We start from the raw sequence: 243,793 nt of genomic DNA on the forward strand, positions 1-243,793 counted from the left end.
GATGCCAGAAATTTTCCAAGCAGAGCCACTCCTCTTACTCCTCCCACCCCAAAGACCTGTTTACTGCCTTCACACACATCATGTAAACCAACTGAATCAGGAGCTATGTAGGCAGTGACTAAATTATCAAACAGGTAAAAATTAACACAAAAGGAAGGACTACCAAGATCAGTTTATACTAGTCTACTCTTCAGATTCACCTGCTGAGATGAAAATAAATGCCTGCCATACTCCAGTCAGATACTGTTCTCCAGGGGCAACTCAGCCAGGAAGTTTGCTGGAAATTCAGTGGCATGCTCTGGTCATTCCTAAATACTCTCTAGAAGACTGAGTTCAGGTTAAGTGACAGCACGTGGCTCCTCCCCTTGACAAAGCCCCACAGCCAGGGAGCAGGTGGAGCCTGCCAAAAGCAAACAAAAACTTCCCTCAAAGGACAACAAACACTTGACACCGGCAGCCTGTCAACACCAATTAGTCTGCTCTACAAGCAGAAGCCTATTAAGACCAGTGCTCAAATCCAGTAAGGTTCTCTGCAAGCAGAAACTGTCATTCCTTCTTCCTTCTTCGGCTTCCCCAAGGGAGTGACCTTCAGTGGAAACTCGCAACAGAGCTGAAACCAACTTCTCCCTGCCACAGAGCAGGCATAGGGCCTTAAGACCCACTATCCTCTCAGGGGCCCATGCCAGGTGGAATGATGACATGCCCTGGCCCTTTTTGCCTTCCTCACTAATAATATCCATATTAATATTTATTTTTGATACCTTTAATTTCAGTATTTTTCTTAATGTTTCAGGCAAAATGAAATGGTTTGTGGGGCTGAAAACAAACATTTTTTGAATATGTTAATTTCCTTTTTTTCTAATTTTTAAAATAAATTAAACACTTTCCTGAACCCCTAAAAGTATCATGCGCCCTCGGCACTGTGACTTGTGTGTCTAATGGAGGCCCTAATTCAGCAGATACCTGCAATTTTTAGAAAAAATACCATTACCCAAGGCCACCCATCCAACCAAACACAACCCTGGCCTGTTTTGAAAATCCATTCTATTCATAATATACAAAATGTACCTGGGAATTCCATATTTCAACTTGTCAATTTAAAGTGATCCCTTACAGTTAAGATTCCAAGAGGCTTAAAAAAAAAGTCACCACACAAGATAAGATTTTCTTCAATATTTTATTTATATAGAAATACTTAAAAAATGAAGTAGCACCATTACTTAAGTTTTACCTTTATTATGTAGAACTTTAAATGTCAGAAAAATAAAACTCTTGATACAATTTCAAATCTTGTCTCAGCAAATATAATATTAGTATTTGACCATGAGGTTAAAGGCCCTTTATCATAAAATAAAATATACTTTGTTTTTTAAACTTTGCTCAGTAAAGTACATTTAAGCTCAAGTAACATCACCTACATATACATAAACAAGTGGTAAACAAATGTATTAAAATAGAAATACTAAAACTAGAGTGGTGCAACAGAATTTTTGTAACTTGCACTGAATTCTATTTATACAAATGTTAGAAAGCATCAACAGTTCTTTTTGACATGTTTATACATTTCCGTTTTTGTAATAATATAGAATAAAATATGCTTTATATCACTGAATAGAAAATATGCTGGGTGAAGCAGATCTAGAAGATTTGTCTGAACCTATAAAATCTCCATCCCAACAGAATACTGTTCAAAACGTTACACATTTTATGGTTGTAATTCCGTCACAATTGTGTGATTATTAAAATAATACAGTGTTCTTTGCCATAAGGCCATACTAAAATAAAAAGATTTAACCCAGCTACAAAAAAGTTCACTGAACTTAAATTAAAATACTTGTAAACATCTTTGCAATATGAAATATAATTTTTCAAGTCAAAAAAGAATAAAATACTTCAATCTGTATTAATGCAATTTCTCTTTAAAACTTTTAAACGTTTTTAATATATAAGAGATATGTTACAGTTTCTTTAACTTTAATAAAGCTGCAGTATCCTGGTTTCACAGGAACTCCTGGCCCTTCCACGAACATTCAAAAAGGATCCACTGTGTTCTATAATAAGTATCATAGGAACCCACCCACAAAGGGGAACACACTAAACAGTCCACACATCCCATAGCACTACTATCATCTTCATCGTAATTATTACTGTTCATTTTTTCCTACTTTAAGAAAATGGAAAACTTGTGGGGTTTTCTTCTTTTGGAAGCTTCCTATTAAGTACAGTGTAAAAACTATCATTACTAGAATGTCGCCGTTCCTATTATTTATAGAGCATGCATTTCAGGTGTTCAGAGGTTTCCCAGGCTACAGTACTCTTGATGCAGATATCCTGGCAAATTCCTTTACTTAAAAATTAAATTTTAAAAATGAGCGGATACTACAGCTTTCCAAGCTCCTCTCGGATCTCAGAGTGTTGGTGGGGCCGGGAAGGAGAAGGGAGACGGGGGGCACCCAGGGAGGCAGGCGAGCGCTGGGGAAAGAGGATGGGGAGGGGTTCCCCCTTCCCCCAGCACGGTGCGCACTAGCGCCCGCTGCCTTTAAGAAAAGATGCGGATGGCCTGAGTGACCGCGGTGTGGCAGACCGGGCACTCGGGCTCGCTCTTCTCACAGATGCGATTGGCGCACTCCATGCAGAAGAGGTTGTGGCCACAGGGCACCAGCGCGGCAATCACTTCGCTCTCGAAGCACACGGAGCAGTCGCGGCTGCCTTTACGCCGAAGCCCGGAGGAAGAGGATGAAGAGCTGGAGGAGGAGCTGGACGAAGAGGAGGAGCCCGACGTGTCCGACGGCTGCAAGCCAGGCAGCTGTGCCCCCAGCCCGTTGGCATAAGCGGCGTAGGCCAGGCCTCCTCCACCCGGGTCGCTGCGCACCCGGCGAGCCAGGTGGTGCTCTCCCGCCCCCGGGGCCATGTGCAAGGGTGGAGACAGGCGCGGGCAGCTGGTGCCAGGGTGCAGCCGGCGGTGCACCAATAGCCCCAGGTTGGCGTTGGAGGGCGCACTGGCGCCACCCCCGGGGAAGACCACGGAGGAGGAAGAAGCCGACGAAGATGCGGAAGAAGAGCAGGAAGAAGATACCGGAGCTGCAGCTCCGCCTCCCGGGGACCGCTCGAACTGGGCCCAGATAAGTGGTGCCCCAGGTGGGGGAGCGGGAGCCGGGTCAAAAGTGGGCTGCAGCTCGGGGCAGCCGTCGGGGGATGGCACTGAGGCTTCTCCCCCCGCTGTGTAGGTGTACCCATTGCCGTTATTGTTATTGTTTCCGTTGTGCGCAAAGCTCAGGGCGGGGCTGGGGGGGCTGTAGTCCGCCAGGCGCGGGGTAGCCGCTGCGCTGCTGCTGGTCCCGCCGCCGAAATAAGAGTCTGTGGAAGCACTGCCAAGCGAGCTGGAGCTGTCGTTGCGGTAGCTAGAGAAGGGCTTGCGGCCGGGGGTGGGCGTGATGCTGGGGGTGGGCTTGCTCCAGAGGCTGCCTGGGCCGGACCCGCCGGACCCATGATGCAGATCGAAGCCCACATCGGTGCCGTTGGCGTGGAAGTCGTTCTCGTCTGTGAGCTCAATGATGCCGCCGGTACGCAGAGCAATGTGCGCCTCAATCTCCTCTCGAGCGCGATCCACGTTCTCTGGCATGCCGGTCACCTCGAACACCGGCTCCTTATCCCGGCTGGGCGTCACGATGTACGTGTGCGTCTGCTGCTGGATGCGCTTGATTGTGGCACCTTTGGGCCCCACCACGAGCCCCACCACGCGGTAGGGTACCCGCACTTGGATGGTGGTCTGCCCGGGCAGGTTGGGCGGCCCAGGCACCGCGCCGTTGAGTGCCGTGTTCTTATTCCGGGAGGCGCGGATCATGGAGAAGTGCTCGGCAGCAGAGATGATCTCCCTCCGAGCCATGGCCACATCCTCCTTCCTGCCCGTCACAACAAAGACAGGCTCCTCCCCGCGAACTGGGGTCTTGATGTAAGTATTGGTCTTCGCCCGCAGCGCTTTGATTTTACAACCTAGGAACCAGGGTGCGGAGGAGGGAGTGGGAGAGAGAGACAGACACGCCCATTATCCTGGGGTAACCGCGGGGACCGGGGACAGCCCGCGTCCAGGACAGCGAGACGGCAGGACAAGAGATGGGCGGAAAGGGGGCGTCTCCCTCACTGACCTCGGGCCGCGCCACGGGCTGGGCAGCGGATCCCACCCGCGAGGCGCTCGAGGAACAGCCCATTGGCTGCCTGGCCCTCCCCCAGTGACTGCAGTCGTCCCGAACCAAACCCGAGAATCCCAGAAAAGTCATTTGGGGAGATGCCGCTGGGATCCAGCTGGGCGCGCCGTCAGCTCTGAAGACACGGGGAAGGGGCTCGGGGAAGGCAGCTGCAGTCGCGTGCCTCAGCGCTGGTGGACTGGGGGTAGGGGGTGGGGTGTGAGTCCCGGGACCCATTGTTCCTCCTCTGGGCTCCATTCCGCTTTGCAGAAATCCAGAATCCTCCTCCCATCCTATGCTCACTCCTCCTCCTCCCTCCTCCCAAAGGACTGATCAAAGGCCCCCTCCCCCAAGCATCTTACATTTAAATTGTCTTTTTGGAGGTGGGCTGGTTGGGGGGCGTTAGGGGAGAAGGCAGTGATTTTAGCAGAAGAAAGTGCATCCCGCCAGGGCAGCGGCGCGGCTCCGGGAGACAGCCTGCTTGCACTTTCTTTGTCTGGGGCGCCGGCCCATCGCGCGGCTCTTCCTCTCTCCCCAAGGCACCCCACGCCGCGGATCCCGATACTGAACACGCCTTCCCCTCGAGGCAGTGGCCTTAGACCCTACACCGCCCCCCACCCACCTCCCCATCCCTCCTCGACCTACCTTGCCGCCCCACGATCTCGGCGACATGCTCAGAACTGGGTACTGGCACGCACTCGGTCATGTTCACGCTCTTCTTGCGCGGCTCGCTGTCGTACAGAGAGGCGCCCTCGTCACTGTCCAGCCCCAGCAGGGAGAGCTGGTCGAGCGCGAGCTGCAGGGCTCTTTGGTCATCCAGGGTCTCTCCCCCTCCGCTGCTGCCGCCGCCGCCGCCGCCGCCGCCGCTGCCGTTGCGCTCCAGGTCTGCAAACAGCGAGCTGGGCATCGCTCGGCCGTGCGCGCCGCGCCCCCGCCGGCCCTCGGCTCGGCGGCGAGAAGCTGCGGCCACAAAGGCAGCCGGGAAGCGGGTGGTCAGGGGCGGGGAGGCCGGTCGCCTGCTGTGGGCTCCGTTGCTTCTTCCTCGGTGCTGGGAGGAGTGGGTCGCTCCTTGCGGTCCGCACCGGGCAGTGGCTGCAGGAGCCCCCACCTGGGTCCCCACCCCAGACCTGCTGGCGGGTGGGGTGGGGGCAGAGCTCTAGCGGTGGCCGCGCGTGCCCCCCGAGTGCCCGGCTGGCTGGCCGCAATGCCGAGCGAAAAGCGAGCAGGCGAGCGACAGAAGCGTTTCTTTAAGGAGCCCCTCCCCGGCTCCTCCACTCCCTCCCTCCCGCCCGCCCGCCCGCCCTCACTCAGCGCTTTTTCCTCCTCTCCTCCCCGCCTCTTGACTGAGCCTCTGCAGCCAGACGACTCCGGAGGGGGACGAGGGAGGCGCAACGTCACAGGCGGGAGCTGACACCACAATGCTACTGACACTATCGCTGGGGGAGGCGATTGGCGCGCGCCAGGCCGGGGGCGGGAGGAGGCCGCGGGTTGAGCGAGCGGAGAGAGAGCGCCGCCCCCCACCCCCGCGCTCGCCGCAGCCCGCCCCGTCCTCCTCCCGGCCGCGCCCCTCCCCCGCCGCCGCTAACGCCTCTCTTTGTTGTCTAATGCGGGACTGGCAGGCTCGGGACACTTGGATGTACCTATCAGCCGAGGACAATCATTGTCCCTAAGTCTCCTCCCTCGCCTGACTGAGAAAAGAAAACGCGCCCAACTCTGATGCCTGGGGCCGGGCTCTAAAAGAGCGGTCCTCAGGAAGTCCCGTTAGTGGCTCCAAATAAACCATCCGTAGAGCCAAAGCTTCCTCTGTGAGAAGAGTCTGTAGTCCGCCCAAAAGGGCCACCCGGGCCCTCCGACACGGAAAACGGGACTCCAGGTCTTGGGGCGCACGGGCAGAGTGACTCCCGGCGCGGGTTGTCCACCTGCGCGGGAGCGCACGAGACACAAAAGCACACGCCCGCCCACACTGGCAACCGCGCGCGCGCGCGCGCCCGCGCCTGCATTTCTGTCTCCTTGGGCAGCACTTCGCCCAACTGGCCCTGAAACTGAGGATGGGAAAGCTAAAAGCTGGCTGCCGCGCGAGCTCGGCCCACCCGGCCGCTGGCGACCTCTGGAATGCATGGCACCAGTGTCCAGCACACGCCCGGCGCCCGGGCCGAGACCCTGCGGGTTCTGACACGCGCACGAGCGCCGCGCCGCCACCGCGGGGACGCAGGCCACAGCGCCAGCGGGCGGCGCGGGCGTGCGCGCCCGCTGTTCCCGTCCCTCCCCTCCTTGCCCCGCGGCCGGGCATGCGCAGTGCGCGCGAGGAGCGGGCGGGCCCTTTAAGCGGGCGCTGCGGAGCGCGCGCCGGCCCCGCCGAGCGCGCGCCGGCCCCGCCCGCGGCCCCGCCCCGACGGGAGGTGAGCGCTCCCTGCCCGGCCGCTCTTTGTGCGCTTCTCGGGGTGGGGGTGGCGGCAGAGGGAGGTTGCGACGGGACTTGCCGGCGAGGACGGCGAGCTGCGCCCCCTCCCGGATCTCCCAGGGACCGTCTCCGAGTGCGAGAGAGAAGGAAGGAAGATTTGAGGGGCGGGCCGGGGCGGTGCGCGCTGGTCCTCTCTGCGCGCATCCCCCTCCGCCGCCCACTAGGGCGGACGCCCCTTCGGGCCCCGCGCGCTGTGCTGTCCTTTGTTCCGGGAGCCGCCGGGCTCGCCGCGCCCTTTGCGTCCCGCCGCGGACCGTTCCGCAGAGCGGCTGGGCCCGCGGTTCATAGAGTCGCCCAAGATTCGCACAGCGGGACGTCTTCCCAAAACAATGAGGCCATGCGGCCGCAGCCGCACACGGGCTGACTGGGGAGGTCTCGTGGTGCCGCGGGGCGGTCCCGGGGCTCGAAGGCAGAGGCTCCCCTAGGTGTGCCCTGCGTGACCCCGGCTACAGGAACGAGCGCTGTGGTGTGGGCCTCGGTTTCTCACCCGTAAAACGAAGGAAATAATCCCCGCCTTTACCACCTCGTGGGTCGTTCGGAAGATTAAATGCGACAGTGGATGGGCGCGCGCTTAGAAATCAGTAGACAGTTCCGCAAGCGCCTTTACTTTTGAGAACGCGGTGGTGCAGCTCCCTTCACCGCTTGCTTACCTGGAGCTGTCTTGGGAAAGAGGTGCTGATTATTTCCTTGGGGAAATGGGTTTAGAAGCCACTTACAGTGGTTATTTCCTCAGGATGTTGACGTCAGCTTCCCGGAGCCTGGTGTGTGTTTTTCTTAAAAAGGAATGTTCGATGGGAGGAGGCAGGTGTGAGGATGGTGCTGAGTCCTCCGTGAAAACCACCACTTAGAGCTCCAGTAGGAAATTACTGTATTCTTTTGACCCGGTTTATGGACTTGGAATCCAACTAACTTGGGAATGAGGGTTCTTGCCGAGATGGAGGGTTTTGAGTAAGGGGTCCTGGCTGGGGAGAGCCAGAGATGAGGCCCAGCCTCCCGCGCTCACGCAAGGCCTGTAAACAGAAAGCAGACTGGAAAGGCGCTTGGAGCATTTCCATCTTTTTAACACAAAGGGCTAGTTTCTCGCCTCTTAGCTCTGTTTCTTTGAAATTTCATAGCCTTCGGATTGGGCCTGCTGAGGTTTCTTTTTTTTTCCAAGTAGAAAATATGGTGACAGTAAAGTTGTTCCTCCGCTGATAAGGAGCTGTGCACGGATAATGGGGTGTAGGGAGAGGTTGCTTCTGCTAGGGAGCTTGGCCGCTAATAGTTTCAGACCTGCCATAACTCCTTCTCCTTGCATCTACAGCGATAAGAATTCAGATGGATTAATTCTGAAACGTGTTTAAACTTAGAGGATTGGATATTTCAGAGGAGTCCCTGGGTGGCTGGGTCATTACCCGGAAGGTGAATGCAACATTTCTCCAAGGTGACATGTTTAATGTCATTCTTTCCTGCTGGATCCTGAAGGCAGGACTTGTACTTGGCTGTAACTGCCAATGTTCAATGAAATCATACATCTTCACCCACATGAAGGATAAGCTGAACCCCTTACCATAGGAATTCATGGAAAGCTGCCGATCCTGAGGTGCCCATGTTCATGTAGCCCAGGTCACCCTCCACAGAGAGGAACACTTGAGTAAAACCTATACAGAGATCCGCATGCTTTTCTGAAGACACCCACAAAAGCGAAGGCACTCTCAAGAGCATGGGAGGGTGGTGAGAGTGATAGAAGCAGTTACGATGTCTGACAGATCTAGTTTCCAGCCCCAGCTGTTCTTCAGTGTTGGCTGTCAAAAGAGGACGGCATCCAGCTTCCCACCTACCTCGTAGGGTTGCTTTAGCGAGACGGATAATGATAGCAAAAGCTAACTCGTAAATTCCCAGGTACTCAGCAAATGTAGTTGGCGCTTTACTCACAGCTACTCCTTGCCTTCTCTATTTGTATGCCTTACTGACTGGTCAGGATATTTTCCGACACTTGACTGCTGTTGTAAAAGTAACAATCCAGAAATTTTAATTCTCAGTTAGTGGCTTTAATAAGCCAAGATATCGTAAAACTTGCAAAGTCCAGTTCTGTTTTTCAATAGATAATACATCCTAACCCCATAGTTTCTGGATAGACTTTCCCAGGCTCCTTTAGGACCCTAGAGCTTAATTACTTTTCCTGATGCAGAACACATTCCCTAAGGACTTCTCGATGTGGCCATAATATTTTTTATTAGCACAGGAGAGAAGCTTGCAGAATGAGGTCTGGCAATATAATAGAGAATTTCAGTTGTCATAAAATGAGAAAAAGTAAAGTTATCACACAAAAACAAGATTAATGATGAGGCAACCTTGTTTTGTTTCCAGATGTCTCAAAACTATTTTGTGCACATCTTGCTTACTTTTGCAAATTAAACAGCTTGCAAAAGAAACGGAAATCTTCCTGTGAAAACAAACACATGCTCAGTCAACTCATTTAAGATTATTGAGCACCTCCATACTGTATTATAGGCACAGAGAGAAGTATCGATTATACTGAACTGAAATGAACAAGGTGGCAGAGGGGCAGGAGAATGTCTTTTCCTTGAATACTAGTCATGTCCAAACCCAGTCACACAGAGAGATAAGTGCCCAGATAGTAGTGAGTCGGCTTAGGGTCCTAGAAGGGCTTCCCAGAGGAGGGGATACCTGAGTTGTGCTTCCAGTGAATGTGGTGTGAGAATGAATTGAGACTGGAGCCTAGCACAGTGCATAGCATCTAGCAGGAGCTCCTAAATGCTTATTAAATGAGTGAGTGAGCCAAGCTGCAGCATCTTGAAGGTGTAACTTTAGGTATGTACATGAATCGCTCAGTCTCTGGGAAGCAGCTCAAATGACACCAGCCACAATGACATGATTTTGAATAAAATTAGTAATCACAGGTGACCCTTATTAAGCACTTATTATGTGCCAGGAAGTTTACAAAATGCTTTACAATACAGTATCTTGTTTAATCTTTCTAACTACTCAGAGGCAAGTACTTTTATTATCCCCACTTTACAGATGAAAATAAGTCACTTACCCAAATAAAGGCAGATTTGCCTCCAAGCAGATGAAATGAAGCTACAGGGCTTCTCACTTAACACAGACCCTTCCAAGGCCCTGGAAGAGGTCCTAGCAATATACTTACAAGATCACATGAAATCACTAAAATTTTCACAGGTAAATGTTTTATTATTTTCTTTGAGGAGAACCCCTAAAATGATACAGGCTTCGCGTCCCACAAATCTTAGATCCATTATTGTGCCCAGGGTCACACAGCTGGTATGTGGTACCCCGAGCCTGTGATCTTAACCAACGTTAAGTTCCTTCCTGTCTCTGAGCTATGCATTTTCAGCTGGCAGTTGGAAATACTTCCAGTCCTGCTTCTCACACAGGATTATAAGGATCACATGTGTGAGGGGACGTGAAAGCATCTTGATTTTTGATGTTCTCCTGTTGTCTTTGTGTGGTTAAAAGTGTGTGTGACATATAACACATGTAACACACACACACATTTTTAAAAATATTTTAATAATATAGGAAATGCTGTCCTTAAGTTGAGTGAAGAAGAAAGGAGACAAAGAATGTGTGTGTGTGCAGTGTGTATGTATGTGTTACTAAACACTTAGTAAGCATTAGAAACAGTGAATGAGTAGGCTACAAGGAATTGCATCAAAATTTTAACAATGCTTCTTTTCTTTTCTTTTTTCTTTTCTTTTCCTTGTGATGGAGTCTTGCTCTGTCGCCCAGGCTGGAGTGCGTGGCGCAATCTCTGCTCACTGCAACCTTGGCCTCCCGGGTTTAAGCAATTCTCCTGGCTCAGCCTCCCAAGTAGCTGGGATTGCAGGCACACACCACCATGCCCAGCTAATTTTTTTTGTATTTTAGTAGAGACGAGGTTGCACCATGTTGGCCAGGCTGGTCTTGAACTCCTGACCTCAAGTGATGCACCCGCCTTGGCCTCCCAAAGTGCTGAGATTACAGGCGTGAGCCACCGCACATGGCCAACAATGGTTATTCTTTAAGTAATGAGATCACAATTTTATTTGTATTTTACTTTTCTGTGTGGTTCAAGTTATGAACATACATCTTTATTCGATTAATTTTTAAAGTAATACGTCCTGAGTTTTAAAAATTAAATCATGCTAAAAAGCTTAATAAAATAAAACCACTCCCCTGTCCTTTCCTTGCTGTAAATAGAAGCAGAAAACCAATCTAAAGCTAATCCTAGCACACTTTTATATGGGCCCTTACAAGTAGCTTGACTTCTAAAATTAAACATCACTTAGTTAATAATTGGTAATAACCATTTTGCAATATCAGAACAGAGTAAGAAAAATAGAAAGTAATTTAAAAATCTCTCAGAATTCAAGGAGACCGGAAACACAGACTTCAGGAAGAAGGTGCCGTTTTTTCTTCCTGAGCAGAGATAAAATAGATCAGTGGAATTCAAGTGTTTTTTACAGTTGAATCCTTTGTTTCCCAAAGTCGTAGGTTGAACTCATATCTGTAAAACTGATGAAATCCATAGAAGGTTAGAATCGCAGGATGCTAGAGAGTGTGTGGTCCAACACACTCAGCTGACTGCAAGCTGAAGGCCAGAGTAGGAAATGGCCCCCCCAACGTCAATTGCCCGTTGATATGGAGCCAGGCAGGAAGCCAGAGTGAGACATCCAGTGTGATGTGCTCTGTTGCTTTGTGATTTAAGGAAATCTGGTATTGTCCCTAGTGAACACCTTCCATGTTTCATGCTTTGGCTTTGGGGTAGTATCATGAGTCAGTATTGCTGATATCAAACCTGAGAGGTTGCTAAGAGAATCACTCCCCAAATGTAGATAGTAGACAATAAGGAAGGGGGCAGTAGTTCAGGATATTTAAAGACGGTCTCACTCACCATTCCTCTCCACTTTCCTTTCCCTGAGCTGAGGAATGCCTTTTGGTGAAGGGAATGTCTCAACGAACTATATAACCCTGCTTGGGGGAGACAGAGGAGGGACCAGCAGCAAATTTGTTCCACTGGGCGAATATTCTTTTTTTTTTTTTTTTTTTTTTTTTTGAGACAGTCTCCCTCTGTCGCCCAGGCTGGAGTGCAGTGGCGCGATCTCGTCTCACTGCAAGCTCCGCCTCCCGGGTTCACGCCATTCTCCTGCCTCAGCCTCCCGAGTAGCTGGGACTACAGGTGCCCGCCACCACGCCCGGCTAAGTTTTTGTAATTTTTTTTTAGTAGAGATGGGGTTTCACTGTGTTAGCCAGGATGGTCTCCATCTCCTGACCTCGTGATCTGCCTGCCTCGGCCTCCCAAAGTGCTGGGATTACAGGCGTGAGCCACCGCGCCCAGCTACAGTGGGCGAATATTCTTAAAAGGACGTCCATACCATGGAAATAAAATAAAATGAGCAGTATGCATTGGCACATGATACCAGTCAGGCACAATGCTAAATACATGGACAACTTCTCATTTAATTCTCACACCATACCTGTAAGATATGTATTATCATTTCTGTTATATAAATTAACGTTTCTAAGATGACGTTTCTAGGAAGAATTGGAGCTAGCATTGGAATTCAGTGACTCCAGAATCCAGATTCCTGCTGACTTTCTCAAATAGAAATGTGCTCATAAAAAGACAGCCAGGACTACAAAAGGACTCAAAATCATCATATAAAATAAATAATTAACGGAACTACGACTTAGAGCTGCCTGCAGGTGGGGTGGCCCACTTCACTGCGCGCGCGCGCGCGCACACACACACACACACACACACGCACACACACGCACACACTCCACTTAATTAGGAGACATCTGCCAAGGATGTGTGCACTGGCTGGATAGACAGGTGAATTTGGTGAGTGGTGACATTTTGAGTTTTCTTCAGTTGGTCTGCTGACATTCAACTAGTCACTTAGCCTCTGAGCTTTGGTTTTCTCATCTGTAAAACAGGAATAATAGTTCCTACTTAGGTAAGTAACTCATATGGTCCCTTCTTTCCTGCCAGTGAGATGTAGATATGATCTAGTGAAATGAGGGTTTTCTTGTCAGCCTTCTTATAAAGCAGTAGAATATAGAGTGGAAAATATTTAAAATTGTTTCATCTTTTCTAGTACTTTATGTGATCACACCTGTTCTCATAACATTTTTTTAAAACAGCAAGAGTTGCCTTTACGATCTAAAGAATTGTTGTGTCTCTATTAAACATCACCTTAAAAGTCAAGATGCTAATGCAATACAGCCACGATATTCTCACAAATAACTTTGAACTATCATCCTCTTTATTCTTATGATAAAATTATTTCTTTTCCATGCAATTTAATTAAAACAATAAAAATTATGTCAACAGTGCTGCTGAAATTTTAGCTAATAATAGAGTCACTTTTATGTTCGTAAACTATATCTTATACAACTTTATTAAAATTATCCAGTTATCACTGTACTAAAATGTGTATGCAGCCATATAAAGATTCACTGACCTTGAAAACCAAAGAAATAGCAGTTAAAGAATGCTTTCGGGTAAGCACAATTATTAGTAAACCTAGCCAAAGAGTTTAAAATATGAACCATGGTAAGTTCCACATCTCAGAAAAAAAGAAAGAAAATAGTCTGTAACCAGAAAATTTTAAGAAGCATTATAAATAGAAAGCATATAACGAAACACAGGGAAACATATGAAATCATTAAACAACCAAATAAATAAAACAAATACCAAGAAGTCAGTAATAATAGATATGAGGAGAAAATGCTCCGACTTGAAGGAGATTGATTCTCAGGTTGGATCTGCCCCACTTTGCAAAGGTTATGATCGTGGTCCCTGCAGCTAGACTGCCTGTGTTTCACTGTTCCTGGACCTGCCTTGTTTTTGTGACCTTGAGCAAGTGTCTCTTCTTTCTGTGCTCAGTTTCCTCATCTGTAAAAGAAGGGTGCTTATGGTACCTCCCTCATTGCCGATACAGGAAACGACATTTGCAGATTCTAGTGGTGATGCTCACATAATTGATCAACTTTGAAAAAGAAGAAAAATGGCCAGGCACAGTGGCTCATGTTTGTAATTCTAGCACTCTGGGAGGCTGAGGTGGGTTTGAGCCCAGGAGTTCGAGACCAGCCTAGGCAACAAAGCAAGACCACTGTCTTTACAAAAAAAAAAAAAAAAAATTAGCTGGTCATGGTGGTGCACCCCTGTAATCACAGCTACTCAGGAGGCTGAGGTGGGAAGATGGCTTGAGCCCAAGAGGTTGAGGCTGTGGTGAGCTGTGATCACGCTGCTGCACTCCAGCCTGGGCAACAGAGCAAGACCTTGTTCCCTCCCCCAACCCACCCAAAATAAAAGGGAAAAAGAAGAAAACTAAGCAGCCCTTGCACTCTGCTGTATTAACTGTTATGCACCTGCAAGAATTAAAACGGTATATACTGGCATCAAAAGTTAACTAGATCATTAAAATGGACTTACAGGTTTAGAAAGAAACCCAAATTGAAAAAAAGTATTAACTATGTGACAAAGGTAGAAATGTAAATGAATGATGAGGGGAAAGATTATTCCAAAAATGATGCTGAGACAACTGGCTTTTTAGAAACATTATATTAGATTGAATTTTTTTTTCTTAACCTCACAGCAACACCGCAATAAATTCCAGGTGGGTTAAGGAATTAAGTTTCAAAAATGAAATCATAGAGAAGAATCAAATGGAATGTATGTGACTGCTTCTGTAATTGTGGAGTAGGGGAAGGGCTTTTTGAATATGGTCCTAATGGAGGAAATCATTTTGTGAAATACCTATATAAGGCCGGGCGTGGTGGCTCACATCTGTAATCCCAGCATTTTGGGAGGCCAAGGCGGGTGGATCATGAGGTCAAGAGATCGAGACCATCCTGGCCAACATGGTGAAACCCCATCTCTACTACAAATACAAAAATTAGCTGGGCGTGGTGGCACGTGTCTGTAGTCCTAGCTACTCGGGAGGCTGAGGCAGGAGAATCGCTTGAACCCGGGAGGCAGAGGTTGCAGTGAGCCAAGATAGCGCCACTGCACTCCAGCCTGGTAACAGAATGAGAATCTGAAAAAACAAACCAACAACAACAAAAAAACACCTGGGAAACCACTGGTATCAATACACATAAACTTGGTGTGTATGTTTTAAAAGGAAATCAACTTGAACTAAAATAGTAAATGAATAATATTATAGTTAGTTCTCAGATTGAATAAGAAATATACATAATGGCCGAGTATGGTGGCTCACACTCCTAATCCCAGCACTTTGGGAGGCCGAGGCAGAAGGATCACTTGAGCCCAGGAGTTCGAGACCAGCCTGGGCAACATAGTGAGAGCTCATCTCTACAAATAAATACAAAAATTAGCCAGGCATGGTGGTGCACATCTGTAGTCCCAGCTACTCAGGAGGCTGAAGTGGGAGAATTGCTTGAGCACAGGAGTTCGAGGCTACAGTGAGCTAGGATCACACCACTGCACTCTAGCCTGGGCAACAGAACAAGACTTTGTCGATAGATAGACAGACAGACAGACAGACAGATAGATAGATAGATAGATAGATAGATAGATAGATAGATAGATAATAGATATAATGCAAGTATTTATGAGTGAGTGAGTATGTCTTCATGCATGAAGTGAAAGGAGCAGGAAACAATTGTTTATAATATGCATGGAGCACTTATATTCTAGGAGTATGTTAGTTGCTCTCTTTTAATAATCTCAATAATCCAACTAAATAGGTACTATTGTTGTCTCTATTTTTGCCCTAAGGAAACAGTTTAGCTGGTAAGTGGCAGGCAGATCCATGCTGTCCAAAGTCGGGGTCCTCCCTCACTTTTCATCATCAAGGTACACTAACAGGTGAACTATAGAATTATATATGTACACACACACACACGCCCACACATATAAATGCACAAATATACATATATATGTGTGTGTGTTCCTATTTGCCCACGTGGAATACATCTAAATATTCAAAAGTTATAAACCAAGCTATCAGCTGCTGAATAGGACTATTGCAGGAGGTTTGAACCTCTTACCCTGACAAATAGACCTTCATCATGACCTGAAAGGCCAGGTTAGAAGCTACAACTTCCAGCCTCCTGAGGTTCTGCCCTGAACCCTGGCCACACAGAGAGAGGTGGGCCTGGGTCAAGAGCCATGATTCACACCTCCCTTCATTCCCCCTACTGAACTGCAGGCTCCATCCCACAATGGGAGAGGGTCTTAGGCACATGTGTGCAGACACCACAGTTCCATCCATGCCTCATCCCCTACAAATAGTCACTCCTTGGACACCCCTTGGGCCTAGGGCATGCACACTTGCAGTGGAGACTTGGGTGAACTGTCGGGGAGAAGTCCCCACCGATGCCGAGGAAGGGGAAGGGGAGCATAGGCTTAAAGTCCCAACGGGACTTCATACTCTAGGAAGGGGCACAGCCTGAGCACAGCGACAGTGAGATCCTGCAAAGCATGGGCCCAGAGCAGGGGCCTACAAATGACTTTTAACTATTTGAGTTAGAAAATAACGTAAAATAACTATTGAGACAAGGACTATTATCTCCATCTTATGTATGAGAAAAAGATCACAGGCAAACCTATATACTGTTGGGCAGGATGATTGTAAAAAAAAAAAAATCCTTCCACCTGGAACATTTCTTTTTTTCCATTTTCCTTTCTCTCTTCTGTTCCTTCCTCCCTTCCTTTTCTCCATTTCTTCCTTCTTTCCACAGATATTTACAGCATGACCTATGTGCCAGGTACTGTGTGGGCACTGGAGTTCAGGGTAATTAAGACAGAAAAGCTCTCAGGGAGTTTAGAATCCAGTGAGGAGACTAGCACTGATCACACACAAATAAATGTATAATTACAAACCAGGGCCAATGTGCTGACAGATAATCATGTGTTGATTTGTTGGTTGCCTTTGATTGAAGACTCCCTGCTGAGACAGGGAGGAATGTAAATCTGTTTTTCTCCTGAAGCCGGGAGCCTTGCATATTTTCACAAACCTCCAAAATGGTTGCATTTCATACGGCTAACTGGAATTGGGTATGCTTCCTACAAGCATAGAAGCTAATTTTATTCAAACAACTCTACTACTTTATTGCTTCTGTAGAGCTTCCCTAGAAACTTCAGAGGCACGAATTCCTGCCGTGATACAAAGCCAATTGTCCAATTGTAGAAGCTGGGGGGTTTACCAGAAGACTCTGATGCCAAATGCTTATGGAAATGCAGGAGGTGGAGTGGGGGAGGATCTCCAAGCACTTACAGGAGACTCATTTTCCCCTCAGCATCCCTGCACCACAAAATAGAAGAGGCAGGGATATGATGAATGGCACCTGGTATTCCCTTACTTTTCTTCCAATTACCCTACACTAGAAGATGTCTAGTAAAACAATGCTTAAGGTGTGGGGGATGGGCAGCAGTCACTTCAGAATGAGGGCAAAAACCCAGCCGGATACTTCGGTCAACAAAAAGCAGTGGGTTGGCACCAGCTCCTTTCAGCTGTGGCCAGTTTAATGAAGTTTGTACGCAGCTATTAGTGTTCCCCACGTGGGTTTAGGCAGGGAAGACCTAGAGGCATTTTATTTCAAAATAGGTTTGTATAGAGAATCCTAGAAGGAAAATTCACCTGTGCCCTTAACACTGGCAGTGTGCATTTTTGATTGCCTGTTGATCTTACATCTTTTCACTAACGCTTTTCCTTGTTTTCGGTAAGGAAGCAACTCCCACACAACTTTCCTTTGGAAAAGAACGATTCTACCTTTACCAGTTGGGCAAACATTCCCCAAGCGGCAAAAACAGCTACTTTCTCCCACCTCTTCTCCCCACTGCAGAGAACATCCAGCAGAGGAAACCCTTAATCGTTCATTTATATTTTAGCATACACACGTGCATGCGCACACACACGCTTTTCTGCACCTTCCCTGTTCAGGTTTGGCACAGGTGTCCCAGGCTGGAAGGCGCCCGTGGGACCTGGCACGCCCTGGGCTGAGTTTCCAGCGCCTCACGAGAGTGTCCTCTGCTGCGGGACAGACGCCCACGCCCGAGGCTGCCCTAGGGATCTTGGCCACTGTGAATGAGCTGCGCTTGCCCTCTGAGGGGCTGGTTGTATCCCACTCCATCCCTGCACCCTGCCGGGCAAGGAACCACCCGAATGCATTTCCTTTAAGTAACCTACAAACCGCACAGTGAGTAGAGGGATTTTCTTCTTTCTTTGCCGAGTTTGGGAAGACATCAAACACCAGAATCAGAGCCGAGAAAGGAATGAGGAAGTGACTGAGGAAGATGCACTGTCTTGTCTCCAGAGCATCTTTTATCCTAACAGCCTACACCTTTTTATAAACTTTTCAAGTGCCCCCAAGCAAGGAGTGAATACTAATGCTATCTGCCTGCTTGGTCAAGGCTAAGGTAGAGTAGGATAGAAACCACGCTCCCTAGAGAAGCCTCTGATGCCTCCAGGACTAACCCCTAACCCGACTCCACCCTCTCCTCCCCCTCCTACCATTTCTCCCATCCTCCCTCTTCTCCTCCTCCCCCTGCCTATTTTCCTTCCTCCTCCTCCCTCTCCTCTCCCTTCTCCCCCTCCTCCTCCCCAACTCCTCCCTCCTCTTCTCCCCTCTTCTCGTTTCCTCCTCTTCCCTCTCCTCCCTCCTCTTCCTTTCTCTACTCTCCCTTCCCCCCTTCTCCTTCCTCTCCTCTCTCTTCCTCTTCCTCCTCATTCCTCCACCTCCCCGTCCTCATCCTCTCCTTCTTCCCCTTCTCCTTTCCCTTCTTGTCCCCCACTCCACCTCCTACCTCCCTCCTTCTCCTCCTCCCCCTCCTCCCTCTTGTTTTCTCCCCCTTCCCCCTTCTCCTCCCCCTCCTTCTCCTCTCCCTTCTTCTCATCCTCCTCCCCCCTTTCCCCTCTTTCTTCTTCCCCTTCTCCTTCCACTCTTCCTCCTGCTGCTTCTTCCTCCTCCCCCTCCCCTCCTCTCCTTCTCCTTTTCCTCTCCTCCTCCCCACTCCTCTTCCTCTTCCCCTCTCCCTCCTCCTCCCCCTCCTTTTTCCTATTATTATCATCATTTCACTATTATCATGAAGCACTTTCTAAGCTTGTGGGCTTTGTTACCACACTAGATGCATGTAACCTTCCATGGATGCCTCCATTTACCCTAAAATGAGGATGCTAATAGGGCTCACTTAAGAAAACTCCTGTTTCAATGAGTTGATTTATCTAAAGCGCCTGTCACAGTTCCTAGCATATAGAAAAACTCAATAAATGACAGTTGTTATGATCTCAACTCCTATTTTGTTTTTTTACCATGTCTTCTCGACTTCATTGGAAAGCTCTTTATGATTTTCCTTTCAAAATTCTTGTCATCCTGTTAGTCTCCACGCAAATGCCACCTCCCCAATAAAGCCTCCTACCCCAGAATCAAAAGTGGCCACACTCCTTTTCACTTCCCAGCCAAGATCTTGGGTCTCTCTTGGCACCTCTTTCCTCCAACCTGATCCAATGTTCCTTGTGGATCTTCTTACCCCTCCTGCCAGGCTGCAAGTTTGTTTAGGAAATCTCTGCTACATATTTTTTCTATGTTACCTCAGAAACCACTTAACCTCTGTGTCACAGTTTTCTACTTTTGGAAAGTGGGGGGCACATTAACTGCCCCATGTTCAATAAAGTCAGCCTGAAAGCTAAAAATAAGATGCTGTTTGTACGCACATGACACAGTCCCTAGCAAAAAGGACGCAATCCCAAGTAGAAGATGCTCAGAAAACGCTTGTGGGGTGACCGTAACAGCAAAATGACATTCTAGTACTTCGAAATTGACATTCTAACGCTGAGTTGCATGCACTGCGTCCGGGAGGTCTAGAATTGGCCGTGCACAGTGTTGCCCTGGTGAATGGGACCAGCAGATGCAAGGCCACAGATAGCCTCGACTGTTCCCACTCACAGTGGGCGAGTTTGCAGTCACACAGATGCTACTGTCCACACAGCACTGTGAGCCAGAGGGGGCCCCTTCCAACTGCAGGCCCCACTGTTCCTGAGGGAGTTGCATCTGTGGCTGGAGTCGTGCCACCATATGTCCCTCTGTCCTAGCACGTGGCCAGGGGCTTCTCCAAGCACAGGCACCACTGTCCTTCCCGCGGCACATCTGCAAGGAAACCCAATTGCCTCTCAGAGAACTGGGCCAGCTGAACTGTAAACATATTCAAGACACATCAATAGGTAAAGAAAACCAGCCATTGCAAGTCAGCCTGAAAGAAACCTCATGCCACTGTCAGACACTGACCGGCCCTGCCAGCTCTTGCTCACTGTATTTCAAAGAAACACTCTCATTACACCTTCCTCTCAGGGATGTTCATTTCTTCCAAGGTCGTTTGGACATAATTTCAAACTTGCAGAAAACTTGCAAAAATAAGAATAATATGAAGAATACGCATCCATTCTTTGTTCGTTTTGTTTTTGAGGTGGAGTCTTTCTCTGTTGCCCAGGCTGGAGTGCAGTGGAGTGACCTCGGCTCACTGCAACCTCCACTTCCTGGGTTCAAGTGATTCTCCTGCCTCAGCCTCCCAAGTAGCTGGGACTACAGGCGCATGTCACCACACCCAGCCTTTTTTTTTTTTTTTTTTAGTAGAGACAGGGTTTCACTGTGTTGGCCAGGCTGGTCCCAAACGCCTGACCTCAAGTGATCCGCCTGCCTCAACCTCCCAAAGTGCTGGGATTACAGGTGTGAGCTACTGTGCCCAGCCAGAATATGCATTTATTTTTCACACAGATTCATCTATTGTTAACATTAGTCCCTTTCACTTCCTCATACACAGACGTACATACAAACCACACACATGCACACACACTTATTTTCTGAGACATCCGAGAGTCAGTTGTGTGCATTATAGCTCTTTACCCCTAAATACTTCAGTGTGCATTTTCTGAGAATGGAGATATTCTCTTCCAAAACTGTACTACAGTGATGAACTTTAGTAAATTCAACATTGATACAGTATTTTAACCCAGTCTGCTACTGTCCTACGCCAATGTTGTTAATAAGGTCATCATTTCTTAAATTCTCTTCCAAATTAAAAAAAAATGACAATCTCAACTAAATGGAATAAAGTCATATTTATTTTAATATCCTCAGTTTTTGAAGTAAATGAAAACACACACATAACTGACAGTGCTATAAGCAGCCCACGTAGGTTTACCTTATATCTTTTTATGTCTTTATTGTCATTAAAAAAAAAATCACCTCAGAGCCCTGTGCATATGTGTAGGCTGGTGTCACAGGTGTTTTAACCAGGGAACACCAGCAGGTAATTAATGCCCCCAGGGAATGATTTACCTGGAGTGAGGTCTGCCAAAGCCGGTAGCAGTGATGTTATCCATTCTTTTGGCAATGGATAACTGCCAAATAATTATCCATCATTATCCACCGAGCATCTCCTGTAGGCTGGGCATTGAAGATACAAATTTGAAAAGACAGTCTCTCTCAGGCAGGGTGCGGTGGCTCACGCCTGTAATTCCAGCACTTTGGGAGGCCGAGGTGGATCATTTGAGGTCAAGAGTTCGAGACCAGCCTGGCCAACATGGCGAAACCCCACCTCTACTAAAAATACAAAAATTAGCTGGGTGTGGTGGTGGGCGCCTGTAGTCCCAGCTACTCGGGAGGCTGAGGCAGGAGAATCGTTTGAACCTGGGAGGTGGAGGTGCAGTGAGCAGAGATTGCGCCATTGCACTCCAGCCTGGGCAACAGAGCAACTCTGTCACCAAAAAAAAAAAAAAAAAAAAGAAAAGAAAAGAAAAAAGAAAAAACACTTTCTGATTGAAGTTTACTCACATGGCAGTTAAGAGCACAAACTCAGAAGCAAGATGAACCTGGATTGTATCACACGTAAACCATCTACTTGTAGTGAGAGCTGGGCAGGCTACTATGTCTGAGCCTCAGTTTCTTCCACTGGGAAATGGGAGTCACAGTAAAAGGTACCCTGTAGGATTGCTGCAGTGATCAAATGACGACATCTACCAAGTGCGTGTTGACTATATGAATGGTGGGGAGACAGGCACAAAAGCACACCATCGTAATACACTCAATGAGTTGCTATAATGACAGTCTAGAGTGCCTGGTCGAGGGATCCCAGGAGATAGACGGAGCCCCCGAGTCTTGCAAGTGGAGTAAGAGATGGTCTCAGAGGAGGCTTTTGAACTGAGATTTGAAAGGTGACTTATAAGCTTGCTGGCAGGAGTCTGGAAGCTGAAGGGAAGGAAGACGAGGGAAGGGGAGGTATTTCATATTCCATAGAGAGGAAATTGCATGTGCAAAGCATGGGTGACTGAGAGACTACAAATTAGTTCATTGTGACTGGACTCAGAGCTAGAGGTACAGTTCAGTAAGAGATGAGGCTGGAAAAATACTATGGCCACGATGGCACAAGTGATTTCTAGGTAAAATGCCTGCGAACAATTGCACACTAATAGAATCAACCACACCATCTTTCAGTCATGCACTACCAGGCACCGTCTACCAGTTAAGGCAAAACCACAGCAAGCTAAGCTGCCGTGTGCAGGTCTGCTCATCCTCCCTTTTAATAGCTCAAAATAGCTATTTTTCACACACACACAAATTCTGATTGTCAAATTAGTAACGCTCATAGATTATTTTGAAAATATAAAACAAATCTCTCTTCCCCCTTTCAATTAAGAAACTCTCACTTAGTAATAGCTTTGTTATCTGGCATGTCAAGTTAATTAAAAGGCTGGTTAGCTGCATATTAAGTCATATAACTTCCTGCAGCCTCCCCCTTTGACTTTCCCTCCTAGGACGTGAGGAGAAACCGCTGCCCTATTGTCCCAGCGCCGTTTCTCAGGGGTTGCTTATTTCATTTCCGGGGAGAGAGTCCCATCCTGGCATGCAACATTGCTGGTTTTTCTAAAGGCGGTCCATTTTAAAAGCAACAGATTTTGCTGAGTAAAAACCTGAGCTTTTAAATAAGGCTCATTAGCCTTCGTGCTTAACCGGAAGCTTGAAGCGGAATCACCTGGGGAGCTTTTCCAGCTCACATAGGCAGGATCCCTTCCCCTCTCAGTAAGGCTGGTGGGTGGGGCTGGGCGTGTGTACTGGGCTGCAGCTCCCCAGGTGATGCTGCTGCACACCCTGGTTAAGGACCTCTCCATCAGGGGGTGTTTGTTTATTTGCTTCACGCTCAGCCAAAAGGGGCCCAAGAAGAACTAGGACAGTCAAAGCCCCCAAGCTGGAGTCGTCATTAGAGCGCCACTCACCCCATTGTTCTTTTAAATAGACCAGTCCCCCGGTGCTTTTAAAATGGCACATGTATACATATGTAACTAACCTGCACGTTGTGCACATGTACCCTAAAACTTAAAGTATAATAAAAAATAAAATACAGTTTACTCTCAAAAAGTAAGTGCTCGCTCCTTGTCTTCCAGCAACAGATTTGCTAAGGTGGCTGAAGCACAGCTTTATAATCAGGCCGCAACTCGGCTCTGTCAGCAATTAGTGAAAGCAGAGCAAAGCAGAAATTTGATTCATCCAGCTTATTTGTCTTGTCAACTTTGCCTTTTTTAAAAAAAGCTTTTTTCTGATTTTTAAAATATTGCCTTATATAAATGCTGATTAACAGGTTGTGTTTCACTTTTCTAGAAGAGAGATTTTAACGGAAGCGTGTAGGTTCTCTCCAAGCACTGAAAATCGGGCTCCGTTTATAACCACTGGTTTGACGTGAAATTCTTTGAGAATGTAGCTTATGCATTGAGATAGCCGCAGCTGCTACAGATATGGCGTGGATGTCCAAAACTCTCCACATTGGTGCTAGCACAGTCCACCTCTTGGCAAAAGCGGAGTTGGGGTAGGGGGTACAGAGTAATGAGCATTTCCCTGCATAGCTCTGCCCAGAGGGTCTCCGTCCCCATCAGAGCTGCAGGGATGCAGAGCTTCTTGCTCCAGACCTTGAACTCAGCCGCCTTGTCGTTCCACGTGCACGCTTCCCTATCCCTTCTCTGGATGTTTGTGAAAAACTAAGATAAAAATCACAACAGTCTTGAGAAACACCTGACTCCGTTCTTACATGTTAGAAGAAAAAACAGCATTTCCCCACCTTTATGTTTTTATTGTGTTTTGTTTTATTTGTGGTTTGTGGAACAGCAAACTGTTAAATCCAGCTGTAACACACACACACACACACACACACACACACACACACACACACGAAAACATGTTGGAGGGACCCAGGAGTCTCTACCAAGGGCAGGAAATACAGCTGAGCCTTGCAAGGCGCTGGAGCCACTGGCTGGAGGGAAGGAGTCATAGCTCTTGGTCTATCTGGGGCTGCCTGGTCTCTGGTGTTCTTTGCATTTCGCTTTATTCTCCCACAGACCACCTTTCTCTGCTTATCTCCATGTAGATCCTCAGTCCAAGTGTCTGACAGAACTTGCAGTCTCTGAGTCACAATGTCTAAGTTGACTGTAGTGAACATCTGCTTTGGAGCCAAGGAGAGGGTAGGGTGGGTACCCCTGACCCACAGCTCGCTCAGTGTGGCTGCGTTGAGGGGGCGGGATTGGCTTCTCTAGCACAATTTTCCACCGCAGCATTTCATCGCTGTCTTTCATAAATATTTGTATGTTTCTGTTTCCTTTGTCCTCATAGTTCATGTGGTAAGCATTGCTGGTGAAACATCTGTTGATTTTGCCTACGTAGCATCCTTCTTCCAGCATCAGAAGCCCTCTTTTCCTGTTGGAAATACCCTTTGCCCCACACTGCCCTGTGGTTCAGGCGAGTCCGCCATCTTCCACTCCCCCATCTTCCTGGCAGTTGAGTTACAGTGATTTGTTTAGAGGATGAGCATGTAACCCAGCCAGGGCCAATGAGAGGCTTAGTTAGGATTTTTGCTGAACCTATTAGGAAAGGAATGTTCTCTTTCGCTGAAGTTGCCACATTCAAGCCTGGAGGTGCTTGTGGCCATCTAGGCTTGCCCCAAAATGAAGCCAATAGAGAAAAAAAGCTGAGTCAAGAAATAGGGGCCGGGCATGGTGGCTCACGCCTGTAATCACAGCACTTTGGGAGACTGAGGCGGGTGGATCCCTTGAGGTTAGGAGTTCAAGACCAGCCTAGCCAACATGGTGAAACCCTATCTCTACTGAAAATACAAAAATTAGCTGGGCTTGGTGGTGCATGCCTGTAGTCCCAGCTACTCAGGAGGAGGCTGAGGCAGGAGAATTGCTTGAACCCTGGAGGCAGAGGTTGCTCTGAGCCGAGATCCTGCCACTGCACTCCAGCCTGGGTGACAGAGCAAGACTCCATCTCAAAAAACGAAAACAGAAAAAGAAATAGGAACAAATTATGGACAACATGGTGTTTGAGTAACTAAATATGAACATGTCTGAAGCAAGTGAACAGAAAGAATCTCTCTTTTGCTTAAGGTGATTTGAGTTAGATTGTTGTCCCTTTCACTGAAAAGAATCCCACCTAAAGCAGCCATGGAAAGAAGTTGCCTACATTTTTCTTCATTAGTTTCAGCCTCATCAGCCAACATTCAAAGAAAGAAAGAGCTGGACCAGTCAGTAGCCCTCAAGGAGCCCAAGGCTTCCTGGTACAGAGGAGCTCCAAGCCTCAGAGGTGAAGAGATTTGCCTAAGGCAGCTCAGCCCCTAACATTTTCACTCAGAACAAGATCACAAGTGGGAGACCCACCTACTCCATGTCTAAATATTTAAACATTACCAATCAAACTAACAAACTTTTTTTTTTTTTTTTTGAAATGGAGTCTTGCTATATCACCCAGGCTGGAGTGCAGTGACGTGATCTCAGCTCACTGCAACCTCTGCCTCCCGGGCTCAAGAGATTCTCCTGCCTCAGCCTCCCAAGTAGCTGGAATTACAGGTGCCTGTCACCACACCCAGCTAATTATTTTGTATTTTTTTTTAGTAGAGATGGGGTTTTACCATTTTGGCCAGGCTGGTCTCGAACTCCTGACCTCAGGTAATCTGCCCACCTTGGCCTCCGGAAGTGCTGGAATTACAGGCGTGAGCCACCATGCCTGGCTGAAACTAACAAAACTTTTAAAGATAACATATCCTTCTACCTTGATATATATGCACACCTTCATTTATGACCTAGAAGACTAGATCCAAGTTAAGAGTTCTCAGGCTCCTTGGAATTTTTTCCCGGAACACATTGGCATGGGGAGAGCCAGCTGCCAGCACATGATACCACCTCCTTTCCCATCCCACTCCCTCCAGCTCCATCTTGCACTGAGAAAGTCCTCATATGCACCTGGGTGCACATCTCGGCCCATAAGTCCAAGTTCTGCTGGCCCTCTCCCCACAAAAAAGCTGCCCCTTCTTTAGCCTAAGGCTTCAGTATAGTCTGCCCTCAGGAGGATGGACCAAGCAAAGAACCTGGTCAGGTCCTGGAAATAGGCCCAGAACATTTGAGCAGGGAATCCTGGGTATCCAGAGAATGTTCTAAAATAGGGAGGCCCAGGCCTCGAGGGATACATTGCTTAGCCCGGCATTTCCCCCTAAGAAAGGAGCCACACCTGCAGGAGAGCAGATCCTTGAAAGCATGGGGCCAGAGAAGGGCCCCTGTTGCCAGGATTAAGGGCAGTTCTAGGCTGAGGTCTGTTAAAACAAACTAAATGTGGCCTGAGAAGGACTCTGTACTTCTGTATTTCAGTCCTTGTGGATGAACTGTAACCTAGCTTAATAGGCAGACGAAATTGAAAACCTAACTTAGTAGTATGCACCTGTAACAATAGCTAAGTCTTGACCCATCCCAGCAGCCATACTTCAACCATTCATACACTGCTGAGTGTTCAAACTGTGTCCAAATAAGGCATAAGCCAAGCTGTAACCAATCTGACCATTTTGTACCTCACTTCCAATTTCTGTACATCATTTCCCTTTTTTCGTCTATAAATCTTCTTCCACCACGTGGTTGCACTGGAGTCTCTGTGAATCTGCTGTGATTCTGGGGGCTGCCCGATTCACAAATCGTTCACTGCTCAATTAAACTCCTTTAAATTTAATTTGGCTGAAGTTTTATCAGGTCACATACAAGTGGTGAGAACTTAGTTTGCAGGCTGCAAGCCACGTGCTGGTTTCTACCCCACTATTGCTATTTTTGTTTGACTACAGTTTCCATATTCTACATTTATATAGAACATTTAGGATCTGGCTTACTGTTTGATTATGCAGGGGGCTACTGGGTTGCCAGGAACTTATTCTGTCAGGGAAAGGTGTTTGCACAATACTTCTGATTGCATCTCTTATGACAAGGTGAGATTCTGTGGTCCCATTGGCTGAAGACATGTTTGTATTACAAATTCATTTTGATAGGAATGGTCCTGAATAGGCACAAGGTACACACCACACACTGTAAGACTGTCCTAAGGGCCAAGTAACTTGTAGAATTGCAACTCGATTTACTTCCTAATTTCTCAAAGCACTCTGAATGATGAATATGTAAACAAAAGTCTCTTTTATCAGCTCTGCTGGGAAAATATAGGCATCTGCAGCTATTTTCAAGATATTCATGCTTCAGGATTATTACAGATATATTACTGGGGGGAATAAGAGTTTAGAATGATGATAGACCTGTGGGATTCAACAAATAAAACTTGGAAGTTCATAAACAGTTTGGATGGTCTGAGTTGGAAGGTGTGACTTTTGTTTTTGCCATTGGGCAAACACTCTTGAGTCTTATTAACGTAGAATGTTCTGGGCTGCAGTGGCCCTTGGAGATGGCCAAGTGCATCTTCCCTGTTACATCTATGGCAGGCCTGGGGCCAAGGTCATCCAGTCAGCTCCCTACAGATCAAGACCAGCAGGTCTCAGGATCTCAACTACCTAGCCCACACCAAACCTGCCTTCCTAAAAAAATTCCAATGGACAGTGCTCAGAATGAGTAAATAAATAGGAAACTAGACAGCTGCTGTTTCTAAGTCCCCAGCTCTGTTACCTCCTGTAATCTGTGTAATCTGATCCTGCAGATATGCTTCCTGGTAGGACATATCCCAGGAGAGGTTCTCCCTCACTCAGCGACATCTTTTTTTTTTTTTTTTTGCTCTGTTGCCCAGGTTGGAGTGCAGTGGCATGATATCGGCTCACTGCAAGCTCCGCCTCCTGGGTTCACGCCATTCTCCTGTCTCAGCCTCCGGAGTAGCTGGGACTACAGGCACCCGCCACCATGCCCGACCAATTTTTTTGTATATTTTTTTAGTAGAGACGGGGTTTCACCATGGTCTCGATCTCCTGACCCCATGATCCGCCAGCCTCGGCCTCCCAAAGTGCATCTCTTCTTAACAGAACCCTAATGTCCTGTTTAACACGGTAAGTTGAAAAGGACCGCATTAGCACCAAAGATAAACTACACAGAAATGCCTCTAAGGAAATAAGCTCCAGCCCCTTTTCTACAGGGTTTGAGAGTACTGGGCAGCATTCTTACCCTGGAATAGCCTCCCAGAGTCAGGGCAGGCTTAAACCACTTCCAGCGTTTGAGGATTGTAATATAGTTATTTGTTTGTTTTTTGAGACGGAGTTTCGCTCTTTTTGCCCAGGTTGGAGTGCAATGACATGATCTCTGCTCACTGCAACGTCCGCCTCCCAGGTTCAAGCGATTCTCCTGCTTCAGCCTCCCGTGTAGCCGGGATTACAGGTGTACGCGACCATGCCTGGCTAATTTTGTACTTTTAGTAGAGTTGGGGTTTCACCATGTTGGCCAGGCTTGTCTTGAACTCCTGACCTTAGGTGATCCACCCACCTCAGGCTCCCAAAGTGCTGGGATTACAGGCACAAGCCACTGCAACTGGCCTTAGTATAGTTTTTGATACAAGGAAGAAATGCCAACCCAGAATTATAAAAACTATCATATCCAGGATATTAAATATTTACTTCAACCAACTATAATGCAACATAATTTTTTTGGTTCCCAGATAAGCATATGATTTATTTTTAAAATATTCAGACTGCATCAGAGTCAATACAGCTCAGTCATAACACACAAGTGTAAAAGTCCTAGTTAATTTTTTTTTTTTCGGTCTTATGGATGGCTCTCTGTGACAGTATTCATAATCTCATTTGGAGATAACTCCAAGCCTAACCTTGAGGCTGTTCCTGAATGGCAGGTCAATTCACACAGCCCTCTATCCCCACCCCGGGCTTTTGCCCCAGTCCTAGACTCATACTGATCCCAGATCCCAGATTTGGGGTGGGTGATCTGAACTCTGACCTGTGGTATTAGCTTCTGGAGACCCACATGGTCCCTCCAGACCAGGGCTGCTGTTCTGCCAGTGGGTTTTCAGCACGTCTGTCTACAGGTACCCAGAAGTCTACTTAAAGAAAATCTTTTCTGCCCCACCATACAGAATTCAGAAACAGCCCTGGTCATTTATTAACTCACTTTCTTTCTGCTCCTACTCTTCTTACTTTTTTCTTTTATTATTTTTTTATTTTTATTTTTTCTAGATGGAGTCTCACTCTGTCGCCCAGGCTGGAATGCAGTGGTGCAATCTCTGCTCACTGCAACCTTCACCTCCCAGGTTCAAGCAATTCTCCTGCCTCAGCCTCCCAAGTAGCTGGGACTACAGGCGTGTGCCACCATGCCTGGCTAATTTTTGTATTTTTAGAAGAGACGGGGTTTCACCATGTTGGTTAGGCTGGTCTCGAACTGCTGACCTCGTGATCTGCCCACCTCGGCCTCCCAAAGTGCTGGGATTACAGGCATGAGCCACCGTGCCCAGCCACTCTTCTTACTCTTTTACCAAATCCATGCACCACACTCTTTACTTCCAACCGCAATTCTTTCCTAAGCTGCTACAGAGTTGCAAGCACTTGCTAAGTAATGGAGCTAGAATCCCACCAAAAGCAGTTGGGTTCTGCAGCAGCTCTCCGCCCATGGAAGGAGACAATGTGTTTGTAAAGAGATCATTGCCATGCAGTTAGGTAAGTATGGAATTTTGTGTGTGTGTGTGTGTGTGTGTGTGTGTGTGTGTGTGTGTGTTTTCTTAACTTTACTCTTTTATCTCCCCATTAGACTCGAAGCTCCATGAGGATAAATGGCAGCTGTTTTGTTCTCTTCTGTCTCCCCACCACCTGGCTGGCTCTTAGTAGGTGCTCAGTAAATATTTATTTGTTGAATAGACCAATACTTCACAGACTTTTATATCCTGCTATTTCATTTGACATTCTAGGAACTCAAAATGTCATTAAGTATTTTTCCATAGAATTATATGATCTTTGCAGCCAGGCATGGTTGCTCACGCCTGTAATCCCAGCACTTTGGGAGGACAAGGCGGGCGGATCACCTGAGGTCAGGAGTTCGAGACCAGCCTGGCCAACATGGTGAAACCTTGTCTCTACTTAAAATACAAAAATTAGCCTGGCATGGTGGCGGGCACCTGTAATCCCAGCTACTGGGAAGGCTGAGGCAGGAAAATTGCTTGAACTCGGAAGGTGGAGGTTGCAGTGAGCAGAGATCGTGCCATTGCACTCCAGCCTGGGGGACAACAGCGAGACTTTGTCTGAAAAAAAAAAAAAAGAATTATATGATCTTTGCACACATTAGCTTTAATGACCTCATGATGGCATTTCATTATATTTCCTCTATCAGTATTTTCCAAATTTGTCTGAAGATAAGACTAGCCTAAAGTGCCTTTTTAAAATATAGATTCCTGGGCACCATCCCAGAGGTACAGAATCAGAATTTCCCAGGGAGAGGGACTTGCATACATGGTAAGTACTTTGGGTGATTCCCATTGTCAGGAAAATCTGAGATATTCCAAAATCTAGTGATTTATCAAGGCTTACTTAATCTACTTCTGTATAGATGGCTTCTTAAAAGTTTGCTTTTTAGCTTATGGAATGATTTTCTTAGGATTTATGCCACAAGTATAATTACTGGGTCAAATGCAGCAAGATGCTTTCCAACAGGACTATACAAGTTTGCTGGCTGTGGGAGAGCACCTGTTTCACTCGCTTCAACAACAACAGCATTCACAACCTCTCAACCTTTGTTCTTCTTATATAACTATGTATCTACTTGCTTTCATTTGCATTGATATAAGTCCTAAGACTGGACGTTTTTCTATGCTTGTATACTAAATGTATCTTCTCTTCTGAGAACTTTCTGACCCTGCTTCTTGCCTGTTTTATTCTTGGAGCCTTAATGTGTTTGTTTTCTAATATTATGAACATTTTATATATAAGGTAGCAATTCTTTGTTTTTCATATTTGCTGCAATATGTCCACCCTTGTTGTTGGCCTCTTCGTCTGTATTCTTTTTTGGACATGCAGAACCTACAGAGACACAGACAAACAGACACAGAAACTGCAGAAACACACAAACGCATCTTTTCCTTTGTCACTCCTGTCGCTTCCTTTGTTCCTGTATCCCTCCGTGGACAGTCTCTAAGTGTCAGGCTAGATGTCAGCGCTGGAATTATGAACATGGGAGTAGAAATGGCAACACTCAGTGGCATTAAAGGCTAGAGACTGAATGATCTCATAGGAAGAAAACACTAAAAGAGAAGGGGTAAAAAAAATTTCGAGACCCAAAAGGACTCCAACATATAGGGTTTGGGGCTCAGAGACAGGGGGAGTTGGCCAAGAAGACTGAGAAAGACTGGCCAGAGAGGTAGGAGAAAAACCAGCAGCCTAGGGTATCATGGAAGTCAAGAGGGGACAGTGTGAGGAAGACGGATGTTCCAGAAAGAGTGTGTCTAGGGATAGACAGGCCTTCACTTTCTCTTCTATTTGTTCCACAGGGTTCAGTATTTAATTGTCTGATCCATCTGTAGTTTTTCTGGAGAGACCCTGTTTCTACTAAAAAATTAAAAATGAAAATAAATTAGCCAGACGTGATGGTGCATGTGTGTAGTCTCAGCTACTTGAGAGACTGAGGTAAGGGGATTGCTTGAACCCGGGAGGTTGAGGCTGCAGTGAGCTATGATTTGTGCCACTGCCCTTCACCCTGGGCAACAGAGCAAGACCCTGCCTCAAAAAAAAAATTGTTGTTTCCTTAATTGTGAAAGGATGCGGTTTCCTGTACAGACCTAGCTCTCTCTGCCTTTCTCTCCCATTCTCATCAGATGCTTGATCCTCACTTGAGTGCTTGAAATTAAAGAAGAACTGAGTAGAAAAAAATATTGACCATACTCATTTTTTTTACAATAAACCATTTTGGTTTTGTTTTTTGAGATAAGGTCTTACTCTGCCACCCAGGCTGGAGTGCAGTGGTGCAATCTCAGCTCACTGCAGCCTCAACCTCCCTGGGTTCAAGTGATCCTCCCACCTCAGTCCCTGTAGCTGGGACTGCAGGCACACGCCACCACATCCAGCTAATTTTTGTTTTTGTGGTAAAGATGGGGTTTCACCGTGTTACCAAGGCTGGTCTCAAACTCCTGGGCTCAAGTGATCTCATCAATCTCAGCGATCTTAGATTCTTATAAGGAACACACAACCTAGATCCCTTAGACGCACAGTTCACAATAGGGCTTGTGCTCCTATGACAATCTCATGCCACCGCTGATCCAACGGGAGGTGGCGTTCCGGTGAATGTTACAGGATCCTTGGGGTGTTGTTTTCCTAGCCAGAAACCTCTGTGGCCAGTGATGTTTTTACCCAAGTTTTGCTCAGGCCTGCTGGGCCTGGCAGGCTGTACTCAGTTCACACTGCTGGCCTGGGTCCCACGCCTGCCAAGGGTGAGTCAGGTGTGGAACAGTGAGGGGTGTGTGAGCGAGCATGGGGTCCGGCCACTGCTCAGTCAGACATACTGGCTGCTGCTGTGGGGCAGGCAGCTACAGGTGCCAGCAGAGCTCTCTGCAAGGTTGTGGCTGGACCAGGTGCACTGCAAGCCACTTCCCTGGCTGGTACTGGGGAATGCAGTGGCACCCAGAAGCTTGCAGACGCCAGGAACCACAGAACCCCAAAGAGGGAGTCACGGCTCTGGCTCAGGGAGCTCCCAGGTCTGGGATCCCTGAAGGGCTGCAGCTCTTCTCTCCTTCTCTTCACCCACAATGTGGCAAGCAAGGGGCATGTTTCAGCCCTGTTTGTGTTACAGCAGCTCTTTTAGCCTCACCATTCAGTGGGTCCCGAGTTCTTGTCCTGCAACATGGAAGAATAAGGTATGCGGACAAGTGGAGGGTGAGCAAGATGAAGAGGAGCTTTACTGAGCAATAGAACAGCTCAAAGAAGACTTGCAGTGGGCAGCTCCTCTGTAGCTAGGGTGTCCTGACAAGTGTTTGGCTCCTAGCAGAGAGGGTAGCTCCTCTCTGCAGGCTGGTTGTCCTGTCCTCTGTAGTTCCCTGATGAGAGGTTATCTTCTCTCTGCAGCTGGCTATCCCAGTGTCTCTCCGTCCTTTCCTCTGCTCTGGCTGAGCCCAGGGCTTTTATGGGCCTCAGAGGGGAAGAAGTATGTACTGATTGGTCCAATGAGTGGCCATGGATGAGCCCAAAAAAGGCAGCACAAGTCCCCACTCTGGTTCACCAGACTGGCAGCTGGGCCCACAGACTTCAGACCCTCCCTGGCCTGAAGGTGGGGCCTCACCAGGACCCACCTCCTTCTCCCCAGGAACTTGTCTGCCTGCTATGCCTGGGAGGGCGGGGCTCCCATCTGCAAGAGGCCTGGGTCTGCAGCTGCCATTTGGGCAGCTGAAGTGGCACCCAGGGAGCTCCAGCCCCAACTCAGAAGAGGTGGAGCTCCCACTTGTCCCTGGTTCCCGCTGGCTTCGTGGAGCACACAGCCCCACTTGTGCATTCCTGCTACAGCCAGTATGATGGCAGCAGACACTCCAGATGACCTGCCATTACCATCAGTAATGCTTGCTTACCTGCCACTCACCTCCTGTTCGTAACAGGCCACAGACCTGTACTGGCGCATGGCCTGGGGGCTGGGGAGCCCAGCTTTAAGGAACATCTCTGATCATGACATGGGCTCAGGGAGACACAGACCTGAGGCGAGGGAGAAGGTCTGACAGGCATTTGATTCAGGTGGCCCCATGGCTTTTTGAGTAGATATGTTCTGCTTTCTTAAATGAGAGACTTCTCTAGGGACGGCTTCTCTCTTGGTGGAAAGAACAGGACTCTATCGCCACGCCAGGTGGCTGTCACACCGTGAGACTCTTCATCTGTGCCCTGAGCTCAGACTTAGCAAGGCCAACAGATTTTGGTCAGTTTTGGGGTTTAATCACCCAACAAATGAAGCAAGTACGTACCTAGGGACACCAAAAAATTCTCATAAAATAGTCGGATACTATTTTAGAAAAACATGTCGTTATCATGGAGGGAATTAGAACTCTGTTGGACTTGCTTTCACTCAGTTTTGAGTTCGACAATGTTTAATATTTTGGATTATACAGAGGGGTGGCTGGGGAAGGTACACTGTAATGTTTTCAGTATTCAGGACCTCTAAATATATTTTCCCTGCCTTGGTTAGAGCTCATGTTTCTGAAGAGGTCTTGCTCTGCTCCTCTGCCATGGTATGGAAGTAAGAATTTGAGACCAGGCACTGTAATCCCAGTGCTTTGGGAGGCCAAGGCAGGAGGATCACATGAGCCCAGGAATTTGAGGCTGCAGTGAGCTATGATCATGCCACTGACTCCAGCCTGGGCAACAGAGCTCGAGACCCTGTCTCTAAAAAAAAAAAAATTTAAATTAAATTAAATTAAATTTAAAAAGTAAGAACTGGAATTTAAGGCTTCAGCTAATATCCTAGCTTTGCTCAGGGGATCGATAATATGTACTTTGTAGGATTTGAAGTAATCTAGGTAAGTAAAGCTTAACAATTGACATACAGAAGCTACTCAAACAATGAAAGCTGGGTTCAATTATCACTAAATAACTAGGCCTGTAGTCTTCTTCCATTTCAGGGGTCAGCAAAATCTTTCTGTAAAAGACCAGATAGTAAAATTTTTCAGCTTTGCAGGCCATATGATCTCCCTGTTACAACTCCTCAACTCTGCTGGTATAGTGCAGAAGCTGCCGTAGACAATACATATGTACAACTGAATGTGGCTGTGTTCCAATAAAACTTTATTTATAGATATGGAGACTTGAATTTCATGTAAGTTTCACATTTCCCCCCACCAACCATTTAAAAATGTAAAACCCATTATTTAGATCATGGGACATATAAAAACAAGCAGTGGAATAGATTTGGCTTGAAGGCTGTTGTTTGCCACCCTCTGTTCCATGCTAAAATCAGCTCTTCCTTACCAAAGGCAATTATCAATTTTTTTTTTTTTTTGAGAGAGAATCTCACTCTGTTTCCCAGGCTGGAGTACAGTGGCGCTGTCTTGGAGCACTGCAGTCTCGACCTCCCAGGCTCAAGTGATCCTCCCACCTCAGTCTCTGAGTAGCTGGAACTATAGGCATGCACCACCACACCCGGCTAATTTTTTTGCAGAGTTTTGCCATATTGCCCAGGCTGGTCTTGAACTCTTGAGTTCAAGCAATCCTCCCACCTTGGCCTTCCAAAATGCTGGGATTAAAGGCGTGAGCTACTGTGCCTGGCCTGTTTCACTCTTATAAAATATAAATTAAATACCAGAGTCTTTTCATTTTTAGAACCGTGGGGACAGTCGAGTGCCCAGAAGTGCAATTGTTAATTTATTTGTGCTACCACTATCCCACATCTATGGAATATCGTTTTGATTGAGTTCCTCTGGCCCCATGGGACACTAGAAGCAGTTTGTGGGGAGAAAGGGAACACTGCCTTTTGATTTCCCGGTGTATGTGCCCAATGGAAGCACAGAGTTTCAAAGGCTGGCTTCTCTGCTTGCCAACTGTGTGGTGCTGGACCAGCTCCTCAGTGTCCAAGTCTGCCATGCTGAGGCTCCCATCTCACCAGGTTGTTGCGAGGACTCAGTGGGACATGGCCCGTACCATACCCAGCCCATGGCAGAGCTTCACACGCGCAGCAGAGACTATCCTAGGCATCCAGAGCAAACACTGCACGCATGGTTTCTGGGTGTGCTGGCCCCTGCAGAAGGGCTCAGGGCTGGGAGGACTCAAGGATAACTTCAGCCCACGCAGAGAGGGAGTGTGATTAGTTAAAGTGCTTTTCTGGCTTCCATGCAGCAGGTAGCAGGTTCTTATCTCCAATTCCTGAGTAGAGTTGCACAAAAAACTCCAGTCTAACCAGCCAGCTCTTACCCGTTAGTTCCTGAAAAGTCCCTGCTTCTCCCCAGCCACAAGAAAGAGACAATTTTGGGAGGAAAATCTTTCAGCTGCCTGAAAGAGTTCAACACTCTTTGAGGCAGCTGTTCTCATGTCTGCAGGTTGACTTCCGCATCTCACCTAGGGCGCACAGATGTTTGCACAGTTGCCAGAGTTCATTTACTATTATATCTACACATAAACATTATCCCATGTTATGACATGGTTGTCACATGTGCCAGTGTTGGTGGTAGCATACTACTTCTCTGAATAGCTTTACCATTGTTGTCTTAACATTTCCCTACTGTTGAACATTAGGTTGGGTTTTTTTAGTGTCAAATGCAACACAGTGATACTATCTTTGTGCCCGTAGCCTTTTTATTCTGCTGAACTATTTCTTTCCTTTGGATGGACTCTAAGGAGTACTGCAGTGAGATCAGGCAGGGGGTGTCCCCCTGGCCCTCCTTGGGCTGCGTCCCTCCCACCTGGTGAGGAGTCTGCAGGCTAAGGGAACATGCCCACTGCAAATCCACATCCTCCCTTTTAGACCATTCTCCAGGTGCCTAGGACTCCCAGAAGTCCCTGCCCACTGGCCCCATGCTCATCTCCAGGGCCTGCCCAGCCCTGGTCCCCGAGTCTCTCCTCCTGAGATCCAATCACACCACCAGTAGACACACCCGGATCTGAGGAGTGGCCACAGGCAGGGGGTAGTGGACAGAGTTTGGACGCATGGGCTAGGCTGTCCACACAGATTCACACGAGGCCCCCTCAGTGCTGGACAGACTTAGGAATTGGAAAGACAGTGGGTCTGGGGGCTGGCAACTGGCTCTCCCCATGCCGTCATGTTCCAACACAGGACGCAGAGGCATCTGAGAATTTTTAACTTGAGCCCTTCCAGGTGGTGGTGACAGTATATTTGCCAAGGCAGGAGGCTAGAACATATTTTCATTTAACAGTTTGTAACCTGATTTCTAACTTTAAACTACTTATACATATGGTATGTGAGGCTCCATTTATACCCTTGCCTGGAACCCTGCAAATCATTAAGAGGAGGTCTGGTTGAAAGGTTGTGACCATTTCTGCAGTCTCTTGCTGTGTCTATATTGCTACTTTGCTTTTCCAAATAGCTGTACTGGTTTACAGTTTATGAATGTACCGGTTTTGGCATACTCTGTCAGGCACTGGGGATCACAGTTGTTGCCGATTCAGTAGGTGTGAAATCATTTGCCAACATTGTTTGACTCTGCATTTCTTTGATCACCTGCAAGAATAATAAAAGCTACTTTTATTGAGCTCTTACTATGTATCAGGCAATCAGGCACTATGATAAGGCACTTTGCCAGTATTTTCTCATTTACTCTTCCCAGGAACCCCTTGAAGTATATATAATTAGGATTCCTATTTTAGAGATTGGAACACAGAGCTTGAAGGAATAAAGAAATTTGCCCAACATTGCAGTTAGCAATTGGGGCAGCCAGGATGAGAAACCAGGTACGTCCGACTCCAAAATCTGTGATTTTCAGTTATGTTACACATGTCTTGCATGTATCTATGTCCTAAATGTACTTACTTTTTGGTGATTGACTTTTTAAAAATTATTTTAAACTTTTAATTTTGGAATAATTTTAGATTTACAGAAGAGTTACAAAGATGGCATATATGATTCTTATATACCCTTTATCCAGCATTGCCTACTAGTAACATCTTACACAATCATGGTACATTTGTCAAAACTAAGAAATTATTATTGATATAATACGCCTGGGTGTGGTGGCACACGGCTGTAATCTCAGCACTTTGGGAGGCCGAGGTGGGCAGATCACAAGGTCAGGAGTTCCAGACCAGCCTGGCCAACATGGTGAAACACCATCTCTGCTAAAAATACAAAAATTGCCTGGGCGTGGTGGCAGGCGCCTGTAGTCCCAGCTACTCAGTAGGCTGAGGCAGGAGAATCCCTTGAACCTGGGAGGCGGAGGTTGCGGTAAGCCGAGATCACACCACTAACTCTAGCCTGGGCGACAGAGCAAGACTCCATCTCAAAAAAAAAAAAAAAAAAAAAAAGCCTCAGACCATTTTAAACAAAACAAAGAGGGTCTCAAAATTCTCACCGACTAAAGTCACCCAGTCCCATTAGTATTCAGATCTAGCTCCAAAGTCATCCCAGCTGATCAGCACTCAGAGCCTCACTAGCTATAAATTCATTCACAACATTGACCACGTGAAATTGGTTCGCAAATTTTCATCTCAGAAACTGCATTGCACTCCTGAGTGACAGTCGCAAAGCTCCACTTCTCCAGCAGGAGACCCTCAACAACCCTCTACCGCCTTGAAACTGTGAGGGAAACTGTCTTCCCACACCATTCCCCTGAGCAAGCACAGAAAATAGAAAGCCAGGGAAGAAAGGGAAGAACCAGTCTAGGAGCATCTGGGCATCTGGATGGAAAGGGAACCCGAAGCCCCAAGAGAGCAAAGGAACTCCTCTGAAGTGAAAAGACTACACAAGGACCCATCTTCTATCTGGTCATCAAATACACGTCCACCTTCAGTGTCCAGCAGGAACAACAGACCGAACCCTTACTTCCCTTACCTGATGTCATGCTCACCTCCCTGTGCCTGAGCTCTTAGAAATTTGAAATGTGGCTGGGCGTGGTGGCTCACACCTGTAATCCCAGCACTTTGGGAGGCCGAGGTGGGCAGATCACAAGGTCAGGAGTTCCAGACCAGCCTGGCCAACATGGTGAAACACCGTCTCTGCTAAAAATACCAAAAGTAGCCAAGCGTGGTGGCATGCGCCTGTAATCCTAGCTACTGGGGAGGCTGAGGCAGGAGAATCGCTTGAACCCGGGAGGCAGAGGTTGCAGGGAGCCGAGACCGTGCCACTGCACCCCAGCCTGGGTGACAGAGCAAGAATCTGAATCTGTCTCAAAAAAAAAAAAAAAAAAAAGGAAATTTGAGATGTAGTGTTCAGAATTCTCACCTGTTTAGAGCTAGCTATGCAGCTGTTTAAGATGTGGCCAAAGCTGCAAGTGAGTAAAAAGGTTTCTGAGCAGCCAAGATATTAATAAATGATATATAATTCATCCACTGAAGCTTAATACCCATATTCAAAGGCGAGCCTCCCAACCTCTCTCCCAGAGCCCATGCACTCTTGCATAACAGGCCCAGGCTGGACTGCAGTAACGTTATCATGGCTCACTGCAGCCTCAACCTCCTGGGCTCAAGCAATCCTCCCACCTCAGCCTCCCGAGTAGCTGGGAACACAGGCACACACCACGCCCAGCTAATTTTTTTTTTTTTTTTTTTTTTTTTTAGAGACAGGGTTTCACCGTGTTGCCCAGGCTGATCTCAAACTCCTGAGCTCAGCAGTCCACCTGCCTTGGCCTCCCAAAGTGCTGGGATTATAGGTCTGAGCCACTGCTCCCAGCCCCTTTTTAATTTTTTAATTATTATGGGCATATAATAGGTGTATATATTTATGGGGTACATTTGATTGTTTCCTTTGCTGTGCAGAAGCTTTAGAAACCTATCTTTTTGCTTCACCATTCTTATAGCATGTGGCTTTCATCTTCAAAGTCAACTCATAATCACAAAATGGCTGCTGAAATACAAGTCATCACATGTAAATTCCAGTCAGCAGGCGGGAGGAAAGGGAAACAGCAAAAAGGCATTCTTCTCAATCCCTTTCAAACAGCTCTAACAGCGCTTTAATCAATTTTGCTTACATCTCATTTGCCATCTCTCTGTGCAAGAAGAATGGGAAATGTAGCTTATTACTTCAAACCCCAACAATACAGAGGTTCTGTTGGTAAAGAAGAAAAGAAGAGGTATTGGGAAGGCAACTACTACAACCAGACGCCATGGATGATGTAGAGTTATGTAAGACACAGCTCTGCCTTCAAGGAGCTCAGGCTTTAGGGAGAATACTTTCCTCCCAGATGGTTAAAATAACAATGATGTCTCAAGACACGCACTTTCATCTAAATGAAGAGACTCGGTAATTTAATGCAGCTCTTTCCCAGAAGGTTCATGACTGCTGAGACTTTTGCTGAGTTTGCTTTGTTTGTTTGTTTTATTTCCATCAGAATCACATTTCTGTCTATGGAATCTGCCCAGGCGCTGCTCCCATCCAGCGGCACGTACACTCCTCATAACTCTGGGGTAGGAAATGGGAGAGTGTCTTGCTGATAGCAAATATCTACAGCAGTTCTCAGCCAGATTTCCCTGAAAGACAAATGGCATGCAGAGGCAGAAGGCATTGTATTCCTGTCTGTCTGCCCCACCGCCCCGCCCCATAGGCTTATCCTAATCTTAGTTAGGTTGTGAGCATCCATGGCTGTGTCTCTTCTTTTGTGGCAACTTTATAAGGAGAAGAATCCTGCATGAGGGGTGTAAACCCTCTGAATGTGCATTATGTGGCTCCAACTCCAGACACACAAGAGACGCATTTTTCTCTCTCTGCCATTTTGAGTAAATTTGAGGTTTCCTTAGATAAGGTGAATGTGTTACACTTTGATGGTTTTCTGTCTCAGAGGAAAGGGATGGATTTTAAGCTGGTTTCTCCTATTTCTATCTTGGCCAGGGGTAGGAATTTCCCTTGAGTAAGACAGGAATAGAGGAAACCAGCTTAGACTCCAACCCAAACCACCTGAACAGGGGGTGAACACCTCACTTCTGGCACATTGTACCCCTGCCATCCACCTGTGCCACCTGCCCCTGATTCATCAGGGCCATCCTGTAGGTTCAGTGATAGGTGGCCCTGGAGAAAGAGTAGAGCACCACAGACTGCCTGGGGCGCATCAGTGAGAAGTGGGACCTGGGGACACAGGAGGAACATGAGCAGAGTCCAACCAGACACCCACACAACTTTGAGAATGAATCACACATCATTGCAGGTGCATCTGACCCATTTTTCATTCATTCGTCTTTTACTGAGAGCATTCCTGCTGGGCAGCAGATCAGGCATTAGACAATCAAAGTCCCTGCCTTTGTGGAGAGGGGAAGAAGTTACAAGGACAGCGTGGTGCCCAGCTCAGTCCCTCATGCCTGTAACCCCAGTACTAGGGGAGGCCAAGGCGGGAGGATCGCTTGAGCCCAGGAGTTTAAGACCAGCCTGGACAACATAGCAAGACCCCTTCTCTGAAAAAAAAATTTTTTTTAATTAGCCAGGCGTGATGATGCATGCCTGTGGTCCCAACTGCTTGGGAGGCTGAGGTGGAAAGATCACTTCAGCCCAGGAGATCAAGGCTGCAGTGAGCTATGATCGCACCACTGGACTCCAGCCTGAGTGACAGAGCACAATCCTGTGTGGAAAAAAGAAAACAAAAAGAGAGAGAGCTTGGTGGGAGCTCAAGGAGAAGCCCCACACTCAGACTGATGGTCACAGAAGCCTTTCTGGAAGAGATCTCCCAAACTGGGTTCTGAAGAATGGATGAGTCAAGCAGAGAAGGGAGAGAGGCAGAGGTTTTGTGGGTCAGTTAGATTGGAGTCACGCCTCCAACCAGCTGAGAATATATGGATCTGGTCAGGAGAGAGTTGGGGAAATGTACCAAATCCTACCTTCCTTTGCTGCACCCCATAGCTCTGCGGACAAAATGTGGTTGTCCCTGCAGTAAATACACATAAGTTTCCACTCATGAGCAGAAAGTGCCATAAGAAAGAATGAGAAGCCTTAAAAAGACAGGGGGGCATTATCTTTGGAGGTTTTCTTATCACTTACAGCAGGGAAACAAATCATTTTCATAGGCACCTCTTCAGGAAACCCTGATAGGTACTACCTGTATTTGACTGATAATAAATCAGAGGACAGGAGAGGGAAAGTGACTTTCTCAAGGTGACCCAGCCAAGTACTGACGAAGATGGGGCCAGATTCTGGTTTTCCAATTCATGGGTCAGGCCCAACAAGGGAGTTTAACCTAGTGGTTAGTTAGTACATGGACTACGGAGTCAAGCGAATCCAGGCTTGAATCTCAGCTCTACTACTTACTGATCTCTCTGAGCCTCAGTCTTGTTGTCTGCAAATTTGGGATAATGAGTCCACCTTCACGCAGGGATGCTGTGAGGCTTGAGTGAGATAATACAAGTCTATAACACACTTCAGACTGTGCCTGGCATTTCAAACTATTCCATTATTGTTGTTGTTATTCAGTAACACACCTGGAGGGGGCCCTGTTGAACAGCTAATCTTAGGAACACAGCATGAGGACTGGGAGTTCGAGGGAGGGCCAGTCAATGGAGTGCAGACTGTGGACTGGCTTGTTTTTTTTTTTAACCCCGAGCATCAGAAAAGCTGAGTTCATCCTCCCTCCAAAACTGAATGCAAACCAAGTCCTGGTCCACAACTGGGGGTTGAGGGAGAATTTAAACCACCCTCTGGTGGGCCTGACTGGTACTTGTGCCAGCGTAAGACACCCATGGTGGATACAAGCCGGGCTGCTGCGTTTCGGACCCTCTGGGCTCAGTGACTCGGGACACACTTCCCAGCCCTGCTCTTCCTCCTCCCTTTCAGCACAATCCAGCCCCTCCAGGGATCAGACTCTGTGGCCCAGGAGTGGGGCAGCTTTTGGCAGGAGATTAGAGCCGTGGCCTCAGGCAGGGACGTGGACAGGAGCAGGCAGGAGGGGTCCCAGCCATGGGCGAGTGAGGTGGGAGGCAGGGTGAGAGACATCTCTCTGGGCTCTGCAGAGCCAGTGCCCAGGCAGGCCGAAGGTCTGACTCAGCCTGGCCCCTTCTTCTGGGCCCTCATCACATGTTTGTGGTCTGGACCACAGGCCCCAGCGACGACAGTGTTTGACCATGAACTACACAGCAGACAAGTCGTCCATTCCATTTCTGGTAGAGTCCTGTAGGATTTCTTGAAATCTTGTTCATGTGGTTGCTATGGACCAGACACTCTTTCAGTTCTAAAATTTAAAAGTAGCTTTTTCTTTAGAAAAAAAAACCTGCCACAATTCAAAGTGAAATTTGTTTCTATAAAAAGGAAAAACAAATAGTGCCTTTTTAAAAAACCATAGCCCAAACTGGAACACTGAAATATGAGACTGATATGTAAATATGCATACCCTCTCATAAAAATAGGGTGGTTTTGGTTTATTTACTTTTCCCCCTTCATTTGTTGAATGTCATTGAAAATCCACCAAGAGCCATCCTGTAATGAGCAGAGTGAACGCAACACTATTCACACCTCTCCCTGTTTACAGCAGATAATTTTTTGTTTTTTTTTTTTTGAGACGAAGTCTCGCATTGTTGCTCGGGCTGGAGTGTAGTAGCGTGATCTTGGCTCACTGCAACCTCCGCCTCTCAGGTTCAAGCGATTCTCCTGCCTCAGCCTCCCAAGTAGCTGGGATTACAGGTGCCTGCCACCACGCCTGGCTAATTTTTTTGTATTTTTAGTAGAGATGGGGTTTCACTATGTTGGCCAGGCTGGTCCCGAACTCCTGACCTCATAATCCACTTACCTCAGCCTCCTAAAGTGTTGGGATTATAGGCGTGAGTCACCATGCCTGGCCAGCAGACAATTTTTAATCCAGGGAATGGATATCGAGCTGCTTACAGGGGCATGGTTTGTTGTTGCAAAAATTATCCAGTTACCCATTCTTTATTCTCTGGTAGGGAGGTGAATTTCCAAAGTCCCAAACAGCTGAAGTGGCCTGAGGGAGACAGTGCTCCAGGATCTACCAGAGGGTTTTGAACGAGGCGCACATGGGGAAGACTTGGAGGTCTGTATCCTCCTCAGAGAGGCCCTGTGATCGTGCTTGCCCCAGGTGGAGACTGGGAACTGCCCCCTCAAAGGCGAGGCAACTGCATTGCATGGGGTTCAGGTGCTGTTCCCTGCTTCTTCTCTGTGTGGTTTTGACCTGGTTATTTAACATTTCTGAGTTTCTGTCAAATGAGAATATTGCTATCCACTCAAAGGTGTGCTGCAAGGAATAAATGAAAACATGCTTTTGCAGCCAAGGGGGAACGTGGACACCCACTGGGTTACCCATGGAGAGGAGTCAATATTCTTGGCCCTCTGGTAGTTGGGACATTCACGTTTTTTAAATCTCCAACAGATTTGAAAACAGGAGCAAGAATAACCAAGAGCAGGGGTGAAATGAAGAAAAGGGAGCATCTTGTCGTGCCACCAAGAAAGAAAGTGACCACACACACACACAGAGAGAGAGAGAGAGAGAGAGAGAGAGAGAGAGACAGAGATATGGGGGTATGCAAAGGTGCAATGGAGCCCATTGAAAGAACCACCCAGGGTCAAAGCAGGAACAATTTGAACAAATAAATCAACAAAGTTGCAATGGATTATAACCCAAAGCATACAATAAATACCCGTGAGTCCATACCATATAAATACCTAACTGAATAAATTAACACATTTATTAACAATTTAATAAATTTAAGAATGTGCAAGAGACAAATTTCCCATGCAGACGAATTCTACAGAACCTCTGTGGATACTCCATTCTCTAAGAGGTAGAGCATGATTCCCCACCTCGCAAGTGTGAGTTGTGTATGGGGGCTTCCTCCCAATTCATACCGCCTGGAAAGAGGGGCTAAAAGGAGTGACTTGACAGAGGAGGAACCTGACACACATTCCCTCAGCCAGACGCTCCAGGCCAGCATCCACAGTGATCAATCATGCTAATAGCATGCAGCTTCATTGCAACAGGATGAAAATGACACTTTACCTCTGCCATCTTCCTCGAAAAAACCCATAACCCCAGTACAAGCAGGAGTAAAACATCAAATACATTCCACCAGAGGGGTGGCCTACGAAATACCTGACCAGCAATCCTCAAAACTGTCAAAGTCTTCAAAAACAAGGCAAGTCTGAGAAGCTGTCACTGCCACAAGGCACCCAAGGACACCAGACGACTCAGTGTAATGTGGGATCCTGGATGGGATCCTGGAACATGAAAAGGACATTAGGTAAAAACAAAGGAAATCTGAATAAACGGTGTGCTTCAGTTAATAATGATGTATCAATAGAACTGCATTAATTCTAACAAATGTACCATACTGGTATGTAAGATGTTAACAAGAGAAATTTGGTGAGAACACAAAGCAAGGTATATAGGAGTTGTCTTATCTGCTCAATTTTTCTGGAAATTTAAAACTGTTCTAAAAAACAAAATCCATTAATTAAAAGAAGAAGGAGGAGGCGAAGGAGGGTTCATTCTTTCTTTTGACATGTCTCAATAAAGGGCTGGCCTGAGGGAGGCCGTGGACAACATGCCAGGTGAGGTGGGCTCAGACGAGGGAAGATGGGGTATCGTTATACACCTTATACACACCAAAGTTGTGGAAAGGTGGGCAGACCTCTGAGGGGAGCCAGGGAAAGGAGGCTGTGTCAGTGACCCAAGTCCATAGACTGTTTGTTTGCCTCAGGTTCAACATCAACATACAAGGTGAAGCGTTTGGGGGTCGTTAAACGTAATTCAGCAAAGGAGGAAAATGTCTTTGCCATTTATAACCATAATGCTCTTCTAAGGGACATCCTGTCCTATAAAGATCCTTTTGTTCAGCCAAGCACCTCCATGGATTCAGATATGCCTGGAGCCAAATTTGGAAGATAACAGGAGAGATTGGAAGAGAAGAGAGAGGAAAAATCTTGCAAAGTGGCAGAAGGCTGGGGGCTCCACAGATAAAGGGCAGTGAGAAGCCCTCCTGGGAGACTGGCTGAAAGGGCTTCTGCAACAGGACTCAAAGCGGTGGCTTTAAGTCGTTTGCGCTCAGTTCCATCACGTGAACTTACTTGGGGGCCCACAACTCATCAGTACACGTTCTGCTGACGCGACAGCCCAGGGTATCCCCATTTGCTGGGTTGGGAAGGGAAACAAGGCAAAGAGTTTGTTTTGGCGCCTACTGGGGTAGAGATAAAGAAGCAACTGCAGGACACAGAGCAGGAAACAATAATTCAGTAGGTGAATTCACAGAAACTGGCTATTTGGTGAACGGAGATCCCCTGTGGGCCCTCTGGCACATCTTCGGAGAGAGTTGAGCCTTCCGTGTATCCTTCCTTGGAGGGTTTGCGTCGATCGAATAGAGAGCAGAGGCCAGGAGATACCAGCTGATCTGGGCTGGAGGACTCCAACTCAGTGCAAGGGGGACTGGGTCCATGTGGTCAGCATGGCTGGGTATTCTATGTTCATATGGGCCTGTGGCTTCTCTGGAGAAGACAGGAGCCTGGAACTTGCAAATACACAGCTCTCAGAACAGGCCAGGTGTGTTGGCTCACACCTGCAATCCCAGCAGTCTGGGAGGCCGAGGCAGGCAGATCACCTGAGATCAGGAGTTCAAGACCAGCCTGGCAAACATGGTGAAACCCTATCTCTACAAAAAATTAGCCACATGTGGTGGCGTGCACCTATAATCCCAGCTACTCTGGAGGCTGAGGTGGGAGAATCGCTTGAACCTGGGAGGCAGAGGTTGCAGTGAGCCGAGATCCCTCTACTGCACTCTGGGCTGGCCAACAGAGTGAGACTCAGTCTCAAAAAAAAAAAAAAAAAAAAACGAAAAGAACAGGCCCTGCACCTAGTAGGTCTTCAGCACACCCTAGTTCCTCTCCCACCATAACTCTGCCTAAAGAATGCACCAACCTGGGTGGGCCCAGAGAACACGGTGCCGTGCTGTTCCTGTATCTGGGTGCCTGTTTGCTGTTGCTGACAATCAGCTCTCATGGGTAACAACTGAACACACTATTCACTAATTAACACCCCCCAGAAAACGTCTGTTTTTCTTCTTTCTGGCTGATTTTTGAAAATGGAAATCACTAAGTAGCTAAACTGATCGTGTGTGTTGTGTGTGTGTTGTGTGTGTGTTGGCGGGGTGGGGAGTAGGAGAGCAGGGAGGTACCCAAGAACGACTCAATTTAAAATCCCCACCACCACCTGCACCACACTGATAACGGGCACATGATAACGGGCATAGGTTAGGCTTTCAGTAACTGGTGGCTATTGTTGCTGTTGTTAGGAGCCACTGGAGGGTTGGGATGGGAGATGGCAGGGGACAAACGCCAATGCTTCCATGTCGAAAGGTTTATCAGATGGGCAGCAAGAAGGACGGCAGAGAGCTCTGGAAAAGAAGGGGCCCTAGAGAATCAACAGTGGTTCAGAGGGGGTGGCGACAAGTCAAGGAGGTGGAGGAGGATCCAGGGCAGATAGGAGTGAAGATGAGATGGAAATGAGAGAGAGCCATGATTAGCGGACAGGGTCTCCAGGCAGCTGAGAAAGGGAGCATTTGTGCTGTTTGGTGCCAACCACAAAGCACAGGTGTGGTCTTACCAGCTCCCAAAACAGCCCCTCGGGTCAGCACTTGGGTCACACTTCCTGAGGTTCAAAGCCCTTTTCATAGACTCTTCCCCTCCATGTACCTCTCTGTGCCTAATGACTTTTTACACATGTGGCTGCTAAGCCAGCCCCTGTCCTGGCCTGGATGCGGTTGTCAGCATCATGGCAGCGCTCAGGCCCACCAAGGTATTTTCTAGATCCTAGCTCTGTCTTTCTGTATCTCATCCATCCAGCCCTCAGGGAATCTGTGAACTCTGTCCGCTGACAGTCAAAGAGCACCTCGTTCTCTGCAATGAGTTATTTTAAAAGTTCCCCCAACTTTCAACTCCCAAGCAAAGAGGAGCCTGCCCTCCCAGGCTCATGTTGCTACTGTTCCCGAGACTGTGTGTTGCTGGGGTCAACTGCTGGTACCTGTCAGCTTGGTCTCCCTGCTCTGGGCCCGCCTCACTCAATAAAGCTGGCTCCGGCAATCTTTTCCCATAGGGGCTGCAGCTGAGTGCTCTCCACCAACCCAGCAATCAACATCCTCACGACTCTTTCCAGGCCTTTCTTCCCTTTTCCATCCCAAAAATGAAAAGCCCTAATGGATCTTCTGGAAATTTTTTGGCTAGAGAGCTCTGCTTCCCACTTGTCCCCTGCAGAAAAAAAAAAAAAAAAAAAAGCAACCCCATTAACCTTTGGGGTCAAATTGTCAGTAAGGAAAGCTCAGGCATTAGAAATACAGTGCTAGTCTCCTCCTGGCTGCAATATGTGATATCTAATATGTATCACATAGGCCGGGCACGGTGGCCACACCTGTAATCCCAGCACTTTGGGAGGCTGAGGCAGGAGGATCACTTGAGGTCAGGAGTTCAAGATCAGCCCGGGCAAAATGGTGAAACCCTGTCTTACTAAAAATACAAAAAAAATTAGCCAGGTGTGGTGGCAGGTGCCTGTAATCCCAGCTAATGGGGAGGCTGACACAGGAGAATCGCTTGAACCTGGGAGGTGGAGGCTGCAGTGTGCCTAGATGGCACCACTGCACTCCAGCCCAGGCTACAGAGCAAGACTCTGTCTCGGAAAAAAAAAAAAAAAAAATATATATATATATATATATATATATATGTGTGTGTGTGTGTTTGTGTGTGTGTGTGTGTGTGATGGATATGTAGTAATATCAGATATAATATGTAGCATATAATGTATAATACGTAACATATAACATGTAACTGTGTGTGTGTGTGTGTGCATCCGAGGAACTGGCATATACTAGGTTCTCAACAAATGTAACAAGAGTTATTTTTTAATTCAATCGAATATACTATACCACTTTTCTTTACAATAAAATTTTTCTACAACAAGAGAAATTCCAGCTCCCTGTCAGATCTATTATTATGCACTTTACTCATTGTGAGGAGTTCTTAAGTTCTAATGAGGTAAGGAAGTTCTACTTTAGTGAAAGAATGAAACTTCCTTACTGTTCACTAACCTACATCTCAATTACCTCCCAACATGTTTGCAGCAAGTACCCTGTCGATGGTAGGCAAGAGGAAGGTGTGACCCACAAAGATCAAGGAATCTAAGCCGGCCAAGGTTTGCTTTTTTATAGCTCAACCTTCCCAACATTTAAAAGGAAGGCAAGTGGGGTCTAACCCATAGCCCACGCTGTTGGTCCTGCTCTTTGTTAGAGAATCAGTCTCACGTCCTCAATACCCTCTGTACTTTTCCAAAACCACCACCACCTGAATATATTTTTTTAGAACTTTTCTAACATTGAGCAATGGGGACACTGGGTATTGTCAGTTTTCTTAGATTTCAAAGGAAACTTTCAAGACATTCTCACAAGCGAAAAAGGGGAGGACGTGGAGGAGGTCAATGTGATTTCAATTCCATGGTTAGAAAAATTACGAAAGAGATAAGAACATAAAGGATACAGTTCTGACCATGGAGTGTCCTTCAGTCCTAATGATGGCGATGGAGGGTGGCATGGGAGTGGAATTGTCCATGGAAACACAGAGATTCTCAAGAGCATGGAGTAAGGGGCGGTGCCAGGACATCCAATCCAAGTTGCAATCTATAAGCCCGAAGCCTCGAGTCCCCTTTCCTTCAGTACCCAGATGTTCACAGGGATGTAATAGGAATGATTCCATAATCCATGCTGGGAATACTAGGGGAAAATGCCCCAACTTCTTTGAAAACCCAAGGAGTGTCAGTCAGCAGGAACGGGTGCCAAAGAGTTGAAGAGAAAGATCCCCTACCCACCTGCCATTCTTCACTTGGGAAGGCCGATCCTGCCAGGAAGGAAGGGAAAGGACCCAGCCGAGTCCTTCTCCTGATCTTGACTCAAAAAATAAATGGAGGTTGGGCACAGAGGCTCACGCCTGTAATCCCAGCACTTTGGGAGGCTGAGGCAGGCAGATCACCTGAGGTCAGGAATTCGAGACCAGCCTGGCTGTCTCTCCTAAAAATACAAAAATTAGCCGGGTGTGATGGTACAAGTCAAAAAAAAAAAAAAAGAAAAAAAAGAAATGGGATCCTGGAATCCTGAGTGGGGAGCAAATCTTAAGCTCACGTTGCCTCCAAATTGGTGCTTTGCAATCTGCTTTTGTAGCACGCATCATTGAGAACATCTCCCTATGTCCGTAAATGTACGTCTACAACATGATTTTTAATTGTATGAATGTGCCATATTTTATTTAATCATTCCGCTAATACCAGACACAGATTTCCTCCTAATTTTTCACTATGATATATAGTGCTGCCAAAAGTCTGACAAAAATATCTTTGCCCCTTTGTCTGATTAATTCCTTAAGAAAAACTACAAATGGAATTACTAGATAGGCACATTGATAAGACTACATTTAAAAGACCGTATTGCTAAATTTCCCTCCAGAAAAGGCGTAGCGTCTTACAATTGCATCAGTGACATAGGAGAATGCCTGTTCTCCTCACATTCACTGAATGGGACTTGCCATTTAAGATAAAAATGCTTGCCCAAGTTTTTCAAAGTGTATATGCATATGTCCTTTGATATACGAACTGCTCTTTTGGGAAAGTACCCTAAGGAAACATTCATATGAGTTTACAAAGATATATGAACAAAGGCATGTAATGCAACAGTGTGGTGAATAACTAGCCAGTTTCTGCTATAGAGTCCCTTTGGCTACTGGCTAAGACATATCCCGTCTAAATCCTGTTACCTTGTCTCTATCAAGGATAGCACTAGTTTTCCCACTTCTTCATATTAGTATCGTTAGTGTCATTATTATTAGTATGTAGATCTTAATTCTTTTCCTCACCCTCCATATTCAGATACCAAATAGCAATGTTTTCATTGAAATACCATTGGTATGCTTTGCACAGCCCTGCATTCCTGGGCGGCCACCCTCACAGCCTTTGACCCCAGGCTCCCTTATTCAATCAATCAGACATATCACTGGCAAATCAATCTTTCTTTCTTTCTTTTTTTTTTTTTTTTCAGACGGAGTCTCGCTCTTTCACCCAGGCTGGACTGCAGTGACGCTATCTCGGCTCACTGCAAGCTCCGCCTCCCGGGTTCACGCCATTCTCCTGCCTCAGCCTCCCAAGTAGCTGGGACTACAGGTGCCTGTCACTGCGCCCAGCTAATTTTTTTTTTTTTTTTTTGTATTTTTAGTAGAGACGGGGTTTCACTGTGTTAGCCAGGATGGTCTCGATCTCCTGACCTCGTGATCCGCCCACCTCAGCCTCCCAAAGTACTGGGATTGCAGGCGTAAGCCACCATGCCCAGCCCAGAAATTTATTTCTTACAGTTCTAAAGGCTGGAAAGTCCAAGACCAAGACACCAGCAGATTCAGTGTCTGGTGAGAGCCCACTCTCTGATTCACAGAAGGCTTCTTACTGTGTTGAAAAGGCAAGTGAGCTTTCTTGGGCCTCTTTGATAAGGGCACTAATCCTATTTGTGAGGGTGGAGTCCTCGTGACCTAATTATTTCCCAAAGGCCCTACCTCTTAATACCATCACGTTGGGGTTTAGGATGTCAGCATATGAAATTTTGGGATGTGGGGCGGGGGGGTGGGGGGTCCCAGACAGCAGTCTGGCAGAGGGTAGAATATGAAGGGACTTTTACACCACGTTCAGGGGGGGTGTCAACTTTATCCCCCAAAATGAGGAGCAGCTTAAGCAAGGGAATGATATAAAGTAGTCCTCCCTTATCTGTGGTTTCAGTTACCCATGGTTCGCTGAGGTCCAACAATATTCAGTGAAAAATTCCATAAATAAACAACTTATACGTTTCGAATTGCATGCCGTTCTTAGTAGTGTGATGAAATCTCACGCCACCCAGCTCCATCCTGCCCGGGATGTGAATCATCCTTTTGTCCATCGTATTCCTGCTGTAGACATGACTCAACCCACCCATCACTTAGCAGCCGTCTGGGTTATCAGATTGACTGTCATAGTGGCACAGTGCTTGTGTTCAAGCAACCCTTATTTTACTTCCCGATGGCCCCAAAGTGCAAGAGTAGCGACGCTGGTGATTCCGACATGCCAGAAAGAGGCTGCAAAGTGCTTCCTGTAAGCGAAAAGCTGAAAGTTCTCAATGTAATAAGGAAAGAAAAAGAAATCATATGCTGAGGTTGCTAAGATCTATGGTAAGAATGAATCTTCTGTTTGTGAAATCGTGGACAGTGTATTGTGTTACTTGTTCTGTTTTGGTGTTAGTTGTTGTTGTTACTCTCTTACTGTGCCTAATTTATAAATTAAACTTTATCCTAGGTAGGTTTGTATGTATAGGAAAAAACATGGTGTACGTAGGGTTCAGGACATCCACTGGGGGGTCTTGGAATGTATCCTCTGTGGATAAGGGAAGACTATTGTACTATTTTATTTCTCATTTGAGAAGACCACTCTGGCTACAGAGTGGACACTGTGGTTCAGTAAAGAACGTGGCCATGCCCTGCACCATGATAATGCTGGCCTACATCCAGGCAGAGGCAAGGTGATGGGAAAAGTGGATGGATTGGAGCACACTCTCACCACCGTGACCCCTGGAGTTTTTTGTGTTGAGAGGGATTCCAGGAACCAGTGTGTGGCTGGAGGGTGGCCAGTGGGGGAATTTCCACCTGCCGCCTCTACCTTCCCCTTCTCCCTTTAACCCGGGTGGCTCTACTTTGATATGTTCTGTGTGTTAGGGTACCACGCAAGTTTCTGTTTGAGAAGGAAAAGCCTATTTCTAAAAATAAGTTTGGAAAAACTATTGGTCTGGGGGAATATTCAGGAGATAGACTAGAAAGGACTTGGTGATTGTGGATGAGCAAGGGAGGGGAGGTGGGAAGAATGACAGGGGAGGAAGGGGTGCCATTCATTGAGTGGGGAAATGCTATAAGAGGATCCAGAATGGTGGGGTCGGGAGGGTGATGTGGAGTCAGTTCCAGACTTTTGCTCTGCGGGACCTCCAGTCCTCCAGTAAGTGTTGGAGTACACTGCCTGCTGGGCAAGGGGACCAGAGTGGGGAGAGGCCGTGGGGGGTGCTGGGGCAGGAGGATCTTGCGTGCCAGGGGGATGTGTAGTGGTAAGCTCCCTCCAGGGCCTCCTGAAGAACTCACATTTGGCCCCCAGGAGGAGTGGCCCTTGGACTCTGGCTACCAGAGGCATCCCAGCCAACTGGGAAACTTCAACAGCTTCAGGTGGGTGAGAGAATGTAGTCTCCTTTCCTCTACTACCTCTACCCTCTGTCCTGACCTTGACCACTCAGAGGCAGAGGTGAGCAGAGGAGGAGGGTAAAAGCAGAACATGCCATCTCCTTCCCCTCCCACCTCCTTCCAGCCTAGGCCAGGCAAAGACCAGGGCAAGGAGATGAGCTCTCCGTTAGATTGGAAATAAACACTGAAATCTAGACCAGATGTTTTCATACTAACAGGTACTCAGGGAGTTTTGAAATCTTCCAAGATGCCATCGAGGAACTGAAAAGTGCTGTCCAGCTGCAGTGAGGGCTTTTTAAAGGCAGTTCCATGTCTACACCCCACTGAGTTCAGACTGTCCAATGAACCACTGACATTGTTACACCTGCGTATTGTGGACAACTTGAGAAAACACTTGTCTGCAGGAAGATGAAATTAAAATCAAGTGTGATCCTACCACCGAAAGATAAGTGTTACTGATATTTTTTGTTAATAACATTCCAGTTTTTTATGTAGTTTTGGGCTAGCTTATTATTTTCATGTGATTTCAAACTTGGAGAAAGTTTCCAAGATGAGTCCAAGGAGCTCTCATATGCTCCTCACCCAGATCCACTAACTGGCCACATTTTGTCCCATTTGCTTTATTATTCCTTCTACCCCTCTCTCTCTAAAGTATTATTATATGTTAAATATATCTTAATATAATTATAGTTATGTTAAATATATCTTAATATAGTTACAAATAATTATGTTAAATATATCTTAATATAATTATGTTAAATGATGTTATGAATATTAAAAATTATAATTTAAATAATATTCTAATATAGGCAGACATTTAGTTTCTGAACCATTTGGGACCATGCTGAAAACATCATTTTCCTTTACACCATTTTCCTTCAGTGCCAGAGGGGACCAGAGCAGTGAGAGGTTGTGGGGGGATCCTGGGCCAGGAGCATCCCCATTTCCTGGAATAAGATAGTTCTCTTAAATAACTACAGTACCAACATAGAAATCAGGAAATTTAGCATTGACACTATTAACTAATGCACAGCCCATAAACAAATCATATCAATTGTTCCAATAATTTGTGTTTGTTTGTTTGTTTTGTTTTTTTAGACGGAGTTTCACTCTTGCTGCCCAGGCTGGAGTGCAATGACTCAATCTCAGCTCACTGCAACTTCCACCTCCCAGGTTCAAGTGATTCTCCTGCCTCAGCCTCCCGAGTAGCTGGGATTACAGGCATATGCCACCACGCCTGGCTAATCTTGTATTTTTAGTAGAAACAGGGTTTCTCCATGTTGGGCAGGCTGGTCTCAACCTCCTGACCTCAGGTGATCCGCCCTCCTCGGCCTCCCAAAGTGCTGGGATTACAAGTGTGAACCACCGCGCCAGGCCCCAGTAATGTTCTTTATAGCAATTTTATTTCCTGGCTGAGCATCCAGGCCAGCATCCCCCATTGCATTGACTTTTCAGGTCTCTTTAGTCTCCCTTAATCTGGAATTGTTCCTCAGTCTTTATCTTCCATGACCTTAGCATTTTTAGAGAATATAGTCCAGTTATTTTACAAGATGCCCCTCAACTGGGGGTTGTCTGACATTTCCTCATTATTAGATCCAGGTGTTGCATTTCGGGAATACAAAATCCTCAGAAGTCATGTTGTTTTCTCAGCATATCATAGCAGGATGCAGATGAAGTGGGCCTGCCCCACCATGGGTGGTGTTAATGTTCACCACTTGGTTAAGGACAGAATTTTTTTTTTTTTTTTTTTTTTAGACAGGGTCTCGTTCTGTCGCCCAGGCTGGAGTGAAGTGGTGCAATCATGGCTCACTGCAGCCTCAAACTCCTGGGCTCAAGCAATCCTCCTGCCTCAGCCTCTTGAGTAGCTGGGACCACAGGCATGTGCCACCACACCTGGCTAATTTTTTTTGTGTGTGTAAAGACGGGGTTTCCCTGTATTGCCCAGGCTGGTCTTGAACTCCTGGGCTCAAGTGATCCTCCCACCTAAGCCTCCCGAAGTGCTGGGATTACCAGCATAAGCCACTGTACTCGGCTGAAGGACAGATATTTTTAAAGAAAATTCAGATCGCACTGAATATGCTGTTTTATTAACTCCTTTTTCACTTACACTATTATAAAAATTTGGCAGGTTCTAAATATTCTTATAAAGCATCATTTTTTCCTTCTTTTTTGAGACAGAGTGTCTCCCAGGCTAGAGTGAAGATTTCAGCTCACTGCAGCCTGGACCTCCTGGGCTCAAGCGAACCTTCTGGCCTCAGGCCCCCTGAGTAGCTGGGACTACAGACGTATGCCACCATGCCCTGCTAATTTTTTGTATAGATAGGGTTTCACCATGTTACTCAGGCTGTAGCATCATTTTAATAGCTGTATAATTTCCATGATGCACACTGTGTTTACTAATTATAACTCCTATTGTTTTGTCAAACTTCAACATTTTGTCAAGTTTTGCTACCATTAACAATGTCGCACAGAACATTTTTATAGATAATTCTTTATGTCCATCAGAGATTATTTCCTAAGGGTAAATTCCTAGAACTGGAATTGGTAGTTAAAGGTTACGCTTTTTTTTTTTTTTTTTTTTTTTGAGATGAGTCTCGCCCTGTTGCCCAGGCTGGAGTGCAGTGGCACGATCTCAGCTTACTGCAGCCTCCACCTCACGGGTTCAAGCAATTCTTCTGCTGGGACTACAGGTGCCTGCCACCACGCCCAGTTAATTTTTGTATTTTTAGTAGAGATGGGGTTTCACCGTATTGGCCAGGTTGGTCTCAAACTCCCGACTTCATGATCCGCCCACCTGGGCCTCCCAAAGTGCTGGGATTACAGGCGTGAGCCACAGCACCTGGCCCTGGTTATGCTTATTTTTAAGGCTAAAAAGTGCCATTAGTAGGGCCCTGCCTCAAAAGCATTTTTCAAATTTCCGCTCCCCATCTTAGTGTGTGCAAGGGCCCATTTTGCCATCTGCCTCCCTCCAACATAGGGTTTGGTCATTTTCCAAAATCTTTTGTTGCTTTAATTTGTGTTTCTTTAATTAGAAAATTTGACTTTTTTTTTCCATATATTTTGAGCCATTTATGTAACTCCTTTTCTTGAGTTTCCTATTTATATCCTTCGCTTATCTTTCTGTTGAGTTTTCCTCTTTTGTTAAAACATATGTAGATTTCATGGTTACTACTGTATGAAAACTTTGTAAATTCAGCTGTGAGTTCTTTGCTGACTGAAGAGTTCTGTGCTTTTTGTTTTATTTTGTTTTAATTTCCAAATAGCATTTCCTTTACTGGATTTGTAATTAATTTTTCAAGTTATGTCTTCTAGAAAAAGAGCAGGACCTGGAAGCAGGAGAGTTGAAAGGTCAAGAGCACACGCTTTGGGGTCAGGCAGACCTGCTGCTGAATCCTGGCTTTGCTGGCGGACTTTGGTAGGGGCGGGGGGCCCACATCACTGGGTCTCCGTTTTCTCATCTGTAAAGTAGGAGATAATAGTAGGGTCCTGGTGAAGACTAAATGAGACACTGTGTGCAAAGGGCCTGCTGCACGGCCCTTAGTCAGCGTTGCTTGCGATGGTTGTTTCGTTATTGTCACTCAGTCGCCTGAGGGGAACATTCAGAGAGACTTATCGGCAGGACGTGTACAAAGAGGACAGAAGAGCAGATGCAGCCTCCAAGAATGAGCTGCTGAGGACGAGAGGTGGGTTTCTCAGGGAAGCTTGAGGGTGAGTCAGGTCCGTGGCTTGTTGTGCGGTGTCTAACATTGGCATGCTGCAATGATCCTTCTAGACGGTTAGTCACAGAACTGACACTGCTCTCAACCCTGCTAGGCTTGAAGTTAGGGTGTCTGAGTGGATACTCAGTTGTCATTTTGATGGGTTCACTTTCTACGCTGCACAGATGACATTGTCCTTTGGCGACATTCAACAGCTTCTTGAGGTTCCTAGACGTAGATCTGCAGCTGTGGACTTGGAGTTTTAACCTAAGTCAATGAGCACTTATGGGCCTCTAAGTGGGGAATGAACTTGGAAAACACTGAACCTAGTGTGCAGCACATAGTAGGTACTCATCTGCAAGCTACCTCCCTTTCTCCCTCCCTCTCTCCCTCCTCGCCCTCTTCGTCAGGGATGCAGCTGATGACCTGAAAGAGCGTGAGCCAATGTCTGTCCAAGCTCTGGTCCTGCTTCGTGCCTGCCCTGTGATACTGGGCAAGTTGCTCATCCCTGGACTTCTCCTTTCTCCTCCATAAAACACGGCTTTGGGAGCAACTTGCTCTCCAAGGGCCATTCGAACTCTAACATTATAATTTTATCATACGGGATTTGGCATAATTGGTTATCTCTGAACACTTACACTTTTTTTTTTTTTTGAGATGGATTCTTGCTCTGTTGCCCAGGCTGGAGTGCAGTGGCGCAATCTCAGCTCACTGCAAGCCCCACCTCCCGGGTTCACGCCATTCTCCTGCCTCAGCTTCCCGAGTAGCTGGGACTACAGGCGCCCTCCACCAGGCCCAGCTAATTTTTTTTTGTATTTTTAGTAGAGACAGGGTTTCACCATGTTAGCCAGGATGGTCTTGATCTCCTGACCTCGTGATCCGCCCACCTCGGCCTCCCAAAGTGCTGGAACACTTACACTTTTAAGGTATTAGTACACATACGCGAAGCAAAACAAGAGGCAGGAGGTGCAAACAGCCCCAGGAACAAATGCTCCAGGGTGTTTAGGAGAAACCCCGCACCTTGAACCTCTCTTCTCACCCAACCTGCTTTCCAGATCTTCCTTCCCTCCTGGCTAAACACCCTGTAGAAGCACTAATGTGTCCATGTGCCTCTGGAAGCCAGGCTTTCCCTGGAAGCACAGCTGTAGTAGCTAACTACTCATAAGAACCTAACTATGCTGATGTTGATGGAAAGGGCTGAAGTCTTTGAAGCCTCATGGTGGAAATTTAAAGAAAATAATGTGAGAGCGTCACAGACAACTGCACATTCACCACCACAAATGGTGCCATCCCAGAGACAAATATGTAATAGTTCAGAACTTGGGAAAATGGCCCAGGATCGAGCCATGCTAAGAATGGGAGCAATTTGGCTGATACATGGCTGCCCTGTGCTCCAGCAGGGGGAAAAAAAAGGTTCTAATTACCCAGCCGCAATCCTGTATTTAGATGTAAAAGGGAGGAAATAGCTGAGCTCTGTTCTAGTCACAGACATGCCAAACGGGTCAAGAGAAAAGCCTTCTGCCCAGACCACTGCTGAGCCCACGGCTGGCCTGGGCCCAGGCTACCCAGCCGATGAGCTTCAGATGGACCTCCAGAAGGCCACAGCGGCCCCACTTTATCCTCTGCCTATTTTGCCAGGACATTGGCCTCAGACAATTTCCTCCTCAAAGTTTCTTCACTCTCTTTGGTGTTCTGTTTCATGCAAATCTGTTGGGGATGGGAGGAATTAAGGACAGGGAGATCAAATGACAACCCCTGCCTCCTCAGTGATTAAAAAAAATCAGAGCTCATCCATATGGCAGCGGCATTTCTGACCTGGTCCAGCATTCCTCCCTCACCCTGTGCTTTCTGAAACTCTCATGCATCTTCCGAATGTCACCTGCTGCCATGAGGTCAGCATGGACGAGGGTCAGCGTGGATCTCCGGTTCTACTAGGCTGCCAAAGTAGCAGAGACAAGCTTCAATCTGAAGATATTTACGACCTGACAAATACCCCATCTCAAGAACTTACAGAAACCTCAGCATGGACAGCCTGGAGTGAAAGGATGCTTACTTCCTAGGAAGGGCATTTCTGCTTGGGAAATGCTCAGCTGTGCCTCAGTTTCCCTTAGTCTTCCTCTGAGCTGCAGGTAATTGAGACTGAGAGGCTTTCCACACTTCCCAGAAGGGGCAGACTTGATGGTGCTTCCTATCTCCACGCAAGAGCAACTGTTGCAGATCCTCACCTCCGACAGTGCTGATGGAAACACCCACACCTGCTCGCAGCGGGTCTGGGCTTTCCTAGTCAATCATTTTACTTTCAGGGTGTAGAGGTAGGAGAATGAAACAGATTGCACAGCACTGGTGAAAAGAAAAGGAGAAATTCAGGGAGGAGGAATGAGGGATCCTCTTTCTTGTGTGTGGGTGTTAGCTTGCCTCCCAACCACACTGACACTTGCTGTGCCATTGATTTGACTTTTCTCCTATCTTAACAATAACGAATCATTAAAAAATCAGTTTATCAAAATATAAAATGGAAATATATGTGCTTGTGGTATTTTCCCCTTCCCACAGCCTAGCAAAGCAAATCCCATCTCTGGTCACTGTCCCCCTGCCCTTCCTTCCTTGGGAGCTCCTGGGTCTGCCATCTTGGTTCCTGAGCTTCTTCTCTTCTGACAAAACATGATTCTGCTCGGGTTCATGTTATCCTCCTGCCTCAGCCTCCCGAGTAGCTGGGACTACAGGCGCCCGCCACCAGGCCTGGCTAATTTTTTTGTATTTTTAGTAGAGACGGGATTTCACCGTGTTAGCCAGGATGGTCTGGATCTCCTGACCTCGTGATCCGCCCACCTTGGCCTCCCAAAGTGCTGAGATTACAGGCATGAGCCACCACGCCTGGCCAAGCTGATTTATTAAATACTCAATTGCATTTAGAAAGGAGCAGGAAAATTGTTTATAGGGGAAAAAGAAGAGATTGAGAGTGGGAGTGGGAAGAGAAGGGAGGGAGTGACAGGCCAACCGGAGTTGGGTTCAGAGAGAGTTTCTCTTTTGTGCTGAGGTGAGAAATTGAGAACGAAAGAGAGGCACTGTTTTTTTTTTAGACGGAGTCTCGCTCTGTCACCCAGGCTGGAGGAAAGAGAGGCACTTTAAGGTGGCTTTGGGATGTGAGAGTCGTGAAGAGCCACCGTAGTAGGAAAACAGGATGTATGGGTTGTGAACCTCTCCTTCAACAGTCTGTGAGGGTTCTCAGTAAAGATGTGGAAAGAAAACTCAACCCCTGACCAATAACGCTCATCAAAAGCCACCTCCAGAAAAATCTTTAAAATGATCTCCTGGCAACCTCCCATGTCTCTGAATTCCCAGTAGGTTAAGTCCCATCTCAGTCCCTAGAGGATAATAATCTCTTCAAAATTGACCCACGGCCTTGTGGCATTGGGCTGGGGCTGGGTTGAGCAAGGAGGCCTGCTGCCTGCATGCTCCACCAGTTCCTCATGGCCTGGGTAACACATGCAGGAGAGCTGAGCCTCCAGAAAGTGTGTCCTCAGTGAGCTTTGGAACCACTGTTAGGCAGATCAGGAATAAGAGCAACAACAGTAATAATAAAGGGCGCTTATGATGTGCTAGGCATTGGGCTAAAGGCTTTACTCTCAGATCTCAGTCCTTACAGAAGCCTGGAGGCAGGGATATTATCTCCTCTTACAATGAGGAAATTAGGGCTCAGAGATGTTGAGTGGCTTGTCCAAGTTCACCCAGCTTGTAGATGGTGACATCAGGATTCAGACATTGAACTCTCTGACTCTGGTTTCCAATTCCTTATTCATTTTGACACAGGAGCACACCCATCCCATATCTGTTTCTTGGTGTGACAGATGAGGAGGCCCAGGCACACGCAGATTAAATCACAGTCCCACGGTTACACAATCAATGATTGGTGGAGATTGGACTAGAACCCCTGCTTCTTGGCAGTTGCAGGAATAGCCTGCGGTCTGAGGGCCCTGAGCACCCGAAGAGAGTGGCCTCCTTTGTAATCCCAGCACTTGGGGAGGCCAAGGAGGGCAGATCACGAGGTCAAGAGATTGAGACCATCCTGGCCAACATGGTGAAACCCTGTCTCTACTAAAAATACAAGAATTAGCTGGGCACAGTGGCATGCCCCTGTAGTCCCAGCTACTTGGGAGGCTGAGGCAGGAGAATTGTTTGAACCCGGGAGGTGGAGGTTGCAGTGAGCCGAGCTCACACCACTGCCGTCCAGCCTGGTGACAGAGGGAGACTCTGTCTCAAAAAAAAAAAAAGTGACCTCCCTGAGGGGAGAGGAGGCAGGGGCCATTCTCCAAAAGGGGCATCTGTTCTATGACTGCTCTTTATGACCAAGTGGAGATTGTTAGGAGAGCACAGAAAAGAGGCTAGAGGAAGTGAGGAACCCAGAGACAGTAGAGAAAGCAGGCAGAGGATGGAAGCTGTCCTAAGTGATCAGATCCCAACCCAGCCACGCCTGGCCCCTGACTGTTTCAGGACCTGCTGTGAGAGCTCCTGAAGCTGCTGTCCTCAGGAAGTGTCACCTGAACAAATTGGCCACCAGGGAACATTACTGAAAGAGCTTGCCCAAACAGATCAATATTTAATTTCTAATGAGCAATTTTCAATTAGATCCTTGATTTGACTGATGTCTGATCATTCGCCTGTAACCACTGCAGGTCTTTTGCTCCCCTCGGTGGCCAAAATGCAGCCGATGATACAGCCATGATAACCTGAGTGTTCTATCCCATAGTCTCAGCCAAATCGAAAGGCTTAGGGCAGTGGTTCTAAACGCGGGTGAGTTTGCCCTCAAGGGGATGTTCCACAGTGTCTGGGGATATTTTTGTTTGGCACAGCCAAGGGGTGTTACTGGCACACGGCGAGTAGAGTTCAGGGATGCCAGCAAACATCCTACAATGCACAGGACAGCCCCACAACAAAGAATTATCACCCCGAAATGTCCACAGTGCTGAGGTTGAGAGGCACCGCCTTAGGGTCTCCTCTGTTTGTCAATCACAGTTACCTCGGTGATCGTCTCCCTGATCGTCTCCAACCGCACGCACTCTTAGAAGCCTCCCCGCTCAGGCCACACCCACACTCACATGCTCACATGCACACACACCCCTTCACAGCATTCATCACCTACAATAATGCAGTCCGAACCCTGCAACTGTTTTTGTTTTGTTTTGTTTGTTTTTGAGACGGAGTCTCGCTCTGTCTGTCGCCCAGGCTGGAGTGCAGTGGCGTGATCGCGGCTCCCTGCAAGCTCCGCCTTCCCGATTGACGCCATTCTCCTGCCTCAGCCTCCCGAGTAGCTGGGACTATAGGCGCCCACCACCACGCCCAAGCTAATTATTAGCCCAGGCTAAAAAAATAAACCAGGCTAATTTTTTGTATTTTTAGTAAAGACGGGGTTTCACCGCGTTAGCTAGGATGGTCTCTATCTCCTGACCTCGTGATCCACTCACCTCGGCCTCCCAAAGTGCTGGGATTACAGGCATGAGCCACGGCGTCCAGCCAAACCCTGCAGCTGTTTAAGGCCCTGCAACCCCTGGGCCCACATGCTTTCCAACATTTCCCCCCATTTCACTCCACTCTCTGAACTGCTGTCCCTACCCCGGTGACTCTCAAACTGGAGCATGCAACAGAACCACCAGGAGGATTTGTGAAAAATGCAGGTTGCTGGGCTCCGTCCCCAGATTCAGCGCAATTTGCATTTCTTCAGACGATGCTGAGGCCACTGGTCTGGGGACCAGACTTTCAGAATGGCCATCCCACAATAACTTGCCCTCTTCACCTCTGATCTTGGCCCCCAGCTGCTGCTCCTGCCTAGAGTACCTTTGTGCTCACATCTGAGTTCCATCTTTGGGGTCTGATTCTAGTGCCACCTCCTCCACCAGGTTGTCTCTGATGCCCAAGTGGAAGAAATGTCTCAGCCGCTGCCCTCTCTCAGCACTGCTCACCCCTCTGTAGCCATTCTTTTCTTCTTTCATTGACAATGTATTATTATTATTATTATTATTTTGAGACAGGGTCTCACTCTGTTTCCCAGGCTGGAGTGCAATGGCGCAAGCTCGTCTCACTGCAACATCTGCCTCCCAGGCTCAAGCCATTCTCCCACCTCAGCCTCCCAAGGAGTTGGGATTACGGGCACGTGCCACCATGCCTGGCTAATTTTTGTATTTTTAGTAGAGACGGGTTTTACCATGTTGGCCAGGCTGATCTTGAACTCCTGACCTCAAGTGATCCGCCCGCCTTGGCCTCCCAAAGTGCTGGGATTACAGGCATGAGCCACAGCCCTCAGCCTCACTGACAATTATTTTAAGTCATGCTTTACCAATCAGGCACACAAACACGAGGAGGATCTGGAGAGGATTTAATGACAGGGGCTATTTACAAAGGTGTGGGCAGAATTAAGGGACACTAACCAGGATGACGAAGCACCCCAGAGCTGTTAGAAGTCAAAGCTACCCTGAGGGCTAGGGACAAGAAGGAGCAGGCACTAGAACCAGGAGAGGGTCACCTGACTGGAGCTGTGGCCTTGGGAAAAGAAACACAGAGGTTGCCAGGTGACAGCCTTGCAGGTAGGGGGTTGGGGGAATAACCACCCTGGCCTCGCTCTCCTCCTGCCCTCTGATGTACTGTGGGTGCCTCCCACTGGCTGAGCCCAAGAAAACAGAGGGTAGAGAAACCTCATGATGCCGCCCACACAGGCCAGCCTCCTGGGGCTCAGAGCAGGTAGAGAAGGGCACAGAGAGATCTTGTGGGGCAAACAAGGTGTCTCCAGCGCCCCACCTTCCTCCCTACTACCCAATCCTAGAGCACAGAACCTATGTCAGAATTGCCCCCGAATCCATGACAAGCCCAGGACCTTGTATCATATAACAGATTATTAATAAATATTTGAGGAATGAATCATATATCATTAGCTGGTGTGCATGTCTGCTGATGAATTTTCAGACATTTTGTGGAATTCGGTCACTCAGAATATTCTAAGAATGTTCCCAGCACCACAGGAAAACCTGCCAGCCAAGGCCCCATGACATGGCTGGGAAAACCAGCTTGTCATATTTCCCAACTCCAAACACCAATTTCTCACTTATCTATCACTTTGTCGTTCAAAACAAACAATAGAAAGTAAGGAACAGTGATTTTCTCAGCTTTCAAGTAATCAAAGAAAACACCAAGGAAAGGAATCAACAACAGGAGTATCAATTTTTTGTAAGTGAAATATAACCAAACTGAAATGAAAGGGGGAACAGTGACTGCAAAACGTATTTGCATTAGAAATGATCATGGGTTTACATCCACACAGTTCTTATAAACATGTAAGGAAACAGTTAGAGCTTAGGAGAGAAGTGATCTACTCTGGCACTACTGGCTACCATTTATTGAGCATTTACTAGATGCTGGGAACTGTCTAAGTGCTTTATGTATTTTATCTCAAATCTCACAGCTAGTGTTTGAACTATAAACCATTATCATTTCCACTTTACAGATGTTGAAACTGAAGTACTGGGAAGTTAAGCAAATTGCGCAGGTTCTTCTATCCAGAATTTAAATCCAGATCTGCTTAGTCAAATCCAATTCTCACTAGAAAATAGATAGTTAAGAGTCAAAACATGAATCATCGTAAAAACTCAGATTCAATGACTGTACAAGTGCCATTTTAACCTACAAAATGAGCAAAGCACTTTTTAATAAGTATTATGAGGAACTTCCACTGCTGAGGAGGCACTGGTGAAAGGTGTACTCCCATAGCTGGCGCCATGAAGGATGCTTTCGTATACATGACTCAGAAGCACCTAGGAGTGGCTTCCTCCAAAGGATTGGAGTGAGGGTGGGGTACAGCATCCATCAGCTGACTGGGTTTATCAGAGACGGGATACAGTTCTGTTGAAGACTTGGGACAGTGTGCCTCAGGGTCTAGAGCCCAGACAGAGGGCACTGCTGCATTCAGAGCTGTTTCCTTTCCCAGAAGGCTCGCTTCATCTGCTCCCAAGCCAGGCTTTCACTGACCTGGCCATGGCTGGTCCCAGGGGTGACAGAAATTGAGCAGGTGGAGTGAGGTAGCAGGGGTGGAGGGGCCACCTTGAGAGCATTACACCCCACCACAGGCTGGAGAAGTTCCCTGCCAGGAATGCCAGGCACTGCAAGGGGCCTCTAACCTTCCCCATCTGGACTTCTGGAAGCAACACAGGGGCTGAGTACATTCACTCCCTCTCTGTTATCTCCCTGCTTGATGCTGCCTCTTTTTCTTTCTTTCTTTTCTTTTCTTTCTTTCTTTCCTTTCTTTTTCTTTCTTTCTTTCTCTTTCTTTCTCTCTTTCCTTCCTTCCTTCCTTCCTTTCCTTCCTTCCTTTCCTCCCTCCCTCCCTCCCTCCCTTCCTTCCTTTCCTTCTTGCTTTCTTGCTTTTTTGAGATGGAGTCTTGCTCAGTCACCCAGGCTGGAGTGCAGTGGCGCGATCTCAGTTCACTGCAACTTCCCCCTCCCAGGTTCAAGCAATTCTCGTGCCTCAGCCTCCCCAGCAGCTGAGACCATAGGCACGCACCATCACACCCGGCTAATTTTTGTATTTTTTAGTAGAGAAGGGGTTTCACCATGTTGGCCAGGCTGGTCTCGAACTCCTGACCTCAAATGATCTGCCCGCCTCAGCCTCCCAAAGTGCTGGAATTACAGGTGTGAGCTCCCATGCCAGGCCTGTGTCACCCCTTTATTCAGCAGACTACAGTCCTGTGTTTCAATCCCACCTCTGCCACTTTCACTCTATTTGGTCTCAGGCAGGTCACTTAAACTCTCATCTCCCTCCTCTGCAAACATGAGTACCTGCCTCACAGTTCTTTTTTTTTTTTTTTTTTTTTGAGGTGGAGTCTTGCTATGTCGCCCAGGCTGGAGTGCATGGTACGATCTCAGCTAACTACAACATCCATCTCTCGGGTTTAAGTGATTCTCCTCCCTCAGCCTCCCGAGTAGCTGGGACTACAGGCATGTGCCACCATGCCCAGCTAATTTTTGTATTTTTAGGAGAGACGGGGTTTCACCATGTTGGCCAGGCTGGTCTCAAACTCCTGACCTCAGGTGATCCACCCGCCTTGGCCTCCCAAAGTGCTGGGATTACAGGTGTGAGCCACCACACCTGGCCCTGCCTCACAGTTCTATCATGAAACAACATACATGAAGTGTATAGCAAGGGCCTAACCCATTACAGGGACTTCATAAGTATGAGTTTCCTCTCTCACCCCGTCCTTATTTTTATCCTGTCAACAAATTAGGGCGAAAGCACCTCTGTAGGTCTTCATTTTACGTGATAAGGCCCACCTTTTTGGGTCTTTAACTTCCCTCACATTTTTCTGATAGGGCCAAGTGGCTGTTGCTGGCAGCTGCTTCCAGCTCATGAAGTCAGCCAGGGGCCAGGCAGGGCAGTACGGCAGGGCTCCACCAGAGGGGAGCAGAGAGCTGGGGCTGGGGCTGGGGCTGCGCAGGTGAACCTCAGCGGCAGAAAGGAGGCAGATGTGGCACATGGGCTGGGGGAGATCTCCGGGCTCTATCATTAGAGGCTGAAGGTTTGGGGGTGTGGACTGGCGTCACTCAATTGAGGACCCCAGAGGCAAAGTCTTACATGAGGGTGAGTCTTGAGTTAAACAGGAAGTATTCCAGAGAGTCTAGGAGAAACCTTCTTTAGACCAGGGAATGATCACAATAGCTGCTATTGATTGAACGCGTTGCTCTAGTAAGGATACGATCTTGGGGGATCTTAAGTCAGTATATTTTTATCCAGGGTGATGGCTAGTGCCAAGCCTCGTAGACCCCAGCCCTAAAGTTCTTCTAGAATGTAGAGAAGATACCCTAGCAGTCAAGGGGATTGCAGCCTAGGGAAGCGAAGGGAAGGGCATTGAGTAAGAGGAGATTCTTCCAGACGGGAAGGGGAAGTAGAAATCCTGCTATTTCCCTTTGATGGACCATGGAAGGGAGAGGGACAGAGGAGGAGAAGCAATGGCTGAGACACAGGCATCGTGGCTTCCTCAGCCAAAGTCCCAGGATGTGGTGGGGTGGGGTGAGGATGTCTTTTTTTTTTTTTTTTTTTAAAGACGGAGTCTCGCTCTGTCGCCCAGGCTGGAGTGCAATGGTGCAATCTCCGATCATTGCAAGCTCTGCCTCCTGGGCTCAAGCCATTCTCCTGCCTCAGCCTCCCCAGTAGCTGGGTCTACAGGTGCCCGCCACCAAGCCCGGCTAATTTTTTCGTCTTTTTAGTAGAGACAGGGTTTCACCATGTTAGCCAGGATGGTCTCGATCTCCTGACCTCGTGATCCGCCCGCCTCGGCCTCCCAAAGGGTTACGATTACAGGCGTGAGCCACCGCGACCGGCCTAGGATGTCTTGAGGTGACGCCACCAGTGGAGGGGCTTGTGCATGTCATCTGGGCTGGGACTCTGGGTACAGACCCCCTTGTATGGAGCTGCCATGTTTACATGGAGCAGCCAGAATCAAATGGAGACCCGACCCAGTGGGGTGGAGAGGTCTGGGTTAGAGCTCCACAGCTTTCCCTTGGCATGGAAAGGGCCAGAAGAGCCAGTGGAAGGGACCTGCCATGCTAAGGGGCGAGGTGACCCCATGATGAAGGCCACAGAGTGTTTAACTTAGTAAGGGTCAGGTGCAGGGTGCATCTGAAGCTCAGAAGGCCGAGCAGAGCAGTGAGGAGCTGGGATGGGGCAAGTCGGCAAGGGAAGAAGACAAATTTCAGGTTCATCTCCATACTCCGGGAGAGAAAAGCCAGAAGTAGCCCATGGACCAGGCATCTCTGCCTCTACCTCCTGCACCTTCTCCAGTTCCAGCCACTCCCGTTCCCCCTTCACTGCAGCCACACCAGACTCCAGCCCTCAGTGCTGCCTTGCTGCCTTTGGCCACAGGCCTCTGCACCTCCCTTCTCTCCTCCTGTCACACTCAGCTTCCTAGATCTTCTTGGCTTGGTCATTTTCCTCTCTCTCATACTCTCTTTTATAATGCTACTCATTTTCTTTGGTTGTAACTTCTGCATTTATCTTTGCAGTTCTTTAACACCTGCTTCCTCGACAAGATTTTAAGCTCCACAGGGGCAGGGGCTGTGCCTGTTTTCTCTTATCATTGTGTGCCCAGCCCCCAGCACAGACACTGGCAAGCTGTAGATCCTCAGTCAGTATTTGTTGAATGACTGGATAAATAAGTAGCGGAATAAATGAATGGATGAATGATCTGTGACAGTTTCTTTGCAGGGCAACGAATTCTCCATTCATTTTCAGATATGCGTCTAGCACCGAAGGTTGGGGAGGCCGGAACAGTAATGGTGCAGGCTCCAGCCCTCACAGAAGAGAGCTGGTCTTTCCCCATGTCATGCTTGCTCTGCCTTTACCTCAAAGTTAGGGCAGCACTTACTTTTTCAGATAAAGAAACAGGATTTCCAGGGTCTTTGAGTTTTGTTTTTACTTTTCATTATGAACATTTTCAGCATACAGGAAAAGTAAGGAGAACCGTATAATATCCTTTGGAGAGGATGTATTTTAAAAGAAATTATCGGCTTGGTGAGGTGGCTTCCGCCTGTAATCCCAGCACTTTCGAGGCTGAGGTGGGTAGATTACTTGAGGTCAGAAGTTCGAGACCAGCTTGGCCAATATGGTGAAGTCCCGTCTCTACAAAATTACAAAAAAATTAGCCGGGCTTGGTGGTGCACGCCTGTAATCCCAGCTACGTGGGAGGCTGAGACAGGAGAATTGCTTGCACCTGGGAGGCAGAGGCTGCAGTGAGCCAAGATCACGCCACCGCACTCCAGCCTGGGCAACAGAGCAGGACTCCAACTCAAAATAAATAAATAAATAAATAAATAAAGTAAATTATCATTATCATGACAATTTACCCCCAAATACTTCAATTTGCACCTTTAAAAAATAAGCATACTTCCCTACTCCACTAAAATACTGTTATCACTCCTAACAAAATTAACTGCAATTTTCTTTTCTTTTTTTTTTTTTTTTGATGACAGAGTCTCACTCTGTCAACCAGGCTGAAGTGCAGTGGTGTGATCTCGTCTCACTGCAACCTCTGCCTCCTGGGTTCAAGCAATTCTCCTGTCTCAGCCTCCTGAGAAGCCAGTACTACAGGCGCGTGCCACCACGTCCAGCTAATTTTTTTTATTTTTAGTAGAGACGGGGTTTCTACTAAACCGTTGTTCCAGGCTGGTCTGGAACTTCTGACCTCAGGTGACCCACCTGCCTCAGCCTCCCAAAGTGCTGGGGTTACAGGCGTGAGCCACCGCGCCTGGTCAATTTTCTTAATATCATCTATCTTGGTTTGTTTGTGCTGCTATAACAAAATACCTGAGACTAGGTAATTTATGAAGAACAAACATTTATTTTCTCATAGCTCTGGAGGCTGGGAAGTCCAAGATCAAGGTGCCAGCAGGTTTGTGTCTGGTGAGGGCTGCTGTCTGCTTCCAAGTCCTCTGGAGTGGTGGAACGCTGCATCCTAACACAGCAGAAGGCTGAAGGGCAAAAGGGATAAACTCTCTCCATCAGACTCCTTTATAGGGGCACCTACTCCCATTCATGACTCAACCATCTCCTAAAGGCCACATCTCTTACTACTGTTGCATTGGGGATTATGTTTCAACATCAATTTTAGGGGAGACAAAAACATTCAAACCATAGTATCATCTAATACTCAGGCCCTATTCACATTTCCCCAGTGGTGTCTAAAATGTCTTCTCCAGTTGGTTTCCTGGATGCAGGATCCAATCAACATTCTCACCCAGAGCAGCGCATTTTAAAAACCATCTCAAATGTCTTAATTCAGACCATATGTTTCCCAATGTAGAACACAGAGAGAACCAGACGCCTCCCATTTACATTTCAGCAACCTCAGTCCTTTTTCAAAACTGCCTTGTGCGGTGCGGTGAGCAGGTCCAGGAATGAACGGCCACAAAGCCTAGATATGCAGTGACGCACGGCTCTGCAGACCCTCCAGGCGCCCAAGGCAGCCACACAGAGCAGGCGACATGCAGCCACACTGCAGAGGAGTAGGGAGATGAGCCACAAAGAAAGTATTTTCTCCTTCTACATTTCCGTCCGGGAGACCTCACCACTATTCTAGATGGCGCTGCCCCCAGGCAGGGCCCAAGAGGCAACAGTGTGAGTCCAACCCTTGGAAAGCCATCCACTTGAGGGATAAAGTCCCTTCTCCATCCAACTTTTAGTCTTCAGGCAGCTCTGCAGGCTCAGCCCTGCCCGGCCTTCTTGCTGGAGGCCTGGGGCCAGGCAGAGAGGGCTGCAGACACAGGCAGGTGCCACCACAATGTTCTGGTGTCAGGGTTGGAGCTGTTCATGACTAGCTGTGCCAGGAAAGTTTTTTGTTTTTTAACTTGATGGAAATGTTGTGGTTTTCACATTGTCTTGGGACAAACAGGAGCTTGGTTTACAGTCCCGAAGTATGTATCTGCTGAATTGTCCTTTAGTTGATTCTCTTGGGTTTCCAAGTTATGCCTTTTCCCCTTGGGCAGCCGAGGGAGCACAGCTTCTCCACTCAGCCCCTCTTTGGTTCGCTTGCCTCCACTGTCAGGAAATTCCACCTTAAGTACCCTAACCCTCTCCCTGTGATGATGGGGTTTGGACAGACTGATGGGCATAGGACTCTTCCCAGTCGCTCTCTGTGCTCCAGAAAAGCTGAAGGCAGACTGGAAACATATTAAATACCTGCAGAAGCCCCACTCACCAGGTGAGCACAGAGGCGGCCATTCACAAGGCCACGATTCCACTTCTGCCTTGGGCCGTGGTTACCATTAGGCACAGCCCCCCAGCACCTCCATGCCCTTCAGGACAGAGCACCAGGAAGCCTGTGGGAATCAAACAGGATGGGAAAGCCTCTCTGCCCCCTCCTCCCACCCCATTTAGATCCAGATACTTCCTCGTCACAGGGGGCCTGTCCTGTGCATTGCAGGATGTTTAGTAGCTCCTCAGACTGTACCCAGTGGATGCCAGTGTATTTCCAGACATTGCCAAATGTCCCTGGGGGACAAAATCATCACCAGCTGAGTGCTCCTGTTCTGAGTCTTAAACAAAGGACCCATTTGTAAAGCCAGGAAAGTTCCAGGACCACTCACACCAGCTGAGTGGAGCAGTGTGGGGAGAACCTCAAGCCACGCATTCTCAGTGTCTTGTTCTGCGGAAGGGAAATGCAGAGCAGCTGCCAGGCCAGGTCTGTCTTTAGCCCTCTGCTTCCCTCTATTCACATAGGGGAAGCTGTACCAGAGCCCTGGCTTATGATCTGAAGGAAACAATACTGTCACTGAGATAGGACTGATGGGGCATTTTCCTCCTGGAAGTGCTGATCCATGAATCATTTCCAAGCAAACCACCCATGGCATCCCCATTCCCTCTACTCTCTCCTCCTCCCTTCTTTCTTATATCCTACCACCCCCAGCTGACATCTAGCCTAGGCCTCTAACTCTGTCCACCCCTGGGCTTGACCCCACACTGGACAGCTTCTCTGACCACAGCTAGAATAGCCATGAGTTGCACCTGCGGGCCCTCCCACCACACTGACTGCTCTGTCACCTCCTTCTCATTTCCCCAGAGGGGCTGCAGTGGGGTGAGAGCCCTGCATTAGAAAGCCAAAGGGCCTGGGTCTGAATCTGAACTTTACCAATCACCGGGCAGGAAATTCAAGTCATGCGTGTAAACCCCTTAGCACAGTGCCCGGCTCACAGAGCAGTTCTTACGTGTCAGAATGGGTTTCTCTCCCTCCTCCTTCCCTCTTCATCTATCTGGGATAGTGAGGCAGCCCCTTCCTTAAGGGGCACAGGAAGTACCCGCAGGATTGTGAACCTGGTTATGTCTGCAAATGCCACCCCAAGGCCACTTTCCTCCTCTCCCCAACCACTGCAGGATCCACAGCAGGCTGCATTAGGGGTTCCAGATGCAGCCAAGGACAGAGAGCCTACTCAAGAGGAAGAAGGAGTGAGAATAAAAGGACATGGGTCTGAGGGGACCAGGGAAAAGACACAGAAGTCAAGAGAAGCGGTTCTTCTGATAAACCCGCTGGAGGAGAAGGGAGATGGTGCTGGTGGCCTTGAGAATCAAGGGCTGAGAACCCAGGCTTGGTAAGTGTGAGCAACTAAGGAGGAGAAGCCCCTGGAATAGGGGGAGGGGCCACAACACTCCAAGCCTCCCCCATGGACTCCATATCAGGGGTTAGACTGGATGACTCAAAATGGACCATTTTATACACTCTTCTCATCTTCTGTGGGTACAAGAACGGCCTTGGAGGAAGCACTGTTGGGGCTTAGAGACCATAGTCCCTATCCCTTCCAGCATGATGCTGGTGGGTAATACCCTGGGTATCAGAAATGGGGAGCAGTTGATTATTGTTCTCACTGAGGTGAAAGTGCAGGATCTCCCAGAGGAGGTCAACATTCTCCAAAGATTAGCCCTCCTTTTGTGCCTTCTTCTTGCCTCTCCCAGTCCCTCCTGCCACCAAACCTGCTTTCCACCTCACTGAGAACATCCCGCCTTCTTGGTTCTCTGGCTTCTCCGGCCCCTCATGGCCTTATGCCTTCCTCGCTACCTGGGCCTCACCAAGCAGCCTAGACTCACTTGCCGCCTCCCGCCCCACACCCTGGCTCCCATGACCACCCTGTCATCTCTGGCCTCACCCTCAGCTCCACCTGCCAAGTGCAACTTATTTAACCTCTCTGTATCTAGTTTCCTCAAATGTAAGGTGAGCACCCACATCAGACAATTGTCAAGAGGCATTAGAATGGTTGGCATATAGTAAATTATTAATTATTTTGGAGTATTGTTAAATGCTTGGTAGAGTGCCTAACGCCTAAGGGCTCAATGCATGGCAGCTGCTATTATTGTGTGAGTTCTCTCATTTGCCAAGAGCTAGAGCAGCCAGGGCTTTTGGAGCCAGCCTTCTGTGTGGACACACAACCCATGGGGAAGACTCTCCTAAGATGACCCGAGAGAATTACAAACTTCTTGTGTTACAGCAAGTAATGCGTTTTCTGGTGTCTTCAACCCCTTCACCTGGCTGCCTCGACCATGGGTGCAGCCAAAATCTTAGAGAACCAAATTAAAAACAGAGTGAATTAAAGGAGGAATAATTACTTTCTACCCCAATTTTAAAAGTTCAACTTTATAGATAAAGGAGAGAAAAACCAATAGTCAAATAATCAATAATGCTTGCCCCCTGTGTGTTTTCCAGGTGAGAACAATAATTTGTAATTATAGAAAGATTGGATCAAACATTTTCCTATTTGGTGAAAGATGGCAGCCCCAACATCATAACCTATGGGGAGGCAAAGTCTGAGGCCAAGCTGCATATGGCTGAGGCCTCACCTGGACCACTCTGGATTCCAGCATCCATGCCACCTGCCATGGTTCATGACATCCATTCCTTGGGACATTGGGGAGTAGATTCCAATTGACCAGTGTTAGGATCGGGCAACTGAGAGGCTCACAAGGGCCCTCTTTGATACGAGAACATAAATGATGAGACATCCCAGGTCTCTCTGATGCTAGCTGTGTGAGCAAGTTTTTAAACCAATCTGTGCTTTGGTTTTCCCATCTATCAGAAGAGGTTATCTGGGAGTTATGGTGACATTTAACAGAGGCAAGCCATGTAAAAAATAAAGTGCTTAGAATGGTATAAGGGCATAGGGTAGGAGCTCAAAAATAATATTTATTATCAGTATTACTAGTCTTATCATAAAAGAGCTGAATCGTAATGTGGCAGAGTAAATACACTTTGTGTGAGACAGGCACATATCTCAGAAAGACTCTATAATATTAGGTAACATCAGCATGCTCTTTTCATCTCTATCCCCGCCAAAACTGTGTGAGGGTATCAGCTCTCTAAGATCTATATTTCTTGTACATGAGTAATGTTAAAATCCAGAGGGAAGGTAACCAAGGGTCACTACGTTTTATTTTTATTTTTTAGATTTTTTTGAGACGGAGTTTAACTCTTGTTGCCCAGGCCCAAGTGCAATGGTGCAATCTCAGCTCACTGCAACCTCTGCCTCCTGGGTTCAAGCGATTCTCCTGCCTCAGCCTCCCGAGTAGCTGGGATTACAGGCACCCACCACTACGCCCGGCTAATTTTCTATTTCCGAGATGGGGTTTTACCATGTCGGCCAGGCTGGTCTCGAACTCCTGACCTCAAGTGATCTGCCTGCCTCCGCCTCCCAAAGTGTTGGGATTACAGGCGTGAGCCACCGTGCCTGGCTGGGTCTCTACATTTAATAAGAGTGTGTGTGTGTGTGTGTGTGTGTGTGTGTGTGTGTGTATACATATTTTCCCAAAAGTGGTAAGATTTGGAAAGTGTACCATTTGTGTAAGTTGAACTTTGCCAGGCCACACTGTCATGGGGAAACAGAAGGAATCCCATCCCTTTGCCTCCTACCCATCTGCTATTGCATGACCTTTAGTTCTTGGAAAGGGGGCCATGATTTTTGCTCAGTTCTCTCACAGTATCTTAGAGGTGAGTCCCTCAAGGTATAAAAATGGAGCTGTGTTCTCTAGAGCACATGGTGTGTTGAGACCAAGCTGTGCTCTGGGCAGGCATGGAAGAGGTGGCCTCTACTCTCTCTTGGGCTGCCCTTTGTACTAGAGGAAGGAAACTTCACTGTCTCATCTCCCAGGGGCTCAGAGATTTCATAAGACAGCTTTTCAGTGTGTGCTTGCGGCCTGCAACGAGTTCATGGAAGGTTGGGCCAGGAGACAGATCTGAAAGGCAAATCCCAGGTGAGCTCATGAGAATCAGCAAGAGAGATGGCCGGCCTGTCCCATTTCTGACTTGTTAGGTCTGAGGTGGGGCTGAGACTATGCCTTTCGGACCAACTGTCAGGTTATGCTGAGGCTGCTGATCAGGAGACTCCAGCATCTTTGGAGAACCCCTGGCCTAGGACTTTATTATTGCATCAAAGTGTCTGCCTAAGTTCTCTTTCTAGAGAAGACCTTGGGATCTGGGGCACATGTATGCAAGTCACCTTAATTACCCTCATTCTTGCAGATGCAGAGAGCTTGGTGAGGAGTCAGCAGCCAACTAAACTGGCTGTTTGAATCCTACAGCTGGTGACAGTGGAACTGGATATGGTGTGCATGTATGTGATCTTGAATCCTATAGCTGGTGACAGTGGAACTGGATATGGTGTGCATGTATGTGATTCTCGGAAACCAGCAAAGGAGACGGTGCATTCCAGGGAGACGCTGAGGGTGTCACCCAATAGGGATCTACAGCTGTTGATTTTCAGATGTGCTCCACAGACCCCCTAGGGGATCCATGGACGCCACCAGGAGCAGTCGACTACTTTTGGGCCCAGGTTTGAGGGTCGTGAAACAGGGCAATTCCACTTTGACAACTTTTACACTGGAACATCCATGTTAGGTTTCTTCTGGAGAAAGCACTTTGGCTAAATCAAAATGGCCCGGAACTAGGTAGCCTCCATGTGTGCCTATTTCAGGAAAGAGCAGACATCACTCAGCTTTCCATATGGAAGGGGGTCGAGATGGCTTAAGCTGACACAGGGAAACGAGGAGGACAGGATCTTGTCTGTGCAGCCAGGCCTCCCAGGAACCTAGGGGAAGAAGAGTCACCAGGCACCAGTGTTGGGAGTGCAGCATGGCCAAGTTGCTGGGAGGCGAAAGTGAAACGTGTTTAGGGTTAAAGGAGGCCAGAGGACTCAGCAGCAGAAGCTGAGCACACGGCTTCAGTCTAGTGACTTCACAACTCTCTCCACCTCCGCCTCTCCCGGGGGCGCTTCTCTTTTCTCCCCCTTTCTCTCTTCCAACTGGCTAATTATCACTAGACTTCCCCATTCAAATTCCTGGGAAACATGGCCAGGGCCTGTCATCAGCTTTCCTTGGTCTTTTTACTTGTGGCACAATCCTGTGGCTCAGAATGCAACCACTCCCATGCCAGGAGAACCCTGGGGCTCCCAACCCCAGCAGAGGCTGTAGAGGTGCCACAGATTCCCTTGGAAGGGCAGCAGGTGATATAAGCAACTGGGATATCCTGTCTGTGAGGCTTCCCAGGCATCGTGACTGACCTGCCTGAAGGCCTGGCTGGCATTGTGCTGGCCTACCTAGGACATTCAACTGTTTGCTTGCCAGGCTCTGAAGGCCTTCTTCCTCTTGATGCAGTTCCAACAATGTCCCTACCTACCACAGCCTATTTCACATGCAGATGCTGGTGCACACACCCCCTCAGCCGCTGGTTGGTAGGATCCATAAGTGATGGTGCGGGACTACATTATTATTTTATCTTATATAGTCATGCACCCCATAATGACATTTTGGTCAACAATGAAGTGTATACACAATGGTAGTCCCATGAGATCATAATGGAGCTAAAAAATCCCTATCATCTAGTGATGCCATAGCCATTATAACATCGCAGCCCAACACATTACCTTGTCTATGTTTGGATTCACAAATACTTGCCTTTGTGTTATAATTGCCTACAGTATTCAGTACAGTAACATGTTGTACAGGTTTGTGTCTAGGAGCAATGGGCCTATATAGCAATGGGACCATATAGCCTAGGGGTACAGCAGGCTATACCATCAAGGTTTGTCTAAGTACGTGCTATGATGTTTGTACAATGATGAAATTGCCTAAGGACGCATTTCTCGGAATGTCTCCCCATAATTTAATTTAATTTAATTTAATTTAATTTAATTTAATTTTAGAGATGGAGTCTTGCTCAACATGTTGCCCAGGCTGGAGTGCAGTGGCGCGATCTCAGCTCACTGCAAGCTCCGCCTCCCGGGTTCGAGCCATTCTCCTGCCTCAGCCTCCTGAGTAGCTGGGACTACAGGTGCCCGCCACAATGCCCGGCTAATTTTTTGTATTTTTAGTAGAGACGGGGTTTCCCTGTATTAGCCAGGATGGTCTCGATCTCCTGACCTCGTGATCCACCCGCCTCAGCCTCCCAAAGTGCTGGGATAACAGGTGTGAGCCACCGTGCCTGGCCGTATCCCCATTGTTAAGTGATGCATGACTATATGATTCTGATTACCAAAGTAATATATGTTGGATGTGCAAAAGTAAAACTGTATAGAAAAAAATTATGTAGAAAGAAAAAGTGCTCCCTAATTAAACCCATAGTCGATAAATTCAACAGGTTTGTGAATGTATCTTCAGAGTTTTTCTAGACATTTACTTAGTTATTATTTTTCAGAGGTGGGGTCTCACTATGTTGCCCAGGCTAGAGTGCTGTGGCTATTCACAGGTGTGATCATAGGCACACAACCAGCCTCGAACTCCAGGCCTCAGGTGATCCTCCTACCGCAGTCTCCTGAGTAGCTGGGACTGTAGGCATGCACCACTGCACCCAGCTTCTAGGCATTTAACAATGTGTGCATATATTATAAATACATAATAAAAATGAATTCAAACAAAATATAGTTTGTAACTTGGCTTTTTACATTTCAATATATCTTTAAATTCTGTATCATTAAGTAGAGATCTTCCATCTTTCTAATGGCTATTAGTGATCCACTGTTCAAATGTATCATAGTTTAAGCAATTCTCCACTGAGAGAATTCTTCCATTTGGGAGCTATCATACAAAGCCTGGTTTGGATATATCTGTGTTGTGTACATGGTTTTGTAGGAGAGACTGCTAAAAAGATGGCTAGGTTAAAGCGTATGACTATCTTACATTTTAACACATATTACTGAATTGGGCAGGGCCTCTTCCCAACGCTGCTTGTCAGAGTCAGAGAATACAGTTGCCCACAATGTCCAGCTCCTCTCTAGCTCCCTTGATATCATGTCCAGCTGTTAATGCTCACCCTGCTGCTACCTATGGATGGACTCGATGGACATCCATGTAGCCAATGCTACCACCATATTATAAAAAATAATGACAGTTGTGGGGGGTCTCCTTAGAAGGAGCTACACATATAGCAAGGAGCCAAATTAAGCTGTTCAGAACTGATGCCAAAACTCCTATCTTATATTTGCTTTGGAAATCGAGATTCCTTTTAATGGTTAAAGTTGCAGGTCTAAAAATATTTTGATCATTAAAAGTGAATCAGACTAAACTTTTCAGGGCACTGCATAGAGCAAATATGAAACCAAGAGCATGATCCCAAATACACTTTCTACAAGGTATTTTAAAATGTTAATTTGTCTCACTAAATCCTAATAACTGATTTTGAAGAGCCTGGACAGAGTCAGATCTGAGTTAGCAATCGGGCTCAGTGGGGCAAAGACTGCTGGTTAGCTAATAACCATGCTGCCCTTCTCCCTACTAATGAACTCTAAAATGGACATGTTTCCCAACTTACCTTGCCCACCGTAACCTGGGCAGCTAATGGAATGTCAATTAAAGTTGTTGGTGGGGCTTCTGGAAGACTTTACAGAGGGTTGTCTCAGCTGAAGACCTTTTTGCCCTTCCTACCCAAAATATCGAAGTAAAGTTGAGGGCTCCAGTCACCACCACAAATCACGAGCAAACTTGAGGATGGAAGCCGTCTGTAGGGCAGTGCATCAGAAAGACAGAAAGAACCTGGGTCCCTGATGACTGTGTAGTCAGTCACCCTACCAGTTTTGAACAGCCTCACCAGATTTCTCTTATGTGAGAGGAACAAACATCTTGCTGACGACTCGTACTTGGGTTTTTGTCCCATGCAGTCGAACAGAGTTCTAAGTGATATATTTCTCTACTTATTAGGCTGTGTGACCCTAGGAAAGGTAACTCCATCTCTTTGGGCTTCAACTTCTGGAGACTGGGTAATAAACAGCGGCCACTTAGTGGGATGGCTGTGATAAATGAGAGGACATGTACTTAGGGCAGTGGCTCTCCAAGTTGGTCCCACATTAGAGTCACCTGTGGAGCTCTCAATCTCTTGATGCCCAGGCCATACCCAAAAACTCATTAAATCAGAAATTCTGGCAGTAAAATCCAGGCATCAGTGATTTTTAAAGCTCCACAGGTCATTCAAATCTGCAGCCAAATTTGAGCCACACGGGTTTAGGAGACCTCAGGTTGTTTATTGCCGAGGTGCAGGCTTGCTTGGGCTTGCCTGATGGATGGTGGGACAGGACCTAAAAAAGTCTATTTGTTGGGGATTCTGAGGGACCTTCTGGGAGAAATAGATACAATGAGAAGGTGGCAAACAATTGGCTGAGTAACAGAAGGGAGCAATAATTTTGAGTATAGCTGATACTATTTGAATCTGTCCCAAGTTGGGCTGTAAGGACACCTCTCTGGATTCTAATAGAGAGCAAGTACCAAGATGCCAATTCACTCAAAACTCCATAAATCCTTGCAACACAGAGCCCACTGCTTTGAGACTTCACCAATACAATGCAAAGGGGAAAAGACCAAAAAAAAAAAAAAAAAAAGTCCATTTCCACAGCTCTGGCAGCAGCATGGGATAGCAAAAGCTGGTAGGGACTGGGGTGCAGGTGAGAAATAGTGAAGAAGCCACAGGTTGGGGAGGGGTAGGAGCAGTGGTGCCCCTTTAGAACAGTGCCCAGAGAAAGCAGATTTGATCATGAGCCTATGTGAGACACCCTCGGGAGCCCCCCGAAATATTTGGGAGTGGGAGGAAGGGGCTGGAGGTCCTACATTAACAGGGCCATTAGGCCAGTGATCTTGTCAGACTGGCAAATTCAGGTTACATTTGAGTAGGGCTCCTTGCACATTACTTAGGAAATCTTAACCTTTTCAGAGGAGGAAATTAGCTCTCAAAGAGACAAGCCCAGAGACCAGGAGGTCTCAGACTTGACAGTACTTCTGCCTTTTTCAGAGAAAGAGTTGACCAGTGATCACCACTTTTTCTGTATCAAACTCCATTCCAAATGCTAAATCCTATTAATTTGGAACAACTGGGGGTGAGGTTGGCAATTAAAAAAATACTTCAAAGCCTCTGAAAACAGCCAAATGAATTCACCTGTAATTGACATTCTCAAAAGTGAAGTTATTTGAATAAAAGAAAATGCCTTTGAAAGAAAAAGTATATGAAATGAAAAGTGTGTATTTTCAATGATCTCACATGAAACACATGACAGAAAAATTCCCCAGCACTGATTTTTCTAGATATTTTCTTAAAAAAAAAAAAAAGATAAAAGAAGGGAGGGGGGTATAAAAACTCACAACTAGACAGCTCATAAGGTCACTTTTTTTTTTTGAATTAGGGCGAATAAAAAAGGAAACATCTAAATCTGATGTTCAAACAACCTTTTCCGTTTGATTCAATCCTTTCTCCTTAAAAGTACTTTTATAAGTGCCCCAGATCTCTGAGCTGGTAAAGACACTCCGTTCCTCCCTTTCTGGTCCCTACCGGGTTTGAAAGGCAAACAGCTCCTTCCTCTGTCCATCAACATTCTGCCCAGAATGAACACTATATGGATGCTCTTTAAAAAATTAAATATACTTTTTTTTTGTGAGTTCTCTCACCTTTAGTTTGAGAATCCCAATCCTAAAATAACCATGTATACATTCAGAAAGACTTAAGAATTTCTGTATCTACTGTGAAGTGGAAGAAAATTAATTACCCAAATAACGCCTTGCAAATTTTACTTAACATGAGACTCAAGATGAATAGTGTGCATTTTTATCTGTAAATCACGAAGTAGTTAAACATTTCAAAAAGGAAATATATTATGTAAATGTCAACTGAAATCTCAGCACTGGTTCTCAGACTGGAGCATGTGTCAGAGTTACTTGGAGGGCTTGTTAAAACACAGCTTGCTGGGCCCACACCCAGAATTTGATTTGGGAGGTCTGAGGTGAAGGCTGAGAATCTGCATGACTCACAGGCTCCCAGATGATGCCGATGTTGCTGGTCAGGGGATTGCACTTTGAGAACCCTGCTTTATAACTTGTCCAGACTACTCAGACTTTTCCCTCAGTAAGTGTGACATACTGGGAGAAGCACTGGAATGGGAGCCAGGAGACCTGTGTTTTTGATGTACTTTTACCTGACATGTATATTCGTAGCCTAGTCACTACACGTCTACTAGGGTTTGCTGAGCAAGGCACAGAATGGTAGGAAAATCTTTACACTCAAGGGGCTTTCAAATAAGTAGATGGGGTAAGATCCATACACAAATCACTACTACACTTATCAGAACATGTTGGATACCATAAAATAGATAAAAATAATATGGGCTTCAGATAAAGATAAGCTCAAGTTTGGTTAGCCACAGGGAAGGTGACATCCTAATGAAGATGGCACTAGAGACAGATTTTGAAAGATGAAGAGGAGACAGGACAAGGGTGTGGGGACAATGGGGAACCACCAAACATTTTTGGGCAGGCGGGTGGCATGATCAAAGGTGTTATATTGGTCAAGAATCTTCATTACTTGTGATGGACACTCATCTCAAATTGATTTAAACAAACAAAAGGGGAACTTATTGTCTCATGAAACTAAAAGTCCAGGGGTAAGGTACAGAATTCAGATGCTCAAAACAATGCTATCAGAAATTGGTCCCTCCTCATCTCTCAGCTCTACTTTCCTATGCTAGCTTCCTTCTCTAGTAGGATCATGTCATGTGACAAAGATGGCTGCCAGCAGCCCAGGTGTTTTTACTGACATAGCAGTTTTAATAAAAAACTGTGGTATGGCCAGGTGCAGTGGCTCATGCCTGTAATCCCAGCACTTTGGGAGGCCTAGGCGGGGAGTTCATCTGAGGTCAGGAGTTTGAGACCACCCTGGCCAACATGGTGAAACCCCCTCTTTACTAAAAATACAAAAATGAGCTGGGTGTGGTGGTGGGCGCCTGTAGTCCCAGCTGCTTGGGAGGCTGAGGCAGGAGAATCACTTGAACCCAGGAGGCGGAGTTTGCAATGAGCTGAGATTGCACCATTGCACTCCAGCCTGGGTGACAGAATGAGACTCCTTCTCAAACAAAACAAAAACAAAAACAAAACAAAAACAAAAAACCAAAACTGTGGTGCTTCTTTCCCACAAGCCCTGAGGCTGACACTCACTGGACCATCTTGGGTCACATGTCCATTCCATTGATGCCAAGGGACTTGAGTGACTGTCCAAGCCTGGATCACATGCAGGTGTGGTACTGTCAAACCCACGCAAACCTCATGGACTGAGTAGAGATGATAAGACTTCCTGAAAGCAAAGCAGGGTGCTGTTTCCAAAGGGTCTCCCCTCCTGCCTACTGCAAAGGAGAAAACTTAGAGTTACTGTAGATATGAATAACTCAAACCTAGGATCCAACAGGTACCGAGGGGCCCCAATTTAACAAAATGTCCCTCCCACCTCTCAAGTCCTTTGCCAATGGACTTTGTACAACTTGGCATCGGTCCCTTGGAGTCTGGTCTAGGGCAGCTCCCTGGCCCTTGTCCCCCTCTTACAGCCTCTCTTCTCTATAGCAGCAGACGTCCTGCAGGGGGAACTGTTCAGCTTGGGGGTGGGGTGGGCATGTGCGGAGGTGAGCTTCTCTAGACTAGGCTTTGAAAGCCATTACTGATATATCGGTTGCCTCCAAATGTCCAATCAGGCCAGGGCAGGGGCTGTTCATCCACTGTAGAGATTTACCCCCTTAGCCTTGAAGCCCACTGTCACCTTCCTAGAAGGCTCTGGTCCTTTCCTGTCCCTGCGGGTGCTGCTCATCAGGTTCCTCCTGCTGGGCTCAATTCACTGGCCACCAGGCTGCCTGTGCTACCCCACGTGGTGGGTGCCCTGGGGGCTGTTCCTGAGTGACTACAGCACCCACACATACTACCTTTCTATGAACTGCTTCCTCTATGGCTTCCTGGCCCTCCTGCTCTTTGAAAGGAGGGAGGGGCCACGGTGGCAGAGGTACTGAAGAGGTGGCAGGGGACTGAAAGTGGCAGGCTCTGGCAATGAAGGCAACAGGTGCCTCCAAGAAAGTCAGTGTGGGGAGATGGCTGTGTTGAGTGGTGTGGCTGGATGGGGAAGATGAAGATCAGTGTGTTGGTGAGCCTTTGGACAGACTGGTATTGGGGTCCAGGCTGAATGAAGAGCAAAGAAAATGAAGCCAAAAGGGGATAAAAAGGTGAGAGAAATGGTGGGCTGGCAGTTGTGGGAAGACAGGTGAGAATGGAGCACAGCGGAGTTTAAAGTTTCTAGGTCTGAGGCAAGGTAGCCGTGGGTGCCTTGAGTACCAGAGTAGCTTTGGGTGCCGCTGCCGAAGCAGAGGGGAGAGAGGGAGTTGGGGGCAGGGTTGTTTCAGGAACTGGGAATGCCAGGGAGGGCCATGCAGACAAGAAATTGTTTCTTGTTCAACACTTGCTAGGTCAAGCCCACATGGTGCTGCTAAGCACTTCCCAGCAGCTCCTCTTTCAGCTGTCACCAGTAACTGTTGGGGATTCACAAGGAATGAATGAATGAAGGGCAGCCGGCAGCGCTGTGCGTATGTGGACTGGCATGGGGTGGGTGGGCTTATTTGCTTTGTTTTGAGTAGCAGGGCCACTGTCCAAAAGTCAACTGCCTTGGGGTCCTCAGGTAGCCAGTCCCACTTGCTATGCCTTGGGGACAGACAGCTCCTAATCTGACAAGGGCATTGACTACAGTGTAAAATCTGACCTCTAGGAAACGCAATGGAATAGAGTGTAGGCCATCCTCCTTCCCAGGCCTAGACTGTTCAAGACCAGCTGGACAGGAAGGCATAAAGAAAAATAGAGTAAATATGCGGTTTGAATTTTTGCCACACTAGATTAACTGATTCTTTAATTGGTCTGAATTCATATACCTTCTTAGTGCACTTGCACTGCCTAATAATTGTAATAAACACAGCAACAACAATTAAATATATTGGGCACCATATACCAGGTACTGTGTCCTAACACAGATTATTTCAGTTACTCCTCCCCACAACCCCTTACATATGGGGAATTATCCCCCACCTTACATATGAGGTTATGTCAGGTTTAAAGAGATTGAGTTGCCCCGCGTTGGCTAGAAGTGACAGAACCCAGGACTCTCTGGCTTCTCAACTCTTGCTTCCTTGTACCTGATCCCATCGCTATACAGTACAACATCAGGGCTTTGTGGCTCAACTGGAATGTTTTCCTCAAAAAGACAACAGAAATAATTCTTTGGAAAAAATTCTACAATTTGAAAATAGTGGAATTTGTAAATTAATAAATAAAAATTCAAGATCATTGATTCTGCAAAAATGTAGAAGCTGCAGCTGAGGTAAAAAGGCATTTAAAACTGCACATTAAAGGTTGATTCTTTCGATGAGATCACAGTGAAATCTGGGACAGGAGAATTAGAGCTGTTACACCTTTTTGCCATGAACTTGAATCATACAAAATAATCTTAGGCATAGGCAGATCCAAAGACCTGGCAGAGATGTGTAAAACCCACAGGCTAAATGTAATTCCCCAAGCCGAACAATCCCAGCCCTTGAGGGTGGTGAGGGTGAGGTAGACCAAGGGAGGACCTGTGGAGCTGAATCCAATGGCTTGGCTCTCTGGAATTTCCTCAGTAAGGCCAGAAGGCCCAGAGGACCTGTGGCTGGTAAGAAATCCTATCCCCATTATTCACGATCAAGTCTCTGCGCCTCACCTCTGGCCCAGGGATGTCCAAGTTGGTAGGGCCAGGCTCTTTCTAGTGTTTCTGGGGAACCTATATTTCTGTTCCTCCCCCTCACTCTTTCTCGCCCCTCTTCTCTGGTAGGAGCTACCTTGGCTCCCTAAAGGCTACTGCAAATGGCTCTGCTTGTGACCTGAAAGACAGATGTGCTGCAGAGTGGAAAACCTTCCCACTGTTTATTCCTAAAACTAGAAGATGCCCTCTGGGTTGCAGGTTCTGTATACATAAAACAGGATCAAAAGAAGGTCTTAGTGCTTCCGTGGTCTGTTTCATGCGTTCAGGCTGACATTTATAATCTTGTTTTTAGAACCTGATCTAAATTATTGTCTTTGGCCAGGTGTGGTGACTCATGCCCGTAATCTCAGCACTTTGGGAAGCTGAGGTGGGCGGATCACTTGAGCTCAGGCATTTGAGACCAGCCTGGGAAACATGGCAAAACCCTGTCTCTGCAAGTAATATAAAAGTTAGCCGGGCATGGTGGCATACGCCTGTAGTCCCAGCTACTAGGGAGGCTGAGATGAGAGGATCACTTGAGCCTGGGAGGTCGAGGCTGCAGTAAGCTGTGATGGCACCACTGCCCTCTAGCCTGGGCGACAGAGTGAGACCTTGTCTCAATAAACAAACAAACAAATTCTTGTCTTTATTTTAATGAATTCTTTTTTCTAGCTCAGCAAGTGTATAATGTTCTTTGCCTTAATAAGCCTGGGCAACAGAGACCTTGTCTCAATAAATAAATAAATAAATAAATTCGTTTTTATTTTAATGAATATTTTTCTAGCTCAGAAAGTGTATAACGTTCTTTGCCTTAATAAGAAAGGAAGAGTTTGACTACTTGACAACAGAAGACCTTCTAATTCCCAGATTTGATAATCTGTTCACCTGAAGAGCTTTGACTCCTGGGACAAGCTCACCATAGCTCTGAGCCTTATTTGGCTGTTCCAAGGTAGAATAAAAGAGATCTTTTACATCCAGATCCCTATTCTCAGCTCCAAGTACAAAGGTTAACCTAATTTCTGAATTCCATTATTTTTCTAAACTTACTGGCCAATAAAACTGAGTCAGTCCAGATAATGATTTTGTACCTTGGACACTGGTAGCTTTACCTAAGTTCAAGGCACAGAATAGAAATAAAGATGCCCCCAAGTCCTCCTCTATCATAGTGAATATTTAGCATCTACTGATAACGTCTCTGATCCTAACATGTATCAGGCAATAATCATGGGAATCCTTGTGTGATGCACTACAGCAGAGCTTGCCAAGAGGTATGACGGAATGAAAAATGGAACCGTGGGCTGTAAACTTAACTTTCGCCAGGCTCTAATGAATTTCCTTGCCCATTTCATACAACAAGTGTGAGGATCAAATACATATAAAAAGTCCCTGACCTGGAGTTCGAGACCAGCCTGGACAGCATGGTAAAACCCCGTCTCTACTAAAAATACAAAAAATTAGCTGGGCATGGTGGCGTGCACCTATAATCCCAGCTACTCAGGAGGCTGAGGCAGAAGAAATGCCCTCTCCGGTGCCAGGCATTCTTCACAAAAGTCCCAATAGAAGGGAATTTCCCTTCCAGTCTGTGGAAAATCTGATACAGGAAAACAGGCTCTTCACAGCCTCCCAATCAGAGGGCAATGGTGATGGTCTCCATGCTGCTTGCAGCTCATCCTCCAGTGGGGGCTGGAGCCCAGGCCCTTCCCAGCCTCTCCTCCCCTCACACACCGACGCCAGGGATGTCTGGGAAAAGGCATTATGTTGGTGTTGCCTATGCCTGTCCCCTGAGCAGAAGGATAGCTGCCTCTGGACCTCAATACAAATAATTCTCCAGGAGTGAGAGCCGTGGTTTTGTGGCTTCCTCAACCTAGCCTTCCTCACTGTCTCTGAAGCCTATCTATAAATGAGTGTACAAAGCCAGCCCCTCTGTAAGAACAGGAACACTCTCACTTCTACTTGTGGACTGACAACATTTTGCTTGGCTTCTACTGAATTCAACAAACAGAGGCTAGGGTTTGGACATGGCATTGGGCACAGTACAAACGTAGTCTTACTATGCTGTCACAGAAGGGGACAGGATTTCAATGACTGAGGTCTCGGCATGAATTACACAATAAGGTAGATTATTTAGATGGTAGATTGGCTCTATCCCTTGGTCTGCCTCTTTGTGGCCACTTTCCTGCTCATTATTATCTCCCTCAAACGTGGAGAAGGAAGACAGACAATCTATCAACTCGACATGTCACTTCCCCCACACTGGCACATCTGTCAGGGCCCAACAGACTGCAGAAAGAGCAACTTTTTCTCCAACTTTTTCTGGGTTATGCCTCTTTTCTCTATTAAATGCAAAATGTGCTGATCTAAGTATACATTTTATAGCACATCTGGCAGTTTGAATGATGTTATTTACAAATGCTATAAATCGAAGTGCTAGTTTTTCCTATGTTATCAAAGTTTTCAAATAAACCAATAGATGATATAACTCTCCTAAACTAACTCATATATTATTATCTGTTGAAATTAAACAGACAGTGAATTATCCAGTCACATTTTCCCCAAAGTCTAGGCCAATTAGATTTGACCAGCTATGCCAGGGCCCTGAAGATTTAGAGATAAAATGTCTACAACTAGTATTAAAAATGACCTAGTTTATTAAGAAAACCCATTAAAGTATTTCAAAAACAAAGTCTGGTCTGATAATTTTATGCTATGAAAAGGAATCCTTCTTTTAAGTGGCTATAAAAATTATTATGCAACATCAAAAAATATAAAATCTATTTTTGTCTGAACTGCATTTGCTCCTTAAATGAAGATCATCCTGAAGGAGGCAACTGAGATTTAGAAAAAATATTTACAATAAAGCCATAACCTCATGCACATTAGCTAAGTAAGGCTAAAAGGAAATAGCAAATAAAATTATAGAAATTTACCTTTTTTTTTTAAAAAAAGAAAAAGGTATAGGGATAACTCCCATTAACACTGATTTAAATAGGAATGATAAAATTTATGAGTGGGTGTAAAAGCAGAAGATTTACAGGCTAACTATTGAACATGATACTGTTTTGCTAGACAACACCATAAGATGGATGAGCTGTAACAGTGACTTGGTTTAACTAAAAAGCAGCTGCTCTCTCAAGTATGCGGTCTCTCCAAACAATGTTAAATGCTCTGATTCACTGATTAAATATGAAATGTTTCCACTCCGAAATTCACACATGATGTTTATGTGGAGGATGTACTCAGAATTATGACACTGTGATGACAGGCAGAGACAGTGTGAGCCCCGGAGTGGCCGCTCAGTGCAGAGGAGACTGCCCACTGTGGGTCTGCACATCACCTCCCCACCACCAAGAGGGTAGCCCTGACCACACGTCTTACTGCTGGGGGTTATACACAGGGCAGTCATAAATCATCACTGCAATATTTATAACTTCTTGCCTTGAACCAGAACCAATTAAAAACACACTTGGAAAACATGTTCTCTAACATCCTCTTTAAAATATTTATATGGATCAACTTTATTGAAAGTGAATAAACAGAGATAACGTGGCAAAAAGAAATTTTCCCAATATTAAACCCTTGATGATACTTTTAAATTCACTATAAGGAAAAGAATCCACCAGTAGTAGGTAGCTACTTATTTTTGCTGAGTGTCCTCTGCTTTTCTGCATGCTCCACAATCTTTTCTTCCACATAAAGCCCCTTCCGCTTTCGTACCGCGTTCATGTACTTCCGGGCTTGGTTCTCAGAGTCAGCCTTCTCCCCAAAGTGCAAGTATTCCTCCTCAGTAGTTGGCACCCAGAAGGGGTCACTGGGAATGATCTTGTAAAAGAAGATGACAGAATGTGCAAGGTTAGGCATTTTTAATTTCAAACCTTATTCACTGAGCTTCCCAATTTATATAGTCTTAGCTAATGAAAAAAAGTTAGGCAATGAACAGCTAAGCTTGCTAGGAATGGTAATAAGTATGAAGAATCGGCAGGGTGTGGTGGCTCACGCCTGTAATCCTAGCACTTTGGGAGCCAAGGCAGGTGGATTGCCTGAGCTCAGAAGTTCGAGACCAGCCTGGACAACATGGTGAAACCCCGTCTCTACTAAAATACAACAACAACAACAACAACAAAAACAAAAATTAGCTGGGTGGGGCAGCATGTGCCTGTAGTCCCTGCTACTAGGGAGGCTGAGGCAGAAGAATCACTTGAACCCGGGAGGCAGAGGTTGCAGTGAGCTGAGATCATGCCACTGCACTCCAGCCTGGGCGACAGAGTGAGGCTCCAACTTAAAAAGAAAAAAAAAAGTATGAAGAATCATGGGAGGTGTGAACAAATGGAAGTAGATTCAACAAAACTTGTAACATACATTATTATTCTTTGCTCATAGCGCCAGTTCATAACACTAAGGAAGAAAGAAAACTATTAATTTTTCATAATATAATTTTAAAAAGCTTTCATTTTTGCTAGGATATATCTGAATGTTAATGTCTTTGCCATCAATATTTTGCCTTTGTCCTCAACCTCAACAAAGATCAACACATGTAACTACACTCTTTTTATTATTACATATTTTTTTTATTTAAGAGACAGAGTTCTGCTCTGTTGCCCAGGCTGGAGGGCAGTGGTGCAATCATACTCACTGTAGCCTCAATCTCCTGGGCTCAAGTGATCCTCCTCCCTTGACCTCCCAAGCAGCTAGGATTACAGGTGCATGCCACCATGCCCAGCTAATTTTTAATTTTTTTTTCTGGAGGTGGTGGGTGCATGACATTGTGAATGGGAAAAATGCAGCAAAATGTTTATTTAAAATGTTCAAGTTTGGGGGAGGCCGAGGCAGGTGGATCATCTGAGGTCAGGAGTTTGAGACCAGCCTGACCAACATGGAGAAACCCTGTCTCTACTAAAAATACAAAAAATTAGCCAGGCTTGATGGTGCATGCCTGTAATCCCAGCTACTTGGGAGGCTGAGGCAGGAGAATCTCTTGAACCCAGGAGGTGGAGGTTGTGGTGAGCCGAGATCACACCATTGCACTCCAGCCTGGGCAACAAGAGTGAAACTCTGTCTCAAAAGAAAAAAAAAGTTCAATTTTATGTTGTATGAATTTCACCTCAGTACATTATTTTTAAAAAGACAGACTTAAAGAAATTTCCCTGAATACAGAATATGGCACAGAGAGATGGAGATTAAAAAAAAAGTCTCAAAGGAAAGTCAAGAGCCATCAAGTATGTATAGGGTATATCTAACAGGAGTTCTAAAACCAAAAAACAGAGAACAGGATGAGAGTCTTCAGATGGAAAAACCTCACTGAGTCTGGACCAAGATAATAAAATAATCCACCCCTTGTGACAGTGTTGAAATGCTGGAAATCTGTGGGCACCTGCATCTCCTGAGGCTCGATTCTGACCCACTAGACACTATAGAATGGGAGGTGTAAACCACAACTGTGCTTCTTGCTCTTGAACAAAGGTTGGAAACAAAGCAGCTGCCTGTGTCCTGGTGCTGAGGCAGGTACAGAGAAAATCAGAGAGAAAAGCCAGATCTAGAGAAGAACATGAATCAGACCAACGAGACGCTTCGCATCAGCAACAGCAGTTGCCGGGACACAATGAAGTCCTTCAGAGTGCTAAGGAGCCTCAGTGTGAGCCTACACGTCTTTATCTAGTTAAATAAACCATTATCAGCGAACCAAAAAAAGCCTCTGTTGGACAGACTTTAAAACATATTACCTCTCATGGACACTCAACAAAAGAACTAGAAATATCCTTTCAAAAAAGAGTCCCCGGAAGGAAAGGGCAGACAGTAGAAGTGAGAGCAGCCAGGGGGGCACAGAGGCATTATCAGCACTAGAGTAATAATTCTGGTGGGTGACAGCAAGTCTAAGGAGTGTCTTGAAGTGGGAGCCCAGTTAGAGGTTGGGCAACAAGGGGCAGAAAAGGAGACAAGGTCCAGGAATTGGGTGGGGGGGGTGGGTAGGCAGAGTGGCAGACAAGGGCGAATGGATGGAATTTAGACGAGAAACTGCAGTTAAGAAGGAGTGGGGAGGAAGCGCAGTCCTGTGGACTTGGTCATCTGAGGGGGTTCTTCTGGGTCAGAGGGTTTGTGCTATAATTTTGTGGGCACAACAGTCCCAGAGACTCAATTCTGATTCACTAGCCACTGGGCCTAGGATAGAAAGGCTCATTCCAGATCATTCACCAGCAAACAATGTCAACACGATACTAGCAGGGCTGAGTCAGTATGGGCTCAGGGCCTGGGCAGGAGGAACGGAGGGAAAGTGGCTGCCACTCAAAACAGCCTGACTGGTCAAAAGCCACCCACCCAGTGTGAGGGTAGGTGTAGCTATGTAGGGGGAGCATGAGGGAGCCTGTGGTGATGGAACAATTCTGTATCTTGTAAGTCCGTGGGCGATTATGAGGATAATTGCGCCGGTGAAGCTTCAGGGGGTTTGGATGAGAATGGCTGTTACTACGAGGGCTATGTGGCTGACTGAAGAGTATGCAATGAGCGATTTTAGGTCTGTTTGTCGCAGGCAGATGGAGCTTGTTATGATTATACCTCATAAGGATAACATGAGGAAGGGATAGGTGATTACATAAAGCTACATATGTAATACACTTCTATAGCACTACAGACACACAAACTCCCATGAATATACAGAGCAGAAGAAAGGGAGCCTGCATCTTTGATGGTGTCCCTGAGCCATGGTACCAGCCCTACTTGCTTAAACAATTACTATTCTGGCATTATGGTTCTTGCGGCTGAAAACACTCATAATCTATCAACTGATACAGGGTTGTTGTGAAGACTGAAGAAGATATTATATGAAAGTCATATGGTAAAGCACCTGGCATATCCTAGATTTGTCTGGCTCCAAAGCCTGCCCTTTGCCATGTTTGCAGACTGCCATGAAGACTGAGTTTATCCAAACATAAATTGCACAATGGTACTAGCTAAGTCAAGTGCATATATTATAACTGGTGAAACCTGAACAAGTGCTATGGGTGTATCAATGTCAATGTACTGTAAGAGATGTTAACATTGGGGAAGGAGGGGTGAATGGCACATAGGACCTCCTTGTACATATTTTTTGGTAACTTCCTATGGAAAAAAACTATTGTAATTTTTTTAACAAATTCTTTTTAAGACACCCGGCCACAAGTTATAATTCTCTTTTGTCTGGAGGTAAAATTCTCAACATTCATAAGAAACACAAACTGTTTTCAGAATTGGTTATTCTGCTTTGCTGGTGTGAGGACAGGGTGAGAGGGGTGGTGTCTGTTTCCTCATATGCGAGGAAACAGGCAGAGAGACTGCAATGAGCGAGAAGAACCAAGTGAGTCTGTGTGGAATCAAACCCAGAGAGTGAGGAGTCGGGGGTTGGCACTTCACTGAATCAGGAGCAGGCACTGAGGCCAGAGTTAACGTGGTGTGAGGGTCAACTGCACTGGCTCTGGAGCCAGGCAGTCTCCCTTCAATGCCAGTTCCCTACTTGCTTAGCTGTGCGATCTTGGGCAGCTTATTTTGAACCATTTATACCTGGGTTCTTCTATTTGTAAGGATGGAATGTTAAAAGTCCCAATATCATATGACTGTATGAAGACATCTTCACTACTCCTGCATCTGTGTGGACAGCCTGAAGCCACTTGCCTCAACATACCCAACAAACTCTGAGAACAGGGAAGATGGAGTAACACTCGAGTGCTCGAGGCTGGTTTTGAATTTCCTTAGTGGAGCAAAGACAAGGCTACCCTTTTATGGTTGTCCAGCTTGTGCTCTACAGAAAGGACCCTCCAGGCCACAGAGAGGGGCTTGATATCAAACTGAAGAAAAAGGTGCTTTTTTTTTTTTCCTCACTGCCTCACCCAGAATTCATCGGCCTAGAGTGAGAATGTATTTTTGCAATTCAACAGCCTGAAGGGGATGCCATTTTCTAATCATAAGAAGGCACCCAAGTGCAAACTGTTGCCCTAGGCATTAAGGGAAAAGAAAGCCTAGAAGGAAAAAGCTCTGGGTGCTCCATTTCAATTTTTTGCCCAGTTTTCACGATGATTACTGCTGGCAGGTGGAAAATACCATGTCCAAAATAAGCTTGTTTGGTGCTATTGTAATCACTTCACCCGGTATGAACTTTAGCCCACCCCTCAGGGTAATCTCAGTAATAAGCGATGAATCTTGAGGTTATGCTGACATACATGTACAACAGCACTGGTTGGTAATATTTTTTCTTTCTGTGTCTGTTATTAGCTCCTTTTCTTCCTTTTTCATAGAAGGGTAAAACATAGAAAGAGAAATTATGAGATTGCTGACTTCAAAGGTTTCCTCATGGAAAAATGCCTGTAATTTTATTTTCTCTATTTTTTGAAGCACTTTCTCTCAAAAGCTCTTGATTGTAAATTATATGGTGTGGTAGAATACAAATGAAAAGAAGTGCCTTGGAGTGAGAAGCCATATCTCAACAACTGTGTTATTTCTAAACCTAACTATGGGGGAAAAACCAAGACAGCCAAAATATATCAGATCAATGACATTTAATTATAATGTAGTTTTTAAGATTTCAAAGATTTGAAGCTTTTGGGAACAGGACCACGACAGGTGGCAAGGACATGGCAGAAGGATGGTACAAAACTGGGGCAAAACTTTTCTTGAGAATATTTTTCTCTCAAGTTATTTATTTAAGAGACTTATTTTTAATAACGAGATGTAGCTAAGCCAGAAAGTAATATTTTTTTTAAAAAGTATTACATGTATAAGATCAATTTTAAGATTTTTTTTTTTTTAATTTCTGAAGGATAAAGGAGACGGACAACCATCAAGGCTTTCAGGTAACAAAAACTGCCTATTTGGTAAAATCTTGCTGTTTTTATACTAGTTGTCCCTAAATATCTGTTCTCTACCTTTCTTTGGTAATAGATATTTCAGGTAGGCATATAGCCACCTAGAGTCCGAAGGTGGGGGCATACTTTTCCTATAAAGAGCCAGACAGTAAATATCTTAGACTTTGCAGGCCATATATTATTTCTATCATAGCTACTTTACTCTGCTTAAAAGCAGCCATAGAAAATACATACATGATTGGGTACAGCTGTATTCCAACAAATTTTATTTATCAAAACAGACACTAGGCCATAGACCTAAAGACTACATTTCCCAGCCTCCTTCTTAGGTGGGGCCTTGTTAGATGTGGTCAGATGACTGGTTTTGGGCATTGGCATGAGGGTGAAGTGATGTGTGCAAGATTCAGTTTGTGTCCTTAAAGGGAAGGAGTATATCTTACTCTTCCTCATCCCTATTCTTATTGGCCGGAATGCAGATGTGATGCGGGAGGTAGAACGGCCACTTTGGACAATCAGTGGGAGCTAAGTGTTGAGAAAGGCAGCAAGCCAGAATGGGCCTGGGCTCCTACCACAGTGAGTCACATGTCAGCCCTAGTCTGCCTCCTTAGACTCAAAAGAGAAATAATCTCTGCCTTATTTGAGCCACTATATTTTGGGATCCCTTTATTAGAGCAGTCTTACCTGCTTCCTAACTAATATATCTGACAACTAAGAAATGAAGGGAACTTTATACATTTTTCTAAAAAAAAAAAAAAGCTTTATAAAAATCACTTTTGAGGATAAGACTGTCAAATGATGAGATTTTAAAACAAAAAATTGAATATACGAATTCAAATGAATCATTCTTCCAATAATGATGCCATTACAACAGCTCTGAATGCCTATTTGGGATCTGCATTTACAGACAATCCCAGTGATTACTTAACCTACATCTTCTTTGTTCTGATCAAACATACTATAACCCAGTTTTATGCACAAGTGTTAATCAAGGCCATCTTCATGAGATGGATGACTTCTCATCTCTAAGATATTCAGAAGCATGACTTGTGAATTCTGAAGGCAGTTTGCAGCAACAGTAACGCCAATGAAGAAAGCATTCTTCGTCTCAAGGTCATTAGGTTGAAGTGGACTGAATCTCTCTGGTTCTAAATATCATTTAGCTGTATTGCTCTGTAATCACACATCTGGTCACTAAAACCTGTCGTAGAGGATGCTGTAATGATTTTTTCATTAGAACCATCAGTAATACATTTGCACTACAGACATAGTTCTATTTTTCAGGCACTGCCTTTTAAAACCCATCCCTTATATTTCTTACTTGGTTTGTGTTCTTATGTAAAAGTTGAATGTCAAAAACCAAAACCAAAACTAAAAAGCTAGAATTTTGGATAAATGAGAAATTACTACCCACAAGCACAGGAATTAAAAAATAAATGTTTGGGGGGTACTGTTTTCTACATAATGAAATTCAGCAATATCTCATCAGATATAAGCCAGCAAAGCCATCAAAACACCATTAAGTTTTCAGAGAAATATGCAAAAGTCAAGAAAAGATTCATAGTAAATTACTGTTAAAACCTAGAGTTTGTACTGACCAAAAAAATGTAACCTAAATCATAGCATTAACCTTGGTTCTGTCAAGCATTAAGAATGTGATTTTTTTTTTTTTTTTAAAGGAAAAGCAGACACAATGGCTTGCTCTGGGCTAGCAACTTCACTTGCATCAATTTAGATGATATGAACTTGCTGAATTAAAATCAAATTTGCCCTGTCCAAAGTCAATTTTTCTAAAGTGCCACCCTTCTTTACTTCACTGATTCACTTGATTATAAATTTCATTTTAAAAAGAAAATTCTCCCTCAACTATTCTCATTTTCCATTCTCTTCTAAATTTAAACTCTTCTTAAAGTGTTCTGGAAAAATGGACCCATTAGGCTAAAGAAAGTGAGAAAGATAACAGCTTAGCATTGAAGCTAAATCATGAGTTTTGCTGAAATAGAGTTTAAGAAAAAAAACCCATGGATTATCTGTGTGAAGCCCTGTGCAATGAATGCCACACCGCTGAGAGCAAGCCAAAATGAATGTGGTGTAGACTCAAGAACGAACCACAAGGAAACAATCTTCGCATCAGCAAGGGCTGGTCAGCCACAATGTCAGGCACTAGGTTAGATATTTGACCTAGGGGTGAAGAAAACTCAGGGAGGGTCCATGATTTGTCCAAATAAATAGAAGAATATTTGAAACCAGGACTCTCTGACTCCAAAGTCAATGGTTCTTCCATTACCTTACAAGCCTCCATGGTAAAAGGGAATAATGTGAAGTTATTTCAATTCCCTGTAAACAATAACAACAAAAACTGCTTTCTTAAAACAATCTTTCTACTTATATCCTTGAGTTTACAATTTGATTCCTGACCTTAGGCTTTTTCTTGAAAAGTAAATTGTTTTTTGCACATGCCCTGCAGTTTGCTTTTACCAGCCTTTTCTCATGCGGCACCTTCTGATTGAGCGTCCTTCTTCTTAGCTGGTTAATGTCTACTTTTCCTTTACAGATATGTTCAGGACGGCTGGTCTGACCTTATCTTTGCCACTTGTTATTCTTTTTTCTGTGACTTAACAATGTGTTCACAATCTTTCCTTCTCTCCTCAGCAATGTGGATCTGTTAAGTTTTCTTTTCTGATTACAGATAAGGTTTGCCTTTTCACCTACCTTTACCTACACTGACAATGAAGGGTTCTGAGTAGCCATTTCGTTCCGTTCTCATTCCACAACACCTGAAAGCCACAGAAACCTTGAATCTCCATAATGGGGACTGAAGAATATACAATACATAATAATTTAAAGCTACCCCTTGCAAGAAGTGTAACTGTTCCCCTCTAATTACTGGAGATATTTTTTTTCCCCTAGAAGAAAATATTCTTAAAATTTCACATTCAAAAGGTCTGTGATTTTCTTTTAAAAATCTAAAATATATATTTGGATGAAAAAAGGATTAAATTTTCAGCATCTTAAATTTTATATTGAATAAAAAGGACAAATGAGAGAGAGAGAGAGAGAGAGAGAGAGTGTGTGTGTGTGTGTGTGTGTGTTTATTATAAACCACAGATGATCTCAGGCTCATTCAATCTGGATGAAAAAGCCATTTGCTTTCTCCTGTCCATTTGACTGAGTTGAGCCATAGGAAGGCCAAATGGCATGATCTGTGTTGTTTGCTACTCTTGGCCTCCTCGGTAGGGAATGTATCCATAGATGAGAAGGAAGGAATGAATGGGAACTTGGATTTTTACCTCCCAATGGCTGAATACTAGTTGTGGGCTGGCCAGGCCACTTGTCCTCTTCCTGATTTCATCAGCAAAACCAAAGCTTTCAGCAACAGGCAGCACAGCCTTGATGATGAACATGTCTGTCCCTTCTTTCATTTCTTCTTGAAGTACCCGACCTTCTCTCTTTGACAAGACAGCATAGACTCGACCTGTAAAACCATAAATCTTTTAAAATCATGGATCAGTCATATGGCTTGAGCCACACCAAGACATGATTACCCATATACTCTGTAACAATCCATAAATGATTAAATTTGTTCTCAATAATGTTGATTTACAAAAGCAAGGAACACTTTTTAAGTGTTTATTTAAAAAGCATGAGATTTATAGAAAAATTGGAAACAAAAAATAACAAAAAGTTAAATCACCCCAAACTACACTGCTCATAGACAAACTCCACAAAACAGCATGAGAAGATTTGTAAAAGGACCTTTCAATGCAGTTTCACCTATAAGCTATCTTTGGGTCTGAAATCCAATGAGATGAGTGACTGGGCTTCATAAATATTAAAATATTTTAATAATTTTGAGACCTTATTGACATGGCAATGATAATTAAGATGGCATAGGCTATTTGGGCTTAGTAGGCAAGCAACTGGCATTTTTATACCAAAAATTAAAACCACACACATAAATATTTGTTCATAGTTTTCTTAAACTGGTAATATTTAAGTGGTATGAGTATTAAGTGTTTTATTCCCCTGAAAACTGATAGGTTTGGAATCTTTAAGGTCTGGTAACAATTTCTAGTGCCACAGCACAACAATTCCACTAGCAAATTCTCTTGGATGACTCTTTCAATTCGTCTTTAGGCACAATTCTGCCTCACACTCAGGAGGGAAACATCTTCCCCTCTGACTGGTGTTCTGTATGAGTGTCTCTGGGTATGCAATGTATCCTTTCAACTAGTAAGGAGAACAGACCCTGCAAAGAATAGAGATACATTGAAAATCACAGACAATCATGAAGGACTTGCTGTAACCAGCAGATACTCTCTTTAAAGCCTTCTCTTTCACCTGCTGACTAAAAAATAATTTTAGTTACATAAGTGATCTATTGCATATATTATCCTTAAACATTTACAACACTGCTGCTAAGCAGGGCTAAAGTATCCTTTGACCACCATTGAGTCCTGGACCCTTCTCTCCTAACTGCCAAGGTGATGAGTCTGGAGTGTCTGCTACCCACTTACCTTTATTTATTTATTTTTTAAACTAGAAACTGACGACACAAAGCCAAAATGTCTGACTTCCAAACTTTTCTCTCTGATTCAGATTTCCCCCTAGTGGCGGTTATTAGGAACGGAAATAGGAAACAAATGGCAGAAAATCTATTGTGTCACAATGCCTCAAGGAAAAAACCTAAACTAAAATCTCTGATGAGCCTTCACCATGTTTAGGTTTAGCTTAAAAACAAATTAACACTCCATTCGTAATGAAAGGCACCCCCTTTCCTCTTGTCTACTTCCCCAGCTAGCTACTACATTCTCTCCTTCCTTGCTTCCTCACATCTCTTAAACAGGTAGCTTCTCATTTCTTCACTATGTGCTCTTTCTTTAACATCTAGCTCTCCTGGTTGCTTCAGGAAACTGCTTCCTTGAAATTTCACAATAATTTTCATATTCCTAACCTAAATGCTTTTTTTCCCCAATTTCCATTCTCTGTGATTTCTCTGTGGTATTTGAAGCTACTGATTAATGTCTACTCTGCCGACTGTCTCCAATCTTAGTATTATTCTCCTTACACTCCTGGCCTTCTGACCATCATTCTCTTTATTTCAGTATCTCCTGAACTTCTTCTTATGAGTATTCTTTGAGGCTTCATACTCTTTGAACAAACTCTCCACTCAGCGAGACAATTAATTTATAATTTGTGTGGTTTAAATTAACTAATTTTATGCTTGGGACTCCTAAGGCCATCTCTAAGCCAGGCCTCTCCTTGGATCTCCAATACCACTTTACAATGGATGCCAGGGCATCTCTGCTGTGGAAGCCAACTTCCTTTCAAATTTAACATGTCTAAGAATATATTATCTACTTCAAAAGGCAACTCCATTCTCCCCATTCCAACTATTTCCCCCTGTCATTCATACCAGAAACCTCATAGTTACAGAATCACACAACAGTGGGGTAAAAGGAAACTTGAGGGTCAAGAAGTTCTACTAAAGTAGCTGTTTAAGCTCTCCTTGTATACTCTAAAACTCATTTTCTCCCAGGGTAGCCCATTCCATCTTTGGATAACTGTAACAGCTGACAATTCTTGAGTCCCAAATATGTTCCCCTGAAGTTTCTGACCATCAGTCCTAGTTTTTATCACATGGGACAAGTTTAATCCCTCTCCCACAAATTACCCTGTAAGCTACTCAAACACAGCTATCTCATGTTCACTTTTCCAGGCCAATCTTGCTGTGACTAGACCTGTATTTCCTGTTTTATCGTGGCCACTCTCCTACTTGAACTACTATGATTTATTTACATCCCTCTTGGTATTTGGTACCCGGAAATGAAAAACAATACTTCAAGTATAGTCTGAAAAGGTCCCAAAACAGCAGAATGATTATTATTTTCATTAGTGATCCCTTTTAGTTATATATTATTTGTCTGAGATATATAGAAAAGAAATCTTACCATAACACCTAACATGTGTGAACTAGTAATCTTTACTCCCCTATCTCATTCGAAGAAATGTTTTAAGGGCCAGGAGAGCGGTGGCTCATGCCTATAATCCCAGCACTCTGGGAGGCCAAGGCAGGCGGATCACTTGAGGTCAAGAGTTCGAGACCAGCCTGGCCAATATGGTCTCCACATCGCCACTAACACTACAAAAATTAGTTGGGCATGGTGCTGCGTGCCTATAATCCCAGCTACTCCAGAGGCTGAGGCAGGAGAATCGCTTGGAGGAGAACTTGGGAGGTGGAGATTGCAGTGAGCTGAGATCGTGCCACTGCACTCCAACCTGGGCAATAGAGTGAGACTCGGTCTCCAAAAAAAAACAAAAAACAAAAAACAAAAAAGAAACGTTTGAAGGTAGTTTATGGAAGTAAATACAAAACAATAAAACAATAGAATAAAACAATAAAACAAAAGAATGAGGAAAATGGGGCAAACAGACCACGAATAAGGGGCCAGTGGGGACAAGCTGCCTGACTGCTGCTGCATGGGTCATGCCAGCAGGCTTAGATCAATAATTGTAATTGAAACTGAATATAGTTAACATGTAATTTTGATCCATTCAATTTTAATTCCATGAAAACTATATGTTGATACTGGGGCATAGTTATGGATCACCAAGCATAGGAAAATACTATTATAAAACCTTCCAAACACACTTGGTTCTCATGATAGGTGTGTTCAATGCTTGGATGCATTCAAAGACCCTAAATGTGCCATTGTCATCACTGAGAAATTAACACAGCCATATCAATAAGAATTTCTGATCATGTGGCTCTTGACTGCAAATACTTTCATACCCTTTCCACTGGATATCTGTTCCATCATGATCACTCGTTTGTTCAGTCACTTAAATAAAGATCAGAGTTGGTTGAGTACAGCAGCTCATCACTGTAATACTAGCACTTTGGGAGGCAGAGGTGGGAGGAACGCTTGAGACCAGCCTAGGTAACAAAACAAGACCCTGTCTCTAAAAAAATTTAAAAATTAGCCAGGTGTAGTGGTGTGCAACTGCAGTCCTAGCTACTTGGGGGACTAAGGCAGGAGGATCATCTGAGCTCAGGAGTTGGAGGCTGCAGTGGACTATGATTGTGCCACTGTACTCCAGCCTGGGTGACTGGGCAGGACCCTGTGGGAGGGAGGGATGGAGGCAGGAAGGAAGTGAAAGAAGGAGGTACCAGAGTACCCTACCGTATGAAAGGAACCAGGGAAGAGGAATTCATCAAGGAAAAAACCAGCAACAAAAAGGTTAATCAATTAAAACAGTTTTGATCAGTGCTCAACCGTTAATGACTACACTATAAATATCTCAGCCTGTATTCAAGGCAGTAACCCACCCCTTCAGCTTCTCTAACTGCCAGATTCTGGAGTACACAGGGCACAGCCTCTCCAAGCCAAGGTATATCACTCACTGTCCACAGGCAAAACCATTTGAGGTTTTGCCAACTCTAAGCTCACAGTTTCTTCAACCTAGAATACTCTTAGTCCAACCCTATAGTCAAATCCTTTTCATCATTCAAGGCCCATTCAAAAATTACTTGTTCCATGAAGTCTTCTCTAATACCCAAGCTCAAAAAAGTCTCTTTACCATTTGGGTGAACATTATCTGTTCTTTTATGGCCCTATGGATTCTCATATATACATTTTCTTCTTCGATAATATTAAGATTAACCTGTATTCTACAGTCTTGAAAGCTAGAAGTTTGGTGATTAAAGGTATGTTGTTTTTTTCAGAATTTAGGAAAGGGAGTAGTTGTCCACAGCAATGTTTTCTTTAACAGTAAACAATCAGGAAACAATGCAAATTTCCAATTTCAGAATAATAAGTAAACTGTATCATATCCTATTGATAAGATTACACACAGAGGTTAAAATGAAAATTATGAATTCTAAGTAGCCAAATGAAAGCATGCCTATAAAATAAATAATAAACCTAAAAAGCAAAATATTACATTATTTCTATCATAAGGTTACAGTTATGCAAAATGTACTATTATGGACAAGGGTTGTAAAAGAAAATGGGAAATAAAGTTGGATTCCAAGGAGAAAGAGCGTTCTTTCACCTTGTGATTTGTTATTGTTGGTAACACTTATGTACTAACTTTAATTAAAAACACACGCACAAATAAATTGGTAGGTACTTATTCTTATACACCAGGTCACACTAACCTCTTCCTTTTGTCACAGAGCTATAAGACTGCTGAATCAGGCCAACGTGGTTGACAGGATACAGATGGGCTTCAATCAAATAGGAGATAAAGCATGCTGCAGACACAGTGGGGAACGTAGGCTGGTTGCTACTATATAGATAGATCAGCTACAAGTTTATAGATAATTGATGTTAACACGTCAAACCCACTGTGGAAAGATGTCCTTAGTGAGTCTGCTAGCACCTCTTACTATTATAATCAGTGACTTAAAAAAGAAGGCACAATGATCAAATCCAAAGTTGACATGAAGTTGGCTGGAAACAAATACTGTGACACAGTCAAGATAACTGGGCAAGGACCCCAATTTTTTTATTTTTTAGATAGAGGTTCTTGTTATGTTCCCACAGCTAGATTTGAATTCCTGGGCTCAAGCGATCTCCTGCCTCAGCCACGCAGCTGGGACTATAGGCATACGCTCGCACGCCTGGCTAGGACTTGAAATGCAAATTGTGTTAAACCAACCAAGTGTCCAGGATTTGAGAGGTCAAGCTGTTGGAGACCAGCCTGGGCAACATGGTGAGACTCCGTCTCCACAAACATTAAAAAGTTAGCAGGGCATGGTGGCATGCCTGTGCTTCCTGGAGGCTGAGGTGGGAGGAGCGCTTTGAGCCTAGGAGGTTGAGGCTGTGGCAGTGAGTCATGTTTGCGCCACTGTACTCCAGCCTGGGTGACAGAGTGAGACCCTGTCTCCAAAACAAAAAAAAAAAAAGGAAGGTCATGCTGAACAGCAGTTCCTATAAAACCAACTAGAAATGAGTTTACTTTAGGCTTAATAGTAGTCTTCAATGTGCTATGGTACAAAGAAAGCCAACTTAATACTAAGTTGCTGAATACAAAATTATTCCATCAATCAAAGCCCATTTCAAAGTACCATGACTTTCAAGAGACCTACTGTTTCAAATTTTGCTAATCCCAATTTCTCATAAAGCTTCCCTAGAAAACCATGTTTGTGCACTAAATAATATTGTATTTTACTAATTATTTTATATAATTAAGCTTTGTCACCTTAAGTTATGTCTCAAAGCAGGAATCACGTTTAACACAGTATTGGCACATGCAGCTCATTAAATCTTTGTTGAATTGAATTACAAAATGCTGAGGAAATGTAAAAAGAACCCTAAGTATAGAATAAGAAAAGGTTTAAAGGCCAGGCGGGTGGCTCATGCCTGTAATCACAGCACTTTGGGAGGCCAAGGAGGGAGGATCATGAGGTCAGGAGATGGAGACCATCCTGGCCAACAGGGTGAAACCCTGTCTCTACTAAAAATACAAAAATTAGCTGGGCGTGGTGGTGCGCACCTGTAGTCCCAGCTACTCTGGAAGTTAAGGCAGGAGAATTGCTTGAACCCGGGAAGCAGAGGTTGCAGTGAGCCAGGATCGTGCCACTGTACTCCAGCTGGGCGACAGAGCAAGACTCCAACTCAAAAAAGAAAAAAAAAAAAAAGGAAACAGCGAGGCCGGGCATGGTGGCTCACGCCTGTAATACCAGCACTTTGGGAGGCCGAGGCGGGTTGATAACTTGAGGTCGGGAGTTTGAAACCAGCCTGACCAACACGGAGAAACCCCATCTCTACTAAAAATATAAAATTAGCCGGGCGTGGTGGCACATGCCTGTAATCCCAGCTACTAGGAAGGGTGAGGCAGGAGAATAGCTTGAACCAGGAAGGTGGAGGTTGTGGTGAGCTGAGATTGCACCGTTGCACTCCAGCCTGGGCAACAAGAGCGAAACTCTGTCTCAAAAAAAAAAAAAAAAAAAAAAAAAAAGGAAAAAGTGACACTTATAAAGAATGTTTCTGATACGTTAAAGTACATGTGTTCCAACAATATTGGCATTTATTCCTATGTGTAAAAATAAAAGATTAAAACTATCTCATATACTCCATAAATACACCTACTACATACCTATAAAAATTAAAATTATTTTAAAATAAAAATTTAATAAATAAAAGGAAGAACTACAATAATCACAGCTGTAATTAAAACTCTTAACGAGGCTGGGCACGGTGGCTCATGCCTGTAATCCCAGCACTTTGGGAGGCCGAGCTGGGTGGATTACCTGAGGTCAGGAGTTCAAGACCAGCCTGGCCAACAAGGTGAAACCCCCATCTCTACTAAAAATACAAAAAAATAGCCGGGCGTGGTGGTGGGTGCCTGTAATCCCAGCTACTTGGGAGGCTGAGCCAGGAGAATTGCTTGAACCCCGGGGGGGCAGAGGTTGCAGTGAGCCAAGATCGTGCCATTGCTCTCCAGCCTGGGCAACAAGAGCGAAACTCCATCTCAAAAAACCAAAAAAAAAAAAAAAAAAAAAAAAAAAAATACCCCAAAAAACTCTTAACTAGTACTGTCTAACAAAAAGAAATATTTTTAAAATGTGAGGTTATTACCAAAGATTTTTTAAAAATGAAGAGCCAAAAAAAAAGATTAACAGATTAGAAGGAAAAAATACAAAAAGAATTCAATGACAAGCAGGTAAAACCTCAGCAATAATCAAGCTCATTAGAGGGAAATTTCATGAGTAAAAAATGATAATAAACCACATCTTTAGAAAAGTGGATTTTAAAAGTATAGAAGGACATTTTCCTGAAATTATTTCCCCAGATAAAATGATTTTGAGATTATTTTCCTACAAAATTTCCCATTTTGACCATATGCAAGTCTATCCACTTATAGGATTTCTTGTTTTAATAATCTATGTAGAAAAAACTAACTTTTAAAAAAAGACTAAGGAAATTCATTTTGCTAAATAAAAAAGACCTGAAATCAACTTGTGCCGATTCTTGGAGAATCAAAACAACAGTCAGCAAAGTCTGAAGTCTTCTCAGAAGATCTCTAAATATCCAGACAGGAAGCAAAAGGCCTTAGGAACACAGTTCTTTTCATTTCTTTCCAATTGAAGGTGTTGATTTAGAAAGAAAAAGGAAAACACAAGTGAACAGCTGACTGCATTGATAGACCCTGGACACTAGAAATTGGTTATCAATATAAAAGAGTCCCTCAAAAGCAAAGAGAAAACAGGCTTCAGAGGACATTCTCCAGTCTAAGCAAGAGGACTTCAAATCAATTCGAGGAAAAAAAAAAAAAAAAAAAAGCCAGACTGACTCTGAATGTAACTTCTTTTAAGGCAGCGGATGTGGTAGTTGGTTGGTCTCAGGGGCAAAGTATTAAGAAAGTTGACCAGTGACAATGGTAGAGACTGCATACCAACCCACATACACACAGTTGCCGCACACAGGGTAAATAAATGGGGCTTCATAGAGGGCAGTGAGGCCCAATACAGTGACATTTGTACCTGGCTGAGGAAAGTCAAAATGATCCTTTGCTCCAGAGAGAGAAGGTGACAAAGAACCCTGAGGGTTAAAATATATATTTCTTCCTGGAAAGTGGCAGAACTGACTGATGGCCAAGTGGGGAGTGCCAGGATAAAAATATAAGGATAGGATGACAAATGATATTTTGAGGTATTATCCTAGGGTGGCCTGGTCACATGCCGTGTCCAGGTGGTGATTTTCTAATAGAAATGAGAAAATGAACACAGAGGGGTGACTCAACAGGGGTGACTCAACACTATGCTAGGAATTCAGTCTGATAAACACCAACAGCTGATTCTGGCTTCACGTGTTGTGCTGAAAATTCATCTTCCCAGAAAACAAAGGACAAATGCCACTCCAAATGAATAATGTAGAAGAGATGGCAATCTGGGGAGAAAACAGGTGCTCCCATTATTTTGGGAGGAAATACATGTTCCCATTATCTTGAGAGCACGGATAGGCACAGACCTATGCGGGCCCTGGACTTCAGAAAGGATCATTTTGGCCAGATGTGGTGACTCACGCCTGTAATCCCAGCATTTTGGGAGGCCGAGGCAGGCGGATCACTTGAGGCCAGGAGTTTGAGAGCAGCCTGGCTAAAACAGCAAAACCCCATCTCTACTAAAAATAACAACAACAACAAAAAAATTAGCTGGGCGTGGTGGTGCACGCGTGTAATCCCAGCTACTTGGGAGGCTGAGTCAGGAGAATTGCTTGAACCTGGGAGAAGAAGGCTGCAGTGAGCTGAGATTGTGCCACTGCAGTCCAGCTGGGGCAATAGTGAAAAAAAAAAAAAAAAAAAAAAAGGAAAGATATTGTTTCAAACACATAGAGGGACAGGAAAAAAAATACAACACACACCATAGGTTCTAGGATAACAGACCCTAAAATAAAATTCCTTTGCAGAGTAATGAGAGTCTAAAAGAAATCAATCATGAATGATCTCAATGACAGAAGGAAGAAAGCCCCTCCTCAACCCCTATTTTAAGAGGACATGCACAGTAGAAGGAAGAAGAGGATACCAACTCAGGTGGATCAGTAGCATGTCCAAGATGCTCAAAATCAAAACAAGCTGAGTGTATGTACCAAAGTAAAAGAGCTAAAGACAGTGCAAAGAGCTTTTTCCAATACTGGTTGAATATCTCTTCTCCAAAATGAGTGGGACCAAAAGTGTTTTACATTTTTTATTTTTTTAGATTTTGGCATATTTGTATTATATACTGTTTGAGCATCCCAAATTAAAAAATAAAGGCTGGGCAGGGTGGGATTACGCCTGTAATCCCAGCACTTTGGGAGGCTGAGGCGGGTGGATCATGAGGTCAGGAGTTTGAGACCAACCTGGCCAACATAGTGAAATGCCGTCTCTACTAAAAATATAAAAATTAGCCAGGTGTGGTGGCATGCGCCTGTAGTCCCAGCTATTCAGAAGGCTGAGGTGGGAGAATTGCTTGAACCCAGGAGGTGGAGGTTGCAGTGAGCTGAGACCATGCCATTGCACTCCAGCCTAGGTGACAGAGTGAGAATCCATCTCAAAAAAAAAAAAAAAAAGTTTCAAATTTTAGATGATTTGGGATTTTGGATTTTCAGATTTGGGATACTCAACCTATACTTTCAAAATAAGGAGACATGTCTTGTCTACAACTTATAGAAACTAGTATCATGTTACAGAGGATAGCAAGAAAATAGGGGTTCGCAATACCTATGTTACCTATCATTCTCTTCAGTGAGGAGAATGGTGAACAAACTATAGCAAGTGGAACAAGTTGAAGTGGGAGAACACTGAAGTTCACGGTAGCTCAGCAATTGATGACTAAGTGCTTGGCCTTCTTAAATGAGTTCAAGTCTCCAGGACCAGAATTATATCTCACCATAATAAGAGAATTTGCCCTTTTGAGAAATTATGAATAGTAAGGTAGGTGCCAGACTACAGGAAAAAGGTAAATAATGACTAAACTTTTTGAGGATATAAACACTGCGTTCCATAAATTGCAGACTAGAAAGCCATATGCTAATTTTCTGTAGAATTTTAAGGAAACATTATAGACATTTGTACATGTTTATACAAGTATGAGGTAAATCTTGGGAGACAACATGGACTTTCTAATACAAAATACTAACCTAAGCTTTTTTTTTCCTAACATGATTGGTAAGCTGATAATTGGGGGACTGTTATAGATGTAAAGGACCGTAACTTCATCAAAACATTTGATTTTCTACCTGTTGAGTTTTATTTCTCATCAGACAAGGACACATGAAAAAAATGAATAAGAAATCAATGTGTTAAGATGGTGGTGATGTGACTTCTTTTTCTTGCCATTAAAATTTTTCTCCTGTTTACTGTTGTAATGCTAATTATGTTATATAACTTAAGAAAAAAATTAAGTGTATAGACTCAGTACTCATACACAAATAAATATAGGAGTTCATACAACTACATAATTTCTACAGTCTAGTCAATTACCAAAAATTTGGATTCTGCTTTTTGGGGAACAGAGTGGGAAAACATAACTTTTTTTTGAAAAAAAAGAAATAGGGTTGATCTTGACTTCTCATATGAATTAATGAGAAGACGTAATTGTTAAATTTCATTAAAAGAAGAATGTTGTATTTCATGTAGGAGGTAACAGTGTAGACACAGACATGTTCTCTACTGGTTGGAGGGTATGTGAGGTGCTATGTTCAAATATAGTTGCTTTAAGAGGGATGCTGACCAAATAAATTATGTCCAAAAGACAGCAACTGAAATGGTGAAAGGATACAGAAATCCTAACAGAAAAACAGGTGAAGGATTTGGAGTTTTTCTCCTGGATACAAAACTAGAAAACTAATGATTTCCTTCAAATACATAAAAGAGTTGTTGCGTGGAAGAGAGATGAATGGTGGTACAGATGATTGGAAACTAGCAGGTGACAGACATTTTGCTCAATATAGAAAAAAACACCATTAAATCACGAAGCTGGCTGTGCACTGGCAATCAACAGAAGTATTCAAATAGTGGTGGTATAAGCATTTGTCGGGGTAGGAGAGGCTGGAGAAAAGCTCTTAGGTCTTCTTCAAAGATTTGAGGGATTAAGATTTGATTTTAACTCTTACTTCCGCCTTCTTAAGAAAGTTCTCAATGAAAATGAAAAATATCATCTGAGAATAGTCTAGATTGGTGTTTCCCAAACAAATCTACAAATTCCATGGCTGTTAATAGGCATGCTATATTCAAATAAGGTTGAGAAGCACTGTATATGACATGCTGTATTTGGAGATTTGATTCACAATGCATACTGGCCTTAACCCAGCTATTTTTCAAATGCTGCTAATGACGCTCAGTTTCACAAAAACCTTAATGTGATGGAAGCCTAAATTTCTTTTGGAAAAAAAAAAACTTAGATTTCTGCTTTCAGGAATTAATCAGCAAAAGAACCTTCCTAAAAAGAATGTAATTAACCACATATTGACTCAAAGGGCCTCAGGGTTAGAGGAAACTTAATAATTTGGCCGATTCTCTCATCCAGGGCTCAATCCTCCTTTATATTCTCTTCACTACTGAAACAGTTCCATGATCTCGAGAGAATAAGAGAACTACTGTGTGCCAGGTGCTGTTCTGGGCACTGTATTTAAAAAAATTGTGTTATTTTAATCTTCACAATCTGTATGAATTATTATCCCCTTTCTTTACCTATGTAAAGAAACTAAGTCTCAGTGAACTAATACCAGTGAAAAGTCCAAAGAGCTACTAAGTGCCAGGGCTTCATGTCTCCTGGGATCTTAAAGGTTGCTTCTCCCAAAGAGAGAAAAATCAGGAATAGGATTTGATATAATGGTTAGCAGTGAATAAAGCCCCAAATAATTTTCTTTCTCAGAAAGAACCCAGAATTCACAAAAGCCCTTTTGTGTTAGGAGTACAAGAATGTTGCCTTATTCTTTGATCATTTTCAGAACAACTTTGGTTACCCAGACTGATATGCTTATTTGCTTGAGATAAAATATGGCACAGGTTTGGACGGTAACACATATGAGCAGTTTAAACCTCATTTAGCAGACTTCTCATTACAGAAAGGATTCTATTTGTTGCAAAAGAAAAGATCTTTAGTAGTCATGTTTTTCCCCTCTCAAGATTTTAATACTTAAGATATCTGGCTTTCAAAGATCTTAGTTTGTTAGTAAATCAGAAGATGGTACAGCTTCTGCAAAACATACTAAACGAGTTTAAGATTTTTGGGTCTGCCAGGTGCAGTGGCTCACGCCTGTAATCCCAGAACTTTGGGAGGCCAAAGTGGGTGGATCACTTGAACTCGGGAGTTCGAGACCAACCTGGGCAACGTTGCAAAACTCAGTCTCTACAAAAAACACAAAAAAACTTAGCTGCACATGGTGGTGTGTGCCTGTAGTCACAACTACTTGAGAGGCTGAGGTGAGAGGATTGCTTGAGCCTGGTAGGCAGAGGTTGCAGTGAGCCGAGATTGTGCCACTGCACTCCAGCTGGGGCGACAGAATGAGACCCTGTCTCAAAAACAAGATTTTGAGTCAAGGAGACTTCACTGTTATTCAGGGCATTTCTCACTATCTTTACCTTTTCTTCCTTACCGAGAACATCACCAGTGGCCATGATGTCACATGTGTACATAGCTGCCATCAGGCGCTGAGGTTTCACTTGCAGTGCATAGCGACATGCTTCTTTCATGGTGGCAATTAGCTGTCCTGAGAAAGGTCCATAGCAGTCAGTGAGTGGAGATTCTCCTTTCTGTGATGTCCTCTTCTCAAAGCCCTCAGAGCAGCCATCTTGTAGCTCTTGGTTTTCATTTCCACCAGAACAGGTTTCATTTTCCTCCTGTCCCTCTTTTGCCAGATCACTTGCTCCTTGTTCCTCAAATTTACTTAGGTCCCATTTTTCCAGAACAAAACAGACACCCATGAGAGGCTCCTCACACATGGGGCCAGAGAGGGTTGCTAGTTGGAAGCCACTCACAATGCTATTGCCCAAATCTCGGTATCTACTGGCTTCTTTTGAAGCTTTGTCAGCTGGACCTGTCCATACTGAGTTCTGAAAATCTTCACTTTTATTGACTAGTATGTTGGGCCCACATTTTCTTGGGCCAAATGACCAGATTTGGTCAACAATGTTCCTCCATCTTCTCCCTGTTAGGTGTTGCTCCAGTTTTCCTTTGAATTCCCAAATTTTCTCTTGGGTCTTCTGATGAATCATGTGAGTATTTTCGCCCTCATTCAAAGAGGATGTCAACTGCTCCATAGAACGAATCAAATCACTACTTTCTTCCAGAATCTGGGTGACTTCTTCTGGAAGGGGCATGGCTCGAACACTGAGCGTGGCAAGTTTATTGGGAGTTGTTATGGTGATTAGCCCATCAGAGTCAACTTGGATTCCTTCAGGGATTTTGCTTTGATCTTCTTTCATTTGGTGTATGACTGCAACTTTTTGCTGTTTGCCTATTTCTTCATTGACCATGTCAACTTTTGGGGGTTTTGTGATTGTTTCTCTGAATGGAATAATAGGTTCAGATACACTAATATGAATCTTTGCAAACCTACAGACAAATTCAAGAGAAATAACAGAAGGTTAAAATCAAAATAGCATCAAAGCTCCTGTGTAGAAATTACTACACAGTGGAGATTCTGTAAAAACATAGGAACATAAAAATTATCTTACTATGAAAGATCTGCAATTTACATTATATCACAATTCAAAAACTGCTTTCTTTCTGATTGAAAAGACTACTTCTCATGGGAATATACCTCCAGGGAAATCCTTGCATGTACTGGAATTTCACTCTTTTTTTTTTTCATTTTCAAGATATATAAACCACCCATTTAGATAAGAATGTTTTGAGCAGAAAATAAATGTTTTAATATGTGAAATATGAATGCTTTAAAACAGTATTTGCCCATCTAAGAGTGTGGAGAAGAAAAGCTCAATGATTAAAACTCTAAATAGACATAGAATCACAGAACCTCAGGATAGCTAGTCAAATCTTCACAATGTATTTGGCTTTGATAATGAGGCTTATAGCAAGGCTAGCATGATCCATGAGTTTGTCTAGAGCAGCACTTTCCAAAAGAACTTTCTGCAATGGTGGAAATGTTCTATATGTTTATTATGATTGCTGAGCCCTTGAAATGTGGCTAGTACAGCTGAATAAATTTTTAATTTTATTTAAATTTAAATAGACACATACAGCTACTAAGCATTTGAAATGCGGCTAGTATGACTGAGGAACTAAATTTTTAATTGTATTTGATTTTAAACAGCTGCATGTGGGTAGAAGCTACTCTTCTGGACATCATAGGTCTTGAGCTCCAGTCTGCCACCAAGTTCAGAAAGCCCCTTTTCCCACATAATATCAAGTTTGATATTGTTGTATATTGTATATTTACAATCTTTTTGTATATTCACAGGATATACAACAAGATGGACCCGACATTGTATGTTTTTAAAACTACTTTGATATTCAAACCTGACAAAGACAGTATACATACACAAAACTGTAGTTCAATCTTACCTAAGAATTCAGATATAAAATCTAAGATAAAATAACACAAACTATGGATACGCAGGTGTGTGCATTAAAAAAAAAACTTATTATGTATGAGGCACTGTGTTAAGTGTTTTACATGTAGTATTTCTTTAGTAGGCACTAGTACTATCTAATTTTGTAGAAGAGAAAACCAGATAAGAAAGATTAAGTAACTTCTCCAAATAGTCTGTAAGTGAAGAAGCTAGGATTCAAATTTAGGTCTGACTTCAGAATTCACACTCTCAGTCATTATGCTATACTGAAAAATGAAGTTACTCAGTACATTAAAGGAATAATTTACTACAACACTATGAAGTTTGTATTATAGGTTACATGAAAATTAATTTGTATTAGATCTGTTAAAATAATACCACATTAAAAATGTCAAATAATCTATGTAGCCACTTTTAAATATGCTAAATTGGCATTCAATAAGATTCAATACCTATTCTTGATTTTAAGAAAAAAGCCACTTAAAAATCTTAGGAATAAGAAAATATTTCTAAAATTATCATTACATAGAGAAAAATATGCTCATATACTTAGAACACTCAAGAAAATCAACGGCAAAGCTTCTGAAACTACGAGAGAGAACACATCTACAACACTGCCCTCTTATTCCTGTAACATAGTCAAAAGAGCTATGAGCCACTTTAGTCCTTCTAATTCCTGAGGCTCCCAAGAAGTCTCCTGTAGTAATCATTTATATGATTAATTAAAACCACTCCAAGCTGTGGAAGGAAGTGTGTGATGGTTGCCACACTCACAAAGCACCTCAGGACCAAAGGTTCTTTAAGTCCTAGCAATGCAGAGCCTGTGATGACACTAAAAAAAGTGCGGTAGGCTCAGGCTACATCATGGCAATTTCCTGTGGCTTCCTGCTCTGATTATTACTACCTTGAGATCTGGATGCTAAGAATTCTGACAGTTTCTCTGGCCTGGAGACAATATAGTCTCCTTGTCTCCCATTCCTGGACATAATCCATTCCTGAAGATGTGTGTAGAAGTTGAAAAAGATTATATACTACCAAAAGGTAGGCTCTGTCCTATGAGAACTAAACAAATTCTATAACATTATACACATTCTTAATGTAAGCATAATTGTGAAATGTAATAGTCATACAGAACAGTGCACAAAACAAAAATCTACTGATCTATGATAACTTACCTCAAAGTGAACACCCACCATAGTTTACTACATGGTATAGTCAAGAAACAGAACAGTCTTAGCCCTCAGAGGGCCCCAATGCCATTAAGTATGAAGGTAACTGCTATCCTAATTTTTATTGTAATAGCCTCCATTTTTTTTAAATCACCTAACCATGTAACCCCTTATACTCCACAGTTCAGTTTGGACTGCACTTCTTTTTGTTCTTTTTTAAAAACAGGGTCTTGCTCTGTCACCCAGGCTGAAGTGCAGTGGTGTGATTATAGTTCACTGTAGCCTCGAGCTCCTGGGCTCAAGCAACCCTCTTGCCTCAGCTTCCTGAGTATCTGGTATTACAGGCATGCACCACCTGCCCGACTAATTTATTTTTATTTTTTTAGAGATGAGGTCTTGCTATGTTACCCAACCTGGTGCACTATGTTTTGAACTTCATATAAATACAAACAAACACTTTTTGGGGGAAGTGAAGTGGCTTCTTCTGCTCAACATTATATTGTGAGATTCACCTATCTTTTATATAGCTGTAGTTTTGTTCACTGAGATCATTCTATAGAATTCCATTGTATGAATATGCCATTATTTATTTATTTATCCATTTACATGTTTGAGTTGTTTCCAACTTTTGGCTACTAAAATTTTGTTGCCATGAGGCCAGGTATGGTGGCTCACGTCTGTAATCCCAGCACTTTGGGAGGCCGAGGAGGTTGGATCACTTGAGGTCAAGAGTTTGAGAACAGCCTGGCCAAGATGGTGAAACACCATCTCTACTAAAAATATAAAAGTTAGCTGGGCGTGGTGGCGTGCACCTGTAGTCCCAGCTACTCAGGAGGCCGAGGCAGGAGAATTGCCTGAGCTCAGGAAGCGGAGGTTGTAGTAAGCTGAGAGTGTACCACTGCATTCCAGCCTGACCAATGGGAGTGCCTTTTCTCAAAAAAATAAAAATAAATAAATAAATAAACTGTTGCTATGCGTATTCTTGATGCACATTTGCCTAGCTTTGTGTTGTGTATATACAGGTACAAATGGGAGTAGATTTGCCAAGCCACAGGAAGTGCCTATCTCCCATCTTAGCAGATCATACCAAATCATATTCCAAAATAGTTGTACCAATTGATATCTCCACTAGTTGTGTGGGTGAATTCTTGTTGTTCCACATCTTTGCCACCACTTGATAATATCACTTAAAAATATTTAACCACTCTAGTGGGTATGCAGAAGTATCTCACTTTGATTTTAATTTGCATTCCATCAATTAGTAATAAGTTGAATAGTCTTTCATGTTTATTGGCCTTTGGAAGCCTCTTTTATGAAGTACCTCTTCAAGTCTTTGTACAGTTTTTCTATTGGATTGCTGCTCTTCTCATTTATTTGTAGGAATTCCTTCTATATTGGGGATATAAGTCTGTTGTCTGTTACAAGTGGTATAAAGGTCTTCTCTAACCCTGCGGTCAGCCTCCTTATTATCTTAATAGTGTCTTTTGATGATCAAGCTTTTCCTTTGTCATTAGTGCTCTTAACATGCTATTAAGAAGCTTTTTGCCACCCTGAGGTCTTGAAGATATTCTCTTATACTATCTTCTAAACACTTCATGGTTTTGCCTTTTACATTTTAACCAACAACTCACCTGAAATAAATTTCTGAATACATCATGAGGTAGCGGTCTAGTTTCTGGAATCTGGTAGAAGCTTCTACAAAATCCCACATAAATGCAGCAGCAGTTATTCTATTTTTTTTTGAGACAGAGTCTTGCTCTGTCGCCAGGCTACAGTGCAGTGGTGTGATCTCAGCTCACCACAGTCTCTGCCTCCTGGGTCAAGCAATTCTCCTGCCTCAGCCTCCTGAGTAGCTGGATTACAGGTGCACGCCACCACATCCAGCTAATTTTTGTATTTTTAGTAGAGAGGGAGTTTCACCATGTTGGCCAGGATGGTCTCGATCTCCTGACCTCGTGATCTGCCCGCCCTGGCCTCCCAAAGTGCTAGGATTAGAGGCATGAGCCACCGTGCCTGGCCAGCAGCAGTTATTCTCATTCTATTATTAGTACCAGGTGTTGTTGTATAGTTACTACTACCACCGATTTTACTGTGGTACAAAGATTAAGTGATATAAATAGTGCTTAACACAGTGACTGTTATATAATATTTAATATATGATTATATCAATCATTTATAATTATTATTTTAGTTATGATTATGATTATAGTCCCAGAAATTTTAAAAACAAAAAGAAGGAAGGCCATTACAGGGCAGTTTATAATTTTTTCTACTAGTAAGCACAGAAATGTATATTAACCATGAATATCTTTCATTTGTCTTCAAGATTGGTGAAATTTTTAGAAAATGATAAACTATGCAAAGTTGGCAAAAGTTTGAGAAGAGGCAAGTTCAAATATTTATTGCTAGTTATAATGTAAATTAGAACAGTCTTTCTTGAGGAAAATATGGATCATAATCCTTAAAAATATGCATACTTTTTGAGCTAGCTATAATACTTCCAGAAGTTTATCTTAACCAGATAATCAGAACTGTGTATATAGATATTTGTGTATATTTGAATATGCATAGAACAGTGCAGATTTATGAATCTGAATGTAATGGTGGTTATTTCTGCATGATAACTGAATGATTCTTTTTCTTCTTCTGCATTTTCCTAATTTCTGCAATAAACATACATTATCTTTGGAACAAAGAAGAAAAATGCCCGTTATAAAAATTTGGGATGCCCATTTTATAATACATATCATCTTTATAGAAAAACATAAAGATTTCCAGAAGGTTTACATTGTAAAGACCACATCAATAACAGAAGAAGTCTATCCTAATTACATAGCCAACATTTACAAAATAATATTTTGTTTTGTTGTCCTGGTATTTTGTGTGTTTTGTGTACATGCTTAAAGTAAAATACATATACAGAAAAACATTTTATGACTTAAGCTAAAAATGCAAAATTATTCAAGTGTAGGCAGTGAATGCCATTTTTCAGTTATTAAAAAATAAGTCTACAATCGAATAACTGTTCATGTCTGAACTGAGGGCATTTCATTTTTCTCCAAAAATAAGCCGCAGTCTAAGTTCACCTGGTTTAGGAAACACTAAAACATCCCATTGATTGAGAGCTATCATTTCTCCATCGCTATCATTTTCACCTAACCTTTCTTTTAAGTCATCCAGGCATCGCTGAAGGTGGACTTCTCCTGCTGTGACTAAAACGTGCTCTCCTGTTTCCTGAATTAAAATCTGGACACAGGGATCAGCCTGGTTTAACAGTTTCATTCCTTTTACGAGCTGAGGCATCTCACCTAGGTTAACAAAACGAAATAGATTAAACATGATATAAGAACTAACACAATTCAAAGACAATGGCTCTGGCTACTGAAGGGAAAATTACATTGAAATAAACTCTTAAAACAACAATTTATTTTTCTTCCAGATAGTGTAGTGATGTGAAGAAAACTACCTTCTAGTAATTTTTTTGTACAGATAGCAAACATGACACATCCGCAAGCTTACCATCAAGACTCCCAAAGCTGATCTATATTACTTCTTCAAATACTCTACAGATACAAGCTACCATCTTTTTACTTGTGAATTCACCTAAATCTTATAACGAATGTATACATTATATACCTAGAAATGAAACAGAGCATTTCCTCAAACATCACCTATAAAATCAACAAATAAGCAAAAGAAACATTTAATATGATATTCAAGAAACTGTACCAGAGCCTCATATTAAAAATAATTATTTGTGAAACTGCTTGCTAGAACTTGGGTTTTAGAATACCCTAACGAGCTACTTTATCTGGTGAGCTAAAGGCATCTTCTGCATTGTGTTCTGCATGTGTTTTTCATATATAATTGCTTTTTCCTGGGAGTTGAGAGTAGGGATAGGGACTGTGACCTACATCTTGGGTTTAGCTGCTTTTTCACCCCCTTTCCACATACTCAACTTCTACTGCTCCCTCAAGGCAGGTCCAAGGAAGTCTCCTACAGCTGCCTTAGCAGAAACCTTGGTCTTGAAGACGTTTTTATGCAGTCTTGTTTCAATTCTACATTTGAAGAAAAGACTTAGCAACTCCTCAATGCTTGGTTTTCAGCATGTCAAACAAACAAAATCACAGGAACTTTCTGCAATGCAATGATTTTCAACATGCCTTATAAAAGTCGATTAACTGGGAGCAGGAATATTAGAACTTCTATACCTATTTATTTTTGAAATAAAGTTCTAATAATAACTAACATTTCATAGCACTAACAATGTGCCAGACAAGCACTTTACATATATGAGCTCATTAACGATGAGGCGGTATGATTATTGTTCTCATTTTATAGATGAGGAAACAGGTATAGAGAAACTAATAAACTTGTGTTCAAGGTCCCAGACTAACTAAGTGGCAGAACCTGGTTTAGAAGCTGCGCAGCCAGCCAGAGAGCCCATGCTCTGCGGATGGATGTCAGCACCCTTGTAGGTCAGGTGATCAAAAGCCACATATGGAATGCAAAGAATCCCAAGGGAAGACGGGAAGTGGGATTTCACTGTGTCCAGGGTTGACAGAGGCACCTTCATTTGTTCCTTTTTGGCATACTGTAATTTTTTTTTGTCTAATTAAGTGGATTTTCAGATATTATCTAGTGTTAACTAAGCCTTCACAGAATTTTAAACCTGGCTTAAAAGGATTCCTGCAAAGATATCACTGATAATACTATAATACTAATAACATAAGCACATGGGAATAATAAAAAAAGAAATGGCAAAGCTTTTTGTCAGCTCTCCATCAAACAAATTATAAAGTAAAAACAATGGTTATCACCAAGATGAGATCCCAACAAATATTTCTGAAAAAATATATACACACTTAAATCTGTCTCTTCAAGGTAAAATAAAGGTAACAGTTTAACAATAAGAAAAGTTTTGTTTTTTTTTTTTTTCAAAAGAACTTTGAAACATGGAGACAACATTTTGAAATCAGGTGTTTGAAAATGTTGCCGCTGACAGCTATTTGGTTGCCAAAGGTAACATAAATACTTCATCTATAATGTATAAAAACCTCTTACAATTTGGAAGGTGATTTTCTTAACCTGTTCTTAAAATCACCAAATGGATAGTTCAATAAAGATATAAGAATTAACAAACCTTCTAATTAGTGTAAGAAAAATGGACTGCCATCAGGAAAACTAGATGTTCACTATATACATTTTACCAAAACCTTTTAATAATTGGGAAAATGGGATACTAAAATGGATACTGTGATTTAGTAAAGGAAGCCAACGAATCATTCTTCCCTTTGGACTATGCAATTTTGTGAGGTGCCTTTTCCAGCGATAATGGTCATTAAAATCAAGTGTTTTAACAAATGGAACCTAGAAGCTGACCTTGGAATGGCTATATCACAAAGTGTTCAGGCAAGACCTTCAAAAAGAAGGAAGCATTATTGTGGTAGCCAGCCTCCAAGATGGCTCCAATCATCCTTGCCTCCTGATATTCACATTACTGTGCAGCTCTCTCCAACAGTGAGTCATGGCTGGCCTGTGTGACCAACAGAACACTGTGGAAAGGATGATGTGTGATTCCCAAGGCTAGTTCACAAAAGGCATTATAGTTTCTGCCTTAGTGTTTTGCAATGCTGGCTGCAGCCAATCACCATGCAGGACACTCAAACAGTCACGTAGAGAGGAACTGAGATTCCCCAGCCAGCACCAACTTGTGAGCCCATGTTTGGAAGTACAGTCAAACCTTCAGATGGCTACCGCCCAAGGTGATGTATGACTACCACTACTTGAGAGACACGATGCTGAACGCTTCCAAATTCCAGACCAAGGGAACTATGAAAAATAAGTGTTGTTTCAAGCCACTAAATTTTGAAGCAATATGTTACATAGTATTAGACAACTAAAATAATTATAAGCCACAATCACAAATCAATATTATCTATACTTATATGTACATACTGTATGTATCTTCATCAAATACAAATAAAATTAGGTATTTGATTTTCATCTTAGTTTTTAAATAATTTCTATTTCGTGCTTCATAATGTATATAAAACAGCACAAAAATTCATATATGTATATAAGCATAGGTATCAAAAAATTTTTTTAACTAATATGGATAAAGGATAAAACAATTCTAGAAACAAATTACTCTGCTCAGATAAACAGGATTTCTTGGATTCCCACAAGTGAAGATCCAGCATTGTCTCTGAGGCAGTGATCTGAATTCTGACCTCACTGCTTCCTAACTGTATGGCCTTGGGCAAATTAATTAACTTCTCTAAGCTTCAGTTTCCCTCATGTGAAGATGAGAATAAAAAGTGTATCCTAATAAACAGGGCTTTTGGGAGGATTAAATGAGATAATCAATGTACAATCCTTAGTACAGTGTGTGGCATACAGCAAGGATCAATTATAATGAAGAAAATAATAATTGCTTTGGAACATTTGTAGTTCTCTGTGTTGAGTTTGTAGTTGACCTGTGGGCATGAAGTAGAGGGTGGCTGCCATGACATTTTGACCCCCACTTGGGAAATTAGAGAAAGAAAAGTGGAAGAACAAATGCTCACGATTTGCTTCTCCCTGAAAGAAAAGAAGCAAACTGTTGTCTTCTGGATTAATCTAGTTGTCACAATAAAAAAAAAAGAGAGGACATGGGGATACGTGGTCTATTCAAGAAAAACAATGAATGTGTCCAGTGCCTCTCAGAGGCAGTATTACTGCAAAGTCTTTTAAGAGAGTGAAATATCCCAATAGTTGTCAGACATGTAATCTATGAATAAGGGGGTCACTGCCCCAAAATAAGGATGAGCATAAGTTACTAGGGCAAAGAGTAAACAGACAATAAATATCCTCTGAAAGCTCATAGGAACAAGGAAGGGAAGTTTCCCCAGACATTCTGAATGTAAAATAACATGTGGACAATGTAAAAACACCAAGAAGGCAAAACAAAGAGTACAAAATTCAGACACTGAAAAATCAAATGGGGTGCTTCAGTAACACAGTCAATAAATGCAAGGTAAATCCAGTAAAAACAATATACTTAAAGGGAAGAAAATAGCAATACTCCTTTTAAAATTATAAAGAAAATTATGTGCCCCTTCTAACCATTTTAGTTTATTTTTTACAAAGTTCAGATAAACTTAATGTAAACACATGAGGAAGTACACTTTGGCCTACAAATTGATAATCCTGAATAATTCTATTTATTAGACTATCTCATTTATGGAAAGGAAAGGAACTTAATCTTACTATGAATCAGCTATAGTACAGGAAATACACTAGGTACTAGAATCCTTCATCTCATGTAGCCAGTCCTTCAAAGAAGCTGGTTCTTTAGGGTTGGGCTTTTACTTAGCTTCCATAACAGAGACCACAGACTAGCACATAACCATAACAGAGCCTTTTAAAAATTATAAATTTCTATTATTAAAATATCACATCTTAGGCCAGGCACAGTGGCTCACACCTGTAATCCCAGCACTCTAAGAGGCTGAGGTGAGAGGACTGCTTAAGCTCAGGAGTTTAGGACCAGTCTGGGTGACATGGGGAGAACCCATCTACAAATAATAAAAAAAATTAGCTGGGTATGGTGACATATGTCTGTGGTCCCAGCTACTTGGGAGGCTGAGGCAGGAGGATCTCGTGAGCCAAGGAGGTCAAGGCTGCAGTGAATCGTGATTGTGACTGAGCCACTGCACTCCAGCCTGGGTGACAGTGAGATCTTGTCTCAAAATAAATAAATAAACAAGTAAAATTACGGCTTAAATTATTTTTTCCTATTTTTAAAATGTATGTGCAAATGCAATAGAGAGAAACTAAGTAAGAAAGAGGATACAAATAAATAGTAGAAACATCTACGAATAAGCTATGGTTGCCAGACTCAAATATCACAACTTAAATAAAACTGAGTTTTCTTGTATGTATTTCTTAGGATTGAACACGGTAGACAGGGGTTAGAGCCAGCCTAGTGAGTAGAATAAAAGAACAAAATCACAAAAGGCCAGGATCTGAACAAGCCTAAAAGAGGAAGCATGTTTTACACAGAATGGGATAAATCCGTGTAGCAACCAAGGCACTGTGTCAGTCCACAGTGACAGCCCACAAAAAATTCCTATCTCGAGGCTGAAGGCAGATGGCTATTTACTAGGTCTGGCCCCAAAGGTCAGAGGTCCAGTCCTCCAAGTATCTGCTCTAGGGATCCAGGGATCCTTAATGGCTAGGGGTATGTCTTAGAACTTGAGACAGCAAAGAGTTCAGAAGGCTTAGCTCCAGGGAGAGGAGGGATACATATGTTCAGGAGCAATGAGGCCATTATACACCTCAACAGAAAACTACCATTTTACCATTTGTCCTTTGGTTTCCTTAAGGCATGGTCTGGAGATTCTTCACTGACAATCACTAGCACTGGAATAGCAAAGTCACAGTGATTCAGGATTAGCAATAGTCATGGGACATGAAATACAAAAGTAAAAAAGGATTGACTAGGCAAATACTATAAGCCAAAGACTAAGGAGTTGTTATTATATGGTCAGGTATATGTGAATGTCAGGTGGCCAGCAGGAAAGGTGCAGAAAGTGGTTTCTAAACAGACGGGAAATTCTCAGTGTGCAGATAATCTGTCAAACCTAGAGGGAAGAGGCAAATGAAGGATTCTGAACTAAGGAGCTTGAGATAAGATTCCAACTAAGAAGAAGTCACATAAAACATGAACTTTGGCCAGGCACTTTAGCTCACGCCTGTAATCCTAGCAGTTTGGGAGCCCGAGGCAGGCAGATGACCTGCGGTCAGGAGTTCAAGACCAGCCTGGCCAACTGGCGAAAGCCCGTATCTACTAAAAATACAAAAATTAGCCAGATGTGGTGGTGGATGCCTGTAATCCCAGCTATTCAGGAGGCTGAGGCAGGAGAATCGCTTGAACCCAGGCAGCAGAGGTTGAGTCAAGATCACGCCAGTGCACTCCAGCCTGTGCAACAGAGTGAGACTCCGCCTCAAAAAAATAAATAAATAGATAAATAAACATGAGCTTTGCTAAGCTACAATCCTATGCCAGGGTTGTGGGGGATGTAGAGATGACCTTGTCTTTGCCATCAAGAAGATGCAGTCTCCCTGGACAGCAAAGGTACCTGTAACCATGGCATGTTCCTAAGACAGAGGTTAGATGCCCTTTGAAGAGTTGCTTCTACTATAGACCTCAATGAAAATTCATTATATACTGCTGAAACAAGTCATGAGGAATCAAATACTAAATACATGCATATGCTTTAAAAGTATAATAAACATATGCTTTTAAAAATAAGGTCATCTTACTTGGATGTTTCGGTTCAACAGCAACTCTCACAATAGGAGTGGCTTCGAAGTTGAGTGGTATAAATGGTGGGCAGGATGGCAGGCTACACAGTGTTGCAGATTTCAGCACAAAATCTTGAAGGCCTCCTATTCCTGTAGGAAGAAAAGATCCATACGGTCAATAAGGGATGATAAATTCTGAATTTATGTCAGAAAAACAGCAGCATCAACCCAGTATATGTGTCACAGAGCCAAATGCTTCCAAAATGTTGCAAGAAATGAGGCGGACCTGCACTGTTTTTTTTTTTTGTACACCTGGATACCATTTGATTGCTGTCAAAATACAGAAATTCTGCCTTTTGTTTCCCACATGTACAAATCCTATTATATCAGATTGGGCTAATGCATAGCTACTTCAACCACAGAAATGATCACTTCCAGATATATTTGTCTGAAAACACTGATTATTTCTAACACTTAGTTGGTTTTTAAAAATATATTAATTTGATGAAGATGTGTCTCTACTGAAATAATCTTCTGCCAAATCCATCTGCATATGAGTAAAGGGAATTTAGAAACTTAAAATGTGATGTTGCTATGTAGTATGTTACCCTAAGCCACCCTCCATACTCCCCCTGTTTTAGAAGGGAATCCTAGTCAACCCCTTCCCCCTGCCATACACTCACTTCAGACTTTTGGCTGATGATTGCATGAGACTCTGAAGGTTGCATATTTGTCTTTGAGCAGATGGAAGCAAAAAGAATGTCTTAGAAAGAGTGATAAGGGGCCAGGTGCGGTGGCTCACGCCTGCAATCTCAGCACTCTGGGAGGCCGAGGCCGGCGGATCACAAGGTCAGGAGATCGAGACTATCCTGGCTAACATGGTGAAACGCCGTCTCTACTAAAAATACAAAAAATTAGCCGGGCGTGGTGGTGGGCGCCTATAGTCCCAGCTACTTGGGAGGCTGAGGCAGGTGAATTGCTTGAACCTGGGAGGCGGGGGATGCAGTGAGCCAAGATCGTGCCACTGCACTCCAGTGTGGGCGACAGAGCGAGATTCCACCTCAAAAAAAAAAAAAAAAAAAGAGTGATAAAGAGGCATATTGAATCTCACACCCAGACTATGAGTAGACAACATTTTAGAACAAATTAAGAAACATATACAAAGGGCCAGTGCAGTGGGTCATGCCTGTAATCCCAGCACTTTGGGAAGTCAAGGAGGATCACTTGAGGTCAGGAGTTCAAGAGCAGCCTGGGTAACAGAGTGAGACTTCTTGCTACAAAAAATTCAGCCAGGCATGGTGGTGCACACCTGCCTATAGTCCCAGCTACTTGAGAGGTTGAGGTGGGAGGATCGCTTAAGCACAGGAGTTCAAGACTGGGTGACAGACTGAGACCCCGTCAAAAAGGACAGGAAAGGATAGGACAGGAGAGAGAAAAAGAGAGAGAGAGAGAGAGAGCGAGAGAAACACACACACACAGGCCATTTTTGTGCTTTTGGGTTGAAGAAAGGAAACAAAGAAAATCACTTTGCTGTCCTTAGTTGACCAATTGATGTAAAGGTACAGGGTGATGGGAGGCCACCGAATCACACATCCAGACTGGTGGAGGGGAACTGAAGCAGAGGCTTCAGGTACACAAACTTGGAGGATAATTTAGAGGTTTCTTGTTGTCTGACTACACAGTATGGAAACCTCCCTCTAACATCCACCTGAACATCTACCGTCAGACATCCACTAGAATTTACCACCTCACTACATTAACAGATAGCTCCAACTTTAAGAAAATCTTCCTTGCAGTATTCTAAAATCTGTCTTTCCCCAACTCCACACATCGTTCTTAGTGTGTGGAACCTCCAAAGGTTCACAAAAAATGTGCTTCTTTCACTTTCACCAACTACCTTTTGGATTTTGAAAGCATTTGTCAGATCCTTTTAACTCTGTTCTGCCTCACATTAAGTATCATTAGCTCCTTTAACTAATCAGCACAGGACATGATTTACAGACCTTTTGTGTGCATGGGATCCTCTTCAGACTAAAGTTTCCAGGATGTTAAATTCCTCCTGTGCCTCCAGTATACTTCTTTGGTCAAAGTCTAAATTTCTTATTATTATACCTCTTAGCTCAGCACACACAGTAATACCTGGCTATAGCTTCTTGTTTACATCTCCCATTGGTACTATGATGTAACAGATCTGGGTCTAAGTTTCCACTAAGTCTACTAGAAATAACATCTCCCTAGAGGCTAAGGGTTTAGGAAAACCCCATAGTAAATATTCCCTTTCAAACCTCATCCATCCTGCTTCTGACCTCTGACCAGCATGCATTTCCTTCCTGCACACACAGCACATGGTTTCAATGAAAAGATAAATGCTCGTCTTTCCTCTGTATTACCAGGGATGCAGACTGCAGATGGTCAGTATATTTTAAACACTGTCTCTTTGAACTTCTGGTTTACATTTTGCTGTTCCAATTACCGAATCTACTCTTGCTATTTAGATATGCCCAGATTTGCTAACATGATTATAATTCTCCCAGAAACAAAAAGTCAAGACCACAATGTTCATAGCTAAGATTAGAATTTATGGAAAAAGCAATGCTCCAAAGATAGTAAAAACTTCACTACCTGTACTACATGTCAACATTTTTACTTATTTTTAAATATAATTTTAAAATCTAGGAAAGGGAGGACCATTAAGATGATCTAGATGAATCACTATAAAGTGACTTTAAAATTCCTTTTGAGAATTTCTTGATTTGCTATCAATTATTAAATGCACAACTTGTTCTTTACACAAAATACAGTCTGAAGCAACTTTTTGTTTTTAAAAATAACATCAGCAAGTACAATCTTGAAAAAGGACATTATACCCACAATCCCATCATTCTAATATTGCCACTATTTTCATTTTTATATTTCTCTTTTTTCTTCTCTATTGTCACACATAATTTACACTGTTGTAATAACCATAAACTTCTTGTCCTTCTTTTTTCTAATTAAATCATGTGATTTTCATTTCAGTCACTTTAGTGAAAATTATAACAATTAGGGACAAAGAATTTCTTCACAGAAAGCACATTTGCTAAAGCATTTTTCAACTGGAATTGGGGGATGAGAAGTATGTTCCCTCCGGGTAATCATTTCAGAATTCCCAGGGTAAGAAGAGTGATAGCATGGGGGAATAAAATTCAAAATTAGCATGCCATTGATTTGATTTTAGTCACTATATTTATTTTCACATTTCATGGATTATAGAGGGCACCAGTATTTTTTTATGTTCATCAAAAAAGTACATGTGATTTACAAGAAATAAAAGAGAAAGCAGGTTGAGGAACATGGAGCTAAAGCAATTTACTAGATGCCAAGAATTCTAGTTTTTATAGAAACACCAGTACTTTTGTCTGATTGAAGATAAGTGATCAAACCCAAGCCCTTTATGATCCTGATTTTTCTCTATAAAACAAATAAAATTAAATAAATTGGCATGTGAACTCTATGTTCACACAGACTGGAATGACAACTGGGTACATAGGTCCTTGCTAGACTGTATACTACACCCTTCAAATTCCTCATACTCAAAAACCAGTATTTTGTAAAGACTGTTGAGCCAAATTTTTTTTCTAGGCTGTCCCAAATGTTTCCCTTTAAGAAGAATTTCAGAAAGAAATATTAAGGAGAGTATCTTTTATGATAAGAGACTGAAAAAAATTGTGTGAGGCTTGAGAGATGAATTCACCTTCTGTTGAAAACTTTTTTTACTATTAACAACTCCCTGTTGCACAGGTTTAATCAATCTAGGATGAGGTTACACTGGCAAGCAGGAAGATGGTAAAACCATTAGTGAATACTAACACTGCTTTCTGGGGGCGAGCCTGTTAGCTGTCTGGATAGGGAACAGAATTACCATCTTCAGGCAAATTTGGATTTGTAAAGTGCTCTTTCATTGTACTGTTACAATTTAATTCTAACATTATTAGAATTTTAAAAATTTGTGGGAAAAAACGTTAGAATATGGTCTCTTAATCACCAAAGTTTTATTTCAAACTGACTTTAACATTCTTCACCCAAGAACCATCAACCTGTTCCTGTTAACCTGTTTAAGCTGAATTAATGGATCTCTTTAAACCTTTGCAGTAAATGCAAGTCATATGTCATGAACATCCACACAGCCTCATGCCTGTGAGAGAACATCACTTTGGAAGAGAGATGAGGATTTTTTTTAAGTACAAGCTCCCCAGGTAGTGGGAATCTAGAGAACCCTTAGTTTTGAAAGACCATCTTCTGCTTTAGGCCCCCTTGCATTTGGATACCAAAGCAGCTCATATCCTCTGTTTCCAATTTTATGCCTTGGTTTTGCATCTTTCATCAAAACTCAAGATTCTGCGCTCTTTGACTCAACTACAAAGAATAACAGGGAATCCACACGCTTTATAACTCTTGTCAACCTTTTCCAAGCCTGCTTGGCCAGCATCTCCAAAGTGGATCAGTATTGCTTAACTAAGGTTTTCAGAAGATGGGTCAAGTCTGTCCATCATGCTAAACAAGTCCATTAAATCAACTGCCTTTTAACTTCTTGGTGTTATAGTAGGCCTTAGGGAAAAATCTTGCAACAATAACATCACTACGTCATAAATTTTTTTCTTCTCATAGGAACAGACTGAGCTAATAACAGTTTTTTGTCTGTTTGTTTTTGAGACGGAATCTCGCCCTGTTGCCCAGACTGGAGTGCTTGTGGCGCGAGGTCAGCTCACTGCAACCTCCGGCTCCTGGGGTTCCAGCGATTCTCCCACCTCAGCCTCCCAAGTAGTTGGGATTACAGGTACTTGCCACCACGCCCGGCTAATTTTTTGTATTTTTAGTAGAGATGGGGTTTCACCATGTTGGCCAGACTGGTCTTGAACTCCTGACTTCAAGTGATCCGCCCTCCTTGGCCTCCCAAAGTGCTGGGATTACAGATGTAATAATAGTTCTTACACATATTACTTCAAGATCTGTGGGCCCTTTTCTCAGAAGAGAAACTACCCAGTAAAATGAGAAGAAAAATTAACACCTAAAGAATGAAAACTCTTTTTTCCTGGAAATATGCTGGCTTACTATCTTTGTATTTGAGAAGAGGTAGAAACTTGTCCCTCAGTGTCCTGAACAAGTTGAGTTTTATAATGTGTCACTGTAAGGTCCCAATTTATGCCCCAAGAAAGGATCCTGAGACAGCCAGACTACCATCATTCAATTAGGAACAGACTGACCCAATGGAGCTTGGTTCTCATCAAGGGAATAACGCGGTTCTCAGTGTGGGGGTCTAGGATTAAAACAGTGGAAGAAATTCCATCTGGGGCTTGGAAACAGAGTAGAATGCCTGAGTGGGGCCTAGTATTTTATCATCTCTTGGTGTGTCCTAACAGGACAAAAAGAATCTACAGAGGATCTACCCAAAAAGGATCTAACCACACTCACAACTGTATCATTTTCTTGGTGAGAATGAAGCTCCATTTGGGTCAGTCTGTTCCTAATAGAATGGTGGTGGTCTGGCTTTCTTATGATCCTTTCTTGGAGCATAAATTGGGATCTTACAGAGAAATTAGAGAGAACTGAGGTAGAGCTGCCAAGTCTTGGTGGTTTTTTAGGAGCTGGGAAGAAGGGACAAGAAGGAAACAAGAATAAAATCCAGATTCCTGGCATGGACAACTAGGCAGATAAATTACTAGTTCAAAGCAGTTGTCTATTCTTTTAGGTTTATAACTTTTATCATTTGTATTAGTTCTTTATGTAATAAACATTTGAACTCTTTCACATTTTTTTTTCTCCAGACTATAGTTTCTCTTTTCATTTTGCTTCTATTTTTTTCTCTACAGTAACTTTTTGAGCTTTTTCCATTTGGCGTCTAAGTTTCAAAGCTCAGGAAGCTGTGCTTTCAAATAATTGATAAACAGTTATTCAACTTCCTGTTAGTCTTTCAATGAGTTCAGTTTTAATGGCAAGGACCAAAATAGGCACTTCATAGATTCCTCAATGAATGAGTGCACATAAGCACAGTTGCGGTCTTCACAGAGTTTAAAATCTGGTGAGGGACAAAGGCAAATACACGGTTAATTACGATACAATGTGACACATCTTATAATAGGAAAAGTATACTTTTTGTTCATGTGAAGACAGAAACCGAAAAGGTTATGGGCCTCCTGGAGAAAATGGCATTCAGGAGTATGGAAATAACCACACAGAGGACATGGGAAGGAGTGATGAGGTGTGGAAATGGCACCACTGGATGTCTAAGTGAGAAACCAAGGTCATTATTGACAGCTGCAGGGTGGAGCACAAGGCACAAGTGAAAAGACTTTTCCATCCCATTCATTTTCTTTTCTTTAGTCAACATGCATTCTTGTTATGTTCAATTTGGAATCCAAGGAACTTGAATGTTATAAAGTTCTAACTTTATGCAATAAGTGGAAGTAGTGGCAGTGGTGGTTCTAACAGTCAGAGCAGCAGTGGTTTTATTCATAGATTTGTTAATCAAATTTAAGAGCTATTTTGGAGTATGACATAAATTGCATATTTAATTTTTTTGTATATATTGTTAACTACAAGGAAAGCTGTAATAACTTCTTTATGAGGCATAAATTCATATTCAGGATCAGATCCATTTATGAGTTTTGTATCCTGTCCCATTTACCTAAATTTATATTTTATATAGTAACACATGGTTTTAAGTGATACTCCTTTAACATGTCCTGCATTCCAATTCAAATGACTTAAATAAATGGGGGAAACACACAAGATTCAGTAAGTCAGAAGCACAAAATGCTCAGTATAGTTGAAAACAATGCTGGAAATTTGTTTTAAGACAAAAAGAAAGGGGAAGAGATACGGCTTTACACAACCAGGAAATCATAACTGAATTCCTTCTACCTTTAAACCCTAAATATTTCCAATTAAAATCAGGAAACAGAGTCACTTCTGGATGAAATGGCAACTTCAGCACAGGTATACAAATGGTCCTGATTGAAATGATCAAAGAAACAGAAAACTAAAGAAAAGCTGAATGAGTAGGTGAAACTGAAACTAGAGGAGGGCACCTTGAACTGTGAGCTATTTCTGTTAGTCGTGGATCAGATTAAAGGAAAATATTAAGGGTCAGTTCATAACTCTCTTCTTGAGCAAGTGGCACAACCTCAGGGGATAAAAATAAATAGGCAGTGTAGTGACAGCGGTCTGTTAGACAACAGATCAATGGGAAAAAATGAAGAGCCCAGAAAAAGACCAACACGTGTGGGAATGTGGAAATGACGAAGGGGCAACAGTGGCAGACAGGTAGGCCTATTCGGTAAATAGCATTGAAACAATTAGCCAATGAAATGTGAAAAATGATATAATTGCATCTGCGTCATACACCATCTAGAAAAAGAAATTTCATGTAGATCAAAGGCCTAAATGTGAAACATAAAACCTGAAAGCACAAATCATATGATACCATAAGACTGAAGATTTGTAAGACTCACTACATTATTTTAAAAACTTCAAAACAAAAGATACCAAACAAATATGGGAACAACAGACGCTGTGGACTACTAGAGAGTGGGGAGGGAGGTTGGATAAAAAACTACCTATCAGGTACTAAGCTTACTACCAAAGTGATAGAATCCATACTCCAAACCTCAGCATCATGCAATACTCTCATGTAACAAATCTGCACACATACCTCCTGTACTGAAAATAAAAGTTAAAATTTATATATATACACACACACACACACACACACCCTGTAAAGATAAAAGCTACAAAGAGATGCTTTCAATGTCGAAAGGGGACAAAAAATTGTTAAGTATATGTAAACAACTAGTACAGATCAATGAAAAAAGGCAACCCAATAGGAATCTAGACAAAGAATATAAATAGTCCAAGAAAAGACATTAAAAGAAAAGAAAGCCTCAGTCAAAAAACATTAAAAAAAAAAAAGAATCTCATTGATAATAAGGTAAATGCAAATTAAAACCAGATGCTATTTCACACCAATACAACTGGTATAAGTCTGAAGAAACCACGTGCTGGCAATTATGTGCAGAAAAAGTAGGTCTTGTGTACTGTAGACAAGAACAAAAATTGTTACAACTATGAGGGAGAATAAGCTGCAATATTCATTAAAGTATGACTAGACTGCGCAACTCACCAATGTGATTTCTAGTTGTAGATCCCAGAACAGTGTTGAGAACAGGCACGATTGTGTACCAACAGCACATCACCCACAGCCATACAACCCCTCTCTAGGTGATTTATAGTGAGTGACTGGTGGGAGCGTTTCTGATTGGGGCCTACTACTGGCAGTTAGTGAGCAGGGGCCAGTGCTTTGCGTGTGTGAAAATATCTTCCCGTACAAGAATTACCCTCTTTGTACAGCTTTTGAATATTCTGCTGGACAAACCTGTTCATAATAATCTGAGTTTAAATCTAATTCCATTTTAATAACAAAGACTTTTTTGTAGTTTAATATACACCGAATTTTCAGAAATGGAATTACCACGTAAATCAAAGGAAGAATGAACTTGTTCTGAAAACAAGCTGTTCAACATTTTATCGACAGTCACTCATGGCGTATGAGTCATCAATACCATATATCTGTATCAAGCTACATCTGTGACTGTCACAGAAACATGGTGACTACAAATATCTGACTTAACTCATGTAGTCAAACTGGAACATTTATATACTAAAATGCATGTTATTTTATTGTAAATCACTTCACTTTTATTTATCCCTTACATTAAAGTATTATACTGATATTTTTGAAATTATGCAGGCAGGCAGATTATTTTATCTTTGAATTTCATTCCTGGGTAGTAAAAGTGATGTCAGAATATTTGTTATGAAAAGAAGGTAGAGTTTGACAGGGTTCAGAAGTACCCCCTAGAAAAACTCATCTATGTGCACAAGGAAAAAAATGTTCAAAGGTATTCACGGTAATGTGTTTGTCACAGCAAAAAATAGAAAGCACCCTTCAATATCCACCAACAGAAGATTGAAAAAATAAATTATAATGAATTCATACAATGGAATCAACATAGGAAAAAAATCTGTAAAACATAAAACAGTACAATAATAGCATGTTACAGAAGGTCATGAACAATATGATACTATTATGCAAAGTTTAAAAATTAAAAAAAAAATATTGCTGACACCTACTGAAATTACAAACAAGTTTTAAAGCATTGGAAGACAAAATTACACAGCAAGTTTCAAGAAGTGGTACTGCTGAGGAATATGGGAGTTATTGATGGGATAAGGGACTTAGATAGCTAACATTTCACCAGGTATAAAGAAAGTTGTATAATTAAAGAAAAACATGAAAATTAGTTGAGTCTGGATGGCAGGTACATGAATGTTCATTATATTATCTATTGTCTGAAATACTTTAAAGTTTTAAAAAGTGAATGATTGTTTCAGTCAGCTCCTGGTTTTTATCTTTTTATTTCTGTAATTTGCAAATATTCTATAATTAACTTGTTTGTAAAAAAGTATATCTTTCCTCTCTTAAAATGTGTGTACTTTAAAATTACAACTTTAAATGCATAAATAAAATATATAAGAAAACATATATATATGCACAGAAAAAAAGAGCTGGAGGATATATTCCAAAATGTCAATAGTGGCTACGTCTGGATAGTGGGGTTAAAGGTCATTTTCATTTTATTTTTTCTATATTTAAACAAATGGTCTCACCAAATGTACTATTTTTATGATGATAAAACAATTTTTTTTTCTTTTTAAAAAATACATTTGGGCCAGGCGCGGTGGCTCACACCTGTAATCCCAGCACTTTGGGAGGCCGAAGCAGGCGGATCATGAGGTCAGGAGATGGAGACCATCCTGGCTAACATGGTGAAACCCTGCCTCTACTAAAAATACAAAAAATTAGCCGGAGGTGGTGGCGGAAGCCTGTAGTCCCAGCTACTTGGGAGGCTGAAGCAGGAGAATGGCGTGAACCCGGGAGGCGGAGTTTGCAGTGAGCCGAGTTGGTGCCACTGCACTCCAGCCTGGGTGACAGAGCGAGACTCCTCTCAAAAAACGAAAAAAAAAAAAACCATTTATGTCAGGGGAGAAGGGGAGAGCACGAACACAGTTCTCTCTACCATAAAGTATGCAGTCGAGCTTCCCACATTTGGGGAAATCGCAGGGGTCAGCACACCTGGAGTGTACTGAATAAGCCTCGCCCTGGGAAACCAACTTTGTGATCTTGGTATCTCCCCCACCAAGTAAGTATCTATGATGATTAAAAAAAAATGTTTAAAAATAACCAGAAGTTAAAAAAAGCCTTTCTGTTATTTCTGTGCCTTGAATGCTCACATTGTTTGAATTACCACAGGGCAATGAACCTGGGATTATACTGTAAATGGATTACATTTGCATTAATCAATTTAGACCCTAGAAACTGAAACTGTGGTCTCACCTCTGGATTGCCAGACTTGGATTTCATGGTGCCTGGTGTCCACAGAGGGAGTCTTGGATTCCTATCTGATAGGGAACTGGAATGTTTCTTGAGGTTAACCAAGGTCCTGAGAGTGAGGAGTCTTAGCCTTCAGTTTAAGAAGGCTGTGTTGAACCTTAGTCCCACTGCCAAACCCTAATCTCCAGATCTACTCACAGGCCACCGTGGAATTATATGTGGGCCTGCATCACCCGATGCCACTCCTGTGTCCTTTACCATTTGCAATGATCACTTTTCCAAAGGTTAATATTTTCTACAAAGTCAATTCAGGAATTATGGAATCTGGAGGGTCCTGTAGAATCTTACACTGTAGTACACTATGATTTCCTTGAGCGCAGGCTCTGAACAGTTGCTGAAAGAATATGTCATATGTCTTCTGTGCTTTTTAGATTTATTTCATTAAGTGTCTAGTAATGACTAATATTTATAAACTCATGCTGTGCACCACAGGGGAGACAGAGATGAAGACAGAAATCCCACATTCTATTTTCTCACATTTTCTTATTGTAAGTGCTCCTGAAGCATTTTTACAGTGCAGTCACATTATTACTGAGTATTTATTCCAATCCCAAGCTTCAAAAGCTTGGGATTTTTGAGACTATTGCCCTACGTCTGCATCTTGATGTGGCACAGGTACTGACTGTGACACTGATACAGCTTACTTGAAGTAACAATATTAGGCAAAAGTAACAATATTAGAATGTTAACTAATTTTTAAGCAAATACAGATCATTTCAAGTCAAGCCAGTTATCTTTTCCAGGGCACGCATTACTTCCTGGTGAGAAGCAGCACAAGAACAGAAGCAGTTCTGTTATTGTGGACTGAAAAAATACAACCTTCACATTTTCTTTCTTACTTAGTAGATCAATGAAATAACCAGAACTACAGGTTGAATTTTTGGTATTAATACCATTTTCAATATGAATGGGGTTTTATACTACAGTAGTTATGGGTTTTAATTTTATGTTATAAAAACACAGTATTGGCCGGGTGCAGTGGCTCACGCATGTAATCCCAGCACTTTGGGAGTCACGAGTTAAAAGACCAGCCTGGCCAACATGGCAAAACCCCGTCTCTACTAAAAATACAAAAATTAGCCGGCAAGGTGGCAGGCACCTGTAATCCCAGCTACTCGGAAGGCTGAGGTGGGAGAATTGCTTGAACCCAGGAGGTTCAAGACCTGGGCAACAGAGCAAGACTACATCTTAAAAACTGAATTTTGAAGATTACTTAGAAATAAAGTAGAATATATAATTCAATGTAAATAGGATGATATAAAAATAGAATAATAATAACTAAAATACAAACTGTAGGAATGCTAGTATTGAGATTACAAGTAATCTTTTAAAACAAAAAAATTATAATTTTTACCAGGAAAAGTTATTAGACACAAGCTACTATAATTTTTGAATTAAAGAGCTGCCATTATTGAAGATGTAAACTACACAAACTGATATTTGGCAATGGTGACACTGCAGTACAGTGGGGATGTGATAATGGTTTTAAGTCAACCAGATACCTGATTGAAAAAAATAATTGACATTGACTCCCACCCGACCTCTGTTACAAAAACCAGTGTCAGATGGATTGCAGATCTAAATACAATAAGTAAAACAAAAAAAAGCTTATGGAATAACAACATAGAATATCACCATGACTTTGGAATAAGCAGATTTCTTAAACAAGACACAAAAAGCATTAGTCGTAAAAGAAAAAATTGAAAAATATTAGATTATATTAAAACTAAGAACTTCCGTTTATCAAGAGACATCATTAGATGGCAGAAAGATAACTCGCAAAGGAGAAAATATTTGCAATACATATACCCATCCAGGGACTTTTATGCAGAATATATAAAGAATGCCTATAAATCAATACAAAAAAGGCAGAGAATCTATAAGTGGGTAAAGACTTAACAGGCATCCCACAAATCAGTAAACAACAATGGTCAATATATAAATGAAAAGGACCTTTCACTTCTCTAGTCACCAGCAAAATCTACGTAATATACTACCCCATACACACAAAAATGACTCAAATGAAAGCAAAAACAAGTATGGACAAAGATACAGAGCAACTGGAACTTTCAGATACCCCTGGTGGAAGCATAAAGTGGTACATTGACTAAGCTTGAGCATATGCCTACTCTATGACCCAACAATTTCTCTTCCATCAGAAAGCAGACATATTAACCAAAAGACATGTATAAGAATATTCAAAGTGACAATATTCACAATAGTCAAATACTGGAAATTACTTAAATATCCACCAACAGAAGAGTGGATAAATAAACTGGTAGTCACACAACACAGTAACATGAATGAGCAAATCACAACCATGTGCCATGACATGGATGAACCTCATAAACAGAATGCTAAATGAAAAATGCCCAATGCAAGAGCACATTCTATATATAAAGCTTAAAATCAGGTAAATCTAATAGGGTGAAGGGGTGTGGTGGCAGTAATTAGAAAGGAGCTTCGCTTCTGGGATGTTTGTAAGGTTCTGTTTCTGGGTCTGGGTACTAGTTACACTGGCATATGTTCAGTTTATGAAAATTCATCAAGCTGTGCATTTAAGATTTGCATACTTTTCTATGTGCATCTTATGCATCAATAAGTATACTTAAAATGTTATTTGACACAAATTACATGGGTATTTTAAGTGTTTCTGAGTCTTTTAGAGATGCTAATAACTGCAACTGATAAAAATAAACCATTTCAGAACCTTTAAAAAAGAACTGGCAGCAAAGGGGAGAGCACATGGTTCATCTCCTTGTATCTTTTTTCTCCACACCCTCTAATGACTAATAAAATGTGGCTTTCATTGCGAAGTCTTTACAATGATTCTCCTGGCCAGGTCTGTCCTCAACCAAATCACTTCCTTATTCAAGTGCGTGTAAACAGCCTCCTCCTGGCTGCATACTTCTGTCTACCCTCTGGCTCCTGACATTGTGGTTCACATGAAGTTTCTGGTCTTTTAAATACCCATTGGAAGACGCTCAAAAAGGCTCAGAAAACTGTTCCTTGATTTTGGTCTGCTTCATTTTTTGGGAAAGCAAAACAATTCCCAGCACCACATGCTTCTCTACTGCTGCCTTTATTTATTTATTAAAAAACATCCAACACACTACCCAAAGAATTTTCAAGTGTCTCCTTCCACTTTTACCATCTACCACTGCCAAAATCTAACTACTAGCAGAGTAAAATAATCTCAGCTCACATCATGGGAAATATTTCTTTGGCTCTGAGAAAACCAGAGAGAAAGTGCTGCAAAATGTAGGTTAGGAAAATAATGTGAAAGTGATTTCAAGTTGATGATTTCCACAGTATGGAATGTGATGGTCTTGCATATGTGACTCTCTGAATAAAGACCCCAAAAATACTGTGAGGTAAGATTATCATTTTTAATTGGCCCCAAATAGAAGAGTCATAAGGGATTTTCAGGCGAAGCCCCTTTACTCTATCAGGGATACTCAGGTGTGTTTTCTCAATAAGCGTTCTTTAGATTTATCAGCAACAAACTAAAGAATTCCACTGTAATACAAAGCTAACATGCTGATAGAGCGTCTTTGAAGAAGCTTTCATAAGACAGACTAATGTAAACAATTTTTTCAAGGCTTCCCAGCCTATGACTACCAGTGAAGTCTGATTAATAATAACCACCAAATCACACTGGCTCTCTGTCCCCACCAGTTCATACGGGGCCTTATTTGGAATGTGTCTATCAACTAATCTGGGCATCCTAGTGGAAATTCCTCATGGGCCCACGAGCTCACACTTGCCATAGATACATGAACACTAGGGTTGTCAGGGTGCCCAAACTCTGCAGTAGTTTCTGGAGTAGTGGAAATGCTCCTTCCTTGTGCTTCACTCTCTTAGAGGGAAAAAGGCATTCTGGTGACCCAATGTCTTACAGAGGTCAGTTCTTCAGGTTTTACTCTCGCCTTCCAAAGGTCTCAATCAGGGGAGCAATAGGGCTGGGCCAAAAGGCAAATCAAGTGACAGGCAGCACATCATTCCTCCCTCTTGAGACTAAGGCTTGACTACTGGATTACCCTGTCATGCCTGGTTTCTTCTCCCTTAGGAGGAATTTCATTCCAGGAGGTATCCCAATCACTTTCAAGAGCTCATTCTACCAATTCTCTGGACATGCCCCTCCTCTGAACCCTAGAAAATAACACAGTCTATACTGAAGCTAATCCTTGGTACTTAACTATTTGCATTACTATTCTCCATAAAGAAAATGGGCTTAGCATGGTGGCTCACACCTGTAATCCCAGAATTTTGGGAGGCTGAGGAAGGAGGCCCAGGAAGGAGGCCCAGGAGTTCAAGACCAGCCTAGGAAACATAGCAAGACTCTGTCTCAAAACAAATAAAAAATAAAAAAGTAAAAATTAGCCAGGCATGGTGGCACGTGCCTGTAGTCCCAGCTACTTAGGAGGCTGAGGCAGGAGGATTACTTGAGCCCAGAAGTTCGAGGTTACAGTAAACTATGATCGTGCCACTGCAATCTAGCCAGGGCAACAGAGTGAGACCCTAACAAATTAAATAAATAAAAAAAAGAATGGCTCACTGGATTTGGCTTAGGTAGCAGAAGAGGTGGCAATACTTCCTAGTATACTCAGGTAATGAGAAAAGCCTTCAGGGAGATATGGAAGCAGTCAGGTCTCCAACCCAGTACCTCATCAGGTAAACAAAATCATCTCTAAAATGGTCTGTTTTAGTTAACATGAATTTTTTTTTAAAGCTTTGCAAGCAAGTTTTATAGTTTGCTTGTAAAATAGTACTGTCTCTGATTGATTTTAAAGACAGAATGACAAAAAAGTAAACCCCAACTTAGATTGCACCTACTTTACTAATGAGGAATCTGAGGGTAGCATGGGGAAAGGCTCATCCCAGACAATCCCTGGCAGTTCTGGAGAGAGCCCAGTTTTCCTGACTTCTAGACCACAGCTTTTTTTCCTCTGTGCCATGTTTCCTCAGTATCTCCCAGATAAGAAGGCTATATTTTCTAAGGCTAACTCATAATATATACTCTCCTTTCCACAATCATTGAAATCTCCTTCACAGTGGCCCTCCCTCCCTCCACTGAAAGAAAAGTAAAAATGCCAAATGTGGCTGGTAGAGAAGGAAAAGGGAGTTGGACTAACTGGTGGGGACAAAGAGGCAGGGGTCCACCCTCACTTCTATATGGCTGGGTATGCACAGAAACGGGGTGGGGGGCGGGGACATCAAGGTGGAGAGGGTGAAACAATAATTCCAAAGAGACCAGTATCTAAACCCTGAATCATCCTTACAGAAGAGCAAAAGTGCTGGGCAAATAAATACTAGGTCCCTGGTCTACAAATATCTCCCTACAGGTAAAACTGGTTTAAAATTAACATTGACTGGAACCCTGAAAGGAAAAGTGAGGGACTAAGTACCTTGACAATCTAAATAGAATCAGGCAAGGAAACTGTGAGAGAGTACTAACTCTATTCTATCCCAGCTTCCACACCTCTACTGATCACACTTAGGAAGACCTCAGGTGTTGCTTCAGCACCTCCAGCTATGCTATCTTCTTTTCTCTAATCTCTTAACTCTTCCCCATCCCCACTCCCCAACTCCTACTCACTATGGCCTTACTGTCTCTCTACTCAGATACTCACCAGAATTGCTATGCTTGGCGTCTAGCAGATCCTCCACAGATATTTGTTGAATGAGTGAACCCAATTTGTGTTACATATTGGTTAAAATGAAGCAGTAACTGCGATTAAACTGGCAAAAAAAAAAACAAAAAAACAAAAAAAAAAACAAAAAAAACCCAGCCAACCACCACCACAACAAAATATAGTGATTATCACTGAAACACTGCCTCAAACAGGAAAAACAATGACCATGGCAATAGACTAATTATCCATTAAAAGGGACTAGTTTTAGAAAAACATAAAATTTATTCAGCCACGAGAAATCATACGGTCAATCTGAATGTGACAACAAATTCTATGATCCAGTAGCAAAAAAATACTAAGATATATTTTGATTTTTATAAAAAGTAAAGTAGAATAAAATAACATTAATCATATAAGATCCTTCCCTCTCCCCTTTTAACATAAAAAGGTATACTTCTTGGTATACTTGGTAAGAAGATATACATGGTATACGGGTAATTTTTCTTTCTTTTTTTTTTTAAGACAGGCTGGAGTACAGTGGTGCAATCATGGCTCACTGCAGCCCCTACCTTCCCAGGCTCAGGGGGGGTCCTCTCACCTCAGCCTCCTCAGTAGCTGGCACTACAAACTCAGGCTACTATGCCTGGTTAATTTTTGTATTTTTTGTAAAGAAGGGATTTCACCATGTTATCCAGGCTGGTCTCGAACTTCTGGGCTCAAGCAATCCGTCTGCCTCGGCCTCCTGAAGTGCTGGGATTACAGGTGTGAGCCACCGCTCCTGGCCTAAATTTTTTTTTAATTGACCAATTATCAAGAATATCAGCTAGATTCTTAAAAAGTCTTTCATAAAAAATATAGAATGGATAAAATGGTATCCCAAGTTACTTTAAGCTCTAAATACCTAGGGTCTTATGAGTCTATTAGCAAATTTCCCTTTCACTTATATATGGCACCTTCTGTAACTCAATATATGGTTTTTCCTAAATATAACTGACTGTTACAAAATGCTCTCCAGAAGACCAATAAGATTGAAGTTAATTTATATTTCTGCATTTTGCATATCCAGGAAAATAATTTTTAAAGCTTCTGAAAATCATTTCAAACTTTGTGACTATACTTGACATGGGATGGACAGAAAAGTATCTGTTACCTGATATACATTCACTATCCTCAGTAACAACAGAGAAAAACACAACCATGTAAACACAGAGCTCTAGAAGTGGAAGGAGCTTGACAGTTTACTTGCTTTAAAACAACTTGCCTGCAATGTGGAATCTCTTTCATAATATCCCCAAGAGAAGATGGTCACTCTTCATCGGGCAAGTATGGCAGCATACTTCCCTGATGAAAAGCACGAATTCTAATTTATGTGTGTGCGTGTGTGTGTGTATATGAATTCACTTATTCATCATGAACATCTCCTGCATAACAAGTTCTCTGGTAGGCCAATGAACGTGACACTGCGCCTCTATCCCTCAGGCTCTTCCCAGTTTTCCTGTGTTACATTCAAATCACATTCCTTATTATAACACTACTGCTTCTAGTTTTACTTTCTGGCATAACACTTTAAATAAAAGCCTTTAAATTCTTGAAAGCTGGCTACCACATCTTCCCAAATACTTCTTTTTTCATAACCTCCCGCCCTCTAAAAACTTCCAGTTCCTTCCATGCTCCATGTACAAAATTAATGAAGCATTGCATTTAGTTCAAAAAATCAGCTGTGGCTGGGCACGGTGGCTCACGCCTGTAATCCCAGCACTTACGGAGGCTGAGGCAGGCAGATCATGAGGTCAGGAGTTTGAGGCCAGCCTGGTCAACATAGCAAAACCCCATTTTTACTAAAAATACAAAAATTAGCCAGCTGTGGTGGCACACACCTGCAGTCCCAGCTGTCAGGAGGCTGAGGCACAAGAATCGCTTGAACCCAGGAGGTAGAGGTTGTAGCGAGCTGAGATCATGCCACTGCACTCTCCAGCCTAGGCGAAAGAGCAAGATTCTGTCTCAAAGAATAAACAACCAACCAACCAATTGCACAAACAGATATATTTCTAGGCAGCTATTTGTGTGGGAAAAGGTCTTCAGTTTGTGATTGACAATAGGTTTGGTGTGAGCTAATAGTCTGAAGTAGCTGCTAACTCAATCTTAGGTTTTCTTTCATGAAGCACAGGGACAGTTTATAAAGTAACAGGTTCCTTTAATGGTCACCTATATCTGAAGTATTATTCTGTTAGAAAGGACAGGTTGGGCCAAAGAGGATGGCAAGATGCCTGTAAATCATATCTTACAGGCTGGGCGCGGTGGCTCACGCCTGTAATCCCAGCACTTTGGGAGGCCGAGGCGGGTGGATCACGAGGTCAGATCGAGACCATCCTGGCTAACACGGTGAAACCCGGTCTCTACTAAAAAATACAAAAAAATTACCCGGGTGTGGTGGTGGGTGCCTGTAGTCCCACCTACTCGGGAGGCTGAGGCAGGAGAATGGCATGAACCTGGGAGGCAGAGCTTGCAGTGAGCCGAGATCGCACCACTGTACTCCAGCCTGGGCGACAGAGCCAGACTCCGTCTCAAAAAAAAAAAGAATCATATTTTACAGGTATGAAGGACATGGAGCCAAAATGTGGTATGAAGTCAGAACAGTCAGCCAGTGAAGGCACCAGCGTACGAACAATCAGGAGGAAAATTAGGCATCCAACCTTATGCCAGCGTTGGAGCTGCTCTGGTACTGGGGCATTTTTAGAGGGTCTGAGGTGGAAAGACAACAAGGAAGTCTGCAGGTGAAAAGGCCCAGCAAGGAGGAAGGGGAACTGGGAGGTGACAGCCACCTGATACCGAGGTTTGCTGAGAAGGAGATGGCAAAACCAGGGATTTGTCCAGAGAATTTTACCACAGAAGCCCTCTGGCTATATACTCAGCCGCAAAAAGTACCAATGTCTCAAATGTAGGGAGAAAGAAAAGTTGATAATCATATAATAATTTTGTCCTTAAAGTAAACTTTGTGTTCTTGAGTAACTCAAACAAAGCACTGCATATTTCAGGGTACATCTGCTTAATCTTCAAACACATGAGATAAAAATAAACTTGGCAGCAAAGTTTGTTTTTTAGCAGGCAGCTTTCTCACTCCCTCCTTTGGGATGTTAATCTCCTTATTTTGGGGGGAAATCCTTGCCTCCTCCAGATCTGGTTTCACGACACCACTTAGGGGCATCTTTCAGAATTAATAATCACTGGCCCAATTGTCCTTGCTCTGCTGAATATGTCACACTACTGCTCCACAGACAGCAACAGGGGCCAGCTGAGAACAGGTTTGGTGATAATTTGCACCACCCTCCCTAAATCTGATGGAAGAAGCTGGGAGAAATGTAATAATAAAGGTTCTAAAGATGGTCTAGCAAAATGTATTCTGTAGCTCTGAGGCACTGAATATTTAGCCATTTTGAATATTATCACTGGATTTACAATAGGCCCTTGTGTTCTCTGTTTGTGAATAGGGTCAGTTGGCAGCTAGTTAAGTTTCTTAGGGAGTTATTGAAGCCAGCATTAAAATAAAACCAAGCACAGGATTCCCTAAAAACTGCAAAGCACTGGGAAGTCTGCCTAGAACAATATCAGGTCATCTTACAAGTCCAAGAGCAGAATACTTGAGCAGTATGTATTAGTAATAGAGGGCTCACCTTTCAACAGTGGCTAGAACTGGTCATGCCTTCATGCCTGTGTCCATGGTTTTGGTTTACTTTCTACGAGGCTTCAGAACTCTGAGACCTCAGAGGTGGGTAAAGATGTGAATCAGGCTAGATAGTGGCTAAGAAAAGTGACCTAGTCTTACTAGCTGTCACTATAATCAGTGGTTAATAATTATTTTTAGCCAAAATATTTCATCATCTTTGAATCTGTTAGAAAAGTCATTATAAATGTCTATCTTTGAAAGGTCCAACTGCTATATTACTGTGCAAAAGATCTGTAGTTGAGATACATAAGATTCTGGACAGTAAACAATAGTCCTGGTACCCACAGGAAAACTGCAGAAGCATGAGGTAAGTAATAAAGCAAGTTCAAACCATGACCGGTAGCACACATTTACAGCAACCTCAGAGAGTGATTTAGAAGCATTAATTACCTCCAGGAAAGGTATTATAAGAATGGAAAAGACAAAATCCTGCAATCAGGTTGACCTGTGAACCATAAGCTCAGTTGCCTGGTAGAAGTAAGCATTAATTACCACAGTGAGTCCTCTCCCTGAGAAGGAGAAGGAACCTGTTCCTTCTACTACCGCATAAGTCACATTTCACATTAAAGCAGCACCCACCTGTCACATTTCACATTAAAGCAGCACCCACCTGTACCTTCCCAGCAGGACCAACCACAAAAGTAAACTAAAAGCATAGTCTAAAATGAGATGAAGAGCAAACTGCCCAAGTTAGCATAGATATTTGCCCTACTAAATGGTTTTCTCTGGCATTTCATGTTCATGTTATTTTGGGAATTTCCCCCCCACATTTGGAAAAGAAGTGGAAGCTAAGTAAACTGTAAGGAAGAAGATGAAACTTCCAACTCCCAAATTCCTCACAATTTGACAGATAAGGGATTATTGGATGAAATAGAGTGAAACAATCTACTATATGGTGAAAACATGTGCAATCACAAAAACAAAGAAATGTAGAGTTTCATTATTTGAGGATTTAGAGACAAGAACAACTTAGAGTAGTGTGAACAGTAAGTCCATTGTTTAGCTAATAAATAGGAGACCTTCATTTCCCCAGACTGTGCTAACATGAAGCAAATGTTTTAGTGAAGGAAAAGGAAAGAAATCTATTTTTATATCCCCTGCTACAATGGATTTTGTCTGTTAGAGACAAAGTTAAGTTCTGACTATTTACAAATGAACTCACACATACATATTACCCCAACTCAGAAGACATACAAATCCTTAGGAATGTTTCATGTGTGGCTGTGTGTGTGTGTGTGTGTGTGTGTGTGTGTGTGTGTGTGTGTTCCTCAATTCACGGAGTGAAAACACTGGGTCACCTACTTTCAAAACTAACAAATTAAAGTTAAAATTGTATCTCTACTCCATACCATAAACCAAGATAAAAATCTAGATGGATTAAAAAGTGACACATATGTGTAACTATTAAATAAAATTAAAATGCATATCTTCATAAATGAAAAAGTAAAAAAGAAAAAAGCCAAAAACCCAAAAACAAAAAATCCAACTTGTAAATACTTTAAAGACATTCAGAAAAAAATTTTAAAAAATTAGAACTTTTCCCATAAATTTTTACTTTTATGGCAAAAAATCAAATAAACGAAGTTAAAAAGCAAGTCAAAAATGGAAGAGAATTATCAGAACACAGATGAATAGCTTCCTATAAAAAGCTTTTACCAATAAATCAGAAAATGAATACCACAATTTAAAAACACAGCCAAAGAATACAGACAATTAAAAAAAATACAAGTGGCCAACTTACACATAAGGTAGTGTTCAACCTCTTTAATAGTAAAAGCAAATTTAAACTAAAGCTCGATACCTTTAGTTACTGACATATTCAGGACTCTACTGTTGAAAGTTTTATAACATTTTTTCCCTAGAAAATCAAGGGGCGTATTTGCATATGGAAATTAATTAGCCTTGAAAAGTATACAGTATTTTCTTACAATTTAAAATCTCTACGTTTATTACTTCATTCCCACTAATTCCTAACTTGCTTGTTTTCCCCTTTCCTCAGTGAGACATTTAACTATTGTACTCATCTTTTTAAATACATCTGCTATTTACTTATCAATTCTAGGGAATTTTGTTGTAAAAAATTTAATTTTTGCTTTTTTCTTTACTAGTATCTTCTTTTTTTTGTAAGGGGGGACTTGTCATTCTTTCTCTGATTACCTCAGTGGAATGAATAGTTGCTTGTTTTTTTCTTACCAAATAATAAAAGCAAAGGCTAGCTTTTTATACTCAGAGTTTTGGAATCACATCTAAAGGCTTTGATATGTTGAATTCTGACTTTTGTCAATGTTTAAATCCACATAGGCATGCTCCTTTCCATCTTTAATTAATATCTATAATATGCAAGGGGTAAGGTCAAAAAGCAATAAGGGGGAAAGGCCATTAACATAACACAAAAATCTTCTAGCCTAAAGTACTATATTGTCTGGCTCTTTAGTAAAGCCCAACCTAAAAAGCACATCTCTTAACCATATAAAACAGCAAAAGAATGGATGCTCTGGCAATTAAACACTCTCTCACAAACTGAATCGTTTCCAAATACCAGGTGTTCCAGTTTCACTGTGTTTTGATATTGTCAGAAAGGCTAGCCACTTTTTTTTTGCTCCATTTAAGCATTCATTGCCTTTATTTTTAATATAATTAACTCGATTATAAATTTATGTGATTTAATCTTTAATAATGGCCAAGTTTAACAACAGGTTAACAAATTTCCTGAAAATTTAGCAATCTGCTCTTATGAGCCGACAGTTTTCCTTTTCCATTTCCAGACCTGAGTGTTCTATTCCACCCTTTTGGAGGTTCTAGTCCCACATGACTCAGTGTTGGTCTTGTTCCTGTATCTGTTTCTAGTCTAGAACCTTCACAGTACTTGAGTCCTCTTTGATGATCGAGGCTTGTTTTGCTCTAAATTGCAGGTCCCCTGGAACTGACATCTCAGCGCCTCAATAATTCAGGCGCTTGTTAGGTAGCCTTTTGAGCACTCCCTCACTGGAACCTCAGCCTGTAGTGATTTTAGACTAATTTCTAGAGGTATGTTGTTTGTCATTTCCTTGAACTCTGAGTAGACATTACCATGCCCTTTGGATATTTTGTTATACCTTCTTACGGAAGCTATTTTTATCCATTTTTAAGAGTAATTGCAAAAATGTTCTTCATTATACATCATCTTACAAAGGAAGTTTGCAGGGGATGATGAGCACTAGCGCTACTGTAGTGCTTTCCTACAGAGGCGGCACTTGTCAATGAGCAAAGAGGCCAACATTGTGACATATACCTGGAGCTTCAGTTTCACTTCTTTCTAATAGCGAAAACAAATATTGTAAAATAGGCGTAATTTATCCTTAAGCTGTTTGGTTAAAGTGAAATGCAAATGTTTTAAACCAAAGGATTGCTCTACTCTGTAACTGCAAATTTAATTTCTACTTTGCTCTAAGAGTGACTTAGGAGATTGTATTTTAATATCTAGCTGATTAGAATTATTTTGAACAATTTTTTATTATTAACTTTGAGTTTTAGTTTATTTTGGTCAGAAAATAATAGCTTGTGCAGATTATATTTTGGAGATTTTATTAAAACTTTTCTTGTGACCTAGTAAATTCAATTTTTAAATTTAATTTCTACTTAGAGTACAAAATTTTATATCTACCTATTAAACGAAGCTTATTGTTTGTATTATTTAAATATTCTATTTCCATATTTATCCTCTACCTAATTTACATGTCAAATTCTGGAAGGCATGTCCAAGTCTTCTAATACAATTTCTATTCTGTAAATTCTAATTTTTATTTTAATGTTTTGCTTTATATGCACAGTATCTAAAATGTCTAGAGGAGGGAATATTTGTTAAATTTTTATATTTTACTCTTTTTTACCTACTTAATCTACTTTGACTTAATCTCAATCATATTATTCTATCATTATTCTTTGGAGCAATATACACTGAGATTTTGTCCTATATTTCACGGTAATAACTATAATAGTGAAAAAAACAGCCCTGTGTTTCCAGACTTTTAGGATACTCTGTATTTCAGTGCTACCTTACTTGGGACATAAAGACTTATGACCATTATAATTTTAGTTCCAATTGAATTTTTCTTTAATAAAATATAACTCTTTGTCCTGTTGAATGCTTTTCCTCTTGAAATTTCCTCTACCTAACACTAAATTTGTATCTTTATCTTTACAAAATTGTTTACTTTAAACAATTGTTGTCTTTATCTTTTATTTTCAAACTTTGAACTGCTTTATTTCACATGGTTCCTGCAAACAGCATGATTCTCTTGAGTTTTTTGGAGTGCCCAATATAAGCGTCACTGTCTTTTAATTAAGTTGTTAAATTCCTTCACATTTACTGTGGTAATATATTTGGTCTTGGGTCTAGCCTGCTTCCATTTTCTTATCTTTTTTCCTCTTAGTTTTTTTTGTTATGTTTTGTTTTACCAAATGAAGTTTTCTTCATTCCTTTCTAGAAATCTTCACTTAATTGGAAATTACATATCTTATTTCTCTCTCTGACTAGTGAGTGCCTTAAAGAAAATCTAAATCTATCTGTCTCTACCTGTATCAAGAACAATGCTATAACTGCTGCTTCCTCGTGGGGAAAAGTTAAAAATTCAATGTGTTTTAAGTTAACTTTTCTTTTACCTTACAACCCTACTCTATCTACTTTCCAGGTCTTGTTAAAACAAAGATTCTACATTCAGATTTTTTAAAACAATGTGCCTCTTCCCTTTCAACAATTATTTTTAAAAAGACCTAAGCTTGAGAAACTATATAAACACTTAGTTGGCTTAACCTGTTCACATTAATAGTTTTGTTGTTCTCTATTCTTTCCTCTATGTTGTTTCACATTATAATTCATTTCTTGGTTAGCTGCAGTACTATTTTAAGCAGTTCTTTGTTAAAAGGAAAGGTATATCAATGGTAAAGTTTGTGAGATTTTGCAATGTTAGAGAATGTGTTTCTGCTTTTTTTTTTTTTTTTGCTCATGCATCCAATCATTCTACACATACAGTCATGCATCGCTTAACAACAGGAACACATTCTGAGAAATGCATCCTTAAGCAATTTAATCACTCTGTGAACACAGAGTATACTTACACACAAATTTAGATGGTACAGCCTACTACACACCTAGGCCAATATGGTGCGTAATGCTCCTAGGCTACAAACCTATACGCCGTGTTACTGTACTGAGTACTATACACAATTGTAAGACAATGGTAAGTATTTCTGTATCTAAACACAGAAAAGGTTCAGTAAAAATAGGGTATGATAATCTTATGGGACCACCATCATATACATAATCCTTCACTGAATGAAACACTGTTATGCAATGCATGACTGTATTTACTGAGTAAGTATCATATGCTAAATGTTTTTCTAGATACAAGAGGTACAGTAGGGAACAGCAGATAAAAATCCCTACCCATATGGAGCTTACATTCTAAGAGCCTAGAAGATTAGACAATTCATGAATCACATGTTTTTTCCTCTCAAATTCTGCAGCCAAGAAGAGATGCTTGATGTTGACTTCATTTTCTTTTCTTTAACTATTATTTTTTAAACTGGGCATCCTGCTTCAAACCATCTGGATGTTCTAGAATATTTTCTTTAGTCTTCAAATTCATATTTTTCTCTGGATTATTTCAAGGTCTAGGTTAAGGGTCTTCTTTCTCCCAATGTCTCCCCTGTACTCCAACTATGCCTGTTAGTAAGGGTGTTCTTTCAATGAGAGCCCAAGTCCTTAAAAATTCTCTCTTATTATTCTTCCCAGTATAAACACACACACACATATACATTAGTATATACATTTATTTATATTGAATTATCTGTATCTATTTTTCATGTTTCCAGTCTTTTCACTTAAAATTTTCACTGGGCTGAGCACAGTGGCTCATGCCTGTAATCCCAGCACTTTGGTAGGCTGAGGTGGGCAGATCACCTGTGGTCAGGAGTTTGAGACCAGCCTGGCCAACATGGTGAAACCCCGTCTCTACTAAAAATACAAACATTAGGCGGAGGGGGATGGTGCGTGCCTGTAGTCCCAGCTACTTGGGAGTCTGAGGTAGGAGAACCACTTGAACCCGGGAGGCGGAGGTTGCAGTGAGCCAAGATCACGCACTCCAGCCTGGGCAACAGAGTGAGACTCTGTCTTAAAAAAAAAAAAAAAAAATTCATGTTACTTTCCTCTGAGTTCTATCAGAATTTCTTTAGCTTTCTTCTCACTCGCTAATTCAGGTTTCTTCAGTATTGAATCTGTTCCTCACTGCGTTGTTTTAAAATTCTGTAACCATGTTTTTAATTTCCACTAACTTTTTCTGTTCTCAGTTCATTTGTTTTTCTTATCTGCTCTGATTTTAATCAATGCAATGCCCTCTTAATTTTACTTTGAGTAATAACTCATTTTTCTCAGTTTTCTCCTATTTTGTACAAGAACTCTGTTTCAGACAGGAATATCACTTTTGTCGGTCAAATTGGTCTTTACTTTTGCATGCTACATCTTTCTATATATCCATGGATTCTTCTATGTTCATTCCAAGAGAGGGAAGTATCCATGTTTGTTTTGTGAGTCATAAAGAGTTGTGCCAGATAGTGTGTAAGTGTTCAAATCGGTGGTCTCCATAAAAAAAGGAGGATAGATTTTAGTTTTATTATAAATTTATTTGCCATGTTAGTGATCCAATAATTTGTATAAAATAGTAAGGGGCTGGCAAGTAGAATCACAATAAGGGATTTTACTTTTGTTCCAAATATATATTCCAGGTCTTGAGTAAACTAAGTGATAATACTGATTAATAGGAGCATCTATTATACATGTGTTATGTATGTGTATTATCCATAGATATATAATACATGTATATCTGGATTTATTATATGTGTATATATACAGATACATACGTATGTATGCAAATTAACTTTAATATCTACAAAACACTTAAAAATGGATATTAGATCACAAGTACAACCTCAACAATGCCACCAAAATATATACACTGTGCAGTTATTATTTTATTCTCCAACTTTCCTTGATTTTTGTTTTTCCATCTTATTGGCATCCCTACTGTAATAAAAAAAAAAGGGGGGGGGGAGTTTATTTTGTCAAGTAATTGCTTAAAATTCCTTTCCATCTCCTCAGATATTTAAAGAAAACTCACAGTTTTCTTTGTCCCATCTTTTCTCCTTGGCTACTTCCCTACTTTTCCCTACAAATATTATGCATTATTCACACTGCAGTAAGTTACACCCATTCACTATAAAAAAGAAGAATACAACACACCCTGAAATCTTTGGGGCTACTAATTTCTAAAAAGGTTACATCAAGCAGTAAAGTTTTCTTTTATAAAAAAGAAAGTTTAAAGTTTCATCACTCAAATGTAGCCTATCCAAAACACCTGGAAATGATTTCAAAGTTTCAAAGTCACTATTCTGATAGGTATTACTTCCAACCCAACCATTACTGGCCTTTGAAATATAGAAGGTAAAAGCAGACTGCACAGATCAAATACTATAGATAAAAGCATTTTGAAAAGCGTACGGTACTATGAAAACATAAGGTGGTAGTATTAAAAATGGATTTGGACATGAAATCCCAAACTCATTCATTTCAGTGATTCCTTAGTGCTTGGATGAGGGCAGAAAATAGTGAGACTTTCATCCAGATCCAGTTCAGCATCTTACTGGGATCATTTCAGGCCAGTCAGCTTTAATCAAATTACACTCTATCCATACATGATTAGAAACAAACTGAGGTTTTGGTCAAGTGCCACAGTTTTTCACTCAGGGCCATCATGCTCACTTTCTTGGAAGACACTTGGAAATTATGTGATCAAATCTGAAAGTAACTTTTCAAGAGGTGTGTGTGGTCTTTCTGACAAAGAAGAGCTTTATATTTGCGACTGAGTTAAAATCTCTGGCTGTAACTAATTAGTTAGTGATAAAATAACAACAATGAACATGGAATACAAGCTAGAAGAAATCTTAGACTCTAAAACACATGTTAACAGAGTGAAATTTATAATATCTGCTATTATATCTCGTCTATCAAATATAGCCAAGAATATGGAAGAAAAAAATTGTTAAAGATAACACCTAGTAGGAATTTTTAAAAAACATTTGCTGAGACAAAGAAGGCTGGGCATACTGTATGTAAAAGTAAAACTACAGGCCAGGCGCGGTGGCTCATGCCTGTAATTCCAGCACTTTGGAGGCTGAGGTGGGCAGATCATTTGAGGTCAGGAGTTCAAGACAAGCCTGGCCAACATGGCAAAACCTCATCTCTACTAAAAATACAAAAATTAGCCAGATGTGGTGATGGGTGCTTGTAATCCCAGCTACTCGGGAGGCTGAGGCAAGAGAATTGCTTGAACCCGGGAGGCAAAGGTTGCAGTGAGCCGAGATCGCCCCACTTGCACTCCAGCCTGGGTGACAAGAGTGAAATTCCGTCTCAAAAAAAAAAAAAAAGAGTAAAAATACAGTAAGTAAAATGAGGTGTTTTGAAAACGTATGGAACCTACCGAAATAATTAAAATATAAGCAGAGGGAGCAGATTTAGCAGTGACAAAAATTAGAATTATTCATGGATAACCAATTCTTAGTAATCATGCAGTCATAGCTCACTGCTTTATGCTTAACCAAGTGCTTTAATAAACATTACATTATTTGGGTTTCACAACACCATGAGGTGGAAAGCCCTTGTGAACTTATAAAGAGAATAGTAACAGTAATTAATTTGAAATACAACAAAAGAGAATGTGAGAAATTGCCCAGGGACAGAGATTATACACACTCATAGCACAGTGGCTCTTGACACCATGTAAGCAAGAGCTCAATACATATCTGTTGAACTGCACCAAACTGGTAATACATTCAATACCACTTTTATTAAAAAAAGAAAGAGGTAGGAAAAAAAGTACAAAAGCACCTGTGAGAGGGGAGCACTACAGGAAAAACTATGGAAGGCTATAAGGTGATTTGTGATCAACGGTTATGTCAGAGAAGTGGTGGCAAAGATGAGGAGAATGTTATTTTGACACTTCTTTATTGTCTGGATTTTCACAATAAGCATATATAACTTTTGAAATTCAAATGAGTGAAACCAAAATAAAAATGTGCCAGCTAAATTTGTTAACAAAGAATAGGTATTGCTTTTAAAACACAAAAATTCAAATTTTGTATTTTTTAAAAATGAAAGCTAAAACACCCTAGGATTTTGCTATAGTTTGTGACTACTGGATCCTGAAAATGGAACAGTTAACTTAATGATCAAATATACTTGACAGAGATCTTGGTGGAGAAAGAAATTTAGATTCCATTAATACATATTGAGCACCACCATCAGATATTAGACACTGTATTAAGCAGCTATGCAGTAACTTAGGACTTAGAAAGTAACTGTACTCAATTCATGCACATCCTTCCTTATCTATAACCAATTATATCCCCTTCCAGCTTTACAGATAAGCAACCCCTATACTTTGAACACAAAGTCAAAGATAACTATTTTCTAGTTATCGAAGGCTTCTATTCATGAGAGTCCATGGCATTATTACATTTAAGAACAGTTAACTTGTCTTTATTTTGCCTAAGCTTGGAGGCACTTAGCTAGAGTAAAATTTGGCAAAACAAAAAGATGACTCATTTTGTCAGGCACTGTAAACTGCCTATCAGAGGACAAGGTGTATTTTGCAACTTAAATTCTGAAAAAGGTCATTCTTCCCTCCTCTGGCTTGTAAGTGATTGACTGTTAGGGACTACACCTAGCTTTCTATTATATGTCTCCTTTAAATTAAGAGGACAAATCTATTATTTGGAAATACACATGGCTCAATCAATTGAATGTGCTTACAAAAATCAACCTCTTTCAAGAACTCTTTACATGCCGTGCAAACTATTGTTGCATTTGGGCTCTCCCATCCAACTCGCTGCCTTCACTCTCCTCATTCTGGAAAACAGTGCTGTTGCTAACACGGTGAGCAGCCACAGTGGCTGAACCAGGCTACTCTCTGTCTGTCTTTGCTTGGCACTGGAAAATTCCTTTGTCTTTATACTTAGCAGTAGTGTAATCTTAGAGAAAGAACTTTAATTGAAGAAGACTTTACTGAAAACTCACTTGGGAGTCCCTAGGTGAGTTTAAAACAGATCATTGAAATCTTTTCCAGAGCTGGGTTTGGTCAGTAGTGCCATTGGGCGGACTGGATCTTCAGCCCAGGCACAATCCCAGTTCCTTTATCAGGAGGTATCTATACCATTCTAGACTAGACCAAATTTCGCTCTTCATTTTGATAAAACCAAACTGCTTCCTAAGATTCATTCCATAAATATTTCTTGAGTATTTTGTTCAAAGCAGATTACTAAATACTGCCAGAGACACAAAAATGAATCCGGCGCCATTCTCAAAGAACTTATAATGTCTAAGTCTTAAATTGGTAGGACACAAAGGAGAACATTTCAGTACTGACTTACATTTAAAGAATGATCTGAAAAACACAAAAAGCAGCTACTAATAGAAATAAAATAGGATATACCTTCCAAAACATCAGAGAATTTAAAAATGCAGAAAAGTATAGTCAAAAATGCACTTACAGAATTATTAAAATCAAAGCATAAATAATCAAGGACAGAATATATCAGTGATAATAAGGGTGACCACATAGAACTCATCATCCGAGCTACGATTTTAAACAGTGAAAGGCGACACTATTAATAACTTCTCCAAGATGACAGGCATAAACAGGATGTCCTCAGCAACCCACGTTGTGAGGCCTCCCTAGTTATGAAAATAAATAGCTTGCTTTACTCGAAAAAAGAGATGAAGTTAGTGGGTTCAAATGCTCAGCTTCTTCTCTACTTTTCCACAAAATCTAGTAGTCAATGTTTTCGGAATCTTGTAATCAATGAGGCAAAGAAAACAAAATAGGATACACAAAAAGATTCTATGATGAATACAAAGAACAAAACTATGGATCTGCTATATTTTAAAATAAATTTAAACTTGGTAATGACTTGTGACCTTGGGAAATAATGTATTTTTATATCACGTAGCATTCAATATCAATACATTCAAATTATTGTTATAATTTTACTAATAAACTGTCACTTTCTACCTGTTTGGGCTTTTCTTAAAGACAATTTTATATTTTAGCATAGGTTTAATGAACTTGGTTTCAGTTATAAACTTGTCTAACCTCATAAGGGGAAAATTTTCAAATGTATTATCCAAAAAACTCTGGATGTATCTGAATTATGTAGAAATCAGACTTTAATGAGCCAAACTCAAATCCAGAAAACACTCAAAGTTACTCTGAGGAGTGAAGATATTTAGAAAGACCTAAGTAAGACTAATGTTCTGTTACCCACAAACTCTTAGAGCTGTGTTTTCAGGCTGTGAACCGTGCTAGTGTATCTCATGTCTGGGCAGATTAATATATCTACTAATGAAAAACACACACCCAACATCGTTGCCTACTCCAAGTTCTACACCTCTAAACTGATGTAGGCCCTTGGAAGAAATTAATTCTTGGGGAACACAGTGAACATGAGAATCAACGAAGATGTACACAAGCTGGTGGCCACATCCTAGAAACTCAAGTTTCCTAATAAGCTGGACCTCCAGTCTCTCTTTGTGATTTGCTGTCCCTCAAGTTTCCCATATGTAACCTAGAAGCTAAACGCCAACAAACTAATGAGTAACTGTAAGAATATCTCCTAGAACTTCCACAGACTCCATTTTCCTCCTGCTCAAACTTCTATTCCATTTCTGTGCTCAGAAGCAGCACCTGGGAGCGGAGCACACAGTCATTCATTTATTCATTCCCACCCACACTTGAACATGCATCCTAGTAAAGTGCACCCAGGCTCAACATCAGAGATATGCCTGAAGAATGAGGACCCTTGCCCCAGGAGCTCCGAGACACTAACTGAAAACACAAACAATGTAAAGGAATCAATGTTCTAAGGGAGATCTATTAAAAGAAGTATAGGAACTCAAAGGAAGGAAAGAGCCAGATGTATCTGTCTGACGCAGTTGGGGAAGGCTTCCAAGAGGCGGTGACATTTAGCTGGCAATGAAGGGAGAAAGAACACTTGAGGAGAAGAGACAGCGTGTACCGAGACACAGAAGCATGAAAATCGTGGTATATTCAGGAGTGCTGAGAACTGAAGCACAGGAAGATCAGAAGAAGCAGACAGTGAAGGATCTCTTTCCAAACTGAGCAGAACTGACGAATCCTCACTGTCAGCTTCTCTCTTCCTTTTGAGGAGCCCAGCTATTTCTCTGCCTGTCCTTTCCAGTGGTTTTGCCCCTTACAAAGGGAAAGACCCAGGTTCTAGATCAACTCTCAAACTATCAGCTGCCCAAGCTTGGAGGAGACCCAGCCTCTCTGTGAGTCTCAGATTATTTATAGGAGAAAGGGCCTACAGAACCTATGAAACTCAAGGGTTCTATATGCAGAGTATCAAAAATCATTAGAGCACATTTTCATTTTTAATAATCATAGTAAGTGAGAAGAATCAGTAACAATATTTCAAATAATCTCAGCTATACAACTACACAGAAAATAAAATTATAGCTAATAAGCAATGGCTGGGATAGTGTAATTTGCTGAGCAAGTCAAAATCCTTTCAGTTTTTTAATATGCAAAATGAAGAGAAATTTACCACTAAAGTTTGTTTCAAGGCTTAAGTAAGAAAACAAACAAAACTGACTCAGTGAACACCTGGCATGCAGTTGGTACTAAATAAACGTTGGTTAAATCTAATTTGATATATCTTTCAAGTGCATTAATAATTGTGGCTTCGGCCGGGAGCGGTGGCTCACGCCTGTAATCCCAGCACTTTGGGAGGCCAAGGCGGGCGGATCACGAGGTCAGGAGTTCGAGACCAGCCTGGCCAACATAGTGAAACCCTGTCTCTACTAAAAATACAAAAATTAGCCAGGCATGGTGGTGGGTGCCTATAATCCCAGCTACTCAGAAGGCTGAGGCAGGAGAATTGTTTCAACCCAGGAGTCAGAGATTGCAGTGAGCTGAGATTGCACCATTGCACTCCAGCTTGGGCGACAGAGCGAAACTCCAACTTAAAAAAAAAAAAAAATTGTGGCATCATTGTTAGTATCAGTTAACAAAATATATGCAAATATAGTGAAACTGATTATGTAAACTGTTTAGAAAGTGAAAATTTACTATTGTCATTTTAGAAAATTGAAGGCTTGTGGTTTTGAAGAAAAACAACTATTATACAATAAATCTACTAATTGCTCATTTTGTTTAGAGCTAAAAAAAAATGTTCCTCTTTCCCTTCCACCCCTATTCCCATGGAACAGAAAATTTACCTTTGATTTCCAAGCATATCTGATTTCTTCCAGTCATTATAGAGTCAAATAATAAAACAAATGCAGATACAACAGTGAAGGAATAACAACTTTTACTTCAATTCTACACTTGAATCAATAGACTCAAATCCTTAGAAATATGATCATCAATGCAATTATGTGCTGAACTGCTAAATTAACAGTCATCTGGGAAACATAAAACAAAACTAGTGACAATGTGCTTCTAATTGCATGGGGGTTCAGGATATTAGTGATATTTTATATTCTGCTTCATTGCTCACTAAACAGCATATATTTTCATAATAACGCTTTTTTCCAACTAGAAACAACCAAAGGTGTCATAACTCAATTTCCAAGATGAAGAGAAAACAAAAATAGAGAAAATATATACAGTTGAAACAATGCCTTTAGTAGTTGGAAGAGGGGTAGGAGGGGCAAGAGAATGAAAAAAAGGGCCAAAATAAATTTAAATGACTGCTTTGAAGTCATTCTTCAGGTTGAAACAGCAGGCTAAATCAATTTCAACTCCTCTATATTAATGATTCAGTCATCTCTAAGCCTCCAATAATAAAAAGTGCCTGCCTGCCTGCCTGCCTGCCTACCTGCTGCCTGTCCTGCCTGCCAACCTGCCTGCCTGCCATGTGTAAGACTCTGGGCTAGGCAGGGGGATATAGTCTATAATCTACAATGAGAAGGCCTGGGTTGTGTTAACGAAACTGTAGCACAGTAAAGCACAAAATCTACTCAGCATTCATATGCCGTTAACCCTAAGGCCCTTTATAAACAGTTACAGGCTACACGTTTTACACATGGGCACTGGTGTGGACAGAGCACAGGCTCATGCATGCGCTGACATTGAAATTGCACTCTGTTTCTCTGTGATTTGATGAAAATCTGTGGGAAAGGCTGCCCCCTTGTGTTCATCTCAGTGCAGCTGTGACCCTGCTAGAGCTGGAACATTGCAGATGCCTTTTACCATCATCCCATGATGGCTTCAGAGAGGGGACTTCAGCCTGCTCAATCTCTACCCAAAATCAAGGCCAGTGTAAACGAGAAAGTGCCAATGCTTCTGAGCTCGTTCAAGTCCAAGAAAGCCATTCTGGACCTCTCCCGAGGCACAGCCAAGTGAGCTAGTCCTCATGGATCCAATCAGGATAACTATTTTGTTTTGTTTAAAAAACAAAAAACTCCTGCTTATGAGAAGAGATCTTTGGAAGGATGGAATTCCTCTATGTCAAATGGCCTCTGGACCTCTGGCTGTCTGAATGTCACTTAAAGCAATCCACAGATAGAGAAGAGGGCACAGAGGGTACTGAAAACAGCAACGTAACTAAGAAATACAGGAAAACCCAAGACATGGACAATGGAAAAGGTGAGGAAGGGTCCTGGAAAACCAACTAGGAGAGAAAGGAAGGCCATAGAGATTCATCTACCTCAACTTCCTTCTACACAGATGCAGATTCAGGTCTGGAAATTCCCACAAAGTGGCCAACTTGCCAGAGGTCCCACTGGTAAAATCCAGTGCTGCTTCTCCTACCAGAGGATGCCTTATTTACTAGTTGGCGATCAACTGTGAAGCACCTACAAATAATTTGGAAGACTAAGCACCCAGTATGAGAAACCCAACCTAGTGATCAATATAGAACCAAACATATAGTAAGCACAAAATAAATGTGAGTAAATGATTAGGATATAAAATTAAGCCAATAAAGATTTCACTTTTCAGAGGAAAAAATAGTTCACTGCATTAAAAAAAAACAAAACCTGCTTTTTTTCTTTTTAAAAATCTTTGGATCCTGAGAAAGGAAGGCTTATGAAAGACACCTTATATTCCTTCCTCCCTCTCTCACATCCTTCCACCTCCAAATCCCAAGTCCAAAAACAGGTAAAATTAGGGAGAGGCTATGTCAATGCAGGAAAAGGTCTTATCCAAAAGCCAAAAACTTTGAAAAATGGAACTAGATTAAAGGCCACCCAGGTATATTAGAATTAATTTATGACACTAAGATAGCAGTTGGTTGCTCCAGAAGTTGAGAGAGAGAGAGAAAGAGAGAGAGATCCTGGGCTTCACAAATATCCGAGAGTAAGAAGGCCAAGGGCAGAAGTCTTTGTCTCAGGGAAGACCCTCAGGCAAAAGTAGTTCTGGCTGCTGCCTGCTGGCTCAATTGGAGACAGCTAGGACTGCGGCCGGCAAAATAAGACCTTGTATGAAAATGGAAAAGGCTGCTCCCTCAAAAGAGACTAGTGCTGGGATAATTTTAACTGTTTCAAATCATTTATTTGGTAATAATAAAGAAACCAGAACAACATAATGCTGGGTTTAAGCTGCAGTCCCAGCTTTAGCTCCCTAGTGAACTTATTTAAATTCACACACATGAATTTATTTCTTACTATGTATGCACGTATTATGCATAGATAGAAGTCCGGAAGAATACACCGATAACACCTGTAGGAATCAGCCCTAGGAAGGCAACTTGCTTAGCTTTTTCTATATAATTACCTTTACAGTAAAAGAGTGGTCATAATTTACTTCTGTAAATAAGATGTCTTAACATAGACATTTAATGTATCGCAGGAGATAAAATCATTTCAAGTTTATATAGAATAAATGTTTAAAAATAGCCCCCAATTATTAAAGCTAAAAGTGACAGAATCAGATTCAAAAATGAATTATCGATACCCTCAAAATCAAACAATACAGGCTGGCAAATACATCAGAATAGAAAACAGCATCCAGAAACAAACTACAGTATGTGTGGGAAATGTGGTAGTGAAACAGCGGGGAAGGAAGCAGGGGCAGGGGCAAGTTTATTTGATATACTGTGCTGGCACAACACCTATGCATGGGGAAAAAAACAAACCTGAATACCCAGCTTATGCGTTACCTGGGTCATGCCCTAGAAAGGCTTAGCCAGGCACATGAGAGTTATAGAACGTAAAACATTCAAAGAAAAACGCAAGGAAGAGTACAAATGCCAAAATAAATGGTAGAAAATAAGAGAATTTTTTTAAAAAAGAGGGAAAGCAGTAGTGGAGCTTAAGTCTATACAGCACACCTATGAGAATACTACACAAAATAACAACTTTAGGCAGAGGCAATTGAGTCTTGCCTTCCCTTGGGAGCAACCTTAGCTCAGGAGACTGGAAACCGGCTCCAAGCAGCTTCTGGGGGGGTAATCTTGGCTTTACAAAAGCCTGGGACAATGTTCTCCCCTCCTGTTGACTGGACCATGGCACAGAGAAAAGGACAGAAAGATACTCAGAATATTTCTGCTTCTCTAACATCAAACGGCCTCGCCTTTTTCAGTCCAGGACATACCTGGGAGCCTCCCAGAACACAGTGAGGGCAGGAAGAACCAGTTAGTTTCAGTGTACTATCTGAGCTAAACAAAAAATCCCCAGTGATAACATCTTCTTGGCTTTGGGAGTTGAATAATCTGAACACATTAAAACATCACTACCCTGATATTCTTTAATAAGAAATGTTCAGACCAAGAAAGTATTTTGCTTTCACCTAAAATTCCAGTAGATTTATACTGAAAAGCCAATGTATTCACTTCTAAAGAAATATTTCTATACTTTCTATCTCCCTTATGTACTTGAGAATTTTTTTTTTAAGACAGTGTTCCACTCTGTCACCCAGGCCAGGGTACAGTGGCACGATCACAGCTCACTGTAGCTCCAACCTCTTGGGCTCAAGCAATCTTCCACCTGGGTAGCTGAGACTACATGCAAGTGCCACCATGCCTGTTTTTTTATTTTTCTATTGTTTGTAGAATCGGGGTCTCACTATGTTGCCAAGGCTGCCTGAGAGTATTTTAAACTTTGAAGAAAATAAATGATGAACACTAAATAGCTTCTGGCTGCTCATGTATTCCCTCGCCTAAGCGTATTAAGTGATTAATTGATTCATGCACTCAACCAATATACATTGAACACTCAAGAGATCTTCACCAGGAATAATTAAGTGTGAAGACTTGGGAGGCCCAGTCCTTAGGGAATTTGCAGTTAGTCCTCTCCAAATCAGCAGGTCTGGGTGTTAGGAAGGTAAAAGCTCTGTGCTTATCTACAAAGGAGAGGGGGACTTTCTTCCCTAAGCAAAGATAACTAACTCTCCTCACTCCATGTATAAAACCAGAAAAAGGCCAAGTGTTTTTTAAAAGACCATAATATATTGTGTTCCAGGGAAGAATCTACGTGCTTTCAACCCCTACTGCTCTTAACATAATTCTGGAGGTTCAGTTGAGGATTTTCCTTGTAAACGATATCTTAAAAGAATAAATATATCCTTTTATTTTAATAAAACAAATTTTACTGCAATTGTGTGGGCTGCTTTGTATTTGTGAACCATTATTTTGTCAGAATATCATTTTAGAAGAACATATGCCCATTTTTATAGTTAATAACTTCTTGCAAAAAAAAAAAAAAAAAAAGAACTCAAACTTTCACTCTGAATCTACCCCACACAGCGAATGGCTTTGTTGATCAGGCATACGGCTTGTCAGAGAAGAATCTGGGACAATATGGTTACTACTGTTTCCTTCTCCACTTTGTCTGTAAGCTTGTATTAATACATATGCTTCTCAGTAGAAAACTCTCTCCCTCCTCCTACTTTAAGCCACAGGTTCTGCATCAGCCACTCCTCCTTCTTCAAAATGTCTACTTGCGGAGTCACACTCCAGCCCGAATCTGGAGTGGGGCTCCAACATCAATGTTGACAATTCAGGAGTTTTAAGGATTCACTCCTTTTGCCTTGGTTCTCAGAAAAACTAATTCCCTCTATCACCTCTGCTATTTCAAACTTCCTCTTAAAAGCTATCAAAAAGTTTTGAATCTTTGCAACACTGAATAAGAATGGAGAGGGAAAGTCAGAGTTTCAGCAACAGACAGTGAATCTGATTTCTTTTCTACATATATTGCTGGACGACATCTTTCAGATCAACTTCACTAGAACAAAAGAGTACTTTTCCCCCAGAAAAGTACTCTTTTCCTATTTTTTTTTTAGTAGCCTACTTAAATTCTTCGGATTAAAAAAAATTGCATTTAAATAAATGACATTTTTTAAAAGGGGAAAGCATTCTTTAATCTTCATAATTAAGTGCTTCACTTATCATTTTCTTTCTTTATGTGTGACTTTGGAGGTCTATTTGTTAATTATAATATTTCCCAAGGAAATCAGTGATAACAATGATGTTGCTTAATTGACATTTTGCTTTTTGATATTTTTTTGAAATGAAATAATGTGCATCATCCTACAGGATCTTCAGAGCTGCCTTCCATGATCCTCAGTTCACAAATAAGAAACCAAGGATCGGTGAGGCAGAAGAGAGGATCAGAGAGGTTGAAGAGAGGATCAGAGAGGTTGAAGAGAAGATCAGAGAGATTGAAGAGAGGATCAGAGAGGCCTGTTGCCCAGGGCTACAAGGCTAAAAAGTTAGCTGAACTAGAATTTTAACCCAAAATATTCTATTTCCAAATTAAACACTTTTTACCTCTCTACTCAATTATATGGGATAAATTCTACAAGACACCACCAACAAACTCAAGGAAAGATATTAATAGTGTTCCCTAATTTTTTTTTTTTTTTGAGACGGAGTCTTGCTCTGTCGTCCAGGCTGAAGTACAATGGTGCGATCTCAGTTCACTGTAACCTCCGCCTCCCGGTTTCAAGCGATTCTCCCGCCTCAGCCTCCTGAGTAGCTGGGGTTACAGGCATGTTCCACCACACCTGGCTAATTTTTGCATTTTTAGTAGAAATGAGGTTTCACCATGTTGGCCAGGCTGGTCTCTTAACTCCTGACCTTGTGATCCACCCACCTCAGTCTCCCATAATGCTGGGATTACAGGCGTGACCCACCATGCCCAGACTGTTCCCTAATTTTTTGAAGAAAAAACTCGTTAATATTTAAGATATAAAAACAGGTAAAAGAAAACTAAAACAGACAATATAGGTCCACTACTCATCTTAAGAAACAGACCTTAACTAATACTTGTGTATTTCTCCTCAGTCATGTCCTCTCTCAAGATAACCATTAACTTGTACTTACTGTTTATTTCTCTGTGCATTTATTTATTTTTTATTACATATATATCTGTTCTTAAACAATATATGGCATGTACATGTTTTGTTTTTTGGGTTTTTTTGAGACGGAGTCTCGCTCTGTCGCCCACGCTGGAGTGCAGTGGCGTGTGGCACGATCTTGGCTCACTGCAACCTCTGCCTTCCGGGTTCAAGCAATTCTCTGCCTCAGCCTCCGGAGTAGGTAGGATTATAGGTGCCCACCACCATGCCTGGCAAATTTTTGTATTTTTAGTAGAGACAGGGTTTCATCATGTTGGCCAAGCTGGTCTTGAACTCCCAACCTCGTGATCCACTCACTCCCCCTTGGCCTCCCAAAGCGCTGGGATTACAGGCGTGAGCCACCGCGCCTGGCCACATGTTTTTAACCTTTATATAAGTGGTCTGCAACTTGCTTGTTTTTAAAATTAATTATATTTGTGAGACTGACTGAAGTTGATACATATAATGTACTTCATTCATTTTCATGAATGTATAATATTCCATTGTGCACCATAATCTACTTATCTATTCTTCTGCCAATGGATACTTAGGGTGCGTCCCTTTTTCTGCTTTCATAAACAGTGCTACTATAAATATCCTTGTACTTGTCTCTTTAAGAGTGTACTTAAAGCTCCTCTAAGATACACACCTAGAAGTGGGATTGCTACACCCTGTTGTCAAGTATTTTTTAAAGTGGTTGTATCAATTTACAACAACAGTTTACAAATGTTTGAACTGCTCCATATCTGTAACACAGAACACTGTCAGATTTTAACATTTTTGTCATTTTAATGGTTATGAAAGGACATCTCACCGAGATTTTAAAATGCATTTCCTTGATTACTTCACATCTAATGTCTGCCACATGTCATGTTTCAGGTCATACTAGAAACATGTTTCTCTATCCAGTATCACCTTTCTCCTAATCATATACTTTACATTTTCTGGAAAGACCGAAAGACCTGCCAAGTCTTTATAATAACTGCCACTACTCAAAATTCATACTTACTGTTATAACTGAAAATCACCTTTCCCCCAAGCTATCTTCATAGTCTTTAAAAAATACCTTTCCTTTTGGAAATTTAAAAAAAAAAAATCTACTTAACCAATTTACCCCTGTCTTACAACTTGCGCTCCAATCAGACTATATCAATTTATGGGCGTAAGAGAGTATATTTCCACCTTCTTCAAAACCCTTTTGACAATCACTTGCTTTTCTGTTGGAAAAAATCAAATCTGAACTTATCAACCAAAAGACTATTGTGTGAACCATCAAGGATATCTTCCTAACCTGCATGAAACCATATAAATGTCAAATTATTTCTCCATTCTGTCATGTGCCAAAAATACTAAGAATAGAGGTCAAATGTCTCACTATCTGTTCCTTGAGCATGACCTTTGTTTGGCCCATTACCACCCACCTACTCTTTCCTGCTTCCTATATCTGACATTTGACCTACTAGTGTCTTATTAGTTTAGCTAAATTCCAGGCTCTGGCCTCTCTGGCCTGCCCAGTGTTGGCATGACAACTATGCTGATAAATACTCAACTCACGAAGTATGTTTCCAGCATATCTTTGGAAGAGAATATGATCTGCAGTCTATTCATTATTATGTGCAAGTTCTAAATACAATTGTTCACTTTTTCAACTACTGTACCTGAAATAGGATTAGTAGGGCCAAAACCACAGATGGAAATGAAGAAAACTGCAATAAGCCTATCAGCTGAGTTTGCAGGAGGTGGCTCTATGGCAGGGGAGACTGTCCCCTCTTTCCCAACAGGAAGCAAGAGGACCTAATGCTTGAGAGAAGATGGTCTCACGAGCATTTCCTCCAAGCTTGTAACTAGGGAAGCCCCAAATCATGAATAGCCTATAGTCCCTCTGGCACTTTACTCAAGACAGTCTTATATTTCAATGTCTGTGTAATGCTCACTGGACTCCCCATCTCCACTTCTTCCCAGAACCTCATTACCATCCAATTTAGTCAAGGTATAATCTAATGATTTGCTAGCAAATGCTCGTTGTGGCTTTTCCATGCATCTACCAGTTTTCAGAATCTTATTCTGTCCAAAACCTTCCTTCTTAACAGATGGCTATGTTTTCTACATTGTTGAGTTGGAAGAGACTGTAAACCTTGTATTATTGATCATTTAAGTTTTTCATTGCATCTTTTATCTTTCCTCTTTTCCTACCTATTTTCCACTGATACAACAAGTATAATCAAACTCCAGTAAATACACACACACACACACACACACACACTCCTTTGACTCAACTATTCCTTCAAACTGTTAACCCATTTTGCTCCTTTCTTTAACTGACAAATTTCAACAAAAACTGTTCCAATTATCTCTTATTTCATCTTCCCTAATTATCTGGCCTCTACATTGTTAAATGTCATTTAAGAGTAAAAGAGGAATATACTCTTTGAAGATGGAGGGGAAGAAAATTCCCATCAAATAATCCTTTGTTCTTATACAATATCTATGGCAGCAATGGGCTTATTAGTAGATAAACAGTTATTAGATTATGAAGCTGTATTAATCTATGTATTCAAAAGAACTTATATAGTCATTGCCAGTTACTTCAGACAGTGAAAATGAGAATTAACGGACACATCTTAAGTTGTAAAATAAGCATTTTATCAACCTGTATGCTAACAATCTGATCTGGGTGATAGACAAGGGGACTCCCACCTTCCCATAACCTGCTCAGCAGCTTCAAGAGCTCAAGAAATCAGTGGCTTGTCACATCTTTAAAAGGCAACTGTAATCCACTGGTTGCAAAGCGTTGAATAAGAGTACACATAAAAATATGATAAACAGAATATAGCGTATCAAATCAAAGAAATTCAGTCCAAATTTTACTAAGATTCAGACCATAAATGATTTCCTTTGAGAAGAAAACAAACCAAATCTAAATTAGAAAATTAAAATATAAAGTCATCTATGATAAGCAGTAACCAAGACTTAAAGATGATACATAATATATTAGAAGAATTGTAGTATATAAAGAATGGGTTATTTAAGGGCAGAAGGAAAGATACAATGTAACAAGTTATCAATAAGACATCAAGAGAAAAGGAAAAAAACTCAAGTAATATGGAAACAAAGAGATTAAATAACTACAGATACAGAAGTAAATATCCCATCTTAATAAATATTATTATGGGATCAAGGAAAGTTACTTAATATTTGTGTCAATTTTCCCATCTGTGAAATGTATGTATCTCATTTGGCAGGGAATAAAGAAGATAATCACTTCCGAATATTTAGTATAATTTCTAGCACATAGTAAGCTCTAACTGATGTTAATTATTGTCATGAATATAATCAGTATTAATACTGGTCTCCATTACAAATAAACTGGATAGTCAATCTGATTATCTATGAGCATAAAGTACCAAAACTGACATAAGAAACAGTAAAAAGAACCTGAAAGGGACAATAACAATTAACAACTAACCAAATATAGCTGACTTCATGGGTGCTAATATCCAAAATTTTAGGGACCAGAAAATTGCTATGCCATTTAAACAGACTAGAGAACAATAAAAACCATCCCCTAATTTGTGATTTGTTTCATGCACCTAATATAATGCTGATATCAAAACTCCACAAATACAAATATACACAAAAAACTACAGACCAAACTTACAAATATAAACGTTTTACTAAACTACTGACAAACTGAGTTCACTGCTCAATAACATACTTGAAATACACTCATCTAATACTGTATTCCAGAAATAAAAACTGGCTTAATATTAGGAAATGTGTTAATATGATTCATGGCATAAGTGGATCCAAAATAAAACCCTCGTATGTGTCACCTGAAAGATGCAGAAAAGACCATTTGATAAATCTCATTATCTACCCACATTTTAAAAATTAACCTAGTAAACAGAAAAAGGAGGATACTTCCTTTTCATTATAAAAACTAACCCTAATCTCAAGGTAATGTATATATATATATTTATGTGTGTGTCTATATATATATATATATATAGACACAGACACATATATAACGTATATAGATAACATGTATATGTAAATTCCTCTAACTTAACAAATGAAACAAAGATTCTTATTGCACCACTATTTAACACTGTTCTGAAAGTTGCAGCAAATGCATTTAAACGAAGGCAGGGAAAGCTATATTCAAAGAAGGGATTGTCTCCAAGAGAAAAATATACAGGTTAAGAAACAGTATAGGAAGTATGATTTTTAAATTAAAAAATGCTACTGAACTGTGTACTTTTTAAAATAGTTCAGATGGTAAATTTTATGTTGTGTTTTCTTACCACAATTTTAAAAAATATGCACATATATGGACAGAAAAAGACTGATGGTTACCCCTATAGTAAGCAATAACTCTTATTTAGCTTATCTGCATTTTCAAAGTTGAGAATAATTGATTGATTGATTTTTTTTTTTTTTTTGAGAAGGAGTTTCGCTCTTGTCACCCAGGCTGGAGTGCAATGGTGCAGGCTCAGCTCACTGCAACCTCTGCCTCCCCCGGGTTCAAGGGATTCTCCTGCCTCAGCCTCCTGAGGAGCTGGGATTACAGGCACCCGCCACACACCCAGCTAATTTTCTATTTCCAGTAGAGATGGGGTTTCACCATGTTGGCCAGGCTGGTTTTGAACTCCTGACCTCAGGTGATCTGCCTGCCTCGGCCTCCCAGAGTGCTGGGATTACAGGCGTGAGCCATGGCACACAGCCTTATCTGCATTTTCAAACGGACCAATATGATGGTTTACACTATACTGAAAGTCATCTTTTAAAAAGAACTTTAAAACATTAACTATATATAAAACTATATTAAAATAAAAAGACAAATTTTATAATAAAGAAATCGAACAAGAAAACACAAATATACAGAACTGAAAATGAGAAAGATAAAGTTTACCAGATAGAAAGAATCAAGTATTTTATGCATCGAGCCCAGTTAGTTTTACAAGTGAACTATTTCAAAACTTTTGAAGAAAAGGTAATTCTTACATCATATACACATTTCTCAAGAGCAGCACTATACAATACGGCAACCGCTAGCCATACATAGTTATTAAGCACTTGAAATAAATGGCTAGTGCAACTGATGGGTAAACTTTTAATTTTATTTGAATTCAATCTATTTAAATTTAAGTAAGTGAATGTACCTAGTGGCTACCAAATGGAGAGTGCAGCTGTAGAGGGTAAAAAAACGAAAGCTTCCCATTTTAGTATTATGATACCAAGAAAATAATGGCCATTTTAACTTATAATGCAAGAAAAGTCTGGATAAAATGCTAGTATATTGAACCTAACAGAGGTTGAAAAGAATATGCAATGATCGAGTGCTGTTTTTTTTACGGAGGAATTCAAAGACGCCTTAATAATCAGGAAATTAAATATAATTCATGATATCAATTACAGCAAGGAGAAAAACTCTATAACTTTGTCTTCAGATGCTAAGAATGCATCAATAAAATTCAATATCCATTCCAGATTATTAAAAAAAAAATACTTTCTCAGCAAGATAAATAAGAGACACCATGAATCAACAGGCATCAGCAAACCTGAAACTAAAACACCAGAAGCATTCCCATTAAAGTCTGGAAGGAACTAGACAAAATAGCAACTGTAATTATTATTATGTACCATATTCTTATAAGCAATATGAAAATAAAAAGAAATATGACACATAACTATTAGGAAAAAAGAGAATAAAATCATTACTATCTGTAAAAGAAAAGCCATTAAAATCAGTTGAAACTCTTAAAACTAAGAAATGACTATTAGGTTTTCACTGATTAAAATAGATTATCTTCAAATGGAAATGCTGATAATAAAGTACATTTAAAAGAAATTCACTAGTAAGTGAATTTAAAACATTATAAAAGTATCATAAAGTCTTAAGAACCAAATTCTACTGAGCTTTCCCTTGAAATAAATTAAATCAAATTTGCTAGTAAAACCCTTCAAAGGTTTCTGACGCCTAGGTTACCCCACATGACTAAGGATTCACACACAGACACACACACACACACACACACACACAGATTATCAACACTTACTTCCTATTGACCCAGCAACCAACCATGGCAGAACTAAAACCAGTTCAGAAAAAGGCTAATTAATATTTATTTTCCTCATGCTGTGAAAAGAAGAATATCATGTTTCCTCTCAGAATATGTCCTTGAACTTTTAAAGATTTAACCATATGGAAGAGATCTAAAGGAGTATATGAAAAGGCTAAAGATTTGGAATCCTAATTCAATTTCCCCTCACATTTTAATAGGAGCCTGCAGCAAATATTTATTTTTAGAGATATTCTCAGTAGGGAAAAGAACAAAAGGCTATTGTGTGCTAAACATGGAGAGGTCTCTCTGGTCCCATCTATACCAACTTTATAAACATCAGGTTAGAATTAAATAACTTTAAACTTTAAATCAACTATTTCCAGACCACAAAATCTATTCTACACTTATCGGCACACATAAGTTCTCTAAGTGACTTATAGCTGAGTTCAAATGTGAAATCTGGATTTTTCAAGTGCCAATAAAAGAACTTTCCTTTGGACTTTGACTGAATAATGCTGAATTGTCCAAGAATGCCATGTAATGTTTTCATTTCCTTTTCCAACAAAAATTTTCATCTGCACTTGATAAATTTACTGACTCCGTATCATTTATGATGAAAAGCATATGGGTACCAATCATATTGGTCTCCACTATTTTCTTATTAAATAGGAATTACAACTTTTTCTCAAAGTTTAACAAAAGTAAAAAAAGATAAAGTTTACAGGTGTGCCCTGATCACTATGAACATCTCTTTATATGTGTCCTGTCATGAGTCTGTTAAAATGCAAAAGGAAACAAGAAATTATCTACGATTAGCAATGTGGTCATTTTAAAACATAGCCACAAATACTTTGACATGCCTCCCATCAAAAGGCAGAGTCAGTTCCCTCCCTTTGAACATGGGCCAGCTGCAGTGACTCACTTCTAATAAACAGAATGTGGCAGAAGTGGGGCTGAAGGCTTTGAAGGCTAGGTCATAAAAGGTGATATACCTTCCTCCTGGCTCTCCCTGTTGGGTCGCTTACCCATAAAACTTAGCCACCATGCTGTAAGGAAGCCAAGCAGCCATATGGAAAGGCCTTAGTTCTACTCCCAAACAAGGTTCCAGACCAACAACTGGCATCAGCCTCCAGACATGTGCTTGAAATAGCCTCCATATGACTTTAGCCCCCAGGCTTTGGGCCATCTCAACAGACACCACCTGGGGCCAGGTGCAGTGGCTCATGCCTGTAATCCCAGCACTTTGAGGGGCAGAAGTGGGCAAATCACCTGAGGTCAGGAGTTCAAAGCAGCCTGGCCAACATGGTGAAACCCCATCTCTACTAAAAATACAAAAATTAGCCTGGCGTGGTGGTGGTTGCCTGTAATCCCAGCTACTCGTGAGGCTGAACCTGGAGAATCGTTTGAACCCAGGAGACAGAGGTTTCAGTGAGCTAAGATTGCACCATTGCACTCCAGCCTGGGCGACAAGAGGGAAACTCCATTCCAAAAAAAAATAGACACCACGTGGAAGAGACAAGCTATTCCCACCAAACCATGCCAGAATGGCAGATGCTTGAAAAAATAAGAACCATCTTTATTTTAAGCCACTAGGCTTTGAGTGTTAATTATTATGCAACAACAGGTAATTGGAACATATAGATTATTTCAGCCCAATGCAGCCATCTTATTCTTTCCATTTCAAAACTACCTGAGAAGACAAATCTGTTCCAAAGAAAAAAAAAAAAATGTTGACATTCTTGGTCTCAGTCAACTCACCCTAGAAAGCCAAAAGCTGGAATCCCAGCATTTATTACCTGTGGCTGCCAGCTAGCCTTCTCTTGGGCAGTTTTCTTCTCACTCCTTAATATACCAAACTCTCGGCTGGGCGCGGTGGCTCATGTCTGTAATCCCAGCACACTGGGAGGCCGAGGCAGGCAGATCACGAGGTCAGGAGTTCAAGACCAGCCTGGCCAACCTGGTGAAACCTCATCTCTACTAAAAATACAAAAAATTAGGTGGGCATGGTGGCGCATGCCTGTAGTCTCAGCTACTCAGGAGGCTTAGGCAGAAGAATTGCTTGAACCTGGGAGGCGGAGGTTACAGTGAGCCGAGATTGTGCCAATGTACTCCAGCCAGGGTGACAGAGTGAGACTCTGTCTCAAAAAAAAAAAAAAAAAAAAATCTACATACACACACACACACACACACACACAGACACACACTAGACACACACACACACACACACACACACACACACACACGACTCTCTGGCCTCTTCTGTCCTGTCTTAAACTTACTCCTAGCTTTGAAAAGTTGCTTTTATTAAACACCCTGGCTTATGAGACTGCTGCTACTGCTAACATACCCTACACATTTTTAATCAAGGAACAAGTAAAATTTGCCTAAAAAGGTAATTCTATGACTTTGAGGCAGGTAACCAGTTCAAGATGTTTTAATGAAGCCATTAAAATGGGTTATCAATCAACCCAAATAATCATATCAAAACATTTACTCTTCCTCCTAATAAACACTAGGGAGGGAAATATCCTAATTACTCAAATAAGGTTTTTCTTTGAGAAACACAGCCTAAATGTTAAAAGCTAGAAGCAATCTTGAAGATAATCTAGTTTAGAACTTTTTTTAAGCCACTGGGAAACTGACAAAATCCAGGGAAGATCTTCATGACTTAAGTAAAAAATGTCTACCTCACTCCATCTCCACCTAGGATGTCAACCTGCCATCATATAATGACAATTTGAAACTTCAATTCTGTTTGTATTTTACCAAAAAAATTACAAATACAATTTTGTTAGTATTTTATAGCTACAGCAATAAAATGTACTCCATGCAATGTTATTTAATGTTTTATCTTTAAAGTTTAGGATTATGACAAATCCCAGTTAGGATAAACAAAAGTATCCCTGGGAATCCATAGTCTTCTTATAAAAAATTAAAAGTGGCTGTTCTATTTCTATCATAAGAAGTATTAGTAATCATTGCCCTAGTCCAAATCATTTGGGAAAACAAGCCCAGCAAGGTTACATAACTGGCCTGAGGCCATAAAACTAGTTAGTGGCAATACTATGGCCAGAATTTTGGTATACTCATGCTTTCTAGTCATGCAGGGGACTCAATCAGATTTCAATTAATAAAAGAAAAACAATTACTATATGTTTCAATTCAAAAAGCCCCATCAAAGTGGCTGGCTGCATTTCAGTTCCTTCAATGTTACACTCAAAATCCTTCTGGTAGACTATCTTTCTCTTTAATGTAAAGAAAACAGAACCTTAATGGAGGCACCTCAGGCATTACCAGGTGAATGGAAGGCGAATGCAGCCAAGAGTGTGGACTGGCTATTCAAAAGCCATTCACCACCCCAATATCTTTTGCCTTAACTACAGAGGCTGGAAGAGTAAAACACTCAATCCCAGGGCTCCCTGGCAGCTAGAGAGGATATATGACAAAATTACAAAAATGAGAATATATACAGAAGTCACTAGAGAGGCATTTCTTTCCAAATAAAAGCATTAATCCTGTTAGAAGGTCTTGACCCTTGTGCTCTCTTCCTGCGAGGAATGTGGGTATAATTCTCAGAGATATAAGGCCATCTTGCTTCTACGGGGACAAAAGCCACATGCTGAGCCACTGGCTCCCTGATGACACAGAAGAGTCATGACACCAGCCCTGGACTGTCCACCCTTGGGCTTTCTACTGAGTGAAGTTTAAGACTATGCAGTTGGTTTTCTGGTTACTTGCAGCTAAATACAATCTTAACTCTTATAGGAAATAAATCTGGCTTTTCCTCTTCAATCCATTTTTTCCCAAAGTGGTTGGTTGTCCATCAGGCTTAGTCTTACATAAGTAAATTTGGTAAACAAAGATTTAGTCACCTTCAGCCTTACCCCATGTTGTGCTACCATCTCACTTTTTTACAAGATCAGTAAAAGACATCAAGGTATATCTCTTCTCCAAGAATAAATGAAAAATTTTAGCTTATAGTAGGTTTGTCTCCCCATACCATATGGCAGAGCCAAGGCTGCCTTGGAAAGCAGAAGAGAGAGAAACGGTATCTCTCCTTATACATCACTTAACCTCAATCCTGGAAAGCATCTAGAAATTCAGCAACAGAAAGAAAACCAAAAACTAATGCATGCCACAGTCTCATCCTCTACTAGGGAAAGAACACAAACACCACGCCTTAATTAAAGAAGATCGTATAAAAACCATTCACTCAGCAGAATACCTTTTCTTTCCCTTGAGCATCATGCTGGAGATCTTACACCTCACGTTCCATTTAATTTGAGCAATACAGTAATCTCAAGGAAGGCTTATGAACAAAAGTAGGGTGTTTTCCATTCTTCCAATGTCCTTTCTGATAAAGCTGGCTGTGGCAGCTTAATAAGATGTATCAATTGTTAAGGTTAAATGGCATTTTCCAAAGGGATGGAAGAAAATAGGTAACACTGATGAGAAGCTAAGCATTCTACAAATTTCATGCCAAAAAATTAAATAAAGAAAAGAATATATCTCTGTAGGTGAATAGCAACATGCTTTGGCAAATTTTTGGGATTCAAGTTTATAAAATCCAGACAAACCATTAGCTATTCTGGACCAACAGACTAGGCCTTTTTTAAAAAAGTTAAACCTTTTTCTAAAAAGCGGAGAATTCCCAAACCAAGCAATCACTCAATAAATAGCTCTATAGCTGACAATGACCCTAAGGGTTCAGAATCTAACAGTACAATGGGATAGAGTATTCTACAATACACTCTGGATCCAAGAGAAATTTCTTAATCTGAGTCTTTAGGGTTGCACTAGGAAACTCAAAACGTGAATTCTGCACATGGGGGACAGAAGTCAAACAAGTGATAACATTAAGGAGATGAAGAGTAATATTTACAGATATAAACTACGATCAACTAATCTTAGCAAAGCAATATTCAAAGGATAAAAGCATGGGAAAAAAGCAATGAGTTTAAATAGACCTTTACATCAGAATAGTTTCTGACAATTTAGAACCTAATCTGTAGAACCAGAAATGCCTTAGTCATCTAGATTGACTTCATGTGAACAGGAATTTCCCCTCTCACTCTGAAATAAATGGAACTCCAGCTTAGGCTAGAGCATTTACAAATTACTTAAGCAATACATTTTTAAAACAGAGCTACTATAATTTACAGCAAGAAACTGATCTCCATGTTAGTTACTCAAATGTACTAAGTTAAAGATACCAGAAAAAAAAATTATCAAACTAAAGAATAAAGTTATTCCCTTCAAAAATTTCACTAAATTTTCAGTGACATGTTAGATAATCTCCTAGAATGGAGTAAGGATAAAATAAACAGCATCACCCTACCTAGCACATTTCCTGGAGGTACCTCCTCTAGATATTCCAGTTCCCTTCCCATCAGAAGATACAGGTTTTCCAGAGCACAGTATGCCATGTGGGGGACTTGGGGGAGGCCATCTGGTGGAGCTGAGAAGCCTAATGGTACCTGGGCAAAGAAAAATGATTGAAGACAAGTTAGGAGGCATTTGGAAGCATTAACTGGTATTTGTAAAGTTATTTCTATTCATCAGTAAGATATGTTATAGCAACATTTCATGTAAACCTGAAATATGAACATTTGAAATGGTGTGATAAAATATGCCTCACTTTATGAATAAAATTTGAAATACTCAAACTTCTCAAATACTAAAAAATTGTCTAGATTCCCATTTAATCATAAGCTTTATGGCTAAGTAACATAAATTCTGTTGTGACCTGGTATTGTCACTTTAGCTGATCCCCACAGTCCCTTGTTATTTATGTGAACCAAGTCATACACCAGTTCTGGTGACTACTGTGCTATTATTTGAACACTCATTATTACCATTATCCTTTCAAGTTGTTTTACTCTTACTTATAATGTTCTTCAAGTATTCAACAAGGGCTGGTGCTAGTGCCAAGTAACATATAAAAATAACTTTGGAAGGGTAGTTAGATGTGATAAAAATGCCAAAAAAAAGGCCTAACTGCTATTATATGCTATATTGTTCATACGGAAGAGCATGCTGTGATATATTAGGAACACTAATGAGAGGACAGAGTACATTTACAGCAAAAATATACAAGTACAAGTACATTAGATTTATTAGCTCCCCGTACATCATATTTATTCTTATGGAACTATTGTCTCAAATGATTCAAATTTTGCATTGTGTGAAGTCTTCAGAAATATATCCACCATATAAATGCAAGTATCCAGAAGGCATTTCAATTAACCAACCAACCAATCTTTGGTGCTCATAGGCCTGGGGTGCTGCCCTAATGCTATGAAGAGGAAAAAATGGCTGAGATACAACATAAACAAAGAGATTAACATCACAGGCATAGGGTGACCAACAAAAAGGTAGTATAGGCAAGTAAATTCATAAAGGTTCAGAGGAAGGAGAGGCCCCTGTGCTAGGGTAGACTCTAGAAATTTCCTGAAAATGATGACCTTTCAGGCACATGTTACATCTAAATGTATGTGTTCTGATAAAATGAAAACTCTCAAAGTAGCTCTAAAGATGGGCTGGAGAGAGAGAAAAATTATAAGAACTGAATAGAAAGAAATGGAATTATCTACACAATATGACCGTCCACTTAAAACAAGCTACGGATAAATTATAATTAGTGAGACAGCTTAGCAAGGTGGCAAAAATGCAAGATCAATATACAAAAGTTAATTATACTTCTATAATTAGGAATAGAAAATGCATAAATAGAATAAATAGCAATAAATAGAAAATATGTGTATTTAAAATGATTTTTAGAATAGCAACAAAATCTAACAAGTGATCAAAACTCTTTATAAATAAAACTATAAAACTTCATGAAAAACATTTAAAATGACCTAAATAAATAGATAAATAAACCTAATACATTCATGGATGGAAAGATGCTGTATTATAAAATGCTGATTCATGCCAAATAGGTGTATGGACATGAAGTAATTCCAATCGAAGCCTCAACAGGGCTTTTCATAGAAGCTGACAAGCTGACCATAAACTTGATATACAGGAGCAAATAGGAACAAACAAGACACTAACAAAGAAAAACACGGTAAAGGGATTTGGTCTTTTTGATGTCAAAACATTTAAAAATGAAGACAGCACTGAATAGAGATAGTTAGAGACAACCAGAAAAAAATAAAATTAGTCCAGAAACAGACCTATGTACATAGGTAATAATCTGATTTCTGACAGAGTGGACAAAGCTAATCAGTGGATAAAGATGGACTATTCAATAATGTTGGAACAGCTGGACATTTATATGAGGAAAAAATGAACCTGGATGCCTTCTTTGCAAACAATGAATTAAATATTTAAACATGAAAGGTAAAATATTAAAATTTAGAAGAAAACATAAGAGAGTTTTGTGACTTCAATATAGACTTAATTTCAATTTTCTTAAGATACAAAAAGCAAAACCCATAAAATAATGATAATTCGAGTACATTTACATTAATAACTTCTGCCTATTAAAAGGTACCAAATGGAAAGTAAAAACAAGTTCTACACTGGAGAAGAAATTTGCAAAATTCAAAACTGACAAGGAATTAGTATCCAGAATATACAAAGGACATCTGAAAAGCAGTATTTAAAACAATAAAGTACCATAATAGAAAAACAGGGAAATGACTCCAAGAACTATTAATATCTTCACACGAGAACACAAGATTGACCAATAAACACATTAAAAGAGTTATAAAGAAAATGTAAACCAAAACTGCAAAATACCGTAATATACCCATCAGACTGGCACAAATCAAAAGCCTAACAAAACCAAATTTTGGTGAGCATGTGGAACAACTGTAACTGTTAAACACTCCTATTGGGAGTGTAAATCAGAACTACTTTGGACAATAAATTGGAATTATCTTGTTAAGCAAGAGATTACCAAGGCAACTCCACTATAGGTATATTCCCTAGAATTTCTTGTAAAAGTGCATAAGGAGATATATACAAAAATAATCAAGGTAGCATTGATTAGATTTGAAAAAAAAAAACACGAAAACAGCAAATATATAGTGACCAAAACACTGTATAAATAAAATGTACATTTGAGTAAAGGAATCCTATGCCACACTGAACAATAAACGAGCTACGGGAATAGGCATTAACATAGATTAATCTCACAAAGTTAAAAAAAAAAAAAAAGGCAGGTTGTAGAATAACTACAATGAAATTCCATTTATACAAAGTTTCAAAAGCATGCAAATGTGACAATATTCTTTAGAAATACATACACAGGTTGTAAAACTATAAAGAAAAGCAAGAGAAGGATGTGGCAGACAGACTAAAGGTACCCCTCCCATGATGCCTGCTTCCCAGTGTTCACACCTTTGTTTAGAAACCTCTTTCCCGAGTGTGAGTGGGACCTGTGACTTGCTTCTTCTAACAAACAGAATATGGCAAACGTGATGAGATGTCACACTGTGATTCTATACCATCATACAGGACTCTGTCTTGCTAGGAGATTCCTTCTACTCTCTTAAATGGCTTGATGAAGAGGGCCTCCAAGTTGGGAAGGTCCATATGATAAGAAACTGTAGGTGGCCTCTAGGAGCTGAGGGCAGCCAAAGGCCAGAAAAAATCTGGGACTCTTAGTACTGCAGGTGCAAATATATGAATTCTATCAACAACCTTTAGTGAGCTTGGAAGCAGGTTCTTCATCAGTCAGTCCTCCAGATGAGAATGCACCCTGGCCAACATTCTGATTGTGGCTTTGTGAGATGCTAAGGAGAAGATGCGGCTAAGCCATGTCTGGTTTTCTAACCCATAGAAACTGTGAGATGACAAAATGTGTAATGTTTCAAGCTGCTACATTTGTTGTAATCTGTAATATGCAGTAGCAGAAAACTAACACAAAGGATGAACACAAATTCTGGGTAGGGGTTACTTTGAAGGTAGGTCTGAAATATTTCAGGTTTTTTTTTAAGCAGTTGGAATTAGGTTTTATGGCACTCTGGTTACTGAAATAAGAAGCCATTTGAGCTGTCAATGTATTGTATCATTCCTGCTTAAGATGTGAGACACATAAGCAACTGATTTCAACCTGTAGCAAAGACACATTATGCAGAGATAAAGTGGATTGTTCATGGAATTTGTAATGCCAAATAAATCAATGTTTCACTAAATAACAATTTCTTGCTCACTTACCTTCACAAAAAAGGAAAAAATTAACTGATACTTGACCCTTACTGATAAACAGCAAGCTATCAAGCCAAGATAATCACAGATTACGTAGATGTATAAAAAATCATAGATGAGTTTTTATACATATTGTATCACTTTCAGACTCCCATAAAACATAACCCTATACACACCAAGTGCTGCGATCTTTCTTGCTAAATTAGAACATGCCATAGCTCAACAAGGACTGCTTCACTGCCACGCAGCACTGCACTCTCCAAGGATTAAACTGCTAAAACTCTTGGAATAAGCATTCAAGGCAAAGAAAAACTGATGGCAGAGACTTACTTCAACTGCTACCTCCTTCTCTCTCACTTGTAGCCAAGTACCACAGCTTCCCTGGTTTATCTACAGACAGGCTGCTTCCTGCACAGAGAGGAGCATGTGTTTTTGTGCTCATGATGCTCCACGGTGCCAGCTGACAATTTCCTAGCTTACTGCTTTGTGCTGATCCAGACTGGCTACTTGGACCTCTGGCACTGTCTTCATCCTATGACCTCTATTATTTAATTATGATATAATTATAATGTATATATCTTGCTTACTTCCAAAAATGTTCTGAGACATCTCCAGCCTGTGATCCCTGTTTCGCCCCTTGGCTCAGGCATTTTTAGATGCTGCCTGTTCACCTACTTACAGACCCTCCTGTCCAGACTCAGGGTCTGTGTGTCATGCAACTCCTGCCTATCCCCTGCTCACTGCCCACACCTTTGGCCTAAGCCAGCTAGTTTTTGGATCTTCCTATTTCTCAAAGATCGGCCATTGCCCTGGCTCCAGCATGACATCTGCTCTTATCAGTTCTTTTCTCTAACCACAAGGTGACTCTTGCCTAGAAGAGAAAAGCCTTATAATTAAACAAGGCCTGAAAATTTGGTCCACATATTGGTTTCCTAAATGCTACTAATTGAGACATATATGACAATGTTATCAAAGCAACACAAAAGGAGATACACAGTCACTCAAGTGTGCCTTTCCAGAGACAAACTAAATCTACCAACAAGATAATCACCAGTCCCAACAAAATGTGAAAAGATATCAGACTCTCGAGAAACAATATATAAATATTTTACTTTCAATTCTTACCCTTCGTAAAAACTCAAGAGGACTGTATTTGGGCCCCAAGACAAAAATTTTCTTTCCTCTTCGAGCCACACCACTGAACACCCGAGCAAATGCAATAAAAGACTCTTGGTTGTTTTCTTCCTGGAGCACAGGTTTAGGGGTCATACTTTCCACCTGTTGCTCGTCACCTGACAGAAACAAAAAGATAATTAGTGCCAAGAATGCCCTCTTAATTCAAGAACTGTCTGAAATATAGAAGGAGGAGTGAATATGATATCTTTGGTCAAGTTTCAGAAAAAAAAAAAGAAAACAAAACAAAACACCAAGAATGGAAAGAATATTGATAAAAACTACAATTAAAGCTTAAAAAGCTCAAGAACTAAAGGATGAGTGTCCCCAGTTAAGCAAAAACGCAAATACTTTGCAACAGAGCCTACTTAGGAAAGCTATACCTCTTGGCTCGTCTCCTTTTGGACATGTTTCAATGGCACTCCCATCTTGGGTGGGCTCCAAGGGTGCCTGTCCCTGTGCTGCTGCAAGCTTCTCTGCATGCCTTTGTCTTGCACGCTCACGTCTCTGAGCAATTTCTTCTTGAGTGAGAGGCCTACAGGATATCACAAATATGTTGTCATCTCTCAGTTCATCCAAGTAGGGAAACAGCAAGCATTGACATGGCTGGGTAAGATGAAGATTGGTCCCAGCTCCATTCCAGGCAGTTTTGTCCAAGTCCTCTCCCTGTCTGTAGCAATAAGAGAGGGCCTATCAGCCTCTCTCTAATAATGCTGTGTCCCAACTATTCTGAGCTTATGAACTGACATGCAAGAGCCCAAGTCCCCATCTGGAGCAATGTACAATAGTATGGAACCTTTCTCAGATACCTATATTCCTTCTGGAAAAGGCAAAGAACAGGAAGAAGGAAGGGAAACAGTGACAGATACTAGGGTTTGGAACGACTCTGGCAGGGAAACAAGCATAAGGCCTCAATAACTGGGGTTCAAGAGGAAGGGTTCAAGGTTAGGATGAGTACTGGCAATTCATCAGGACTAGAAGGTCAAACTGAAATATCAGCCACTGTGTTGGACCTAAGAAGTACCATCACAGAAAAGGCAATGTGTGGGTGTGTATGTGTGGTTTTCCATGGGGGTGAGAATGAGGAGGGGTGGGGGAGGTAATTAAGCTCTTTTTCCTAAAGAACTACCCTCATGTCTGTCAGGACACAGACAAGGTATTTAGAGTTTTAATACTAAAAAGGTGTTGACAAAAGGGGAATACTAAGTTGAAAACAAATTCTGTTTGGGAGTTTGGGTTTGGAAGGTAGAAACCAGGCAGGTAGACTGTTTCCTAGGACTTGGCTCCCTTCCCACATAGAAGTCCTTATGAACCTACCTTCATGCTCAACCCCAACACATGAACAAGACCAAACCCTGTCCTAAGGCTGATAGAATAACAGCATCTTCTGCCCTATACTCTGGGAAGTGAACATCAAAGCACTCAGGCTAGTCCTCTGGTCCTAACTTTATGCTCCAGCTCTGGAAGCTGGACAACTCTTCATGGTCCCAACACTTTGTGCCTCTCTCCCGTGTTGTCCATCACCTTTGATATTATGATTACTGCTTTATTTGCCAATCTCAGACTTCACACCTAACTGATAACCTTCATCCCCACTTTGCCATGCCTTATTCCCCTCCTCTCTCCGTAAGCACTGGAAGCCATGCAGGTAGCCATTCTGCCTACTTGTCTTCCAAATGGCCACAGACCCTTAGGGCTCCTGATGCAAAGTGGCCTAACTCCTTCTACCTTTCTATTTCATGTAAGCTAACCTGGAAGGTGACTGCTTAAATCATTGACTGTCCACTGCTATACTCTTCAGATATCCGCCTGCTGGACAAGACTTCTCTAGTCCTAGTGTCCAGGACTAGACACTACTTCTGCCTTCCTTAGCACCTGTCCCTCAAAATCAATGAGTTTAGTTCCAAGAGTAGGCCCTTCCACTCACACCCACTCTGCTGCAGGTCACTGGGCTGTGCAATAGAATACAAAAATATGAGAAACAATCCTTGAGCCTGGCTTGGTCAGGTGTCTCGTTAGGCAATCAAAACTGCTGGCACTAGGGGGCCACGCTACCACTGCAAGAGACAAGCTCCTCATTATAGGAAGCTCTAAATGTCAGAACTTTCAAATGCAGAATGAACTCTGCTTCCTCACAATTTCTAGCCATGGCCGCAGTTCTCTCCTCTGGAGCAACATCTAACAAACCTACTTCCCTCTCCTTTCCTTTGAATCATCAGCATTCATGCCTTCCCTGCCTCCCTTCTTCTCCCCAGGCTGAGCATTCTAGCTGTTTCTTCAACCAATCCTTTGACAACTTTCCTTGTTTCTAGACTTTTGCTAAAAACTCATAAGAATATCTGAAAAGTGTGAATTAAAATATAAATGCAGAACACATTTTTATTATTAGAGTAGGAAGGAAAAAATACCAGAGGTACCTGCTAGCATCTAAAGAGAAATGGTCTCTTCCAACAGGTTTATCACTATGATCCAGAGACTGTTAATCACTTTACATATATTATAGCACATAATTTATCACAACAATTAAATGAAGTAGATATCGTATTCCTATTCTACATATAAGAAAAGGGAGACTGAAAACTTAAGTAACTCGACCCAAAGTCACACAGATATTAAATGGAGGAGCCATAATTCAAATCCAGATCTGTATGGCTCTAAAGTCTATGCTCATTATCACCAGGTTATGTCTTTCCTTCAAGAGGAATTAAAGATAAAAATTGTCATCTTATGTACATGTGATTTCACTTTAGTTTTAGTGAAAAAAGAAGTGTATTTGTTCACTTGCGGATTAAATCCTCAACTGTCTAAGTTCATGAAGTGATCTGGAATAATCAGCATGTACAGTCATTAAGTAAGCATCAACTGTATAGATGCCTGCTGTCTATCTATGTATCTATCCATCCATGCAGTTAACAACTACTGTGTGCCACACACTGCTGGGCACTGGGAATGACGGTAGCGGGGAACAAAGCAGATAGTAATCAGCAAGGATGTGCAAAAAGTACCCACTGTGTATCCAGCATTTGTTGAGAACAAAGAAATTTAATTACAAGAAAATGGGGCCCTACTAGTGAGGAAACAGTTGTGAGTGTTAAGTTATTTAGGCTATAGTTAAACTAACCATGGATGTTACTTTTTGAAGGGGCAACAGTTACTAATACTGAGATGAAGGAGACCAGAGGTGAGAATGTTGACCAAAGATTCAAATGTCAGGTTGGAAGGTGAATTTGAAGAAGCAAAGAAAAGAGGCAAGAACACAAGAACAGAGGAGAAAGTCCTGTAACAGTCCCACACTTCATTTACAACCACAGTGGCACTGTTGAGCAGTGAGTAAAGGTCAGTGTCTTCACTAAGTTAGGGAAAAATTTTTTTAGGCTTTGTGGGCGCCGAATCCTGTTTCCTGCCTTACTTTTCTCCCTGGCACATATCACTAATACATTGTACTCTATACTAAAGGAAAATAATACTCTGCTATTCCTGGCTTGTATGTCTAATACAATGGAGATGAAAATGCTATCAAACCAACTTCCAATGGTACATTTTCCCAAATTTAAAAAATAAAACTTAAATGAAAAAAAAAATCAGCTAGAAGATGGAAAAGAACAAAGTAATGGTGATGACCTTGCCCAGGTATACCTGAAAACACTATATTATTATGTAACAATTGTTGAACCTGATATACTGGTTAAAAAACAATGACAAAAATAAAATCAGTAAAAAAATTCATGGAATAGAATGGATTGCACTATCAGAAATATACTAAAATCAGAAAAGCATATGATGAATTATTAAGAAAAACATTCACAGAAAATGTAATTAATAGTAGAGGCATAATAATACTATTATTCATCAGCAAGAAATGAAGGATGGGTAGAGCTAGGAATTTTAAATGCTATAAATACATGTATTTCAAATCTTAACAGCAAGTTTTCCAATTCTCTGATATTCCCTATGATTCTACCAGAATCTCTCAGATACTCCCAATGGCCAAAAAACATCCAATATCCTAAATTTGTTACTACAAGAAATTGTTACTACATGTAGCACTGAAATATTATCTGGGAGTAGCCTAGATACATAATTAGACATTCATTCATTCCATTATTCACTCACTTACTTACTCAGTTAGCCACTCATTCACCCATTCACTGACCTGTTATTCCCCCATTTGGATACTCACTCATTCATTCTTCATTTACTCACCCATCTATTCCTTTACTTATCCCCAGGGCAAAAATTATTGAATACACTTAATGTCCAAATCACTAGGGAAGTACTAAAAAACAAAGCATAACCTTTCCCCTGAAGGACAAACAGAATTTTATCAGAGGAAAAGAAGCCTTCTCAGATGGAGGAACAGCACAAGTACAGATAGGACATTTGTTCAGACACTAGTATATTAGAGAAACAGAAATAAAAATCTAGTCGAAACATGGTTTGGGGGTGGGTCGGAAATGCCACTAAGACAGGTCAAGTTTATTTCACGGGCTGATGATCTGACCTTCAGTCACTCACATATCATTTTCATGATTTCTGCTATATCTGCATATTATTATTTAATACTTATTTAAATGCACAAACATTTTTAACTCAATAAAACTTTAAAATCTCATCATGGTAAAGGCTTTATCACTTGACATACACAGGCAATACACACAAATACACATTAAAATAAATATGACAACTAATTAAATTAAAACTTGTTTCCCTAAGTACCACTGAAATCATCGCCAACACTTTACACTTGAATCAAAACTGCTCAAGACAGTGAGAATCATTAAGGGTTTTTGAGCAACAGACATATCTTCATAGCTGAGTCTTATAAAGATCACTCTAAAGAAAGAATGGCAAGTGGATCAGTGGAACTAAAGATGGGGCAGGAGAACCAGCTAGGAGGTTGCTGCAACAATATCCACAAGAGATGATCAGAATCTAAACTAGTGGGTAAAGCAGCAGAGACAGAAGGAGGGGAACACACATAAAAAACAGGAAATGTAGAAGAGACAGATTCCCCAAGACTCTGGAACTTGAGGAATATCCCTCTCCTACACCCATCACACCTGTGCACACATAATACACACAGGGAAGCAGAGATCCTCATACATTCATAATCTCTACCGAGGTAGGCAGAATTAGATGAGACAAGGCAGACTCAGATTAGAACTTGCCTGACATGTTTAATAAAATTTAATTGTTGCTACTACTGCTAACATACTCTTCAAACTTACATCACTTCAATTCAATATCCCAGAGCTGATTTCAACAACTTTCTCCTACAGAGGTATCACAAAAGGATACACTACTGTATAAATTGTATGTTACCCTGGGGGTTGGCTTGATATGAATTCTGGGTTGAGGAGGAAAAGCATTATCCGTGCCCCCCCTACCCACAGCCCAGCTGCATCCCACCAAACATACACCATATTCCTCGCCCAGCCCAACTTTCCCCTTTCCCTTACCTTGGCTTATTCTGAGGCAAGGCCTTAGCATCAACTGCAAACATTTTGGAAACAAATATAATAACTGGAGCAGTGTCCTCACTTCCACATTTCATAAAAGCTAAACAAATAGGAAGTAAAAATGTCACTATTTTTCCCATTATTTAAAAAAAAACAGATTTTTCTGGAAAACAATGAAAATGTTTAGAACACGGATGGCATCATCGAAATACACCAGAAGTCCATAACTTTTTCCAACTATGATAAAAATTTTAATTAGAAAAGGGTAAGATTGCTAGGAAAGAATAGCAGAGCAAGAGCAAACAGTTGGCAGAAATAAGAAAAGAAAAGCAAGCAAATTTGACAGGGTGAGGGATCTCATATGAAAGCTAAAGCTATGCAATGAGGTTAACCACCTACCATAAGCACTAATACATTTTTCACTGTATCAAGTATAGAAAATAGAATTGAGGCATGTTACCAAAGGCCAACAATCAACAAGGTAGCTTGTTAATAAGATACATAAAAATCAATAGCTTTCCCAATCCCCCACAATAACAAGTTAGAAAATAAAATGGACAAAAATACTGTATTATGATATTAACAAATTCTTAGAAATAAATTAAGATTCAATACTATTAAGATACCAATTCTCCCTAAATACACAAATTTTAATGCAATTTCATATTAACATATGAACATTTTCCTTAACCTATACTGGAGGTAAAAAAACATTGATTAATGAATTTTTTAAAAACAATTCCATCACCTCACGTTAAAATAATTTGTATACAAAGAATTCAACAGTAAAATATAAACAAGAAAAAAGAAAACCACAGGAAGTAAGAATCAAACATGTATCAGAAGTCTTGCCAGTGGAAGCTTTGAATGAGGAACAGAATGACATGCCCTGATTTATATCTTAAGAGGATCACTCTGTTTTGTCTGCAATAGTTGAGAAAACACTAACAGGAATCAAGAGCAGAAGCAGGGATACTAGTTGTTTCGTTGTTGTTGTTTGTTTGTTTGTTTTTTCAGATGGAGTCTTGTTCCGTCGCCCAGGCTGGAGTGCAGTGGCGTTATCTCGGCTCACTGCAACCTCCGCCTCCCAGGTTCAAGCGATCCTCCTGCCTCAGCCTCCCGAGTAGCAGGGACTACAAGCATGTACCACCACGCCCAGTTAATTTTTGTATTTTTAGTAGAGACGGAGTTTCACCATGTTGGCCAGGAAGTGAAAACATTGGGAAATAGTTGAATTCTGTATTTCAAAGGAAGAATAAACAGGATTTGCTGATGGACTGGATGTTGGAGTGTGAGATAAATATAAGGGCCATAGATGACTCCATGGTTTTTGGACTGAGTAAATGAAAAGATTGAGGTCCCCCTAACTGAGATGGGAATGACTAGGTGAGCAGGCTTGGGGATAAGATAAAAAGTCCAGTTTGGGATATGTTCAGCTGAGATGCTTCTTAGACAACACAGTGTAGAGGGAGTTCTAGATATCAGTCCAGAGTCCAGAAAACAGACATGCTCTGAAGACACATAATCGTGGGAATTATGAGTATGTAGCTGTCATTTAAAGTCTTGAGATTGGGTACAATTATCAAAAGAGGGACTACAGGTAAAATAGATGAGGATCAAAGACTTGAACCTTGCTTGAGGCACCCCAAAGTTAAAAAGCCAGGGAGATGGGGAGGAATCACAAAAAGAGATTATAAAGGATAAGCAGCCAGGGGGACAGGAAGAAAAGCAGAAGCAAGGGAATGAAAGCAATGGAAGCTTAAAAGTCAAGGGAAGAAAGTGTTTCAAGGAGGAGTGATCAACTGCGTAAAATGCTACTGACAGATCTAGTCCTATGAAGACTGAAAACTGGCCATTAGATTTAATGAACCAAAAGTCAATAGTGATGCCAAGAATAACAGTGTAGTGGTTTGGGGGCAGGGTTACAAAACCAATAGAACTGGAGGAAAAGAATTAGAGATAAGAAAATACATGGAGACAAATTTCATGGAACCTACAAAGCCCAGAATGGGAGCTTCTTTTCTCATGAGGAGCATGTGTACAAGAAGTTGCTGGTCTCACCCTACTGCCTGAGCAAAATGGCTGTAACAAGAAAACCTTTGGGGTGAGGGTGGGAGGCAAAACTGGTGAAATGGTCATTTGTGAAACTCTTCATCTGTGGAAGCGGACATTTGGCAAATTGGCCATTTAGCAAACTAGCATTCAGCAAACTGGTCTAGAGCAGCCTGGATGGAGGACAGTCAATGACATGGTATATTCCAACAGGTCCATCTTTCCTCACCTGCTTTCAGTGCTTGAGTTTCTGGTGGAAGAGAGTCAAAAGTTTGTGATGCTGTGCACATCAGTCTCTCCACTCTCTCAGCTGTAATATCAAGGGGACTAGGAAGTTTCTGACACACCATAGCTGAAGTCTGTTGTTAAGGACTGAAAACCTTGAGCCAGTGCCTCCCACCAAGGCGAAGATTCACTGTATGCTCTAAATATTAAGGTAACAAAGTCTGTCCATACAGAAAATGCCTGTGCTATAAGGCAACACTGCTTTATGCATCACATCTCAAAACATGCATACAATTTCAGGGAGTTCACAAACTCCTTAAAGCTCAGAAAGGATCCTCATGACAGATACTTTAACACTGAGGCCCATGGAACAAATGAGAACAGAGCTTAGCAGGTTGGCTACAGATGACCTTGAAATGAAACAGTTATCTAACACAAACATCTAAATCATCTACTTATATTTGAATCTTAGTGTAAACATTTTTATTTTTATAGATTACTAAACAAACACAAAAAAGAATAGTCTTCCTAAAGAAGTTCACTATTAGTAATGTTAACACAAATTAGTATTGGTGTATTAATTATCAAAGTATTTAATACAGTTTCATGGTAGAACACTAAATAAGCAGAGAAGACTTATTTTGGATTGAATGTTATTTCCAGAGAATTTCTTGGTTACCATAACGCATTGTTTTTTCTAGCTTTATCAAAACTATTTCGTTAAAAACCATTAGAATAAAGGATACCAAGAACAGCATGGGATATGGGTAGCCACTGACTGCAAATGGCATTGATCTGAACTTTAGGGTCTGAATGTCGTGCCTCCCGGGCTCCAATTTTTAATCCTAAAGAAGTCACTATTTTATCAATTTTGTCTTTGTCCCTGTGGTAAACACAAGATTGGAGAGGGGAAATGTCATATGCAGATATAAACAGGCAGTGGAACCCAACATTATTTGGCATATTTTTACCCTAATGTGTTACTTTTTCAAAAAAAGCTAAAAATGATTGAAGGGAATCCTGCCGCCACACAAGGGGCCTCCCCAACCTCTACTCTTACACTTTCAGGTGAATCCTTCTTTAAGATTTCCCAGGAAGTACTTCGTCACAATCTCCTCAAGCAAGCTATATCAAGTGGTAAAGCAGTCTTACAAATAAGTGCTAACAAGTCATTATTCCATCTCAGGAATAACTTAGAAAGCAAATTTACTAAAGCAAACTTATATCAGAGAAGTTATTTCTCAACTTCCCAATTAATGATCCTAGCTATCAAGCACCTTTTCTACTTTAATAACTATTTTTTAAACGTGGGTTTGCATAAACAAAGACCCAATGTTTCTTTCCATCCTTTCATCTCTTCTCCTCAGCACTCTATAAAATATTGCTATCCTGTCCCTCCAACATCACCCTTTAGCTGGGTTACATAGACTTCTTTAAATTGCTTCCAAGCCCTGTAATCAACTCATCTGTAGAAGCTCTGTTCATTTTCTCAGAAAATCTCAGCTTTCTGAAATATGACTCATCAAACTGGAAAGTGAGACAAATTATACTGCCTAAAGATGCCTAAAGGTAAACAATGTTATAAGAGTCTTACTTTTTCAAAACAGCATCATACAAACTCCATATATTTTCCAGGATCAACTGTACAAATAAAGATTTCTTTCCTTTGGCCTGTACAAAAGAACATACGGGCTTAAGTTCCTGAACATTTAATAGGCATTTATATATTCCTTCTTGACATGCTTTTATTATCAATATGTTTCATTTCTACTTGAAAATATTTATTCAAAAATAAAGTAGATGAAAGTAGTTATAAGAATGCACTAAACCGCCAATAATCCACAATCAATAATAATCCACTGTTCTTTCCTCTTGGAACCATAGACTTTACAAGTGATATGACCATTTGTGGGTCATATTACCATGGCTGCCATCAAACAAATACACACAGCACACAAGCCAAGAGCTAAAACTTCACTCTGCACATGCGGGCTCTTTCCATGGACTTCAGTCTAAAATTATGTTAGAAGAAACATAAAGCATTCTTAAACATATTTCTAAAGGTTCACAAGGATAGGAAAATTTTGAAAACCCAAAAAACCCCATCATTACTCTTAACAAACTATGCAAAAAGTTAATAGCAAGAGCACCTTGAGGGGTATACTCTTCCATACACGAGATGGGATATATTAATAAATTGATACCTCCTTTCTGAAGAACTACTGGCAACAGTATTAAGAAATTAAGAGTCATTGGCTTAAAATGCTCAGTTTTAAAAAAAAGCAACATGAAGACGTAAAACTTATGCACAAAGATGTCTATCATAACTCTACAATATCAAAACATTTGAAAACAACTATGTCCAATCTTAAGAGAATGATTCATAAATGATAGTGCTCTCACAAAATAAAATAACAGGGTGCTTACTGAATTATTTCATAGAATCATAACTATCCTATGAGATAAGTGCTATTATCTCAATTTTACAGATGAAATAACTGAGATAAAAGTCATAGAACCAGTAAGTGGTGGAGCCAAAATTCAAACACAGAGTCAACTCTCAAGGCATGCTCTTTCCCACTTAGCTATATTCACTCCCTTTAAAATATATTGTTTATAAAAAAGCTTTTAATGGCAAGGGAAGATGTTCATGATATGACAAAAGCAAAAGGGCAGCTACGTTGTATAAACAGCATATCTCAACTGAGGGATGTATATATCTATGTAAAAAGGATGAAAGAAATTACCAACATCTACTAGCAGTGCTGGCTTTGATTTTTTTGTTTACTGTGGCTTTATACTTGTGAATATTTTCTCAAAGCAATGTATATGATTTTCAATGAGAATAAATTTATGAAATCCTGGTTTTTACATTAAAAACACAAAGCTCCAAGAAAAGTATCCTTTGAGGGTACATGACAGCATTCCTACACCACCTCTATCTATAGAAGGGGTTTCAGGGAGCACCCACCTCTCCCGATCTACACTGCACGATGACCAGCATGCAGTGAGATAAGGCCTCAGCTGACACTAGAAGGACAGTGTGAACCATACAGGGATGTCTAGAAGAGACATCTCTTTATGGTGACAGAGACAAACAAATGCACAGCACAAAATGTGTGTCTTCAGGTGCCCAAGATCTAAGATTTTTGGTCTTCTGAAAAAAAAAGAAAAGAAAGAAAAGAAAAGGCAGTTCTTTGCTCACTATACTTAAAAGGACTAAGAATTCTGTATGAATAATACCTGTATATGGACTTGTAAGCCTTTCCCAATTATATACAGTAAAAAATCCCTCATGAACTCACCTACATAAATTGAAGCTGAATTACATTTATTAAAGATATTACAGTATAGGTTTTCATAGGGCAAGAATATGACCAACAATCAAAAGGGACATATACCACATTACCTGATCACCCTTCATGATCTTTTTAGCCTTCATATTTATATAGTAATCTCCCCACAAGGTTTTCATAAGAACCTCCTTTTTGATGCCAATTTTTTGACTGTAGATTTTGGCGAAGTGCTCAATTCTGAAAGAAGACCAAATGTTCATGTTATTAATAATAACGATTATTGATTTCTGTGACAGGTACTGTTCAAACTTCTTTACACGCGTATTACTAAACTTAATCCAGTATCCTACAAAATTTCCTCATTTTACAGAAAAGGGTAATGAAGCAGAGATATCACACAGGGAACAAGTGAGGTGGGGATTTAAACCCAAGCGGTCTGGCTCCAAAGCCCATGTTCAGGTCTATACTAATATGAATTGTACTACATGCTATAGCTTTCTTTCTTAATTTTGCAGGTGTAAAACAAGATAAAATTAGGGACAAGAAAATGCAAGCTCCAGCTGCCTGTCACAACTATGCCAACAATAAAATTTTATTTCAGCTACTCACTGCTGTTAAGTGACAGCTGCTCACAAATGAAAGAAATTCTTGAGCCACAACCTGCCAAAACAAGATTTTTATTATCCTAGATTAATGGTAAACATACACACACTGACTTAACTCGCATCAACCCACAGAGAAAAACCACTTACCACCGTGGTCTCCAGTCACAGGAAGACAGTCAATCAACAACTAAGGGTCCTATATATAGCATCTGCATTGTCTGGATAAAGGACCTAAGAAATACCTTTTCTTTAGAGAACAATCTAGTTTAAGGTTTGAGATTAGAATTTTCAAAGTACCAGCATCTTAAAAGATGCCTGCTCAGGAAAAAAAAAAAGGATATCCCCAGTTTTTTTCCACACCATACTGAAAGCCCAACCTAATGCAATCGCACAAGAAAAGGAAATAAAGGGTATACTGATTAGAAAAGAAGAAATAAAACTATCTTTGTTCGCATGTGACTCTTTAATCACTCTTCCACAAATGAAGACAAGGTGAAAGGCTGAAATCCACTGGTAGAGTTCCTATGCCTCAAGAAGAAAGCAGGCTCTGCCTTGCTGCCTACTCTGTGGATCCCTAAAAAGAGTCAGGCCTCCTCCTGGCTTCCTGTGTTTCAGCACACCCAGAATGGCACACAGAGCCTTACTTCCAGATGTTAAGTCAGGATACCCTTATCTCTGTGGCTTTTCATTTATCAATACCCAGTTTTGCTAGGCAGGCTGCAACCTGCCATGCAGATTTGCAAATCCAATTCAGGACCTACAGGCAGGTCCAAGGTCTACACATGGAAGGAAACAATAGGAGGCAACCACTGTGGACTGACTTCCCAGGCACTCTCCAACCTAACCTTAGAAGGGAGCCCTATTCGTTAGTAGTGATGCTCCCTGGAGCCTCAATAATACAGCTGAAGCTTTGCTCTCCATATTGGCGACTTGGGTCTATTCTTAGATGGTTAAAACCAGAGATAATGACTGAGCGATGAATACATGAAACCTGTGACATTTTCTTTCTTTTAAATTTGAATTATTTTTTCACCTGATATAGGACCAATTTTTGTATATCCTTCACTGACACTTAAATTCTGACTTTAAGTATTCTATTCATATGGTTCATGTTCCTGTCTACTAACCTGTGAAAATCGCCCCCAAACCATGTGCCTACAGAGTTCTACTTATAGTTCTATTTTTGCCTCATGCACTTTGTTGTTATGATAATTGATAGTTAATCTCTTCACTAGTAAATGTGTCAATTATCTATACGAAAATGATCCTTATGCCATAATTCATTTACCATAAATCCTATTTTATTGTTAATATTGCCAAACCTCTCTTTTCATTCACATTTGGTTGACATAATCTGAGCTAAAGCTTTGGTATTTAGCCTCTGTTCATTATGCTTTATGTTTATCTCTTTTATGTAGCAAACTTATGGATTTATTTTTTTAATAAAATTTCCTTTCTAAAAAATATCTCCTTAGTAGGGGATTTCATACATTTATTGGTATAATCATTTATTGGTACAACTGTTTTGATCAGTTAGATTTCTGGTGTGGTTTCTATTCTTCCAGGATTTTTTAAAAAATGTTGATTTGTGTTACCCAGACTGTATTATACATTATTTTATCTTTTATAATATGTCAGATAAATATCCTGCTCTTAATTCTGAAAGTGGTAAACTTAAAGATTTTTATAAATAAACACTCTAAAACCTCTATCAAAATCATAAATTATAGTAAGACATTTGCCCATTTGCTTAGGCTAGGCTCTTCTAGTCCACCATATCAAATATTCACACATGTGTACACATACGGGTACACAAATCTTTCAAAAATCTTGTTGCTTATCCTTTTCATTCTTTTTTATCCCGTAGTTACCACAAAATTTGCTTAACATCAACCCATTCCACATTACTGCTAGTGTTTTTATTTATTTTTGTCATTAGTTACAATTTTTAAACACTGACAATTTCTAGCACTTCTCCATTCTTGAATTCTATTTTAATTCATTTCCTCTACAGAGTAACTGCAAACAAGATTCTAAGAGACCTGCAGAAAGATTTATATTCCAAGACTACTGATCTATTCGTTGCCTATCTTCCTGAATGACAACTCAGTCAAGTATGAAATTACTGAGCCACACACACCCTTTTGCCCTCCAAGCTACCCAGTAGATTAATGTTAATTACAGAATTCTAATACTCGGTTACACAAAGACAAGTAAATCTATTACAAAGGGCTTTTCATTTCTCTTCTCTCCTGTCCCTCTTCTATAAGGTTGAGGACTCAGTTCTATGTATCTAAAACAAGAACTTAGATTCTTGATGCTACCCATCCAAGTCAATATGCTTCTGCTTTTCAGAGCAGACTCTCCCAGATTAACATCAATTAACAGGATAGATTTCGGGAGAAGACCTAGGTTCAGCCTCTAGTCACACTTCTTAATCCTTTCCCACTGCAGAGTTTATAGAACCATCTTGCAAATTCTGGAATGTGCTCATTTTCCACCAATTTGTGTGATTTAGACTAAAATTAGCATAAAACATTGAATTACTTATGAAAATCAATGTAAGAAAGGGACAAGCCTCCCATCTTGTGGCTTATTAGCACAATGCTCACAAATCAGGAAATCAACAAGTACGACCGTATTATACGACTGAATGAATCACTGTGAATGAATCTAAAGAAAGTCTTGAAATCATCTTAGCCCAATATTCTTGTTTTTTCAGATAAGTAAACTGAGGCCTAGAAAGGTGATAATGACAACCCATCAACCATATATGAAAAGTACAAATTCTCAACAGGTTCACAATTTCTATTTTCATCATATATGCATTACTTCAATTTATTTAGCTCTAGTATCATCTTTCGGGCATCAAATGGACTAAGATATCTATAATTTATTACAAACAGAAAATTATGATATTATATTACACTGCCCTGCCCAAGACAAAATCTGGTCAAAGGGAAATTGGAGAACAAGTTCCTGTAAAAAGGAAAATACATTTTAAAAAATGAAGCCAGAGATTTGTTAGGCTACTCCCAAGCCTTGCATTCTAGTCAGCTCCTGATCCTTTCTTTCTTTCCAATTCTAAGTCATACTGATATAAATTTCATGAAGAGACTCTGTTTTCTCCTAGTGCATCATTTCTAGTCCTATGATCCCTGCAAATTACATGCAATATCAAGCCCACAACTAAAGTTAACTACAGTTATGGTCCCACTACTATTTATCCAAACCACAGACATTTTTCTCAAAGTAATAATCTTTTAACTACATTTGGATTTTTTGATTCCACAAGTCAGAAATTGTTGTAGTTGAAAAATGTGATCAGTTATCTACTCCATTCTGAAATCCAAGGTCACTGTTAACACAGCCTCAGCATGTACAAATTCGGGAGAGGCAATAAGAAGAAATAAGGATCCTTACACCCCATAGGGAAGACCCCAGAGAAGAACCATGTCAAGAAAACACAGGCTTCAGACTCAGGCAGACTTTAATCTTAATATCAACTCTGCCTCTTAGCAGCTGAGTGATGTTGAACAAAAGTTACTTAATGTTCTTGAGACTTAGATAATAAATAGTAATATCTGTTTCAAAGGAGTGTTGTCAGAATTTGGTGAAATAATTTAAATAAAGTGAGTAACTCAGTATTTAGCATATGTACATCCTCAATAAAGCTAGACTAACTTTTGCTACTGTTGGTATCAAAGTTGATATAAATATAGTTGTTCATCTATGTATAAATAACTTTAAGAAGATAAACAAAAAACTGACACGAAATAAACTGAGCTAAGGAATAAGGTGGGATCCTTTTGTGGTATACATTTGAATTTACTCAAGAATAAAGTTAAAGTTAAAAATCAATTGTATATAAAATCTATAAAGAAATGCAAGACTGGTTCAATATTCAAAAACATCAATCAATGTAATATACCATATTAACAAGCTAAAGAAGAAAAATCATACAAATATATTAATTAATACAGAAAAGGTATGTGACAAAACTTGACACATTCATAATAATGACATTCAGAAAAATAAGAATATTAGGGGACTTCCTCAACTTGATAAAGGACATCTAAAAACAGCCTGCAGTCCTAACATTATTTCTAATGGTGAAAGGCTTAATGCTTTCCTCCTAAGACCAAGAACAAGGCAAGGATGCCCACTCTCATCAATGTCAGTCATATAGTGCTGGAAATTCTAGCCAGTGCAATCAGCAAAAGAGAAAACAGCATGCAGATAGAAAAGGAAAAAAATACAACAACCCCTATTTGCAGACATGATAGTCTCGTAGCAAATTCCAAAATATCTACAAAGAACTGCAAGTGAGTTCAGCAAGGTGACAGTATACAAGATCAACATACAAAAATTAATTGTATTTCTATATACTAGATGAATGTGCGAACACCAAAATTAAAAATATCATTTATAATCATTCAGAAAAATGAAAAATTAAGTGTAAATCTAACTCAACATGTACAGCACTTGTATGCTGAAAACTACAAAATGCTCATAAAAGAATTTTAAAAAATTTTAAATAAAAGGAGAGGCATAGTGTTCATGGAATAGAAAAAATTCAACATAGCAAAGATGTCAAAATTCTCCCCAAATTAACAGGTTTACCAATCAATTTCCATCAAAATCCTAGCAAAATGTTTTTGCAGATATAGGTAAGATGACTATAAAATTTACATGGAAAGGCAAAGGCCTTGAACAGCAAACGTAATTTTGAAAATTAAAAATAATGTGGACAGAAATAATCTACCTGATTTCAAGACTTATTATGCAGCTACACTAATCAAAATTATGTGGTACTGTTGGAAAGACAGACACATAGATTAAAGGAACAGAACAAAACGCTCAGAAACAGACCCACACAAGTATGTCCAAGTGATTTTGACAAAGGCACAAAAGCAATTCTATGGACAAGAGATAACCTTTTCAACAAAGGGTTCTAGACTAAATGGAAATCCAAAGGCCCTCTCCTCCCACCAAAAGAAAACCTCAACCCAAGCCTCACACTTTATACAAAAATTAACTCAAAATGGGTCACGGATTAAATGTAAAAAGTAAAACTAAAACTTATAGAAAAAAATGAGAGACAATCTTTAGGATCTAGAGCTAGGCAAAGAGTTCTTCAACTTGACTCTAAAATCAAGATCCATAAAAAGAAAAAATGATAAACGAAACTTCAGCCAAATTAAAAACTTTGCGGACTTTGATGGCTGGGAGCAGTGGCTCATGCCTGTAATCCCAGCACTTTGGGAGGCCGAGGCGGATCACTTGAGGTCAGGAGTTTGAGACCAGCCTGGACAACATGATGAAACCTGGTCTCTACTAAAAGAAACACAAAAATTAGCTGGCAGTGGTGGTGCACACCTGTAGTCCCAGCTACTCAGGAGGCTGAGGCAGGAGAATCGCTCGAACCTGGGAGGCGGAGGTTGCAGTGAGCCAAGACTGCATCACTGCACTCCAGCCTGGGCAACAGGGCAAGACTCTGTCTCAAAAAACAAAACAAAACAAACAAACAAAACAAAAAACAAAAAATAAACTCTGCTCATTTTGAAAGACACTGTTAGAGGATATGAAGTCAAACTACAGACTGGGAGAAAATATTTGCAAAGCACATATGAGACAAAGGACTACTGTTTAGAATAGAAAAAACTCTCAAAATTCAGGAGTACGAAGAAAACACATTAAGAAAATGGGAAAGGATGTGAAAAGACTTTTCACCCAAGAGGACCTACAGATGACAAATCAACACATGAAAAGATGTTCAAGGTAAACCAGCTGTTAGGAAAACGCAAATTAAAACCACAATATCATATTAGTACACACCCAACAGAACTGCTAAAATGAAAACGGTGACAACACCAAACGTGAACATTTGGAGAAACTGGATCACTCACGCATGCATTGTTGGTGAGAATATAAAATGGTACAGTCCGTCTGGAAACAGTTTGGTAGTTTCTTTAAAAACTAAACATACAACTATCATATGAGCCAGCAACTGCACTCCTAGGCATTTATTCCAGAGAAATGAAACTTATGTTCACACAAAAACCTACACATGACTGTTTATAGCAGCTTTACTCATAATGGCCCAAAAAGGAAAAAAAAAAACAAAACACCAGATGTCCTTTAATGGGTGAATAGTTAAACTGGGGTACATCCACACCATGGAATACTACTGAGTAACAAAAAGGAACCAACTACAGTATTAATGCATGCAATAACTTGGATAAGTCTCTAGAGAATCATGCTAAGTGAAAAAAGTCAATTTAAAAAATATTACATATTTTTTGGTTCCATTTCTATAACACCCTTGAAATGAGAAATTTGGAGATAAATGGTTGTCAAGGGTTAAAAAGGGTTTGAGGGTGGGAAGGAAGTAGCTGTGGCAATATAAGGGCAACGTGAGGGAGCCTTGTGGTGATAGAAATGTTTTGTATATTGACGGCAAATGGCAAAGTCCTGCTTGGTTATTGTACTACAGTTCTACAAGATGTTATCATGGATAGGAGGCAGTTACTGGGTAAAGGGCACCAGAGAACTCTCTGCATTATCTCTTACAACTATAGGTGAATCTATAATTATCTCAAAATAAAAGTTTCACTAAAAACAATCAACTGCATATAAAATCTGCAAAGAGATTTAATCAGATGCAAACAGACTTACCCAAAGCCCCACCCATCTATTGCACTGGTAAACACCACATTTCCCTGTTCTGGAGAGAAGTAAAGGTGAGAATCATCTGTGTCCTCCAAGCCAGTGCTCCAGTCATATACTTGCTCTCCTTGTTCAGAATTTGGATTCACTTGGGATTCAGTCTCCCTCTCTGCTCTTTCTTCTAGGACTTTAGAAGTAAAAAGAGTCCCTGTGAGCGCATTAATCTAGGAGAGATGGTGAAATGGCAGAGCGTCATTCAGATGCTCAGCATGCTCACGGCAGGAGAAACACTGTTTAACCTGTGTTAGGGCTAGAATCATCAGTCAGTTTGGGCTCATTAAGCATACATGAAAGGAGGTGACATTCACAATCAGTGAATAACTTAGATGTATCCATTCTTCCTAAACTCAGCATAACTAAATTATAAGGTTTTTGGAAGGTTATTTTGTGATTATTATTAGTTTAATGTAAATGTTAATGTGTCATATCCTTAATTTGTTTTTCAGTGCTGAGGCCTAGTATCACAAAGTACTCATGATTTCCAACCCCACAATCCTAGTTTGTAACCTTAGTCCACTGCCTTGCCCATCTCTCACATCGGTTGTCTGAAATGTGCACTACTCTCTTCAGGCCCTCTTCCCAACTCCTAATCCTCAACTACTTTCACTCCCAAATAGGCAGTAATCTTATGTCCTACCTCAGAGAGAAAATGGAACCTATTACTCAGATTTCCTTCAAGTGCCCCACATCCCAATCTACAAGCTCACTTATGTCTGCAAATACCACTGACCTTTCTCCTGCCAATGCAGGGCAGGAGTTATTTTACCCGTTCCTAATTTTTTTCTTTTTTTTGAGGTGGAGTCTCGCTCTGTCGCCCAGGCTGGAGTACAGTGGCGTGATCTTGGCCCACCACACGCTCTGCCTCCCGGGTTCACACCATTCTCCTGCCTCAGCCTCCCTAGTAGCTGGGACTACAGGGGCCTGCTACAACGCCCGGCTAATTTTTTGTATTTTTAGTAGAGACAGGGTTTCACCTTGTTCGACAGGATGGTCTCAATCTCCTGACCTCGTGATCCACCCGCCTCGGCCTCCCAAAGCGCTGGGATTACAGGTGTAAGCCAGCACACCCGGCCTACCTCTTCCTATTTCTACAACGAATGATATCCATCCATCATTCTTTTTCACTGTTCTACTTTTATTGTTTCCTGCCTTTAACAAATAAATATACTCAAGTTGCCCTCATCAACGGCTTTCCACTGTGTTGAGGAAGACATTTCAAACTCTCACGCACGGCATATCAGGTTCACTGACATCTAAATCCTATATCCTTTTTCCCATCTCTTGTAACTGTTGAAAATGATCTAATTCTTCAGCTAAAAAACAATTTGCAGTTCCTTAAATGAAACACTGTACTGTGCTTTTTCTTGCCTTTATGACTTTGCCCATCGTATTCCTTCTCTTTTGAATGTCCTTTTCCTGTCTACCTGGCAAACACCTACTTTACTTCCATCTCAAGGCTTCCATTTTAAGACTTCTAACTCATTCTTCCCTCTTGACCCAGACAGGGTTAGATGGCCCTTATCTATGCTGTTATATCACACCCAGGACTTATCTCATTGTTCTCCAAATATCTCTTTGTCTCCCCTACTATACTGTGAGCTCCTTGAAAATAGGGATTCTGACCTGTTCATCTTATATTCACAATCCCTAGTGCACAATGGACATTTGATAATTCATTTATTCAACATATATCTATGAAATATTTGCTGAATAAATAAATGAATGAATGCTTGGGTAAAATTTCCTGTAACGACAAGTAATAAAATACTACAGATAGGTAATAAAATCCTAATATGGCTTCACTTTGGAACCAAGATACAGTTTTAAACAAGAGAGCCTATTGTCCAAGCTTTATATGATGGGTGATTCCAAGAGATGGAAAAGACTACTGAGAACATGCTTTTTCTATTGCCTCTCTTGTAGAATAACAGCAACACGTATGAATCTGAAGTGGAAAAGTTCACTTTTCTGTAGCAACGGCTCATACCCAGCTCAGTAACTTCCTTACAACTCTTCTTCGTGGCTAAATTTTTTAAATACTAAAAATTAAAATACCTGTTCTAAAATATTCTTGAGGTGAGAATAGGCCTCTTGTGGGGTGAATTTCAGTTCCACTATCAAGCGATCAATCTTATTAATCACTAAAACCGGACGGATGTTTTCAAGCCAAGCTTGTCGCAGAACTGCCTGTGTCTGATAAAAACAGAAAGAAAAATGTAAAACTCATGATTTGAAATAATTAGAGCACATTAGAAAATCTTGATTAATAACCACTCTAGACTATGCCAGTCAGACAAAGGTATTCACTAGGCATTCACAAACTATGTATACAGCGGAGTAGCAAAGAACTACACATAAGAAATCATTGTTGCCTTTATGCAACTGACAGTTAAGAAGGATAAATAAGGCCGGGCATGGTGGGTCACACCTGTATCTCAGCACTCTGGGAGGCTGAGGCAGGTGGACTGCTTGAGGCCAGGAATTCAAGACTAGCCTGCAACAACATGGCAAAATCCCATCTGTATTAAAAGTACAGAAATTAGCCAGGCATGGTGGCACATGCCTGTAATCCCAGTTACTCTGGAGGTTGAAGCATGAAAATCACTTGAACCCAGGAGACGGAGGTTGCAGTAAGCCAAGATCACGCCACTGCACTAAAGCCTGGGTGACAGAGCAAGACTCTGTCTCAAAACAAACAAAAACAAAAACAAAGTATGTTAAATTAAAGTCATCATCTCCAAGATCCCTTCAGAACTCTGGTGATTTAACTCCTTCACAGACTGGAACGTTACCAAATGTGAAATATAAAACCAATGTTGTGATTGTCAGTGAAATGCCTAAAGTCAGTCAGTTCCCCCTCTTTCCTCACCCTTAACCATTTAAGTATTTTCTCATCACAATCCATTACCTGTGGACAGACTCCTTCCACAGCATCTACCACAATAATGCATCCATCACAAATGCGAACAGCGGTTGATACTTCTGAGGAAAAGTCCACGTGTCCTGGAGAGTCTATCAGATTAATCAGGTACTCCTCATTACCTAAAATACAATTTGTAAACACACATTTTCAGTTGTCCAGGTACACAATGTTCTTCCTCAGGCGTTCTAGAATAAGAAAGCTGAAAGCTTCTAAGAAAAAACTGAACAAAGCTAAAGGAGTTGAAAGCTTAATCCAGAGCTACCATTCCAACTTTTCCCACTGATGGGACTACTGATTCCAAACAGCATCTATATAAAATGTTAAAGGACTTTATTATTCTAATAGTTACCACTTAAGAGCTTATTGGGAGCCAGCCACTATGATACTCACTTTTAATGTGCTAATCACATATTATTGAATCCTTACAATATCCCTATGAGATACATATTACTATTCTCCTTTTACAGGTTAGGAAATTGAAACTGAAAGAAATCAATGCCTAAGGGCCTGACAGTAAGAGCTGTTCAAAGGGCCAACAAAGCAGTTGGCCAAGTTCTTCCCTACAGTTTGTCAAAGAGCAGTGTATGAAGCTGCTCAAGCAAGATTTAGACTCAATTCTACAAAAACTTAAGGAGCAGTTACTATGTGCCAAGCAGTGTGCTATGTGCTCTCCCATTAATATCTCCTTCAATAATCTCAACAGACAAATGTATTAAACTTATAGTAGGGTGATGACACATCCTGAGGTTTTAGCACGGAAATTCCCACATCCTATCAAAGCCCTTAGTCCCAGGCAAACAAGAAAAAAAAAGATCATCTTAGGTTATAGAGAGTTATCATTAAACATAACTTAGTATACCATGCAGAAAATTAGTTAATACTTTAGAATTCTGTACTCATTCCCCATTATTGATAAATTTGATATAATTCTCTTTTAAAGGCAGAATAACTATTAGAATGCTCAAACATATACTTTACTTTTGCTCCTCCCCTTAACTCAGTGTTTATCAACTTGAATGCGCTCAAGAATGACTACAGGGTTGAGTATCCTTTATCTGAAATCCAAAATGCTCCAATGAGCATTTTCTTTTTGTGCCATGTTGGTATTTGAAGAGTTTTGAATTTTGGAGCATTTCAGATTTTGGATTTTCAGATTTGGGATGCTCAACCTGCAATTTATGGGCCATTTAAAGGATTTTCCCCCAATATAATTTGAATGACTTCGCTTGTGCCCTAGGTGATACTGATGATAAACACCACCACAACAATAACCACAACCAGTGCTTAACATCTGTGGACTGCCTATTCATGGCTGGCATTGTTCTAAGCATAATACAGAAATTATCTGATGTTTACTTACAATAATCCCCTGTAGTAGTTACAACTATTAGCCCAATTTTACATAGCAGGTAACTAAGGCACAGAAAAGTTAAGTATTTTTCTCAAGGACATCCAGCTAGAATCCAATTCTGAGGTTGACTAAGATCACACAATTCAAAATGATAGAGCATAAGTTCAAATCCACTTAACTCCAAAGACCATACCTCTAACCACTACACTCAGAAGGCAGTAACTTTCACCTCACATGCCAAGATTCCACTGCTAATGAATTCCTAAAACACTGGGTGAAGCATTCCCAAGTGTACTGAGGCTCAGTGGGGAAGACTGCCATCAGTTAGCAACAGACTGCCTTCTTCAGTACCACTCCTCCCTGCTGCCTCCTGGTCTTTTCATGCAAACTGCTTTATGAGGAACCATTGCTCTGCTGAAACCACCAGAGAAGGCTCCAACCAGAGAAGACCATGGAGATCTCCAGTGAAAATCCAAGAAGTCAAATAACCAGAGCCCTGGAGCAATGGCCCACTGGACCTCAATCGAGCCTTTCACTGTCAGATCTCACACCAGTTCTCTTAGTCAACATTTTCGATAAGTATCATGATCTCAACCAAGTACACCAGAGAAAAAGGAGCATGTCTAGTAGTGGTCTAGGGTCCTATCATACAAAATTAAAGCTGTGAGATTCTTAGAATCACTCAGCATTTTCTCAGCCTAAGCCTTTATTCCATAGAAAAACATGCTAATGCCCTCAAAAGGTAAGAGACTGACCCAAGGTCCCAAAAGAAGCAAGCCAGAAATACACCCAGGGCTATCTAACCATCTTAGTCACTTCTAGGGTCTTAGATTCCTTCATACTTTGCAACTGGGGAAACAACGCTTGCCTATTCATTTGGCTAAACTCCAGACTTTAGGGTGGGAGAACTTCCAAGTGCTTTCCCGTCCTCTGTGATATGACCGGAACCTGATACTGAAGTTTCAGAGACTGGGTCTCCAGTCAAGTTCTTTACAGAGTCTAAAAATGCACTCGTACAGACATTTCAGGCTTCCTATACAACAGTGCTCTTACCTTTTATTGGAGTTAGACCTTTTAGGGAATACTCAGAAAAACGAATACCGATCTACCTATCTATGCTGCCTTAATTACGCATCCATTTCCAGATTCTTTGAAATTCATTGAGGAAGGGCAGGTTCAGATCTAGAGAGGAACTGAAAGCTAGAGATACACCAAGTGTTTCCACCTGACAATCTACATCCTAAAAAATAAATGTCTGATCAAATAATATAGCTGAGAAATAAACAGCCAGCCTTGGAGCTCACATCACACATACATATTAAAGGTTCAGAGAAGCCCTGTAAAAGAAGTTTGTCCAATTCTGTTTAACCTGGAGTTTCTCAAATATATTTAATGGTGAGAAGGAGGAAATGCCATGGTCAATTACACAGCTGACAAAGGCTTGGCTCAGCTCTGAGCCAGGCCTCCCAATTCCTCTTTCAATGCCTTTTTCATCTTAACCCTTTCCAAACAACGTTAACCTAAATTTCAAAGGTTGGGGACAGAAGTCCCATATCCATTAGAGAAAAAAAGTCCCCAAGCACAGCTCTTCTGCTGTGACTTCAGCCACATTATGTCTCTTTAAAAAATGCCACTTACCACTTTTGTGTGTGTGTGATCAAATTAAAAAATACATAAACGCAGTTATAGGGGTTTACCATGCTAGATATTATTGTTATTGCCAGTATTAATTATTTAAAAAGTAGAGAATGCATAACACTTTTCAGGAGACAAAATTTTTAAGCATGCTAAATGATCTTTCCGATTTGTAACAAAGTCCTGAAGCTGTATGTTGAATTAATCCCTGCAATAGCATTCAGGGACAGAAACTTCTGCTGCTTTACTTCCCAGGCATTCCAAACTAAACGGCTTCATTTCAAGGCACAGATCTAATCAGTCAAGCAACAATCCAATCTTTTTATGTTCCAGGGGGCTGAAAAAAAAGTTGGAAGAACTGAAGTTAATTATGAGAGATATCTTCCAGACAATTTCTGCTGCTAATAGGGAGTTATGGGAAAAGAATTGCTCCCTTGCCCATGATTTTAAAGTGCCATGGATAATTGTCTCACAGAAGGTGCACATTTGTCACTAGGACCTGCCAAATCATCTCTGTATTCAGTAAAACTTCATGTAAGGAGTTTAGTGTCCAACTTCCAAAACACTGGAAATGCTCACTAAAGCATACATAGAAAGCTGATGAGAGAAAACTTTCCATAAAATAAAAAAGAAAAACTGAAGTTATGGAAGAAGATCTGAACCTCCTGAAAGTGTCCTTTATGTGTCAGTGTATGGTAGAGTATTTTGCCTGACAACAAAAATAACAGAAATATAGGCAGAACCTGAGTTATCTGAAGACATGTTCCTACATTCCTTATGTATGAACTTCTAACAATTATATACATAAATTGTACCCCAACTATATATAAAGTAACCACAAGTCTCCCTCCACAGGAAATACTACTTTTTTTTGTTTTGTTTTGTTTTTAGAGACAGGGTCTCACTGAAACATTCAGGCTGGATGCAGTGGCACAATCATAGCTCACTGCAGCCTCAAATTCCTGGGCTCAAGCGATCCTCCTGCCTCAGCCTCCCAAGTAGCAGGGACTGCAGGCACACAAGGGTAACTTTTATTTTTTGTAGAGATGGGGTTTCACTGTGTTGCCGTGGCAGGTCTCAAACTCCTGTCCCTAAGTGATCCTTCTGCCTCAGTCTCCCAAAGTGCTGGGATTACAGATGTGAGCCACTGCACCTGGTTTCCTTTTATATCTTAAATCACTATTATCCTTTTATATTTTAAATCAATGTATAACATTATAAGTTATAAATCAACTAATACGGCTTATTATTTGACAGAACTGTAAAGCACAATTGTAAAGCTGACACAGGTAACAGGGTAACTATCTTTATGAGAAGCCTGCCACAAGGAGAGGTGAAGGGTGGTTGACTCTGATAGTATGTGTCAAAACTGAGATGGGGTCAGGCACAGTGGCTCATACCTATAATCCAAATGCTTTGGAAGGCCAAAACAGGAGGATCACTTGAGCCAAGACCAGCCTGGACAACATGGTGAGACCATCATCTCTACAAAAAAATTTAAAAAATTAGCCAGGCATGGTGGCACATGCCTGTAGTATTAGCTACTTGGGAGGCTGAGGCAGGAGGACTGCTTGAGTCTAGAAGTTCTGGGCTGCAGTGAGCTATGATCACCACTGCACTCCAGCCTGGGTGATAGAATGAGACTCTTGTCTTAAAAAAAAAAAAAAAAAAAAAAAAAAAAAGTGACAGGGGTTAGGAAAATGAGAGGAAAAATGATCTAGAAACAACTATGAATAGCAAACTGATTAAGTTTTCTTTTGCTGCACAAACCCGACCCGAAGACCTCTCCAGACCTTCCTCCAACATGAAACTAGACCATGTGCAGACCACTTCTGATTACATTTGGCCTCACCCGCTTTTGGTTTTTCTCAGTATGATGCCAGTCCACATCTGCCACCCAGTACTGTGGCGACACCCTGAACTCTGACATCACTGAGAACTTCTCCACCTTTGAAGGCCTGCTGCCTTCAAAGTGGATAGTAAATCTAATAATTACACATCCACATTGTCTTGATTCCTTTGATCATTGGCAGTTTTGCTTGGAAGGGTGTAAGAACCAGAATAAGAAACCCTGGAGTAAAAAAAAGGTTGATGTTTACTTCTTATAATCTCTCTATGCTTAGCATCACTCTGGAGAGAAGGTCATAGATCAAGGACCAATTTCACACTGCTAATGCATGTCATTACTGTAAGGTGCTAGTCTCATTATCAGAGTAATTGAGAGAGTAATTGTAGGATAACTTTGACTAAGAAGGGGGAAGAGGGAAAACGCAGAGGAATGTGGGGCTGAAAGAAGGATTTATGTATTTTTTAAGACAAGAAAGACAAGAAAGACTTGAGCATGCTTAAAAGCTGATGGATACAAGCCAGTACAGAGGGAGAGGTGGAAGACACTGAAGAAAAGATCATTAAGTCCAGAGCACAGGTTTTTGCCAGTGACAGGAGGCAAGCAAAAAATGCCCATACCATTACGTTTTGAGATACAGTGGCAAGCAGGTGAGAATTCTTCTCTTTTCTGTGAAATAGAAGGTAAGAATGTCTGCTGAGATTGTGGAGGAGGGGATGACAGGTAGGCTGAAAGAGACCAGAAGGTTTAAAATAGGTATTGGGAAGAATGAGCAAGACCTAACAGTGAGAGATGGGAAATCTGCCAGCAGTCTGGAGGACCACTTGAGAACCTAGCCCAAATGCAAGGATGAAGACGTGTACAGAATTAGCTTTATCAAGGGTTAAAGTTTTGTTGGGAAAAATATGACAGAAGGTCAAGAACCAAAGAGACTGAAGACGCTGGCAAGACTTTCAGTGAAATGACAAATCTGGGCTGTATGAGGCAGGAAATGAATGAAGAAAGAGGCTGTGGGGAGTCAAAAAAACTAGAGAACATTATGAAGTCAAAGAATGGGTACCTCATTAGTCAGGTGAAAGAAAGAGCTGGGAGAATCAAAGATTGTAGAGAAGGAAGTATTTAAGTTTGAAAGGTCGAAGATGGATAGCTCAAGGTGATGCTAAAATCCAGAAAGTACTCATGACAACAGGTAGGTGAAACGCAGAATCAATGTTGTTGAGAGGATAAGCTGTTGAAGAAGCCATTCTCAGGCATGGTGAAAAGCCACCTTAGAAGATTCAGGTAAAAAGAACAATTATGAGTCCGGGTGCCAAATTCACTAATGAACAGGAACCATCACCAGGAGCTGACAATGACTGGAAAGGTGAATAATTGGATGGTCTGAGTCTTGAAAGAAGAAGTTTGAAAACAAGGGTAGAAGAATTAACTTTTGTAATCAGATCTGGGAACAAAAAGAATGGCAATCCCATATGCTAACCCAGAGATACGTGGAACATGAATGAATGAGTAGCATTCACTTGGAAAAGGTACAAGGCAGGCAATGTCATCAGAAGACAGCCAGGCAGAAGGGGGAAACGTCAATAAAAAGACATTGAGGATGCAGCGATGTTTGTTTCCCTTGGAATGTTTTCACAGTAAGTTTTGGTAAGGAAGGGAATAATGGGAAATTGAAAGAGGGTGTCAGAATCACAGAGAAACATGGGGAAGAGACTATAAGAGAGGCCAGATCATGTGGCTTGCATCGTGGGCAGTGACTGAAGACCACAGGGACGTAGGTAGTGTTGGCCACAAGACATGCATAGCAATCCCTAGTGGAAAGGAGATAACTCAAGCCTCAGGAGGAATTTCCTTTAGTTGTGGCCTGACTTCCAAGAGACCAATGGTCCAAGTGAATACGCTGGAAATGTGGGTTCTAGGACTACTACCACATGCTAGAAATTACTCTGTCCTTGGGAAAGTGTCTTCACCTCTCTGAACTCCATTTTTGCACATGTGTAAAATCAGAGTAACACCCATCACAGAGTTGCTGTGAAGATTAAACAAAATCAGGCATATGAGACACCTAGCTCAGAAGTGAACTATCGTGTACCTAGTTTCTTAGGCCTGGCATCAACTGAATACTTCACAAAGTAAAGCATTCATTGTCTGACGAGAACAAAATCTACCCTTCAGTCAAATGAGGGGTAATGGAACTCTTCCCTCCCAGCCTCATTCTGGAAAGAATAAGGCAAGTTAGGACCATGGGTAAACGTTCACACAGCCAGAGGAAAAGGGAAGCTACTGCCTCTGAATAAGAGATGACTTTCTGCTACATGCTGGCCTTGTCTGTAATTAGATGGCATGAGTCAGTGTCTCCATGGCCTAGTCTTCGGAGCATAAAACCAGAGAGCCACAGAGCTGAAATCAACACATGCGTAAATCCTCCTTCTGCCCATAACCACTAACCCTAACAGAGGTATTTACAAAGTGATCAACTTGCATATGGACCTCTTTGCAGAAGACTGCTGTATCCTTGGTCTCCCTGTTTGGAGGACATCCTCACTGCATATGGCTGACTCTTGGGTGAATCCCAAGTGTACCACTAGTCTATTAGCTAGACTATATGCCTAAGGTTACTAACTAAAAGCTCATAAGCTAAAGCCCACTGCAGTGTTTTCCATACGGTGTTTTACAATTTTTAAATAAGTTGGCAGCATTTTGATACTTGGAAGATTTTACCGAAAATCCTGATGCCAACTTTTCTTGAAAAAAAAAAAAAAAATCACTCAAACTGCCTCACTTATGCAGAGGTGTCAACACCATGTCAGGAACTAATAATATTGTACTTAATAATCACATCTGACAGGTGTTAGAATAAGTAAGCTATTTGGGGGGAGAAATAAAGTTAGATAGTTACCTCACAGTGTGTGCATACACATACAACTTGCATTAAATATAAAAATTGAAAATATAAAATAACTGGTGGTGAACTGAGAGTGATTTTTATTTCATTTTTGTGTTTTACTGTATATTCTATAACACACACTAAATTTTCTATAGTAAATATAAACTTGGGCCAGGTGTGGTGGCTCACAACTGTAATACCAAAACTTTAGGAAATAGGTAGAAGGCTTGCATCCACGAGGTTGAGACCAGTCTGGGCAACATAGCAACATCCCATCGCTACAAAACATTTGAAATATATAAAAAAATAAATATATACATTGAAATATACATACATATATACTATATATGCAATATACATAATATGTATGTAAGCATATAAACTTGTAAATTTATTTAAAATATTTTAAAAGATGAATTAGATAAAAACTTCAAAAGTTCAGCAACAGCAATATTTGCTCAGATATAAAAAATGGCTATACAGTAGAAATGACTGCAGTATTCCTTTTGATGAATTTCAAATTATTTAACCCATGTGAATCTATTTCTCTCTTCTGTATCTGGATTCTAGGCTAAAGGATTCAAAGGCATTACATCCCCTTAGGATATTTTACAGAACATATATTGTTAGGAATACTTCCTAACTCTTGAGATGACAAGATAAATGTATGGTATCCTTGTGGGTGGGACACAAAGAGAGGTAAGAAACAGGCAAATAACAAGATTTAATAATATGATCCCAATATTTGTAGCAAATTTTGGTCACAAACGTAAAGATAATAGAGGTTCCATTTTCTCAAAGAAAAATTAGGTTCCTGGAAAATGCTGAGATAGTGTATGACCTTGATGGTTTTCAACACCACTTCTATAATGTGCAGGATTTATCTGTTTACTTTAAACTAGAATAAGACCCTATATTTCAACCCAAATAAATATTTGAAAATACTTTTGAAAGCTCGGTAAATTAAGAGTCAGAACCACAGAAAGGGCTTAACTTGCATTTAGTACACAGATTCTCAAATAAGAGGGCATTCGAAGTGGGTGAGAAGGAGGGGAAGGCATGGTATAAATAAAAGTCACCTGTGGAGTTTCTTCAATCATCAGGTTTCCCTCTTTCTCTCCCATCTAGGTTCCCCTTCAGACATCCCACCTTCAGAGCAGGAAATACCCCATTCTGGAGAATCAGTACTAAGATACAGATAAAAACATATCTCATCTCTCAAGTGCTCTGAGAGGATATGTCCCAGTCAACATTCCTAACTTCTATCCCCATAAGGCTCTGCACTGTCAAGTGTGATGACTGCTCGGCCCAAATTCCCTTCTAGGCAGTAATCCCATGCTCACAAGAAACATGTTTGACACTTTGTGACTCCACTGCAATCACCACTGATTGGATTAGGAGGTGACTAACCAACCCAAGTGCAGCCAATCCATAGGTGCAACCTCTGTGATGGGCTGGCGTGAAAAGATAGGCAGAGCCGCATCCTGCTCTTGAGCCCGTGTGCTCAGAAACACAAGAGACTGAAGCAGTAGGCAACAGAAATAAGGTGAAAACAGACAGGATAATAGGGTAAGAAGTCAGGGCAAGGTGAATGTACAAAGATGAAGACATGACAGTAGGCAAAAGCTATGAGACAGAGAAAAGACATACAGGATAATAGTGGAAATACAAACAGACACCCAAATCCAAGGACAACAGTGGAGTTCCAGAGGAAGGATCCATAAACTTTTACTGATGTGGTCTCTAGAGCTATCTTGGATCCAGAATCAAAATCTGGCTCCAATTTTTATGAGACATCACTCCAATAAGACTCCTGTTTTTCCGTTTTCATGAATATTATTTCCAATAATATTTCACACATATGCTTTCAATAATCTATCCCACCCCAACCCAAGCTAGCTTAAGTCTCTGGTCTATGCAATCAAGAAAGCATACCTGGCTGGGCACGGTGGCTCCCGACTGTAATCCCAGCACTTTGGGACGCCGAGGCGGGCGGATCACCTGCGGTCAGGAGTTCAAGACCAGCCTGGCCAACATGGTGAAACCCCGCCTCTACTAAAAATACAAAAATTAGCCGGGCACGGTGGCATGCATCTGCAATCCCAACTTCCCAGGAGGCTGAGGCAGGAGAATCGCTGGAATCCAGGAGGCAGAGGCTGCAGTGAGCTGAGATCATGCCACTGCACTCCAGCCTGGGCGACAGAGCAAGACCTCCGTCTCAAAAAATAAAAAAGAAAGCGTACCTAAAACAATCTGATCTGTGAGCAGCCAAGGTCAAGGTCACAGAGCTCGATAAAATAGAGTTCAGACAATTCAATTCCCAGGGTCCTATAACAAATTCTCCTACAATACTACACCAGAAAGACAAATGTGAATTGGAACAGGTGAATTTTATGGTATATAAATTAAACCTTAATAAAATGGTTAAAGGACTCAAGGGAGGGGGACTAGAGACAAAGTATAGCGCAGAACAACTAAAACTGACACCAGAGGAATCTCAAATAAAAACAGACTAATAATCTGAGTAAGGAAGAAGGCAGCCTTCAAATCTCTTGAAGTCTATAAAACGAGATAAGAAATCAATAGACCCTTAACCTCATTCTCTGGATCACAGGATGAGAATATAATCTTTAAAATGTGAGAAGTGGTTTAAAAAAAAAATGAAGCGTTAAACATTAAACATCGAGAAATCATGTGCCTAAGACCTTCAAAACTGGTTTGGTACAACAGCCATGCCCCACAGAGTACATCTTTGGGTGGCAGTGCCAAAGATATGACACTTGTGAAGGATGAACCACATGTAAGTCCATTAGGGAAATAAAATTTATCTTTATTATTTTCTTCTAATTACAAAAATATACATTTTGTGTAAAATTTTCACATACTACAAAAATAAATATTTTGAAAAGTGCAAGTTTCTCCATAATCTAGCCCCTGCAGAGAGCTACTGTTAAGGGTTTGGTATGTATCCTTCCAGACACCTTTATCTGCATATATAATATATTTTTATTACCTAAACACATTCATATCTTACAAAAATACTCTGCAATTTGTTTTCTGTCTCTGAACATACCATTTTCCCCTGTACAATAACATATATATTAAACATTTGTTTTAACAGCTGCACAGTATTTCACCGCTTGGATATATCAGTTTATTGAACCATTCTCCTATTGACATTCAGGTTGTTGGTATTTTTTTCACGAATACAAACTTTTTAGTGAATATCAGTGACATGTATCTCATATACTTACATGACTATTTCTGTCAGATAAATCCCTAGAAGTGTTACTATCAATGTAGCATCCTCATTTGAGGACAGCAAGCTGGTACTGATCACGGCAGTCTACCTTTAATCTACTCCAAATCTAACATGCAGGCCAGGCCATGAGGCAGAATAGTAAGGCTGAACCAGCTAAAGTCCTAGGGCTCCTGACTTTGCTTGTGAAGGAATCCATATAATCACCTGGTGGAGGGGGCAGGTGTGAATTGCCAGTTCTTCTGCCCTCAAACCAGTCAGAGGTTTCCATCTGCATCCAAGCCTGGACAGCCTGACTCTGACAACAGATCATGTGGAGAAGCCAGAATAAAATATGTGGAATATAAGCAAAGAAACTGAGGCATGCAATTAATTCAGAAAGACAGAGGAGGACATGAAAGATGCAAAGCTGTGTTTCTTTAAAACACAGACTGATTTACCTGTTGCATAATGTAGGGAAATGGCACTGGATTTCATAGTGATCCCTCGGATCTGTTCATCTTCTCTGCTGTCCATGTACCTTAACTGGAAAAATGCAACATATGCATCTTCACTTCCCAAAGAATTAAAATGTAACATTAAAATTTGCTAATTTAGATTTTTGTTTTAAATACTTATATTTTATTTGTTATTTTTATTTATTTTTGTAGAGACAGGGTCTTGCTATGTTGCCCACACTAGTCTTGAACTTCTAGCCTCAAGTGATCCTCCCACCGTGGCCTCCCAAAGTGCTGAGATTACAGGTGTGAACCATCACGCCCAGCCAATACTTAAATTTTAACCTATATAGAGCCTTTTTTTTTTTTTTTTGAGACAGAGTATTATTCTGTTGCCCAGGCTGGAATGCAGTGGTACAATCTCGGCTCACTGCAAACTCTACTTCCCAGGTTCAAGTGATTCTCTTGCCTCAGGCCTCCCAAACAGCTGAGATTACAGGCATGTGCTAACACGCCAGGCTAATTTTTGTATTTTTAGTAGAGACAGGGTTTTGCCATGCTGGCCAGGCTGGTCTTGAGCTCCTGACCTCAGGTGATCCACCCACCTCAGTCTCCCAAAGTGCTGGCATTACAGGCATGAGCTACCGCGCCTAGCCCTCTCTCTTTTTTTTTTTTTTTAAGATGATGGGGGTCTGGAGAAGTGAAGTTGATTGAGGGGAAGGGAACATGAAAAATTGAAAAACATAACCACTAGGAACCATAAATGTATTGAAATACTGCATACCCTCCCCAGAGTGTTGCTCATCCAAATATCAACCGTGAATGATGGGGTAAGTCAAGAACAACTTACAGACAGTAGCATTTGAGGGAATTCTTTCTAAACATCAATAACATAGCCATTTTTTTCCTATTTATAAGCTGTTTGACAAATTCTGAGCAGAGACTGAAACAGAAGTCTCTAGAAGCAAGAGAAGTCTTTATTCCTTTCCCAAATTAATAGATTTTGAATACATCTTTTTTAAAAAAAGAATACAGTAGAAAATATTTGTAATATGACCATTTAGTTGATGACTTTCATAACACTGTAATACCCACCAATGAGTGTCTACATCTCATTTTCTAGGCCTTGCAGTGCATCAGTACTGACAGTGGTGTCGTTTAAATAAAGATCCCATCCCTTTCCAACTCCTTAGCCCTAAGCACCAGACTAACCTCCTCCTCCTTTCTCCAGAATGATTTTCCCTTACCCTTACTCCATTCTCTCCACTGTCAAACTTTTGAAAAATTCTTAACCTGTCTATTTTCTCCTTTCTTTCATTCAAAAGCACCAAGAATTATCTGTTGATATGAACTGCCACATTTATTCATCCATATTAATTCTGAAATTTTCAGAAAAGCTTCCATTTCCACAGCTCTGGCAAAATCAAAGTCCTAAAAGCTATCAATGACCTCTGGCGAAACGCAATAATCATTCTCAATCCTCATTTTTCTTGATTCCAGTGCAGCATGACAGTTACCCTTTGTGTGCATGTGTGTTACATGCATATGTGAAATTCTTCCAAGAGTCTGAAACCTCTTAATTTACCTCCATCTCTCCTCAGATCCCACTGCTGGTTTCCCTTCACCTCTCCAACCTCTCAGTCAGTCCTTCCTTCAGAAAGTCTCAGTCCCTTGTCAGTCTTCTATAATGTATGTTTTTAAGCACTGAATTGGTATGAAACATGTGTAATACATAAATAACAACACAATGAACCCCTGTGTATGCACCATCCCATTTCAAAAGGAAAAAAAAAAAAGTTTGTTACTTTTGAAGTACCCTGTGCCCCTGGCTTACAGGTAACCACTATCTTGAATTTTATCTTGATCATTTCCTTATTTTCTTTATAATTTTTAAAAATGAGTGTGTCACTAAGCAATATATCATGTAGAGTGGCAAGTTTTAAGCCTTCTATAAGAATCATACTTAATATATTATACTGTCACTTTTTCTCTGCTCAATATTGTTTTCCTGAGATTCAGCCATATTGACGTAATTTATTCATTTTTATTACTGTAGGACTCCACCTCACAAATCTACCAGACCCATTCGTCCATTGTAGAGAATGAAGGAAGGGTAAGGGAAAATCATTCTGGAGAAAGGAGGAGGACGTTAGTCTGGTGCTTAGGGCTAAGGAGTTGGAAAAGGATGGGATCTTTATTTAAACGACACCACTGTCAGTACTGATATACTTCAAGGTCTAGAGAATGAGATGTAGACCTTCACTGGTGGGTACTGATGGACATGGAGACTGATTCCAGTTTTTTGTAGCTATTACTGAGTTGATATGAACAGTTGTGGGTCTCTTGTACACTCCCTACCAGTAGAATTTCTGAGTTATTAAATCTGCACATCCTAAACCTAACTTGATATTTCCAAATTATTTTCCAAATTGTTGGACTGATCCACAGTGGAATAGTGCTTTTCTTGATCCATAACCTCCACAGCTGATATTGCTGGACTTTATTTTCTAAGTAAGATGGGTGATAAATAGCATCTCATGGTTTTAAATTTACATTTATCCTATTATTAATGGGATTCAGTATCCTTTTGTAAGTTTTTTACTGGCCATTTAACATTCCTTTTCTGTGAATTGCCTATACAAGGCTTTTGTCCACCTTCCTACTGGTTGCAATACAGATTTATTTTGTTTTGGATAGGAGTTATTTATAGTCTCTGAATATTAGTCCTTTGTCAATTATATGTGTTATTAATATTTTTCACAGTAACCAGGCTTGTTTTTTCCATTTCTTTCTGGCATCTTTGATGAATATGTACTTAATTTTAAGTAGTTTATTAACCTTTTATAAAATTGTTTGCACATTTTTGTCTTAAGAAATCTTCCTTTAAGGTCATAAAAATATTAGCCCATATTATTTTCTAAAAGCTTTAGTTTTTAAATAAAAAAGCTTTTAGACAAAAAAGCTTTTTTAAAATAAAAAAGCTTTTAGATAAAAAAGCTTTTTTAAAATAAAAAAGCTTTTAGATAAAAAAGCTTTTTTAAAATAAAAAAGCTTTTAGATAAAAAAGCTTTTTTAAAATAAAAAAGCTTTTAGATAAAAAAGCTTTTTTAAAATAAAAAAGCTTTTAAATAAAAATGTCTTAACTGTGCAATTTGTGTGTGGTATTAACTAGAGGTCCAATTTTTTTTTCCACAGGGATAACCAGTTGCCCAAGAACCACTTGAAAGGTTCATCTTTTTCCCACAGATCTGAAATGCCAGCCTACTATTCTGAGCCGTCAGTCAATTTCATGCCTCATCCGATTCCAGGCCACAGGTTACAACACATCAACACATTGATAAGTCTTGCCAGTGGGTAAGATGTATTTCCATATCCTACTCTTCTTCAGTCCCGGCTATTAATTGGTTTATTTGCTCTTCTGTATATATTTTAAAATCAGCATATCAAGTTGAAATTTTTAAAAATCTGTTGGAATTTTTACTGGAATTGCTGAATCTACAGATCAATATTTTTTAAATGTCATTTAAAAAATAGTCAGCCAATACGTAAATATGGTATATCCTTCCATTTAAGTTTTCTCCAATATCTCATAGGTTTTGTTGTTATTGTTGTTGTTTTTGAAGAGATGGCGTCTTGTGCTATCCACCAGGCTGGAGTGCAGTTGCTGTCACAGCTCTTTGCAGCCTCAAACTCCTGGGTTTATGCAACTGTCCTGCCTAGCTTCCCAAGTAGCTGGGATTACAGGCATGAGCCACCATGCCCGACACAGGTACATTTATTATGCTATTTAAATGGTTTACGTTTTTAAATTACTGTATATTACCTATTTATTGCTCACGTATACTTCTTTTCAACAGTTTTCGTATCCTGAAACCTGCCAAATTGTTACTAATATCCTAGCAATTTATCTACATTTTTGTTTTCTTCCTTTCCAAAATTCACACTTTTTATTTTTCTTTCCAGCTTTATCACTGCAACTAGAACCTCCAGTACAATCTAAAGTAGAAGTTATAACACAATGAGCAGAAGGGTGTGACAGCCATTCTTGCCTTATTCCTGGCTATGAATAGAGAAGTTTTAACACTTCATCATTAAGTTCAATCTTCATTTTAGGTTTTTCATAAATATCCCACATCAGATTACAGAAGTTCTCTTCTGTAACTACATTGCAAAGAGGTTTTATCACAATAGATGTTGAATTTTACTACATGTCTTTATATCTGTTGAAATGATCATGATTTTCTTCCTTTAATCCATTAATATAGTGAAATTACATGTTAAACCAATCTTGAATTCCTTGGGATAAACTCGATTTGGATATGAATAATCATCTTTTTATACTATGCTGAATTGTTTGTTAATGAGGATGATAATTTTTGCATCCATAATCATAAGGTTGGTATATAATTGTCCTGTATTGTACTATCCTTAACAGACTTTTGGTATCAAAGTTATGCTATCTTCATATGATTTGGAGAATACTGCCGATTGTTGGGTTTTTCTCTGCTATATTTTGAAATGGTTTAAGTAGGACTGAAATTATTCTTTGAATGTTTGGCAGAACTAGAGAGTTAAACCATCTGGGTCTTTACTTTATGGAAAGATTTTTGCCAGCCAATTCAATTTCTTAAATGACTATAGAATAATTCAAGTTTCCTATTTCTTCTTGACTCCATTTTAGCAAGTTATGTTTTCCAGACATTTTTCCATTTTAGTACTTTTAAGTTTACTGGCACAGAGTTGTTCATTATATCCTATTATTACCTTATTAACTTCTGCAGCATTTTTCTTTCTGGGTATCACTTATTTCTGCCTCCTCTCTTTTCTTCTTGATCATCTTGCTGGTGTTTTGTCAGTTGTGTTACTCTTCTTTAAAGTCATTCATTCAAAAATATTTATTTATATATACTATGCTTTCTATATGTCCAAAGTACAGTGAGCCACATTAGGAACATTAGCAGGTCAAAAGTGTCAAATGTTTCTCAACAATGTCAATGAAAAACAAAACAAAAAAGTTTCCTAGTCAAGATAATCAAAAATTGTCTATATTGCTAGTAACTGTTTAAATTAATAACTTTATATTTTTAGAGCACCTTTAAGTTTACAGAAAAATTGACTGAAGGTTCCCACATACTCTCTCCTCCCATCCACACAGTTTCCCCTATTATATCTATCTTGTATTAGCATATGGTGTGATACCTTTGTTACAACTGATGAACCAATATTGATGCACTATGATTAATTAAAGTCCATAGTTTACATTAGGGTTCACTCTTTGTATTTGTTAGCTGGGTTAATCTTTTCCAAAAACAAACTTCTGGCTTCACTGATCCTTTCTATAAAATGTCTGTTTACTATTTCATTAATTTATGCTTTACTATTTCCTTTCATCTACTTACTTCAGTTTTGTACTTTCTCTAAATTCTCAAGTGGGGAAAATATAAGCATTTCATTATTTCACTCAACCTAGTTTTCTTCAGCCTCCTCTAGATAGTATCTTGGGCCAGCTTCCCTCCCAACCCACACATCAATTCCCAAATCGATCTTCAAGTCTATTGGGTCTACCCTGTGGATTCAATTTTGCTTCTCCATCTCCTCTTCCCTCTATTCTCTGTCACCTGATAAACCCTATTGATCATATCCTAAATTCATTATGGAAACGAATATATCTTTATTTTTCTACTGCCAAGTAAATTATTCCAAGCCCTTTCAACTCATAGCTACAAATAAAGATCTCTTTAATTTTATTTCCTCAAACGCTATTTTCAGGCTAGGTGTGGTGACTCACACCTGTAATTCCAGCACTTTGGGAAGTCAAGGCAGGAGGATTGCTTGAGCCCAGGAGTTCAAGATCAGCCTAGGGAACATGGCAAAACCCTGTCTCTACAAAAAATTAGCCAGGTGTGGTGGTATGCACCTGTAGTCCCAGGTACCCAAGAGGCTGAGGTGGGAGGATCACCTGAGCCCAACAGGGCGAGGTTGCAGTGAGCCGTGCATGATCACACCACTGCACTCTAGCCTGGGCAACAGACTGAGATCCTGTCTCAAAAACAAAAACCAAAAAACCCACTATTTTCATCACAATCCTCAGGCACAAGCAGCTTTCCTTTGATACTTAGGTTAACTTTTAAGGTCTTCTATAATCTTATTCTCCCTGCCAGTATGTTTTCTCTGTCACTAGTCTCTAGGCAAACGCTCCACTCAAATAGAGCACAACACACAAATTAGCCCTTATCCGTCTTATTTCCCACTACCTGGTAGCTTTTCTGTCTTCTCAAACCACTCAACTCATTCACCTACAAAGAATCTCTTTCGCTGTGAAATCTTCCACAATGGTGTATCATTTGCTTGCTGCAAAAACTCACTTTTGCACTTAGGATAAAGCAATACAAAGCAATACAGAAGTAACTATTTTTCTCCTCAGCATTTTTATCTTGCAAAATGGATTGGCAGCTTTTAGACGCAAGAACTATGTTTTATACCCTTTTGGATGGCTAAAGAACACAGAAAATGGTTCATCACATTGTTGATAGCTAATACTGAAATGCAACAAGTATTTATAAAATAATAACATACCTTGCCTGCTAGGCGGCTGGAGATGATTCCATTGCTAGATATAAGACAGTCAGCCAGAGTAGTTTTTCCTGTTAAAATAGCAACATCAATTCAAATCTATATCTTTTTTAAAAGGGTCATGGATCATACCTATAGATTTAAAATCTGGTCATAAGAATTGGTTTAGTAAAGATTTTCTATTTACCTATGCTAGGTGACAAAAGAGATTTATTAGACTTTTGAACAGAATATCATCTGGAAGGACACAGACGCTAGCACTCTATAATGCTGTAATCTTATCTCCAACCCTGTGGATCTAATCAACCTCATCTGAAAAGTTGTCAAGTAACTTTAGAGAACATACTCTTTTGCCATATTTCCCCATGCATGGCCTCAGCTGGAATTTGCTAAACTGTCTTAAGAAAATACTTACTTATCAAAGAAATTCAGGAACTTTATCCATATCTCTTACTGTTTGTAATATAGCATGTGGAGGGCATAAACATACTGTAACAACCAATGAAACCTAGTATCCAAATCTAAACCTAGGAATGTACTTTAAAGCAAAAGAATCTTCGAATATATTTATAGTTACTTTTATTAAGCAGACTACATACAACTAAAGTCTATGAAATTTTATGTGATATAAACAGGTGATTCTGTGTAAAGAATGTCAGGGGTATGCATAATTACTACAACTGGGTTGGAGTAAGCAAAGGAGGGTTTTTTTCCTTCAAGACAAGTCTTTATTGCACTTTAGGAACTTCAGCAAAGCTATGGAATCTCTGTATCATTCAAACCAGAGACCAATGAGTAGGAGAACTGAAGATATTTAACACTGCTATCTGTCTGCAATGTAAATATGTATTAGCATATAATCCTAGAGCATCACTTTCCTGCTACCCAATAAAGCTGAACTTATTCTAGGTACACCAAGTATATACCTCCCTAGAAAATAATTATCAAGCAAGCAGGAACTTTGCTTTATTCACAGCGGGATCCCTAGGACCAGAACAACGCTTGTCATATAGAAGACCTTCAGAAAATACTTATTGAATGGATGAATCCCAGGTTTTTTAGGATAGTAGCAGCTTAACATAATTTTAAACAATACATTTAAAGTAATTTGTTACACCCCACTAACTTTCCACTTGATTAAATTCATAAAGAAAAAAAAAACCCTTTTATCAGCCTTCACATTCTCAAAATGTGAGCAGTAAAATTATAAAAACTCATGGAGGCAGGGGTTACTCACTGGATTTGTACTAAAACTCATTCACAGCTGGCTTCACTTGTAAGTGATCCACTATCTGTCTTTCTGTCAGTTTCCATACTCACATCACTTCAGCTCTTCTATCAATGACAACAGCCACCTAACCTCTGACTTTGGATCCATCCTAAGCATGTCTACCAATCTAATCTTTCTCATGTTTTATTTGATTACATCATTCCTGCTCCATGTTTTCCCCCAAAGGCTCCCTACTGCCTAATAGTAGACATTAATGATCGTTTTCATGGTGAAGCGTTTACCTTCCCTCTCATTATTATCACATTTAATCCTATAGCCTATAAAGCAGGTATAGTTTTCATCCTGTTTTACAGATGCTGTATATTGAAGCTCAAAAAGGCAAGGTATGTAACTTGAAAATGGAGATCTGAACTTAGGTTGTCTAACTCCAGAGCTGGAGCACTCAACTCTTATCCCAGTTCCTAGCTGGCATGAGCAGCTCTATGAGATACGACTCAGCCTGCTTCTTCACCTCGCCAACTAGTCCTTCATCTTCAGGATGGTAAATATGTTTTATTTCATATGCCCATCCCAATCACTTTGCTGTGGTTACCTAAACGACCAAGAGGTTTGAAATCAAGAGGAGGCTTAGCATGAAGGAGCGCTATGGGGTTACAGCAGTATCTGTCAGAAGAACATACCATGGGTTAGCTATCTCTGCCTTTCCCATATACTGGGCTTTGACCACATATATTTCCCTCTCCCCTTGATGACACATTCCCACCTGTAATGATTATCTCCATTTGTCATCTTGAGCCCCCTTCAAGTGTCATCTCTAATACTAATTATGTTGTGAGGTCTTTTCCTAAACCCCCACTTCCTAAACCTCTAGTTCTCCCAACCTTAGAGTCTACTTTTTTCTCTTGTTTGTCTCATTTTGCTCTGCTCCCCCTTAAAACCTCCCCTGGGCTAGTGCCCTACTCATAAATCTCCACCTTCAGACATACTAAGCAAAATATCTTGAACTTAACAGACGTTTGATAAATATCTGATGAATTAAATAGGATCACATACCACAGACTCTAAGGACATTATGTCAAGACTACAGACATTTTATATGTAAAGCCATTTCAAAAACAAAAAATTCAAGTTCTGCTTTAAAAAACAACATGACATAATATATAGAAGAATGCTACTCACTAGGTAACCGTGTTCATTTCAAATGCTTTATAGCAAAGCAGGCTTCCCTAACATCACACAAAACTTTTAAAGAAAGAAGACTTGCTTCTTAGCAAACATCACTCTCAGCTGCCCACAGCTTCACTCCACTGAGACATACAGAGACACACCTCCCTTATTTATCAAAATAAGCCATTTAAAAAGTATTCTTACCATGGTCAACATGAGCCAAAACACAAATATTCCTGATGTTGGCAGTGTTTTTCTGGAGTTGAATCATCTTATCCAAACTGTTGAGCACCATGATGACTTATTTCCTGTGACTAAAAATTAAATATGTATTACAAATGGCCCAGAGGCTAAAGGTCGGGGCAAAAGAAAAAAATAATAATAAACGCTGGGAGGTGGCAAGGCTTCTCAAACCCCTTAAACCAAGAACCCAGTGAATGTTTATTGATGAGACAGACCACAGAGGCCTAAGTCCAGTTCGAGCACTAAAGTCAGTATCCTACCACGATTACACTTAAGGAGTTTGCTCATCCTTCCGGATCCAAAGGCTGCGATGAATCACGCAGCTCGAGGGGACTGGGTGCACAGTGACACCAGTAACCCTGCCGGTGGAGGAGTACTCGAGTAAACTTCTCCAGGCCAATGACCACGTACAGGAAGGGTTGCATCCAGGAGGGAGAGAAAATGCTGAAGAAGATGCTCCCTTTCTCTCTTCAGTCTTCCCTCAAGTCCCTTATTCTGACATTCTCGCTTGTCCTCGCGCGAGGTCAAATACCTAGCTTTATTCCTGCCCATGGAGCCCGAACAAAGTTTTGGGTCACGTGCTTATTATCCAAGCAGGTGCACTGCCGGTCTTTCATTCCTTTCTAAATAAAAAGGAAAAACCTCTACACTACATGCCCTTCATTTCTGCAGGGTCCCAGATTCGTTCTCTTTGAGGATCCTGGGTCCACACAGACAGGCGACCGCCCCGGCCCCAGACGGGAAGCGACACTCCGGGGACCGAAGCTCCCAGCCCGCGCTCGGCCCCAGCCCCTGTTCCCGCCTCAGAGCCGCAGCGAGCGGGTTCCTCCGGCACCGCCCAGAGGCTGGCCTAGGAGGTTCCAGCCCCCAGCGCCAGCCCACACTCACCGGCTGCAGCAGCCCCACCAGCCCCGCTCCTTCTCTCGGGTCGCACCCACACCGAGAGCTTCCGAAAGTCCGACAGCTCTGCGGGTCCGACACGCCCGCGCGCCAGGGGGCGGGGCCGGCTGACGCTCGACCTTTCACCCGCACGTCTCTGACGCCGCCGGAAGCCGGCGCCGAGTCTGTCACCGGGTATCCCTCTGTTGCCTTGACTACGGCGGGCGCTGTGGGAGTGGAGAAGCTGCAAGTGCTGAGGCGCGGTGGAGGAAAGCATGGGAGCCAAGAGTATGAGGAGCTGGTGTCTGTGTCAGATTTGTAGCTGCGGGTAAGAAACGGCTGGTGTAGCGGCGGGCCCGGGCTTGGGAGCCGACCTAGGGCCTAGGTGCACGGAGCCGGCTCCTCGGGAACCCTGAGAGTGGCCGTCCCCCGGAGATGAAGGGACGAGGGCGCAGCGACATCCCCACTTATCCCGCTCCGCGAATACTCGCTCCGCACCCGCCTGCTACCCGGGGGTAAAATGTTTGTTCGTAGCCCCTGAGACTCCCAATCAAGGATGCAAAGTAAAATGCCACCCGGGCCAGGTAAGTAATATATGTGAAGCCGCGACGGGATACAAGACTGGTGAGTAGTGGGATGTGATCCGACTGGGAGAGTGCATTTCCACCCCATCATCCCCCACCACGAAGATGAGAAAGAACAGTGCTCAAGGCCCTGAGTCTGCAACCCATATCACATTTTCTTTCATCTGTAGCTTTCTGTCCTCCCAGCCAGACCATATTCCCATTCCCGTCCAGGCAGCAGTTCTTTGGGATCCGCCTGACTGAAAAGTCAGTAAGTAGTCCCTACCCTGAAATCTAGAATCCAACTGTAAGTCCTGCCTAACAACCTTCCATCACCTGTAAACACAGTCCTCTCCTTCCTCAGCTTCACTATTGACCCAGGGATTAGATCATTATTTGCTAAGTAAATATGAACGTTGTCAATCCCTGGTGTATTTGTAATCCCATTCAAAGAAAACACCTACATGTTGATGGAAAGCAGTTTTTTAAATAGTCTCATAATAAACACAGTTCATAATTATATATAGATTAAAATATCAACAAATTAACTTTGGGTGTATGAATCCGCAGACTGGTGTGCAGGAGAAAATTTTTACTTTTCTCCTAATTTATATTCAACGCAAGTTCCTTTCTCATTCAACTGTAAGGAAATTCAGTCTTCATTATGTTGAGGGCCACCATTGGAATGGTGTGATTTTACTTCTTGTTTGTTTGTTTTGGGCTGTGGTTGTTAGTTTTGTCTTTTTAAGGTTTTATTTTTATTTTTTGACAATGCAATAAATACACAAGAGGTATCATAAAAATCTAAGCAAAAATATCTATAATATTGTAAAACGCCTTCATAATTCTATCTTCCACAGATAACAAATGTTCTTTAAGACTTGTTTTACGTATGCATTGATTTTTTTTTTTTTTTTTTTTTTTTTTTTTTTTTTTTTGAGACAGAGTCTGGCTCTCTTGCCAGGCTGGAGTGCAGTGGCGCAATCTCGGCTCACTGCAATCTTGGCTCACTGCAATCTCCGCCTCCCAGGTTCAAGCAATTCTCCTGCCTCAGCCTCTCGAGTAGCTGGGATTACAGGCTCGCGCGACCACACCCAGCTAATTTTTGTATTTTTAGTAGAGACGGGGTTTCACCATGTTGGCCTCCATCTCCTGACCTCATGATCTGCCTGCCTCGGCTTCCCAAAGTGCTGGGATTACAGGCGTGAGCCACTGCGCCTGGCCTGCATTGATTTTTTTTTTTTTAACAAAAAAAGAGAATATTCTGAGCATACTATTCTACAATCCGGTTTTTTACTATTTACAATCTCACCAACTTCCAATGATCATGCATAAAGACCACCCTCATTCTCTTAAATAACTGTATACTATTAGCTTATATGATATATTGGTCAAGGTTCTTAGTTGTGGATAACGTAATCTCCTCTGGTTAGTCTAGGCAAAAAGGAATTTATTAAGGAGTATATATATAGTTCACTTGGAAGAACTTAAGAAATCATTTTCAAAATAAGCTTCCACAAAAATTTTACCACAGACCAGGACTGACAAGGGAGCCACTGCCTCTGCCATAATCAGAAAATTGCAACAGAGCTGTAGACTCCAGAATCACTCGTCTCTTCCAAGGTCAAGAAGCTGCCAAGTTAGGAAACCAGCTTGCAAATCAAGATGCCGCCTAACAACTTCTAGCTCCGATCTCTTGTTGCCTCTATTATGTTCCATGCAAGCAAAATTAATGTTGTGCCTTGACTCTCTCCTTATGTAGCTCTCTTCTGAATCAAAGTATCATGTGAATACACGTAGTAGGTGAAACCTAAATTGTATGTGGAACCTTTCTGCAAGAGCATGGGAAATTCCCTATTAGCTTTTCAGCTTCTATAGTGTAAGAAGACACTAAATTGTTATGAGACACTTAATTGCTGTGCTTCCACCACATAGGGATAGACCATTATTTATTGATTGTTTTTGTAAACACCATTACAGAGGAAACAGTTTTTGAGGGTTTTTTTGTTTTTATTTTTTTGAGACAGAGCCTTGTTCTGTCACCCAGGCTGAAGTGCAGTGGCAGGATCTTGGCTCACTGCAAGCTCCGCCTCCCAGGTTCACGCCATTTCCCTGCCTCAGCCTCCTGAGTAGCTGGGACTACAGGGTACCCGCCACCATGCCTGGCTAATTTTTTTGTATTTTTAGTAGAGACGGGGTTTCACCGTGTTAGTCAGGATGGTCTCGATCTCCTGACTTTGGGATCCGCCTGCCTTGGCCTCCCAAAGTGCTGAGATTACAGGCGTGAGCCACTGCGCCCGGCCCAGTTTTTGGTTTTTTAGTAAAGCTCTAGAATTTAGAAATTGTGAGTTTATTAGAGGTCTCTGATTAAAATGCAGTTATAACACAAAATTTTTTTAAGGTTAATCTTTCAGTTTATTTTTTGCACAGGCGACATCATTGTCCACGTGGAACCACAAGGATTTATGAAAATTCTGGGGTGTTTTGCCCTACAACTGAATATTTGGAAAAATATCCTATGTATGACAATGTTCTTCCACCTCAGAGTCTTAAACCCAAGCAAGAAATTCGAGCATGCCATGGTAAAATGGAAGGAATAACTACATTTAAGTAAATATTTAGTAACTATTTGCTTTACTTATTTTTCTCTCAACTCTTCTGGTGTCAATAAAGTTTTCTAGCTATTTAAATTGAACTGTTCAGTTGATTTAAGTTGAACCAATCTAATAGTCAAGAGACTAGTTAAGTCACAACTTGAAAAAAAAAACAGAAAAATGAGAATTAAGTTAGGTTGACAAAGTGTGAGAAGAAAAAAGGGATATAAAAAGTTCTATTTTTTTTTAACTTCTTAAAATATCTCATATTTATCTACTTTCCACTGTCACCACCACCTAGAGTAGGGTGTCTAATCTTTTGGCTTCCCTGGGCCACATTGGAAGAAGAATTGTCTTGGGCCACACATAAAATACAATAACACCAACCATAGCTGATGAGCTAAACAAACAAACAAAAAATCACAAAAAAATCTCATAATGTTTTAAGAAAGTTTACGAATTTGCATTGGGCCTCATTCGAAGCTGTCCTGGGCCGCATGCAGCCCATAGGCCGCAGGTTGGACAAGCCTGACCTAGAGGAATGCAGTCGCTTTCTAAGTATAATATCTGAATCTACTCTAGTTTTTGCAGTTTGATCTGTTTTCAATACTTCAGCCTGCCCAAATAATTTTAAAATGCAAACCAAACCCTATCACTTCTCTGCTTAAGATACTCTTAAACTTTCCCATTATCTTTAATATAAACCAGAATCCTTACCAAAATCATGTAGAGGCATGGTTTGCTCACTATTTACTTCTCTAATTCATTTTCACTGTAGCGTCCTTTTCACTCTTTTATGCTCCATTCCATGGGCCATTTTTCATTTCCTTGAAAGTGCCAGGTTTCCCTTGTCTCAGAGTCTTCCAAGATACTGTTTTCCCTACCTGTAGTTCTCCTTCCCTCTCCTAGCTAATGCTCATTCAATCTGTAGATCTCAACTAAATTATCACTTGAAAAAGCCTTCTCTGAGACTTTTCAGATTAGGTAAAATTCTTCTATGTAAGCTCCCAAAGCACCTTCCTGTTATTTATCATTAGATTATTTTCACTGTTTCATGAAAGCAGGAACTAAGTCTATTGTTATCTCAGCATTCTATTTTTAGAAAACGAATACAATGCCTACTGGCACATACTAGGTACCCAATATTTGTTCAGTGAGTGATGAACAAAAATCCTCTTAAGTCTATACTTTTCATTTGGACTTACCTTTTTTGATCTCTGTATTTTTGTCAGGTGGATTAAGTATTACATTTACTCATTATTTTATTTAAACTGTTAATGTATGTACTATATTCAAGGTACAATCTTAGTGTTAAGTATAAAAATGTCAAGTTTGTGAACCCCAAATATCTGAGATAGGTCTCAATTAATTTAGAAAGTTTATTTTGCCAAGGTTGAGGGTGCATGCCAGTGACACAGCCTCAGGAGGTCCCAATAATATGTGCCCAAGGTGGTCAGAGCACAGTTTGGTTTTATACATTTTAGGGACACACTCATCAGTCAACATATATGTAAGATGAATATTGGTTCTTCCGGAAAGGCGGGACAACTGGAAGCGGGGAGGGAGCTTGCAGGTCATATGTAGATAAGAGACAAATAGTTGCATTCTTTTGAGTTTCTGATGAGCCTCTCCAAAGGAAGCAATCAGATATGCATTTATCTCAGTGAGCAGAGTGGTGACTTTGAATAGAATGGGAGACAGGTTTGCCCTAAGCATTTCCCAGCTTCACTTTTCCCCTTAGCTTAGTGATTTTGGGACCCCAAGATTTATCTTCCTTTCACAAGTTGAAGTTCCTGCTTTCAGGGAACTCAGACATCATATTTCTATAATTTAGGGTTTTAAAAATGCTCTGTAATAGCTTTAGATTTTGGTGTTAGTTATTTTCATTTCAGATGCAGCTCATTCTTATATAGCAAAGGTGGAGACTTTCCAACTTTTAGTCTAATATTTATATTTTTAACATTTCAGGCATTCCTTGCAGTAATAATATTTTGGTGACTCTAGTTACTAGTGTAGGGGTATGGCTCTTCCATAGATGGAAGATTTTACTTAGTCCTCAGATTTTGGTATGCAGTAGTGCCATCTAGAAGTGTTAAAATTGCAGACTCCAGAGCTCTATCTAAAAGAGCCAGTAGATTAAAATAGAGTGGGTCTCAGGAAACTGCATTTTTAACCAGCATTGGTGGTGATTCTGTTGCCACTGATTCAGTGCAGCAGGTCAGGCACTGGACTGCTTAATGAGGATGACATGGAACATAAAACAGAGAAGGTCTTTGCTTTACTGTTGTTCATAGTCTGTGGGAAAGTCCAGAAATAAAAATATCAGCTAAATAACTAAGATAATTATGGATTATGATAAATGAGATGAAGAAATTGAATAACTGGTTGAGATTGATGAAATGGGAATGGTTGTTCTTTTTTCTTCACTTTATTAATATTTTTTTCTTGATGCCTTAATGGTTCATATTAGAGATTTGAAATAAATTTTACAATATTTGTGTTTATTGAACAAAGATTTTGCTTTTAACCAGTTCTAAATGTAGAAATTGAGAAAATTTAACCTGCCGTATCTTTCTTTTAAAAGGCTTTCCAATTCTGGATTTCCCCTGTTGACTTATTCAAGTAAGCCTTAATAATTTAAAAAAAAAAAACAAAACAAGAAATGTCCCAAAAGTCCATATATGCCAGTAAAACTAAAATATTCGTTTATTAAAGTGTCATCTCTTCACTTAGTAAGACATTGGATCTTTTCTTTATATTTTCACTGGGAAACTAGCAGTATTTCTAAGAGTCATAATCTAGGAGCTTGAAACTCTTGCTTGACTCTCTCATGTTGGCTGTGTTGACTAGGCAGTAGAAAGTGGATTTATCTGTACAAACAAAGAAGCATTCTGTACCTTTGTATAGTACAGGAAGTGACTGTGTAAAGAGGTGTCTGAACTTGTACAAGATTTTGGATCCTTTATAGCAGTACAGTTGTAGCTCACTTAGATGACTGCCAGAGTTGGCAGGAAGCCTGCCCTGAACGAGTAGGATTCTAGACACATCAAATGTTTCAGGATATATCAGATGAATAAGACTGCATTCACCCTCTACTACTACTCCATAGAAAGCTGCTTTGGGTTTGGAGGCATACTTTCTGACACTTAAATAGTCTAACCAGAGAAACTGGGACTTCTGAGCTTACTCTTTGCTTTTCCCTTCCTGATTCTCTCACTTCCTGACTGCATTTTAGCCTATTCCTCTCTAGTTCGTATTTGGGAAGAGCAAAGAACAACTCAGATGTCTTGACAAGCAGAGGTATGTGATTTCTACTACTCTCCATCCATTAAATAAGAAATTATTAAGCATCAAGCACTATACTAGTCACCTGGTATACAGTGGTGAACAAAAGCAGTCATGATCTCTGTGCTGACAGATATTACAATCTATTAGAAATGGCAATCAAAACATTACTCAAAATAACTCTAAAACTGCAACAGTGATAAAATCTATGAAGGACAGGCACAGGTACCTTGACAACCAGACCAAGAGTTTGACTTTATCAGGGGAATGAGAAAAATGAGTCAAAACCTGAAGGATGTCAAATTAACTGGATTAAGAGGGGGAAGGAAATGCATTCCAAGTAGAGAGAGAGAGTAGCTTGTAGCAGGAAGGAGCATGGAAAGGAGAAAATTCTCAAAGAAAGCCAGGTGGAGCAGAGAAAGCAAGAGGAAACAACGGTGAGAGTTGAGGCTAGTGAAGAAGACCAGGCAGAGCCTTTAAATCATGTTCAGTGTTGTCTATGTCCTACAGTAATAAGAAGCCATGAAGGTTTTTCTGTTTTGTTTTTTTGGTGGAGGGTGGACTTGGGGAGGAAGAAAGGTAAGGAAGAGGCTAGGGAGATGAGGGCAAGAATGACTTGATCAGATTTACATGAGAAAGAATTACTTCAGGTGCCATGTGGAGAAAAGATTGGAGGGAGAACTAGAGTGGATGTGGTAAATGAGTTTCGAAAGTTATTAAAGTGATTCAAATGAGCTGTTGCAAAAACTTTGCATATTATGGTGGTGGCAGATGTGGAGAAAAGTGGTTAGATTTGGGAGATATTTATGAGGCAAAATTGACAGTAGTTGATGATGGACTAGATAGGGGAGAGAATTGAGGTATAAAGGGTGAGTACTAGATTTCTGACTATGCGTCTGAAAGGATGGTGATAGTGTTCACTTAAATAGAGAAAAAGGAAAAAGGACCACATTTATTGAGGGGAAATAGCGAGTTGATTTGGGACATATTAAGTGTTGAGTTGCCATCGAATCCAATGGCATTGAATCCAAGAGACCATCGTAGATACTGGTATGAAGCTCACAGAAGAGGTCTAAGCTGAGATGTAAATTTGAGGGTTATTTCGATCTAGGTAGTGATCTAAGTTGTGGGAGTAGAAGAGTTATCCTCAGGAGTGAACAGTGGATGAGAAGAAGAATGTGTAGGTAGGTCCAAGTCTTGAGGAACGCTAACATGTATTTAATGACCGAGTAGAGGTAGATGAAGCTACATAGGAGACTGGAAAGAAATAATCAGGAAGTCGGGAAGAGAAAGTTTCCTAGAAACAGACAGTGTGGACAATAATGTCAATTACTGTTGGAGAGGTCAGGTAAGATGAGGACTAAAAATGTTCGATGAATTTAATCACATGGAAGACATTGTGAACTTTAGAGCTGTATTAGGGAAGTGGCAGTGCTGGAAACCAGACTGAAATGGATTGAAGCGGGTGAGAAAACAGTTAATTAGTCTAAGAAGTTATGTTGTGAATAGAAGAATTCAGTGAGGGTTTTGGGTTTCTTTGGGGAACTTACAGACATACGCAGCAAATATTGGTTAATACAAGATAGTTTAATCACAAAATGAGTCACGTGTCAATAGAGTCCAGAAGAAAAAAGCAATCCCTGAAGTCTTGGGGTAGTAATAGTGGTGGCTACCATATTGATCTTACTATGTATGAAGCAGTCTTCAAAGCATGTGTGTATATCCTTAAAACAACTCTGTGAGATAGAAGATATTATTGTTCCATTTTATATATAAAGAAACTGGGGCATAAACAGGTTAATGAAGTTATCCAAGGTCCTGCAGCTAGTAAATGACAGAACCAGGATTTGGACCTAGGTGGCCTGATCAGTCTAAGTTTGTGGTCTTCTCCATTCCTCAGTTTTTACCTCAGTGTCTGCAGTACTACCTCTGTCACATAATGTTACATAGTGCCCAGGTTGGCTGCGTTACCATCTGGCATCCATCCATGACAAGGACTTCTGGGAGATCCAAAGATTAGGAACACTCACATCTATAATCTGAATGTGATTTATGTCTAAAGACCAGAGTTACTAATCATTTAACAATAAGCGAGAAAACAGCATGAATTCAAAAAGAAGAAAGTATGCCAAAATAGTTTGCTAGAGACTGTAAGTAAGATGAATAAGGACTTTGACAAAGTGGACTCAGGGGTAATATATTTTTTAAACTTTTCAGGTTTAGTAAATTTTACCTGAAATTTCCTTCCAGGTTAGAAAAAAAATCAATTAGTTGAGGATATTATTTACTGAAGATCCAATTAACTGAGATCTATTGTAATGATGTTTTAAAAACTAGGATTTTTGATATATTTACTTTTCTCAAGATAATTAGTCACTGGATAGGACCTTATAAGAAATTCAGTTACTTCTTTCAAGTAGTTTATCAACTATTGCCATTTTAATATCTTCTCAGACTTTTCCAGTAAAAAAAAAAAAAAAAAGCCTTGACATTTTCCATACTTCATTGAAATAATTAGAAATAAAAGAACTTGTGAGGCTATGTTTCAAATTTATATATTTCAGGTCGGATTATTGTCCTTATGAAATAGTTAAACAGCCTCGCCATGTGCCAGAAGAATATAAACCAAAACAAGGGAAGATCGATCTTGGTACTACCTACAAACGGGATTTTAATTCGTATAAAGTGCAGCCTGTGGCAATAGTCCGGCCTTTGGAGAGACAAGTTAAAAAAGGAAAATTGGACACTGTCCCAACCTATAAAGGTAACTTGCTGTTTCATACATGAAGGAGCCAAAAAACTAAAACTCACTTCCAGCTTTAACATCTAATATCAAATTATAACTTTGGTGTGCTGCCAAACTTAGCCTCCATGGCTTAGGAAAGAACATTTCTCTCTTTGGCAAAATAGTATTGTATAGTAACAAAAGAAAATAGGCCATTTGTCTGATTGAGTGGTAAAAGACCCACAATCCCATCCAAATTCATCTACTTTGTTAGTTTTCTGTCTCAAAACATGAAAAACAAAGGATGCCATTAAACAAGCATTATGTCACATTTGTCACTTCGTGTCACATTTAGTTGGCATTGTTCTTTTCTTCCCATCCTAGAAAAAGTTGAAACTCTACTGAGAGTATTGGGATCTTTGAGGTCAAATAAATAGCAATGCTTTTCTCCATTCAAGTCCTGAACCAACCTATAAAGCAAAAGAGTTGCCAGATGGAGAAGCAAAATACTGCTTTTACACTGATAAAGGACAAAGTAGAGAATGAACTTTTCATCTGTAAGCAGACGCTTCCTGATACTGAACCTCAGAATTAGATAGGCTTATCTACCCCATGATAGACAGTGTTAGACTACCACATAGGGGTCCTGCTCCTCTAAGAATTCCGGGATGGTGGAAGGGTGAGAATACTTTCTCTTTGCAGGCAACTGACTTAGAGGAGTACAAGTTGGGCCATGTATGCTTTTCTTTCCAAAAACCTGTTTTTTTGTTGTTGTTGTTGTTTTTGGGTTTTTTTTGTGACAGAGTCTCGTTCTGTCACCCAGGCTGGAGTGCAGTGGCACGATCTTGGCCCACTGCAACCTCCACCTCCTGGGTTAAAGCAATTCTCCTACCTCAGCCTCCAAAGTAGCTGGGATTACAGGTGCACACCACCACGCCCAGCTAATTTTTTGTATTTTTAGTAGAGATGGGGTTTCACCATGTTGGCCAGGCTGGTCACGAACTCCTGACCTCAAGTGATCCACACACCTCAGCCTCCCAAAGTGCTAAGATCAAAGGCGTGAGCCACCACGCGTGGCCCAAAAACCTGATTTTAAAATACTCTAGTACTTTTGAGGAATGGGGTCTTTGTTTTTTAAACACAGGCTGTTTTTTTTTTTTCAAGATGGAGTCCAACTCTGTTGCCCAGGCTGGAATATAGTGGCACAATCTTGGCTCACTGCAACCTCTGTCTCCTGGGTTCAAGCAAGTCTCCTGTCTCAGCCTCCTGAGTAGCTGGGATTACAGGCACCCGCCACCATGCCTGGCTAATTTTTGTACTTTTAGTAGAGATGGGGTTTCACCATGTTGGCCAGGCTGGTCTCAAACTCCTGACCTCAAGTGATGCACCCACCTCGACCTCCCAAACTGCTGGGATTACAGATGTGAGCCCCTGCACCTGACCTAAAAATAGGCTATTTTAGGCCTATTTTGATTTTGATTTATGATAGTAGATATTACTTTTATATCTTTTTATTAATAATGTAATTACATATATAGGATTACATTTTTCCATTGGTTATGTAAAATAGCTGAATGGATATGTCCTAATATAAAACACTTTTGTAAGAGTGATACCATCAATAATCAAAGTAATGATTCATACTTTATTTAGGTAATAGTTAAATGCCTATTTTATCTTTAAATTTCACGCCTACCCATTCAACGAGTAAGTAAAGTGCAGGATATCAATATACTTTCATCTATCAGCCTACCTATTAGGGAGGTCAAGAAAATGTTTTTTCTGTTTTTTAAATCTTTGAGCACATAACATACTACACAAAGAACAAATTGTGAAGACTATGTGAATGGTGAAGAAGTATATTATAATTAAATGTAGCATAGAGTAATTGCTGATAAATAGATTGATATGCGTAGGAGAAAATGTACTGTGCCAAATTTGGCATAAATAATAATTGATGAAAATGAATTTGTTCTTTTTTTGTTTGTTTTTTGAGATTGAGTCTTGCTCTGTCACCCAGGCTAGAGTGTAGTGGCATGATCTCAGCTCACTGCAACCTCCGCCTCCCGGGTTCAAGTAATTCTCCTGCCTCAGCCTCCTGAGTAGCTAGGATTACAGGTGTGCGCCACCACGCCTGGCTAATTTTTGTATTTTTAGTAGAGACAGAGTTTCACCATGTTGGTCAGGCTGGTCTCAAACTCCTGACCTTGTGATTCGCCCGCCTTGGCCTCCCAAAGTGCTGGGATTACAGGCATGAGCCACTATATTTTGTCTCTTATACAATCACAGTAAGATTTTCTTTTTTTCTACAAGATCCATAAGAAAAATACCAGTAATACTGTTGTCCCCGATGCTGGGAACATGTACACACAATACATGCACACACTTATACCAACACTACTAGCTTTCCATGACCTGGGTTTCCTGTAGATTCTGATACTTCCACTCCTATGGTTATAGTTCAAGGATAAGGAATTTTGAGTTCCTCTGGCATTCTCACTACTGAACTTTCTTAGTCAACAAAGGTGATATTTTGTATTTCAGATTTTCAGGCATGAGACAACAAAAACACTAAGAGCCAAGGTTGTACTTCCACACTCTGTATGAATGTGCTGCAGGTTTTGTAGATAACCTATTTAAAAACAATTCTACAGCTGAAGAGAAGCCACAATGGGAAGATACTCTCACTGTCCTCCTTTGGGAGGCCAAGGTGGGTGAATCACAAGGTCAGGAGTTTGAGACCAGCCTGGCCAACATGGCGAAACCCCATCTCTACTAAAAATACAAAACATTAGCTAGGCATGATGATGGGTGCCTGTAATCCCAGCTACTCAGGAGGCTGAGGCAGGAGAATATCTTGAACCCGGAAGGTGGAGTTGCAGTGAGCCAAGATTGCACCACTGCACTCCAGCCTGGGCAACAGTGCGTGACTCTGTCTCAAAAAAAAAAAAAAAAGTATTTGAAATAAATAAAAATAGAGACACAACATACCAAAACTTCTGGGATGTGGCAAAAGCAGGGTTAAGAGGAAAGTTTATAATGCTAAATGCCTACATCAAAAAGATAGAAATATCTCAAATTAACAACCTAACATTGCAACCAAAAGTACTAGCAAAATAAGAACAAACTAAACCCAAAGCTAGCAGAAGAAATAATTAAAGTCAGAGCAGAACTGAATGAAATTGAGACCCTCAAAACCATGCAAAGGATCAATGAAGCAAAAAGTTCATTTTTTGAAAAGATAAGATTGATAGACCACTAGCTAGATTAACAAAAAAAGACATCCAAATAAGCACAATCAAAAATCACAAAAGTGACATCACAATTGATCCCACAGAAATACAGAAGATCCTCAGAGAATATTGTGAACTTCTCTATGTACACAAATTAGAAAGTCTAGAGGAAATGGATAAATTCGGAAACACAAATTCCCAAGATTGAACTAGGAAGAAACAGAAATCCTGAACAGATCAATAACGAGTAAGGAAATTGAATCAGTAGTAAGAAACCTATCAACCAAAAAAAAAAAAAAAAAAAGCCCCAGACCAAATGGGTTCACAGCTGAATTCTACCAGACATAGAAAGAACAGCTGGTACCAATCCTAGTGAAAGTATTCCAAAAATTGAGGAAGAAGGACTCCTCCCTGACTCATTCTGTGAAACTAGTATGATCCTGATAACCAAAATCTGACAAAAACACAAAAAGCAAAAGAAAACTACAGACCATGGTCCCTGAACACAGATTCAAAAATCCTCAAAAAATACTAGCACACTAAATCCAGCAGCACATCAAAAAGTTAATTCACCACAGTCAAGTGGGTTTTATTCCTGGTATGCAAGGATGGTCCAACATATGCAAATCAATAAATGTGATTCACCACATAAACAGAGTTAAAAACAAAAATCATATGATCATCTCAGTAGATGCAGAAAAAGCATTTAACAAAATCCAACATCACTTCATGATAAAAACTCTCAACAAACTAGGCATTGAAGGAACATAACTCAAAATAGTAAGAGCCATCTATGACAAACCCACAGCCAACATCATACTGAATGGACAAAAAACCGGAAGCATTCCCTTTGAGAACTGGAACAAGACAAGGATGCCCACTGTTATCACTCATATTTAACATAGTATTGGAAATGCTAGCCAGAGCAATCAAGCAAGAGAAAGAAAAGGCATCCAAATAGGAAAAAAGGAAGTCGAATTATGTCTCTTTGCTGACAATGTAATTTATACATGGGAAACCCTAAAGATTCTGCCAAAAGACTCCTGGACCTAATAAATGACTTCAGCAAAGTCTCAGCATACAAAATCAATGCACAAAAATCAGTAGCATTTCTATACACCAATAATCTTCAAGCTGAGAATCAAATCAAGAACACAATCCCATTTATAATAGCCATACACACTCACAGTACCGGGGCATACATCTAATGAAGGAGGTGAAAGATCTCTACATGGAGAAGGAAACCATAGACTACACAAATGGAAAAGCATTCTATGATCATGGATAGGAAGATTCAATATCATTATAATGTCATACTACACAAAGCAATATGCACATTACCAATATCATTTTTTTGCAGAATTAGAGAAAAACTATTCTAAAATTTATATGGAACCCAAAAAGAGCCTGAATAGCCAAGGCAATCCTAAACAAAAAGAATAAAACCAGAGGCATTACATCTCCTGACTTCAAACTATACTACAAAGTTACAGTAACCAAAACAGCATGGTAATGGTACAAAAATAGACACATAGACCAATGGAACAGAATGGAGACCCCTGAAATTAAGCCAGACACCTAGAACCACCTGATTGTCCACAAAATTGGCAAAAATAAACAGTGGGGAAATTGTTTATCCCTATTCCATAAATGATGCTGGAAAAACTGGCTAACCATATGCAGAAGGATGAAACCATATGCAGAAGGTGCAAGAAGGATCTAGAATTTTAAAGCCAGCAAATCTGAAAACTGTATATCTAGTAAAAATAGCCTTTAAAAATTAAAGCAAATTAACAATGTTTTCAGACAAGAAAAGAAAAAGCTGAGATACCTTCTACAAAAAGCATTAAAGGAAATTCTTCATTTAAAAGGAAACTTATTCCAGATAGAAGCATGAAATGCAGAAAGGGATGAAGCACACAGAAAGGGTACATATGTGAGTAAATATAAAAGAATATTGACAAAGTCAAAATTACTATATTATGTTTTTACACAAATATAAAAGTAAATTATGCTAGAACAGTAGTACAAAAGGCAAGAGGATTTAAATAGAATTAAATTGCTTACAGGTTCTTCCATGCTAGAAGTGGTAAAAATATCCATTTAAGTTGGAGCCAGAAAAATCTCATAATAAGTCAAAAATTCATTTTTATTTTTAAAATATAGAAAGTTAAAATAGTAAAGTGGAATAATACAAATGCCATTTATTAATACAAAAGAAGGCAAGAAATAAGGGGTATGGGAACAAAGAAGGGAAAAGTCAAAAGCAAATAGCAATACAATCAACTTAAGCCCAGCTAGATCATTACATTAAGTGTAAATGAACAAAATATTGTGATTAAAATTCAAAGATTGATTTTTCACACATTAAAAAGATATTATTTTTAAAAATATGCCAATAATTTACAACTTACATAAAATGGATAAATTTTTTGAAAAATACAATTTACCAAAAGTAACCCAAGAAGAAATAAAAATTCAAAATAGCCCTATATCTGTAAAGGAAATTGAATTTGTAGAATTGAAGGTGTAATTTTAAACCTCACCATAAAGAATTCCAGAATTTTCAGATTCTGTGTAGGATGCAGGAAGTCAGAAAGATTATGTCCCCAACATAACAATAAGAAAAAGCCAGATAATCTACAAAATCATAAATGTGTATGAATCCTTTAGAAACCTGAGATCACAGGTTAACCAATTAGCCTGACATTAAGGAAAAACAACTTCCACCCAGTTGAGACAGGAGGCAAGCACTGTTTCACCCAAAGCAGGGCATGGAATGAAGACTAGCTGTTACACAAGTGAATAAAATAATTCATTACATCTTTAATTGCTAAAGACTTGAGTATGAGCTACTGCGAGAGTATAGAAGCTCTGAGAACTTCAGACACTAAAGGGAGAGTTCAAAACCACTCATAGACTCTTCCCTATGGATGTTCACTGTGTGATCATGAGAAAGATTGGGAGAAAGGCTGGAGACCACAGAAAGTTTCCTTCATAGTGCAGGCATGGAGAGAAAAATGGTTGTTTTTGCAAAAGAAAAAAAAAAGCAGGAAGCTCCATTTGAATGCCTCTAACCTACAGAGCAAAAGCATTAATCCACTGCAGGAAAGGCACCACTCTGACAACCCCAAGGAATAGGTGAAGATGTATTGCAACTTGATGAAAGACAAAGGAAAAACAAGAAGAAGAAGCAAAATAAAACCAAACCTTGAACATGAAGAAAGAACAGGAAACTGTCTTGGGACCAACAATTAGAGACCTACTACATCAAGTGAAGGGGCAGGTGCTCTGAGAGAGCCCTGCTTCTGAGACCCAGGGGCACAGGGCCTGCCTAAGATTGAAGCTGGACTGGGACAACAGAGAAACCACCACACACCCGCTTTCCATTTCTCAAACACAAGATCCTAAGCTTCAAATATACAAGGCAGCAAGAATTTATAGTACTAACGTAAGAAATGTGAAAATATGCATTTGTAGTTGGAGACTTCAACACTGTCTCTAAGTAATCTATAGAACGTAGACAGGAAATGAATATGGATATAAAGACCTGAACGACACTATCAACAATGTTTTCCAAACTGACATTTGTAAAGCACTTCTGTCAACAATAACAGGATATACATTATTTTCAAGTGCACATGAAAGCTTCATCCAGATAAACTATATTCAGAGTCATAAAAAAAAACCTTAACAAATATAAAAGACTTGCAGTCGTGCAATGTGTGTTTTTGATCATAACAGAATTAAATTAGACATCAATAATAGAAAAAAATGTGGAAAATCTCCAAATATTTGGAAATTAAACAGCAAAATCCTAAATAACTAATGGCTTTAAGCAAAAGTAACAAAAGAAATTAGAAAATATTTTGAATTTAATGAAAATGAAAATATAGTACATCAAAATCTGAGAGATGCATCTAAAGCAATGCTTTTCAGAAAATTTATAGCATTTAAGGTTCATATTAGAAAAGAAAGTCTTAAATCAATAGTCTAAACCTTCATTGTATGAAACTAGAAAAATAAGAGCAAATTAAATCCAAAGCAAAGCAGAAGGAAATAAATGAGGATAACAGCAGCAATCAATAAATTTGAAAACAGAAAAATAATAGAGAAAAACAATGAAACCAAAAATTGGTTCTATTAAAAGATAATGAAGTTAATAAACGAAAAGAGAGAAGACACCAATTACAAATATCAAGAATGAAAGAGAATAGACCTTATAGACGTTTATTTTACATTGTGGCCTCTTCTTTTTTCTTTTTCTTATTTTTGACAATTTTATCAGGTTGCCATTCATTCCATATTTGCTTCAAGAAGGAAGACATTAATATTTAGAAAGTAATATCAACAGTATTTGAAAACCACTTGAAAAGGAGAGAAGGAAATGAGGGAGAGAAAGTCAATTAAACAGAACCTTAGCCTGAGATGCCAAATTCATAATAGAAACTTTGTTGTTATGTTATTTTCTGGGGAATGTGAGTCTGAGTGAGATAATTAATTGGGGCATGCTAAGTTTTCATTTATCTGAGGGACATCCAAATAAAGATGTCTAGTAGGTGGATAAATATGTGGGTTGGTGTTTGAAGGGAGGTCTGAAGTAGGGATTCAAGTTTGGGAGTCACCACCTTACAGGTAGTATTAAAACCATGGGAGTAGATTGGTGATATGCAGATTGAAAAAGCTGAGGCCGAGGATGATGTCCCCTTACTTTCTAAAAGTAGTTTCCAATTCCTCAGTACCACAAGACACCACAGGGAGCAGTCCCAAGTGCCAGGAAAAAGAACTAGCATAAGCAACTCAAGACTTTTGTCCTCAAAGAAGAACCTAGAACAGCTCACTATATTAAAATGGGGTTGGAGCTGTGTATACAAATAGTGGGCAAGTGCATGCAGGCACTTCTTGGACTTAAACCTGTTCAGAAGAGAATAAACTTTCTAATCAGATTTTAGTGGCTAGACATAAAAAGTGAGCTGAGGAAACATCTAACAAGGGCGATAGTGGAGCTGCCACATAACCAAACTGTATTGTTAGACATGGACAGCATTGTTTTCTTGTTTTTCCATAAGTATCATAAAACACTAAAAACAGATGATAATGATTATGATGTTTTAAAGATACTGCTAGAATGTTATCAAATATTCCATAACAGATAATAAATATTCCAGGCATATGAGCATAGGCATATTTATAGGGAGAAAATCAATTTTCTGCAATTATGTAGAACTTACATTCATACTATTGTATGCTATCACATCCATCTCTCAGTGTCCAAATTCTTGCTTCCATTTTGAAAACCAAAGCTGGTTTGGTGAGGGAGAAATATTCTCTTCTGTTTACTCTCTTATAATGAAAATCTTTTTTCTCTTGTGTGGTAGCAAGAATTCTCCCTATATGATTGTGTGGAACTATAAACCTTCAATAACATCTATGATTCCTTTTAGCTAGTGAAAAATAGTGTTATACTCTTATACTGTAGTTTGCAAAGAAGAGAGATTCCCTCATGGTACCTCAAGAAAAAAAAAGACTCTGGTAAAGCTTCATGTGAACTGAAAATGGAAAGCTATCAGGTGCCCAGGGAGCTTGAAGGAAGAGCTTTTCCCTTCATCTCTGCAATAAGCTACATGATTTCTCTCACAGCATCTTCACTTCCCTTCACTCATCTGCTCTGATTGCCACTTTACTAACTGGCCACCTCTGCCTAGTTATCATTTCTGTTTCTTTACAGGTCTGTTTTGAATGTAACTTCAGCTTTCCATAGCTCTTAGCTCTACCTCCTGGCATCCTTTTCAATTCTCCCATTTCTATCTCACTCATTATTTTCAATTTTAGGTTTACAAGAATAACAATGCTTGATCTAGCTCATCTTTCCTGTCAGTTTGTCTTAAAGGTCTCTGCTGGCCTAAAGGTCACCTATTCTTGAGTCAGGTACACTCTCTCATCCAGACATCAGTAACTTAATCATTTAGTCCAATACTTGGCCATTTTGGCAGAAATGGATACGCATTTTTTCTCTTCAAAGAAGATATCCACATAATAAGTTTTCAAAGTTTGACCTTTCCTGTAAATATTGCATAGACTTTAGTCCAGATTTTAGTACATTATCCTGTGTAATAAATTTCTATCTTTTATAAATTAACTTTTGGTATTTAGAAATACATATTTTGGGGTGAAGTCAATTCTATGGTATTTCCTAGCTTACTATCTTCCTCATGGAGAAATAGAAAACACAAATAATCCTTAGTTGAAATATAAACATTTCAGTTTTAGTAAAGTGTACTATCACCAACTTGTAATGGTGTTACAAGTCATCATTCTGCATACACCAGAGTGACCCAAAATGCTCCACAGTCTAGGTAAACTGCAGGAAGTAAGCTTAAGGTTATTTAACTTCCAAACCCCAGATCTCTGCTCTGATGGTCACTTGAAATTCTACAATTTCAAACACCTCTGAAGACATTCAGTTAAGGCCTCTGGCCTCTAGATGGCCCTCTATCTTTTGGGAATGCCTTAAAGTCCATTTCATGAGGGAAAGTTGAAGCCAGTGATCTTTCTGGGATAGCACAAGTTACCCTGTATCTTTGCTCAAGGAATTCTTTCTGTAGGCTTCCTAGAGTATACCAGAATTAAAATTTTCTCCCCTTTGATGAGTCTCTCCAAAGCAAGGAGTAATACCTGTATTACTTTTGCCCACCCATGAAGGGCACTTGATTTTATTTCAAGCCCTGGATTTTAGACGTACCTTAGCATTTTGTGAGTTGTAATTAAAATCCCAACCTCTTCCTAGGAATACAACCATAATCTCCTAAACTCTGTCCTCACCTCCAACACAGTCCTTTTGGCTTTCAAGAACTATCCACAATCAGGCTCAGATGTGCTTTTCCTTTGTTATGTAATCAGATGAATCTGAAAGTGGAAAGTTACATGTATTAAAGTGAGGAGATGGGTAGAGGAAGGTGGAAATGAAGAAAAAGAACGAATCTGAAAGGAATCAGAGAAACTGTATTCTGATACTATTGTTTAGATTTCTAAAGGAAATGGAAAGATGTTTGGCAATGAGAGAAGTCAGTTATGATTTTTAGAAGATGGTTGTTTTCTTCAGCATTTAAAAATGTTTTTGCTTTGTTTTAATTTTCAAGACGATTATAGAGCTTGGGACCTTCATAAAAGTGAACTTTATAAGCCAGAACGAACTTACCACCCCCATACTGTGAAATTTGGAAATTCATCTACATTCCAGGATGACTTTGTTCCTCAGGAGATAAAGCCTAGGCAAAGCTTTAAACCCTCCTCTGTGGTCAAACGTTCTACAGCCCCTTTTAATGGTATTACAAGTCATCGCCTTGATTATATACCTCATCAGCTTGAACTCAAGTTTGAAAGGCCAAAAGAAGTTTACAAACCAACTGACCAATGCTTTGAGGATCTCACAACTCACCGGTGTGACTTTCAGGGTCTCATTGGTGAAACTGCAAAACTCTGCAGACCTGTACACACCAGAGTGACCCAGAATGCTCGGTTTGAAGGAAGCACTGAATTCCGTGAAAGTTTTCAACCATGGGAAATCCCACCACCTGAGGTCAAGAAAGTACCAGAGTATGTGCCTCCTACAGGTAGCATGCTGTTAAACAGCACAAGCCATCTTGACTATGTTCCATATCAGGCCAACCATGTTGTTCCCATCAGGCCAGTTTCTCAAAAAAGAAGTAACAATTTTCCTTTCCAAGGAAAAAGCACCATGAAAGAAGATTTTCCAGCATGGGAAAGTTGTCGTCAAGGACTTATTAAGAAGCAGCAGCAGATTCCCAACCCATCTGGAAAATTTGATGGTTTGAGCACTTTCAGATCTCACTATGTGCCACATGAATTGATCCCAACAGAGAGTTGCAAACCTTTAAATATTGCTTTTAAGAGTTCCGTTCCATTTGATGATGTAACCACGTACTCTGTAGAATACACACCGAAAAGACAGGAAATTTGCCCAGCCAGCTATCCCTCTCCTCCAGGTTATATTTTTGACAATACAAATTCCCAAGGTCATAAATTCTTCCGCAAGATTATTCCCGCAGTGAAGGCCTTCTAATAACCAAAATGTGCTTAAAAGGAAGGTACTAGCAAGTTGTTGTTTTTCCAAGAGAAAACTCAATTTTTATAGTTAAAAAATTTATGATATAATAAATCATTTTTTATATTTTTAAACAAGAAAATTGGAAAATGTATTATAAGAAATCAGAATCTTAAAACCATTTTTTATTGATATTTTAATCAAGATTGTTCTTTAATGTGCATTTCAGAAGGTTGAATAATATACATTCCCATGTGAACTATTTTAGTATTCAACATACTGCTTAGTAGCTTGTCCTCAGTCTATTATCATTTGTAATTCTGTTTATAATTATGGCAATTGTATGGTTATTCACATACCAGTTGTCATTTATCAAGCACATCAGGATTATCTAGAACAACATTGAAAATGATACATGGATTCCTCTTCCAAGGCAACAGGATTCATTATACTCAGACCTCACGGCATCTACATAGCATCCACTGAATCAAGTTTTAGTTGGTGGTATACAGACAGCTGCACTGCTCCTCACCATGTTCAAGTTAGCAAGAGGCACTGTGGTATGGCAAGGAAAGGCTCTGTGTGCTGGGAATCGAAGGACTTGAGTTCAAGTTCTGACGAATAATTATTATTATTTTTACAGACAGGGTCTCACTGTCACCCGTGCTGGAGTCCAGTGGCATAATCACAGCTTATTGCAGCCTCAGCCTCCTGAGCTCAAGTGATCCTCCTGCCTCAGCCTCCCAAATAGCTGGGACTACAAGGGTGTGCCATCACACCTGGCTATTTTTTTTAAACATACTTTGTAGAGACAGGTTCTTGCTGTATTGGTCAGGCTGTTCAATCTATTGGCCAGGCTGCTATTGAATCCCGCCTTAGCTTCCCAAAGCACTGGGATTACAGGCATGAGCCACTATACCCAACCTGAGTTTAAGTTCTAATAATATAGATTTCTATTTGTACTACCTTAGGCAGTGACTCATATCTCTGAGCCTCAGTGTCTTTATTTGTAAAATGATGTCTGTTCTCAAAAAGAGTTTCTTTTGAGCATCAGACTGTATGGTACATTTTAATCCTTAAAGTACAAATGTAGAGGATTTTTTTTTAAAAATCGCTCAATCTCTTTTTGTACTTGTTTTCTCCTTTTCAAATTAGGATAATTACTTACTCAATGCTCATTTTCTGGCCTGTAGCAACGATTGTAAAATAACCTAATTTGCTTTGAGCTTAGGAGTAGTATGTACTTCTGAGAGGAGTCTTGTCCTTTAAAACTTCATGAGCACCTGAGAAATTCTTAACAGAGAATGGAAAGCTTGGAATGGGGTAAATACAGTGGTTTGAATAACAGTATTTGCAGAAAGGAAAAAGTATTGTTTGCTAGGGTAGTTTTAGGAAGACTGACAGCTCTGAAGAAATCTTTAGGGTAAATGTAGGTAATTTTGCACCTAATTGCCAGGCCAAGTCACTGTTTAGAGGAAGAACCAGCCCCAGCAGGGGGCATAATCACCTGGTTCACCTCTTGCGGTGTGAAGATAAGTGATAAGGTAAAGAATGATGCCAGTAAGTATAGTAGAAACACTCTATTGCATTTATAAATGCTAAAAATTTCCGAATGAATTAAACTCTTATTGGGTGGTTTCTTTTTTTAAAAAAATTAAATAATTGCATTATGGGAGAATATGATTTATTTTAGCATAAAGTGAATTTTAGTCTTTTATGGCTTCAGAATTATTTCAAAATATACTTTATTGAAAATCAATATTTGGTTATTTTAATTGTTCAAAAGTAATTTGTTCTTATTTACATTTATTAGTAAAAGTATGGTGTGTGAAACTATATTTCCATGCAACATAATAAAATCAATAAAAGGAATGGATTTTCAAGAAATCATTTCTTTACCTAATTTTTTTTAAGAGAGCATTTTAATAAAGTCCTGTCTAGGTTAACCTATACATAAGTAGATGTTCTTACTTTTTAAATACAAAACAATGTAATCAGAATTAAAAAGAAGGGAATACTACAGCACTCTGTCATCCCGTCCCATATTCCAATGCCGGATATTCAAATCACTCTGTAATTTAATAGGGGTGGTCTCCTCCCTGGACAAAGGTCACCCTTAATAAGACATCTACTAGAGTTTCCAGAGGCAATTTGCCATGGGACAAGGATTGAAGATGAATAATGGCGTTTCCCCATAATCTAACACTCAGTATAACAGGTGTGAAAATAGAGATTGAAACAGAGAACAATGTAAGACATTCAGCCTAGGAGTTCAGGAAAGTCTGCCTTAGGGAGAGGATAGACAGGTGAGCTGAATCTTGGAAGATAAGTAGGAAATTGCCAGATCAAGAAAAATGGGAAGGTGGGAACAGCATAAAAATAGGTACAGAGGGACCCTCTATCTCTGTGAAAGAGTTAAAGGGACTTCCAAGCTATGTTGGTGGAAAGCTAGCAATCCCTGAGTCATTCTCCTGTTAGGCCTCCTTGAAATACTATGTGGAAACATACACAAAAAACATTTTAACAGGGCTGGAAACTAGTAATATTACTTAGCAATCTGCCAGATTCTAGAAGGAATTTCCACTATGCTAAACTTGGATAAATCTAATGAAGAAAGGAGGAAAAATTCAGAGAGAAAAGTCAGTAGGTTTCTACCCCAGTCCCATCCCATTTCCACCCTATCTCTCTGGAAACCCTTGTTGTGTAAAATAAGACCACAGACTGAAATTAGAAATAAAGGCTTTATGATTTATAAAAACTGCACAGACAATGTAAGGAGTGAACCCTAACCTACACTATGGACTTTGAGTGATAATGTGTCCATGTAAGTTCCTCAACTATAACAAATGTACCACTCTGGCTGGGTGTGTTGATAGTGGGGGAGGCTGTGCATGTGTGTGGGAGGAGGGGCGTATGGGAACTCTATATTTTCCACTCAGTTTTGCTGTGAACCTAAAACTGCTCTAAAAAAATAAAGTCTAGGCCGGGTGCAGTGGCTCACGCCTGTAATCCCAGCACTTTGGGAGGCCGAGGCGGGCGGATCATGAGGTCAGGAGATCGAGGCCATCCTGGCCAACATGGCAAAACCCCGTCCACTACTAAAAATACAAAAAAAATTAGCCGAGTGTGGTGGCAGGCACCTGTAGTCCCAGCTACTCAGGAGGCTGAGGCAGAATGGCATGAACCTGGGAGGCGGAGCTTGCAGTGAGCCGAGATCGCACCACTGCACTCCAGCCTGGGCAACAGAGTGAGACTCCGTCTCAAGAAAAATAAAAATAAAATAAAATAAAGTCTATTTTGAAAGTTTTCTTAAAAGCCCTTCAAGGCAGGAGGGAGATGTTCACTCAGAGGCTGGGAAACCCACATCCCAGCTTCTGAATATGTCACGTTTGCAGGCTTGCCTTTATACAAAACTATAATCTAAGGCCTTCTCTGAGAATCGCTGTGTGAGAAGATCCTCATAATACTCAGGAAGCAGAGGGGAGACCTCTGAAAGTTCAACAGAGTTGAGGAAGTGAACCTTGCAATCATGAGTGAGTAACTTCAAAAACGCTGTTTAAAAACATGTTGATAACATGCTTTTGAAAGTGTTGCGGTGTCCAGTGAAACATCAGTACTCTCATT

General features: G+C 41.2%; 3 protein-coding genes, 2 long non-coding RNA genes and 1 other non-coding gene across 11 annotated transcripts; 3 read left to right on the top strand and 3 right to left on the bottom strand.

Moving 5' to 3' along the window:
* Nucleotides 1–1,899: 1,899 nt before the first annotated feature.
* MEX3B (mex-3 RNA binding family member B) lies at nt 1,900–5,537 on the bottom strand. The gene is made up of 2 exons (XM_523137.9): nt 4,830–5,537; nt 1,900–3,993 (listed from the first exon to the last, which is right to left on the bottom strand). Exons 1-2 carry the CDS (start codon nt 5,089–5,091, stop codon nt 2,540–2,542), a joined length of 1,716 nt encoding a protein of 571 aa, XP_523137.3. The 5' UTR covers nt 5,092–5,537; the 3' UTR covers nt 1,900–2,539.
* A 42,921-nt stretch (nt 5,538–48,458) lies between these two features.
* Nucleotides 48,459–53,156, top strand: LOC104002402 (uncharacterized). The gene is made up of 5 exons (XR_010151467.1): nt 48,459–48,627; nt 50,826–50,926; nt 51,241–51,665; nt 52,633–52,700; nt 52,934–53,156. It is a non-coding gene; the product is annotated as an uncharacterized LOC104002402 (long non-coding RNA).
* Nucleotides 53,157–55,299: 2,143 nt separating this feature from the next.
* LOC134808468 (uncharacterized) lies at nt 55,300–58,915 on the top strand. The gene is made up of 3 exons (XR_010151466.1): nt 55,300–56,130; nt 56,298–56,398; nt 57,469–58,915. It is a non-coding gene; the product is annotated as an uncharacterized LOC134808468 (long non-coding RNA).
* A 28,542-nt stretch (nt 58,916–87,457) lies between these two features.
* Nucleotides 87,458–219,935, bottom strand: EFL1 (elongation factor like GTPase 1). 5 transcript variants are annotated; one of them, XR_010151469.1, is made up of 21 exons: nt 219,714–219,822; nt 218,787–218,896; nt 216,188–216,255; nt 209,615–209,699; nt 209,382–209,472; nt 198,185–198,318; nt 197,332–197,469; nt 195,226–195,440; nt 188,056–188,179; nt 186,241–186,317; nt 185,393–185,529; nt 184,651–184,773; nt 182,370–182,469; nt 177,294–177,445; nt 176,863–177,029; nt 171,917–172,055; nt 121,295–121,426; nt 115,146–115,293; nt 108,864–109,836; nt 96,080–96,264; nt 87,458–87,786 (listed from the first exon to the last, which is right to left on the bottom strand). XR_010151469.1 is itself a non-coding variant. In XM_063794273.1 (21 exons), exons 4-21 carry the CDS (start codon nt 209,621–209,623, stop codon nt 87,598–87,600), a joined length of 3,219 nt encoding a protein of 1,072 aa, XP_063650343.1. In that variant the 5' UTR covers nt 209,624–209,699; nt 216,188–216,255; nt 218,787–218,896; nt 219,714–219,814; the 3' UTR covers nt 87,458–87,597. The 5 variants fall into 5 exon arrangements, 3 of the variants coding, with proteins under 3 accessions (XP_063650343.1, XP_510546.4, XP_063650344.1); XM_063794273.1 differs by having other exon boundaries at nt 108,878–109,836; nt 219,714–219,814; XR_010151468.1 differs by lacking the exon at nt 209,382–209,472 and having other exon boundaries at nt 219,714–219,857.
* On the bottom strand, nt 131,361–131,522 carry LOC112205691 (U1 spliceosomal RNA). Its single transcript, XR_002939789.1, has one exon. It is a non-coding gene; the product is annotated as a U1 spliceosomal RNA (small nuclear RNA).
* Nucleotides 219,936–219,943: 8 nt separating the features above from the next.
* SAXO2 (stabilizer of axonemal microtubules 2) lies at nt 219,944–242,056 on the top strand. 2 transcript variants are annotated; one of them, XM_016927289.4, is made up of 4 exons: nt 219,944–220,032; nt 222,698–222,877; nt 228,711–228,910; nt 239,244–242,056. In XM_016927289.4, exons 1-4 carry the CDS (start codon nt 219,980–219,982, stop codon nt 240,185–240,187), a joined length of 1,377 nt encoding a protein of 458 aa, XP_016782778.2. In that variant the 5' UTR covers nt 219,944–219,979; the 3' UTR covers nt 240,188–242,056. The 2 variants fall into 2 exon arrangements, with proteins under 2 accessions (XP_016782778.2, XP_024205090.1); XM_024349322.3 differs by lacking the exon at nt 219,944–220,032 and having other exon boundaries at nt 222,763–222,849.
* The last annotated feature ends 1,737 nt before the right edge of the window (nt 242,057–243,793 follow it).

The sequence above is a fragment of the Pan troglodytes genome, chromosome 16 (assembly GCF_028858775.2).
Source record: "Pan troglodytes isolate AG18354 chromosome 16, NHGRI_mPanTro3-v2.0_pri, whole genome shotgun sequence".
Lineage (NCBI taxonomy): Eukaryota > Metazoa > Chordata > Mammalia > Primates > Hominidae > Pan > Pan troglodytes.

Excerpts from the sequence above, each read along its gene's own strand:
- EFL1 (XM_510546.7), bottom strand. The coding sequence starts at position 218,877 with ATGGTGCTCAACAGTTTGGATAAGATGATTCAACTCCAGAAAAACACT. Across the intron at positions 198,319-209,614 it reads TTCCCTACATTATGCAACAG|GTAATGAGGAGTACCTGATT; the intron begins GTAAATCAGTCT and ends ATTGTATTTTAG. Across the intron at positions 121,427-171,916 it reads ACCTCCAGGAAATGTGCTAG|GAATAGGAGGCCTTCAAGAT; the intron begins GTAGGGTGATGC and ends TTCTTCCTACAG.
- SAXO2 (XM_016927289.4), top strand. The coding sequence starts at position 219,980 with ATGGGAGCCAAGAGTATGAGGAGCTGGTGTCTGTGTCAGATTTGTAGC. Across the intron at positions 222,878-228,710 it reads GAAGGAATAACTACATTTAA|GTCGGATTATTGTCCTTATG; the intron begins GTAAATATTTAG and ends TATATATTTCAG. Across the intron at positions 228,911-239,243 it reads CACTGTCCCAACCTATAAAG|ACGATTATAGAGCTTGGGAC; the intron begins GTAACTTGCTGT and ends TTAATTTTCAAG.
- MEX3B (XM_523137.9), bottom strand. The coding sequence starts at position 5,091 with ATGCCCAGCTCGCTGTTTGCAGACCTGGAGCGCAACGGCAGCGGCGGC. Across the intron at positions 3,994-4,829 it reads CGAGATCGTGGGGCGGCAAG|GTTGTAAAATCAAAGCGCTG; the intron begins GTAGGTCGAGGA and ends CCTGGTTCCTAG.